The following is a 233,147-nucleotide window of genomic DNA, read 5'->3' as shown; positions in this document are numbered from 1 at the left end:
CTCAACCACCGTGCTCCAACTATGCTTTTCCCTACAGCTACTCCCACTACTGCTGCTCCCACTACTGCTGCTCCAACAACCGCCGCTCCCACTACAGCGGCACCAACTACTGCTGCTCCCACTACTGCTACTCCCACTACTGCTGCTCCAACAACTGCGGCTCCCACTACTGCTACTCCCACTACTGCTGCTCCCACTACTGTGGGACCAACCACCGCTGCTCCCACTACTGTGGCACCAACCACCGCTGCTCCCACTACTGTGGCACCAACCACCGCTGCTCCCACTACTGCTACTCCCAGTACCGCTGCTCCCACTACCGCTGCTCCAACTACTGCTACTCCCACTACTGCTGCTCCAACTACTGTGGCAGCAACCACCGCTGCTCCCACAACCGCGGCTCCAACCACCGCTGCTCCCACAACCGCGGCTCCAACTACCACTGCTCCCACAACCGCGGCTCCAACCACCGCTGCTCCCACAACCGCGGCTCCAACCACTGCTGCTCCCACAACTTAATAAATATTTCTTCTTTAATTGAGACTGTTTTGTGATTTTTTTTCATGTAAGGAAAATAGATATACTCAAATGGGTTTTCTTTTTACAAGATTTTCTGAATGAATAACATATCCATTTTAACTCACAATAAGCAGAGCTATCGGATGCAGGCACACACTCACTTCCTTTTCGGGGTTAACTTGCATTTTACCCATTTGACCCATTACTTTGATTGTCTGCTGTGGAAGAAAATGACAGGCAAGGTATTTTTCCACTCCTCTGACCCCATCTTGCAGTTCGTTTTCACGCCCTATAGCACATGGAGCAATTCCTTTTCCCACCCCTCCAGCAGCTCATCCTACCTTTCCTTTCCCCCTTTGTGTGTGTGTGTGGGGGGGGGGTGCCATGGCAACAGAAAACTAAGTACTGACTCAACAACCTAGCAACAGGAATATATCACACACAGGGCAGTCTTCACAGGGAGACAGGTATGTTCAATGCCCATTTATGCTTTAAAAAATACCAAAATGTAAAAAATATGAGGATCTGAGTAACTAAATAACATTCTGACTTAACAGTGAATATAACAAGAGTTTACTCAATCAGCAATATTGTAAATATAGATCAGTGAGGAGGTCAGATTTAATATCTCTGAATATACTTTGGAGAAAAAATGCCTTGGAAATGTAAATGAGAACTAGTTAGTCATAAATAATCAAGCGTTCAGTCTGTCACTGAAAGTTTGCCTCTTCCATTGTCTTGGCTTTCTGCCTTGATTTATATGGAGTTGTTGCATTAAAGACATTATTATTTCTTTTTAGAGTGAAGTATGGTTAGACAGGTACAGACGTGTGCTCCACATGACTTAATACGCATTTCAATGGCTTAATTTATTTTCTATTTTAATTATTATATTATAGTCACAGAACAGTGTTCAATGCATTTTTATAACAAGATCATACACCAAGTCTAACAGCGAGATTGCACTTTATTATAATCTATAGCACAGCATCATCATAGTAAGTAACACTTAAATGTATCTGGAATTTAATTAATGGTTACAGTAACCTGAAGCCGTACCCAGAACACGTTGGTTGACAAGAAGCAGGGTAAACCTGAAAAGGTTGCCAGACACTTCAAATTATTCAGCCCAATTCACTCTTACCCTCGCATCTACAGGCAAATAAAAGTTGTGAATTTAACTGCATATAAAATAACAAAACGGACAAGAAAAAGAAAACTCAACACAAATGTTATAGCCAACCTTTGGATGACCAAATCAAGTAAGTTTTATTCCTGATATAGAACCATCATTCTAATCTTTCTTACCTTGTAATTGATCAATAACCTGATTATTACCTGTCGTCCTTGAACCCTCCATCCCCCAGGAAGATAAGACACGATGAAGGATTTCTCTCTGTCCCTGCTTAGTCGTGGGTGTGGACGATTAGTCTCATCTAACAGAAACACAGAGAGGCATGATGGTCGGCTGGATGTCTGCTTCACACCACAGGTACACACACACTTGCAAAGGCTCTTATAGTAGCCTTCCAATGTTGGAGGACACATTATTAAAATACACAAGTTCTATAATGGTCAATTAGTTAGTTTTCTGCTGGCATTATGCCTTCTCTCATGGCAACCTTTCAATTAAGCAGACATTCATTAATCAATCAGTCCATCATTCCATGCATCATATATTCGTTATTTTGAATCAATCGACCAACAGGATTACTATATCTGGAAGTCCCGGGACTCTCTTCTGCGACTGTCCAACAAGAGCCCACAGATTTTGAAAGAAGAGTCAGCCCTTCCAAAGACGTACAGCACCCGTAGGGGCCCACTTCTACTGTATTCCCAGGTATTTGTGTGTGCCTAGAAAAGTAACTACAAAGTTTGGCCCTAATGTAACATGGGATATGGGTAATGTAATGGCTGTAGAATAAGGACACCATCAGTGTTGTACCTGTATAAACCTCACTTTCCAGATGCAGTTATCTCTTTCACCAAATCTCTGTAATTAGAATTTATTGAATATTTTGAGGGCGCTTTTTGTTTCCCACAATGCACTGAAATCTATGACCACTGCAAAAATGTAAACTAGCAACCAACACAGTTATCAGCAGCAATGTTGTCATATAAAAATCAACCAAACAAACCTCTTTTACAAATGTGAGTGATTCATTATTTGTCCCTTCTTTTATATATCGGTTTTGACATAAATGTATGTCAACATTATTTATGGATGGTCCACAATTTTCCACATTAACGGCTCAACCGAGTACAGTGTCAAGGTTTATTTGTATTTGCTTTTGAGCAAACCGAATAGTTCATTACACTGAAGTATCAATATACTGAGTGGGGCGATTTTAATGTGTGCGTGTGTAAGCCCAATGGTTCAGTTTTTAGTTTATTTTTGTGCATTTCCCTACTATGGGACAAATAAAGGATTTCTGTTAAAAAAATAAAATAAAAAAACGTTTTTGTTCTTTATGACCAACTTCTGTCTCCAGGACTTGGTTACTTTTGAAACCAGCGCAGAGAGCAGAGATGGAAAGCAGCGGGTTGTGAGTAGATTCACTCAACAAGAAAAAACGCGCTTGAGCACCCTCAAGGAGTTATCCGCAGCCATTTTGAGTTACGGCAACACCCAGGTATGGACAAGTAAAACTCCTCTAGAAATGTGCATCTATCGTATGTATACACTGTACAGTGTGTGTGTGTGTGTGTGTGTGTGTGTGTGTGTGTGTGTGTGTGTGTGTGTGTGTGTGTGTGTGTGTGTGTGTGTGTGTGTGTGTGTGTGTGTGTGTGTGTGTGTGTGTGTGTGTGTGTGTGTAATATCCATGAATGTATGCATGTTGTTTATGCACTGTATGCCTAATGTTCAAGACTTTTGTATTTATAATTCAAGTCTGAATTATCTACAGACAAACGTAATAACCTAATGACATGAATTGTATTTGGCCTAATCAATTCCATTTATTAACAGTAATTTATACTAACATTTATTTGAAGTACTTCAAACTGTAAAGTAAGAAAGTGGTTGGTCCTACACCCTAAGCTATAGCTTTACAGCCTGTTCCAGCTCATTGTTTAATTCATTATTTTGTTTTCCTTAGCGCTCTCATTTACCTTGCTAACAGCAATGGCAGACTGGAATGTTTTTCTTCCCTCTAGTACACCTCCTCCCGACTTGGTCAACTTTTCCTTCCTCCTCTTCATCTCCCTCTTGCTCCAGACCTTTACCATCCCATTCCTCCGCCTCTTTGCACGACACAAGTGCAGCGAAGTCCAGAGTTGCTTGTACAGTTGAACACTGAGTGCCTTCCTTCAGAGGGAATAACTGAAGTTCTGGAGAACCAACCTAAAGGTAAAAGATGGACAGATGGACATATGGACATATAGGGTGATGCAAACTGATATACAGTAGGTGGCTATGTCCAAATTTGAAAAATCAGCTTTATAGCATGTTATGAGCCCTCGGAAACTCAACAAATTCCTCATTAATAAGTGTAAATCAAGAAAGGTTCCCTGGCAGAACATTAAATCATCAAAGGACTATTCAGTGAAGCTCCTGTGTGGTTTCTGTTGCAAGTCTTGCTTTGCTCCTTATTGAAATAAAAACACCAAGTGTACTAATGCAGCAAGGACAACTCGACCAAACAACTGAACAAATTAAACAAGAGAGGACAAGCAAGGTAACAAGAAAATTGTCCAGTTGGACCTTTTCCTCCATCGGGGGGACAAAGATGTTTTTTCTAACCAAAATATTCATTGGCAATGCTTTCAAAGCATAAGCATAATTTAATTTTGGCATATAATAAATTAAGAAATATATTAAAACATTCTCATAGTATAATTTGAATTTCCATATCCCTTAATTGAAATGTCTGTTTCCATTGCATTATAGGTGCTTTCCCTAATTACACTCTTAGATTTGGTTACATTTTTATTGTTTGGTCTGTAAAAATAGCACTAAACTCTACTAAGGTAAATGTGTAAAGGTCTAACGAATGTAAATTAACGTGCGAGATGTCGTCATGTGATCACCGTCCTGTTTAGTGTATACAAAATGTTTATTTCCTGACTGCTCCTTAGTCAGGAAGCATAACAGTCCTTTCCTAATACAACTCCTCTGCAGTCAATGAAGCTCTTTTCTTCTTCCCCCACACAGGACTGCTTCCTCCTCTGAAGGGACCCTGCTTGGAGAACACAGACAGGGTAAGACAGTTCAGAGTCTACAGTTTTATGGCTAAACAATAAACATACTAAACATTTAGCCAAATTATAATATAACAGCAGTAACTCAGTGCTCACACATCCCACTTATAAATATTACAAGGCCTGGCCAAAAAAAAGGTCACACACTCTAATATTCGTTGGGGCATCGTTTCCACAAGCTTCTGCAATGTCCCAACATTTATTTCTGTCTTGCATGAATTTTTCGCCAAGATCTTGTATTGATGACGGTGAGATTCGGACCACTGCGCAAAGTCTTCTCCAGCAGATCCCAAAGATTCTCAATGGGGTTCAGGTCTGGACTCTGTGATGGCCAATCCATGTGTGTAAATTATGTCTCATGCTCCCTGAACCACTCTTTCACAGTTTGAGCCCGATGGATCCTGGCATTGTCACCTTGGAACATGCCCGTGCCATCAGGGAAGAAAAAATCCACTGATGGAATAACCTGGTCATTCAGTATGTTCAGGTAGTCAGCTGACCTCATTCTTTGGGCACATAACGTTGCTGAACCTAGACCAGACCAACTGCAGCAACCCCAGATCATAGCACTGCCCCCCACAGGCTTGTCACCTTTTTTTTGGCCGGGCCGTGTATTTTATTGAGGAACTGAAAGTGCATTGTCTCACAAACTATTTTACTCTAACCCTTTCTTAAACACAGACATATCTATCTTTATAATTGATTAATAAATCCTTAAATTTGCTTTAAAATGTTAATATTTGACAAAGTTGGTTCTCTAACACGACTAAAATATACATGCATTTTCGCACTTTAAAACTCTACATAGGCGTAACGTGAAGAAAACTGCAAATCACATATGTAAAAAAACTTGGATGAAAGACTCAAAAATAGAAATGCATTAATTTTCTGGCAAACTTTAAGGGACTTTGATTGACAGTTAATTTGCCTGATTCTTGAAACATAATTTTTTCGTTTTTTTGGACTTATTTCACTTCATTCACTCTTTATATTTTAATAAAGTAACAGTAATAGGTTTTTTGGGGAAAAAGTATTTTACTATGATATATTCCCTTCTCTGGAAAATCAATATTTGTTATTTTATTTTATTTTTTTATAAATCTTTTTATTAGGTTTTTCGTTCATATACAACAATACTCGACACATACAATGTTTCCAGGTAGACTTGTTAAGAGGTAGCAAGCGGTTTGTCTTACAGTGTATGCTGAAAACAACCACCAATTTAACCTAAGCCAGAACGGCTTCTTTGACTGAACCTTCGTTACCCATTATCCCTTTGCACCCAGCAAATACAAAAAACAACAAAAACAAAAACAAGAAAAAGAAGGGGAGGGGGGGGGGGGGGGGGGTGGAGCATCTAGTCGCTTTCTGGGTGAATAGTAGTTCTATCTAAATATTCAATGAAGGGCTGCCAGGTTTTGTTGAAAACATTACCAGAACCCACAAGTGAGAATCTAACCTTCTCAAGTTTGATATGAGTTAGGACCTCCCTAAGCCAGCTATTGTGTGAAGGGGGGAGAACATGTTTCCACTTAAACAAAACAAGGCGTCTGGCCAATAGGGTTGTAAAGGCCAATACCCGGCGCTTTGTCACAGGGAGAATAGGTGTTGTAAGTTGGGGGGGAACCAAACAGGGCCATGCAAGGCATAAGATCCATCTCAAGCACCATTGCAAGTGTATCAAAAATTTGGCGCCAGAAGCCGGTAAGTTTCGGACAGGACCAAAACATGTGTGTGTGGTTGGCAGGTAATTGTTTACACCTATTACAACTGTCACTGGTGCCTGGGTAAATCTTTCGCCAGCCGAGTGTTTGTGTAGTGCACTCTGAAAAGAACCTTACATTGTAACAAGCTGTGCCTAGCACACATGGAGGACGAGTAAACTAGCTTAAGAATTTGGTCCCACCGGCTGTCTGATATTTGTACTCCTATCTCCTCCTCCCAAATCCGCTTCAGGTGAGTCACCTGGTCAGGTTTAAGGGAATCAATGGAGTTGTAGATTACTGAGATGGAGCATCTTTGGGCAGGGTCGAGGGTGAGCAAGGAGTCAATCAGAGACCCGGGTGGGTGGTTGGGGAAGTGAGGGTAGGTGGTTTGGACAAAGTGCCTGGCTTGAAGAAAACGGAAAAAGTGAGATTGAGGTAATTCGAGCCTGGCTGCAAGCTCTGTAAAATCAGTAAAAATGTTTTTTTTGTAAAGGTCCTTGACATGCAGCAGGCCTTTGTTTCGCCAGATATTAAAAGTAGGGTCTGACAGGGAGGGTAGAAATAGATGGTTTTTAACAATCAGGGCTAAAGTTGAAGGTTCATTCAAGCCATGATGTTTACGGAATTGCAATATTTGTTATTTTAAATACTTACTGCAATCTTTATATGAGAGCACAACATCCAAATGTCAGACGGATCTATGTTTAATGTTTCAGCCAAAATGGGAGGGCCCCAGGACTGATGAACACTACACTGCACACTGTCTTCCTCCCATAGCAGAAAGTCGTACTGTGAAAAAACTCCATCAGCAGCCTCTGTTCCTCATGCTATTTCCTGGAAAGGAGGGTAACAAAAACACACTGAGGAAGGCTACACACATTTTTTTTGAGACCTTTGTACAACCAGCTCTCAGGGTGTGGTATGGGACAGGTCAATATGGAAAATATTTGATATTGTCTGCAAATGTTCTTCCTTTCTTCTTTTACATTGTGGGTTCTGCTTTAAGACCCTCCTCCAGTAGCAGGTAGTGTTGCAGGACGGAAAGGCCCAGGCAAGCAGAGCTCTTTGGCCTTCTTACAGAGCAGATTGCTCGACATCCAGAATCCCTGTACATCGAGGGATGCTAGCAGAGATGTAGTTAGGGGTATTCTGCCTCTAGAACTGAGAGGTATGGAGCGTTTAAAGGGGCCCTATTATTCTTTTGGGGATTTCCCTTTCCTGTAGTGTGTTATATAAGTTTGATGCATGTAAATGGTTAAAGAATGAGTTTCTCTGAAACTTCCTTCCATCGAATTTGGGTGATTTGAGATTACTTTTTGCATCCAATCTTAAATGTGGAAGTTTACCTATGGAGCGATTTGGAAAACAGACATAAGAATGCATTCTGTATTGCATGTAAGGTTTTTTTTACTGAACAGACTAGTTCACCAATGCCTTTTGACATATAAACCAAATATTCCAACTTGCAAAAGAAAAAGTTATGCTTCCATTCATCTGTCAGGAGTATGTATTTTTTCAATCCTCAGAATTGATGTGTATTGTCAGATTTGCAGAATGGCAATTCGGTTGGCAGCCTGATCTTGGGTCCTGATGGGGAGATCATTCAACTCTCACTGTACAATCACAACCATGACCAAGACACTCAGGAGCAAGGTACACTTAGTAAGCCCTCATATTCATATCTAAAATCTGCACACTTCATCTGGAGGAGAGACTCATAGATTGTTACTGTGCTTGAATAACGCGTTATAGCAAAGTGAAGCATTTCCTGCTTGAGAGTTAAAGCAAACTTGAGCTACAGTGATACATAGACACGTCATACAAACAACCACGCACTTTCTCCTGAATCTGGCACTCTATTTAAGTTGCTCGATTTGCCATCTGTCACTTTTCCTCGCTGATGCTGCTGCCCTGCTTCTACAGTGCAGCTGATTTTCTGCCACACCAACACCGCAGCATGCACCTGTGGGCTCTAGGGGCAGTTATTGAATCATCGCTCCACAATGTACTATGTAAAAAAGATGTGCAGGGAAGCCAGCACCTAGACACAACACTCAAAACTACAGTATATGCTGCTGTTAATAAACATTTCCAACAGGAGATGTCTGACTGAAATATCATTCATAATATTTTTTTGTCTCTCAGCTCTCCAAGTTTTATCTGCAGAAGGAGAGAAGTTACCCTGGGTCATTGTGCTGCAGCCTGAAAAGACACATACAGGTGCACACACACACTCACACACACACACACACACACACACACACACACACACACACACACACACACACACACACACACACACACACACACACACACACACACACACACACACACACACACACACACACACACACACACACACACACACACACACACACACACACACACACACACACACACACACACACACACACACACACACACACACACACACACACACACATAAACTGTCATTCTTTAGTTAGAGTTGTAGGTTCGGTAAGCAATGCTCTTTGATGCTCTTAATTGGAATACTTCTTTACGTGTTGGCGGTGTAACAAGCTACATATACTGTATCTCTCTCTCTATCTGTTGGCTTTTATATGAAACAGACTCTGTCCATAGATTACATTTAATTATATTTCATATTAAACTGACACGTTTATCCACAGCAACTCGCATACACTTTAATACCGTAGACATGCCTACAAGAGCAATTTGGGGGTCAGTATCTTGCATAAGGACACAATGAGTTAAACCCCCTGATTTGCATATTAGCGCACTAACCCCTGACCCACAGCCCCCATACCTCTGCAACAGTCTTCATGGTTTGCTGTTGTAAACTTATAATGGTTTATGTCATTATTAAGGTACTGTTAAGATCTGTTTGTTTTTCAGTTTTATTTTGAAATGTATTCCCTCTTTGTGTCTTGTTTAATTTTACGTCCTGTCTTTAGTTTCCCTCCTGTCTGATTCTCTGAGTGGGTTCACCTGTTGCCCCTGTGTTTCACCTTCCCTTCCCAGCTGGTCTTGTCTTGTGATTACCCTTCTCTGTATTTAGTCTTGTCTTCTATGTGTGTTCCTTGTTGTGCTGTTTGTCCCTGTGCTTTGTGGTTCAGCCTGTTTGTTTCCCCATTCCTGTCTCCCAGTCTGGATTCCTCTCGGCTGCCCTCCTGTTTTCCCCGCTTTGTTTTCACTTTGCTACTTTTTCTTTTGTTTCACCAAGCCTGGCCTTGCAGTGTTTTTATTTTTTTGTTGCTACAACTTTTGTTTAATAAAGCTCACTTTTCGTTATAAATACCTCCCCGGTTTTCACTGCTTCTGGGTCCTTACTACCAAACCCTGACAGATACTTGGATTGGCTTCTAGTGTATATCTTAAAATAGATTTGCGATATAGCTTGAGCAAATGCACACGTAGATTCCAACCTTTTTGTTCCAGGTTTTTGTCATGGTCTTGTATGCATTAGTCATACTCAATAATTCCTTATATACCTTGTACCTCTAACTGCAATTTTCTAATTGCCTTCACTTCACAGAGTTCTCACTATATATATAAATGTCTTCTCTCTTAGAGGCAAAAGACGCTTTTATAGTTCCATTTTCGTTGTGGCTACACTCTCAAGAGACCTGTACCCTGTAACTTGTATTTCTTTGTTTTTTTGCTGTCATAATTTCACTAAGTTGGAATCCAACCCTGTCTGAGTTTTTCCCCTTTCCCACCCCTTTGCCTGTTCATAAGTGCAGGTGGAGAGTTAGAGCCAGATGTTCCTGTTGGTGACATTCAGCACCATCAATCCAAACACAAGGTACATTTATTACTACAATGCTAATTAGGGTTTCGCATTGCATGCTCTACTATATGATTCTGATCTTTTTGCTGTAGGTATTATACAAAGACAGATGAACAATGATCTAAGATTTGAATCCAGCATGAACACATTGAGCATCTACATTAAATATATCTCTCTTTTTTTATTATTATCTTCTTCAACCAGCATGCAGAATTTCTCAAATCGACCGACACCAATGCATGCTCACCCAGCAGCCAGAAAGATCCCGGTAAAACTACTGCTTCAGTTTATTATTGTATTTAAATTTGTATTTATCTTTAACCACACTAATTGTTTGCTGTTCCAGAGGCTGTGGCGGAGACAAACACAAAGACTGCAAAGGCAGTGGCAGAAACATGGAAAAAAGTAATTAAAAACAATATTACGATACCTCCACTAAAGGAGCATGTGGGGAGCGAGCCAAGAGGAAGCAACACTGAGGCAAAGGAGGATGAGGAGGAGGAGCAGGGCAGCAACCATGGATCACTTCAGCCAGGGTAAGTGTAAATAACATTCAGATCTCCTCAGTGGCAGATTACAAAAGAGTTAAATATTTGATTTGTGTTCATTTTTATTAATTTTTGAACACAAAGATTTCTAGTATCATTACTAGTTTCAATGGTCGGCAATGAAGATTAGCACTGAGTCTCAGTCTTTCTCCTTTAGCAGTCTTCATTTAAAAATGTTGTGATTCATCATTATGCTTAAAAATATGTGAACGTCTTTGAAATAAAGAGTAATCATATATTAGAGATGATACCTGGACCTCAAAGCTAATAATCAGCTGACACTAGAAAATTGTTCCTAAAATGGAAATGTGAAACATATGACGTTTGCATGGAGAAGCTACGGTTTAAAGATAATGTTTTGTGCAGCAAGCAGAACATCACCGAAAGTAAAGCGACAGAGCACGCCGTGGTCAAATGGAGGAAGAATGCTAAGATTAAGGACGATGAAGAAGCTGCAACAACTACAAGGTGAACTGGGAAAACCCAAAAATTCACCTGATTAAAACAAAGCAGAAACTTACCATTGAGTAACAAGCTGTACAAACTCACACAGACCAATGTCCACCATTTATTCAGGAAAAGGGAGATGAAACCAGTCAAAAGTGCAGCCTCAGATGGACAGAAGACATCGAGGACGGAAGGAAGAGGGCAGAGGCAAAAGATGAAAAGTGATGCTGAATCAATCGGGACGCGGACAGAAGAGGAGAGGACTAACGGAGAAGAAGCAGATACCCGGCACCATTCTGCTCTCCCATCTGTAGTGAGTATTACAGTTATTGACTGATTTAACATATCAATCCAGCAAAGCATGATGGGTTTTTAAGAACATTGTCAAAGTCGTTGAAAGAAAAGACATAACTTAAAAGCATTATACACATATATTATGTTTAAACGTCTAGTGTGTTTGATACACTAAACACCATAAGCAATTCCCAAATTGAGATTACATACTTGTTTTATCTTTAGAGCAAAAGGATGCCACACAAGGAAGGAGTCAGAGGAGAAGAGAAGATGAACAAGGAGACAAAAGAGCTAGGAAAAGTGACAAGACAGAAGGATGAGTCGGCTGCAAGGAGGAAGAGGAGAGGGAGGCTGAAACACAAAGAGCTACTTGGTAAGACACTGCAACCACTCAGGCACGTTAAGGGAGGATATTAGTTTTATAATTGCCACCAACCTGCGATCTGAAATTCCCAGTGCACTTTCAATGTAACACATAGGTTTGAGCTGATGGCATCCCATCATCAAAACACCTGCTACATGTAGTGCAAACATTACAATCTTTTGGAACAGAGAAAAAGGCTAAATATATCCCTGAAATATTTAATTTTTAGATAGTGTTCGAAGAGGGAGACAGAAGGAATGATGATTATGTGAAAAGATGGTCTCTATGAAACATTTGTGCGATGACAGTACTATATTATCTCCGGGAAAAAGATGTAAAGCTGCCAGCTATATTTTCATATGTGGCATGCCATTCCTATCCCACTGTTTTATCCTTTTTCAAAGGAATCCATGAGGAGCCCATGAAGAAAGGGGAGGAGGAAATTAACCAAAACATTGAAGAGTCTTCTCACCTAAAATCCACTGAAAAGCCCTCTGCAACGCAAAGACACAATAACAAAACAAATTCAGAGGAGGACACAGGGCATCTTACCAATAATGTGGACAAAAACAGCCAATCGGAGATCTCCCCCAGGTCTGCTGCATCCCTGTTCAGCCAGAAGAGCCTGAGGAGGTCTGCTGTCTCTTCCTGTGAGGGTGTGGTGCATGCCAGCGCTACAGGTCTCGCTTCATCACGTGGCGGCCTGTCTTCATGTTCAACCATCATGGTAACAGAGGAAAAGTTGACGCTGAACCCTAGAAAGAAAGAGGTTGGTACATTACATTACATTCATAGCTGATGCTTTTATTGAAAGAAACTTACAACAGGTACAATAAACCATAAAGATAAAAACGCAGAACAAGAAACATGCAGATATATTAGTTTTCAAATAACCATAAACCATTGTATTGCTGTTTTGTAGATGCAGAATAAAGAGTGCTGACATGTAACACCAAAGTTCTCATTACTTGTTCAATTACCCTTATTTTACCTATTTTTAAGGCATTATCCCATCATAAAGGTTTGCTAGGCACTTAATAATCACACACAAAAACGATGTGTATGTGTGTGTTGTGTGTGTGTGTGTGTGTGTGTGTGTGTGTGTGTGTGTGTGTGTGTGTGTGTGTGTGTGTGTGTGTGTGTTAGTCCTCCAGGCCTAGACATGGCCAGGAGGAGGAAGAGGTGGTAGCTCTGCGTCTTGCCCAGCGAGCAGAGAGACGGAGGCAGGAGGTGGAGAGGAAAAGGAGGGAGCAGGAGGAAGAGGAGTTGAAACAACAGAAGAGGGAGGAGACCGAGGAGAGGATGAAGAGTGAGCTTGAGAGGGAGAGGAGGAAGAGGGCTGAAGAGCTCAGGTCCTACTTTTTTCTTTAACATTAGTGTCTTCAAACTATATCAAAGTGTCTATATGAATGTGACTGCCACTTCTTTAATGGTCAATGTCCATCTCCAGACTGAGGAAGCTGGCGGAAGAGGAAGATAGGAGGAAGAGCGAGGAAGAGGAGCAGGAGCGAGCGAGACGGGAACAGGCACAACGAGAAAGAGAGAGGAGGAGGCAGGAGGAGAGGAGGAGGCAGATCGAGCGACTCCAGAGGATGAGAGAGGAGGAGGAAGAGAGGACGAAAGGTGAGAGGAGGAGAAAGAGAGATGAGTGAAAACAATTTGAAGGAAGTGAGCAAGAGTTAAGAACAACAATAATCCTCAATATTAAGGAAGAAAATAAATGAAACGAGTGATAATTTAAAGGAATACTGACAAAATATGATGATGAAATTGTGACACAATTCCATTTCTTAAATATTGATCATGCAATTATTCACAAATGTTATTGAAGGTTTCTTTTTATTTATTCAACCAGGTATTTCAAAATCACTCGCATGTCGAAGCGCTTTGTGTGTTATAGTAAGAATTATTCCCTGTAGGCAAAGAGTTAAGAGGGTTTTGTCTTTCCCAATCCATAAAAAATGACAAAGTGTAAATGATGGGAAAAGCTGACTCTTCTGCTCTAATGTAAGCTAGTAATATTAACATGCCTGGCTAATTAATTTATGCTTACAAAGCGTGCCATCCAAGGCCAAGGGGTAAAACTAACATTGGCTCATTACATCATTTGTTGGTTAAATGACCCTTTGCATGGTGCCTACTTTCAAAGAAGACATTTCCACCAGTAAGTTAGCTGCAACTAAAAGTTCAAATGTACCTGCATCAAAAATGGGTGGTTACTTATCTGCTTTTGTATGCTTCTGTCTGAAATGTTACTTACACTCTCAGGTAGAGTTAAGTAAATGGCTAATTGCAACAAAGAAAACGTTAACTCATTTTCTGGAAAATATTTTATCCTCTCTAGCTGATCTTGAGCGTCTGCGCCTTGAAGAGGAGAGGCAACAGCAAGTGGAGAGGAAGAAGCTACAGGACATGGAAGAGAGTGAGAGGATAGAGTACCTCTTTATGAAGGAGGAGAACAGGATATACGAAGAGGAGCAGCGTAAAAGGAGAGAGGAGGAGGTCACTTTACAGGTCGCAGAGAAAGCAAGGCTGCAGGCAGAACAGCTTGCAAGGTACTATAATGATCATAAGTGTCTGTCTCAATAACCTTTAAATTATATTATAAATACATACAGATGTCTGAAACCCATACAACTCTGTATTCTTGCTCATTCTGCCTTCCTGCAGAGAGATGGCGCTTTTGCAGCAGCAGTTGGACGTTAAAAGGTGTCTGTTGTTGGAGGCTGCAGGTCTGGAGAAAACCCAGTGTATCTCCAGACCGTGGATCTACTCTTACTTCACTTTGTTACAGCTACTGGGTGATAATCCAACTACAGCTGAGACCACAACCTCTGGCCTTTAAAAAGAAAAGGGGAAAAAAAGGACCACATTATATAAGTTCAACTTGATATTTAATAGAATTGTAATTTATTAAATGAAGGCCTAACTTTTTAATTCGGGGTAATTGTTGTGGTAGCACTGTTCATGTTTTATTGTTGTATTGCTCTGTGAAGCACCTGGGCTGCATCTTACATGCAAGGTGCTGTATAAATAAAGTGTGTTGTTGTTATTATTATTATTATTATTATTATTATTATTATTATTATTATTATTATTATTACATGATCCGGTACAGTAGGTGGCAGTATGCATCTTCAGTAACGCCAACCCCCCTGACATTAAAACCAAAGTGGAAGATTCACATCCGGAAACACTTGGCCGTTGTTATGGTAAAACAACAGCTGTTCGGAAGTATTTTCACATTTTCGCTGAAAGAAACATTTTTTTTAAATAGTAAAACTGGAGTCAATGCAATTAAAACACAACATTGACCAGTACTTTTGAAATAAATACTGCGAAAAGCTAACGATCTGTTAAAGGCTTTCTTTTTTTGTTTGCCAGTTAGCAATTAGCTAACAGGCTAAATTGTTTATCACCAAAAACAATAAATGGTAAGTCACATGTTCTCCCTTTCATCCTAATGTGGATAAACGCAAGTTGACATAGTCTGACACGTTTCAACTAGAGGATCTAATATGGGAGATTACTCTAAAGGTTACTAATGTATCCAGAGCAACTTCGGAGGTCCAAGATGGTACTGTGTCTTAGTAACGTTGATCTGCAAAGTAACATAAGGTATAATATAAATGTAATTCTAGTAAAAATGACACGATTTACCTCTGAATTGTAGTGGGGTATAAGTACTAAGTAGCATATCATTTAAATAATCACTTAAGTAAAATCTTGATGGACCCCTACTTTAAGTACAGTACTTGAGTAGATGTGCTTAGCTAAAAAGCATGATGCAAAAGCTACACTTCCAATCTCGTTACCAGAAAAGTGCTCATGTGATAGCATTTTTTTATTGCAATTACGTATTTGCTGAGTCAACTCTGACAAAAAGCACCTGCACGGGGCAGTCCTGGTAATTTCATTAAGAATTGTAGTGTTTTGTTGTCTGTCTCACATGGCATAAAAAGGCAGCTTTGTTGTTTGTTTTCCAAGTAAGCTCCGCTCAGCAGGAAGGATCATGCAGCTAAATATATAAATTGCTGTCCCTGAGCTGTCTACTCTATAATGTTACCTAGACTGTTGGATTAAGTGACATTGTCACACTGTAGACAAAAAGTTAAACAATCAAACTGCACCTCTTAATTTTAATGTATTTGTGCATGCAGGTAACATTTTGAAGAACCTTCTCCAGCCAGTCTCTGGTCAGAGGTCTTTTCCAAATGGATGTCAGCATTGCAGTGTCGCTGATTCGAGGTCAGATGGGTGCCGTTGTTGAGCGAGCAGTGAACGGAGCCGTGGAGACGGTGTTGGCTGAGATGCTAAAAGTGGTTGGAGTCAAATTCGAGGAACTGAAAGTCCAAGTGGCCCTGATGCAGAGGGACGTTGCATCATTGCAAAGGGAAAAAGCCCAAAAAGAGAAAGAGAATGACAACATCCGTGCCAAGCTGCGGTATACCGAGCTAAAGCTAAAATACTACAGGCAAGGAGTGGAGGAGGAGCTGCAGCAACGAGTTTCTGCCTCCACTCTGAGCCGCATTCACCCTTCCATTTACCTTCAAGCACAGCGAGGTGGTGCAGGTGTTTCCTCCACTGAGATTTCTCTATCTTGCTCGACCCAGATAAAGAACCCAGAGGGACCACTGACAGCAAGCGATCAAGGTAATGGCCATCGAAATGACCGAATCCTATTTGGCCCCCTCCACTCCAATGAATCTTACTCCTTTCTGTGTTTGCACTCCAAGAATGCAGCTCTTCGCACAGCACGAGCAAGCATGCAATCGGAGTGCGCTGTCATTCAGATGCAGGAGATCTGAGCTCTGACACGTCTGACTTACTGCTGCCAGTCTCACTCTCATTGAACACTCCAACAGAATCTAGTCAGGACAGCAGCACAGGTACAGAGCCAGTGAGTTTGTGTTTGTTTGTGTGTGAGTGTGATACTGCAGCCTTCTTTCCTACATTTTATTGCCTCTATGGAAACATATGAATTATATCTCTTGCTGTAAAAAGTTAGTAATAACCTATATACTTTTATTATGGTATCTTTTAAAACTCAGCTGCATACGCATTGATATTGTTGTTGTTGATGTGTGTCTCTGAACTCATGTCTTTGTTTTTGCAATTATCTGTCCTGCAGAGCGAGATGCAGTTCACATCAAGGATCAGGAGAATGAATGTGAGTGGACAGCCACTCTGCAGCCACACACGGAGGCTGGCGACGCTCTCATGGTTCCTCCTCCTGTCCAGGCTCTAACTCTGGATCCGGGGCAGAAGTCAGCCGATGGCTCACCGTCCCCTCATGTTTCCAACCAGGCCGATAGCTCCACTCTGCTCTCCTCTGCTCCACAGGTGACAACACACTTCAAAACTTCATCCTATTGTCTTTGCATAAGCATTTCTAACATGTAATTTATAAGAAAAGTAGTATAGTATATAGCAAAATAACTAAATCAGTCCAAAGAAAATGGAGGATAGTGATTATGTCATGTCAAGTGTGCCAGAAAAAGTAAACTAGTACTTTGATTTCTCCTCAAGTTCTTAAAGTCCTGGTCCTGTTTTTGTAATGTAGGTGAAGCAGGAGGAGGAGGAACAGGTGATCTGCATAAAGGAGGAGCCAGAGGAGGAGCAGGATGTGATGGCCAACCTTCTGCTGGACTGCCAGCTGCAGCAGGATCATCTTCCAGAGTCAGAGGTGAGGCTAGAGCTGAACTATACAAGGTCAGCACCTGAGCTCTTCCACAATTGTTAAGAAGATCATTTTTTGAATGAACCTGCAAACAGTAGAACACTCAATTCTTAAGTTGTTTTTATGATTGCTCCATCTGATGAAAAAAAAAAGTAATGAATTTATGTGTGTCACTTTCCTCCAGGCTCAAAGGTCACTGATAGAGTGGTCAGGACTTCCAGCAAGTCAGAGGAATAACTCTGGAGCCTACAGCTCAGCAGCACCATGCTCTGGTGAGTAAGTCTGTGTATGTGAGTGTGAGCAGATATCAGGCTTCTGATATTATTCTGCTCGGCTAGTATTGTTAAATATTGACTTCAAAGATGATGCTACCCTATTCATTCCCCCTGGCCAAAAAAGCAGTGTTGATCACAGGTATAAAAACCATTATATAAATCAGCAACATGATATATCGATCTACATCTAATCTAATCTGTATGTTAAAAATCCCAATCACTGCAAACCTCTCTGTGTGTGCTTGCTCTCAGGTCTGATGCCTCAGCCTTTGAGCTCCCTGCAGTCCATGGGTGCTTTACCATCCGGTATCCCACATCGCCAGGCGGTGCGGCAGTGGACTAAGGACCTCAGTCTTTACGAAGAATACAAACTGCGCAGGAATGAGCTCCGCAAGCGAAGCATCAACAGACGCAGAGAGCTGGAGAAGACACTGCCTCAGCCGATGCTTGCAGATCTGGTTAGTCGACCTGACTCTGTCCTTACAGAAACACACACACTGCTGCTGAACAGCGTGATACCTCATGCCTCGATTCTGTACAGTCAGATGTCATCATACCCATCGTCTTTCATGCTTTTCGGTTATAGAAAATCATACTTACTAATAGATGTAAGGGTTTGTTTTGTACATCGTGAACCAAACGCTGTTTAATGGTTCAGCAAGTCCGAGAATTCAATCAGAGTAAAACATTTTTTAGTCATTTGTAAAGAAACTGATGCTTTGAAATGTATGTAGAATTTATATTTATGTATTTATTTGAACAAGGACCATGCATACATTATATTAATCTCAGAAAACAGAATAGATAATGTATGCCAGATTTGAGCTAATAGCTAATTTCCATCTGCAGTCCTTTAATTAAATAGAAGCAGGTTCCTGTTCCAGTGTTAACTGGACAATAATGCTTATTACAAGCTGAGATTAACAGGCAACATCTGTGTGACATCTTTGTGACATATACGCACGTTTGAAGATTGTTGAGTACAATTATTTTTTAATATAAAATATATTTTGTTGTGTTGAAGGTACGAGACCGCCGAGAGAAGACCAGATTGAGAGTGGCCAGATGGAGAGCTAAAAGGAAAATCCAGGCCTGTGTTAACCAGGCTCCGGTCAGTGAAGGAGTACATGATGTAAAACAAAGTCATGGAAGTCTCCTATTTAATTAGTCATTTTCTATAGAAAACGTTTGTCAAACTTGTCTTTCAGTTGGACTTGGTATTCCTTTTTTCAGTTTTTTTATTTTGTCTGATTTTAATGAGGCGATTCTTTTTAGATCATTCTGTGTTACAAATACAAAATGGAAGGTGATACCGTCACTAACACTTGAGCAGCAGATCCTACTTAAGAATTAAAGGTCAATACATTGCTACACGATTTAGTTTTGAATAATTAAGAAGTAAGCTGCTATCTGCATACTAGAGATGCGCGGATAGGCTATTATTTCATCCGCAACCGCATCACAAAACTCATCATCTGTCTGCCACCCACCCGAACCAACGTTTTTTGACCAATTTTCAAAACCGCATCCGCCGGTTGTTTTTAGGTCTATGCATTTATTTTTTGCAAAAAGAAAGAAAGCCTGAATATAATAACAAGTCATTCACATTATAGGCGAATTAACTCTACGCACTAATTAACTGTCAGGTCAGGACGAGCCTGTTCTGAAGACGTTAATTTTGACTGCATGGGAAGAGAGCGCGTCTTTTTTCAGGCAGACTTTTTATACCAGCAGGCCTAACAATCATACAGAAACAAACTATGGAGCCTCGATATTAAAGAAACGCCTAGTGTATTCATTCCGCAATTCGCTTAAAGTCCACCGCACAACAGTGCAACGTGCATGTTCACATTTTGAATTGTCCATAACAACCCCAAACCTTGCCTGCTTGTCTTGCCTGCACTGGTGTCATCCTGATTCACCACTTCATAAAAGTTATTCCAGGCAGCACGTTTCCGACCTTCTTTTTCCTTGGTTTTTAGTTCTCCCTTTTCTGAGTTTGTCATGTACCACCTTCGCCGGCGTTGCCATCTCTGGTAATAAACAAAGCAGCATGCATAGACTAGGCCAAATGACTGCCTGATGAAAATTTGACTATTTCAAAGTGTGTTCGTTTTTTTACGGATGTAGGTAACAATATTTAACAATGTATTTTTTTTTTCATTTGATTGGCTCAACCGCCACCCGCCCGAATTTAAGTAAAATATTATTTTTCTTCACGTCATCCGCCCAATCCGCGGTTTAGCCGCGAAGTCCGCGGCTGTAACTGCCAACCGCGCATCTCTACTGCATACCCCACTACTACACCACCCTCAAGTATCATTTACAAACTTCCTTCCCAATAAGACAGAGCCTGTCTTTGTTCTCTTTCTCATTCTCAGGCTCCTGATGGCGCTGCAGGCCTTTGCCAAACTGGTTTTCCCATCAGCAGCCAGAATCAGCAGCTCAGAGTGACTTGTGGTAGGAGGCACCCTGTGTTAACTTCTGCTTTTGAAACTGTTTTTCTTAGTCGTCATCCCTCAGTAACACAGTTTTGAGTTCCCACTTGTTGTTGACCCTTCTGAACAGGCATGTTTTGCACAGAAGACAAGTTTACATTTTTTAAACTAATAAATTGCCATTTGCTTTTCAGCTGCCACCTCCGGCAGTCATCAGAGACAGATGCTTCAGTCCAACAGCTTGCTCAACAACCTTTCAAGGCTGCAGACGGCCAACAGCATCTCCACCAACCTCCCCTTCACTCCCTCCACCTCTCCACTCCTGAGAGGACCCAACATGGCCCCACATCCGCACACTGTGACATCTTCATCCTCTTCCTTCTCACAGGTCAGCTTATTGCAGCAGAGCATCTCTCTGACGGACACGGATATCTTGCAGTGAGATCAGAGATTTTTCACAAAAGTATTTGTCAAATATTTCATGTTTGGTCTCCAGGAAAGGTCAATTACACACATTTTGAAGTCGAGACAAATCCAAAACAAAAAAGACTGAACATGTTTATCCTTATTTTTTATTATATATACATTTTTAAAGATGGGCACTTTAGCCTAGACACATCACCAGGTGTGTCCTTTAAAACTTGGCAGACTTTGTAGAAGCTGCCCAAGTTTTTCTTTGTCTTTCTTGACGGGAAGAGGGAGTTGCATCATCTAAATGTCATCCATTATTTTAAAATAAATGTTAGCGTGCGTTATCCATTGACTTTCTCATTCTCAGGCTCCTGATGGCGCTGCAGGTCTTTGTCAAACTGGTTTTCCCATCAGCAGCCAGCATCAGCAGCTCAGATTGACTGGTGGTAGGAGGCACCTTGTGTTAACTTCTGCTTTTTAAACCGTTTGTTCTCAACTGTTCAGTCCTGGTCCTCATCCCTCAGTATCACAGTTTTGAGTTCCCACTTGCCCACTCTGAACAGGCATGTTTTGCTCTTGTTAATAAGAACTGATTGCTCTGAGAAGTGAAGGCCAGAAGACACGTTGACCTTTATTAAACTAATAAATTGCCATTTGCTTTTCAGCTGCCACCTCCAGCAGTCAGCAGAGACAGATGCTTCAGTCCAACAGCTTGCTCAACAACATGTCAAGGCTGCAGACGGCAAACAGCATCTCCACCAACCTCCCCTTCACTCCCTCCACCTCTTCCTCCTCCTCTCCACTCCTGAGAGGCCCCAACATGGCCCCACATCCGCACACTGTGACATCTTCATCCTCTTCCTACCCCCAGGTCAGCTTATTGCAGCAGAGCATCTCTCTGACGGACACGGATATTTTGCAGTGAGAAAAGAGATTTTTACGAATGTAGTTTTCAAATATGTCATGTCTGGTGTCCAGGAAAGGTCTATTAGACACTTTTTGGGGTAGCTTTCTTACCTTTTTAGGTGAATTTCTATTTCCAAGACAAAAGTCAGAAGCCTGCACGCTAAAACTTTAATAACTTATTTATTAGACGACGAGGTTTCAGTTGATAGTGTTTTTTCATCACGTCAGACGTACAAATACCTTATCACTACTGCTTAGAGCATGGCTGCCCAAATTGGGGCAGTTTGGCCCGCGACCAATTATATTTGGCCCGTGCCTTCCCGCACTGTCCCACCATAAACGATCGGAAGCTCTCGTTGAAAAGTATTTATTGGCGCACTACCAATATTTGGCTCCAGTCAGCTCCTAGCTATCCGATAACGCCCAAGACCAGTGAGTGAGAGGATACAAGGATGGAGCGTAGTAGGCTGTGGCACACAGACAAACGAAAATTTAAAAAAACTTGGGAACAGGACTATTTTTTTACCGAGGTAGATTCCAATGCAGTGTGTCTGGTATGTAAGCAGAGGGTCGCTGTTTCAAAGGAATACAACATTCGCCGTCACTATCTAACTAAGCATGCGGCTGAGTTCACAAAGTACACTGGAGAACATCGCAAGGTCAAGTTAGCAGACTTGCTAACAAAGCTAACCACCCAGCAGCGAACTCTACTTCAGCCGTCGACTGCACAAGAAAATGCCACTCGGGCTATGTGGATGCAGTCAGTGAGGAGCTTCAAATGGAACTTTTGGAACTTCAGTCTGATTCAGACCTCCATAGCAGGTTCAGAGAGCTTTCCTTACAAGATTTTTACAGGTCTATTCCCGCACACAGATATGGCAAGATCCGCAAACATGCCCAGGTTATGTTATCCCTCTTTGGAAGTACTTATGTCTGTGAGCAGGCTTTCAGCCTTATGAATCTTAACAAGTCCAAACTGAGGAATGCTTTATCTGACTCTCACCTACATGACATTCTCACTTTGTCAGTTAGTCAGCTTGAACCTGATATTGAGAGGCTTTTAAAAACCAAGAACAGGCTTCATGTTTCCCACTGATTGGACTACTACAGGCAGAATATGTAGGCCTGCCCTAGGCCCCCATTGTGTCACCTGGGAGTATGGTAGGCCCAAGGACTGGTAATGTTCCACACCTGTCCACAAATATTTCATAGTGCTTCAGTTATTTTTTTAATTTAAAGAAGCCAGATCGATGTTATGAAATGTTATTGACCTAAATGTGAAGCACAGTAAACAGTGCAATTCATTTTTCAAAATGACTTTGTGATATAGTGTTTATTTTGCACACGTATGCTTAACTTACACACGTAATGTACTGCACTCATATATTTACCGCACACTTAATGTACTGCAAAATTATCATTTTGGCCCTCCGCCCTCCCCTCACGTTAAATTTTGGCCCTCCATCGGGAAGTATTTGGGCACCCCTGGCTTAGAGCATCCATCTTATATGGATCACCTTGTATTTGCCCTAAGATAACAACCAGTCTAGAGTACAAGCTTATCCCTTTTTGATTGTAAAACACATTTAAAACTGTATGTAATAAATATCCGATACACAGGAAAGGTGTATAGATGTAAAAACCTTCAAAGTAAGTTCTTAAGCTCTCCTGTACATGTTAAGTGTTGATTTATTTGAAAATGAAATGTATGGTTATGTTTATTTAAATGCATGTTAGTGTCTTTTTAAAAGTCCAGACTACAAAGGGTTTTTCCAGTGTGTTGGTAATTGTACTTGTTGCAGTTTGTTTTGGAGTTTAAATGCCTTAAACACAAAGAAATTGCCTCAAATAATCTTTATTTTGTAGTTTGGCCAGAAAAAAAATCGACACTACAATACGTTGAAAGAGTCGTATTGAGACTTCAATAAATCTGAATGCTTCACTTTGATATACTGGCAATAATCCATGTTTTTGTGTTACAATTTCCATTTAAAGATATCTAGTTGGTCTCTCAATTCTTCAAAATATCCACATAGCCTTAGCCCAAGGACTAGTTGTTCCTACTGAAGTCAAGACAAATCCAAAACGAAAAAGAGACTGAACATGTTTATCCTTATTTTTATTATATATATATTCTTTGAAGAAGGGCACTTTAGCCTAGACACATCACAAGGTGTGTCCTTTAAAACTTGGCAGACTTTGTAGAAGCTTTTCTTTGGCTTTCATGACAGGAAGGGGGAGTCGCATCATCTAAAAGTCATCCATCCTTTATTCCATTCACTATCCTCTGAGAAATGGCTCCTGGCAGTGTGTAGAACAGCAGGGCGAGGAACAGCACTGTGATGAGCAGCAAAAAGGCGATGATGATGTACTTCTTGTAGCTCCGCCACACCAAGTGGAAGAAACACTTGAAAGGATTGACGAACCACGAGAAGGAAGTGTCTGGACGACTGGGGGACAAAGAGAAGAGGAGTGAGAATTGCACACGCTGCAGAGTACACAGTTTAGTTAAAGTGGATGAGAAGCAGCTTTGTGTACAGGTGGGGACTGCTGATACTGAGTCGACTCAACGAAATCATGAGAAGGGCATACATTCAGATTCAACACCGTTTTAGTGTTAACTCATTGTTTTGAACCTCTAAACACATTTTCTCACAATGTTTTCTCTTAAGCTCCTACCTCGGAAGTTCACACTGTCAAAGCAACAAACACCTTCAGAGAGAGAACACACACACACAAACCAGATTAGATTTTTTTGGAGAGAATACTGCCGGACTCTTACTTTGGTTTTGGAAGAGGCTCCGGCTCCTTGCGTGCTTTGCCAGCTGGATTTTTCTCGGCCTCCTCCCCTGTCACAAGATGGAACTCCACCTCCACTTTTCCCTGATGGATTAAGAGCACATAACTCCATTAATAAAACGTTTTCACAACTGTGAGTCAAAGTTGCAGTCGTACTGTGAGCTTTTTGGGCAGTGTGTACACTTCAAAAGCGTTGTCGCTATAGTACAGTGTTTTTCAAACCAGTATTTTCCATTAAATCTTCCACAAAATATACTATGACATTTGCGTCATATTTTACATACATCAAGGTACCCGTACCTCACATTGGAACTGTATTAAGCACTCGAAACAGCAAAAGTAAGTACAGGATTACACACATCGGGACACAGCTTTGATTTGTGCATTGTGTGTGTGTGTGTGTGTGTACCGTCAGCTCTCCAGCTTTGGTGAAGGGCCACCAGCCTCTCGATCTCTTCTGCTGGAAGATGGAGATTCTATCTGTCCTGTCCGTCAACATGTCCACTTTACACGACTTTGCAGTCTTTGCCCCTCGAGGGAAGCCATGGAGGTCCAACTCCAACGTGCCTAGTCGACCCAGGCAAAACAATTTGTCAAATATACAAATGGAGAAACATGGATGGATTTTGGGATAGTGAGAGAGGAGAAAATAAGTGATAAATGGGTGGAGGGGAATGCTGATGCTGTGTATCTCTGACAGCTCCCCCAAAACCTCCAACCAAAACACAGATACACATTAATACACCGTCACACACACACACCTAGGAAGTCGTCAGAAGACAGCGTCTCGAAGTCCCAAACCTGCAGACTGAGGATGGCAGGAAGCTTCTGCTCTGTTTTGTCCAGAGAGAAAATGTGCTCTTTCTTCCTCACCACTACTATCTGTGAAGAGAGAGTGTGTTAGAAATGTTATATTGCTTTGCAGGTCACACTTATTTCAGCAGGGTTCATGAAATGTGACCCTACATCTGTCAGTCTATTTGCCAGTACCTTCTCAGCAGGCAGGTAGCAGAAGGGAAACACAAAGCGCCAGTTGAAGTTTCCCTCTCCGGTCAGAGAGTTGTAGTGGACGTCCGTCTCCTGCCGGTCGTGCTCTAAACCTTTCAACCAGCTACAGGGAACAAAGACAGCAGCAGTTTACATCAGCAGGAGTAAAAAGCTAATGTTTAGGCAATAAATTAACAACTGTACATCCGGTTCTAGGTAAGCTGAAGGCAACCAATGTTCAGCATGATCACGTTCAGTAGTCTCATCTAGCCATTTGTTAGAATTGGCCCTTTTTATGACACATAGAAGCTTCTGACATTCAACAGTAGAGTATTTACTGACAAAAAAAGCTTGTTAATGCCCCACTCTATACAGAAAAAGATCTGGAGTTACCCCTTGACGTAGATATCACTGGACTGTTGACCAGTAAGGAAGTTGCTATCCTCCAGAATCACATCTTCTGTGTTCCAGATGATGATACGCAGCTCGTACCTGAACACGAACACATTGGTGTTCAACATTAAGTGTTTTACAAATTGGCCTCCAGGTGCTGACAGAGACAGCTCTCACCCTTTTGGTTTTCGCGGTGAAATGTCCACTGAAGGTCCTGGGTGAGGTAAGTCCATGGGAAACATATCTACCCACATCTGGACCTGACCCTACACACACACAGGAGAACATTCAAACACTGTTTATGATGCAGATACATGTAAATGGCATATCAACATCAGTCTCCCTCACTCTATAGCACTCAACCCAAAAGCAGTAGCACTTTAAGTGTAGTTCTGGATTTGGCTGCATCAGATTGTATGGACTAACATTACCAACCTCCAGAATAAAAGCAGAGTATTTTAATCACTTTTCTTCATTTTAGTTTGTTAGTTTATGTCAGGATAAATCCAACATAATTATTGAGAAACTTATTGAGTCCTTTTTATTCTGAAAGTTTGTCTCATGGTACTGAAGGAAAAACGGACTTTTAAAGAATTAATTATTATATTTTTTATATTACATTCAGACACAATTTACATTATTAAATAGCTTCAAAAGAAAAAAAAATACCTGGTCCATGCCGGGCCGAGCCTTGTTGAACAGAGTCCTGGTCTCTATGTGTTCTGGTACCAGCTTGCATCCCACATCTGGGATCTCTGACCAGCGGTGCAGGATCTTTAGAGACAAGTGCTCATAGGACTCCAGCGGCTCGTCTGAGACACATGCACACATTATTAATGTCACACACACACACACACCCTAAATATGTAGTGTGAACAGTCTTTACCTTCAATCATGAAGAGCGTCTTGCCGGCAAAAACTTTGCCTGCCACAGTGATGCGTCCTGGTGCAAATTTAGGTTCCTCCAGACCGTTATCTCTGCAACGCTTAGTCAGCAGCTCTGACGGCTTCAGGCAGTCTCTCCAGGCATTATAACCGTCACTAACAGACAGACAGAGAAAGGCAGAATTGATACCTGTTGTAGTATCATTATCAAGTTGCTTTTAATACAAGTGTCAGCTTAATCAAACTGTAATGTTCACAAACAGCAGGAGCTCCACGAAGACAAAGGCCCAGACTCACAGGCTGTACTCAGTAGGGAGTCCACAGGTGGCTCTGTGTCGGCTGTAGAATCGGTTCTCCAGGTCGATGCGAGTCTCTCCTATCAGGTCATCCCCGCCCACCATGTCATAGTCATAGATCACCACCGACAGCAGAGACTCCTGAGGAAACGACCCGTGCATCTCAAAAGATCTACAAGCAGGAATTGGAGCAGTTATGTTTCAAGTATACAACCAAATATTGCCTAAGTCTAGTTCTACTTTTAAACTAAGGGGGAAAAGCTATCAGTCACACACCTTCCAAACACAGGATTCAGCTGTTTGGGAATGTAGTTGTCTCTGTCTTTGATTTCCTGCTTGCCAAGCCGAAGCACAATGTACGGGTCGGACTTTCCATCCGGATCAGATGGGTGCAGGTTAGACGCCTGGAGAGAGTGGGGAATAAAAATAGCATCTTATCCGTACATATTGGTGACAGAATACATATTGTAAAAGGCATACAAGTAACTTAAAATAACAATAAAATAAACAGTAGGCCTATCCTGTGGGATTAAAATAGTTCAAGTAGCACAAATATAAAATGCTGCATTAAAACTAAAGCTTTACAAACAGCAAACATGACGTAAACACAGAAACATCTGTGATTTGTTATCCTGTGCCATATAAAGTTCACTTGATACGGGCAACAACAGCCTAAGTGATAAATGTATACTATTAGTTTGAATATAAAGAAAACTGGAAGCTCTAACTAAACACAATTCTTTCATAACTATGAGTTTCAGTCATAATGTAAGGCATGAGGAATGCTTTTTTTTTTCTTGCAGGAATTTTAAACATCTTTAATGAAGCGTAGTTACTTTAAACGCAGTATTTTATTTCCAGAACTTTGTAAAGTTATAATGAGATGCTCTCAACAGCTGTGCAGTTTAGTCTAAATGATAAAACTGATCTGTAGAAATGAGGACGTACAGAGACGATGTAAACCCGTATGAGGACTTGGACCTTCCCGTTGTGCGGGATTCCTCTGTTAACTTTGATGGCTCCCATGTCAGCGGAATCTTCCCAATCCTCTTCCTCTTCCTCGGTCATCTTATACAGGCAGAATCGCCCCTGCAGGAAAGATTTTACACAAAGTTTATAAGATCAATATTTGGGATATGTCATTGGTTTCCAAGGAGGACTTTCAATTGTTGTCTCACCTTAAATTTGCCAACAAATCTCTCCTCACTCGCCCCCTCTTCCTCGTTGGCTTTTCCTCTGAACAGCTCGTATGTGCTAACCCAGTCATCAAAAGGTCCAAACTCTGCCTCCAGCTCCTTGTTGTACAGCTGTAGAGAGATGGTCAGCACATTCCATGTAACTATTCTACCTGTATGTATCATTACCAAGATATGTGGTTAGTATTTTTTTACCAGCACATATTCAAAAGTATATATTAGAACAACTTTACAGTGTATCCTTTTTGCACACGGATCAGAGACATCCACTCTTCAAAACAATGACAATGATAACGTAGCATACCTGCTAACAGGTGCAACACAACTTATATGAGGGCAAGGTGGTTGTCAATCAAAACACAGTCGGTATACACTCTAGCGCTCCTTCATTTGGAGCATCTAGTTTGAAATCAGTCAGTGTCTGCTGGGATCCTGATGAAAATGCAGTGTTTGTGCTTTAATTACCTTGAGTGTGGCTAATTTAGTAGACAGGACAAGGTTTGGTTCGAGAGTTCCTTTCTCTTTCTGTTTCTTCTTCTTGTCTCCATCCGAGCTGCTGACTGTTGAAACAAAGGAGACACAAAGCAAAGGGGAATGGATGTGAAGAGTTATCAAAACGAAGTATTTGCATTGTGATGTCAAAGCGGTTAACTCCCAGTTTTCAGAATACACGTCACCGGCACACATAAGCTATTATGCCAAAATAGAAAGAATGTGCTCTCCCTTCAAAATGGTGTAGTATGCAGAATTTTCTCAAGAAATGTTATGGAGTCATGCAAAAATAATCGTCCTCAATCATTACTTGTGGCCCACTAGAACTTTACATTTTTGGGCATAGAGCACCACTCGGATGTATAACCCTGATCCAAAAAGTACTGTAAGGTGTGCAGCACGCTTTAAATCATAGGTTGCTAAATACTGATTTGTCAAGACCATCAGCATCTGAAACATAGGCAAGGTTGCTCCCCTTTTTTCATTCACACTCTAGTTTGCTTGACCGTTGCTGCTCTCTCTTGCTCCATAGCCGAGAACAAAGGGGCCAACTTGAATGCTGCTGACATTTGTACATTATATTCCTTTAATGACAATCTTTATTGTAGTTGCACGTCTTTGTCCTTACCTAAGGAGGCTATTCCAGCGCTGAGCAAGCCCTCCAACGGCAAAGCTGCAATACACAAAAATGTGTTTGTGTGTGTGTGTGTGTGTGTGTGTGTGTGTGTGTGGGGGGGGGGGGTATCAGTTAGCACACAGTATTTCCTTTCAACCAAGTGTTCACAGATACCCCAATGTACCATCAGAGGTGTTCATACCTTTTTCAAAGACCTGAGGGAATGGAGAGCCGTCCTGTTTGGTCTGCAACAAAAATGGGGGGGGGACATGTCCCATTAACTTACCTATATGTTTTGGAACTTTTGCAAAAAATACTTGATTATTAAAGCTACCTGTTTGTCCACAGATGCGAAGTATTTGGACCACCAGTCGATGACACACTCTGCTGATTCGTCAGCGATGGTCCTTTTCTTCCGCTTGGTGGAGCGACCACGAGTGCCCGCTAGTTTGCTGTCCTGGATGTAAAATAGACATGCAAAATAATACTTAAATATACTATATGTTATGCATAACAACCCAATTTATTGTAACCTCATGCACTTTAATACACGTTGCACTTTCTGTTTGGATGCAAACTGCATTTTGTTGTAATCCCATTTTATTGATGTAGTTTTTTAAATATGCGGTCTCTTTCACCCTTTTCTTCCAGGGTCCTTTCTCCAGGGTGGATGGAGGTGGAGGTGGAGGAGGAGGATAAGGAGGAGGAGGTGGTGGTGGAGGTGGGGCTTCCTCCTCCACAGTGATGAGGAAATCTTGACTTGTTAGTACTGCAGTCGAACTGGTCTCTCCAGCAGGCTGAAACAATCCTATTAGACGAGAGACAAAGATAAATATTTTTATGGGTTAAGGTCAACTGAGCCTCCTGGATTAGAGGCTCGATGAGGCTTAGTCGTTTTATATATCATTTCATGATAAAGTCATAATACCAACAGGCACAAGACGTTTTCTGTTATGTCAATTGATGAAGTTAGAGAAAATTGGATATAACTGAACACTTCCAGCAAGTGGACCATGTGATAAAGTATTTCAATAATGAATCTTCAAGTTCAGTATGCAAATTGCTGGTACGATCAGAGTAACTGGCATTTAAGGATTAGAGATATTAAAAAATACTTTAGAAATTGGCTTTCTGGTCGCAAAATCACTCAATGTAACTATAGCATTTTCTCTGCTCTGCAACAATAACAGTAAACAGGCAGCATCCAAAAAATGATGCGGACAAATGTAGTTGTTATTAATACCTATAACAGCAATAATGTGCTTGCACAGCTTTTTTGGTGTCAATAACAGCAGAGCATTGGACACACATTTATCACCTTCATCACGTTCATCACGTGGCTGCTTTGGGGTCACGACCATGGGTGGTTGGTGTGTTACTACAGGAGCAGGCGGGGCTGGGGGTGGAGTGTATTTGAAGGCCTTGAGATTGTTGATGATGTGGCTTCCAACCAATGTGCTGCGACCAAAGGCTCGCCAATCCACAACGGTGATGCTGAGAGGAGGGTGGAGTTGCTCGTTCTCTGGTAACTCCTAAATAGTAGCAAAATGGAGTAGAACTTAATACATAATTCAATACATGTATTAATCCCTGAGCCAGACTCGACACAGAGACACCATTGTACCATGAACCATGTGTGATTGTTGAACATCCAATTACAAATCAGGGGAGTACTTAAGATCACTGTCAGTTTAAGATTAATAAACTCACATTCAGCCTCAAGAGCAATAAGGTCTATCAATGCTGTGTTGGTCTTACCAGCACTATGGCATCAACCAGCGTGGTGAAGTTTGGGTTGGAATTGTACTTCTGAATGACGGAGGAACGCAGTGTTTTACCTGCACACTCTATGAAGACCTGAAGGAAAGACAGTGTTGGTTGTTTAATTTCACATTACGTTTTTTTAATTATTTCCAACATTTTCAGATCCATTATAGTGTGAATTAACTGATCGAGCCAAGAGTAATGTATTGCTCATTTCATACCCAACCTGAAGCACTCTATAGATGAAGCACTATAAACAAATAATAAAAAACAATAAAAGCAAAGCAAGTTCTATCCCTTGGTAACCTTGATTCTTTAAATGCTGGAAGTCTTGTGTGTGATGGAAGCTGTTTTGTTGTGTTTTCAAAACAGAGCAAATAATGTTGTTTGTGTGTTTGTGTGCACCTGTGGACGATCAACAGACAGGAACTGAACCTTCTTCAGCTCCCTCAGACCCCAGAATAACACCTGGTGGACAGAACACACACATAAAGATTTGTTGAGTTAAGGTCTTTGGCTGGATACTGAGTCCATAACAGATCTGCTGGGTTAAAACGTTAAACCACTCTCAGGTTTGACAAAAGGACGAATAGTCATAAAATGTCAGAGGAGCATTTATCATAAATACGTGTTTATGTTTTTCATTGACAATTATTCCAGAAAAAACACATTTAAAAAACAGGGTGTCCGAAAACACACACACCTCCAGCCTGTAGGTGCTGAGAACAGGTCTGATGTTGGCAGGGACGGTGTAGAAGCCGCCTTCTCCTGCCTCCAACGCCGGCAGACTCTGCTCTCCAGACTCTTGGATCTACACATTAAAGTCAATGAGCCTTAATCATCATTAGAGCTTCCTACTATAATCTGCATCCTGCATCCTCGCTATGAGAAAAAGGACTGGTAATCTCTAAAAGTTTTACCATTATTTTCTGTTCATTTGATTCTTTTTTCCTTAGTATATCTGGTTTTTGGATGACATCTTTATTCTTGATGTTTAATATATTATTCTGAGTGACTTTCTTAATTGTTTGGTAATTGTGTCCCGTTACTTTAACAGAACGCTCTTCTGGATTTTACCTGCTGATTAAATTAAATCAAACAATATGTGTGTGTATTATTTTGCGAAACTCAGATAGATACTAGTCCTAGTAGGCCATGACAAACAACTGGATCACATTTCTGCGGTTACAATCAGGATGGAAACTAAACGTTTAATAGACTGGCCTGCAGTAGTTCAAATGCAGCCAGCAGGTCTCCTCCAGGCTGGCAGCCACAGTGCAGCGGGCTGTACTGCAGAGTTGGAGGTGTGTAGGGGTCGGAAGCCAGCCGGACCTCAGGCACCGCCACCGTGGCTCCTAGATACTCTGCCTTACCCTACAGGGAGAGATCAGATAGAGGAGGTCACAAGGTCAATTCAAAATATCTAAAACAGGGATTAAACCAATGCTGGATAGACCATCTGCTACCTTGGAAATAACTAATCCAATGAAACTGCATAAGTCTTTTGGGGTGACTAGACACATTTTTTAGTTTTCTATGTCTCTTATGATTATGAGTGTTCTACAGTATTGCAATTATACATGGTACAGGTGTGTGTCCACTGCTTTAAAGTCAAAAGAGCAAAACCAAATGAAATGTATAGGTCAAGCCTTTGAGAAAATCTATCAGATCAGAAATATGGGTTCTGACGACTTAATAAGGTGAGACTGAAGCACTCTTTTGAACAGAGTCAATCCTTTAATAGTTCTTGTTCATGCAGCTGCTGTAATGCAAGAAAGATTTGATCTGATCATTATTATCTCGTTTTGTATTTTATTGTGTTGTTTCGTATCGTACTTGGTTAATCTGTCAATGGATCTATCAAAGTAGCATTACCAGTGTGTCCTCGTCGTACACCTCGATGAGAATGCGCGGTGGCTCCTCCCGGATGTGCTGCAGATCTCCACTCAGCATTAGACGGCTCATCATCAAACACTGATTCCATGTCGGGCTGAGAGTCTGACTGATCACCTGACAGCAACAAAAAACACACCAAGACCGCACATTGAAAGCAACAGCTCAGGAGACACAATATATATGACAACTTCACAAGATTGAATTGCTTATACAACCTTATATTGATGTTCTTAGAACCAAAACAGACACTTACGTTGGTGGTTTGGCTGTTGGATAGATATGTAACTCGGGCGAAAGGGTCAGACAGGCCGGAGGTGTCTGCAGCTATGAGACCACGGGCTTGATACATGTGGCACCTCATCTCAAATTTATACTGCTCTGGAGACAAAGACACAACATAACATGTAGTTTAGGGTGACTTAAAAGCAGGAAACCCCTATTCTAAAAAAAGATCTTAGTAGATCATGGTATCTACTGCTGTGGAAACTTACTCAAATCTAATGTAACCTGGTAGTCATACTGTACATGTCATGGTTCTTATTGCAATATCCACAGTGAATCCTTTTAATTGCATTTCTTTATCTTCATGTGTATCAAAACGTCTCCTGTCTTTCATTTGTAACGTCAGTTTCTTCTAACTCCCTTCCTCGATAACATTTATACCATGAGAAGATAGAGAAGTGTGCTAGCCTCTAGTGCGTTCTTCCCACGGTAATACTTTGTGATTGTTGTCAGGCTTGATCTCTGTCCTTTTCAGTGGAAAAGTTATTGATTCTGTTCAACTTTCTTTAGACAAAAGATGAAAAAACCATCAAAGAACGCTGTTGTAGCTTTGCTGTTTACTCATGTCTCAATTGGAGATTCACGTTGAATTTCCACGCCAAAGGCAGAAAAAGTAGCTGTCCGGTAAAGTGTATCATCTGATTCTAGGAACAAATGCTCAAGACAATTAATGTTTGGTATCTTAGCCGCAGTATTGAATTATTTAGTCCAAATTGAGCTCCATTATTGTTTTTAATGATCAAAAAGAAGTCAAATTAAATGTGTACTGTCATTTTAAATATGTAAAGATCAAAGATGAAAATAACCAGAGAAATGGAGGGATTGTGAAAATCTGAAAGTCGCTCACCTGTGCAGAGCAGGCGTTTGGGAGGGCAGCTGGCGTCAGCATCCCCTCTGGCCGGGCTGAACCCTGCAGGAAGGTCGTCCAGCATGTGGTTGGAGTCTGAGCAGGTTCCAAACCACAGATACACATCCAGCTTCGCTTGGACTGACAAGCCTGCAACACGCTTCCCTGGAGGCTACACACACACACACACACACACACACACACACACACACACACACACTGATTTATGAAGTCTCTCTGCAAGCATTTCTACATCGAACAAAAAATAGTGTCAAGGCAGTGTGTGTGTGTGTGTGTGTGTGTGTGTGTGTGTGTGTGTGTGTGTGTGTGTGTGTGTGTGTGTGTGTGTGTGTGTGTGTGTGTGTGTGTGTGTGTGTGTGTGCGGGTGTACCTTTAGAAACAGTGTTAGCATCTTGCCACAGTGGATTCCGCGGGCCTCCTGGCTGCTGGAGAAGAGCAGGTCTCTGGCGCGGACCCGAGCGTACGCAACACGCTTGTTGTTACTTAACAACCACACAAACACGTCGGGCACCGTGTGCTGGGGCTGCAGAGAGTGAGGGCGTCCACATGTGTGCAAGGAAAGTTTGTAAGCACAAGTTAAATAAAGTGGTTTCTCTTAACCAACTGTCAGAATGTACATGTAGCACACACACATCCTCACACACACCTCCTCCACAAGGAAGCGTAGTTTCTGTGTGAGTTTTGTTGCTTTCTGCAGCATTTCTTTCACACCACCAGTTTTTCTCTTCCTCTCTCCCAAGGACTGGGCCTCGCCTATCATACTCTCCTGCAAAACACACACACACACACACACTTTATTTTTCTGCAAATGAACTGCTGACATGATAAAAAAACACTGATAGCGGACCAAATCCTAGAAGCTATAAAAGATAATAATAATAATAATAATAATAATAATAATAATAATATATTCATTATAAACAGAAACTGCAGGTAAACAAATGATTAACTATATAATAATAATAGCAATTATTTAGCAATTTATAGCTCCAACACCTTCCCAGCTGGAGGACATAAAAAGTCAACAATAGATGTGCTTTTTAAGTCGGGCAAAAAAAATAAAATCTTAGGTTTCCCCACCAGTTCCTGTTTGCACATGGTGAGGCGTTTCCTGTCCAGCTGTGTCAGGTAGCTGGACTTCATCTCTGCCTTCAACTTGGCCTCTGCCGCTGTGATGAAACCCCTGCAGAAACACAGTTTGAGGGCTTGACTGTGACTTGGGCAAGAGGTACATTTTTAGATACACTTCTAACATTATTTGTATTCTATTAGGTCCCCTTGATATTTTGGTTCTCTGTGAATCCTCCCAATGAAGCTGATCAGCAGCAGGTGGAAGGAGCAGCCCGTATCATGGAGGTAACACCAATCTGTCCACACACTTTCCCTTGTAAGGTTATAGTCGACTTATAGTTGTGTCTCATAGAGCACAACATTAGGCCAGTTGCGATACTTAATCACCTGATAAGGGTTATATGAGCAGACTGCGATCATTTAGCACTCGTAGGGTCTTGTGATACCTTGATAATCCAGCTGCTGTGCACAATACATAAACATTTCAATGTAAGCTAAGACACAGTTATACAATGTCTCACAATGAAGCAATGAGCTTGGTGCCCATAGAAATCTTGTATTTACAAACACCCACCTTTAATCGGTTATACTGCGATAAAAGGATTTTCTTAAAATGAATATTGAGTTCGAGATTGCTCTTGTTTATGTTTTGTGTTCCATGTTTTACATTGTGTAAATACCTGGCGTCCATGCAGAATTCTTTGAGGATGGTTCGGAATAAAAGCTCTGTTCCTGGGTCTGACTTCTTGTGCAGCTCGGCTACACTGGCCAGACCCTCTTCCTAAGAGAGAAACAATCAGTGATTTTTCACTTTAACAACTACCTCAATTCACTCTTATATTATTACATTTCTGAAATCACAATAAAGTGTCAGTTGACGCGTCAGAAAAACAAGTTTCATAATCCTCTTGAACCATTGTAAGGATTTTTCCAATTCCCATAATTTGGCAATAGTAGTATGCATATGTGTGTGTGTGTGTGTGTGTGTGTGTGTGTGTGTGTGTGTGTGTGTGTGTGTGTGTGTGTGTGTGTGTGTGTGTGTGTGTGTGTGTGTGTGTGTGTGTGTGTGTGTGTGTGTGTGTGTGTGTGTGTGTGTATTTACAAACAGAACAGCTATGTTCTCCAGCATGTTAGAGTTGCAGAGACGGTAGGTTCTGTTCTCCCAGTGACTCAGCAAATGAATGCACGGCTTCTGCTGCTCCATGGGAAGATACATGTAGTACCTAAAAAGTGTAACATACATGAGAAAAACAATGAAGGGAAATATTTAGTAAAGTAACAAAATGATCCTCCTAACAGGAATAAAAAAACATTATTAAACCATTAAACATCTAGAAATACTAAACCAAAAGTCAAGAAAGTGCATACACAACTGTTCTGCTGTACATAGCCTGGCTTTAAGGGCAGTTTTGATGTGCACAGTTGCAATACAGCCCACATCATGCACACTGTTTGCACATCTTTCGAGGCTCGTCGTAATGTCAATAATCAAACAACAGAGCGACTCAACTTGTTTCCTTCGACGATGCACGGTTTTTGTGGAGTTGTGGTGGACCTAGAGACCAGGGGGGGTTCCTGATGTTCTACGGCTAGGAGGGGGGTGTAAGGGGAGGAAGGGGGTGTCCTGGTGGGAGGGATGCCCATCGTGTCACTGCTGTCAGTGACTTCCAGCGCCCTCCTCCTCCGACTGACAGAAGGGCTGGGGGCAGGGAGGGGTGGGCCTGAAGGCTCCAGGACATTACCGTAGTTACCTTAGGAGGGGCAAAAGAAAGAGAGGGTTTCTTTAACCTGCAGGGGAGGAATGTTAACCATCACTGTACTTTTACTAATATGATATTGTACTTTTTACTTTACTTTATTTATCTATTTGATGACTTTAGTAACTTTCATCCAGATTCACATTAGGAGTAAAAGACAGCATCCAAAAACCATAGCGAGGTGGTTATATGTAAGGGCAGAACATCATATCAATAGGGGTTCACAAAAGATATCTTGCATGTTTGTGGTGAACACAATAAGGGGTCAATAATCCAATCTATTTATGCTCTTATGTTTAAGTAACATTTGCAATGCTTTTTTACGCAGTGGCATTTCAAACACCTTCAATTTCACTCAAAAACAAAAGGAAAAAATTAAAAAGAACCCAAGAGTTGTATGAGTGATTATATTTGATTACTTTAATGTGTGAATTGTGTCTGTGAAACAATAATGATGGGAAAGGAGTGAGAACGCTGGAATTGGCGACTCACCCAGAGAGAATTCGAAGTTGATGGCCTTGTCTCCGATCCTCCTGTCGATCAAGGTGGCTTCACATAACGCCCCGAACAAAAAAAAGCTCTCGTTGTTGTGATCATCCGCCTGGACACAGAAACATCTCTGTGAAACTCATTATGGTGGGACTACAGGAAAGGAAAAACTTCAAAAAGCACAACAGGGCGTCTTTAAAAACTCTACTCCATAGATCATGTATTTTTTGCCATCTGCCAAATCAATCTCATCAAGGGGATTGTGTACATTATTAAATTGCTATATCACAGTTCAATGCAGAGGAAGATTAAGGGTATTATTTAAAGAAAACATCTGACCATTGGAGGAGCTTCCACAGGCAGCACCTCAGCAGCTGCAGCTTTTCCTTTGTCATCTTCAGCTCCTGCTGCTGCTCCACCAGCTCCTCCTCCTGCAGGAGTCTTACCATCTTTCCCTCCTGCTTTTCCTGTTTTAGCGTCCTTCACCGTCTTGACCATCTTGCTGAGTTTGGACTCTGGGCCTGTCCCTCCTGATAGGATCTCCACTGTGAGCTCCATGTAGACCCGACCCCTGAAAGCAGCAAGAATTGGACAGTTTGGTAAGTTGCTTATGAATCTATCAATTTTCCCCATCATTTGAGTGATTTAAGATTGACCTGAAGGACACGCCCTCTCCGATGCCCTCATTAAGCTCCACTGTGTCATCCCCTATTGAGTAATTCCGGGCAGAGCCGTACAGGTTGATCCAAGCAGGACCAAAAGTTGGTAAAAACCCTGAAAGAAAAGAGAGAATGAAATAAAGAGAGACAAACAAAAGTCACCATGATCCCACCAACAATTCCAACCTTTGGATTACTGCCTTTCCTCACTTCCCTCTTACTAATGTCAACTTCGCCTGAACTTTTTCTCCTTTTCTTCCCATACCTTCATGAATTTAAACCTGCTCCCTTCCTCTCTCCTCACCTCTGTCTCCATCCTGCTCATTAGAGATGCGTCTCAGGTCAAAGTAATGTGTTCCTATCGCCACATCGCTCATGCTCCCCTCATCCCAGACCTGTGAGGAGAAAGAAGTCAGCATCCTGTCACGTCTATACTTGTGAATAATGTAGTTGTACATCTAAATATAAGGGGAAATTGAGGGGAGGTTTGCATAACGTTAGTACTTCCCCCTCCTACAAAGTAAAGCTCACACCTGGATCTTCAGTCTCTGACACAGAGGGGGAAACATCTCTGTGAACACGATCTGCTCGTTCCACACCGGGTCTGCTGTGGACTTCTGAGTGGATGTGCGACCCTGAGAGGCAATGGACAAAGGACATGTATGATCTGTATAATAGCTCTTAACAGGAACTAGTGCTTTTAAAGGGTTAAATGGGTGATGTTCAGTGATAAGGGCTTCCCCAACCCTAAGTGAAGTTAAAATGAAAAGCTTGAAAATGACATTCTCGCCCTAAGAAATTGAACAGCAGTTGAATTCTCTAGGAGTATAAGTGCACTCAAAGCTGATGTGAACTTCAGAACAGCTTTCTGTTTAGTTATTATAAAGTAAAGCATACATTTAAAAGGGATTTTTAAACCCACCACTCGTTTGAAGAAGCTGACCACTACATATGGGTCGATGAGTGCTGTGTTGTCTCCAATGAAGGCCTTGGTGACATTGGCCATGATGCTGGAGTTGTTCCTTGGAAGGCCTTCAGCTCGATACACCTTCACAGAGAACCGAGCCCACGGTCGCTCGGAGGGAAACCCTTCTGGAATCAGCAGGTTCCTGAGGTAAAGAGTTATGATTGCTCAAATGTTTTCTAAAAGATAGAACTGTTTCAACGCTTAAAGAGTGTAAGTGTTGTTGTAGCGGATAATAATTAATATACGAGTGTTATACTTGTCTATCTGCTCCTCAGCATCACTTGCTTTTGGTCCTGGCTGCATGCTGTCTCCCTTCGCTGAGACACTGATGTCACACTTTATGTATCCTTTGACGCCAGTGCTGATGTCAACAGGATTGGTCAGCATTGCCCATTTATTGATGAACTGGTGACCTGAGGGAGCAGAAAAGAGACAGTGGGTTGACCTCTGCGTGGAATAGTGAAAACTAACTTCAATCACACTTCCTCTTCTCTACGCTAAGCTAAACATGTCAGAAATATTTTATCTACCTGGCTGTTTGTACACTGTCCATGCATCCAGTTTAAACGACCCAATGCAGAAACTCCTCAGCATTTTAGAGTGCATCACCTGGAAAGAGTGAGATTCACAGAGAAGAGACAAAGCTTAAGCTTAAAACTGAGAAAAACATAGAATCTCAAACCAAAGAACAAACTAAATATGAGTAGACAAATATTATGATTGATAAAGAACACCTCTAATCTTAAACTTCTCTTTTGAAATGCTAATTTTTCTAACTCACCGTCAGTTTGATGACTTTGTCAAAGAATATGTCTTTGTGGGCAAAGAAGTCAAACACGAAATACTGGTGGAAAGAAGAGAGAGGCAAAATTAGGGTCTCAGGAATTAACGGTCACCAAAACTCACCAGTCTTTCTTTTACCTCATTGTAAAAGGGAGCATTGGTTCCCTCTTTGACTGACGTCTGTTTCTTCTCATCGCCGATCTCGATCACCACACTGGGGTCGATGTTCTCTCCGACCAGCTGCCGGGCCTCTGTGATGTTAATGGCAATCTACGGGCCAGAAAGAACATTACAAAAAATTGCTCAGATGAAAAGAAGTCGGTCAGGACTTATCATAGGCCTACTGTAAAGCCCATTCTTTCTTTGTATTCTTATTGTGATATTATGCACATTTTCCTTCATATATTTAATATTTGTATCATACATGTGCATCATACATGTGTTCTGTTTTCAGTTTTGCATCAAAATTATTTGTGTTGAATTAAATTACCCCTGTTTTCTACAATGCATGGTGAATTAAAGAGGAATACTACTCTCTGTCTGTGTCATCAGAAGCCCCAGTGAACTTGTGGAAATCTATACAAGTTGTAATAATGTTTTGCCTAGAATTTAAATTTTTTTTTTGCTATGATTTTCAATGAATATCCTGAAAGTCACACAGAATTTGTTCACAAAAAGAAACAAATCAGATATTCATTATTATTTATATTATTATTCTTTAATAAGTGGTACTGTTACTACTCCACAATCACCCCAAAAAGGTTCACCTTAAATCTGAATTAAGATAAACGGTGTGTTCTGTTGCTGTTACCTGGAAGCTCTGCGGTTTCCCTTCACTCTTCTGGATGAGCGTTTTCAGTTTGGCCCTGTGGAAGTTTCACTGTACAGGTCAGTTTCTCTCTCAGGTTATTAAAAGAGTTACATTTGAATATATGCCTGTAGAAGTTATTCATAATCAGTAGAGTGTCATTCAGACTGATCAACATTTTTTTTTAAAACGCCACATGCAGGTATGTAAATATTCTGATGTGCAGTCTGAGCATCAAGAGGCAATAAAGCTTAGTGCTTTGGGAGAGATTTCTAATACACCCGTAAACCCCTTCTCCCTCACATTGTATTTAAATGTAATATCATGTAATGTGAATATTAAATACCTTTTATTGTTTGGTATTACTCTGGTTCTGAAGGGAGGACCTTCTGGTTGGTCTTCAGAGTTTTCTCCCTCAAGCAGGGCCGAATCCTCAGAAGGCACCACTGCCTCACTGTCTGCACACACACACACACACACACACACACACACACACACACACACACACACACACACACACACACACACACACACACACACACACACACACACACACACACACACACACACACACACACACACACACACACACACACACACACACACACACACACACCTTTAATTAAATGGCTATTTCATGCTGTAATTCGGAGAAAACATAAACATGCAAGATGGCTGCAAATACAATACTGAGTTGTTTGCGTTCATCTTGCATTTACACAAGGGGAATCTGTGTGCTGAGCGCTAGATCTTAAAGAAAAGCTGTTGGTGCCACTGCTCTTAGGTTGTTAACTGATTAGTGTAAAGGCTTTTTTAATGTAACGCCAGAATCCAATTCCTGTCAAATGTCAAATCACAAATATTTAGTATCATTAAATAATTTCATGGGATGGTTATTAGCACTTTAGTTAAAAAGGTTGAGGCCATCACGAGGTTGAGTTTTGTCCTCGTAAACCAGAATGACCGTTCTCTCTATTTCACCGGTCCTTTACATGTGATTGTTTGACAAGGGTTAGTCTCCCCACAGAGATATGACTATAATTACTCTATTATACACTGCAAAAACAACCAAGACCCAGCGTGAGAGAGAGTGTGTGTTTGTGTGTGTGTGTATGTGTTTGTTTTCCAGGCCTTACCCAAAGCTCCCTCATTTGTCAGGACCAGGTCTGTGTTGTTTTTCTTCTTCTTCTTTTTCCCTTTCATGCCAAAAATCATCTTGGCCTTTCTGCTTGCAAAGAGAGAAGACTTTCAGTCAGTGAAATCTTATTTTCCATCTTCTCGGTTACAAATTATATACACATGAAATGAAATGGAAGAAGGAGGTTACAGTTCAGATTTATATGTAAATGTGTTTCGGAGTTTCACTCGTCAGTATTGGAGTTAATTATGTAGGGATTAATTTTGTCCAAAAATGCTTTAAAAATGATGTGAAAGTAAAAATGCGATGTTAAAAAAATCTCGTCTAAAAAACTGCGTTAACCCTTTCCAGTTCCGTCATTTTTGTGGATTCTGGAAAGGATTTCAATAAAATGTATGTAAGTGCCATTAACCATGATTAGAGAAATTGTGTGTAAGTGGAAACACATTTTGAACAAATGAAATTCCCATCAACTCATTAAAACCTTTTTGCCCTAAAATCCCCCCAAAAATGTATTTGAACAATTGAGATATTTTCTTGTTCTGCATCTCAATGCGAATTTTACTAGTGTCAGAACAAAATAGATTCTTTAAACGACTCACGGCTGCTGCGATGTAGAACTGTCTGGATTATCCATTCAGTCCAGAAAAAGTTTTCTTTGTTCTCCTTTCTTTCTTCTACTAACTTTCACTGCAACATCTCACAACTGGTTGCTTTTCATGCAATCTAAATGCTTAATGATGTCTGAGGATTTGCTTCCTCCTCTTCTATCTCTGCTCAGACATTGTCCTGGATGAGGCTGAATAATACAGCATGTGATCCTGGCTAATTCCCAGCACAGAATTATCCTGTGAGCTCTCTTGTTAACCTACTCTGCTCAGTCTCTACCCCCTTTTCTTCACACGAAAGCCTTTATTATTTTATTTAACCGCACTGCAAATAAAGATGTATGTTACATCCTTCAACTCGTCCTCACGGAAAAGCCTGCTTTCTTTCCACACCTGCTTTCTCATGCCCGATTATTTAACTTGATCCAGTCGGTCTTAAGTATCCCTTAAACCTGAATATCCAGCTCAGCTCTTCCTTACTCCTAAAGAAAATATTCTGTTTCCATCTCAGCCCATGTTTACCTCTCTGTGGTTCCAGCGGGCGATTTTCTTTAAAGTGTTGTGTTTGTTTGTGGTTTTTAGGTTCTTAGAAAGTACCATACACTTCTGTTTACTAATGCTGCCTGCCAGGATGTTCTCATGAAAAGTTTTCCCTTTCCTGTAGTGGGTTTTTGTGCATGTAAATAGTCTGTAAAGAAGTGATAGGCTAAGGACCGGGACATCTCAAAGCATGAGGCAGCCTGAGAATGATAAAGTCCTTGTTGAACATTAAAGCATGGAAACATGTCACCGTAGAGGCACAAAATACAAATATGACCTTGAAGATGAGCATAATAGTGCCCCTTTAACTAAAAGCATGAAGTATTACAGGAAGAATGCAGTTATATGATCTACCTAGGTCCTGTTCATAATATCTTACAACTTTTTTGAAGGAGGTCCGTGAAGCAAAATCTTATCATCCTTTGATGAGTATCAAATTCTAAGGACCTTAAAACCAAAGAGCTTAACAACCATTGCTGTAAATGACCACTGGACTGTGTCCATAATATTTAATGGTGAAGAAATGCCTCCTGTCACAGGACAAGTTAAAAAATACAAAATAAATCTCCAATATTCTGTTTTTGAAGTCACGTTGCAGTCTGGAACAATTCTCATATCCCACTGCAGTAAATACCATGGCAGAACAACAAAAGTTTAAGCATTTTTAAAAGCACATCAGCAGCTATTTTCGTTTTTGTCTAAACATAATGAGTTCAGTTATCTGTCAAACGATCGACTCCTTCAAACTACTTCATGTGTAGGCAATGCTTGACACTGTAGGGGGGTGGGAGGGTTTTGTTGACCCACCCATACAACTGACATTCTTCCTAACAGTCACTTCACTATTTTAGTCTTAACCTTACAACAGCCATTATTCACACAATGACCAGGTGTTGCTCACCAGAAACATGTCAGCACAATTCCTCTTAAAGATCCCCTCCAGATTAAAGACAAATACAAATATCAAAAATGACATCAACTCGCTGTGCCTTGTTTCAAAATCTAATCTATCACTTATGATGAAACATGTATAAGTGTACTCTGTTTTGCCTTTGTGCTGCTTTACATTCATGCTGAATTAATACTAAATGTTTGTTAAATCCCCAAAATGAAAATATATATTTTTCAGCAAATATTTAAGAAATTAAACATTGAATTGAACAAAAAAGGAACCCAAAAGGCCGTCCAATTTTTTACAGACACTCTTTCAACTAACTCAGGTAGCTTTGAGTGCATTGCAATTATCTTTTAAAAAAATGATATGATTGCGTTAATTAGCATATTGGATCACAATTAGCTCCTAATTTAGTTGTGACGTTACAAAATCACGCTGATATGGACTTTCATTAACCCTTATTTAAGGGTAGACATTTTCTTCCTCTAATGAAAACTGTTTCATTAAATTGAGCACATACAGTAAAGACTTGGTCCTATTTGCCAATGCTGTCATTTTAGTGATGGCAGCCTTTAGAATAAAGAAAGGTATAGAACCATTTCAGCTGTTCAGTGATGATGTTACCACTCTGAAAATATACCACAGAGATGATCCTTTGACTCTCAGTCTTAGATGACTGTCAGGTAAACAATTCTACCTGGAATGTGCACTTGCACGTATTTGTTTGTCCAATGTGCGATACCGGATGATGTTGCATTTGGTACCCACAAACCAATTGTTTTGCCAAATAATCCTACGTTTTGCCAGAGCCTCAGCTTGAAATGAATGAGAACACAACCTCAGAGTTCTGTGTGGTGCTGATTATATAAGACAACGTACCTTAACTGCAACAACACCCTATATAAGGATTACAATATTTGTACTTTTTAAGGTCAGTTTTCTTAGTTTTTTTGTGTATTTTAGAAACTAAACACCACAGGCTTTTCAGTTGAAGTTAGCAGGGTATCAGTAAAACACTAAACAACAGTAATGCATCAATCAAAGGGCTAGAGCGGGTCTCGTACCTTAGTCTGGGATCCATTCCTGCACTCAGTGGTCAGCTTCACTCATCAACTGCAGCAGCTGGATATGCTCAACTTCATCCCTTTCAAATATGCTGACTCAGAGTCAGAGTTAGATCGTAAAGTACAGTTGCAGCTCGAAAGTCATTGGTGCTGAGCTGTTTGTTCAGAGTTGTAAAACATGTGGCTGAGGCACGACAAGTGAAGATGAATAAGTAGCTAGATTACCTGCTTCCTAGTAAATTGAAAAAAAAGTCTCCAAATGTATTTCACTTAAACTATTATTGTTATTACTATATGACTATTTTACCATTTGTTTCTAATTACAGTAAAAGCTTAATTTAAAATGTATTATAATCTGTTATTATAATTATTATTATTGTTGTTGTTTATTTTTTTTATGTATTTGTATTATAATAGGATTATTATATTGTTTATATTATTTATGATTATTTAAAAGCTTTTTAATCATACTTTATTTTACTTTTATTAGTTAGAATTTGCCATTTTAGCAGAAATAGTGTAACTGATATTTTATTTTATCATTATGATTATTTGTTGATCATTCTGTTTTGTTGTTTCTGGTTATTTTATAGCCTATTTTATATTATACTATTGATGAAGTAGCAGCAGTAGTATTGCTTGTATTATTATTATTTGACATTTCTTAACATTCAGTGAAATTATCAGTGATTGAGTGACAATGTTCAGATAATATGCTGCTTTATCCTCAGTTTGATATTGAAAATAAAATCTAATTCATCAGTCGTCCTTTGTCTCAGGCACAATTGGAGAAATGTAAAAACAAAAGCAGTATCAGAGTTATTTACCTAATGTGCGTGTGTTCATGGAGACCGGTGATCATGTGACCAGGATGTATGAGAGTTGTACAGTTAACAAATCCGCCTCTGGTAAACAGAGCAGTCACACCTCATCAGGCAGAGAGGATCAGCAGACTACAGCTGCTGTCCGATCACCTGAATGTCTTCTCTAGTAAACCTGGTGATAAGAAATAACATGTCCTGATCAAATTTTGACTCATCCACAATAAAGTCAAAGCAAAAATGAATCTCACCTCACCCAAGATATATTCAAATGGGAAAAGGTGGGTTTTATTTTTGAACGTTGTTTTTCATTTTCTCCCCAAAGACATATTTTTTTGCTCTAAAACCACAATGTGTGTTTCCAGGACATTAGCTGTGGTCTTTGGTGTTCAGTTTAAAGTCTTATTAGGAAAAGATTTAGAGGATATCACTCCATTTAAAGAACAAATACAGCAGTAATATATATGCAATTGGGAGCCTTTTATACATATATTTACCTATGATTTATTTAACTCCTTATAATTACCGATCTCTTTGAGAGTACAGTTCAAACTTACTACCAATATCATTTCACATGCTATCACCATGCATTTGCTCCATAATTACCTTATTAAGCCACAATATTTGTATTAATTATTACCGATATATTACCAGGCTGTTGTATTTGAAAAAAAACTGTGGTATTTCCAGAGTATAAAATTGATATAAAGCCCCCTTTTAACTTGTAAAAATTGAGCTGTAAACCTTGTAGTTATACAATATTGATCCTCAATTACCACTGCGTCATATCAATGTTCTTCATCATGCTAAACCTAAATTACCATGTTGCAAGCAAAGCTATAGTTTCTGCAGCTAAGTAGTTATCAGTGCACTTCAAAGCAAAACATTTATTTATTGGTTCACAGTGACTGGAGCGTAAGTGCATTTATAAAAAGGTGATCACAATTCTAAAATCTAATATAAGAATTTCTAAGTTCAAAAGGTAAACTATAAACCATTAAACATAACTTTAACAACTACATTTGTATACAACCTAACTTGCAAAGTAACTTAAAATGTGATGCGTTAGTCCAGGTCAGTTAGAAAGTCTTTGGATGTACATCTTCAGGTCAACGCAGTTTTCCAGCCACACCTTTAAAATAGTTCACCTCTGGTATCTTCCCAACAAGTGTTCTGTTAGTGTCCACTGAGATGATTTTCCCTTTCTCTTTCCATATACAGTGTGTCTTCTTGACTGGGATTGAAACCAGGGACCTCTCAGCGGTAATCTCCGGCTGACTTTCCCCTTTATAGTCTCTTTCAATCCATCAATGTCCATCTTGTTTTGTTCATTGTTGAAAGTATGATCCTTCACACATATCTGGAAAAGATCAAATGAGAAAGTTAATGAAATTATTCCAAGTTTAACTTCTGGGACTAAAACCTTAACCAATGTTTAGGCAAGTTGGACATTTGGGGTTTTGCCAGCATTTTAACTAAGAAACACACTCCTAAAACATTCACAACAGTAAGTATATGTAACACTACCTACTATCTTTTCAATATGTACATTGTTTGTAGAAGGAAGACAGAAGGCATTCACGCACACAGTCTAATGCTGTACATGTTTCATCAAGGCTGAAACTCAAAGACATGTTCACATCATATCAGAGGATGAGGGGATATTAAGTTGAATCCCATGTTTCCTGAAAAAGGCAGCCCACAAAAAACTAATTTCTAGGTTGCCATATGTGTATCGATTCAGCTCAAAGTGACGCCTTTGAGCAATAGCCTGCAGACAGCTGCATAGACTTAAATGAGACATGCAAACGCTTGAGGTCTAGATGGGTGGTCAGACAGTTATGGTTTGCATCCATTCCAAAATAAAGCACTTGTCATAACAGACAAACCTGTTCAACATATACATTCAACATGGTGACTAAAGAGGACATAAAGGAATCAGATTCCTCTCATGCTCACTACTAAAACACATCTACTTTACCATCACATCACTGATCTGAGTACAGACACATCTGTCCCCAGATGTGAACAGGTTCTTACAGCAGAGATGGGTGGGAATGGTACACCATTGGACTGACAATCACAGCATGTTGACACCTTGATGGTGAATGATTTCACATGTACCAATTCACCCTCATGTGAACCTCTCTACAGAAGAACCACAACAGGCAGCAGCGAGACTTTCTAATTAAGACAATGCAAGCTAAGACAGGCAGCCACCGGCAGCTTAGCTTGGGCTTCATACCTGGGGGTTGTGGGCTAAGAGGAGCTGGTGACATGGTGGTTTCAGAGGAGGAACTGCAGCATGAAGACGCTGGGGATGTTCCCCCCGAACATCCAACTTTGTAGAGCTTAAGGAAACTACTTGGTTGTTGCAGGATTTTGATGGATGCAACTGTTCTGGTTTTGAAGTTGGAATGAAAGATTAAGCGTTTAACAGTTAAAGCAATGTTGATTTTGGATAGGCAGGGGGTTCTGAAGCGTTGTTTTTACTTATTTTCTAGAGGCAAGATGCATCAGGTCAGGATAATTTAGTTTGCTGCTTCAAATTAGATTTAGAGGAAATGTAAAGACTGTTTGTTCCTGTTGAGGTGGTTGGTGTATTTTGAAATAGCAGAAAGAGAGTTGTTAGTTGATCACAGCAGGGTTTAAATACATGTGTCAGATATTGATCGCTCACTAGCACGGGAGTCTTCAGACGAATTCCTAAATCTGGTACTTTGTATAATTAATTGAAGTATTCTTGAAAGGATCAGAGAAGGAGGACCAAGGCAGAGTTGAATCTTTGACGTCAGAACATTTCACAGGAACAGAAGAAAGACACTCATTATCTTCAGGAGGATTTAAAGTTGAAGAAGACAGAGAGTTGTGTTATTGTGAACAAGAGCATTCATGGGAGGAGAAGAACATAGATTGACAGCAGGAAACGTTCAAGGAGTTGAAGGTAGATGGACAGACCGGGGCTTTGAGAGAAAGAGCAAGGGATTGGAGTTGGCGTTAGGAGTACAGCGCATCAATACCTGCAGGAGTGAGAACCAGGGCTTGTAGAAGGTCAGATAGGGAGACAATCCCTCTCACCACATCGTCACTGTCAACCAACACCAAGCGATGCACCTAGAAGAGGGAGGATATGGTCATCATGCTTTGATTGTTGCACTTCTTCTACAGCCAATCAGGTCAGAATGAAACAGCTTGTGCCTCATACTGTCATGTCAAAGAACAATATCAGAAGGAAAATTACGCAGAAAGAGAAGCAAAAACATGAAAGGTAGAAAAATATATTGTTAATACATAAAACAATTTGTGAAGATTATTCATCCTAAATATAATAATGTCATGTCAGTCAGACTTTCATGTGTGAGTTACCTCAGCCTTTGCAATTCGGTCGATGATGGTCTCCAGTGTTTCGTAAGGGTAACACTTAAGCACCCCCTCCATACAGCAAGCTCTGGAGGAAATTGCCTCCTTCATCGTCATATCCAGGTTGTTGTAGTTTTTCTGAGCCGCGAGGTTCTGAACCAAGGAGAATAAACAGAAAACAACTTTATTGGTCCACCAACAGCAGTTTAAGTGGAACATAAAGTGTTGGCAGTAAATATACTTGATTTTAGGCCATATAGTCCTCATTGCATGCATTGAAAGCTAAGCATGCAGCTGCAAAATCTGGACATGGAAAATGGAAAATGGCATACCAAAATATGAATGCAGAAATTGATACATTTTACTGTGTTTTTTGGGCATTAAGCCATATTTGAATGATGTGTAAACCAGACAGAAACAACAATTGGATAGAGCATGACAAGGGATTGAAAGAATCACAATCATTGTATTATGGGATGTGTGAAACTGACTTACAATGACGTCAAACCTGGAGTACAGTGCCACGACTTTACCTACAGAGGAGAGACATCATTACAGACCCTAGATGGTTCATGCAAACAAAACATAGATGTGAACTGAAACTCTCTATTTATTAAACTGTGATTCTAATAAATAAGACCAACAAAATGACCCTTTTTTAACCTCCAAAAGTCAGATGTTATGTTGGCCTACCTTGCTCATTGACTACAGGCAGAGCAGACACTCTTCTCTCCACAAAGATAGTCAGAGCGTCGTAGACTGAGGCCGATTGCTGGACTGTGGCAATCTCTCTGAAGGTACCGATCGCCACCTCATTGATCCGCTTCTGAAGAAACCTGGGCTTAGGAATCATAGATCCCTGGAGAGGGTGGGAAGAAAGAGACAAATACAATTTCTTAATGTCAAAACAAATTGAGAACAATTCAATAGTGGTCAAACAGACCAAGAACGGAACTCCTAACATTTCTCCCTTTTTTTGGCTTTTGTTGTACTGTTGATTTCTGTCAGTAATGCAATCTGTATGTATGTATGAACTTCTCATTCCCCATTTTTATTGATGTACTAATTTGCCCTTTTCTCTCTTCTCTAAATACAAAACACGATTTCCAGTAAATCCCCAAATTAGTATCCTATTTGGATAAATGTATAAAAGCCTTAGGACAACTCCCAGGACTTACAAAGATGTGGAGGAACTTGAGGATGCGTTTGTGAGTCAGGATGTGGAGGACATTTCCCGATGCCGGGTCGATGATCGGCAGCCGGTGTATCTTATTCTTCAACAAGGAATAGATGGCATCAAAAAGACTGAGGAGAAAATAATACTCATGATTAAGTTGAATAACACATGTGGAATCTAATACAGAAAAGCTTCCTGCCTAAGTTAAACATCACAAATCCATTGTCAGTAAAATGAACATAACAGTTCAATCTAAAACTGTGGGGAATAAAGAAAAGCTAAGATATCCCACTTTCAAATACCAGACACGATGTTAGGAACTAAAATCACGACCACTGTAGTATTTTAATTGCCATTTTGCAATTTAAAGTATGAACTGTTGCTATGAACCTGAGTTTAATGAATTATTTGAGAGGGTTTTCACCTGCAGTCAGGAGTGATGCTGATCAGTCTGTTGATGTGGAGCTGTAGGTAGATCTCTGCGGAGATAGAGAGCCACGTTTAATTAACACAAACTACCAAACCCAAATGTAAATAGTAAAAAAAGGGAGAAAGGAATCAACTTCATAAAGATACGGTTGTGTTGTGCAGAACCTCTCCATGTCTCTATCTTGTGCTCTTCAAGCTCATATATCTGAACCTGTAGAAAAAACGAACATCATTAGCACCTCGATGAAAGTATATGCGTTTGACACCACTGTGCAAGGTGCATGGCATTTCAACACGACACCGACCGGCATACAACAAACTCGTGGGCCTCAGGTGTTTATTTGCTACAGATAATCCTAAGGTCACATGGCTCACCAGAGGGGACTTGTAATAGCGATGGAGAATGTTGATGAAGTCAGTGATGGTCAGCATACCTGCACGCAAACACAGGCACAATGGAAACATCAGACATGTATTTTAAGTGGACATTTAAAGCAGCCCTATTGTGCTCATTTCCAGGTTCGAATTTTGTATTTTGTGCAAAAGCTCTTTATTTTACTCATACTGTATGTGCTGCAGCACCTCTTTTCACCCTCTGTCTGAAACCAAAGCCCAGTATGCTCTGATTGGTCGCCTGGCTCTGTTGTGATTGGTTAATCGCTTAGAGATTCCCGCACCTCAGCCTTATCACTTACAATCTGTTGGAGTGCTAGCCAATAGAAGCGCAAGGAGTCGAATGAGGGCGTTTCAGACAGGGGGGAGTGTGTGGGAGAAAATTCTGGGATTATATGCTTTGCAGACAATTTACATGCATAAAAACACGTGTTATTGCTCACCCACAAAACACTTCAGCTTGTTGTCCCACAGTGGAGCGGCCCTCACTCCGTTAGCTACCAGAGCAAAGAAAGCCTTCTTCACCTGACAAAACACACATACGAGTTTTAATAATGCAATCCAAAATAGTCATGCATTTTGTGTATTCATTTTCAAAAAGAGGTCCCATACCTGTAGTGTTGTGTCAAAAATGACCAGTTTGGAGCTGGTAGGGATCGCGTCGTAGCAACAGTGACTCTTCATGAAGTTCATGTAAATGAATGTGTCAGGGTCTGTGGCTGAATGGGGTACAATAGCATGTGTTGCCATTACAAATAAACATCTGCAAACCCTTCATATACACTGGTTCCAAGAGATGTGATTTCAAGTCAAAATATCAACAACACTTTTTACAATAATCCTGATAAACATAGGGCATGGGAATGTGGTTTTCATAATAAAATCATCCAGGTTTGTTTGCACATTGTTAACTGCACACATGCAAACTGTTCTGCAGAATAACTGGAGCACTTGTAGATGTTCTTGCTGCACATTATCATCAATCACTATACACTCAAGTTCCTAAATCTTCCACCCTTACCTCTGCTCCTCACTGGGAGACAATCATCTTCCTCCTCCTCTTCCTGGTCCATCTCAAACAATGGAACCTGGGAAAGGAAGCTTATCATCACTTTTTGTAGTGGCCCAAGATTTACAATTCCAGGACCGAATAAAGCCGTCAGTGACATTTGATGGGCATGGTCTGTAATCTAATCTGTGATGAAAACATCTTGGGAGACGGAGCTGTTCTAGGACTGTCAACATGACGCATTTTATGGCAGCAAACAAGAATGTGTATTTAGGTTTTTGTTCCAACAATCCTGTCATTTAAGGACCATGAAGAATTTGCCTTGGGAAAAAGTCTAATTTGGACCATTGTGGAAAACAGATAGGATATGGAATGTTTGCATCATATCTCCTGGAAAGAGTCCAACTTTCAGCATGCCTGGGTGCCAATAGAGATTCCCAGAAAGAGGAGGTAACAGCAACTCTGTTTCTCTGTTATCACCATGGACTTGAGGAGTGAAGGGGAAAAGGGTCAGAGGAATGGACTAAGTTGGACAGGGAGAGTGCGCAGCGTTCATAGCTTTACCAGAGTTAGTTATGAGCTATAATTCATGTGGGTCCTGGGCAGGAAGAAAATATGTTTGCAGTATTAAGCCACAACTACCACACAATGCTTATTCATTAAATATCAACAGTAACATCATCAGCAACAACAACAACAATGTTAAAGCAGCACACATACTGCAGTACATATGTGTGCTACAGCAGCAGGGCGTACTTTTAATTCTTTTTAAAGACATCTCTTGTGTAGCCTCAATGAAAATATTATAAAGCATATGGAGTTTTCCCACAATATTAAGTATTTATTTTCTGATATTAACATGGTCATTGAAAAGCTATGTGGTTAACATGTCTCTGATGTGTTTAAGTGTAATAAGATGCATTTTTTAAACCTGGTGTTTGGCTTAGGGAAAAAAACATGGTCAGAATAACCATTATAAACCATTTCAGACAAATGGGTGAAAAAGGCAATAAACTTAACAGAAGGACTAAAACAATAATACAATTAATATCAAGGTTTAGGAAACTATTTAGATCTCACAGCTCTACAGCTATAAACATAGAATAGCTGCGTTCACACAAACACTTTGTTTAGGCGCTACACAGAGAAATCCTCTAAATCTGAAATGGAAATGAACAGCTGATACATTTAACCTGCAATATAAAGAAGCCATACTGTTTCTTTCTTTTAGTATCCTCAGCCACAAAGCCATGTTGATCAGCTTTCAGTTACAGATATAACAGACAGCAGAAGTTGGTGGAGTGTGTGAGCAGAGTGTCCTACCTCTGCAAAAGGCTCCATGACTGGGCAAGAGGAGCCTGAAGTCTGCCTCTGTGAAACCAGACCTGCTGGCAAAAGCCTGGACTACAACCCTCGACCCGCTGTCCAACTCTGCTACCATGTCAATATAAAGAAGACCAAGCAAGGAAAGAAGGAGGTATTGGATGTACAAGACAAAGGAAAAAGGAAATCTGCGCTCAACCTGCTGCTACAGCCAGCTGGGAGTGAATGTCTGAGAAAGACTGAGGTCTAAATCTGGAGTGAAGGGTGATAGGCCTGTGGCATTTACAGAGAGAGAGGGGAGGGAGGGGAAGCATGCACAGGGAGAGTTAAGGGGGCTAAACACAGGCACATATGAAAATACTTTATAATGTCTGCCACTTTATTATCCCATGATATCCAATGGTAGGATGTTCAGGTTGCAGCATAATATCGACACGCAATCATGTTATTTCTGGATGATATTATGCTTTTGTGCTAAATAATGTAAAACCATGTGAACGGTTTAAAAATCTGAAATGAAGATACATTTATTGAAGCGGAAGAAGAAGCAAACACAGATACCATTCGGAAGAAGAAGCAAACACAGATACCATACCGATAAATTGCAGGTTCGGCTGCCCCTCAGCTTGTTGTATAACTCCTTATTATGAATGTGATGAGTTTAATTAACCATAACACAAACCCATAGCTCAATTATCAATGGGACAGTGACACCTTTCTAATATACATATTCTGCTGTCGGTTTGCTTTACTTTGAAGGGAGAGTAAACACACATTGTGCAAGAGTACACTTTTGGATCGTTTATATAACATCCTAATAGCTACCGCTGTTACCTCACAGTAGCTCTTGCGTGTTTGCTCATATGGGACTAATTAGCAGTGCGTAATTATGAAGAAGTCTCGCAGGAGGAGTTGTAACAGCTGGTTCTTCGCTTTAAAGCTGCACTGGTTCATTTTTTCATAAACTCATGGGCAGTGCAACAAACTGTAAACCAAGCAGTGACAAATAATCTACCAGAACATTCATCTGGAGTCGTGTTTCGGCACCTAGTTTCCTCCGTGCTGAAAAATGAAGCCAGCACAGAGGAGTTAAAAACTGCAGCGCCATGAATGGCCACTTGAGGCTGGCTCGAAAAGCAAGTTCCTTATAGAGGCTCTTAATAAAATCCTCAGCGTTAGATCAGACACATTTGCAGCCTGGTACAATAAAGGGTTTGGTCTCTATAGTTAACTTCACTGTCCATGACAACTGTACAAGGCAATCACTTTCTATACCCGTTTCATTTACCATTATCCCATTGTGTTGTGGTCTATTGCTGGATCCCTAGAGCTATACGACCTTATCAACAGTGGTTACAATGATCTGAACTTAAAACCCCCTAGAACAAAACAATTGTAAGGTTATAGCATTTAGGGTGTGTATTTCTACATTAGAAAGTTGCTAATTGTAGCTTAAAAGTAGGTAAAAGCTCATTTTAGAGGTAACTTTAGCTAGAGCTACTAGCATACAGTTCATGGTTTGTGTTAAGCTAACGTTAGCACATCGTTTGCTTATCAACATTAATACATGAATAATAAGATAAAGCAAAGAGGTGGCTTTTGATTTTGAACTGAAAACAATGATAAAAGAGCAGGACAGATAACCAAAAAACATTCATCTCAACAATGAGTTTAAAGATGCATAAACGCTCTTCAGAGCTGAATCTTTGTGGGTTTGTCAAAACAAGTGGCAACTTTCACATTACAGTCATTTGATCCGTTGTTAACAAAAGGAGGAAATAATAGACATGTGTAGCTTTAAGGCTTCGCCTGTCCTACTGTGGGAGACGTTCAAATTTCACTGGGCCATTACTTGTCAAACTATTTATAGACATACTGAACGACTGCAGACTATCCCTTACTTTTCATGGAGTTGTGAGATTACTAGCAGCCTTAAAATACTGATCCAACATGTATTCAAAGTTTGAGATCTATACAATACACAATGTTAGAATACATCCTTCCTTAACTACAACAGTACAAATCCTCTGTTAAGTCAAAGTTGTGCAGAAATAACACAATTAACTATGCATATTAATCCAATTCTAGCATAGCACATCCTTGCTGTTCACTGTCGGTGGTGAAACCTGCAAATTTAACTTTAATTCAACATGTTACACTCAATCAATCTTCATTAAATACAATTTAAACCAGCATTAGGAAAGCTGTCTGATTCAGTGTATATGGTACACTTGGGATGTACAGCAATTATCTTTCTAATAATAAATAGCAGTTATCCAAATGAGCCTGTCACTGCCCGTTGGAGCGAGAGGAGCTCGGATATTAATAGTTAACAACTGCTTGAAGAGTCCTGACACACAGTCTGAATCCCCTGTGGTATTCTGGTCGCTGTGTCTTTACTCACAGCGCTGCAAGCAATTCTCTCTATGCATGTCTGTATGTCACTATGAGGTGTGTACGTGTTTGCCGGTGCTCACATTTCAAAATCAGCATTTTTGCAGCAGTAAGCAGGGTCATTGTTGGCCAACTGCTTTGGAAAAGTCAGACATTTCAACATAGTTTAACTTTTTCACTGACTTGTCCTGTTAACGCAGTGTAAACTGACTTTGAATAACCAAAGCACAAATCAACCAATGAAATATATCAGTACTTACTACTAATATTAGTTTTGACACTTTACTTTCAGAGTAGTGTTCATAGATTTAAAATATATAACTTACACATGTTTTTAGCAAATGCAAGGCCCTAATGTCAGTTAAACAGAACCAAAACTCAAGAGTTAAAATGTATTTAAAGCTGATGAAAAGCAAGTTCCTCCAGTCGTGTAACATCTTACAAATGATATTTTTTATGAGGAACACCATGGTAAACAAATCAGAAGAAAAGCATGTTTAAAGATCACCAAGATAAAGACCCAACCATTGGTAACACCAATAACTTTATTTGAATTGTCATTTTGAACAATTGATACAGCCCTTTAACACAGGAATTTTACAATTTTCAAATTAGTAAAAAATATGATGTTTCCCTTATACAATATATGTATTCTCCACTTACCTATAATACTTCTCTTATATGAAAACACTGTTCTAATGCATGGTTATTTAAATGTTCTGTCGACCAGTTCTCCGCATCTTTAATTCTATGGTAACTTCTGACAGCATAAATATGTATGTCATAAATATTGACCACTTGGATGTAAAACAGTCGTAATTACTTTTTGGGAGAATTTCAAATATCCACTTACGTTAAGAGGTCAAAGAGAAGTAAACGTTTTCATGTGACAGCAACAGCTTTAAGATCTTTAACCAGTTCTGACTGGAGAACGCATCTTTTAAGAAATACTCTATATTATTCTCTATACTATCATTTGTGTACACGTTATGTTCACAAAAACCAAAGCCCTTTTTAAAAGTCAAATTAGTACTTATTAGAAGACTTCAATATGACAAAGTTAAAATCACAATTGTTGGATATATTAACTTCTTTTTGGTCTAACAACTCACGTCAGACCAAGTAATCAAAGTATCATCTTCAAGTATCTATAACATCCTGTTAATTAACACCATTAATCAAAATGAAGTTTGGTTAAACACACCAGTAACACCATCAACCAGTGGAAATCAAATCAAGTACCGACAGATAAGATGATTGAAATACGCTGCACAGATCTCAGCACACCATGCAGAGTCTGGTGAGATCAGACTGTATTTATCCAACTCCCATCTCTTCCCTTTATTTGTCCGAGAGCCCTTTTTCTACACCTCTCCATTTCCACACAAACAAGAGAACCCATAAGGCTGGGAATGTGATTCGTGTGCGATCAGATCCTCGAGAGTGCTCTTAACACCAAATCAACAACAGTGTGAGATTCAAGACATTTGAGAGATAACAGTATTGTGCCATAATTACTGTTTCCTGTAAGGTAGAGTCGGTTTTTAAGGTTTAATTTAGCTAAGGAAAGTGCATAAAACCCACAAACCAACCGCCTGTGCTAACTTCGCTTTGTAGTGGAGGTTGTGAGGAAGCCCAGTGTGTCTTATTCACAGTTTAAGCAGGTATTCAGCAAACAATGGCAAAGTGGAGCCAGTGAGAGGATGAAGTACCGTCCAGTTTGAGTAATATATCCATGAGTTATAATACTTATCTTAAGTCCAGCACTGCAGTGGATTCTAATCCCTTAAGATGACTTTGAAAACATTGACGGTCATTTTGGTCAAAACAGAAGAGCATCTACCAGAAGAGCATCGATTGCATTGCCTTGCCAGATGACGCAGCTTTGAGGCAGAGTTGGACTGTGCCAAACTTTTTTTTTGTTTTGTATTTTACAGGTTTCTGTGGAACCTCTGCTGCGTAAATGCACTTTAAAAAAATGCAGTATCAAGTCTCTAACGAGGCCTTAATGAGCGTCTTAGTAACACTGCCGAGATGCAGGTAACACACTGACTAATGTCTGCTTGGAAAATTGACAAATTAGGTGGAAAAAATGTAATTTAAAATGTCAGGCATGGTTCAAGTTTCTGCTGGACAATCTTCATTAACCAAAGAGTCAATGGAAATCACTGTCTGCTAAAAAGCTTACAATACAGTTGAACTTAAGTTGGCATATTACTGATTTGAAGAAAATTGACCTCAACACTGCTATGGTCTTTAAGGGGTTGTATTTTAGCACTGAAATAGCAGACATTCAAAGGGTTCCTCTATTTCAACACTAAATATTAGTTCATACTTACGATAGCAAACCAAAAATCTGTTAAAAAACAAAAGCCACTCCCTTCTACAGTGTTAGGTAAGACTGGACTTCAAGCTTATACGTTTTAAAGTAAACATTTTCATCTTTAGAGCTATTTGATAAAAGATCAATAGAAGCATGTTTGCGGAGAGGTACGGGTTAAGTCCTACACCCTGAGCTTTGGGTCTGTTCTGGGTACTGAGCATGGCGTTGGCAAACCGGGTCTCAGAGCGAAGCAAAGTGCTGGGGCAGCAGGCTGTGGGCGAGGCAGGGCTGAGGGCTAGCGCAGGCACTACTGCTCACACTGGACCCAGGACTGGATGAAACCGGCAGGCTGGAGACTGAAGAAGTCTCCCTGTCTGAACCGTCATCTTCTTCAACGTGCTGGGAGCGGTTCTGATGGGTGACCACCACCCTGGAGGGGAAGACAGAAGAGGGGAGCAGGAAGAAAGTCTAGTTGGTTTAGTGTGTAGTGCGTACATACATTAAAATAACTCTAAAATTGTGTTTCAAGTGAGTGTTAAGTTTGACATATATTATAATTTCATCAGAATGGTCTGTATTCCTCTCCCTGTATCTCTTTAGGATCTATTTAAGGTTGCTGTTGTTGGTTGCACCTTGATCTGGATGGGATGATGAGGTCTTGTTTGCCGGGTTCAAACATCGAGATGTAGCTACTCTTGGACCACTAGGAGAACACAAAGACACAGCCACAGAGACAAATATTTTAAATAAAATCACTGATAATAAATACATATCGCTCTCCTCATTTATTTAGACATGTATTTGATGTTTCAAAGTCCCTCACCATATGAGCAGGGTCATTGGTTCCCAGATGAACTCCTTTCTCGCAGAGAGTTGACAGCAGACCGATACCTGCACAAAAAGAAGGAACAAAGAATGCAAAATATCTGGATTAACTCTCGATAGACCCGTAATCAATAGAAAATGTGTTTGATACTTTTTTTTTCTTCGTTGGAAGAAACCAGAGCAAAGAGTCTAGCTCCGCTTTGAACCAGAGGTTGCAAAGCAAGGTTGGTTGCACGAACAAAGACACTCGTACAGTATCACGTTTGGTTGCGCCATCTCGTTGTCTTGTGTTTGTGTTTCTTGAAAAACAGAACCAGCGTGGTGTGAAAAGTGAAAGAGGAGTGCCGCCAAGGACATGCTTCCACTCAGTACCGTTCGAGAAGCCTGGTTATAAAAATCTCCTTCACGTTCTTCACGAGACAAATGTTAAGTGTTCATTTGTGATTTTAAACTTATGTTAATATTCATTTATTTGAGTGTTTTCCATGGTTGTGTTGACATTTCTTTTCCCTGTCTGCCTTGATAACTGAGGTGATTAAATTAGAGGAAGGTTAAGTTTAAAATAAAAATGTTTAAATTTTGTATATTTTTATCCTGGTCCTTATTTTAAATAGGTCATAAAAATGATCAATAATTATCGACATCGACCGATATCATACAGTTTTCAGCCATATCGCCCAGCCCTAATAGCAGTGTCAGTGTTTTTCTCGGTCCTTTCTGCTTAAAAACACACATGAGACTCGCAGCTCCTGTGTCTCCTCATTAATCTCCCTCTCTGGTCGGATGGTGGGCAGTATTGATGCACTGAATGCGGTGAATTTATCCAACACCCATACCCTTTGTCCTGTTGTTCCAGTACTTCCGCTCCCATTGGTCGAGCAGTACGTTGAGGTATCTGGGACACTCGAAGAAGCGAAGGTAGCGGGACGACGACTGTGATGGGAAGATTCGCTGAAACTGTCCGGCCCGAGACAGCTCGTCTTCACTCTCGGTGAGCATACACACGTCCTCTGGTGTCAAGACATCTAACACTGTAGAGAGGAAGTCCTGACAGAGACACAAGACAGACACAGCTTTAATTCATATTTTTAATGTAACAAAATAACATTCTCTTCCTCCGATTTTCTTCTATTCACTTTCTTGTACCAATTTGAACTGAATCTAAATGTATTACCTGGTCGGCGTAGCGCTGGGTGAGGTAAAAGGCCCGTTTGACTTTCTCATCGGCAGACAGATCAGGTTTGGTCCTTTCTCTGTTTCCTCCACACAGGCTACATACACATTTATGTATTAATACATATACACACACACACACACACACAATCACACACACACAATCACACAATCACACAATCACACACACACACACACACACACACACACACACACACACACACACACACACACACACACACACACACACACACACACACACACACACACACACACACACACACACACACACACACACACACACACACACACACACACACACACACAAAGAGAGGCGTTGATTAAATTCAAGGTCTTTTTATAAGGCTGTTGTTCAAATTGGAGGAAATTATATTGACAACAAGAAGTAACTAGTTTCCTCTCAGTCACAGTGCCTCCTCCCTACCTGGTTGTGGAGCTGGAGGCACTACTGCAGGGGGTGAGCACGTCATCTTTCTGGGGAATACGGAAGCCAGCCAAGTTCAGAAGGTCCCTGATCATCTGACCTTTAACTGCGACATCCAGCGCTGTGTTGGAATGAAGACTGGAGCAGAAACTCGACAGTTACAAGATGTAGTTTGAAAACCGTGTTTTTATAAACCTGTGTTTATGTGTGTGCATATTACCTTGGTGATATGTTGACCTCCAGGATCCAGGGTTTGAGCTTCTCATCGAGCATGATGTCGAAGCCGAAGAGCTCGTGGCAGCTGTAAGGTGTCCGGACGTGCATCTTCAGCAGACTGTTAACGTACGGTTCGGACCTGATAACCAAAACACAGGAGATTATGTCCAAATCATAATCATTTCAAAATTCCAACTTTTAAAGCAGACTTTCCTGCAACTTGTTACATTCTCCTCTACAGCCTGGATTAAACAAAGGTTCCTCTGAGACTGGATTGTGAGAGTAACGTTAAAAAACACACAGACTTACAGAATCCTTTGTTATATCTAAAATATAGTAATCTAAATAAAAAGAGTTCACTGTCACTGCGATAATAACACTGTATGAAATGGCACTGTTTAAAAACTATTTAAATGTAGTATTTCATAAACATTTTTAAATAAAAAAAGGTTGCATTCAAAGTATTGCACATTAGACATTTTTCAGTTTCCTCTTGTGCCTATGCAGTCAAGAATTGGTTTTTACCTGCAGATCTTTTCACTGCTTTAATTCTTGATTGTGTTTGCTCTTTTTAAAGTGATAATGATCAAAATTAATAATATTATTTTTATTCCTAACGCCTGTGCTTTAACCGTTAATAGCCCGAGGCTGGATACTGCGTTAGTATTAGTGCATCAAATAAATTAAATTTGAAATAAATACGTGAAGAACAATTTAAACGGCCCAGCATTGACATTCCGGATTTGGCAAACTTACGCAATGATTGTTTTGATCACTATGTCTTTGATCTTCTCCCAGATCAGAGTAGTGTTGACTCCTTTGGAACCCAGATACTGCCACAAGGCTTTCAACGCCCTGAAAAAAAAAATAGAATATTTATTCATCATAATGTATAGCATATACAGGTGTATAAAATAGTAACCAAGATGTACGCACAAATGCGTTTGATTTTTACAAACCATTTGTGCCCCTGGCAGGCCTTGTCATCGCTGTTGCTCTGGTACTCAGAGTTTTTCTTGTTGACGCTGTAGTTGGTCAGATGCATGAACTTGTTACCCAGAGTCTTCATGGAAGACGAATACCTGAAGAGAAGAAACACACACTTGGATTTAAACATAATACGCCTTCTATCGTCAGCTTTTTTCAAGTCTCCGAGATATTTAAATGTCAAACCAGCCACTTTGATTTGATCATATTTGTCATACTACACATCCTATTACCTTTTCCTGCTTCAATGACAGATTTGCACCTTGAGCATAAATTATTTCCATTTTACATAAACTATCCTACAGTATCTGGCCTTGTTGTCACTGTGATGGATGTGATGAAAACTGACTTGCAGCTGGCGAATCGAACCAGTCCATCAGAGAAAATGTAAACTCTGAGCGGGTCGTAGGATGACACGTAGACGTAGATCCGCAGGTCAAACTTGTTCCCGCTGATGAGGTAGGGCTTGTGAAGGTACCTGCCAAACACAACCAGGAAGAAAACGTTTTATTCTAAAGAATCATTTAGTGTGACGTTCTTGAAAATACTCTCAAGTTTCAAACTATTAGTGGTTTATTCTGGCCTACTTACTTCTGGACCAGCAGTGGTCTCTTGCGGGGCAACTGGCCCCATCTGTGGATGACCTGGATACCGATTCCTCGCGCTGAAGCAGGCTATCAAAGAGGAGAGAAGAAAGACAGAATTTAACAAACAAAAACACACATTTTCTTAAACTTTACAAATGTGTTTCTTAAGCAATAAGATCTGAAAGCCTAACACAGTAAACTAACCAAATGTGTATCTATGTGAAAGCAGAACATACGGGTTTGATGATCCATTTCTGCCGGGAGCCAACGTCCTCCCAGGCCTTGCGTAGCAGCTTGATGTCCTGAGGAAGGACGAAGGTGCGGGGGAAAAAGCTGAACTCTTGTTTGCCGAAGCGAGCCTGCATCTTGGACAGGTTCCTCCACAGCCGGTCCTTTCTGCCGATCTGAAACGTTCCCGGGAAGTGGTTCAACTAGGACAAAGGGAAATAAAATAAACAAATTAATCTTTTTTGGACAGAAGAACTAAAAGCAATTTCATAATTACACTTAAGATAAAAAGCACAGCTGCCCAAAAATCTCTTATACCATGAATAAATCATCGATAATTGACAACTCAAACCTTAACCTCTTGATTATTATATACATTTAATAAATACTGTTTCTCACCTTCTGGTGCTCTGCGAGAGCCTTGAAGCCAGGGGACTTCATGTGGTGTCCCCAGCAGCCCAACCAGTCATGGCTTTCTAATAAACAACAGAGGGACACACATTTGAATTACTCCAATGTTACATGCTTTTAGGAGACAATAAACTAGAAAACATTAGAGTTTTTACGAGAGATAGGAAACCAGGTCCGTTTAAACACATGTGATGACTTACTTTTCGTAGCCTTGAAGTGGGACCTGCCGATGGTGTGTTTGACAATATTTGGAGTGACGTTGCTTATCTTCCATTTTAACAGTCGTCTTTGTTCAGCTGGCAGCAGTTCCACTGAGGATCACACAGCACGACAGTGTACACACTTATAACTTGGTTTTTCTAAATATAAATACACATTGTGCGTACATATGTACATTTAAACACTGAAATGGTTCACAGCACATACGATATGATCGTCGATACTTTGGGATAGGATGTAAACTTTCAGTAACATTTCTTAATAAAACAGCACTCGCATTTGAAGAAAAAGAAGATAATCCCCAACACGTATCATACTTATAGCTACTAAATCAAAACAGACGTGCTGGTCCTCACCTTTCTCATTGGCAGTGCTGAAGTACAGTGTTGGGGGGATTTGAGGGAAAAAACTGGGAACCAATGCTGGCCTCTCCTCTCGTTCATCGTCCGCCTCCAATGACATCTGCTCCTCAACACTGAGAGAAAAAGGGAGGGAGAATGATAAATCATAACATGACTGTTCAAAACTAAACGGAGAAGGTGGCATTGTGATGGTGATCAGAAACGTCTGATAAACCCAAAACAATTTTAAGAAAGCCATCTCGTCTCAAAAGAGGAGCTTCATTTCAACCAATACACCAACAACAGTGACTGAGGAATATGTGTTGTAAAGGGACATCAGTGTCGGTAATGAAGTGTAAACTCAATAAACACATAAATGACTATATCTAGAATGATTGCTTCTGTTTCCTGCTGAAGTCAGCCCAGTTCCTGCTCTTTCAGCACCACAGCTCGTCTTACCTTGTCACATTTTAAACGAGCTAATTGCTCACAACAAAATTAAAAAGTAATGCGGCTTGAGTTACGATCGCTCGCAGAGGTTGGCATCTAGTCACCACTCAAGCAGAGTGTGGAATGGATTGATGACCGTTTGCACTATCCGCTAGTAACATGACGCTTGTGTGAATCTGGTGTAGGAGACTCCACACAGAGTCGAGACATATGAAGAAGGCTTTCTAGAAGGACACTGTTTGATCCAACTTTAAGGATTGGTATTAATAGAGACTAAAACATTTAGCCAGGAGAGCAAATTAAGACAGTTAACCTCCACAAAATAACACCGGAGCAAGATGACAGCCCGTTGTATCAGTGACACGGTATTTTACACAGCTGTTAAGTATTTTTTCTCACACAGAGTTGCAAGTACGCAAAACACTGGCAGATTCCTAACTTCTTTTTTTTTTTTTACATAACACCAATTTTGCATCTGATAAATGCAAAACAATGTGTAAAAAATAAATACACTCACATGACAGTCATATAGGAAGAAAGGAAAGATGGATCAAGAAACGCGATGATGTTTTCCTCTGGGAGATCTTTAAATAAAGTCCTTCTACCATCAATTGGTATACATCTGCATAACAGCTGTACTAGGCCAACTTAACACTATACTAGAGATACAGGTGCTTTAGCTTAGGAAAGGGTGTAGAGTTGATGGGGTGTATGCAAATGAGCACAAACAAAATCAGCTGGTTGGGTGGAAAAAAAGGTGACAATAGTGGTCCCTATCCAGGCTGTTTTCACAGAGAATCAGCTCCGAGTCTTTGGTAGGGAGTTCTATTGTCGAGGCCATCAATGTGGAGAACAAAATGATCCACAACGCTGCAGACCTTTCCACCACGCTCTGCTGCTTTCAGCCTCTTTCAACCATTGCAATGAGAGAGAATGAGAGAGAGAGAGAAAGAGTCCACAGGATCAGATGGATTTAGCTTTATTCCATGTAAGGAGACCAAATAAAATCCGGGTTTGGATGTTGGGAGGTCCAAGGAAGGGCATGGACATTTTGGAGTTGCTTATGCAGGAAAACTCTTCTAAACCTAAATAAATTATCATTGTCTTGACAAAAAATGGTTTAAAAAAGGTACACTACATACTGAGAAACATGGTTGTTATTGATAGATATAATTTTATCTGACCAAAAGTTATTTAAATGACAATAATTAAACCTGATGGAGGCTTGAGAAGCACTGTATGCAAATTCATGCAGAAGGTATACGATTTGAATCATTTGCATGGCTGCCGACAATGATTGCTGCTTCACTTCAGGTACACACTTCAGAACCACAAGAAGGAAGAAAAGGACTAAGCTAAATGAAAGAGCAAGCATGACAAAACTGACCCCCTCAGAGTCAGTTTGGATTCAGACTTTAGAGAAAAAGAGGGCTATTGGCTCCGAGAGAAATGAAAAAAGACGTGTCCGGATACAGTCCAAAAACACATTTTCATTGTGTGATGAGTGAGTGATGAGTGAGTGAGGTTATAGAGTGCATCTTACCCAGAAAGTAGTGCGATGGATGCTTTTGACGAGGTGCAAGCGATGGACGAACAGTCGGAATTATCTGAAGAGAAAGCAAGACAACTAAAATCAGTGGTTTAAAGAAATAAAGCAAACTGTCTGATGACTGACTGCAGCTTAAGAATGAGGAAGTACTCACAGTGTGTAGTCTGTGTGTGTGCGTGTGTGTGTGTGTGTGTGTGTGTGTGTGTGTGTGTGTGTGTGTGTGTGTGTGTGTGTGTGTACATCTCCTGGGCACTTAAAGAGCCAATCATTTTACTTTCTTTTAAGTGTTATTTCTTCTTCATTATGTTCTTTCTTTGTTGTTCCACTCTTCTCCTCATATGGTCCTTTGCTACGAGCTCCTTTCCTCCCAACCTTTCCTTTCGGGATGTCCTCCTTTAACCTCATCTATATCCTCCCCCTTTTTATTTCCCTCCTCTCTCTTCCTTGTTTCTTTTATTGGCGTGTGTGTGTATGTGTATTTAACATCTTACCATCATCACTACAGTCATTTTCCAGCTCGTCATCAACCAGCTCCTCTTCAGCTCCATCCAGCTGCATAACACAATCCTGGCTGGAAACAATTAATATAAGGTGAGCTATAGAGAGTGAAAAAAGCTTATAAAAAACAGCATTTAGTGATTGAGAAGCAGCTATTAGATGCCCACCCAGATGGTTCAGTCTCTCCAACCGGGCCCTCTTCTGTCGGTGAGGGTGAGGAAGGGAGTGGAGATGACGTAGAGACCGGCGGTCCCTGCCTCGTTATGTGGATGGCAGAGATCTGAGATGTCACAGAGCCCACCATGGCTCCTGCGGGACTGGAGGCCACAGCTAAGAGGAAAAGAACATACAACCTTACAGTCATAAAGGGAGGGGAGCCATATAACACACACTGTTCTCTGTTTCGGCTGGAAAAACTATTTAAACATTGAATTTGTTATCAAAATAGTTGCCAATTGTATTGTATTATGCCTATTCATTTCAGCTCAACAGAAGATTCAATAACCAGACAATGTACCATTCTCTAGTATATTTCCCAGTAAAGTAATAATTCTGATTACCTGTGATGGCATTCGGTAGTGTCCTCTGCTCCTCCTGAGCGGCACTGACATTGGCACTGAGCACAGTTGGCATGGGGCTGTTTGGAAAGGGACTGGCTGCTGCAGGGCTGATACTTCTGCATGTGGGCAAGCATCTTCCCTGTGGACATTGACTGCCTGTGGCCTGCTTGTTTCGCTCTACTAATACTACCGTTTTGAGCTTGCAGTTTGTCGTTGCTACCACTATTGCTGGAGGACCACCTATTACCTGCAGCTGATTGTTTAAAGCACTTATTGTGCAACTGTTTTGTGTCGGACTGCATATTTTTGATTTTGCAGATTGGCTCCGTCTTGTAGTTGTTGTTTCTCCTCTGCTTCTTATTTCTACTTTTGTGCCGTTGGTGCTGGAGGCATCATTTCCCAATGCTGCCCCCTGATGTTCACAGAGAGAGAGGCATAGAGGAGGCACTGTTGGTAGGGAGGAACAGTCTGCAGCCTGAGACTAAGAAGACAAAACAAGGAAAGGTCAGATGTGGAGTAGGAGGCAGTATGTGGATGTATATAGATCTTCCCAAATGTAAAGAATTCTGAAAGCTCTTCATGCATTTGATTTGAAAAGCAGTGAAAAAAACTTGTCACAAGTCTGTAATTAAAGTTGTTTCTATACTACAACTCTTGAGAGACGTTACTTCAATACTCACCATCTTCTTGTCAGTTTTCTGCAGAGTGGACTGTCCTTTTATAAACAGGTCTTGATGACAAGCTGAGGAAAGAGGCTCCGAACCTGACAGCCCATCCCCTGTGGCAGTCGTTCTTCTGCTCACTGCTAAACCGTGTGCAGTTTCAGAGGCTTGGAACGACATACATTTCTGCATGTTGCCTGTTGGGTTAACATTTAATCCAAGTTGACAGTCACTCTTGGGGAATGAGGAAGTGGCACTGGTCTCTTTGAGGCTGCTAGCAGATTGCTTCAGTCCTGTTGCCAGTACCTGGTTTGGGTTTTTAATCCCATTAAGTTGTTGCGGCAGGTTATCAGATCCATCTGGCACAGTGGTGAATTGGCTAAGGGTGGTTTCACTCTCATTCCCATTCTCTACTACAGAAACCATAGACGCTGTTGTCCGCCTCAAGGGGGAAGCAGATGAGGCAACATTAGAGGAGAGATGTTTGGCTTGTTCACTTCTCCTGGAGAGCTCTAGGGAAGGCTGATTAAAAGGCACTTTAGTAGCAACACCTGTCTTGGCATTTGTACTGACAGAAGTTGTAGAGGTGGGACTATCGGCATTGGAGGAAGCCCGAAGCCTTGCCCCACCCCAGTGGGATGACTGGTTGGTTGGCATGGCACAATTCGACGAAGATGCAGTTATTTCCAAAGGGCTATATTAATAGAATAACAATCGCAACAATAACAAAGCCTAAGATGAAGGGAGGGTCTCTTCCTGGTTTTCTCTTGGTAACTTCGAGTGGCTCTTCTGTAGGAGTGACTTTGGAGATGTCAGCTCCAGTGGAATGGAGTTGTTAATTTTCTGTAGGTCACCGTAGATTGCCAAAAAGTTCTTGATAAATCCTCACCAACAGTAAACATGCCTGCAGCCACAGATAAAGTGACAGCAGCACAAAACGTGGGCCCAGCACCTGTGGTTCAGATCAGCAGGACAACTCTTCGTAGCGATGCAGGGTTCTAAGCCTTCATGTGAGGAAGACAAGCAGGCACATAAGGCAAAGTGGTTCCAACTCTAATTCAGCAGTCACACTAAGCGTTTGATATACAAAGAGGACAAATCACGGAGTCTTGAGGACATTGCTGATGCAGCCAGAACCAGTTTCAACTCCTTTTCTCAACAACTCTAGTGATGAAACATATGCTTCACGCTGTTTAAGACTGCATACTTGGCATACTCCAACAAGGTGTCAGGTCTCAGAAGAGAGTGGTACCCTCGGAGGTCTCATTTTTTCCTCAGTTGATTCACAGGAGGCAATAAACCACTGGAAGTAAAAACAAAAGGAGCAGTCAGTTTTGTCCTGACATGATGAAAGACCATAATCAGAAGAAATCATGTTAATGTTCACCATTTGTATGGAAAAAAAGTCAATAAAAACATGTTCAGCAAACAAACAACTGTTAAATGTGCTATTCCTTCACCAGCTGTTTAAAACCCTTTTTTTTCAAGAAGTAGACAGGTAGAACAAGGATGTCATCATAGCGCCCAAGTTAAACTTTGAGGAAGAAGATGAGAAGTCCTGCTGTCAATTCGAATGCCCTTATGTGTGAAAACCTAAAAAGTGATTGACTTTTATTGAGTAATATGAAGAAGACGCCGAAACCATTGAAAACACAGCTGTGTGAGCTAGCTATCTGAGTAAGCTAGCCCGTATCACTTAAGCTAGACATTCTACCGACAGTATGATTACGGATGCTACCAGTAGTTTGTCATATATCCTTAATAATGTTTCGTCAGGTCTCTTGACAGCAGGCCCCGTACTGTGGGCTGAAAGCACTGTTGTCATGTCCTGGAAAGCAGAGCAGTCTCACGTGTGTGCATTTCCAGGACACGCCGCTTCATGCTTAGCTGAACATTAGCCAACGGGCAAACAAACTAACTTACAAGTCTGCTAAGATTATATGAAAAAACAATAACGTTAGCAGAGGCAACACTTACTTTAAACACCACGTTTCCATTACAACAGCACACCTTTTATTTCGTTGTTATAGAACGCACATGCCGGCTAATGATGCTAGTTTGTGTCCGTTTCTTAGCTTAGCAACAACGGCCAACACAACAACCAACTGTCATTGGTTGTATGAAAGGAAACCTCTCGACATAGTCAATAAAAACATTAAAACACAGCCTTGCTATCAGTTTATGAATATACATCCGTACCTACTTCGTCCCCTGTAGTGTCCCTAACATGTTTGTTGCGCTGGTCTTTCGGGGAGCCTCCCGTCAGAGGGTCTTACATTGCAGTGGTGAGCTGAAAAGTGCAAGTGGAACATCATGGCCGAAGATCGTCTACTATGAGAAGAGAGCCACTCCTGATTCAGAATCACAGCTCCCTCCACTTGCTGTCTGCACCTGTCCATGTTAATATTTTAGAAGGTCCTTAAACAATAAATGTATTCTTTCTAATAGTTATTGTCTTGAATTGAAATGTCAGGCGGAACCTCTAAAGATGCACATTTCGCTGTCAAGGGGGTAACCTCCAGAGTTGAAAAGTAATTAGCCTACATTTACTCGAGTATTTTTTTAAAAAGTAAGTAATTTATGCTTTAATCCACTTATTCATTAAATACTACTACATTTCAGAGGGAAATATTGTAGTTTTTACTCTAGGCCTATGCATTTAATCAACACGAGAAGTTGCTGGTTACATTTTTCAATACAAAAAACGTATGTTTTTATGATGCAATAGGTTACTGCCAAAGACTTGAAGTGCTTCTTAGACAAATTAAACAATCAAACAATGCTTAGAGATATATTCATTTCTATGTTTTGGTCAGTAAATCTTTGCAAAGCATTTTATTTTTCTTAACTCAAACTGAGAAAATGTGATGTTGGTTGGTTTTCAGCCCCAGGTTTGTCTGTACTCGTGTTCACCACTAGAGGGCTCATTGGAGCGGAGACCTATAAAAACAAACCTCTGTCCTCGCCTCCCTTCTTGCTCCTCTGGATGCCCTGTTTCTCCTCTTTTATTATGTCCCATTTTATATTTGATCAGTTCCATTTTTGCATCCCTCTCTCTATTCCTTTCACATTTTTTCTTAAATGATCTTCCTCTTCTCTTTCCAATCACTATCTCTCTTTTTTCCACCCTTCCCTCTTATTCTCACTTGCTTCTCATTGTCTTTCCTATTTTCACCCATCCCTTTCTTTTCCTCTCCTCCAATCTTTCTTCTTTCATCCCCCTTTTCTATTCTTTTCATTTCCCTAGTGGGTTTCCTCTTCTCTCCTTATGTTCTTACCTTCCTCCATATCCAACCTCCTAACTTTTACTTTCCTCTTCTTCTCCTGTCCGTCCCTTTTCCTACCCTCCCTCTACTGTCTTTTCCCCCCATTTACTTCGTTCCTCTAATCTTTTCAATCCCTCTCACCTTTCATTTCCTCCTCTCTCCCTATATCTTTCACCTCCCTCCTTCATCAACACTTGTTTTTTTTCTTTACTGTTCCTTATACTTTCCCCTCCTCTTCTCATCATTAATTAGTTTACCACCCTCTCTCTTCCTCTACTGATTTGCTCTCAGTGCCCATCCATTCTACCACATCTTTTCCTCTTTCTGGACTCTTCTCTTCATATCTTCCATTCCATGTCAGATCTTGCAGACAGAGGAATAGAGAGAGAGAGAGAGAGAGAGAGAGAGAGAGAGAGAGAGAGTGTGTGTATGTGTGTGTGTGTGTGTGTGTGTGTGTGTGTGTGTGTGTGAGAGAGAGTGAGAAAGAGAGAGAGAGTGTGTGTGTGTGTGTGTGTGTGTGAGAGAGAGAGAGAGAGACACACACACACACACACACACACACACACACACACACACACACACACACACACACACACACACACACACACACACACACACACACACACACACACAGATAAAGAGAGCGAGCAGACTGAAGCTGAGCAGTGTGCGGGTTGAGCAGCAGGATCACTCCTGTCTTTAGAGCTGAGGACGATCCAGTCTCAAGTGTCACTGAGAGGAGCAGAGTCTCTGCAGCTGGTTGACCAAAGAGAAAGAAGATTAAGAAACAGGATCTTTCTCATTCATGAGGACAACATTTTCAGACTTCAGGATGATCTATCACCTTCCAAATCAACACAGAGACTAAAGCTGCTTCACATTGGTTTGATTGATCAACCCCCCGAAAGAGGACTGAAGAAAAAAAGAGGAGGAGGAGGAAAAGTCAGTGTATCAACAAAAGAAAACCAAAAAGGTCTAAATTGACGCCTTTGAGGACTATTGGATATATTGTCCTTCTGAAATCCAGAAGAAAAGAGGAATAAAGAAGAAAAAGGGACAGGAGAAAAAGAGGAAAAGTGGTACCATTGTAAGAACAACCAGAAGTGGATGTTGATGACGGTTGCATCCACACATTTGCAAAGAAAAGAAGAAACTAATACTGAAAGAAAAATATAGACTGAAGAAAACAAGAAAATGTTTTTTTTTTCAAATCCAGAAAAAGAGGAGGAATAAAGTACAAAAGAAGAAGTTTTTCTGTCATCCTTTTAAAGATTTGAGACCTTGTAGACGAGCATTTGTGCGAACTTCTATCTCTGAGGTTCATATAGCAACAGAGGGAAATAAAGAGGAACATCAGCTTGTTAGTGAGTTAAAACATCTTAGTTCTTATTTTGAGATTTTTATAAAATATTTGGAAAGAAAAAGGATGAAAACAACTGAAAGAGTCTTAATTTGCAGTTTGCTGAAGACAGAGAAGATAAAAGGACCAATATCACACGTCTAAGGAAGCTACACAAACACAGGAGTGAAGAGTCAAAAGGGAATAAAAAGGATACAGAGGAATACACGGAAAAAGTCAAGAGGAAAAGAGAAATATCTCAGAAAAAGAAGATTTAAAGCGACTACAGAGAAGAAAAAGGAATAATCAATGCAAAATGATGAAGGAAGAGTAAAGTGACAAATCTATTTATTAGGGAGAACTGAAAAACAGAGGTCCTGAAAAACGACAAAAAAGGTTGAAGAGGAACATTAAGAATAAAGACTGAGAAAGACCCAGGTGTGACGATGAGGCTCCCTGTGCTTCTTGCAGCTTCTCTCTCTGTCCTCATCCTCTACATTGCAGCGGTGGCCCGGGCAGAAAGCCTGGCCCCGGGTCGGCTGGAGCGCTGGGTCCGATCAGGACTCCAGTCGCTGCAGTGGGACCATCTGGAGCGATGCCTCCGCATGTCCTCCCTCCCTGAGGCCGAGTGCAGGCGCATGGCTCACCTCCCAATGTCCTCTGTGGCTGTTTACGTATCGGAGCCTCGCTCTGCTGCAGGTAGGAAGGGCAAAGGTCAAACATCAACTTTTTAAATGTTTCTTAATCCTCAGTGGGTTTAGTAAAAAATGGAGGTACCACACAGTTCATGTTTAAGTGACACAAATGGTCAAGATGTGAAGAAAATCCATAGTATTGGACTGTGTATTAATACATGGATAACAAACGGCAGTCTTCATCAGGTAGTAAAGAGCCCTGAAGACAGGTGTTTGGATATATCAAAAGTTCATGTTAACATTGCCCAATTGGACAGAACACTAACATGACAGTGAATGAGACATCATGTGCAAAAATGTACTGTATTAATAAATGTTATTATTCAAAAATTGATAAATTAACTTAACTGAAAAAACAAATAATACAAGTAAAATAAAAAATGTGCGCTAAAATATACTGTTAACATATATATTGCTCTGTTTTTCTCCATATCATATAACTTTAGAATTACCATAATATGTTTTGTAAGCTATGAAAAAGGCTACAGGTTTTCTTCGAAGATGTAAACCCTCTCTAGTAGGAACCCATGAAGTATCAGACTGAAAATGAGCATAATATATCCTCTTCAATGTTCGAGTATCTCTTTAAAATGCAACATTAGCTTTTTTAGTTCACTGTCCTAGTAAGAGTCTATTTTTCATCAAAACCCAGGTAACTCAGAAAAAGTTCTGGCCATCCTGCCGGACTCCTCAGGTGGCTCGATGAGCTACAAACCACGGGGAGGTTTCAGCGACAGACGCCAGCAATCATTTCCCGGCTCCACGGCCCATGATGCTGTGCTGGTGCTGGATCCAAGTCCGGGGGAGAACTTCGGACACCCAGTAGTCCTCTTCTATGTGGATGTAAATGTGACAAAGAAGAGATGCTCCCACCTGGATGGCATTTACCTGGGTGAGTCTTTTTGTGCATAAAATACAGTGTTATTCTGGTCATCAGTCAGTTGTTAGCAAAAATTGTGGTAACAATACCTAAGGTATAGTTAAAGCAGTGTTGACAATATTAAAAACAAAGATGACATTATTAGTAGCATTTGTCTTTCAATGTAACTTTGTCTTTCAATTTGAACGCATGCACCAAATGTGCATGTATCTCTGAGCGTATTTAGGGTATGGCGTGTAAAGTTCTGCCATTAACTGAAGCAGAAGAGAAAGTTACATTTGGATGTGCATGGTCTAACCCTCTGAAAGCTCCATTTATAGCTCATTGTGTCATGCAGGACACTTTTTTGCACAGAGGGTGACCTAGCTTCAGCTTCAGCACTTTTAACCCACAGCAACACCTCACATCCCACTTCATGCTCTGATTTAGGACTTATACAACATGAAGATATCATGAGGTTTAACATTTGTTAAGATTAAAGGATAATTCCTGTTTAGCTACAAAACGATCAAAACTAAATGGCCGAAAATAATAACCAAATTGTATTAAATGTTCCTATGAAAGCTTCTCCTAACTCCTAATCCGTATTTCATCCCTTTTATATTTTTTGATGTTGTTAAATAAAATCTTTAGTCTGAATACAGCAATGTATTGGGCCAAACAAAGATACTCTGAGTGATGACGTTAAGGTGGAGTTGGGCCATTGTTCCGTGACACTTAAAGTATTTTGGACATATTTCTAAAAGGGTTGATAATCAAACATCAACGTTTTAAAAAAAGCTCCACTCATGGTGGAGGCAAACAACCGCAGTTTACAGGAAGTGTGGAAATCGGGCACAGGGACATGTATTCTGTAATGGTCCTCTCAATTCCTCTGAAAGAAATGTGCTGGAGAGTGCAAGTTGTTGACCTCCCGCTGTGAGAGAGGTTAGGGCCAGATGTTGAGGTAAATTTGGCCTGGTTTTATATGAACACACACCTGTCAATTATTCATACACACACACAGCACTGGGCCCCCTGCTGAGCCCTGTAGTTGGTTTTTGACCAAAGTCTTTTAGAGCAAAACTTAATTTAGACCCCATTTAACCCGGTGGTGACAGTCAGAAAGAGGAAAAAGAGGAAGGGTGAAAAAATAGTTTGGGGAAACACAAAGATGGTGAGAAGAGAAAATTGCAAATATACAAAGGTTCCAATCTTTTACACACTCCTTGTGTTTTTGTTTTATGTACACATTTGGCATGGTCGCAAATTTATGCTTCATCCCACCTGCATGCCGAGGATAAACCTTCTGCAATAACCATAGCCTATGACTAGTATTGGAAAAAAATATTCAAATGCACACGTCAGCACCATAGGAAATTAATAACGACCACTCACACACATTTGAGTGAACATAACGAGTTTAACGATACCATTAAAATGAATAGAAAGTAATAATACTGTTCATACCACTGAAATTGTTTAGCAAGAAGGCTCATGGTTACATCGGCCAGGTGCACAATCTAACACATCTGACACTGCTTTTGAACACCTAAAGAATGCAGCATAATAAGACTATTAAGAAGCCAAACAAGTTATAACAGACTCATCTAATATAGGAACACATGCAAAGAAAGTACACATGCAAATGCAGTTAAACAGAATCAGTGAACCATCAACAAATAGACCCGCTCAGCTTTTGATCTGAATCGTAATGTCTAGTTACAACATCTCACTTTTACAAAAACGATTCAATGTTTTTTGAGTCAAGAACGGGAGGCCAAGCCCACCGTCACAGCCCACTGATCTTATTTCCAAATGCTGGAAAATGTGTTTACTCATCTTGAGTTCTTTCACTCTCTGTGTCTTCAGGTGAGGAGTGTTTGACTCTGGCTTTGAAGGGTCGCTGTCAGAACCAGCTGAAGCGTCGGCAAGCCGGGCCAGAGAGGCTCATGGGTAACGGACATGGTCGGCTGGCAGGTGGTGCACTGCGCGGTAGTACAATTACTAATAGTGGTGGAAGCCTCTGTGAAGTCCACTTCCTTCCACTGGTTATCGGAGTTGGAGACAGCAACCGAACGCAGAGACTCAGATGTGTTGGTAGGTTTTAAACCCCTCCTTTTGTCATGTCTCGGCAGATCTGAAACAAAACCCAGCCAACTCCTGTAAGTGTTAAAGATAGAGGAAGTTATACTTATTTCGTCCGAGAAGTTTCCCTCTGTTCTCCTGTCTCAATGTTGAGCTAGGATAAATACAACCTGGGTCTTTACCCAGATGTGGGACCAATTCATTGTTTGAGCAAGTCACTAGTAGCTTAGTCTTTGCAACTCAAATCCCAGGTCAACTAAGTCACTATCTGAATTGCAGGGGATATTGTGAGACGAGTTAAAGAATACGTTTGTCACCATAAGTTTATTTCGTATCAAATTTTGAGATGTGAATCAAACATACACATATGATGTCAATAGTCTTGGTGAAATTCAGGTTGTCAGACGCCTGATTTTAAATGTTAAGAGGCACGCTTCTACACTTTTCTTGGTAGGAGGTTTCCTGAGTGAAATGCAGAATAATTCTCATATTGTGCCAAGACCACCCACACCTGCCGCCTCTGCCAGAAACCTGGTCCTTGTGAGAAAAAACGCTGGGAAAACGGTATCATACTGTTATGGAAAACAAAGACAATCCTCAGGATAAAACCAAAAATCCACTCAGTAGACTGTGTCAGAAGAAGTGTTTAATGTTTTATCACAGAGGCTCTGCTTTATTTAAAAGTTGTATTTAAGACATGAACCTGTGCGCTTTCTGACATGCTCTTTACTCCATCAGACCAGGCAGAGTTTGCAAGGTGCCCTCAGCCGCTGCCAATGGGCTCTCCCAGTTTACCCGTCTCCAGCTGTGAGCTAAATAAAAACACCAGACGCTGCCACCAGCAGCCATTGGCCACTCACCTCTCCTGCCGACTCTACCAGACCTGTGACCACGCTGTGCTCATCTCAGGTAGGACACTTTGTGTGTAGTTTTTTTAGATTTGCATTTTTCACGCCTAATTTCACCAAACAGATGGACATCATTTAAGGTTTATCAGGAGATGTAACATGTCTCATTGTCTAAAGTCAATGTATCCGTGACTGAAGAGGAATGACTAGCAGTTTGACAGCTTGAGACACCTGAACATCTCAGCAAACATGCCCTCAATCTCCATTGGACTCGCCAAAAAAGCTTGGTTTAAGGCACAAAGGACCATTAAGTAACCAAAACAGAAAGAGGATAGGGATTTTGTTTTCCCAAGTCGCTATTGTGAGCCATCCCCAGGTACCAAACAGTATAATTGTTGTTTGTTTACAGTTACTATTCCCGGTGTTGGAAATGGCGGATAGTGGAACAGCAAAAGTTACTGTGGAATACAATATGGCCTGTCAGTGTTGTTGGTAGCTGCTGGCTTTGTACCGATAAAAATACTACTTGGAAATGGAGGGCTAAATGTCTGTTTCCACTTTAAGGGTGTGTGTCACGCCTTGGTGGACACACGGCCTAATATCTTCCATAATGGAACATGTCATTTCCATGGAGAAAAACTGGTTATTTATGTACCCATGTATGAGTTTAAGGTGCAACAACTATGGTGAGGATGAAACACTTTGATCATAATAGTTGTTGCTAATCAGAATCAACTGTATGTAAACTGGTGTGGTGTGTGCACTGCAGGTGGCTGGCAGCAGCAGATGACGTTCCAGCGTCATGTCCAAAATCTTCAGAGGTTTTACAGAATGCTGCAGAACAATGGCTTCCACAAAGAACACATCAAAACCTTCTTCGCCAGCAGCGGACACTTTCCTGGTGAGACAGTGTTCCTCATAAGCTATCTCGAGACACAATTTGTTCCCATAAACCTAAGTAATAGCCCACTTCTTTTATTACATGGCTCTGGTTAATTATGGCATTTTACGGTCTATTATTTCTTTAAAGCTCACCATTGCTATGGATGCAGTTCTGATCGCCATCACAACAAGTAAACATTTTTTAGAAACAAATACATCATTTTAAAATCCATTATTATTATTATGTGAAATTATTGATTTTGATAGCAGTTAGGAGTTTCATGTTTTAATGACCCTCTCATTCCTTACCTGTTACTTCCACTGAATATATATAAAATATATATATATATTTTTGAAAAACGACGACTGCATTAAACCCCCTTTAAAAAATTAATAAAAAATAATCTAAATGTTCGAGAAAGATGACTTTTAGTTTCCCCTAATTTGTCGTAGGGGAAATGGCTTAAGAAACTCACTTCTCTGTTTGGCTCCAAAACAAAAGCTCCCCAAAAGATTTCAATGTCCAACTGACCATCTCTTAAACATGTCTAACTCTTCTCCCCCATCTCCTCCCCCCACAGAGGACATAGAGGGTGTGTACTCTGCCACGGAGAAAGCAGTGATTCGTAACCACGTGTCGTACATCTGCAGGAAGCAGCACTGCGCTGACACGCTGGTTCTCTACCTGAACTCTCCAACACGCAACGACGGCACCATGCTGCTGTGGGACGCCAACCTCAACGGCATTGTAAGAGAATAGAAAACACTAACTTACTTAAAGCACTGATAATGAAAGTATTCAAGAAAAAAAGAGAACATTTACTGTATGTAATGTCATTATCAAAAATGTAATGTCCAGAAAAATCTGCATATGGACACTCTAGTCAATGCTTGTTTCCATAAACTTCCATTGTGCAACGATTAGGCGTTGGTTAGCAGAGATCCTTTTCCAGATGCGTGCCATAAAACCATTGCAGAAGGAGAGCACACAGAAAGATGATGTAATCAAAGAGCACTATCCAAACAAACAGAAACAGTGAAAGCATTTCTTTTATATTAATTAGAGGAACGTTGTTGAATGATTCCTTACCATTGTCCATAAGCTTTGTTAAAGTCACACAGAAATGATTCTCAAAGTGTATTCCATTGAACTTGTTTCTATTGACACCAACTCTTCCTCCTCAGCGATATTTACACACACAGACTAGAAGAAAGGGCCACCCAGAACGCAGCATTTCTGATGTTGTTTTTCAAAATGAGGATATTTAGTGGAGTTCATCTAGTTGAAGACAGTTATTGCAAAAAAATGTGTAACACAGTCATAATGGATTCACCAAGCAGCGATTATGGCTGTTAATACATGCATGCAAACAGGATTCTCAAGTTTAAAATATATACATATTAAGTGCTGACATAAGATCTTTCCTATTCTTTGGTGTATGTTCCTGATATTTCCCCTGATACATTCCATTTCCCAATGTTGACACAATGATAAAGAATCAGATCTACCTTCCTCGTTTGCTCATCCTTTCGCGTCTTCTCCTCCCTCTCGGTCTCCAGGCTGACCTGAAGGAGCGATACTCCGTCAACGAGCTGCTGGCCGACCTGGCGGGCTGCAGGGCGACTCGTGTTCTGCTGTTTGTGGACCAGAGCTACAGCGGCGTTCTGTCCAAGAGGCTGCGAGGGTCCCAGAAACATCTCAACGTGGTTCTGATCCAGAGCCAGGCAAGGCAGACCCACAGCCACCAGAAGATGAACCCTGGCTGGGAGGACAGCAGCTGGTCCTTCATCAACCCTGCGAGCTGCCTGCTGGACCAACTGGGAAAGGTAATTTACCACATTCAAAGGTTTTCTTTATTCCTGGTCTTTTTTAATCTTCTAATCACTCCATCCATTGTTGGTGTTCTCAGGGCCCTGGGATGTCTCGCCTGTTGGAGCCATGGGCTGGTCTATTAAACGTGACGCTGGCCGGTGCCCCCTGCAATGCCACGCCGCCTCTGACGGATGGCGAAATGCGGCGAGAGTACCAGGGCTGCCAGAACTTACCAACTGCGCTCTGGCACCAGAAACACAGGAGGACCAACTGAGAGAGAGACAGAGAGACACTGAGACTGACTGCGAATGGGGTGATAGAGAGAGAGAAATTATTTTGGACACACACAGAACATATAAAAGTGTACAAACATGCATATTTAACAGTGTGTGTTATCTTAGGACATCAGTTTCAGTGTGCTTGGTGGACACTGGTGTGTATGCGTGGGTGAGTGAGTTTTCTGTCCTAACTCGGAAGCAACCATGGCGATGACAGCCCATCCCAACGGGAGTGTCCTGAACACCATGTGAACAGTGTGTGTATGTGTGTGTGTGTGTGTGTGTGTGTGTGTGTGTGTGTGTGTGTGTGTGTGTGTGTGTGTGTGTGTGTGTGTGTTTGTGAGTTCAGGAAAAGGACAACCACTCTTGCAGACCATTGCTAGCTTAAGCTTGGGTCAGTGTGTGTGTGTGTGTGTGTGTGTGTGTACATCTCCTGGGCACTTAAAGAGCCAATCATTTTTCTTTCTTTTAAGTGTTATTTCTTCTTCCTTATGTTCTTTCTTTGTTGTTCCACTCTTCTCCTCATATGGTCCTTTGCTACGAGCTCCTTTCCTCCCAACCTTTCCTTTCGGGATGTCCTCCTCTAACCTCATCTATATCCTCCCCCTTCTTCATTTCCCTCCTCTCTCCTCCTTGTTTATTTTATTGGCATTCACTTCCTTACTTCATCCATCATCTTCCATCTTTCTTTCTGTCCTTTTCGTTCACCTGTCAGTTTCTTTCCATCTCCATTCAAAGACATTCAAAGACAGACATCCGAGCTGAAAAAACCCTTAAACATAAGTGAGATTTGTGCATTTAGAATCTCTGCACACAAAACGTTTAATAACAACAGCGCAAATCTTTAAAATGTTCTTTAGATTCTTGAATTGATTTGTCCTAACCTGAGGACGAGGCAAAGAGATGGAAGAAACTGGGTGGCAGGGATCATGATTAAGATATGAAGCACTGAGACTGCCCTCACTGCCACACAGACTGGCTTTGGCATTTTATTAAGGGCACAAGTGTGTGTTTGCTCCATCACATACTGTGGACGGGCATCACATGAAACATGCACAATATTGACCCATCCCTACACTAACAATGTACATGTTGTCCTATACCTTCGGTGGTACTTTGTGATATTTGCTGTACGTGTACCTCCTGTCCCGTCTCCATCTGAGTAACCATTCAATATACTGTAAACCACGGCTCAGTGTACATTCCCTCCCTGTTGTGTTGTGTTCTGATGTCTGTCCTGTTGTACTGATCTGTTATACATTAGAGATATGTTTGTTAAAGAGATGAAAGTCGATGTCGAGAACAACTTTCCCATTTCTGAAGGAGATTTTGGGCCAGAATTGTGTCCGTCAAGTTGTCATCTGCATATTCACCGTTTGTCTGATGATCTGTACAGAGTATATCTAGTTGCATGATGCAAAACATGAAATCTAGTCAATAAAGTACATTTAGAACCAGTGAAGTACATTGGATTTATTTATTTGGCTAGTACCAATTACAGGTTTTTGACATTGTTAACTTAAGTCTTGTTTGAAGTGTAAACAACAACGTAACATGGGTACCAATTTAAACCCAAATAAAGGTATTTTCCTAAACTTGGCCAAGTAGTTTCCTGAGAACACAGAAGTTTATCTTGGAATAATATATTGTATGTGTGCAACAAGAGGACTGTACAGACACTTTGAGTTATAACTGTAGTGTCCTTTGTCTGACTTGTTATGATTATACCAATTAAAATTTGATAGCCTTAATCAAAATGAACCAACAGGGTTTGATTTGTATATTTTTCTATGATTTCCTAATCTATAATGACGCTGCATTACATCAGCAATACCAAAAAAACTGGTCAGTAAGGCAAGCGATAAACTGACTTGTGCAAAATTGACGATAAAGGGGTCAGAAAATGTTGTATTTGAAGCATAGGGCCACTGACTAAACTGCCATTTTGACAAGTTGGGGACGAGAACTAGTTGGAATCGCTGTCCCAAATGGCTGTAACAGCCCTTAACCGAGGCAGGTCTATCCGTCTATAGTCAGCTTATTTTGAAATTATTTTAAAGCTAACTTATTATTTTACTTTTGAGTATTTTTACTCTTTTCCCTTGTTATTCCTTTGAAATGTATGAGTGGGCCACTAGATTTCTTTCCTTTGTTACCCTCTTGACACGATGGACAATATTTAACGCCATTAATTCTAGTTGATTTAAGCTACCGTAACCACATACAAACATAATGACGGTAAAATTAACATTAAACCAAAATAAAATGACTTGGTTCATGTCTGAAAGAGGCTTCAAGTAGGTTCTGGTGTAGTGCAGTTTAAAATGAAATATAATTTTACTGAAAACGTTGTGACACAGTTGTTGTTTCAGGAGCTTTCATTGCTAACTAACCGCAGATCTAGCTACAACACATTCTCCATCTGTCTTCCTCTTTCTGACCCTCAGGCTGCTGATATAGATTTACTCTAAACAGTAACCTTTGACTCCACATTTCAGCCCATCCAGGATGTTTTCATCAAAACAATCTCGGTAACATAATCACTTCTGCTTTTAATGGCTCAGCTGGAGTCTTCCCAACCAAGGACACCTGACCGCTGCCGGGTCCTTCTGTTGCAGGGAAGCTTTCAAATGGACTTTTAGTTAAATCTTCTGAATTGCTGTTTGTTAGTTGGCTAACTTTACTGTTTGCTGCAGCTTTAGGTTTAGTTGTTTCTTACATTCATATGCAAGAGTTTTACATCAGCAGTGTATGCTTAATTCAACATTTGAAGTCAGGAGCTTGTTGGGATCTGATGTGTTTAATGTCAGATCTAAATGGTTTGGAAATTTGGGCTTTTATATACCAAATGAGACTTTTAGTGTTAAAACTACTGATTATGTTTGATAAAAGATCCGGGTTCAGCTTAAGTATTTTTGCATTTTTGTTTATGTTACAAATGTAAATTTACTTTTGGTTTCACATGAGAGATACATTTTTTCCTTGAAATGTAATTGGCAATGCGGTTTATTTCTATGGAATTAATGATCAAACATTACATGATCTTACAGTGTCAACTTTTTTATTTTGTGACCAACTAAAGGATTTCTCTTTCTGCATATTTAACAGAAGGTGCAGATACAGAACATCAAATAACAAACATCAGATATGAGAACAATTAATTAAGTGTATAACTATGAGTGTGGAATAAAAAGAGTTCAGCTCATTGAGTCTTGCGTCTGATTCTTCGTCTTTGTTTCTGTTTGCGTGTCGTGAGTTTTCTGCTGTTTCTTCCACATGGCTGCGTACAGACCTCCCTGCATCAGCAGCTCCTCATGTCTGGACACAAGAAGAAAATAGGATGAGACAAGAAAGAAAACATTTCCGGTATCAACATTCTGATCTTTCAAAACACATTTTAAATGTGGATAAAAACACTCAAAAGTCAGAGGAGTAGCTCATGAGGGCTCAGGTCTCAACCCCAACCCAGCTGATAGAGCTACAGCCGCTTTACAGCCGATTTGCTAAGGGGCGGGACATCTCTAAGCAGTTGACCAATCACAACAGAGGTGATAAGGCTCTGTATTTTATACATGACTAAGCATCCCTAATGGTCGACACAAATTAAACAATCATTTATAATACCGGTTAATATTTACTGTTATTGTGAATAACTAAAAAAGGTGAAAAGGGGAGACATTTAGTTTTAACAAAGGAATAGAAATGAAAGGAAATGAAATGAAAAGCAGGCAGAGGATAATATGGGTCACTCATAATGTCTTGTAACATCAGAGCTGCTTTAAAAACAAAGTTGAGCTTTATAAAATTCTCCTAGCCAACTTTACTATGAATTAGTAAAAACCACAAGTGTGTTTCTGTCTGGAATGCCAGATGGAAAGAGAGCGAGAGACAGAGAGAGGGACACAGCGCGGGTCAGAAATAGAGAAGTAGGAACAGGTTTATGTGGAGGAAACTAACAGATAAGAGGTAACGCAGAAAGGTAATTAGGAAAAAGCAAGGGAAATAAAGAGAAACATTGGAAGAAGATGCCAAGAGGTCAGTTTGAGGACAGAAAATGGCTTGTGTGATCGTAAAGGGGCTAAACATATATATTATATCAATGATTGAGGGATTGCTTCCACATAGCTCTCAACTTGGCGGTGGCACAACAATGCCTTGAGTTGTAACACCGCTATCAGCAGTAACTGCCTTACAGCAAAAAAGAAGCTCCATTTACAACACACACAGAGGCAGTGTGACTTCTTTCTTAACATAGCAAATCATTTTTTCGCTGCCATATCAATTATTTGAATGTAACCTTTAGTAGAGTTTTCCAAAAATGTATCATGATAAGATATTGTTAGTGTTGTTGATCTACACAGAAATCACTTAGCTTAACGTTAGTCTGTACACAGGTTCTATTCACAAGTAAACAACATTTTAAGTATTAGCCGTCTTAGCGCAGACGTAGTCCTCGTAAAGAATGTTAAGCACAGGGAAAGCCTGAGGACGGGATGAGGCCTAGTCTCTGTTTCCTGATACTCTCCCACACTTTGTGGCAGAAATTGGTGTATTTTGACACCGGAGGTTCAATGAGCCCATCTTGTGTTTACATCACAATGTCGATCAAAAGATGAATGCTTTTTGGTTGGTGTTCCCCACATATGCCTGCAGGGACTTTGTCCCTGCAGGCATGTGTGTGCAGATGTTTACCATCAACCACAGTGCCATAAGGGACCAACTCCTCTCTCAGGTGAGCTCTCATCAATACCTGAGCGATACTATGGAGAATATATTCATCTGGATGTTCATTTTAAACTCCTCCAGCTTCCCACTGCCTATGTGTGTGTGTGTGTGTGTGTGTGTGTGCGTGCGTGCGTGCGTGTGTGTGTGTACGTGTGCGCGTGTGTGTGTGAGAAAGGAAGTCTTCATTACCAGCTCCTATATCAAAAGACTGTACGCATCAACAGTTAAGTGGCAGTTCCATCATGTGTGTGTGTGTGTTTGTGTGTGTGTGTGTGTGTGTGTGTGTGTGTGTGTGTGTGTGTGTGTGTGTGTGTGTGTGTGTGTGTGTGTGTGTGTGTGTGTGTGTGTGTGTGTGTGTGTGTGTGTGTGTGTGTGTGTGTGTGTGTGTGTGTGTTTGTGATATGGGGTTGTCCATCAGCCTCTGGGGATGAGAAAGACACCAGAAGGGTTTAAGGGTCAGACAAAAACACACTCTTAGGTTTTGATCTACAGATAACGAGTTTGCAAGCACTTAGCAGACACAGAAACGCATCAGTGGCTGTTAAAAATGTCCTGATAACATCCCCAAAAGATAACCTTACCTTCCTCTCTCCGCTATCTGTCCATTGTCAACCACCAGGATCTGGTTTGCGCCTACGATGGTGGACAACCTACACGAAACAAACAGATGAATGCATTCAGTTTACTTTTGATTTAAAACAGAAATTAAATTAAGAGTGAATGTTTTGTTTCAGCTTTCAGCTTTGAAGGACTTAAAAATCTCAAAACTTGAGCTACTGTACCTGGGATAAAAGATTCACAAGTGTCAAAAGTGGATAGGTGGTAGCATATCGAAGATTATTATCTAAGCAGCATCAACAAAGTGCTTGAAAATGGGAAATGGGAAAAGAGCGAGACACCTAATGTGAAAAATCTGTGAAACTGTCTTATAAAAGTAAAATACATGTTAATTCTTTAGTAATCACTTACAGAAACACACTCTGTCATGCACATGCAACAACCAGACACAAACACAAACAGCTGAGTATGTTGCTCATGGGTTGGAGAACTCTGCATGAACTTTTCTGTAAATTATAAAAGTTAATGTTTTTGACCAGTCTCTGATGAAAGTCTGATTGAAGGCACAACAATCAAACTGCAAATCAACTTTATAATGTGACCAAATGGGGAGAAACTCTTCCATGGTGTTGTACGATATCTTTATGTTTGTAACTGTGGCATATTATGTCTTCTTCTTCAACAAATAAAAATGTGAAAGTTAGATGTATGTATCTAAAAATGTTTGGTTTTTGAGGGAGACATGTGGCCCTCATTCCAGGAGGTATTTATACCCACGCACATGACACAAAAAAAGGTTTTGCATCCATAGAGTTCATGCCTCTCCAAACTGCTGAATGTCACTTCAAGCTTCAGCAGATACACCACTCTGATTTAGTGTCACCAAGGCTATCTTTGGACGTCCACCTTCAATATTTGATAGAAAACCTCGGTCAAAGGTAGAAATATCTCTCCCCAGAGACTGAACACGTCATAGCTTTTTCACCCTCTCATTCAGGCTTTAAAGCAAAAAGAAAAATCCCACTGTGTTTACATGCAGGAAGCACTGAGGGTATGTCCTGTTTTTAAGGTCAGGTTCAGAATAAACTTTATGCTGTTCTTGGCTGGGATGCAGTTAACCATATTTCTAGGCAAAACATACATGCATGCTGGCTCATTGGCATACTGACGCCAACCAAGGAAAGGCTGTTATTAGATTACAAGTAGGACTTAAACTTAAAAATATCCACCCATGGTCAATGAGACGGGAGGTAAATGTGCTCTGCTGACCCCCACACATTCAATTAATCCTACTCCTAAATAGCAATGAGACCACCTCTTCGGCTTTTTGAGCTATGCAGAACAGCCCTTTGCATTTTTATTAAATGGAATTTCAGGAGAACATGCAGGAATTAATTCAAGTTAAATCAGTACATAACAAATAATAGATAATAACAAAAGAACATACTTATGTTTTCCCAATTTTTAAGTGTTCAACCAATTCATTGTACATCACTACCACTTAGCTACCTACTGTTATTGACCAGTTGAGGAGTTCATGACTTGGTTGTATCCGAAGATGCTATCATGTTCGAGAGAAGGGAAACGTTCCCTTCCTCCAATAACTGAAGTTGATTAAAGAGAGATATCATCTCAACCTTCAAAGTTAAAATCATGACCTGTCTGTTGTGAGTGCTTGTAGGATCAGGACTGTCTATTGACTTGATCAACTGCGCCTTAGATAAAATTAAAACACACACACACACACACACACACACACACACACACACACACACACACACACACACACACACACACACACACACACACACACACACACACACACACACACACACACACACACACACACACACACACACACACACACACACACTCCATATGTCGTTGCTATTGAAAGATTATTAAGCTTGTGATCAAAGACTGCAGGTCAATGTGAGGTCTGAGGGAGAGACTTGCACAGCAAAACTGGCACTATACAGATAATTAAAAAAGGAAGATAATGAAGAAATGACCTCAGAGCCCAGCTGGCGTGAGTACTAGTCACAGATGAATAGTCCCAGTCAACATCTGTAAACCATGTTGTGTTCCTTGGGTATACATGCATCCACGACATTATAACAACAACACAAGTCTACAGCCAGCTCTGTGAAGCTGTATTTAGACAATGAAAATGATCACATGGCAAAGATCAGCTGTTTTTTTGTGTTACAATGTTCACCAACTCAGTTTAGCAATTATGCTATAATTTGAGGATTAGCACGAAGTACAGCTGAGGTTGATGGGAATGTTAGTTATGTACATATTTGGTCCTGAATCAAAGTATTAGTCAAATTGGAAAAAGAACAAAGATCTATTTCTTGAGCCAGAAGCTTCACCTCATCAAGAAAATGTGTAATTAAAAAAAGAAAATCCTCCACACATGTTGTTTGCTTGGAAACCATGTTCCACAAAGATATACCTTCTGTTTGTATGCAAAAAAATAATATCTTGCGCTTTAAACACTTTAGTTCTTATAGCTTAATATTGTTCTTAGATGACATGAAGATTTCAGAGTCTACAAGGAACTTAATCATGCATTTTTTAACAAAATTGTTAATGTGTTTTAGTTGGGTTGTGATGTAATATACAGATTTTCTGTTGTTTGTTGACTATTTCCAAAAGCCAGCAGGGATCAGTCAAACTAAATGAAGCAACCACATGTTATTGTTGAAGAAGATGGACATTTTTGGTCATTTCGAAAGAGAACCTGGTAATGATCAAATGTGTAAATATGTGAAACTAAACATTGTTTTTCTAGTGACCCATTTGTAGTGGAAATGACCAATTCACTCCTTTAACTTTTCTTCTTCCCTACAATAAAAAACATATTTGGACAAAAAGAAGAAGAACCCATTGTACTTATGATGTAGAAAACAGGAAATGGTTAATACAAAAAGCTGGCAGATTCAGCACCAGAGGCTACTTCACCCCTGATGCGTTTGAATGATGGAAGTGTCATAGCCTTTCAAGTCTTTTTCAATAACACTCAGACAGATGAATAACCAGACATCTGTTTCTTTTACTTTTGTTGACCTGTCATCACTCGTCATTTCATATCCTCCAATCAGCTTTTCATTTAATCTCTCCATCCCTCTCTTTGTGTCTGCATCTAATCCTGTTTCTCTTTCACCACATCTATCACACGTCCTTCTCCTTTCATCTCTTCATCTGACATCCTTTTTTCTGTTCTGTTTGGTCCGGTATTATAACCGCAAATGTAATCACATTGTTAGAGGCCACTGTCGTGTCCTTGGCACAATCTGTGTTTGTGAACTCACGCCACACGTACACGGGTGTGTTTGTAAATGTTTGAGATCACTGAAAACAGAGCTTTTGATAAACTCCAGTCGGGTAAAGACTTTCAGAAAATACATTTTAAGTGTTGATGTGTAGACAAAGAAAACACAACGTTTGGCTTGTGAAGTCAAAGTGTGCATCGTTATACAATATACAAGGTGACAAATAAGGAGTCACCGCATTACTTGGTTATTGCATGAGTTTCTATGATCTTTTATGAAGACATTCATGGTCCTCAGAGGATGTAAACTCTAGACTGATAGTGCAGAAAGAACCTTAAAATGATCAGTGTCAGCCCGTTAGTATGCAAAGCTGTGTCTAGATTTGCTCCTTGTTTGGCTAGAGATTCTTTCAATTTTTGTTTTTGGAAGGTTGATTGACTCTGTATTGTAGTTCAACACTGTACTTCATTATCTCAGTAGCTGTTCTCTATGAAATGACATTAAGTCGAGTCAAATCTAATCTAATATAGCATCCAGTGGCTTTGATTTGCACCAATTTGTGTCATGACACTCAGAATTTGTGGCTGCTAATCAGGTAAAACAATGGAACTTATTAGGGTTTTCCCAGTTATACGACACATAGCTTGGTAGTAATGTCACCTGTGTGCAACCACGACAGTCGTCCTGTTGTTGCAGACCTCGGCCAGTGAGGCCTGGATGTTCCTCTCTGTCTGGGTGTCCAGTGAAGACGTCGCCTGGTGGGGCAAACAACACACAGTTGGTTTGCGTGTACATGTAAGTAAATGTGTAACGTGATTAAATACTACATGTCGAAATGAACACAGCTACAATATCAGTAATAAATGATGATGAATGTGAATTTAATAAGTGTCTTGTGTAATCTACCAAACCTTTAATTACTGGATGACCAGCTCAATCTACAGAGTCACAGCTGCCCCAGTGGAGGAATGATGGATGGCAAGTTTATGAGGATATAAAGTGACATTATATTAAATGTTGCTGTCTTGACTTCCTGGAATGATACTGCTTCGACCTGACCTGTAGAGTAATGCTGCCCGTGTGTGAGCTGCTTGTCTATAGGGAACATTTAGTCAAAAGCAAGTTTTTAAGTGTGGTGATCGCATGGTTCATTGCTGTTGTCCCTGTTTCCTCACCTCGTCCAGCAGAATGATCCGAGGTTCTTTCAGGATGGTTCGAGCGATCGCAACTCTCTGCTTCTCCCCACCGCTAAGCTTCAGACCTCGCTCCCCCACCTCTGTGTCATACCCTGATTGAACACAATGCCATCATCTTCATTATTATCATCATTATCCAACTTCTGCATACAGATAATTACATTTCAAATTGGCAAATGTCGTGTTACAGGTATTCTTCAGCCAACAACAACAGCATTTCACTCAACACACACCCCGGCCTGACCCTGAGGTAGCTCCAGTATCCTGGTGTGTATGTCAGCAGCCATGGCAGCTCGCTCCACCTCCTCGTCGCTCGCTGTGACTCGGCTGTAGCGGATGTTGCTGCGGATGGTGTTGTTGAAGAGAACCGTGTCCTGGGGAACCACGCCGATGTACGACCTCAGAGAAGACTGACGCACCTTGGAAACAGAAAAGAAACTAGCCATTTATTGGAATATATTTCACTCACCTGGATTCTAATTAGAGTCATTTCTTTCATTATGTCTTTATTTTATGTCGGATTTACAACACAACTCGAGTGTTTCCAACATAAGAGAACTTGATCTGTTGGTCATGATACAAACCCGTTATATGTTGTGTAAAACTAGGTCTTTCTGTCCCCCACACACAAATACACAGCATACATCTACATAAATGTTGCATGGCTTAATTCATCCTATACTATATAATGCATGCTGCCCGAGGTCACAGACAGCACATGTCCTGAACCAGTTTCTGTCCCCGTCTCTCCTTCTCTGCAACCAGGATTTGATTTCTGATTTGATGCTCTTTTTGCATCCGTTTCTATGGCACTATCAATGCCTTTACTACTGCTCCAGGAACAGTGCCATCAGTCAGCAGGACAAAAAGCCTTTTAGTTTTCTCAATTCTTTCCCCTGGAATAACCTCCCTATGCACAGTCCATTTCAGCGGAAGCCTTTAAATCCAAAATCAAACCTCATCGTTTTGGCTTAACTTTCAATTAGTTATTTATTTATTCATTTTCCAGCTGGTGGGTCTGTCTCAGTGTATAATAATATAGTATAAAGCCACTGTTTCTCAAAAACAATCTGTCCAGCAGTGCGCTTCTCTCTCTATAAACTCAGGCTGTTGACCATGTCCTGGGACCTTTAACTCTCTACTGGCTCCAGATTCACAAAGTTGGATCTCCAGGAAATTAATCCCCCTCCCTCCTAAGTGTATGTTTGTGTGTGTCTCTCTCTGTATGTTTGTTCCAACTATCTTTGTTTTTAATATCTGCTTTTTGTGTGTTTGTGTAGCTTGTCTTCTTTCCATGTTTCATTTAGAGGTCATGTGAAACATCTTATTTGAAATTGTTATAAAACAAGGAGGAGGAGGACAGGAGAGACTACTAAACAAGACACCTAATACTACAGAGAGAGCTGAGTGGTTAGTAAATCATTAGTAACACACTGAACACTTTGCTTTCCATGAATTTGGCCCATTTAAAATAATTTCCGGTTGTGCATGACTTTCAGTACTTCCTGTGGAAAGCTTTTGTCCACCGCCGCAACGATACAAATTCCATTTCCCGCAACAGTTCGGTTTGGCTGGTTATCAGTCACTTTCCCTGAATTTGGTCTTGCCGCTTCTTTTGGGGGGTATTTGTTTCACTGCAGTCCGACACAGCATCTGTTTCTGATAGAGGCGGGTTGACAGAGCTCTAAAACCAAATGTCAGAACAAGATGAATGGACAGATGGACGAAAAAAAAGGAATGTTTTTATTGTTTTTCATTGAGACATCAACAGCGGAACCAAAGAGGAAATATAAGTGTAAGACAGCTGTCCTCACACAAGACAAAACATCTGTGAGATGATGAGGTATATAAGATCTTTCTTCACCAAACCTCATTTCTATAAAACATGTTTGCATATATTATATGTATTTGCTCATAGAAAGGAGGTTTGTTGGTGGCTTGGGTCCGACCATCTACACTAACTTAAATTGTTCCTTACCTTAACAATGTGCTTGGAGTTTCTTAAACAAACCCTTTAAACGAGAGCTTTCCTGATTGTTTTTAAGATATCTAAGTATGTTCTGATTTAGTGTAGTTTTACAAGTTATATTTTAAAACTTTTGGCCTTTTCTTTCACATTTTCTGAAATGTGAAAGAAACATTGTTTTCCGATGCTGTTAACTTTGAGAGCCGGAGAAGCCATTTGCCCTTGTTTCCATTCGGGGCATGGCTATAAGTTTAGCATCTACTCAAATGTTATATTTGCAATGCAGATTTCTAATTGAGCCTTTAGCAAGAAAGCAAATGCATAAAAAAAACATGGACTTTTCCTTTAATAATTTGACTCTCAGGTAAATCCTTTTTTCTCTAACCCTGCAGTAATTCTGCTTTGAGTTATAGATGAAGGCTACTCTATTTGCTTTGATGAATACTTGCTTTCTGTCTGCTCTTTACTGACAAACAGAAAGGTGTTTCATAGAACAACAAAAACAACTGTGTAGTTATGAGCAGTGATTTCCTTCAGGGTTGAACAGGAAGTAAGCCAAATAGGAGCTGCTGTTTATATCCCCTAAAATAAAATCTCCTGACGGACACCTTAAAATCTCCCACACAGGACTCAGCATCAGCCTGCAGTGTTATGGCAGAGGCGATTCATCAGAGATTCACAACATGTGGCTGCCATATGCAGGCACAAACAGGGTGGCAGAGGACCGATGGTTCTAAAAAAATAAACCCAAACAGGATCATGAGGCTGAGTCGTGTTGCAACCTAAACAACTTGACTCCACTGGCCTTTACAGATTATTACAAGTCCCTCACAAATCACATTTACAGACTGCGCTCACAACTCTTAAAAATGGTTTTGCAGCAATTCAACTATAGTATTAAATATAAGAATTGACTAAGCTAACTCAGACTAGCTGACTGTATTTTGGCACATAAGAAGGAGTGTGTTGTTTGTCCCATTTGTTAGTGATGTATCGGGAAGAGGAAAGATAAATGTGATTTTAATAAAAAACCACCTGAGTAATGTCAAAATCTGAACTCTCCCTTTCAACTGCTGAAGACAAATGATCCTACAATCTGCAAGCAGCTGTGTCCACCAAGCAGAACATCTCTCTATTAAATCCCACATCCAGCTGGAACATGTGGCAACAACAATGATAACAATCATATGTTAAACCAAGCCACATCCCAGAGTGTCCTGTCCTCGCAAAGTATTCAGTAAATAACGTGTCAGTCTGTTCTACATAAAAATGCATCGCGCAATTGGCAGTTATAGAAGCAACACTCTACTTAAGCTTTCAACGACATCTGGAAGGAAAAACACGGTTGAGATGAAGCTGCAGGCAGACAAAAAAAAAAGAAGTCTGTACATTTAATATGAAACACATGCAAGCAAGCAGGTGATCAGCTTAGCTTAGCATAGCAAAAAGGCTGGAAACATGAGTAAATAGCTAGCGTATGGCACCGGTCCCCTGAGTTTAAATGTCCTTTTAAAATGACTTCGACAGTTTGTTATTAAAATTGTCAAACTATTCATATGAAGCATTGCAATGGATTCACCACATCTCACCATGACCACTCTCTTTTACCCGGCTGATAATAAGAGTGTTTTACTGGATAAAACAGGGAAATCACTCCTCTGATAGTGACACATTAAAAAAATATTTAGAGGGCACAACATGAAAAGCAGGGTAGATTTTTATTGAGTGACAAGAGGAAACATGTGAAACAGCTGTTGTGGAAAACCTGCTATGATCAAACATTACATATAACTTCTCCATGTCTTTCTATCTGTAATCAAGGTGATCCAAATTACGAGTTCTCTTGAACTGTAATCAAGCTATTGGAAGAATAACCTCGTTAAAAAGTCACATTCATTACATAAGTTCCTCATTTTCACCTGCATTATGACTAAGAAATAATTTGAAGCTTATGCAGCCATTAAAAGTTATTGCCGGATTCTTTTCAAGGATTTATTTGCGATTAGCACGACAGGGGTTTTACTTGCGCTGAGTCGTTTTTTCCACTTGTCATTAATTGGGCCTGGCTTTATATGACCGCTTCCTGATAACACCCTCATTGCCCCTTTTTTTCCCTAGGAATTTGCCATTTACCAATAACCAGATTAGCTTGTCTGTCACTCTTCACCACTTGTTGAAATGAACATTACACTCTTGCTGATATCATGCCTATAATCGTTGCAATGTTTCCAGTTCTTCCTGGCATATTAAATACAACAATGAGGGACGCAAAATAAAATGGCTGCTGAGCACAACAACAGCATGAATCGTTCAGTGGAGGACGCTGAGGTGTTTTAACACTTCCTGCTCATCCTACTCCTCAGATCTGAATCTGATTAAAGAGACAACCACATGTGTGCATGCATGTCAGTTGATCAAAATGTTCCTCTTGCTGAATAATTACAGGGCGGCAAACTCTCAAGTGCTGTCCGTGAGACTCGTGCAACTGTCGCAACATGTCCAATTTCTCATGCAGAGAATAACAAAAGGATATATTTTAAATGATGCACAACTCCATACAAACATGTTTTCATAAGCTTATGTTCATGTGCAAATGAATGTTTTAAATGATGATGACTTACAAAATACTGGTAATATGAGAGCAGGATAAACAATATGATCAAAAGGATCAGAACCAACGTTTCATTGAAAAACTGTTTGGAAAAGGGCAGGTGATAAAAAAAATACTTGGCAGGTGATTTGATAAACCACCTGTCAATCAAGCGTTTATTGAAGCTAGTCAGCAGAAGAGCCAAAACATCTTTCCATTAAGAAAAGCCTTGTGTGCTTTTCTTGTCTCTTCCTTCAATGGAGAAATATAACTAGTGCTGTTGAATCATACTAACTTTTTAAGGAGCTGCCATTGTTGTTTGGAACAAACGGTTGCCTCTCTGTGTATTCAGAACCCTAAACCATGCTCGCTACTTTATTAAGGTACTCCCCACAGGACACAAATACTGTAGGTTCAGTTACTGGCTGGTGGAAACAATGCTTTACTTGAAGTCCGAGCAGATGGATTTCATTTGATATGTGATATCGCAGTATCCAGCTGCTGTGCAAGGTGTAATACTTTCCCCTTGTCCTCCACATCAATGCACATAGGACCAAATGTTTCTGAACCAGCCTCAATCTAGAGGGCTCTGCCAAGTATGCGAGCCAAATGCGCTTTTAAAAATGGTGTGCCTGTGGTGCACTTGGCCACAGGGGTAGGATCAGAAAGGCCAGAGCAAGAACTTTTAGTAGAGCTGTGTGAACCGCTTTTGATTTGTCTCTACCACAGCTGTTGATGTGAAGAGTTATTAATCATAAGGCATGTTTCATCTGCAGATTTAGGGAGGGACCTGTGGTTATTTTACAACTCTCTGATGCTGGGTGCACATCATCGCACAAGATGCAGTGGGAATGGACACCTGCTGCCTTCAGAGGGTTGGAAAGGCCCTTCAATAGGATTCAGGTTATGAGGGCGAGGAGCGATGACCCTGACCCTTGTGGATAATCATAACATGACCCGACTTCACCAATACCAAATCTCAGCTCGAACTGAATCGAAAAGTCTGCAGCTATGATTAAATTATAAATGAGCGTCCTCATATTCATCCCCAGCCTCAGTCCTCCGAACAAACATGTCCATCGTATAAAACAGGTGTGCATGGATTTGGCTTTTTCCAAGACTTTTGGCAAATCATAAAAAGAGTTATTGCAGCTACAACGGCCACACACACACACACACACACACACACACACACACACACACACACACACACACACACACACACACACACACACACACACACACACACACACACACACACACACACACACACACACACACACACACACACACACACACACACACACACACACACACACACACACACACACACACACACACACACACACACACACATCTGGCGTCTGGACTCTTTGCTGCATTATTCAGGAACCTTTTACTATGATTTATTCACAGTGTGACTGGAGTTCACACACTCAGCCCAGATGTGTGTGTGTGTGTGTATATGTGTGTATGTGTTTGCATAGAGTGAGAGAGAGGGAGAGGGAGAAGGGGAGGGAAAGTGGATGTCAAGGTGCGTGGGGCGAAGGCAAGAAACTGAAATAAAGAGTGAGAGACAGGAAAAAGAGGAATGACAGATTAAACACATTATTCAAAAAGATAGAAAGCTACTCAAAAACCGACCGATGATAAAAAGGGGTGCGACAATGGCTGCTTTTACAAATGATAAAACACAGCCTCTTTCCCACCGGACACTAAACCCTAAACACCCACTAACATCTGGCTTTAGTCTTTAGTGGGGAAGGATACGTTGACTTGTATTTCCGGGACATTCACTCTGCAGTCATCACAGGTGCTTATTTCGGCCTTATGTTTTCCGGCGGGATGTCATGACGCTCGTTGTAGTCAATAAAATCCACAGGGATTTGGACATGTATCATTACTTGTTAACATACAAAAGATACAATTGAAATATTCACCTCAAAGCCACCGGACTGCATTCCGATAAAAGGAATATTACCTCCCAGAAAGGTATAAAAACCCTTAATTTCAACTCAATACAAAGAAAATAAATTCATGAAAAGCATCTTACGTTTTTCTACTGTTTTGTAAATCACCAACTCTCGTTATAAAGGGGAAATATTACTATCTTGAGTACAATTAGACAAGAATATCAATATATTGGGCACTAAATATGACGCTACTGCCAGCAGGTAATTAACTTATTCTATCTTAGTTTGCTAGCTTAGCCCAAAGATAAGACACAAGAGGAAACAGCTAGCCTGGCTCTGCTCCAGAGTTCAAATATCTGCATACAGTCACCTCTGAAGTGCTTATGTGTGTTTACCTTGGAGATGTCCTGCCCGTCAATGCGAATGCTGCCACTCTGAGCGTCATAAAATCTGAACAGCAGACGCAGGATGGAGCTTTTCCCTGATCCAGACGGACCAACCTGCACACACAAATACACACACACATTCTCAGAAGGAATTATACCTGCATTAACATTGGGATTACTGCTCTTACATTCATTAACAGTCTCAATACTATGTCCACGACGCCCAAACATTCCAGACACAGTAAATGAGACGAAATTTGGTTATAGTGAGCAATGAAATTACACTTTATAGACAATAGAATAGCGTCAACTACATACCAGGGCAACTGTCTGTCCCGCCTCCACCGTAAAGGACACATCCCTAAGAATCTCAGTGCTGCACACACAAATAAAAGCAACAGTCAGGATCAAAGAATAACCAGGAATGAACATGAACATCTGGGAAATGAAAGTTACAGAAGATCAATTTATTGAGATTCAATGTAAAACGCAGATGTATATGATTATTCCCATGAGCTTCTATGGGATCTCACATAACGCTGCAAATAGGCTTTAACAAAAATGTCAATGTGCACAGAACGCCAGTAAGACATACATTTAATACAATATAAAACATATAATATTCTTAGAGAGTTGGTCATCCTCCAAAGACCAAGTGATGGTAACCAGCTGTAATACTTCTAAAAACAGATGAAGCTTTTCTTTCAAAATAAAAGCCCCTGAACTTCAATTAAAAAATCTATTTTGACCTCTTCCCTCCAAATGTTTAACTAAGTTACCAATGTTGATGTTTACCTGGTGAGGAGAGTCTCTTATATATATATATATATATATATACACAGTATATATATATATATATATATATACATACATTGATTACAATCAATCAGGGTATAGAAAAGTGGATTTGAATTGTAAACAAGTTGGTTCATGGTTACACACCCAGGTACGTAGCTGAAACAGACTCTGTCAAACTCCACCTGACCTGCTGTGAGCTGCAAGTCCTCAGCATCTTCAGCATCCTGAACCTGTGAGGAGGAGGAGGAGGAGGAGGAGGAGGAGGAGGAGGAGGAGGAGAGACAGGGAAACCAGGGTAAGGATGACAAAGAACACCAATTTGGTTTTTAATTCATTGCCCATTATTTCACTGTATGGAAAAGGATGAGAGAACAATTGAAGAAGAACAAAACGAAGGAAGGAAAGAAAGACAAAGAAAGATGGAAAAAAAGACAAGGATGCAAAGAAGAAATGAGATAAGGACGATGGAAAAAGTGACACTTTTTTTTACACAATAAGGTTACCCCCATAGTTTTTTGTTCTTGTATTTCCCCCATTCTTTCTCACTTGCTTCCTCCTTTCTTAATTCACAACATCCCTCCCTCTTTCATCCTCCAAATTCCTTTAAATCTTCATCCTTTCATATATGCACTAACTGATATGATATCTTTATTATTTCCTTAACAACGTTTGATTGTATTTTGGCAAAATATCCCTATCAGATCTTTGCGACCCCGCTCCTCTTTCTGACCTCCTCCTCCTCCTCCTCCTCCTCCTCCTCCTCCTCCTCCTCCTCCTCCACCATGACTCCTCCATGACTCCCCTCGTCTGCGACTTCCCAAGCCAGAGAAAAGAGCCGCTGTGTTTTTAAGGTGCTCTAATGCTTTTGTCTACATTCATGTGGCTGTTTACCATATCAAGGGCCTGTGAATGTAGGAGCCTTTAGTTAGGCAGCCGGAGGACGCCTTTTCCCACCAAACACACACTCATAAAGCCAGACGTACACACACACACACACAGACACACACACACACACACACACACACACACACACACACACACACACACACACACACACACACACACACACACACACACACACACACACACACACACACACACACACACACACACACACACACACACACACACACACACACACACACACACACACACAGTCAAACACAAACACTTGTTGATCTCCTAATCCGCTGACCTCTGACTGTGTGAGATTTTCCCTCCAAGCAAGACTGAAGCCGAGCCATTAAAAATAAACGCCTAATAATGTTGAATTTTATTCATCTAATTTAGATATTTATACACATCTGTCAACAAAGTTCTTTTTTCAGATTGTTTCGGATAATCTGAAATGATTCCCTATTTGTTGCATTCTGCTAAACATAAAAACCAAAACTGATCTGCAGTATGTATTACTGCGTTTGCAATAGCCGTCCTTTAGTATTCATATCGATTGTAAGAGATAAAACCATTGACACTATATATGCAGTACATTTAAACACCATCAGTGGGGTTTGTCTTAACCGACTTCATTACATATTAATTTTACAAAAAGAACACATTTCAAAAACACGTTTTCCAGACTATACCTCAGCTTTGGGACTCACCTCAATGTGTTCTGTCAGCAGTGCCAGCATGTTCTCCATGTCAACAAATGAACTCTGAATGAGCCTGCAGAGAAACACAACACACAACCAGGGTTACAGATACAGTAAAAGTGGTAGTGACACTCAAAGGAGAAGACGTGGTACTATATTTACTTTGTATACTGCATTGAATAGCAAATATATATAAACTGTATCTGCCATATTGACTACCATGAGTTACAATTGTCACATCAATACGTACGCAAACTATTGCAGCATTTATTTTTACTTTAATAAATGCCTCGCATCATAGATTGAAAAATAAATAAATATGAGGAAGACTTTAGGAATGAGCGGTCTTCTGTACTAAACATTAACCTCACCTGTAGTAGGTACCAAACCAGTTGAGAGGTGTGTACAGCTGGATGATGTAGGTGCCAAACAGAACATAATCTCCAACCTGGTGGGGAGTCGAACATACTGAACATAACTGATGCTGTAATGTTCAAAGGTTTAGACTTTTAGCCAGTTAAAACAACCTTGAACAGGTGCAGCATCAAATACTGTGACTAACACAAGTTTAAGTATTTTAGGAGTACAACTACTTTAAAACACTGAAGACCAAAAGTAACTTATATTTTATTGTCTTTCTAAGCTGATACCTGGAATTGTCCTTCGTAGACGAGGTAGGCACAGAGCAGAGATCCAACGAGCAGTCCTGATCCGATGATGATGTTCTGGGTTTGATTCAGCAGAGCCAGGGAAGCTGAGCTCTTCCACTCACAGCGCTGCACGAACACAACCAGCACACATTTAATTGATAATAGAAAATAAAGGAAAATAACTTAAGACTGGAAGTTTATCTAAATCTTTACCAACTAAAGCTATCCACGTTTATTGGCGCATTGAGTTGTCTATTTTCTTTTAGCTGTTTTTCTTCTAACGGATGATGTTCACTTGACAGCAGCACAAGCTTACCTGATACTTCAGAATGGCTTCTTCAAAGCAGCGCACTTCATAATCCTCAGCGCAGTAATACTTTACCTGTGAAAATAAATCAAATAAAGAGAGAAAAAGACCAGGAATGAACTGATACTCAAATATCCAAGAACAAAACATGTTATTAATCCCTTTAAAATGTTCAAAAAACACAAAGCATTTGGACATACCAGAATAAATATAGAAATTGAACAGGAAGTGTACAGTACCGTCTCAAAGTTGAGCAGGGAGTCCACGGCTCTGGATTTGGAGTTGTTGTCTTGATTGTTCATCTCTCTTCTGTATTTTGTCCTCCACTCAGTGATCAGGATGGTACAGGCTGCAGACGAGAGGAGAGTTAGTCAATTTGGATCAGCATTCGACAGGTTTGAATAAACACACTCATGATGACTCACTGAGGTAGAGCACCATGCAGGTGAAAACGATGAGTCCAAACCAGACACTGAAGTAGGAGGCGAAGTAGATGATGGCGATGATGATGTCACAGATGGTGGGAAGGATACTGAACAGGATGTAGCTAAAGGCACATTGTATTACTCAACAACTATACTGCACATGAGTGTGTTGGGTGATTTTATAGAGTCATACTGTCCCATTGAGTCCAGTCAAAATAGCCTTTCCTATCTGCCAGTCTTACCTCAGCAGGTTGTTGATGGAGGAGGTGCCTCTGTCGACGCTCCTCAGCACGTCTCCGGTGCGTCTCTCCAGGTGCCAGCGCAGAGACAAGCCGTGCAGGTGGGAAAACAAACACACCTGAAGAGCGGATAGAAGGGGCAAAGAGAAGAGTTACATGTCTTCACATCCTGAATGCAACATTTGTGATGGATATTAACTGAGCAGAGGAATGGAAAACAACAGACTTGGAGATAGATCTGATGCCGAACAAACTGAAGGTTTATTTAAGGCTTGATTTAGGAATAACAGACATGTCGGTCACAGTGAAAGGGTCGACTTTGCATCTAGTCTGAAGAACAACCATTCTCCGTCCCTACTTAACCCTAAACGGCACAAGCTATAGCCTTCTTTATCTAAAGATGACTCATCTCGATGGCTCCTCAAATCCCAGTCAAAACAATCTGTATCGTCACTGTCTCTGACTTTGATCTCCTTGACCAGTTAAGGGCAGACAGCTCTGCACGTCTAAGGTATATGAATACATTTTGGAGAGATATGTTTAAAGTTAAATGTTTAAATATATGCATATACTAATAGATAAGAAGATCTGAGGCCACAAATATTACATTTGAAATGTATCAGACATTTGCCAGTGTGAAACAATGACACAAGAAGTCTGAGTGGCACCTGAACGCCTCTGCTGGTAAACTGCTGAACTTTGATCCACATGAACTGACGGAGGTTGCTGATGAAACCAGAGGTGCCTAGAAGAGAACAAGAAAAATTGAAGAGGAAAAAAACCTTACGCTTCTGAAAGACATAAACATATTTCATTTCGTAAACACACACTCATATTTACACACACCTGCCCCTCCTCCCTGTAGGAACTTGAGCAGTGTGTAGATGCAGACGGTGACAATCAGCGAAGTCCAGCCGCCTCCCGCAGAGAGCTCATTCACTGTAAACACACACACACACACACACACACACACACACACACACACACACACACACACACACACACACACACACACACACACACACACACACACACACACACACACACACACACACACACACACACACACACACACACACACACACACACACACACACACACACACACACACACACTTTATTTTCAGCTTGACTTTTCATGAAAGCAATGATAGACTCAGGTACTCAAAATGTAACCAGCATTTTGTAATTTTTAGTGCATATTTATAATTTGCTCGTTAAAGGAACATTTGACTATTGCTATTATTAATTAAAAAATATTAAGCATACAGCTGGATAAATAAGACTTGGATTATCCTGCATTGTTGTGTGTATGTGGAGATGTTTCACTATCATTTGTCTGTTGTTTATCGCTGCTTCAGTACTTTGTTTGGTCCTTTTGATTATTTCTTCACTGTGATTTTTCTACATTAACTCATGTCAAATACATTTCCCACCACTGACACACACACACACAATCATGAACACATTCACACACTCCCCTTTTTGCCCCACAGACACATTCTCATTCATTACCATTTGGTACAAGTGCTGGGAATCAGGATGAAATAGAGAGCACTAAGATGAGGGCAGTAGGAGAAGAAAAGGAAGATCCACACAGAGAGACATGGTGGGTAAAGGGAGCAAATGGGATATAAACAGATGGAGAGAAATGAATAAAGAAATGTGTGGATTCAATATTCTTTTTACTTTTCTAGTGTGTGTTTTCAGTGGGGGGTATTTTCCACTCTTTGGCATCGGGTCCTGGAGTCTGAGGGTGGGAGGCGGGGTCGGACCCGGAGACAAAACGTCCGTTGTACCGGTGAGTTAACTCCGCGAAAAAGGCCGCTAATGCCGGCTAAGCATGACTGGCAGGAGGGGTGACCTCCCAGAAAACCCTCCAGACACACACACACACACACACACACACACACACACACACACACACACACACACACACACACACACACACACACACACACACACACACACACACACACACACACACACACACACACACACACACACACACACACACACACACACACACACACACACAGTGTGTGTGCACTAACAACAACCCTCCCTCTCTGAAACCTCCTCCACGCCTTCCTCATCACACAAAGCAGCGCTCGGCTTCATTCTCTTAGCTCTGGCTTCTACTTTCATGTTGCTCCAAAAGCCAAATGGCCAGTTTTCTAAAGGGTAAAGTAACTAAAGACAAACTGAATGCTGACTTCCTCTGAAGTGGAGACTTCTGGGTCGCTGCCTTGCACTGGATGCAGTCCTGTGTACAAAATAGGGCAAAAGAGACCTTGGCAAATGATGACACCCCCTACAGAAATGAACGTTGCTTTCTCCTTCAAACCCATAAGATCTCCTTTCAGAGCTGCACGTTTTACATCAGATCACAATATCTTTTAGATTATGGTAATGTAGCCTACTGTTCATTACGGCCTTTATTCATTAGAGGTAAGAAGTCAATTATATTTACACTCGTTACAGTGTGCTGTGGGTCTTTTCAGTTGTGCTTTGAATGTTTTATTTGAAGCTATTGAAGCTGCAGTTAGTAACTTTAATTAATAACACAAAGTCATAGTATTTGCTGAAACTGTCACTTATACTTACATTACAGCAGTGCACAATATAGAGACTTTTAGTTTACTTACAAAAGGTTTCCCTATTCTTTTGTAAACCCAAGTTTAAAGTATACTAATGTATTTTAAAAAACTTGGTTCCACAAATGTCTTTATCGTTGTGATTATTGTTTAGTATTGTGCTTTTTTTCAAATGTCATGCTTCTATGACAATTAAATAAATACAACTATTTAAAGACAAACAAATATACAGGGGCAGAGGGGGTGTACAACGACATGGATTCTGTACCACTCTTCAAATAATACTTAATATAAAAAAAGGCTAATACAATTAATTTTTTGATTTAAAAAGTCTTAAAAACCAACTTTAAAAACAATTAAAAAATTAAAGCCCTGTTCCTACTTGAGCTGTAAACAATGTGACAACGAGGAAGTTATAAACAAACTGGGATGGCACTAAATACTCAGAATAAAACGAGGACACAATCAATCAAGGTCACAAGGGAACAAAACACTTCAAAAACTCGATTACACTGCCCTCTACAGTTTACTACATGTTGTAAAGTCCATTACAGAACTAAGAAAGATTTGAATCCACTATTCCTTTATTCTTGCTCATCTGTTTCTAGGTGCTTACCAATGTTCTTGGAGTAAATCGGCACCAGCACATTAACCAGCCGCTCTGCTGCCAGCAGCCCCACACACAGCAGCACGAGTCCCTGTAGCGACTTGGTGCCTTTGGGCCAGACGTACGGCAGCAGCAGTCTCACCTTCCTCCTGAAGCCTTGCCACACAGATAAGGAACAGGGAGATGAGTGATGCATCTGGAGAGAGAAAGAAAGTCAGAAGATGGGTTTTTTAATGTCATCTCACAAACAGGCTATTACTGACGAGGATTATGGGCACATTTTAACATTTTGATTGAGCTGAGTTTATTCTGACTGAACTTTTTTTCTTTCTCACAATTCTGACTTCTCTTAGAATTCTGACTTTTCCTTTTTCTCCCTTTTAGCTCAGAACAGAATTCTGACTTTTTTTCAAGTTTCAGATTATTTTAAGAATTCTGACTTTTTTCCAAAATCTGTCTTTTTTCCAGAATTTTAACTGTTTTTGATTTAGACTTTTTTTTCAGAATTCAGATTTTTTTTTCTGCAATTTTGACTGTTTTTTCGGAATTCAGACTGTTTTTCAAGTTTCACATTATTTTCAGAATTTGGATTTTTTTTCCACAATCTGACTTTTCTCTCAGAATTCTGACCTTTTTAAAAAAAAAATCTGACTCAAAGGTGTTTTAATATGTGGCCCTAATCCTCTTTCATTGGCTAAAGTTTAAAACAAAGTCATTTTATGTATATTTCGTTTTAATGTGTAAGAACACGTAAATCCATTTAACTCACCTCAACGTCTACCACTCCTCTTTTCCCTCCTCTTCCACTCTTCACAGTGCTGTCTGCCATGTCATTCCACTCCAGTTTACTGTGATTTGTTCAGCAGCAGAACAACTACAAGTCACTCACATACACACATTCTTGTTCAAGGATTACCGGCAAACATGTAATTAACTGGAGCTGTTCTTGTGCCTGCTGTGATGATTTTAAAAGCAGCCACACTCAGGGGTACACAAGCATGCACACAGACAGGCGCGCATACACACACACACACACACACACAGACAGGCGCACACACACACACACACACACACAATTGTGTTTTGAGCTTTCAGCTTAAAGTAGCTGTGGTCAGCATTTTGTTTTGAGCTGTGTGTGTGAGAGAGGGGGACAGGGTTTGACGACTATGTGTGTGACAGGGTTATCAAAACAATCACATAAAAGTGCTGGATGATCAGGGAAATGTTTTAAACTATAAGATTGAACAAGTAAGGTAAGGCTAGTAGGTAGAACATATTGACAAACAAGCTTCAATACATTTCATCTATGACTTTTAAAGTCAAACTGGATTTCCACCTTTTTCTGTGTTCACTCATTTTGAAACTAAAGGCCTTATTGCAGCTTAAACATGTTCGGTACATGTTAATGTATGTAGCTTCTCTTTAATGGAGTTAAAATGTACATAGAGATCAACCTCAGCCTCTACACTCCTCTGTGGCACGATTCAGATGGTTAGTTTTGAAGATGTTGAATGAGTAAATCAATTCAGATCATTCACCCAGTGCTCATGAACCCTCTGACATGTATCAAGTGTTATAGCACCACCCAGTGGGGAAACAAAAACCTCACAAACAGAAAGAGACAGTGAGAGGAAATATAAAAACAAGCAGGTTGTTTATTAGTAAAGAAAGAGTAACAAACCAGCAGGTTGAATGGAGTAAGAAGAGGCGGCCTGTACAGGAGTGTGGCGCTGCACACAGCGACATGAAGACATCAGCGTTAATGGTTCTCTGTGGACAAAGCTCAGTATGGACACCATCAGGATACAGAACAGGCTAGCATTCAACAGGTGCAGCCACCACGGTGCTACGCGACTCACCAAGCCAGGACAGATGCATTGTGGGACTAAATCAACCAGGAGAGCCTTAAGTTTAACTCTGTGTAGAAGGAGATCTGCAAGTCTCAACATAAAACTTCTCTGTCTTTTCCATCCATGCATTTGATTGCTTCAGTTTTTTTTGTAGGTTTCACCAAATAAAATCCACAAATCAATCATACGAGTTCATCAATCCACTAAAGATGCTGTCCAGAGTTATGTAACGTTCTGACAATTAGCTTCACTTTTATCAGCTGTAGTATAAAAGTGACATTTAATGCATCAATTATTTTTATCTTACAATATAAATATGCACTATAACCCGTATCAGAATAAAGGACATTCTGCATGAGTACTTTTGCTGTTGTATGTTTTGATGCCGGTACACAGCAGTACTTTTACTTGTAAGCGCTGTGGTCTTTCTTATAGAAACCACTTGATTACATCTATTCATTATAAACCATCTGCTTAAAAACACAGGTGATTCAGGCCTGGATTTTGGGAATGTTCTACCCTTTAGACGTGGGACTCAAGATGTTTAACTTTATCAAGTTTTTTCTAACTTAAATCACAAAATGTGGATAATGGCGTTGTCCTATCTTACTGAAACACGAGTTAAATTAAGCTTGTTGACAGGAGATTTCTTAAATTAAACAACAGATCAGCTTCTTCAGAGAGTTAAACAGAGGTTTACACAGCAGCAATGTCAAACAGTTGTAGACAAAACTTGTGTTTTTCAACCTGTACAATATTACTCATTACACATTTTTCATGTTTCCATTACCAGTTAAACCCAGATGGGCATCCTGGATATTGAACTCCCTCGGATGCGGCAGATGAACAATCATTTTTACAGGAAACGGTTATTATTATTAACAGTTTTAACAAGACAGAAATACAGCCTGAGAAAAGCTTACATATTCCTGTGAGTTGCTGAAATATTATGTGTTTTGAAGGCTTGGTTATACTTTGTACCTCATGATGACCCTGAGTGCTAGGCTGAAATCTTACAATGCAGAGAAAAGATCTGATTTTTCAGTTGAAATATAAATAAATGTGTACTGTAAAAGAAAAACAGCAGGTTTAGAGACATGGAGACATGTTTAGGGACCACAAAGTATAACAGAATTTTGCTTTTAGGCTTCACTATCTGATCTTAATTATTATTTTTCTTTCATAAAATGACAAACATTTGCTTACTTTAGGCATTCTGAATCACCCTACATTTCATGCAACATGTTGATGTTTTTTAAGCATATAGCGAGGCAGTGAGGGAATTTCATTCAAGAGAGACAACTGTATGATTCTCACCTACAGTTGAGGTTTTATATGGAGGCCCAAAGCATTCAATTCTTTAAAAAATAATAAGACATTATAGAATATGTAATGTATGAATAATACAAGATGTATTATAGCCATGACATTGTTGTATAATCCTGATTCTTTGCAAAAAAACGACCCATAATTCAATTTAAATTCAACAGTTTCTTGAACCTTGAATATTTTCCATGCATCTGTTTTTATCTAACAGACATTTCCCCTTTTTTCTCATCTTTATAAGACTGTATAGGTCGACCATGTCAGAGTTTAATGACTAAAAAACTGAATGAACACTTTGAGTCGATGAAATACAACCATTTGCTTTAGCACTAATGTTGTTAACAGCATTTATACATCAGCTAGTTAGTTGATACAGTAAGCCATAACTTTGAAGCACTTCTTCCGTATTTATTTTTAAATAATTGAACACAAAGCTGTTCTGTGTATTACCGTAGTAGGAGTTGTTAAAAATAATGCTCAAAAACATTAGTCCCTGTTGGAAGCTTAAATGTCCAGCTTCACTGATCTAAAATCCCTGCTAAGAAAATGAATCTGAGATAAAACAGCAGCACACTGGTACCTGAATACATCTAGTTACAGCTATTTTGAAAAAACATTCGCAGATTTCCACGGATGTTGATGATCTAGTTTACATTTGCACCATTCTGCATCCCTGGATGAAGTAAATGCTAACTATAGTCGTACACTAAATGCTTGGGAGGGAAAAGAGCGTTGTGAAAGCGTTTGGTGAAAGCAGAAGACAGCACTTGTGATGGAAGAACACATTCTACAATTTCGTTACATTCATCAGTAGAAACAAGACAGTAAATGGACTCTTCTGTCTAAATCCAAGACCCGAATTAGCAGCCACATAAACTATTTAACAAGACAAATTAACAGGACCACTATGGCTGGTTACTCTTCCACAGTGGCTGCTCGACAAATGTACAAACGAAGGTTTCAGGGTTCATTTCCCACCTTAACACCAAATGTCACAGGTTTTTGTTCAATACACACGACAGATTTCTAAACCTGATTTCTAAATCATCCCTGGTGAATTTACATGCAGGTTTTCCCTGATTATTCTACCTTTTTTGTAAACTACATAAGCATTTTCTTGGACAATTGTAAACAGTGATATGAACAAATGATAAGTGTCCTATAGAAAGGGTTTCAGTCTCCATGGTGCCTTCTCTGTGCTCCTGTGAAAGGTCCAGTCGCTCTTTGTATTCAGTTATTTCCCCTTCGATGTACTCATGCCACAACTGCCTATATTAACCCAGTTTTTATAGTCCATAACGGTTCAGTTCAGTATGGATCAGTCAGTGATATGATGTACATCCAGCGGTTCACTATGACACTATTAACAAACTCTGCTGTACAGTCCAGCAGCTGTTCAGTTCAGCTCGATTTCTTCACATTGTGTTAGCTCCACTTAGCAGACCGCACTGCTCCAGGTCACCTCTGCAAATAGGATTTCACTATCAACCTCAGTGCTGAAATAAATAAACAATCAATAAATTAAAGGTATATCATAGCGGGGCTGTTGAATCCTGTCCATGAAGCTATAAGTGTTGGGGGCTTCAATCGCATATTGACGTCATTCAAAAAAATCCACTGTGGTGAAAAAAGTGCACAAACAAGAATGAATAAATCCTGTTGAGTCTAGTTGTTTTTGCTTTCTGCCTTTCAGACTTTTTAGTTGATTGTTTTCTACGTAAACTAAGAATTTCACACGTCATTTGTTACCTTCACCAACATGGAGGTTATTTCATTATTTATTTATAATGACGAGATTGGGCAAGACCTTGGGAGGAGGTTTGCATTCCCCGAACTTATTTGCCTTCCTTTCCTTAACAGATCACTATGCATTCAATGCCACAGTTACCAGAACCAGAACACAGGTACATGCTATTGAGTCAAATGTGTTATATTTTGCTCAAATGTAAGAGTTATTTTGTGATGCAGGCTTCAAGTAATATGCAGACTCAGAATTAATCCAGTTCCAGGACTAAAACAGCAAGTAAACCAACATTAAAACGTTTCCTTTAGACTCTTTCATGAGTGTTTCTCCTTCAAATCAGACTATATGAAAACAAATGCAATCTTTAGCAGGTTTGTCACAGTGCATTACCTCATTGGTCACTGTAAAAACTCACTAAGCCTTATTAATCAGTCATGTGATCTGAGCATGGGTGGAAAATGCTTTGGTGGGTGACCCCTGCCCCAGAGCTCCTGAGCAACAGCACCATCACCTCTCTGCAGATCCAAGTGAGAGAGATACAAGATCAGATTATCTCCTAACATAACTGGCTCCACTTGCCTCCAATATACACTCTCTCCCTGTAAAAATAAATATTACAAATATAAACTAACGTGTTGCCGTAATGCTTGCTCACAGTGTGTTTCTAAATGCTCATTTTCTCAACTTTTAGGTTTTTTCTTTGGGTTTTATGGAATATTCTAGTTTTTGGAACCGGCTTCTTGTGTAATGGTTGATATCAGGTGATCTAGTGTTAGTCAGTAATTAAATATCCTTCAGCCATTTATTTCATCTTCTTATTATAAGTTTGGTCTGACTGGTCCTTGGAAGAGGATTCAATCTCGCACTACATGACAAATCTAGGCACCAGATCCCTTTCCCACGCACACATTAATAAATATAGGATAAACTTAAATGCTTAAAATATATGGTATTGTTATTGTTGTTGTTCTGGTGGTCACAGTGTGTTGCCCATGCTGCTGCTCACCAGCCCTTTGATATTAGTGATGGGCCGGACGTCATGCAGCTGTTTTCTCCTGTCAATAAATGTGGCCAACCGCGTCGTGTCCAGGGGCGTCTTGGAGTACTCTCCACCGTGTGCACCGCCGCGGCCCACCCACGGGTGCTGCAGACAGGAAGTGGCGCTTGGCCTCTTCCTGGGATCCTGCTGCAGCACCGAGGACACAAAGTCCCTCGCCGCCTGGCTCACATCTCGGAAGTATTCATCCGGGAAGCAGAAGTCCAGGCGGCAGATGTTCACGCAGGTTTCCTCGGGGGATTCATCCAGGAACGGGGAAACGCCACTGAGCATCACGTAGGCCAGCACACCCACGCTCCACATGTCGGTGGCCACAGAGACCGGTGTCCCACGGATGAGTTCAGGTGCAGCGAACTCTGGGTTCCCGAGCAACAGGTGGACATACCGGCGGTGAGCTGACAGTTGGACGGCATCACCGAGGTCGATGAGCTTAATGCCCGGAGTGGAAGAGTGGAGATCCACCATGATGTTCTCAGGCTGCAGGAGAGGGAAACAATTGAAAAAAAACTGAAGCAAAGCATCAGAGGAGGGATCCCTCTCCCAGGACGCACAGATGTGTGTTTGGATTAGAACAGATAAAGCATGTTGTCCTCACCTTCAGATCCAGGTGTGCCACTCTGCACGTGTGAAGGTGCTGCAGGGCCTCGAGTGTCTCTCTGATGAAGAACGCCACCTTCTCTTCCATCAGCTCATCACAGGCCACCAGGTAATCGAGCAAACGCCCGTCCTCCAGCCTGAAAGATGCACAGGATATTAAGACAACTGCAGTGTTAAGGGACAGGGGCTTAAGACATTACAGTTAATTTGATCACAATCATGTTTTTAGTTTAATGCTGGAGTTCCTTTAACTCAGTCAGACTTACAGCTCCATGGTCAGCATCAGAGAGGTGGGGGACTCGTATGTGTCCAGCAGCGCCACCAGCTGGTGATGCTGCACATGTTGGAGGACGTCGGCCTCATGAGCCACCTGCTCCTTCTTCTGCATCTTCTTACTCACAAATTTAACCGCAACCTGGACAGAATAAAATTTATATTTTACAACACACTGCAGGACAAGAAAATGAAAATCAATGCAAACTGAAAAATGCAAAACCTTACATCTGCATAAATACATTGAAGAAACTACAACTCAAACTTGGATTACATACGATCTAAAAATCTACTGAAAATGAACACTGATTCATGCAACTGAAAACACAAAAATGGGCAAACTGCCACCGTAAGTTTCATTTATAATAAAAATAAATGTGATTGTAACTAAATACAAGAAATACATTACATTAACCAATCAACAGGCTACCATTGCACTGTCTGGGGTGACTAACCTCTTTCTTTGTAGACTTGTTGAGACATTTTCTCACCACTGAAAATCGTCCCCTGGTAAACCAAACAAGAACAAGAGAGGATTCATTAAAAGGGAACACATGTCACACATCTATCTACACCGGAGGTCAAATTCAAGCTTATATTGTGATGGACATTAATTGAAAGTCAGTGAATTTGTGACACTTTACCTTCCAATCTCACAGATTTCAGAGAAGGTTGTCTCAAAGTTTTCTTTCCACTGGATCCCTGTTCCATCATACCCAGAGTCTGCTCAGAGAGAGAGCAGAAGATTAAAAGGTTAACCGCTTTCTGTTGAAATTTCATGAATAACAAGTGAGTCTTATTTGTCTTGTGCAGTATCATTATATTTAGTATGGATTGGGAGTCAATGGGTCTAAAAGAAATGCAGAATTTGACGTAAAATACAGATTTTTTCAATGTTTTTGTGGGTCCAGTACTCATATCCAAACTCAAACTAACTTCAGGGTGGGCAGTTATGTTAAGAAAGGTAATGGCTATTGTCTATCATTAATTCTCGGAAAGCAGAAAAACATAAATACAATATGTCTGGCTCGCATATTAGGAAACTGAGTGTGTCAGACTTACTGGTGCTGGGTAGTGTGATCATGTTGGAGGGTTCGGATGGCGGGCCGACCCCCCAGCGGTTGGAAGCTCGCACTCTGAACTGATAGTGACCTCCGGGGATCAGAGCGTCGATCTGAAGACACTCCTCTCTGCTGCTGGCCACCTGCTGCCACAGCAACGAGTCTTAACGTGTAGAGAAAAGGCACAAGTTTTATATTTGCATGTTTCAAAAACCAAAAGCCAACCGGCATACACATCCACCGGACACACACCTTCCTGTCTGTACTCCACAGTGTAGCTGCTCACAGCGCAGTGAGCAGAGGAAGCTGGAGGCGGCCAGTGGATCATCACCGCCGTGCTGCTGGCCTCTTGAGCCACCGGCCTCCCAGGGGCTGCTGGGATACCTGCAGGAGAGGAGGAAAAACCATACACACATTCAAAAACCACTTAAGCTGCTAGGCTTAGAAGGAACTGCTGTTTAACATCTTAAGGTTAGAGAAGGTTAAAATATCCTTTGATGAAAAACGTTGGGAAAGCAAAATCTCTCTACCATTACACCTTTAAATTCAATTCAAAGGCTTTGTTGTCATGTGCACTATAGCTACAGCATCACAGCATCCTCCAACAGTCCAATATACTTAAGATAGATGGATAGAATCGGAGGATGAAACCCTCTTTATTAGTCACATACATGCACACAGCAGAGCACACACAGTGAAATTTGTCCTCTGCATTTAACCCATCCTAGCACTAGGAGCAGTGGGCAGCTATTGTAAGCTATCGGTGCCTTGCTCAAGGGCACCACAGCAGGGCCTAGGAGGTGAACTGGGACATCTCCAACTAGCAGTCCACTTTTCACATTTTCAAGTCTGTTCGGGGACTTGAACCGGCGACCCTACGATTCCCAGTCCAAGCCCCTACTGACTGAGCCACTGCTGGACAGATTGTAAGATATACATAGTAAAAGAATACAAATCTATAAAGTAAGTCTAGTTCTTACGGGTTTATTTTTTATTTAAATGTAAATGTAGTTTTTTATCTCGGCACGTTACCTTGCACTTTGATGGAGGCAGAGGACGAGGCAGAGCCGTGGTCGTTAACGGCAACACAGGTGTAGATCCCTGTGTCCTGAGGCATCAGGTTACAGATCTTCAACAGGATGTCGCCTGTGTCCCTGGAGAGAGGAGGCAAAGATTAAGCAGGAGAAGAAAGGTAGGAGTAGTATCAAACACAAATAATTGATGAAACGAGGGGGAGAAGACATAAAATAGGAGGCGGATGTGGAAGAAGATAATTAGAAGAAAGCAGGAAAGGCAAGAAAGTAAAATCAGTCAAAGTTAGAGCACATGTAGTCTGTATAGTACCAAAAAAACTGCACCATATGCACGCATGCAGTAATGGTATACCTGATGTCTATGGTGAAGCGGTTGTTGCTGGTCACTGGATTCTGGTCCGGGCCCTTCAGGGTGACCGAGGGCTTGGGTCGTCCACATACTTTGCAGCAGAGGACCACCGTCTCCCCGAATGCACACACCACGTCTGATAGAGGCACAAGGAACTCTGGAGCCACTGCAATCAGGAAACACAAATACATTTCTAGTTGTAGTTTCGAAGACATTATATATATAGCATAGCTCATTGAATATGCTCTCGTTTGCTATTTAAATGTGAAAATGCCTACTTTTGATAGGAGCAGATACTCTTCATTGAGCCATGTTGCATGTACAGTATAAGTGTGGCAAACATAGCGTAGTCCTCTGGTTTGAGAACATGATTTCATTATACTTTGGTTGCTATGGCTGCTGTATTTGGTTATTTATTAGGGATGTTGACCAGGGCCAAATAGAAGCTCAGCTTAGTGATTCATACAAATGTATAATTAGGCTGATTTTGGTGTCTGTCGATACCAAAAACAGATGATGTTGGAAGTTAAACATCATTGGTGAAGTGTGTGTGCAGGAGTCTCTTTTTGAGACGCTTAATAACCGTTTTCGAGGTGCTTGGCTTTCTTGTAATGTTTATTACAATACCAAAAAACAAAGAAGCTGCATTATCAGAAGCTAAAAAAGGATGAATTACCTTCCTGGATGAAGTTTGGGTTGAGAAGCTGAAAACAGATGAGGACAAATGTAATGTTTATGCAGACAATACATCTAAAAATCTGTCTGCCTTTCACAAAATTTGAAAACAGAATACTTCAGTATCAGCTTTACTTTTTAAGGATGATTATCTGGTTTGGTAACGCCATGCATCTTTACTAAAACATATTGTGTGTGCATACCTCCATGCCGGTTTTGGGGTCAAGGTCATCATCACAGTCAGACTCATCTGAAGTGTGAACGTCCTGGTGAAGAATAAAGGAAGGACAGGAACGTAGAACAGTGGGGAAGAAGAGAGAGTGAGATGTTGGATTGAAAAAAGATGTTAGAGGATTAAGGATGAACAGAAGGTCGTGGAAGTCAGAATTAATTGAAGATGGACAAAGAAATGAAGTGAAATTATTTCCAAGAGAGGGAGGCAGGTGAGGATAAAAGAGCAGGTGATAAAGAGGAAAAATGATAAGAGAAGTGGAAACAGGGATGAAGTGAATATTAGGAGTATGTGTTTATTAATCCGTGTCTACAGAGAATGAATCACTCCTATGCGTGCTGTGGAAGCCTTTAAATATCCTGGATTCCGATTGACTGATTCTCACCTGAGAGCTGAGTTGGTTTGGAATGACAAACCTCAACGTGCAATCAATTAACTGCTAAGTGTTGGAAGTCAACGCAAAATTGCCTTAAACAGCCTTTTTTTTTTCACTTGCAGGATCCATGTTCGCATTTAATTACATCTTATTGTTCATACAAAGAAGAAACCAATATTCAACCCAGAAATGTATTTCTAAGCTTCATGTTAAAAGGATTATTCTGCTGTAAATCTAACCATTCACAATTATCTGAGCTTGTCCCGGTCTTTGACATTCCCAGTTGCAGATACTTCAGTACATGGTAAGATAACACTATTCACAGCCTTCTACACAGAAACCCTTTTCAACCTGGATACTTGAAGAAGGTGAAGTCATTTGACAGGAATCACTTGAAGATTTAAATGAAGATAGGTTTTGGAGTCTGGTTTTTTTTCTCCATAGATGACATTTTAAAATAAAACCTTGAACTGCAAATCATCCACATCTGCAGCAGAGGTTCCTCATGTCAAAATTGCAGACTAGAAACTTAAAGAAGGACTATTTAGCTTCGTTTTCACTTTGAAACAGCAACAATTAACCATGTTAAACATCACATCTACACATCAGACAAGGTTTTGTGAGCTGCATGGTGTTAGTCCACTACAGAAAACACTGGTTAGCACAGCAGAGTAAAAACAAATCCATTCAATAAGTCTACCTCTATCCATGCACCGGGAGGGAGAAATAAATCACAACACAAAACACAAAAATAAATCAGATTTTATTTTCACATCAGTGCATTTGAGGGTTTGGGGTAAAATAAAAATGTGGAATAAAACTTGCAGTGTTCTTCTTTAAGGGTTCTCAGCAATCTTAGATTTAATATGTCATATTTACTTATTAATTTAAGTTTTTTATCCATATTTTAACTTTCTTTTTCACCTCTTACCTTTCCTTCATTGGCATTAATGACGAATGAATGCGAAATGTTTCCCTGGAATTATTTATTTATTGTTTACTTACAGGTAGCTACATTTTGAATGAGCCCACAACTGTTGTGATTTGGCGGGCCAATCACAGTGCTTTTAGCCGTTCAAAATCTATATATACACTGTATATTATAGTGAGTTCAAGTCTAAATGTGTGTCCTCTGCAGGTTGAAAACCACTGTGGAGTGAAATAAAAACACAGCAAGTGCTTTGTAGGTCTGCACACACATGCACGCACACACAGGTTAAGAAAAATAAAAACAAAGTGGGGCAGGTGAGGGGTTTCGGCACATATATATATCATCACCAGCGTGCGCCGTCGGCCTGCTTTACTCACTTTGCCCTTCGCCCTGGTGGCGGGGGAGGCGAGCGTTGGAGGGGGTGTGGTTTCTTTGGGCTTACGGAGGAGGCCGTTCTCCTGACCTCTGACCCCCGCAAAAGCACCATCCTTGGCTTCAGCACGCTTCCTGGCGCGCAGTGTGTTCCACGACAGAGACTTCCTGTACGGTACAGGAACGAGAAACATCAACCAGCCAATCAGAGAGAAGAGGGCTCCATGTGAGTCTGGCTGCAGAGGCAACAGGGCCGTCTCTGAACCCTCTGAGGAGATCAAGGGGCTAAAAATGTAGTTATGTTCTCTTACGCTTTTCATCTTTTGTAATAAGTTACAACTAGGCTTGACAAATCAAAGTGGAAGTGAAAAACTCTTGATTGCAATGTGCTTGGAGGTCAAATTTGGAATATTTAAAGCTTATTTTGGTTGAATAGTAATTTTTATAATAAAAAAAAGGTACAGTGTGTAGGATTTTGTGTCGATTGCTTAATACCCCTCCCTTTTATTCATTCTATGTAATTTGTAGAATAACATTTCTTATAATAGTGAGAGAATTAATGGAAGAGGCAGATATGGGCTTTGATGAAAATTTGAACAGTGAATGATGAATCTTGTTGGGAGTGAAAAAAGATCCAAGCTGAGGTAAAGCAACATTAAGATGCAGAGAACAAGCTTATTATTGTCCATCCTCTATGATGTATTGAATTAAAATATATATATGTATATATTTGTTTGTGTCACTATAGTTCTTTTTACTGCTTGTATTTGTTAGTGTGTGTGTGCAGTCCAAGTGTGTGTCCTGTGTAGTGTTGTTGTAGCAGAGGCTCCTGACGGGGTCGCTGTCACCTAAATCTGCAGCCAGACTCTTCTGGTCCGTTTAGAAACAGGAGAGGAAGGACAGAAGGACCAAGGTCTTTTTTTTTATTGAGAGAGAAATAAAGTTAGACCGGAGGAGAGAGCAGCAGGGAGACGTGAGAGAAAGAGGGCTTCCTTTAACACAGCCAAAAAAACCACTGTGACCTGTTAACATTTTCACAAACCACATCTGCGTTTGTGTCTCCTGTAGTGTTAAGAATACATCAGTTTAGTCTGTGTAAACGTAATGTTCTGCATGACGAAATGTTGATTTATTTCTGATAATGTATTTGAAAAAAGCAGATTCTCAATTGTCTTGTGCAATTAGCCACCTCTTATCCACTTTTGTCTGTATCGTAGATAAACCTGGAAGTGTTTTTTAGTGTCACTCATCAAATATAAGTTCAGGTTATCAAAGTTTAACCCCTCCAAGAACACCACGTCAGCCTCAAGCTTAACAAAACATTATAAATGTTCTTCTATTTTTCAATACTATTATAAAACTTAAAAGCAGCTGGGTATTTCTGTCTATATTTCTTACCATTTTAAAGCCTATAGGTTATATATTTCAACATTGTACCTTGTGTGGAGTGTCAGACCGTCGATGTTAGTAAAAACTAAAACAAAAAAAAGGTTTAAAAAAAAAGGTCACCACAATAAACAACAAATACAAAAAGCTGAAAGCAAACATTAAACAGGGAAAAGGTGCAGACAGTAAGTGTATACCTGATGCTCTAGAGTTACACTTTATGGTCATAAATTGTGAATAAATATAATCCTTTGTTCACCTTCGATCTCATTTTCTGAGGAGGATAAATTTAATTAAAATATAACCTTAACAAGTGTCAAGTCAAAACCTTTTTAACACTCCTAAATCATTTCTCTCAAACTGAGAAAGTGTAATGGTTCACACAGATGCAGGCAGACCGCTCAGTTTATCTTTGACTGTTATGTAGTTTATTTACAAATATTAAAAACTACAATCATCTTCAGCCTAGCGCAGGACAAAACAACTTCACCGTCACGTCGCTTTGCTAACTCATGCTCAAGTCCAAAAGGTTTATTTTACATATTTAAAATACATTTAAAATCATTATTATAGACTACCAACAGTACAATGCTGACCGTTGCCATTAAACGCAACATATTGCACAGCCTGACTTCATTCATATTTTTTCTCATCTTAAATAGTGCAAAAGGGATTTTTCTTTTTTAAACAGGAATGTTCTAGAGCCTCAGTCGAAAAAAATCAAAATCAACTTTGTACAGTGAACTGCCGACATAATAAACAAAATCAACAAGAAGGATGGAACAAAATCCAACTTTGTCCGTAAAATAAAATAATAATTAACAAGGCAGGAAAACAACAACAAGAGGAATAAACACAAAATTGTGTAAAGATTGCCACAGACAACAAAATAAATATTCTCCACTGCGGAGAATAAGGGCTGAGGCCACCTGAATGCCCCAGGTGAGTTTTGATTTTTCCAAAAACAGTAAAAAGAAGAAAAATATACAACAAAAAAAGAATAAACAGGGTGTTAGGAACTGAAATAAGAGTCCGGTTTAGCTCCACATGAATGTTCTCTCTGGTTTCCAGAGTCAGCTACAAGATACAAGATTTGCTATCCAGTCTATTACTGTGGGATAAATCCTCATGGAAAATGATCAGTGTGTGTGTGTGTGTGTGAGTGTTTTAGTTCGGTTGCAAGCCTTAAATCCATTTTCATGTAGTTGCCACAGAGCCGTCAAGTGACAATGGCTCAGAAATAAAACTGTCACTGCAGCAGACGGCCAGTAAGAGAACAGTCGTGTAAGTCAGGAGTTAAAATACAATACAAAAAAAAAAAAGACTCCTGTGAGGTCCAAGAGGGGGAGGAGGAGGATATGAGGGAGGGAGGAGTTAGGAGGCGAGGGAGGAGGCAGTGAGTAGTTAGGACCTGGGGAGGGGAGCTGACTTAAAAAACAAAAATGGGGAGAGAAGAGTTTGTCACATCTATTCTCTCATCCAATCCGAGTGCTTGGTTTGGAGCACAACAGGAAGTGCGTCTGTCTGCAGGTAAAGAAGTGCTGGGAGGGTGGGGGGGGACGGGGACGACGACTTACTTGATGTTGTTGGCATCGGCCACTGATGTCGAAAAGGAGGAAGTAGAAGAAGAGTCTTTTATGGACTTTGTGAGCGGGACCAGGATGCGTCCCGGCACCCAGCCCTCAGCGGCAGGTGATTGGCTATTGGCCGGCCGGTAAACTAGGTACATGTTCTGCTGATTGGTGGCCAGGATCTGGACGGTCTCTCCCTGACTGACACAGATCTCGTTCTCCTTGAGCGCAGAGTAGTCCTGAGAAACCAACATGGTGGAGGAGACGCCGTTACAGCCACCCTCAAGGTCCTGGGGAGGAGAGGAGAGGATGGCAAAGAGAGGAGAAAAAAAAACACAAAGGAGAACAGAGGAAAGAAATGACAGACCAAGAGAGGATGAGGAAAAATTGAGGACAAGGTGAGTCTATGTGGTTTGGATAACAGTCCTGCTGATCCAAACCTGAGCAGGAAAACAGGAGAGTCAGATTCGAGGAGGAGGAGCAGGAGAAAAACATCAGAGCATCAGCTTTCTGTCCAGGCTCTCTTTTACAGACCCTAACCCTCCAATCAGCTGATCACGTTTATGCATCTACCCAGTACAACGGTGAACAAAGGGTTAAAACTTAACTTAAGCTGACACACTTTTTATTTATATTTAAGTGTTTTTTGACATTTTTTGTAGTAGTACTAATAAGTCTAATGTTCATTGTTTCTGGCCAATCATACATCATTATTTTGTACCAGAGACAGAGAAAAGTGGACCCAAAATGCCACAAAGATGGAGAGTGGGGGAATATGACACAGCTATACAGGTTTTTGTAACTTGACAAATAAAAAACAATTCAACTGAAATGGATTCCTTTAGCCAGGGGCCAAAAGTGCAACGTAAACAGGAAACAACTAGCATTAATGCAAATCTTTCAAAGGGAAATACTATTTACACCCTTTCTCAAAACCAGCGTTTTAAGAAAGGAGTTTTTGCAAAGTTAGGAGCCAAAAGGGGTTCCTTAAATAATGTGTTTTTTTTCTATCTTAGGTATGTTTCATTTAAACTCATGATTAGAAAACTCTCAAAGTCTTCTTCTTAGGACAGTTACTCCCTTTAAGAGGGTCAAGGTGCTTCCATGTAGAGCCTGGCATGCAGTACATCACAGAGTGAGCTGAGCTGTCCTGCCTCCTGGTGACAGCATGAGGATTTGTAGTCAAAGTAGGACAGAAAGAGAACAGCTCGGTGTGTATATATAAACTCCCACAGTATGCTGCTATACCTGCAGTACCCAGATTTTAACCTTGGCTTTTAGGGAACAGGAAGCTGAACAGACAGCATGAGGAGGATAAAAGTGTGCTTCATGCTCTAGTTCCCATGGAGTCTGCTGCAGTATAAAGTGTATAGCATCAGGATCCTTTTATTAGTCCAGCAAAAAGCTAACTAAACTAAGAAACCTGAACACATAAGTAGCCAACAAGCGCTCCCATCATGCGTGTCCACGGTGTTTGCAGGAACTCACCCTGGACTCGAAACACGTGGATCCGCCGTTGGAGGTAGACACTTTCATCTGGGCCCTCCCTCTCTCCGTCTCCTTGTCTCCGAGGCCGACTGCTGATGACGGGCGGCTGTGAGACGACGCTGCAGAAGAACGGCTCCCCGAGCTCGAGCGGTTTCTGGTCAGTGAGGCGCTGCAGCCTGCTCCGCCCTTCTCCTTCTGGTACTCAATGGGGGACTGGAGAGCTACGATCACACAGAGGGCGCATCATACCTCACTTTATGATAATGCAATTAAGTGCAATCAGGAAACCTCATCATCCAAAAGTAACTCAATTTCATCATTTTGAACATTAGTAATGATTGGTGGCAGGTCCTTTGCTTCAAAACACACAATGCTTCAGAGAAAAATGTGTGTGTGTGTGTGTGTGTGTTTGTGTGTTTTCTCACCAGACAGGAAGTTGTTCTGAGCATCCAGCACCTCCTGGATGTGTCGGACCCAGATCTGTTTGATGTCGACGTTGGCGGCCTGCAGGGTGCAACGCTCCGACGAGCCGCGGCACGACAAGACGAACTTACAGGGATCATTATCGCTGCTGTCCTCCAGACCCAGGAAGGATATCTGAAGGGGGAAAAAAGACGAAGCATTTAGATTTCTTTGTTTTATGCACATTGCAAATTAAGCTGAGCTACTATCAATTACTCATTACTTCGTTTTTTGGGATTAAGTGGAGACTAAATCTCACCCTTCATGAAGGGAAATACCACTTTAAGAACTCTAAAAAGTGGATTTAATCTTGAGATAGTCTTAGAAATTGCATCCTTAATGTAAACCCCCAGAAACAGCCCCCCATATTGTGCCTACTTTGATGCTCTTCTTGAACTGGTATCCGGGCGTGGATGATCCTTTCCTGAGCAGCTCACTGAAGATGACGATTTGCTCGAAGAGGAAAACTCGTCGTTCTTTGGAGCGCGACAGGACGCCGGCATCCTGCTCTGTCACGAAGAAGGTTTCTTGCTGCAGCAGCTTGCCCTGACAGGTCAGTTTACCCTGCAGAGGAAATGGATTAGTCAACATATTTAATTCATAGCTCACTGGTCCTTGTACAGAGCTGTTATTAAAACGGGGAGTGAACATACCTCGTAACCCTGCAGACGACCCAGATTCATCATGTCATTACACAGTTTAGGGACCTGAGACATGAAATCTACGGCTTTCTGTAAGAACGTCATTTAAATCATTGGTTAGGTTCATTTCAGGTGTTTTTCCTCTTAGGATGGAGAATGAATGGAATGGAGACATAGACTGATATCAATTTAACATCTAAAATGTATGGATTCAGGCAAGGAAGTAAATGCAGGTGCAAATACTGTGATGTGATTGTTTAAACTTTGATATTCAGGCACTTTAAATTAAGTGATTTTACCTTTATTTGTTCGCAGTCAACGCCTGCCTTGGAGCTGTACTTCAGGAAGTCCTGAAGAGAAACATGACCACATCTTTAACACTCTGTACATACAGTTCACTACACAATACATCACTGTACCTTCGATGTCACACGGGCACTTATCTACCTAAAATGAGTTGCCTCTTACAGACTCAAGAAAAATAACTCCTCTTACCTTCAGCAGCAGCTGGTATTTGGTGATTCTCTGGATTGGTTTGATAAGGAAGTCACTGATGGATAACCTGCACTGGATGTCCTGCTGGAGTCCCTGCAAGACAAACAACAACAACCTCAGAAGGCTTCTTGATCCTCTATTTGTCTAAATAGTGTTTCTCTATATTAATGTAGTCTGGAAAATATCAAATACGAAGATAAAATAACGTAAAAAATACTCTTAAACTCATCCATCAATGAAAGACATAATAAGAGAGCAGGTGGAAGTTTCAACGTAGATTTTGGATGCATTTTTTTTTTCTTCTTCTTTTTCAATATGTAAAAATAAACAGAACAAAGCAACTTATAGAAAAACTCCAAAAACATCACTTACTTCGAAAAACGTGTCATATTCTGCCACGATGTACTCTGACTTCGGCTTATTCTGACAGTAAATCACGTACATGTGGAGCCTTCTCTCCTGTAACACACAGACACACAATGTTCTTCAGTCAGCAGATCACACAGGTCAAAACATTTTAATATTATAAAGTCATCATCATCTTCATCATCATCATCACACACGGCTCCACTCACATGTTTGATGAAGAGCTCAGAAAGGAGCTCATGGTCGTCCAGACATTTCTCCACCTCCCCTACGAAAAAGCTGATGGAGACAGAAGAGGACATATTAGCGATCACACAAACAGGACCACAGACCCCGACCTGGGTCCAGTTCCTGCTTTTGAACCCCGGTGCTGAACTTACTCTCTGTGCCAGTCGTAGATCTGGTGGATGTTTCCGAAGACGATTTTGTCTTTTCCTTTCATGTCATCGGGAGTGCCTTTCTCCTCGATCCTCTTCATGAAGCCCTGCAGGGTCACAGGAGGTCAACACGTTCAGGTGAGACGCTTAACTCTCCTCAGTTCGAAAAGACTAACTAACATCTGAACACTTGAGGAATATTTGACACTATCAAAGATTTAAAAATCCTAATCAGAAACAGAATCAGGATTCTTAGCGGGAGCTGAAGACATAAAATGAATTTGCTTTGGTGTATATGGTGCATAGATAAAACACAATAAGATGAATCAAGTTGGAAAGAAAAGGAAACAAATATATTACTAATTTAAAAACTATTATAAAATAACAAATACTAAAAAAGAAATACACATTTACTAAAATTGAAAATAAAAAAGATGACAATTTACTCAAAAAAAGTCGAGTATGTCATTAATTAAATTGGTAGAACTGTGCACAAAATAAATGACCATAAAGAAAGCTACATGAAGGGATACCATTGACTTTACAGGAAGGGTCAGGGTGATAGGGGGCCGCAGGATATTCTGAGCCACAAAAGGTGTGTACGTGCTGTTGTCTCACCTCCACTACGATGCCCAGGTCCTTGACGTAGTCCTTCTCCGTCTGAATCAGCTCGTTCAGGACGAACCTGGTCAGAAAAAAGGCAACGCACTGTAACATCCGCGGAGGAAATGATATCACTGTCAACAAGGACTTCTGGCTCCACTGGTTGTTGTGGGTAAATATGTAGTAGTTCTTGAATTAGAAGCAGTTATGGGGGCAGTAAATATGATATTCTACTGTACTCACATCCGTCCTCTCATAGCTTTGGCTCTCTGCTCCAGCTCAGGGTTTCGCGGCTGCACCGGAGTGGTTTGCTCCGTTGGAGACAGAGAAGAGAAGTCGGGGTACGTTCCTTTATCCAGAGTCTGAAGAGAGGAAGAGGAGATCAGTGGTTAGAGATGAATCCATTTCACTTTTCATAATTATTTGCTACAGATTCAGGAAAGCTTCATTAAGCCTTTTTCATTTAAAGAGACTTGAGGGAAAACTCTAAGTGTGAACCAACTTCAGAACAGTGAGACAGATTCATGGCAGCAGAGGGCAGCAGGAGCTTGGAGTTTCGCAGCTGAGAGCAAACACATGGGGTGTTGTGAAAACTCCAATGTCTGCTTTTCCTAATTACAAACCAAGTGGAAATACACGATCCAAAATCCGCAGCAAATCTCAGCAACGATTTTTGAGGGGAGAGTGATTTCTCTACGGCCTGAAAACACGGCAGCGGATTGCCTTGCATTGCATTATTTCAACCTGTGAAGCAAAGTGTTTCACACAAGAGGATAAGACCGTACTGTATATGTTGGCAAATGAGACGCAACTGCTGCAGCTCTTGCTTGTGGAGGTTGGTTCAATAAGAGGCTGATATTGAATTTCTTATTGAATTAAAATAAACATAATTCAACCCAAGTTCAATGTTGACCTTAACATTACCTGCGCTGGTCAGAAATGTGTTTTGTCAAACAATACAGGTGAGAGTAACATATTCTTCCCACTTCCCCTGTAATCATTCTAAATGTGGTTTTGCATAACTTTTTGATAACAACCGTCATATTTGACTGCGTAAATGCATGAGTATAAACACAGACACGTTCAAGCTTATAACACAAACTACTAAAATGACGAACACCAACTGTATCACAAAAACATAGATACACTAAAATACAACACACAAGTACAGTATGCAGTTCATGCATGATTTTTGTTATTACACAAATTCCGTATTGAATTCATTTGCTGAAAAGAGTACACACAGATCCATACATGATGTGTTCGCTTCATTGAGACAGCAGGTACTTCAGTCCATACGACGGGTCTGCACATGCGATTTTGATTTGTGCCCATTTACAAAGAAAGTCGATGTATTTTTCTGCACATGTGTAGGATCCATACATGCACTTACTCATACACACTCACCATCTTGGTTTTAACCAGTTTTTCTATGGCGCTAACCAGCTCTGCAGCGCTGGGCACATCAGAGGACGACTGAAGAGATGTTAGCAAGGATGAAGACTGAGAGAGGAAGAGGATGATCAAAACCAAGAGCATGTTAGACAGATTGGAAGTAAAGGAGAGAAGGCAGGAAGCGGAAGAAAGGATGTAGAGTTAAAGCAAGAAAAGAAAAGGATGAAATTGAGGCAAAAGACAGAAAAGCTGTTAGTTAGGAAAGGAGAGCAGCAGGTGGAAACAATGCACGGTTTATACAGAGACTGAGAGAAGTCACAAGGTCATGTTTTTGTTGAATCATGGGTAATATAAACCGCTTTGATGAGTTAAAGAGTAAAGGTATGAAAAATAGACCACAAATGTGATATTCTATTATAAAAAATAAAATAAAATAGAAAAAAAACCTGAAAAAGTTTTCATTAAATAAAATAAAAATGAATTAAAAGCTTTAATGGAAATAAAATAACACTAAAGAATAATCTGGGTAACAACGTGTTAATTCAAACATTCTCAGTACAAAGTTTTGACAGATTTTAGAGAAGAAGTTGTTTTTAAATGTTCAGATAAATTGAATAAATTCTTTAAGAAAAGGCATGTGAAACCTGTCCTCTCTCACCTTGTCTTCCTGGTCCTTGATGATCTCCATGCGGGGGGGCAGGTCGGTGTCGTCCTGCTCCTCTTCACCGCCGCTCTGCATCCCAGAGGTCGGCTTAGAGAGGATGTTAGCGTTGTTACCGCGGTATCTCTGAGGGACACAAACACAACCCAGAGTCAGCCAGAGCCTCGTTATCACAAACACACTTTCATGACCACAATTATGTTTCATCAAATATCACTTTATCGTTGTGAGGCTTCGTTAAAAGCATCCAAATATTCAGGATGCATTTTCTTAATGTAAAATGTCAAAGGCTATTGTGTGAAGAAGAGTCATTTCCTGTGACTGTAACTCTCGCGCACACAAAAAACTGCTTTTATAGAAGCTATTGCAAATCAACTCTCCAACGTTACTTGTCCTTTATGCTACTGTTCCTTTTCAGTTACATGTCTTTAATGATGTGAAATGCGTTTACATCATTCTCATGCATCATTCTTGTCTGCCAAAAAGCTTATCGAGAAGAAATGAAAACAGCAACTGTCAGGACCATAGATTGCTAAATTATATAAATAAAGTGGGAGAGCATATACACATTAACATGATTTAATTTGAAGGGGTTTTAATATGACAACATCAAGAGTTGTATGACAAATAATATTCAAAGAAATCAGATCCCTGAGGTTTTATATTGCCAGTAATCAGGGAGTCATTCTGGAGTTTGATCATGAGTCTGTGTGTGGGAGTAGAGTGCCCTCACACACAGAAAGAGGAACAAGGTGGTTTACTGTCTATTACGTAAATGCAGATTATATTAATACATCTCTCCGTGACATTTTCTCTAAGGCCACGAGGAGCAATTTAACTGACCTTTTAACTAAACACCTAATATACTGGAACAGATAGCCAGTCATTAAACAGGGTTTGATAATGCATATCTTTTTCAGTAGATCACAGGCTCAACATGTAGCATATCTAATCAGCATGCTAGGTGTTTTATATGGAATAATGTTTGACCACATGAGCCTTTTTCTGCTGAGTCTGCATAATAAATTCAAGGATCATTTATGGCCTTACAACTGTTCAGAGTGCTCCAAAACAAACAAATAACAACAGGTTATTCATTAAAAGGGGCCCTATTATGCTCTTTGGGGTTTCCCCTTTCTTGTAGTGTGTTATATAGGTGTGTGTGCATGTTAATGGTATGCAAAGGCTAAAATTCCAAAGTTTCTCTCCCACACACTCCCCCCTACCTAAATCACTTCCATCGGACTCTTTGTGTAGATCTGAGACATAGTGACATCATTATGCAACCCCGCTTTTCTATTGGCTAGCGCTCCAACACATTGTACATGATAGGGGTGGGATAAAATAAAGTACTTTTTAACATGTAAGCATGCAAACATGTCACAGTAGTCAACCTGAAGATGAGCATCATAGGGCCCGTTAGTCCAAAGCACTTAAATAAAAAGGTAATAATGAAGATGCATGTGCATGCGCATACAACTGGATGAAATGGACTTGGATTATACAGCAGAAGTTGTGCGAGGGATGTAAAAAAAAAAGGAGGAAGTTTTAATATATTTTTATGGTGTTAATTGCAGGTCCCATTTACTTCCAATTATCAAGAGTTTCCTCTATTATTGAATCCTCCTTTCATACGAAAACATGCAAGAGTTCCAATGTAAAGGCGGTAGGTCATTGGTACACAAGTTCATTTGTGGTTAAAGTATTCCTCTAAGCTCTAAAAATGTCAGCAGGTTTGTGCAACACCACACTTTAAAACCACAGCTGATGAAAGACGCTTTTGTTGGATCTCCCCGCTCACCTCATCGATGATGTCGTCCTGCAGTGAGGGGTCAGGCTGTCCCATGTCGATACTCTTCCTGCTCTCCTCTCTTCCTGGTCCTGTCAATCAAACATTTCCTTACTCAAACACATGCAGTACATTTGTAAACAAAAATGTTTCCTGTTGGTGTGTTTTCCTAAAAGAACTGATGTTGAAAATGCATTTTCAGCCAACAATATCACACTTTTAACATAAATGCAATGCTGTGACACAAATCCAAATACTGAATAACAAAGCAGGAATTCAAAGATGTTAAGGAGGACCTCTACTTGCAACAGTATTAGCAGGCTGGTTGTTACAGTGTGCTAAAATACATTTAAACCAAAAGCTACATGGAGGGCGAAACATCTGAAAGAAGAATTTGTGGTTTGCTTTGAAATGTGGCAGTTTATGGCTGAATTCACTATATTTAGCCTCAGTGAAGATTCATTATTCAGCGCTTGCAAACAACCTTTCTACAGATATATTTACCTTGTCATAAGTAGCGAGAAATATGTTATTATACTCATACATTATGTGGTTTTGTCTTACCAGTCTTCTTCTGTTTGTTGTTGGGCAGTTTCTTGACGGAGCTGCCGTGGCTGAGGCGTCGGACAGGACTGGTGAGCCACTTCCTCAGAGTGTTTCCGGAGCGCTTGGGACCGGGAGAGCTGGAGTGAACCGAGGTGAGCGAGGGCTGCGGCTGGAGGTTCGCCACAGACTCTGTCTTTCCATCAGAGCTGCTAACGGGATAGTTTTCTGAAAGAAATCAAATAAAGTTTTAGATTGAATCAGGCGAAAACATTCCTTACATATTGAATATCATCAATTAAAAACACAACTGATTTGGATTGTTCTCTTCCAACCTCGCTTCCATTACATTTCCCTTGTTCCTTGCATAGTAATAAAATACACAACAGCTCTTCACGCAGCTAAATAAAGAAACTTGAGGACTTTATTTTGTCCTGCTACAGTTATTGCTTTGTTGTCACTCAAACTGAGGTCAGTCTCTGGGTGTTTGGCATTTAGAGTCATGTTAAATCAGCTGACAGGATCATCACGTTCACACAGTCTCAACATTATCGATCATTCATCAAATTACTGAAATCCATCAGATTTCACCCTGTCAGTTACTTCAATAAATCAGAGGTTCTCTATGGTGTGTGTGTGTGTGTGTGTGTGTGTGTGTGTGTGTGTGTGTGTGTGTGTGTGTGTGTGTGTGTGTGTGTGTGTGTTTACAGTGAATGAGCTCTCTGCGGGAGGCGGCTGGACTTCGCTGATTGTCACCGTCTGCATCTACACACTGCTCAAGTTCCTACAGGGAGGAGGGGCAGGTGTGTGTAAATATGAGTGTGTGTTTACGAAATGAAATATGTTTATGTCTTTCAGAAGCGTAAGGTTTTTTTCCTCTTCAATTTTTCTTCTTCTCTTAATACAGACAGACTTCTGCAATAAGTCCCCTGTGTGTGTGTGTGTGTGTGTGTGTGTGTGTGTGTGTGTGTGTGTGTGTGTGTGTGTTAGGGCCATTAATATAAGTTTAGGGACATACATTTAACTGTTTTAACTAAATTGATTTTGCTTAAAGATCAGAAGCAAGCAGGAAATGATTAATATCATGTAGGTGTGACATGTTGATAGTTTCACTGATCGCATATTTAAGATACAATGTAGGGGCATAGTTTGAAGCACCTTAACCAGTTTAGCCAGATGTCATCCTACAGTTTGGAGAAAAATAAACTGCGGTGTGAATCCGCTGCAAAACCTGAGATATCCAAACAGAACTGAGTGTGTGAGAAAGTGTAGTCATGTGTCATCAGTGCGGTGGATCAGCTGCACTCACACACAGCTGGGAGCGAAGTGCTGGCTGCTGTGGTGTGTGGAGTATATCAGTGTGTTATTCAGACAGGAAGTTAAATGTCGAGGGTCATCGGTATCTCCTGAAGTGTTTTACTGTAATATCTATGATTCAGAAGTCTTTTTGTCGACCTTATTTGCTGTCCTATACTTCGTGTCATGTCTTCCCCCTCCCCTGCATATCTGACTGCTTTTAATCTCAAGTTGTTGAGCTGTAAAAGGCTAAAAAACATGTGATACTCTGTCGATTCTGCAACAGTGTTATTCCAGTGGTGATCCTAAAAAAAAAAAATCCAGTGAAATTGAAGGTCCTTGGAATAAAAAAAATGTAATTCACTTTTACTTCCTTGAATTATTGTAAGCAGAGCAGGTCAAATTTCAACAGAGCAACAATTTGCAAAGAGACGTGTGTGTGTGTGTGTGTGTGTGTGTGTGTGTGTGTGTGTGTACGCCTTTGGCTACTTTTTACCAACTGGTTGGTTTCCAAACCACAACTCATTTTAATGATTGCACCTTCACTTTTCTGAACTTCACACAAAAAGTATTTATATTGAAAAGGAAGCTGGAAAATTTCACGTAATACATTAAATTAATTGCCATGTTTAAAATAGACATTTGTCCCACACTTTTGTCGGACAGGGACTTTCTCTAAAGTATGCAGCAGGTTAATGAGTCTGTTTTATCTGCTGTTTAAGCTATTATCTGATGCTTAGCACTGCGGCACAGATAACAATTCTCTGTTCAACACCACAGTCAAGGTCACACAGTGCTACTAAAGGTGGCTCAGTTTCTGTTACACAGACTCGGTAGAACAAACAACACACTACAGGGAGGAGAAATTAAATAAACTGTAGTATTACTGAATACAGTGTGTGCAGTGCTTATATTTTTGATTGACCTAAATCCAGCTTCAATCATGCTCTTGAAGCCAATGTGCAAGAGACCAACTGCACAGTACATCTGGAGACGTTAAAGGCCCTGCACAGTATATAATGATGCATATAACAAAGACACACAAACACACACATTTGTGAGTATTTTCCTTTGTTTGACCAGCATTCATTTTTTGGTGTTTATGTTCACTTGATGCTAACAATTTAGACAAACACAAATTCCCCTTGACTGGTTTTGACAGTCAGTCACATGATCTCCACAGCCTTCTCAAAGAATGCCGGCCGTCCTGATACCATAGAGATGCATGCTGATATTTGAAATGTCCATAAAAGAAACAAACAGCCATTAATAAGCTACCATTCAGATCGGACGTTCAGACAGTCTTCTCTATGAGAGTGACTCAGCATTTGATCATTTACAGTAAACACATAACCTTATCACAGAGCACATTGGTGCATATTTTACTGAGCATACGGCTGAATCATTTCACACCCACATTCCTGTCGTCAGGTCATGTTAGGTCTGCTCTACAGCTGCACACTTAACTATTTTGACAATGGAGACTAATTTCTCCTGCATTACTGGTAGAATATGCTTTATTGAAACTCAAATATGGAGATTTCCTGCTTCTCTTTTTTACGTCATATTAAAAATGAACATTTAAGGGGTTTCAACCGACAAAACAAGACATTTAAATACATCACCAGGATGAACATGTTTCAGTTTGACATTTTGACAAATAACAAATGAATCTATAAAGTTATCTGCAGATAAAGCGATGAAAACAATAGGAAGTTGCAGCCGTAACCTGAATCCAAGGTGTATTACACATTTACTACACTTGGTCTGGATTGAAACATAAAACAGTCTGATTGCATAGACTCTTTTATTGCAATTAGCCACACACCGGGACTTCTCCTTATTATCCCCTTCATTCTCTCTCTCCTTCCCTGTCGTCACTCTGTCCCATTCGTCCCGTTTCACTGGTCCCTCCCTGAAGTGCTTTTGAGCAAACGCAGCCATGTGTTCTTAAGAGAGGGAAGCATGTCATAGGTCACCTGTGTGTGTGTGTGTGTGTGTGTGTGTGTGTGTGTGTGTGTGTGTGTGTGTGTGTGTGTGTGTGTGTGTTTTCAGCTGAACCAATGTCACTCATTGAGGGGCCTTAACAGCTGGCTGACGACAGAAACTCATTACAGACTCCAGTGCACACACACTCTTACACACACACCTGACTGATAAGAAATCACTGCTTGAACTTCTTCAGAGAAAAAGTGACGCAGCAGGACCTCAGTGTGCTGCCGTCAGCTGGTTGTATTCACCACAACAACCGGGATCAGATGTTTAAATGGAAAGCACAATAAAATGAGCTAAAAGCGTGAAAACAACAACTCTTCTCATAAAGTCCACCCGAATTTAAGAGCTTTCACCCCATCTTGCAGCCTTCCTCGGTTCATGGGGAAGCTCAGTTGTCGCTGTGATGATTAATTAGGTGAGACCTCGGTTATGTGAAGTATGTGATATGTCCTTAATGGCCAACAACACACATTCCTTTACATTTCATCATCAGTTGTCATGAAGAAACAACAGTTTCAGCTGATGATTCATCTCCATAAAAGACTTTCCACACACATGATCTCAGGGGAGGACACCAAGAAAGGGAAATATTTTAGCCTGCTGTACTGGGACAACAAAAATCTGACATGACGGCCTTTGTGACAGGAAGTCTCGAGGCGTTGGTTGCCACCTCAATAACTCCAGACAATGTAAGGATCCATCATTGTTGATGTGGACTTCCAGGTTTTCTTTTCATCTTGTATCTGTTCCTGGTACAGCACGCCCACACCAACAAAACCATTTTTCTGACACGGGAAACTTCAAAGCTAGACAAACCCTTTCTACAGCAAGGTTAATTTACAAACCAAAGTGAGGTTTCTATTCAGGAATAAATTACAATTTGTCCTCATTAACTAAGATCCCTAGACAGAGTGACTACAGTGTTCATAGTAAGAACTGCAGTTTTAGTTATACTGAACACTGTGTGCAGAGTACAGCAGTGTCACACTGACGGCCAAAGTCAGGTGAGACCAAACAAGGAGGCTTTTGTTTAGCGGCCGACAGAAAGACAGACTGTCTACTGTTAAAATCCCCATCACTCACTATCTTTAATCTCACACACACACAGACAAACACACACACATCTGACGTCCAGTCTGCAGTCCAAACCAGCAGTCTGAATGCAACAGAACAGAGGTTTTGTCTTGCACGCTCTCTCTCTCTCTCTCTCTCACACACACACACACTCAGTTTCATTCTGTAATTACACACACACATTTTGTCTATGAATGGCTCTATTGACAAGGAAGTATTGAAACTCGACACAAACACACATAGACACTCACACCCACACACAAAAAGCCAGGTAATAACTAAAAATGTCCATGTAGTTACAACAACTTTCCCCATGTGCACCGAATGGCATCTGTGGAATTAACTTAATCTGAAGAATGCACACAACATGAAATGCAAAGAATACTTTAGGTAAAAACAGAGTGTGGAAAGTACAAACACGGTCGTTTTTATTACCGGATCACGCCTGCTCTGCACTCGTCATTCTTTTATGCCAATGTCCGGAAGTGGCAGTAATCTGGGAAGATGACATTCCTCCCATACCTCTCTCTGTTACATCCCCTCCTGTGCCTTGCATATTTGGCACAACACACGCAAACAGATTGACGGATAAGTATTGTCGTATTAATGATAGGATAATATGTTAAGTGCTTATTTACTGCAGCAACGTGTAAAAAAAAGACATGCACACTTCTTCAATTCTCTTCTTCATTTCCTACATTGTTTTAGATGCCGTAATGCGACTTAAAGAAGATGCATAACGATATATCCTCGAAAGAAATGTAATTATATCGTATCTTATGCAAACAGAAATGTTATTAAGACTTCCTGAGACTTTGAAGCAAGAGAGATTTGCGTGCAGTGAGGATACAAACATCTGATTATAGATAACATGTAGAGATGTACGATACCACACCCCAACACACACACACCACAAACACACACACAACCACACAAACACACATATGCTCACTGATCAAAGGAAGCTATTGAGAGAGAGAAAGAAGCTGTATCGAGTCTTCAAGGCAGCAGCATTACGAGACTTTACAATAATAAGAAGAGGTTACAAAAAGGTTTCTCTGCCTGGTATCAAAACACCCACACTGTATTCCGGATGCTTCTCTCACACTGCCTCTATCACATTGAGTTTATGCTACTTTATTTGGCAAGTATTCAACGGTTTAAACAACTGCAGAAGTACAATAAGAAATAGAGGGTCTACCTTTTAACTCAAATGCAAAAAAGCAACAACAGAGACATTGCCATCTCTAATTGCCTATACCTTCGACACTTCGAACATCCATAATCAAACAGGACAATTACTATATGTTCCCCCTCTTATAGGAAACATAATTCTATAATCAGCCTGAAGTTGTGTAGTTCACCTCTTAGTAAATCAATATTTTGTAGATGTAATATCTAAAGGAATATATAGCATGGTTTTGTTAGAAATTGTTGAGCTTTGACTATCTCTATGCAATCACTCAAGTGGTACAGGACATTTGAATATATTCAATATTATCCCAAATTAAAGTTTTACATGCAAGGTGACTCATTCAAAGTCAACCCTGTTCTTCAACGTTACTGTAGAGATCCTTTTCTCTTTGTCGAATTTAACCTGGCTCTCAGCTTGAGGACTGGAGGGAAAGAGATATGTAATCCTTCCCGTAAGAAAAGATACTTTGTGACGATAGGCTGAAAGAAATGCCTCTCTCTGGCAACTTTGAGACATTATGGGAAATACTCGGAAACTGGAAATGTAAGATGTCATCGACAAGCTCACAATTCAACATTCTACAAAACATTTCTGGAGGGAAACGTACTTCCAGATGAATCTCTTTTTGAGGCACAATGATGCTTTTAGGGGTTTTCCCTTTACTGTAGTGCTTTATATACGTCTGAATATGAGCATTATAGGGATCCTTCAAAAACCCAAACAAAAAGCGCATTAACAGGATAATAATAATAATACATTTTATTTGAAGGCACCTTTCTCAGCACTCAAGGACCCCGTACATGATACACACACAAAGACAATAAAAGGAATCAACAATGCAAGTAAAAAATAAAACAATAGATGGTGACAGAGGAATTGATATCAAGTGGAATAAGCAGTTTTGAACAGATGTGTTTTGAGCTGTGTTTTGAAATGGGGGAATGAATCCATGTTTCTGAGTTGGAGTGGTAATGAGTTCCAGAGACGGGGAGCATAGTGGCTGAATGCTCTGCTCCCCATGGTGATGAGACGGGCGGAGGGGACAGACAGGTGTATGGAGGAAGACGATCTGAGGGAGCAGGAGGGAGTGGGAACATGGAGGAGGTCGGACAGATATGGGGGGGCGAGGTTGTGGATGGCTTTGAATGTTAACAGGAGGACTTTGAATTGAATACGGATAGAGTGGATTTGGTGCCGATGAGGAGAACCTAGGTTTTGTTACTGTTTAGCTTAAGGAGGTTTTGAGTGAACCAGGTTTTTATTTCGGAGATGCAATCGGTGAGGGAGGTGGGCGGGAGAGTGGACGAGGGTTTAGTGGTGAGGTAGAGCTGGTGTCATCAGCATAGCAGTGGAATTGAATGTTGAATTTGCGGAGGATATTGCCGAGGGGAAGGAGGTAGATGATGAAGAGGAGGGGCCCCAGGACAGAGCCGTGGGGCACACCTGAAGTGACGGCAGAGGGGATGGATTTAAAGGATATTAGATATAAGACTAAAGTCTAGTTATTGGGAGACACATGTATTCCTCGTAAGTATTCCTCTTACTCTACTGCAGCACTTATTACTGTAATCTCTCACACTGACCAGACTTTCCTATGTAATGGGAAATTTGCAAGTTTTGTTTCTAAAATATAAACTGAGGTGCTGGTCAAAACACAAGTCATGAGTCTGAGCCACAGCTGATGAAGCAGTAAACGTCTCGGTCCATTATCTCCGCTGTGAAACTGTGTGTGTGAGGGTATGTGTGTGCGTCAGAGAGTCAGAGTAGTTTCCTGCCCATCCACAGGATTAATGGGTAATGGATGCGACGTAGGACCACTTTACATCCCAGTTAATCACTCCACCACTGAGTATGTGATAGAGGATTAAGTGCGTCTGTGTGTGTGTGTGTGTGTGTGTGTGTGTGTGTGTGTGTGTGTGTGTGTGTGTGTGTGTGTGTGTCTTCGTGTAAAGAAGGCCATGCAGTATCATCATAAACAACAACAACTTACCATCTCTGAGTCTGAATGCTGCTCAGTGCCTTCAGTACCATGGTGAATTATTGTTGTTACACCTCATATGCATGGTGATGCATTCTGTAATAGACATGTTATAGAAACCAGTAAACCTTGCTGAGCTTCAAGGGATTAATCCTTAATTAATTAAAGAACTGAAAGCAGAAGCTCCTCTCGCCCTGATCCCAAGGGATGAAACTGGTAGCGCTCCCAAACTTTGAGACAGTTACTCATTAGATTTGAGGATATATTAATCACCTTGGACTGATTCTGCAATCATTAAAATAAATGTAACCAGTTCAGCTTCATGCAACTCCGTACAGCATGAAGCTCAGAGGTTCTGGAGACAAAGTCCACCGCCTGTCCACACACAGCGCTGAGTTAACCTTTAGCTAAACAGAGCGGCATGCTAAACTGCACAGACACACACGCCATTCATAGGATCTTAAAAAAGGTACAGTGCATGGATAACCATAGTTCATTAGCATTCATTTCAGCTCAGGGTTAAAACAAAATACCACGTCTTTAGTGCGCTGTGTAAACTTGAGTCATGCCAGAGAGCTGGTCAACACAATAAAAAACACTTCAAAGACTCGGTCGATTTCAGAGCGTTCATTGGTTAAAAGATGCTTACTGTTATTGGGGTTGCCTGACCTTAAAGAGAAGTTTGAATTGAACTGCGTTGACAATGTTCTTACAGCATGAGGTATCTTTTAGAAACGTTTTTGATAAAGGTAATAAAGAGTCCTAGTGTCCCTCCATGATAGAGACAAAGCTGTCTGATGGGGACAAATAATAAAGCTGATCCTGCTCCGGTGTTTAAGTTAGACTCCAGTAACAAATGATCAATTATAAAGCCTATCTCAAGGGGAAGGTCCCTCACCTGCCTCCAGGAGGATGCTCATTAGGTAAGCATAACAATCAAACAACCAAAGCTTTGTTTTTTCTGCAGAGAATAGTCTCCCTGCTGAAAGACTAACACCACACATTACTTATTTGCTATAAACAATCCCTTCGACAAAAAGATACCACTGCCCCAAACTCAAATTAACCTTACAGTCCCAGTTCAGGCATAAAGTTAATCTGAATTACATCATTTGTTTTTTTCATTTCAAGGTTTACTGTTATATATAGCAATAAATGTCATTAATACAGACCCTTGATCTGCAAATATGTCAGGATGGAAAGTCAGGAACTGGTTTGACTCTGGTTTGAATACATGGTGATTCATAATTTTGACATTAGTCATGTAATTCAGTGTCTAAATGAACAGGTTTATCCAGTCATTAATCAGCGGGCAACTGTAAATAAAACACAACAGAAACCACTGTGACTGTTTGAATGGACAGACAGTGATTGGGAAATTCAGTTAATTATACTAAAGCCACTCCAGTGCAAAAAGTGCCAAAATCCCTGTCAAAACCTGCCACACTGCCAAACACATGTGGAAAAACACACAAACACACACGCCCTGTTCAGCAGATGACTGAATATCAGGCAAACCGATTACACAATCCAACATCTGACTCTCTGTATAGACAAAGAGAGAAACTGTCCTCTTCTCTATAATGCCTCTCTCTCTCTCTGTCCCTCTCTTTCTATATCTGTCTGTCTGACACATAACTTCCTGTTTGACAATTCATTTTAATTTCAAATTCGTTTCCAGTAGCGCCATCACAGAAAATAATGACAGGAATTTCTGTGTCTTTCTGTTTATTGGTTTGTCCAAACCTCCATCACTCACACACACACACACACACAAGGTGTGGAGAATGCTGGCAGTCTGAAACCTGTCCTCTGCTTCATTCCTTTACACAGACATACACCCTACAAATGTGTAAAGCATGCAACACACACACACACACACACACACACACACACACACACACACACACACACACACACACACACACACACACACACACACACACACACACACACACACACACACACACACACACACACACACACACACACACACACACACACACACACACACACACACACACACACACACACACACACACACACACACACACACACACACACACACTGTCCCACCTGTGCCATTGTAGCAGCAGTAGCAGCAGCGCGCGAGGATCCATCTACAGCAAGACCGACCTCGCTTCATCCTCCCTCACACATATCCTACACTGACACACCTCTCACTCACTCTCTCACACACATAGAAACTCTCTAGGCGCTGGATCAACCTGTTAACCAGACTGTCTCACTGAGAGTGTAGGAACACCAAGAGCTTGAAGTCCACACTGCTGACATCCACCACAGAGAGGGAGAGAGAGAGTGAGGGAGGAGGAGCCTACAACACACACATATACTTGTCTTTCTTCTTCAGACATAGTTGTTGAGTTTCTCTCCCTCCCTCCCTGTCTCCCTCCCCTACACACTTCACTTCTCCGGAACATAAGTCAGTGTTAATTAGTGTGCATGGCTACTTTCTCAATTGTGGAGAGCAGGTTCCAACAGTGTGTGTGTGTGTGTGTGTGTGTGTGTGTGTGTGTGTGTGTGTGTGTGTGTGTGTGTGTGTGTGTGTGTGTAAGCCCAGATATAAACTATAAAACATTGCCTGCTTCATGTATCTGTGTATCTGATGCTAAATGCTAATTCGCCATAAGTCCATCAAACAGCAGATCTCTGTTGAGTCAACGAGCTGCCTTTGCTCTATGCAAATACGGCGGATATTAATAGAGGTATAATGCACACTAAATATTTGTTGAGCAAGCATTAACACGGTTAGACAGCAGTTTGTTGTTCAATGCATAACTAGATTTTGAACAAAATATTTGTTTTAAAGGCAGCTTTAATCAATATTTTAACATGAATTATTACTTTAAAAAGGGGAAAGTGCTGTGTGCTGTAATAAACTCTATGAAATTAACTGTTTTGGCTGACTCAAAAGCTCAATTTTTGATCTTTACACAAAGCTTTTTTAAGGGGAAAAGATCACATCAAACACCAAACAAGAGTGACAAGTTGGTGAACACAGTGGAGAATCTAGTCGCTAATTATCCAAATATATGTCGCTCAACAGTCGGTAGAGACAGACCTAAAAGTAAATATTGGACATTATCTAAAGCCAGATCCATCCTGCTGACATAGGGATCAAACCAGTGAGCTACTCGTTACAAGCCCCTCTAGCTTCTAAGCTATCTAATAGCTAACCACAGTGAGCGTGACGGACACTCACTTGCTTTTTACTTGTGTAACAAACCCAAAATCCCCATCATCAATCTCAATGTTCTTGAAGAACATCCAATAAGTTGTAAATAACAAGACATTAGATTGTGAATCATTTATTGCCTCCTCACATCATATTATATCCTGTTGGTATGAAATATAACGATGATAACCTGGTGACTGTATTTATCTCCCCTAAGGGTTTTGTTTTTGTTGCTCTTTTTCCCCCCGAGCCTTTTCCCCCTGCGCCATAAGGGGAAGAATCTAAGGTGAACACATATTAGTAAACGTGAGACGAAACCTGTCTACTGGTTCATTAGCAGAAGAGCATGTTGCAGTAATGCTTATAATCGTTTTTGTAATAGAGGTGAACACAATTTACCATCCCTCCCTCTGTATGCATCCTCACACGTCACCCTCACAGCATTACAGTATGCACTGCAGCAGGTAAGATAACACACAGGCACTTAGCCCAGATAAAGTGCTTCCAGCAGCTCTGTTTCCCTGCAGTGTCCCATTTTATACACTTCATCTGATGTCATGCAGCAGGACTTAATAATAAACTACTGCAACACTGACTTCACAATAGTGAGTCAAAAGTGCATCAAGAAGCTCTTTATGACAACTTAAATCTCCTAAAATAAGGGATAAACTACGTGTAGTATTACTCATCGATATTAACTTTTATGAATGAAATGATGAGGGAGTTACAGCTATATATACATATTACTGTGGTTCACTCTGTTAGGGTGATTATAAAACTCCATTGTGAATGATTTTATTTATGTTAAATTAAGAGCTTCACAGTCCTTCAGAGAGGACAAGGAGACCTACTTTACACAGCAGTCACAAGACCCAAAACACCACCCCACCCCCCCACACACGCACAAGCAAGGGCCGACCAGAGGGAAGACGCTAGAGCTCTGAAGAAGTCCAGTAGTTTACATCCCGTCCATTTAATTAGCTTTTTCTCTTCTGGGTTAATTAACAGTTGGACTCGTTCAGTAACAAACAGAGGAGAGTTAATTAAATTTCCAAACAGCCTCCAGACTTTTCCATGTGAAGGAAGCAGATGGAGGCTCTGCCTGATTCTGCAGCACAACAATCAAACAATTATGCGAGGTGATCATACTGGGAGGGGGGAGCATTCACTGTAATACTGCTGACAATAAAGTGGGTCTTTGTGGGGACATACTGTATTTTTCTAAATGTGATCAAGCTCTTGCTACACAACTTGTTTCATTTATGCACATCAAATTATAGTGAAAACTGATAACATTTCCCTAAAATAATATGAAAGCTATTTGAGGAAGCTTGCAGAGCGTGGTGTCACAAATAATGCAAGACACCGAGTCCTGGTCTTTAGTGTTTTCAAGATTGCATTGCTATTAGTTTTTGAAATGACTGGTGCAGCTGCGTCCTGTAAGGATAGAAAAAGTACAGCACAGTGTTTGATATATGTGCAAGGTTTATATCCTCCAGCGTCCCTTGAAAGTTATACTATATTTTTGCAACTGAGGTTTTTGGATTGTCTCTGCTCCTCCATTGACACCCAGATCTCTAACACTCCTGCGAACACTCTGCGCTAAAAGGAAGAAGCACAGTATCTATTTTCGATCTTTTCTCTATTTTTTACAGGATGTGTTGAGATGATCTGTTGTAGTTAAGGTAAAGTTCAAGTTAGTTGTGGTTAAGTTTAAGTTCAAATAAGTTCAAACTGTTTACATTTGATTATAATACATTATACAGCAAGGTCATAGGAACATCTAATATCTAATTGAGGAAAAAGGTCCAGACATCGATCGTCTTTTTTGAGATTATCAAACCAGATGTGAGTCTCTGGGCGACAGCTGTTGATGGCCCAATAAATTAGCTAACTCAATGTGTTGGCCTTCTTAAAAAACTGGCAAACACACACAAGACATTCACCAAGGACACCGCAGTTTGTGTCCAGTGTTTTTTTTTTCTCGCATTACAGTATGCAACCTCAATCTTTTTCCTAAACCTTACCAAGTAGTTTTGCTTGAATTCACGAAATTACTGGACTCTATGAAGCTGAGCGAACCACTATCCAGTGTCTTATAAACTGATAAGGTGTCTTGAATAAGCACTGTACGCATTAGTTTTTTATCTGCAATAAGAACAGCTTTGGAATAGTCACTAAGCAAATTATTAACCACATTTTGTTTTGTTTGAGGGTTAAATTTAGGAGCTTAATTAGCATATCCTTTCAGAACAAAACAATCCTAATGTCCCACTTTTGCCCTTAGACGTGTGTGTCTCCAACATGTGTGTGTGTGTGTGCATTTCCCTGAGTAGCTGATTCAGTAATCTAATTTGCATCTCTTCACAGAAACACAAAACATCAATTTCATGACGAGGACCTAAAGCACAGCGTGGCTGCAGCAGGCAAATCAGCTGATCTCACACTGTTTGGAGATCTTTGTGTGTGTGTGTGTGTGTGTGTGTGTGTGTGTGTGTGTGTGTGTGTGTGTGTGTGTGTGTGTGTGTCTAGGGTGAAGAAGAGGAATCACCCTCACATACAAACTTCCTTCCTCATGGTTATAACACAAAACAAAACTGATAACTGGGTTACAGGAAGGAAAACTCTACCAGGAAAGTGTGTGTGTGTTTGCATGTGTGTGGGTGGGAGGGTTGGTAGGGTTAGTTTGTCAAAAGTTTGGTATTCAGAAAGTCCTGATAAGATGGGAGGAATGGGAGTATCAGTGTGTGCGATTAGCTATCGTTGTTTTTTGTGCTTTCGTCTCCATTGTTATAAACAACATGAGACTGACTCTGCTCAGGAAAACACTGCAGCAGCAGCATCAGTTCCTCCTTATTCATCCTCATGTGATCCCCAGACACCATCAGTACGATCTGCTGTGTAAAGCCTTGATAGGTCTGGGATAGATCAGATGTAAAAAGTAGCTACAGCTCTTTCTGTAGGACAGAATAGGAACAGTGTGTATGTAAAGGCGATAACTGTAGTCCTACAATGAAATGTCTTCCGTCCCTACAAACAACAAAGCCACATTTAGTTTTCCAGTACATTTCTAAAACATCCATCTAAAAATAAAAAGGCAGAATTCCTTAAATGGTGCATGGAGAAATCATCCACATGCTCACACACCTACCATTAAATCCACCTAACGGATGGATTTAGAGATCATCTACTTCTATATCTGTTCCTCAGTAAATACCACTGACATGATGACTATTCAACAACAATTGTTTTAAGGACTTCTTCTTCAAGCCGATCTAATGGGGGACTTGTTAGAGCAAGACAGGTTTCATCAACGGTGTAATGCCCTCATCTCACCAATAGAGGTCGATACAGATCATATTACTTGTGATCTGACAAAAGGAATTCAATGTTTCTCCTTCTGTCTGACTAAAGACAAAAGCATGATGAGTAGTTATCATTTTATGTGAGTGGTTGAATTTCACATTTAGGAGTATCAGCTGAACTCCAGGAAACACAACTCCAGACCAACTACCCTAATTTATAACAATAATCTGTCCAATCTGGTCACTTGTAAATTCATTAATTTAGTTATTTGTGAAATTGTGTTTCAAGAGAGGTAAATAAGTGCGTATTGTCACTTTTTTTTTTTCAAGTCTCGGCTTTAGGAACATGCTCATCCTGAACCAGAATAAAAAGGAGCCAAACTAGACAAGTCTAAGTCCTTCTTCCTTGTATATCATTTCAATATTTTAACTCGAAACTTCCCTCTTTTATGCCATCGTTAGAAAACATTTCACCTCTTACAGCAGAGCAATGAAAGGTTATCGTTGTCACGGCACACCACGTCATAAACTCAGATAACGCAGCAGGTGAGGGTAAAGGTCAGAGTTTTTTTGGACTTCAGGTTTGACCTTCCTACCTTTCCCCGAGCCGAAGAAACAGTCCATCTCCACGCTGGAGCGTGAGTGGGACACACAGAGCGTGGAGCTGGGAACCAGTCCCTCCTGAGGGGGGCTGCGTTCAGTGGTTCTCACCAAACACCAACCGGGCCGCTCACTCGGCCGCTCCAACAGCTCCACCGTCTGGCCTGCAGAGAGAGCAACAGAGAGATGTTTAACGGAGAATCAGAATACTTCAGTCACGGAAACCATAAAAAGAAAATGAATAAAGATATTTATAATAAACACAAAAACTTAAAATAAAAACGTGCATTAAAAACATTAAAAAATATAGGAAGTTAAAACAAAGGTTCAACAAAAATATAAAATTAAATAATAAAACAAATATTGAAATAAGTTTAGTTAAAATGTGCATATTGTAGTGCAGTTTTACAAATGTGCATTATACAATTTATACAGTGGTGTTTAATTATTAATAAAGATTAATGATGTAAATCAAATAATTGCAAGAATGGAGTGATCAACACAAACTGAAACACATAAACCCAAACTAAACCAAATAAACTCCTTTAAATTTCAGCAGGAGTAAATCAACACAATCTTCCTTTCAATAATTGAATGTTAATTACTAAACCAAACAGTGAATGAACAGGCAGATCCAGACTGAAATGTGTGAACAGAAGAGGGAGTTTTCTCTCACCGGTGCTGACAGACATCTCCGTGCTGCATCCTGCTGTGAAGTCCTGAAGGACCACCGTCAGCTCACAGCCTCCAGAGAGCTGCAAACACAGAGGAGACATTAGGGTTAAACAATGCAACTCTTAATACATGAAAAGTGTAACAGTTATTTAAAACGACTGCCTGTGTGCATGTGAGGCCAAATATCAATCTTTTTTAATCCAGCCTTATTTTATATTTTTGAAATCCACCTGATGGTCAACAAACAGAGGCTCAATCCATCAGTGTTTGCACAATTAAAACTGAATATTTCAGACTGAAAAAGCAGATTTTAAATATCTCAGAAGAACCGGATGAACCAGCAACATGTGGACATAAACTGTTTTAACAAAAACTGTGGACAGTGCACACAGGAAGAGCAGAGCATCAGTGAGTTTGGAAACCAGCCATGGATAAAAGATCGGTGTGTTTTTTTTCACACACTGTAATGCCACAAAGTCTTCAGCGTTATGTCAACATCAACTACTATCTGACCTTTAGGACTAAGCTCTAATCTGTGGGATGAGTACTGCTGCTGTTTAGCCCTGGATTACATTTATAAGTATACATATCCACACCAAGTTTCAGATGTGTTGAATGTCAAATATGTTCTCTCCACACAGAGTGGTAAAACTTCATTGGGGGAATGTCTGTGTGAGCAATACTCATAAAATGCACCATCCTTTAAAACCCCTGTACACTTGCCATGTTACTTTTATTTATTATGTGTGAATACAAAAAACAAGCAACCATATTACTACACCCATTCACACTACACAACTCATTCTAGGAGCTGTATGTGGAAGTAGTTTGATCTTTAAATGACGTACAGAACTCATACTCAGAGTCTTGGAGGTTTCAGAGTAATCATCTCAAGCAGCAGTTGCAAATATTATCAGCTGGGAAGTTTCCAGAGTTAATGATCGACAGAAAAAGAAACAAACTGAACAGTTTTACTCATAAAATGTGGACAGGAGTGTCTAAATGGCTTCATGAAAACGTCTACTATAAAGAGTTCATTCGCAGTCATACACACACACATCGTTATACTGTAGGTGACGTCACACTGCTGAGGTGTGTTGCCCTTTATTCCTATTAAATTGAAACCTCATATGAGCCACAACACAATAAAATTAAACAATAAAGCAGCACACAGGGACTCGAGTTAGAAAGTATAACAGATCAAATTCAGCAGAATTCACTGAACTGTCGCAGAGGTAATGTGTGTCTTAAACAAACAGCTCACTGATAAAGCTTCTGGCACCTGTGTACTGTAGACACACCATCAGCTGATGGCTGCAGGGCTGGATGTACCGTACTGTGAAGTGTATTAACCACCACAGCCAGACATAACAGCACACCACCTCAATCTGTCACGTCTTATTTTGGTTGAACTTTACTGACCGCTTGCTCGCCCACAGACAAACTGGAAACACGTGAAACTGAGCTGCTGTTTTGTCTTAAACCACACCTCGCTATCTTCGGACTTATCAGAAAAGCTGCACCTGCACTTCAATCATATCCCGTTCACAGCAGGTGCACTTTAGGACAAAAGTGATGAGTGTTAGCCGATGTTAATATGAAGATGGCGGATGTCTGACATGATCCTATAAAATATATAAATAAAGTCAGTCTTACTAGTTGCTATAGTATAGAAGCTAGTCAATTAGCACTATTGTTAAGGGAACTCTACTTTGTTACTCTTCCTGATGTTTATTCCCCCTTTTCTCCCCTTCTGTGGGAGTATTATCTCCATCTGAGTCTAAAGCAAAGAGGGTGTCATAAGCTGTACCGATTATAAAACCCCTTGAGGCAAATTAGTGATTGATATAAGTCTGTATAAATAAAATTGACCGTCCTGACCATTGAATGTGAAATCCATGTATAATGACAGAAAAGCGGTTTCAGGATGCACATTGTGATCGCATCTTCTCCCCCGTCTGCGCTACTGTAATTGTCTAGGTAAATGTCAGGGGGAGAGTCTTTGCCAAGCTAAATATCTCCTAGCAACAAGGACCCCTGTTTCTATATAAGGTGGAGGTGAGGTTATACCTGACAGATGGCCACACACACACACACACACACACACACACGTCACTTATTCTGCCTGATCAGACCTCCACTCAGGTAGAAGGCAGCGCTATACTGGGTGTCATGACGTCACCAAACTTCATGCACTAATAATAATTGAGTCCGCTCCATTTGGTGGTGTCAGGATGCCACTGGTAGAAACAAGGGTGCGAAAATCTATTTAGGTGGAGTGCAGGTTTCATAGCAGGGAAACAGGTTTGGCATTAATGCTAGCAGTTAATCAAACAACAGCAAGTAGCTGAGACTCCATCGTTATCTTTTCCAAGTGATCAACCAGTTACCGGGTTATTTTGCATGTGAATAAACAGCCTAACTAGACATTTTAATTTGCTAAATCAAGTAAAATAAACTTTGTCTGTAGGATATCTTGACCCTCAGTGATCTCCTTAAACATTTTAACATCCAGATAGACCAATTCATTTATTAACAATGAAGCAAACCAAGCGAAAAAGTGTACAAATTGAAGCCCACAAGGTTTTCAGCCAGCAGTGTGAATAAACCAAATAATAAAACAACCTCTATCCACTGACCGTCATGTGCGTGTTAGTGTGTGTTCTTGGTTGTGTCATAACACCTTATCTGTGCACTGAAAACAAACGTAGTGCATGCAGCAGCTTGTTAGGGTGTTGTGTTAGAGCAGAGGGAGACAAATGCTTCGTCTCTTTCAGCAACAGAACAAACTTGACATCAGAAAAGTGAAGTCATAATCATTATTCAGAGAAAGATAACAAAAAGAATGCTCTCTCTGCGTTTACAGTGATAGAAGGAACAGCGGGGGTGTTGAAAAATGACTCATGGCTTTAATTGGTTGGATTTCGGTCACATTAATTAGAGCAGCGTGACGTCACCGCTCAAGATGTTTTCCAGAAACTCTTGTCTTCATTTCATGGGGTCCTTACTTGATTTATAAGGTGGCACGATCAGATACTTAAAATCAATGAGCAGCCATCTTTTTCTTCTTTTGCAACAGCGTTTTCAAATTAATTCATGCCCCACATTAAAACATTTATGAAATGATAGGAACAGTGGTTAAAGAAAGTGATGGAGTGACATGTTTGATATTAAATAAGACAGTATAATGATAATCTAATACAAGCCTGTGAAGTGGGCTAAGGAGACTACAAGTCTATTGAGAAATCTGCCAATTTTACAGCCATACTGTCTCACGCATACACGCTTCTGTTTGCCAGTGATCGAAAACTGCTGAAGCAAACCAGAGTGAAATTGCATGCTGCTTACATCGAAATATTTTGATAGTAAGGGACCACCAACCCCGTCTACAAGGAATTACCGTAATATGCAATACTTACATTCACTGGCTTTATTATTTTCCAGTGAAAGGCACATGTCCTTATACCACAGCGCCATACTTTAACATTTAAAACTGAGGATCATGTTCTGTCTTAAAGTCAGATTTGACTTGTTTTAAAAAGACCACCAGGACGTTTCCCCTCAACTTAAAGTGTTTTGAATCACCCAAACATGGCCATGAAAACACATGCTTTACTTGTCATAAGCAAATATTAGAAGGATAAGCCATGAAAAAGTAACATATACATTTTGTGAGATAATTAAGAAACATAATCAAGACAGATTTAGCTCAAGCCAGAGTTACACATATACAAAAGCCGGATAAAAATCCATAGAAATGCCTCTGTTCACGATCCTTCCTTATATCAATAACAAATGACAAAACCTTCAGTCTTTAGGCTCATCATACTTTGTTCTGCACAATAAATACCTATATTTTAAGGTCTGTAAACACACTTATCTAATACAAGAGATGCAAAATATAAAAAGGGGTTCCTGTGTTACAGAGGGAATAAAATACAGGTACAAAAACAGTCTGATGGCAGAACTGAACGCAGCATCCTGGAGAGGAACTCATGGAAAACCACCTCCTGTCCCGAGTGTGAACAGTGGGTACTTCTATGTCAGGCAAACTTCTCTCAGTGTGTCTTCATTCATGGGTTAAGAATGGAGTCTCACATACTAGCATAGTTATTTTCTATACAGACACAAGGTTTTGTTGTTCTCATTGTTTGGTGGACAGGGTCTCTTCCTTAGGCCCCTGCAGGTATTCATTTCTACACAAAAATGGCAATTTTTTTCCAGTACTTATTAGCAAATGCTGATGCCTTGTGTTCAAAGCCCCTTGGATGCCTTTCAGTTATAACCACATAAAGTTCGAGTCAATGTGATTCTGCAGAACTGGATGTCCTGCTTAATGTTGTATATAACAACTCTACGAGAACAAACCATCATGGAAGGAAAGCATTCCAAGCGGAGCAAAAGGAGTATTGTTGCATAGATTACAGAAAGCTGCAGTGTTTGTGCACACACACACATGACTGCACACATGAAGATGCTCATTATGTGACAGGGTTGCATTCTGATCATACGTTAGTCTCTGATGCTAAAGTGATGGTTATAATGAGTTTAGAAGAAAGGCTATCACGTTCTGTTTTATGTGAGCGCAACACAGAAACCAGTCCAGCATCTTATTGGTGGAAAATAAAGTGACAACGGTAGAGACGTCTACTCCTGCTCGGCTGAAAATGAAACACTGCACAGTAACCAGCCTGACCAATATGGCTTCCTGTTGCTCTAAAACAGCAGAAATTACGAAACAAAACACAAAGAAAAGCAGCTGCACAGATCATTTAGAAACCACTCAAACCAAACATTTCATTCAGAAACAGAAACCCTGCAGAGAACTCGATCACATGGCTGCTCTGTCGCCACAATGTACACCAGCGGCATCCAAGAGCCAAGGAAAAACATACAGAACACATAAACACACTTTCTAAACAACTTCTCCTGCACAACCATCTTCTTTATGCACAAAAACATACTGTATACATACATGAGATGACAATGAAATGCTAGATGTGTAAATATACAATACAGTATGGGATGGACCTTGCCTTCTGGAGGCCAAACATCTCTATTTTCAAAACAAAAACAGCACTCTACTCTGTCATTGCAAGTATACGATTAGCGTGCATGCAATTAAAGACAAACTCCATTCTCAGCATGCTGTAACAGTCACTCGATTTTGCAAATTTGAGTTACTGTAGAATATCACACTGTTGGAAAAGAGTCCAAACTGCATGTGAAAAGGCTGTTTGATATTGTCAGTGGGCTGTATTATGGATGGGTGCATTGACAGCATTTACACAACAGTGTGTCTGCTCTGTAATATGCATCAAACTGACTTCATCTCAGCCACCTAGATGCTCACATTTTATTTATCCTGTTTCTCTGTGGCAGCTAATGGCCTGTTTCCTGTCTGTCTGTCTGCTTGGCACACACACACCCTGTTTAACCATTAACCCATCCAATTACACACAGCCACAGCCAAAATACTCCCTTCTGCCGTCCAGCTTTTACACTAAGTGAAAGTCAACAGCACGTATGATCTGGATTAGCATATGAACCAGTGGCCAAAACCCCAATGAAGAGCAGGAACAGAACCGCAAGAAAACCTTTCTCTCAAAATTCAAATGAAGAAACTCCTCTATGCAGGAGAGAGATTTTGCTTTTAGAAAAACACCTCATTTCAAGCAGAATTGTAGAATCTATTGGGTCAACATGAAAGGACGTTTAAGAGGAAGATCACACAGAACTCGACTGCACACATGCTGTTTTCCTCAGCAGTTCCATTAATGCAGAAAACCAAGTCCAAACAGAGGATTGTGTGCAGAGTGAATTTAAAAATATGGAGAGTGGCAGGAGTGACGTCTGTCTGAGCGTCTGCCTGTTCTTAAACAAGGTATCTTAACACTTTACAACGGGATTTGTAGATATAATCAATATACAAATGAGGAGTATCGTATCGGTCATTGGTCTTATAGAGAATAAAGGTCAGAATCCTGAAGTAACTGATTTACTATGAGACCAAGACGTTGTTAACACACATAAATAAGATGTTTCTGCCGGCATCTTTTTACAAGATCTAAGGCAAATGTTTGTTGAGATGCATTAAAACATTTTAGGTATTTTACCTGTTAGTTCACTTCCTTCGTACTGCAGCAATTTGATTTCCTGACAGCTTCATTCAGCACAGTAAGTTAAACAGGATCCCTAACATGCTCCTTGCACACACACTGTATTACTAAAGCTTGTCATTAACACACTGCTTAATAAATAGGTATAGTTTGATCTGCCAGGAGATCAGCTAGAGTGTGTTTTGTGTTGTCCAGCTGTTAGTACTCACTCTGCTGCTCTCTTTGAACAGTTTAAAGCTCATCCACTTTGGCATGTCGATCTCTCCTCTTCTGTCGCTCTCTCTGTCTCTGACAACTCCCTCGTTTGTGTCTTAGCCACACACACAAACACGCCCTCACAATGTCTCTCTCTCTCTCTCTCTCTCCCTCTCTGAACAAACAGCCATAGCTTTGTATTAGATGGCAACTGCACTTTTCTTGGTGTGACTGTGTGTGTGTGTGTGTGTGTGTGTGTGCACATTTCTCCCACTCCTTGGAAGCTACTGGGGCACTAAAACACTTTAAACTACCAGCACCACTTTTGTGAGTGTGTTTCTCTCTCTCCCTCTGTCTGTGTGCATGTCTATCTATGTGTGTGTGTGTGTGTGTGTGTGTGTGTGTGTGTGTGTGTGTGTGTGTGTGTGTGTGTGTGTGTGTGTGTGTGTGTGTGTGTGTGTGTGTGTGTGAAAGACACAACAGTCATATGACCAGCAGATGGCTACTGTTCGTCTTCAGTCTGAACCCGACACTGAATGCATTTGATTCATGAGAACATACACGTGTAAACAATTGCTAGCTAGTGTAACAGCAAAGCAGCTGCATGCTGGAACACTAATACAATAAAGACAACAAATTACCCTTTTGTTATGTGAACACATATCCAATATTTATTTGTCTTCCCTGATGGTTGGATTAAATGAAGCTAGGAATGAGTAATTTAAAAAGTTAGAGCCACGTAGAGTTGATTCATCCCGGGAAATAACCAATCAGGAGTTGCCAACTGTGGCTAAAGATACCCATCAGGGGTGATTTCCTGTTCATATGACCTGGATCCGACTACAGAACTACTTTTAGATACTTTCATGTGACAGCAATGCCAACTATGTCACATGTAAAGTATAATGGAAATTAAGTTGGCCACGACGTACACAATGTGATCTTAAGAACATGTGCAACCTGATGGAAATTATTTCCAATGATTCTAAATGGTGGCTGAGTTGGAGTTTTTCCAAAATACAAAGAAAAAAAACATTATGTCATCTTGTTTCTTGCCATGCAAACAGTTTAGTTAGCAGAAGTAGAGATACGCATCTCTTAGATTTGAGCCACACAACACAACGAACATTAACGGCATGTTGTTTGTGGAGTTAAGAATAAGTTTAAATGTACATTTAAATGCGAGTAGAGCTTCTTTGTGAATAGTACTCAGTGACAATGCTAAGATTCTGATGTTTAGCATTTCCACAAAGTCAGAAATATCAGCTAGTTAGAGGAAAGGTCAGAGATCATAAGGATTTAACCGAGGAAACATGAATATATAATGGCCTAAAGGGGCCTAAATGAACAGACTGACCAACGGGCTAACATTTAACAGAGGTATTGGAGAAAACGTCAGTGGACTTTTAGCTTAAAAACAGAAAGAATTCCTCTGGATGACGAAGTCTGACTGACACTTTTCAGGCGTCATGAACCATTTAGTTCATTCAAGCCAGTGGGATAAAAATGGATCCAGAGTCTGTTGAGCTCCTTTCCAACCAGCGATGCATGTCCTATAGGAGAAATGTGCTCGTAGATTTTATTTGTTATGGCTCAAAGAAGAGACACCATTTTTATTCCAAATGAAGGCGGACGCTAAAAACAGTATTTGTTCTCTGACCTACAGGGCTGTGGTGGAGCCATGAGGGCTGCCAAGCTGTCAACCGCTGGAACAATCCTTTAAATAACATGGAAACCATAGACTGTGCCACAGCTGACTCACTGCCCCAAGAAACGTCACAGAAAAGACAAACTCCACTCAACGTCACAGAACTAACGTATAGCACAACACCATGTTACAAAACTGGCCCAATCCCAAACAACACAGAGCTGAAGCACATAATGTATCCTCACATAAAGCTGTCCTTTTGTATTTCAACAGAGGCACAATAAGCATTTTTTTATAGAAATGACCAATAAGGAAGTCAGTGATTTTTACCTGCAATCTTTTTAAGTAAAGTCTAGGAAATGAGCGCCTTTAAAAATAAAACAAAACGTGGATTTCTGGTGGAAAAAAGGGTAAAAAACAATGCTCTCAAAGTCAAACTACGACATTCACTTTGACCTTTTGCTACTTCAACCTTTCCTAATTAGAGAGGGCAGTCATTACTCACACGACCACAAGAGGTCACTTGACAGGAAAATATAAAAACCGGTTGGTTTAACGATTATTGCTCTCCTTTTTCTGTTGTTTTGGCTGCTTGTACATTTGGTTTTATATAAAAAGGTCAGTATTTTGATTCTATAAATCAATGTCAAGTGTGGTTTGCCTCGTGGTCCTCCTACACCGTTTAGAAATAAGAGGACCTATAAAAGTGCTTTGATTTCTACATTTAATGTGAATAATATAAACAGTTAATTCTCCAAATCAATGTCTGAAAATGATGGTCTGTACATGAATTTCTTCGTTTAATTCATGTTTGAATGCGAACGAGTTTCTGAGCAAATCTTTCTCACTGATTGCAACAAGATGCCAGATAAAACAACACAGTCAATACTCAGGAAGGAGCATCAATCTGTCGGAAGCGCTGCTTAATGTCAACCTGCTGCTCAAACGGAAACAGCGGAGGTTTAACGTAACATAAATACTCTTTTCTATATTTGCACCGGTTTATATTAGCATGCTAACAAGGTTTTATTGAGAAGGAAAGAGGAAACAAGCCAAACTCTGCAAAGACGACGAGAGGGGGGGACGGCTCGTCATATAAAACCTCTCCAAAAACAGTAGCTTCCCACCCTGTACACACACACACACACACACACACACACACACACACACACACACACACACACACACACACACACACACACACACACACACACACACACACACACACACACACACACACACACACACACACACACACACACACACACACACACACACACACACACACACACACACACACACACACACACACACACACACACACACACACACACGGTTGTTATTATACTCTATGTGGTAGACAGGGCAAAAGAGAGAGACAGAAAAAGCGAGACAAAAAAAAAAAAGGAAAGTAGAAAATACGGGTTGACTGAGAAATGAGCAACAAATGGTGGGTGTGTTCATTTAGACATTCCAAGGAAAAACGAAGGCGAGAAAAAAGGGCGAGGCAAGACCAAGAGGGCAAGACAGAAAAAGGTACGCCACGGTAGACTACTAAGAATAATGGCTTATGATTATTTTATGGAATTTATATCGCCTTTGTTTATTTATGTTGTCACTTCTGCAGAGCAAGAATGGCTTGTATGAATAAGAGCTGACTTTGATACCCATTGTATTCAAATCATTTGGAAAGTATCTGGGGTTTGGAAAATCACTGCCAAAGCTTTAAAGTGAAAGGCTCCTACAGTATAAAGAGAAATGTAACAAAAGGTGCACCTCAAAGGCGTTAAACAAACAAGCCAGATCCAATAATTGACTGAAAAAAATAGCTTATATTGACTTTTCTTAACACCAGAATACACAAAGACTTAGTATACTTTAAGATAACACATCCCTGGAGAGAGTGCAGAGCCACCGCTGTAAAAAAGGAGCAACACCACCTTTCACATTTAAGAGAAAAAGCACTGCTACGCCTCATTTAACCTCCAGGGAAAAGAGATAGTAATCACTCAAACCAGACATGCCTCCAGTTATCCTTCAAATTTGTACTCAAACAAAGATAAAGTAAACATGGGCCGTAGACAAAGGGCATTAATAGGGAGGATGGCCATTTGTCAAAAGGGGTTATTTTTTGTATTTATTTTCCTTACATTTTACAGAACTTTCCTGAGAAAGAGAAGAGAAAGAGTTTGAAAGATTTGGGGCCTTATTACGCTTTTTCTGGGTTTTCCTTTTCCTGTAGTGTCTTTTATAGGTTTTAATGCAAGTAAATGGTCTGCAAAGGCTACAATCCCTGTGTTCCCATTCCCATATACTCCCCCCTCTCCACCCAGCCTGAAACACCTCCAACTGACTCCTTTGTTTACTTCCATGACATAGCGACATCACTATGTAACACTCGCACTTCTATTTGCTAGCGCTTCATCACATTGTAGTTGATAGGCTAAGGGGCGGGACATCTCTAAGCAGTTGACCAATAACAACAGAGCCAGCCAGCTAACCTATCAGAGCAGACTGGGCTCTGGTTTTAGACGGAGGGTGAAAAGAGGTGCAGCAGCTCAGGCAGTATGAGAAGAATAAAGAGCTTTCTGAACATTAAAGCATGGAGACATGTCACAGTAGAGGCACAAAATACAAATATGAACTTGAAAATTAGCATTATGTAATATGGCCCCTTTAAAAAGAGTAATACATTTAAAAATCCCCGTAAAAAAAAAAAAAATACAGCCAAGTGCAGCTCACAGTGAGAGCCATGCTCCGCTGTGTCAGCGTATAAAATATGAAACTTATCAAAACAAAATGCAGGAACTTATTTTCTCTTTGATTCTTGCAGGAAAACAGAAGAGGAGGTTCCAAAAAAAGCAAGTGAGAGTCTTCTGTAAATCCTAGAAACAATAAACTGGAGCTGAACAACAACACACCCACACTCAAAAAAAGCTGGAAAAATTCATTATAATGTTTTCATTGGACGGGAAGCGGTGGGGAGACCAACATGGACATAAAAAAAAACAACACCACAAAAACATTTAGAGCTACAGTACAGCTCTACTGTATATGTGTGGTATCAAGTGTTCACGTCCATTTATTGTAAACAACGTTTCTTATGTTATAATACTGATAAACAGAGAAAATCGGAGAGAAAAAAGGAAGTAAAATACCAGAATAAAATCAAAAAGCAAGGGGAAACACTACAACACACACAGGAGCCTCACTGTTGACGGCATTCTGATTGGGTGAAGAAGTGTGTGTGTGTGTGTGTGTTGCTGACATTTAGAGGCAGTGTAGTGTGTAGGCGTGGGGTTGCACTGTGAAAAGGCCACACTGTGTAACAGTACAGTGGGAGGCCATGACAGACATCTGTGTGGGTGGATGTGTGTGTAACTGTGTGTAACTGTGTGTCAGTGTGTGTGTGAGTGTGTGTGTGTGTGTGAGAGAGACTGCAAAGCGGTCAAAAGGGAGGTACAGTACTGCAACCAGTGGAAAATGAAAACAACAAATATAATTGTGGAATCCAAAGCACCAAAACAACTACATTAACTGTCTTGTTCCGGGTTTGCATTTGTATTTTAGCTCCATCCAAATACCCGATTCAGGTTTGAACTGTTACTATTGGTTTGCCAATGCAAAAACATGTATCAGAAAGTACTACAGCAGTGGGGAGTACTTTTTTTAAACACAGGAAAGGTGACACAACAGACATAGTTAGGTAAACCGTGCTCCTAAACAACTTCAAAAGAGGCTTTTTATAATTAAACCCAATCATTTATTAAGGGTTGTTTTATGAGAGGACAAGAGATGACAAACCTCAGGGTACCTTCTCACCATTTTCTCTTAAATCTGTAAAAACAAAAGGATTAAAGATGGGCTTACTTGGATGTGAGAGGGTGGTTGGTAGGAGGCATCAGGACACACGCCCGCACACAACCTGAAGAGGTTTTTCATCGCTGACTCTTCCTCTGTTCATATACTGACATTGCTGGATTCCTCTCATTCACACACATCAAATACACACATAATCTTAACCTATAGTGAACTCTCGCAGAGTTAGGATTCTCTTTGGTTTCAGATATCACACATGTGCACAAACACAGTCTGTACACGGTCTTTCTGCCACTGGCACTAACACAGCCCCTGCTTCTTCTCATTGTAGCTGAGTGGGAGACCCTGTAGCGCTGACACAGCTGTGGGTCATCAGCTCCTTAAGGGCCTCAGAGCCAATCAGCTGCCTGTAACCCCTTTGGCATTCGATGAACTGTGAGTGTTTCCTACCTTGTCGCTATCTACAGTGTTCTGGGACGTCCTGGAGGCGATGGAGATGGTATCTGGTTGGCTGCCGTCTCCCTGACTATCTCCATCTTCTCCTCCCTCCCTGAACAGACACAATCAGAACATCTTTGATTAAATCTACGGTCATCTCACACCCTTTCAGTGATAGAATGTGACAACACTCTGGGGATGACAAATGGGACAACACTTTCACGTGTGCTTACACTGTTTTAAATCTTATCACGGTTTAATCGGCTGTGATGACATTTTTTACAATGGTGATAAGCTTTCTGCCCGCAGTGCCAGTGTTTACCAAGATCCTGTGTGTAGTTGTGGCAACAGCAGAAGTTGGAAAAAGTCAAGACCTAAATCCCAGGAAGTTCCAGGAATGAAGCTGCACATTTCACTGAATTTAAAGAGCATTTATTCAGACAGTGAGGGTCAGCTGTGCGTGGGAAATAATTTGCACTTCTATAGGGCAGCCGTGTTTTGACACCGATATTTTGTTAAAGAAATACTATTTTATTATATGACTTACCTTTACCTTACAACCTGTGGAGATGTACTTTCCTATCATGGAGAACACGAGTGAAAATGTTACCTTTTAAGGAATTTCTTCACCATGTTTAGACATTTTCTCACTATTGTACATTTTCCAATACCAGAATTTGACTAAGTGTTTTTGAGCACTTATATCTCAAACGTCAACACACACCCTTCTTTTTCCACAATTACTTTTTCAAACAGGTGAAAATTGTGTGACCCTGTTTACCTCTTAGCGTTATTCCTGGGTTTGGACAGTGCTGGTGTTTTAGGCACATGAAGAGGCTCCTTCAGCGCCCCCTTCAGGTGAGTCATCCTCTCCTGGATCACCTCCCTGATGTTTTTAATCCACTCCTGTTTAGCTTCCATATTGGACGCCTGGTGGAGAAAAAAACCATGATTAACTTAAAAAAAATAGATCTTGATGATAGCAAACCAGTATGTAATCATAGGACTGTACAAATGTGATTTTTTACTTGCCTTTAGCACCGTTTTGTTATCAGAGGAGGGGGTTCTTCCTGCCCAAAGTGCAAATTTACATGGATCTCCTTCAATATGCTCGGTCACCCCCAACTCCGATGTCTGCAGGACAGATATGTAAGTCAGTGACAGCTAACCGCAGAGGTTATTACTGAATGCAAACACACATCCAGTGCTCCACATGTTTAAACCGTGCGTGGAGGCACACACACTCACCAGTAGTTTGGTCTTGTACTGGTACTTGGTTCTACCAGCTGAGTCTTTGATCTCCTTGCTGAAGACCAGGAGAACTCAAACAGGAAGAGGTGTCGGTCCCGCCCCTTTCTGATCAGTGAGCGTGGATCCCAAACCTGGAAACTGTCCTGCAGGATCAACTCGCCCTGCACCTCCAGGTTTTCTTCAAACCCTGAGAACGAGAGGAAAGAGATTTAACATCAACCAAGTTGCGCAAAGTCTATAAAGACACAGTTTATACATTTTAAATAGAACAGATGCAATGTTTACGATTAATCAGTATAGACAGTTTCTTACCCTCCATCATGGCGAGATGCATGGCATCATTAGCTCTCTTCGGGACACCGAGCATCACCTCCAAACCATCTTTTATCTCCCCTTTTCCCTCCTCACAACATGACAGTAACTCCTGGAGAGCGCAGAGAGGATATCAATACAAGGGGATAAAAGAGTAGAAAACCATTAGTAATAAAAAAGCATTTGTGTGGTATCGACTGTGATGCTGTGTCTGTGTACTAACCTTTAGCAGCAGTTGGTACTTGGTGATCCTCTGGACCGGTTTGATGAGGTAGGAGGAGATGGAGTTAGCCAGTCCACGTTTCTGCTGAATTTCCTGTTTATACACAGAAACACAATTACAGCAATTACTAATAGAATACAATATTAGAGCAATTGTCATAACTGTGAAATGTTCAATAGGTGAGAATGTAATCCTTTTCAATGACTAAACAGCACCTCCTGCTGACAGAAGAAGTGAACTACACAATGATCATCATCTCCAGCTGCAGGAGGGAAATTAAAAACCAGCAGCTGCATGCAAACAATTTCCCCTCCAATTCTAAGCAATCTGTGTGACAGAGTACCTAGTGGAGTGCTAAATTAAAATGATAAATTGGAGTCCTGTTTATCTTCATGCTCCACAGTAGGCATCCATCATAAAAACATCCCTGCATACAGCCTTTGTTGGGTTATCCACTGCTTTTTGTACTGAAGCATCACAATGAGCGTGATGTTATACTGCTTCAGGTGTGAGTGTAGGCATCGATTGATCATCTTAAAACTTGTACAGGACATTTATATTTAGAGAAGGATACCAATTATGTATGAACGTTTTTGTGAGGAAGCTCAGATTGGATCAGTTTACTAGGAGGTGGTTAAAAGGGACAACTGTATTAGCTGTTAGATGGATGAGATAATAAGCTGTAAATGGATCTGGGGCGGAATGATGAAGGGATTACTCACGTCGAAGAAGGTGCCGGCGTGTTCCAGTATGAGCTGACTGGAGTCTGGTTTGTTCTTACAGTAATCCACATAAATGTGGAACTTATCAGCCTGGAAAACAGGAGGGGAGGGGAGATAAGGTTTTCACAGGGTCATTTTTGTATGTGTTATGCAAGCTTAAAGCCATATTAGGACTTATAAGAACACATTTGTGGAATGAAGGGCCGTCTCTCACCCAGGTGACGAAGCAGTGACCAACGTCCTCTGGAAGCTGCTCATAGTTCACCAGCTCCTTCAGGAAAATACTGCAAACACATATCACACAGCAACATATCACAATGTGCACATTTGGATCAGCTGCAGAAAAGTGACTGTATGCAACAATCTGCTTTTTCTCTGACAGTAAAACCAAAAGTTCAGACCACTAAGATATTTTTGTTCAAAAGAACCTGCAGGTGAAAAGCTCCTTTAAGATCTAAACGGAGTCAATGAGATAGGAGAAGACGTTTCTCTGAGGAACCGTGGTACCACAAAGGATCAGAAACAAAGAGGTGGCTCAGGGGTAGCTTTGAAGGAAGACCTCAAAGATACTTCTTCAGCTCCCCTTCAAGTAACATATCAGAAGTTACCCTAGTTCTAACACCAAAGTGCATTTGCACTGCTAAGAATCAAAGCATATACAGGAACAGGCCACGGTTGTTGCTATGCTTGTTGCTTCACACAGAAAAGTCTTCAAACGGTGGAAAACATGGACCACGTAAAGCAAAACCTGATTCCCCTGCACACTGGACTCTGTTATATAAACACTCGATGTGTCTCTCACTTGTTGTGGAAGTCGCAGATCGCCTGCATGTTGCCAAAGACGATGTGCTCCTTGTTTGCGATGCCGGGAGGAACCTCCTCCACACCGTTGGTCATCTCCCACAGGTAGTTCTGACAGAGAGACGGGCAGACAGGTGAGGCGGACGGGAAAACATTTGTTGTGTCAAAACTAAATCGGACAAGCAGAACTGTTTTCCATACCTCTAGACACTCTTGGAGGTCTTTGACGTAGGTCTTCTCTGTCTGCAGCAGCTCTGCCATGATGAACCTGAGACAAGGAAAACATTTAGACTACAGAGGGAAACACCACGGAGACGGATCAGCTGGCATGGATTATGTGTATAGATGAGCGTACAGAATTCCTTAAAGACTTTATAAAATGTCAACACAAAACCATTTCAAAGGCTGCAGAGGAGTTAAGTGTACCTTAAACACAATTATGTTTCTTTTATGTCTTTAAATATAGGATTGTGGGACTGATATAGGATGCAGATGTTGACTTTTATCATTTGGCAGTGGGAACTAGGGTAAATAACTGCATCATGTTACATGTGATCATGTGTTTCAGGTTTGGGCCATGATGCATCTGTTGTTATACCATAGCAACACTTTGAAAGTTAAAATAAATAAACCTTTCTTATTCCTTCCATGTGTCAAAGTTTAGATTACAATATTTTAACACGACGCACACTTCCTAACTTTCTTCCTGCACTCACTCTTTCTTCCTGGCTGACTTCCTCTTCTCCTCGTTGACCTCGGGGTTGGGGTCACGCAGTTTGACCTCGGGGTCATCTGTCAGGCTGGCAGGAATAATATCCAGCTCCAAGTCTTTATTGTCCTGCGTAAAGGCACAGAGATGACTTTTCATCAATAATCTGAAACAAAAATGTGGAGGATAAAAGAACCCACAATTACGGTCTGATGTGTGTGTACCTCAGAGCTGACCCCCAGGCTTCTCTCCAGGCTCTCCTGGTATTTCCCCATGCGCAGCGAGAAGTCTCGGTATCTGCGGTCCACCGTGCTGACCCAGCGCTTCAGCTCCGACACGTGGGCGTGGCCTTTCTCCACCAGGTTGTCCGCCAACTGGATCAGCAGCTTCACCTTCTCCTTGGTTTGCTATGGGAAAAAAAACACAATAAACATACTGGAGGAGTGCCAAGTATTACCGACTATAGCCTGTTTTTTAGTGTGATGTCACAAATGTTGCTATTCCTTTATGAGGTGAATTATTGTTGCCTGTTAATTTCAGACATATTCTTAGAATATTGCATCAATTGACTAATGTCACCTGTTTAAAAATCAAAATGTAATTGGTCTCAGAACCGTCACGTCTCATTTAGACTCAATTTTCAAAGTTAATAGGAGTCTTAGGGTGTCAATAATATTGAGTCGTAATATGTCCAAGGAGATACAGTTTAGACTTCTACTGGATTGATGTTTCCAGCGGACCCTTAGGCTCAATAATAAATATCTTTAACACACACACACACACACACACACACGGCGTACCTTGGCATTGAGTCTGAAGTGATGGTAGGCGTTGAGGAGTTGCTGCGTTTCCTCGCTGCAGTCACCAGGTGATGTGTGTGTGGCCAGGTAAACTTCACCTGTCTCTTGGATCCAATCCAACGCCTGCAATCACACACACACACACACACACACACACACACACACACACACACACACACACACACACACACACACACACACACACACACACACACACACACGTGCACACACACATAAATACAGTTAATCTTTCATCTCAGTTTACTCCCTACTTAGCTAACTTCCTGATTAAATAAACCAGATGTCTCTGTAGTGCTGCTGCACATTTCCCCCAAGTCAAAATCCAGCCAGAACTCTTTCATTTTGTTTCTCAGAAGTGCATAAACACACTCATACACTCTCACACACACTGACCTGTTTGGCACTGCGTTCAAACACCAAGTACTGCTGACATTGGTCCAGCCTTCGCTTCTTTAACGTCCAGAAGTGAAGGACTCGGTTCTCCCGCTGCAGCAGCTCATTCAGAATGGCTGCACAACAAAAAAACACACAACCGATAAACACTTCCTCCATAATCCTCAAATATGCTCCCAGATCACTGATTCAAAGCTCAACTGTGTATGTAGGTTAAATAATTAAACAAAATGCATCTTATTAAAGAAAGTCCAGACACAAAAAGTCTATCTGCCAGTGCAAAAATTCAAATAGCAATATTTATTTTCCGATGTATCATCAGCCGAACTGACCTTTGACCTGCTGTTCGGGCCCTCTGGTGTGACCGGAGGCTCCGGGCATGCTCACATTGTTCCTGTGGATGTACTTCAGAAACACCTCCGCGTTCCTCCGAGCCAGAGTGCACGCCTGCAGCACAGAGACGTGGTGTTCATTCCGACAGACTCAAACAATACAAACACACTCTAGACTCCTGATCACTTTAGTAAGTGAACCTACCATTTCACTGCCAAACACAACGGCTTTCACACATGAGCTTTGTAAGCCTGTGTGGTTCTGTTCTATCAGGCAGGTTTAAGATTGTATGATGTATATTGAATCCCATGTTTGTATTTCTTTAGTAGTAGTTTGGTGTATTAGTGTATTCCAACCTTTTCTGTACACTGTATTCTTTACAGATACTTTATAGATATACATCTTTCTACTGTTGATATAAATCTGTTTATGTATATTTAATTACACGTTTATGAAACTGAAGAAACAAATATTTAATCTGATCTAAAAGTGCCAAAAAAATTCAATCAAATATATATTTATCACCAAAGGTCTTTTACAGATTAGTTTGGTATAAAAACCTTGATTACGTTATATATGATATTTAGAAAAGTAATCTACATGTCTAGGTGCCAAATAATCTATTTTATTCGAGTTCATTCTGCTCTGTTGTGTTGTGTTCTGGTTTCTTCTGCTCTTGTCTCTGCTAGTCAGGGTAAAACAATATATTGGGTTGGATATTTCACCTATTTCTCTCTTATTTTGCAGGTGCTTCTGTGTAACAGCACCTCAGCCTGTTTTCTGACGTGTGATAAAGAGAGATGGATCACCTTGAGGAAGGCTTCTTTCTGCTCCAGGTGTTTGCTGATCAGAGGTAGGAGGTGTTCGCAGTCAGCCGACAGCCCCAGTTTATCGTGGCTGCCGCACCAGTCTTCATCCCGACGATACTCCTGCTCCAGACTCTCTAACACACTGCACACCTGCACAGATACACAGAGGTGGTAACACACTCCTGCTCCAAACTCTGAGAGTGTGTGTGAATTGTGTGTTTGATGTGTACCTGTTCAGATGTCTTGTAAAAAGCCACAGAGGCGTTGACCAGCTTCAGCCGGTCCTCCATCTTCAGCATCAGCTGCTGCCAGTGGACGGCCACTTTCTCCGCACAGCCTCTGATGGCCTCCGGATCGTAGTGTCCGGCCTGAAGCATGATCTGCAAGAGGGGAAGAGGAGAGAGTTTTTGAATTGGAGGTCAAGAGTAATTCATGGTCAGGAGGAACAGACAAGTCTCTTGGTAACACAAATGTAGAAATACAATGTGCAGGACAAGACAAGATAAGGAGTAGAGAAAGTCTTACTTTATTCAACAGTTGAACAAACATGAAATTACCTCAGCTTTTTGCTGGACTTGCAAAGCACTCTGATGTGTCTTCTGGAGAGAATTAGCATGAAAGAGAGACTGTAGGAGGAGGAGGAGGAGGATGAGGAGGAGGAGGAGGAGGAGGAGGAGGAGGAGGAGGAGGAGGAGGATGAAAGTGGAGAGAGGAGAGAATTAAAATCTCATTAGTTCAAATAAACTTTAAAAGTTTCTTCTGGAGTTTTGGCAGCTATTTATATGACGGAGCAATGTTTCTGCGTGTGAGTTTCAGCCAATGATATCACATGATTTCACTTTTCTACATATCGCTGTAATAAGGAAACACTTTAATCACAATACACATTCATTATAGGTTTACATATTGCAAAAACACACACACACACACACACACACACACACACACACACACACACACACACACACACACACACACACACACACACACACACACACACACACACACACACACACAGGAGCATAAAGCAGGCCACAACAAGCATATGAGGTCTGCGCCAAAACTGTGTGTGTGTGTGTGTGTGTGTGTGTGTGTGTGTGTGTGTGTGTGTGTGTGTGTGTGTGTGTGTGTGTGTGTGTGTGTGTGTGTGTGTGTGTGTTTGAGAGAGTGTGTGTAGTACAGTGCTGACCAAAGGGCTTTTATCCCTGTGAGTGCTAACACACTTCTGGAGTCAGCTTTTCAAAGCACTGCATGGAGCAACACAAACACACCCACACACGCACACGCACACGCACGCACGCACGCACGCATACACACACACACACACACACACACACACACACACACACACCCACAAATGCGTATATTTGAACATGTGTGTGTTGGCATCTGTTCCTCTTCAAAATCAATGCAGAATCAAATAAGTATTGAGGCAAGCCCTGTGCAGAAACAGATGACAAAGAGCGAGCGAGCGTGTGTGTGTGTGTGCACTCATCTGCTCCCATTCAAACCAACGCATGCTGAAATAATTATTACTAAAGTACAGTAAGCCTGGTTTGAGCAGCAATAATTAGGATGTGTGTGTGAGAGTGTGTGAGTGTGTGTGTGTGTGTGTGTGTGTGTGTACCTCTATAGCCATCTGGAACTGCTCATGTTCCCTCTGCAGCTGCTCAGCCTCAGACAGAGAGCTGGCGTTCACCATGCTGGCGTTCAACATGGACTCACCATTACGAATCCAACCCAACACCTAGAGAGAGACGGAGAGAAAATCAAAGCCATCACCAAAATAAAAGTCTGCAAATCTTAGAATGAGAGGACATTTTAGTCAAGGTATGGTAGAGAAATCTTCCTCATAATGTCTCACATAGTAAACTCTGAAAATAGGTAGGTGGGTAAAAGATAGAAACCACACAGTCTGAAGAAAATAGAGACACAAAGCATAGCATGATATGGATGCAATGCTTACTTGTTTGCTGGATTTAGAAGCAAATTTAATGTGCTATGTTTATTTTTATAGATATTTATATGTAAGCACAATAGAAAAAGCACCATATTTTACTGACTTTATCTTAACTTTCCATCTCCTTAGGTACCATTTTTACAAAAAACGTTTTTTTCTACACATATTTGGGCACTCCAGGACAGATAAATATTTAATGCATACTGAGGTTGTTCAAGTGACGCACAGTAGATGGCAGCATAATCTGCCAGAAATAAAGAAGCCCAAGAAAAAAAGCCTACAAAATCCACTCTGTTTAATACTTAACGACATCATATTCAAAACTGTTTTTTAAATATAAAGAAATAATGTCAAAAATGTCAGTGTTTGGTTGTTGTACCCGCCTAGTTTGATTTGTACCTTCATGCATAAGACACAGAGTATTATTCCAGACTTGATCTACATTGTGCCCATTGTTGCTGCAAGTAGGGGAATTCTATAGGATTGATTGCGTAAGAAAGACTGAGGGTGCAGCAGGAGAGGTGTGCGTGTGTGTGTGTGTGTGTGTGTGTGTGTGTGTGTGTGTGTGTGTGTGTGTGTGTGTGTGTGTGTGTGTGTGTGTGTTATTAGCACATTGCCATATACCTCATACATTATTCAGCTGTTTCCATCTGCAGCTGCAGCGTGCTTCCTGTCTCTACACACATCATGTTAACGTTCATATTAACATCTGCAGGAGCTTCTCCAAAAAACTAAAACTAAATTGTGGGCTTATTGTGGGAAGAGCTGGGTGTTGTTCTTGTCATTTTTCCAAACATGGAGGAGTCATTTCAAAATGAAATTGTTCATCCTGCCACATTAAAGCACCCTATTATTTCAATTTTACAATATTCTATTGTTTTCAGGCTCAGGATCAGAAACTGCAGTTATATTTTGTAGATAAATACGTTTAAACAACACCACTTTTCAAATATCTCTTAAAGAAAGAACATTTTTTTGAGAATTTCTTCATTCGCCTCAGCGCCTGGAGCTAGTGTTTGCGTGTGCATTTACCTGTTTGACCTCGCCCTGTAGGTGGCGCAGCTGCAGGATCTGCTCCAGCCGGGTGTGAGTGTGTTGCGCGTTGAGCTCCACCTCCTGCTGCTTCTCATGCAGGAACTCCAGCAGCTCCTGTACCTGAGAGGCCAAGTCCATGTCCTTCTCCCCCGTCAACTCGATCCCTGACACACACACACACAGCTGTGATTGTCAGATTTTTCCCATATTATTTCCCCCAAAAATGTTGTACACTTTAACTACAGATGAGGAAGTGTTTGGGATGTTCTGGATGATCTATGTGGTATTAACACAATGTCTGTAAATCTGCTCTTTTAAGTCATGGACTCATCCCTCATCAACACATAACCTTCTAAAATTATCTCTTAATCCTAAACTAGGCTGGACATGTCCCAACTCCAGCCATGTACTGGGCATTAAAAGATATATCTCACCTCACTTTGGCAAAGAAAGAAGGTCAACATTTCCCCCCAAAAAACTTAACTATCAAGTACATTCATTTAACTCTTATTCTGAACTAACTTGCATAAACATTTTATCATACAGTAAGCCCTCACTAGCCACTCCTGCCTCTCTTATATTGGTGCAAAACATCCTAAAAAGTTTGGATACTTCTTAGTAAATATTATTTCCCATTGCAACTTTTTTTTGCATCTGATTACATTATTTCAATTATCTTATTTTTAGTTAGAGTTGCAGATGTTTGATACGTTGAAGCAGTGAGTAAAAGAGAAGTGTGTCTGAACTCAGTCTGTAAAACCATTTAACTTTGAATGCCCTACTTCACCAGTGGCTGGTGTTGCTAGGGAAAGAGAGAGAGTGAGGGTGTGTGTGTGTGTGTGTGTGTGTGTGTGTGTGTGTGTGTGTGTGTGTGTGTGTGTGTGTGTGTGTGTGTGTGTGTGTGTGTGTGTGTGTGTGTGTTGGCTGACAGAGATTTAACACTCCAGGGGGCAGTGTGACTGAGGCGGTGACCTCCACACATTCATAAACATCACGCACAGTAAGAGGATTGGACTCTGACGATTTTTTAACCTAATTCTCTCCCTGTTCCGCACAACACGCTTTCCCCTGGGATCACAGTTCATAATGCAGCCAAAGCATCAGGCTCTCCCTCTCCTTCATTATACAGTGTGTAGCTGTAAATCCAGATGTGAGCCTGCTCAGCGGGCAACCAGATCTGAAGCGCAGTATGAATGCAAATGCATCCGTTAAAGCCATAAAAGAACATGACTGCCAGATAGTAGTGTATATTAAGCGCAACAAAATCTCCCAAACACAGTTTAGGGTTTAAAGTAAACAGCAATTAGGTCTGGCTGCATGGCATGAGATCTTCTGTTAAGTAAAAGCCTATATTTGTCACTTGGGAAACACTTAAGATGCATAATGAGGCCATGTGTTAACTCCGAACAAAACACAAGGGAATGATGGGAAATTATCTATTGGAGCTATTTCAAAAGCACACATCAGAGCTGGTTTGCCTTTTCTTTTTGTAATCTTCTGAATCATCTATCTATCACTCTTAATTATCCCAGTTCCCTTCTCTCATGGCATTTACCTGAAGCCTGGACCTCCATGATGTACTGGTGCAGGTCTTGGCCTTGCTGCATCACTTCGTAGGTCATGTTGTTCATGGCTGCCTTCCTCTCCGCATGTCGTTTCAGCCGCTGCTCTGCCAGGCCGATGTCCTCTGTGCTGCCAGAGGAGGCGCCGCCTCCCCCGGTGCTGCTGGCGCTGCTGCCGCCTGAGCGGCTGCCGTCATTCAGCTGTCGAGACAGATCCTCGTTCCAGGCATCCAACTCTGCTGTGACCTGCAGGAGCAGAAGAAGTGTAGACACACGCAGACATAGTTAACAACTCAACAACAGCCAGAAGCCAGTGGGTGCCACTATTGTTGTATGAAGTGTCTATCAATATTGGCTCTAATTAACTCTTATCAGTGGCTGCTGGGCCAATGGGGTATGTTGAATCAGCAGGCAGGCAGTAAGAGAGAAATCAAAGCAAGTAAGTGATTTCACACATTTTCACCTCTTTTTCCATGTGCCAAAACCACCAAAGACTGAACATTAAAGGTGAAGTCAAACGTTACTTTTTAAAAGACCCATTCGGTTTGTGTTCTGAACGTAAACCAAGAACAGTTTCTTAATATGTACTCGTTTTTTTTGCCAGGGCAATTCTTATGCAACGTAAAGATGTAAAGCAATACAAAGTCTGCTTTAGTCAGTGATATTTCTTTGAGGCCAACCAGGTCTGTCAGGGCCCGTAGAAAGAGAAACTCAGGGGACCTAAAGCAGAGTTCTTTTCTGAACATTACTTTAATGTTGAACACACACAAACACACACACACACACACACACACACACACACACACACACACACACACACACACACACACACACACACACACACACACACACACACACACACACACACACACACACACACACACACACACACACACACACACACTTTTACCTCTATAGTATACTGCTCAAATATGCGTAGCTGGAGGAAGATGTCCAGCTTGATTTTGCGTTCGTGGAACAGTTCCTCCATCTGACCCTGAGCCTCGTCCAGCTGCTGCAGCACTCCCTGGATGTGAGCGATGGAGCTGCAGTGAGGCGTCTTATTGGTCGACATGGCTGCGTCTCTGAGGAAAGAAAGGCAGAAGGATACATAATATCATATAGGTCTTAAACAAGTCCTCCCACATTATAGGCAGTGGAGTGTTTGAAACACGATCTACATTTGTTTTCATATTTGATTAAAAAAAGGCCAAATCTATAAAAGTCAAAGATTTTACTTTACATGATTGATATCAAGATTTGTTTAAGATTATGTAGATGAAATATAGACATGACAAACTAGAGGATATTATACTTAATCCTACAGAAGTGGGTGAATCAAATAAATGGTTTAATGACGTTTTAAGTATGACTTGTGTTATTACCTGAGCTGCTGCATTAGTTCCTCTCCCTCTTTAATCACGTTGAGCGTTGCCTCCAGTGTGGCCGTCTGCTGCTGCTGAAACTGCTGGATCAGAGACTGCACCGAATCCACAGAATCACAGCACACCTCATCCAGCAGCTGCTTCTGAAGCTCCTCCATCCACGACCACAGCTGGACACACAGACAGACGGGCAGACAGACGGGCAGACAGACGGGCAGACGGCACGTCAGCATTTAAGCTATAAATCCATTTGCACAGACTTCTGATTACAATGTAGACCCAAGTATACATATGGCACGTAAGACTGAAAATAACTCTAACAACTACATGACAGACTAATTGTAGAAGTGGAAACTGTTTGTCCTATTTGGACTCAAACCTGCAATTACACACTCATCACATATCAGAGTCTCTGTGGTTAATGACGAATCAATAATTCATTTGGGTAGAGCTCTTAGGCCAAAACAGGATGTGGGAGAATCTGTCTCTTTTTTCAGTTTGTGTGTGTTTGTGTGCATGTCTCACCTCCTTGGTGTGGGTGTGGAAGGACACAGACATGTCTAGCAGCAGCTTCCTGTGTTCGACCCGACGGACAAAGTCCTGGATTCGGACTTCCAGGTGCCGGGCGGCCTTGTAGATTTCCTCGGGGTCGCACTCGCCGGTCTGAGCCAGCTGCTCAGCCGCCTCCAGCAACTTGTCCGCATTAGTGTACGTGTTCTGAGAGGGGAGGAGGGACCTTCATCATCATCAGTAGTGCAACACGGCGACTAGTGCGCTACGTCCACTCAGTTTCTGGAAATGTGTAATAATCTTGTTTCAAGTTTTTCCACCTGGTACAGTTGTGTGTGTGTGTGTACAGCCGACAAGAACTCTTGATCCTTGGTTTTCTCCATATATGCTTCAAAACGTGCATCTTATCTGTAAATATTTCTTTCATATCTCTACAAACGTGTCTTTACCTTGCCTCACATATGCAACAACTTTCTCACTGCAGGTGTGAATGCACTGTAACCTCATGCTCTTTATCTACTCTTAGGTTGGATTCAAACTGCATTTCATTGTAGTATGTGCAATGACAATAAAGCTGAATCTAATCTAATCAATATAACGTAAGGACTTTCACATTCCTCATCATCTTCTTTATTACCTCTACAAGTTGAATCATCATCACTGACAATCTTTCTTTCTATCATCATAAAACACTTCTCCAATTTTGGGCTATTTTTGAAGTTTCTCTGCCCTAATTTAATCTTCTACACACCATAGCTGCAGAGAGATTACTCTGCATCAGGAAATCACACAAACTGTCAGATCATGTATAACACAATGTTAATTCCAGTGTCAGTAAATCAACATGGCGAGGTTTCCGGTTTCTACTGTATCTCTATTATCACCAAATATGGATTAAATCCTTTCTGTGTGTTAAAGCTCTTAGCGTTCACCAGGAGGACAAACTGGATTACTTTCAGTCTATTCTGGTAAATATGAGAGATTACCAGTGGAAAATTGAACTTCAGGAAAAATTACATGTGAGATATTTTATTGTGACAGGCGGTTCAGGGGGTGTGGTGCTGGAGTTAGAAATAGATATTGCATTATGAACCCAATTATTCAAGAATATGAGTCTGGGAGGAAAGCTTACAGTCTGGATGGTTCACATTTCAGAGGGATTAAACAGGAGATAAAGATTATAATTTACAAGAGATTATTACTTTTCATGCATGACTGCTGTGGTTTAGGATGAGGATTACAGCAGGGGGGGGGGACTGAAATATCCCTGTCACCTGAATATACCAAAACTGACTTTTTAAGACAGATATAAATGAATAATTTGAAAGGAAAATTAAAAGAAATTAACCGAATGAATTATCGGCTCAATGGTAATGTAAAATATAAATATATTAAATAAAATAATGAATAAATAAATGTAACATTGGGACCTAATGCAATTTAATTAATACCCAGCAAAATAAAAATATATAAATTGTTAGATAAGTCAATAAATATGTATTTTTTGTTTATATTAAACCAATTACTTAACATGCACAGTTCAACATATGACCCTCTATTGTCCCTATCAACCTTTCAATGTTGGTATTCGAAGAGTTAAAGTCTAGTCTAACCTCCCAAGAGAAACTAAGATTTACGGCAGTTAGAAGAAGCTGCAGAATGAAGACTTTAATGAGAGTAAATGAGTTTTGGGTCTTTCTGTTTGATGTTTGGTCTGACCTCATGGTGAAGCATCTAATCTGATGTAGACGAGGAGAGCTAAAAATAAACTAGCGGTAATGAAGGTAAATGGGGATTACATTTTTATAAAAACTCACCATGTTTAATATACACACTATACACACACACTATACACACACACTATACACACACACACACACACACACACACACACACCCCACACACACTCATTAAGTCCTAGCATGTGTTTGTATAAAACACTCATTTTGGGTAAACATGCTTACATATTCATCTTTTGGCATGTATCTTAAAGGCGTTTCATGTATTAATGTTATGTATATTACTAAGTGGAGGGAATTTTACCAGCAAAACACTGCAAAAAAAATGCTAATTGAGGAACGAATAGGGAGAAACTGAGACAGAGCGCCTGACCCTAATAATGCTGATCCAGCATGTTATGAAGGGTAATCCTAATCCAGAATGTAAACATCAGTTTACACGGCTACATACTCTTTATAGGATTCACACTCATTCTTTCATAGGATAATCACTTCGCTGAAACTCCTCTGACTGAAGTAGGGAGTGTTTATCGATAAATGGATTCTGATTGCTGTTATTACATCCGCCAAAAAGGTTATGTTTTTGGTCTGTTTATCAACAGGATTACGAAAGAAATGTAAGTTTGACTTTTATGAAAATCAATGGAAAGTGTAGCATGGGTTAAGGAAGAACCCATTACTTTTTGGAGCAAATCCAAATCTCGCAGAGGAACACAAATTGTTTCTTACTTTTGTAAACATTGCGATGGTAAAAGGGCCTTTGGCCTTGGCGAGGGTCTTCTGAGTGCCCTGCTAGTCTGATTTGAGGATATAATAAACCACATTTAGTTGTTTTCGACGATTAGAAAGCACTCAGGATGGTGCAAATTGTTGAGAAAGCCTCAAGGATGCAACAGATTGATCGGCTGAGGAAAGTGGGGAAAGGTGTTCGGAGGTCAGCGCCATTACGCAAGAAAAAAAAAAGCTCAAAAAGACTAAATAAAAATGACGAGAACAAGATGGGGAAGGAAAAGAGCAGAAGAATATGGCTTGACACCATGGTGATACGCAGTGTGCATGTGTTCAGGCTTATTATAGAGCAGCAGCGAGAGTAAAGATTTGATGATAACAGTCAGTCTCTAAAGAAAGGCTTTGAAATGAACACACACGCACATATGTCTGCAATCTGAGGACTTTAAAACAAATCAAACCAGACAACTGACAACTTCAATAAAGAAGAACATCACGCACCTACAGCAACCAATCCACTTCAAAGCCCCTCAAGGTTTCCATTGTATACGAGCCGATATATAACCCCTCCATGATTCTTTAAGCAGGCTGTACTGACAGTTTTGGTATAAAGTGATGAAGAACAAATTTTGAGGCTCAAAGAAAAAAGGGCTCTGCAATAATCATGTCTATTCAATATTCAACTGAAAAATGTCACTAGTGTTTGTTTTATATTTTATTTGACTATGATTGAATCCTTTTCATACCAGCATTGACTTTGCACACAAGCCACATTCCCTCTGACATTTTATAAAATCTCTGACGTGAGCTCGAACGTGTTTCTTTGTTTTGTTTTCATCCTTATCACCAAAAATCTAGCTCCTGCACTCCAGCGTCTCATACATGATAAACTGTAGTATTAAAATTCAGGAATGGATAACATATTCTGCAGATTAGTCAGGAAAGGCTTGTAACCATAAATGGTTACGTAGAGGCATGTCTTCATGCTTCCTGCTGCCACCAGGCATGGTGTTTTTTTGGAAATTTGGGATTAATCAAGGGAGATTACTAACAGATGTTCGAAAGGCAAGTGAATAAACATTGATGAAAACAAGCTACTACCCTCAAAATGTACATCATAGGAGTAGATGTGTAAAGTTGATACTGTTAATGAGGGTTCACACATGGACTTAAACTGACTCCTGAGCTCAAGAAGGTAAGAAAACCTCCTCAATATTATCATCTTCTTACAGATAAATGTGCTCTTAGAAATTCAACTTCAGTACCGAAAACATGAGCTGCAGAACTGATTTACTGTTCAAGTACAACAGTCAAATGTTGCAGTGTCAACTCATCCCACTGTTCAAAGAAAAACAGCAGAGAAAAGGAAAAACAACGTGGAGTTCAAGCTTTGATCCTTGTGGCTTTTTCCCGTGTGATTCAGTCTTTATCTTTGGAGAAATAATGCTTGGATGGGAGCTAATATAAACAAACAGACTTACCTGAGCTACGTCTTCAAAGTCATCGTGTCTTTTCTGCAGGGCTCGGGCTCTGTGAAGGGATTTCCCAACACCAGTGTGTTTGCTGAGGAAAGCTTCGCCGTGGTTTTCTATCCAGTCCATCACCTGAGAAGAGAGGACACGCAAAGATCACCTTTACATCATCTCCTAACACACACTGAGGATTAAAGGCAACCTGCTGAACCCTCTGCTCCTGACAGTGTACAGTCAGATCAGCAGTACAAAATGGTCTCAGACCTCGTGAATTATGAATAGAGGAGATGAAACCTCCATGATCACCGTGGGAAATTTAGGTCACTGCAGCCGAGAAGGAGAGGATGTTGAAATTCTGTAGCATTAGACTATTGCAGACCTTTATTGATGCGCTTGGCAGACGACTGGCAGGCACCATCCCTTGCTATGATATTAATTAGCTAAAAAGGGGGCTGGGTATTCAGTTTTTCAGTCTGGCATTGAAGCATGTGTTCTGGGCCAAGGAAAAACATATTACATTTTAGAGAACATCAAATCACAAGGCAAAAAAAACACATTTTCTCTTGGACTATTGCGAAATAGAGCATTTGTCCTTGATTTGATTTGATTTTTTAAAGGATTTTTGAGGGTCATTCTTCCAAAAGCCAACATAAAAACAACAATTTCACAGACACAAAACAGGTAAAACACTTGAAATGTACTGCTAAAAAATGCTGAATAAACAACACCTTTAAGGCTTGTTTCCACATGAATACATCTCTACATCAGGTGCTTTTACTCAAGCATGTTATTGTTCAATTCTGATGGACTCATCTAGATTATTTCCTTTGTTTGCTACCTTGACTATCCACACTTAGAGGGAAACTGTATTTCTGACACTACATTTATTTGACAGATATGGTTACCAGGTATTTTTTTAATTAAGATACAACAAACAACAACTATATGATTATCTTAGAGAATAAAATGTGTTAAAGAATAAACCAGTGGCTGTACTTTGTCCTTTTGCTTATGTTATAGAGTTCAAGGTATGAAGATCTGAGCTCTTCTTCCTCTCATCTCAAAGCACTTTTTTGGCTTTTGAGGAACAGAGATTAGGGATGAACGGTGTTGTAATTCATGACATCAGTGTGGTGTAGTCATTGCAGCTGCAGCCACAAAGAGTTCAGAGAAAGGTCAGAGCACATACAAAGTCCTATCCTACCTTCCAACTCTGTTTGAATGCGAGGCTAAATCTGCCAAATCAAACTTTAAATCCTATATGTTCTCTTTCAGCCTCCACTCGTGCATCTCTGCCTCTTCCTCTCTGGGGTCACATATATCCTAGCATTACAACTCTGGTTGGAGAAGCCCTGTTCACGGTGAGTTATAGTCTATTGGTATGAGCTTACTCTCTCACTTGCTCCTTGTCTCACTTCCCACGTATGTCTCTCGCCCTCTGTGTGTGTCTCTTTGTCTCTCTCTGGGGTCTCATAGAAACTGATGCATGACCAGTACAGTTGGCAAAGCTCTTGTTTCAATGAATTTATAACCTACTGATACGATCTCTTCTTCATGCACCAGTTTTTTTTTTCTTCTCTCATTGTCTATTTACCTCTCTGTAACACTTTCTCACAGTCTCTCTTGGGACACATATAAATGTAGCATGGTGCACGTCCATCTATGGATTTAGTAGGGCATCTCACGCCCTAATTCTCTCTTCCTGGACACACTCAAGGGAGTTAGATGGAGATACTGTTAGATCCAGCTCTCCTCCTGGCCACCAGCCTGTAGTTTGGCTCATTTTCCGGTCTAGCTTAGAGCATAGTGGAATTAGCAAACTAGCACTACAGCTAGCTAGTTAGCTACATTGCTGCATGGCAAGTCAGCCACGTTTTATGCTACACTGGTTAGCCTATATAAAATTAACCAAACAAAGTGGTCAAGCATCTGCCAATATCGAGGTGCTTTTTGACACTGTAACAACGAGTCTATGATAACAAAAAAGACAATTATTAATTTAGCCATTGCTCAATGTAGTCATTACTGCAAAACCTCACTTCACTGAGTTTGCAATGTGCTGAGTTTAATAAAGAAGTAAGTTAGGAAACGTTTTCTATTTCTATATTGTTCAAACCTAAGTGGCTGAATCTCTGCAGATGATATTGCCGGGGCTCAGTTTCAGCTGTTCTGCATTAGATACACTCTGTGCCCTTGTTACTGTACTTTATGTTCATCATTTTGGAGGGGAAACACTCTCTAGAGAGAGGCACATGTGGACTCTTAACTGAGATTCCAGAGGTTGCAGTGATGCCAGTGGTATTATTTGGTTGTACCTCATTCCTACTGCATTACTGTCAAACCCACAATAACATTAAAGAACGAAATGTAATAAACAAGACTTCCTCCACCCCCATTAATGGCATCCAGTCTGCTGGTTATAACTGCCCTTCATAAATCATTTTGAGCAAACTATTATCTATAAAATCTACAGGAATCTGGGCTGACACCTTTAAAAAACAAAAACCCGTCTGCTCGTCTGTGAAATATGAGCAGTGGTACCAGTGAAGTATTTTATCTCAGGAATTCTCACATTACACACGGTTAGGCTGGGGCGAGAGGACAGCAGAGATGAATGAACGTGTTGTAGTGTTTCTCATCGGTTCTGCTCCGTATAATTTATCAGAAAGACACAGACGTCTTTTTACTTGATCACATGCTTACAAACAAGATTACGTGCTCTACTCTCAAATTCTCTAACCTCCATGTTTAGGTAATCGCTTTCAAACTCCTTACAGTGAACTGTAAACTTCATATAAAGTTGTAATGTGTGAATAAATATTGTTTCTCGCTGTTCCTATAAAGCTGTCTCTTTGGAGAAACCAACGTTTACATCCAAAACCAACAACATATTCCCTCTTCTCTCCCACTAACACACTCCTCATGTTTTTATTTCTCTTGCTTGCACTGAGTGTGAGTGTTTGTGTGTGTACCTGCTGGACGTCTTGCTGGAAAACACACAGCTGCAGTCTCTGGTGCAGTCGGACCTTTCGATGCTGCCAAATATTCTCGAGACGCCGCTGATGGTGGAGAACCTCGTGAACCACGTCCAGGATGCAGTGAACCTGCAAAATCATACAAATGCAACACAGTAATTCATTTGATGTGTTTTTAAGTTAATTGAAACTACTTAAAGATGTCCCCTCTTTTGTCATTGACTAGCAGAAGAAGCCCCCACACCAACAAAGAAAATGACACTGACCGCTTTGGAGTAATTGGCAGTGGCTGTCAGCGATTCAGAGTTGCCGGGACTCAAAGGTCTCTGGAGGACGTCCAATAAGGCTTTACCATCCTGACTCACCTGCAAACAGACAGGTAGGTCAGAAAGGAGATTAGACAGAGACATAAAGATAGAAGGGGTACAACGTTTTCTTAGTGAAAGCATGTTTTGCATCGTCTCCTTCATATAAATATAAACTTTCTGAATCAGCATTTCTCTTCTTACTGCTAACTGCACATGCAAACCCACAACTGAAACCACTGCGTCCACATAAGCAGTAAGCTCTGTTTCCTTTTCTGCAAGGCATGAGATATTGGTGGTTGCTGTTTATTTTATATCTTGTCTTAATGATTTTATGTCCTATGTAAATCACTTTGGATTGCATTGTTCTTGAAATTGATGTTCAAATAAAGTTTAATAGTTTTTCATCAGAAAAGATCATTAAAAACCAAACAACAGTGTCAAGAGTTGTTGTTGTGTCCTGATTGAAACATCCTTTGGTCCATGTTCATGTGCATTTTAAGACAAATATGTCCTACATTTAAATCATTGTTTAACTGCTTAAATGGAGAAGGAACCTTTTCAGAGATTTTTTGGACTCCTTGGCTGGTAAACATTAAGACATCTTACTGGAAAAAAATATTTACATAAGAAAATGCAGAAGGAAAACAAGCTTTAAAGTATTCTGTACATGATTAGTTGTGAAGATAATTCAAAACCAAGGTCCAATGCATGCTATTGCTTTGATCTGGAGGTAGAACATTTAATACAGGCACTCCTTTTTGTCTTACTTAAAGCAATAGCACAAAGAGCAGCTCCAGCACACACTGCTTTCAAGTATTCAAAGATGCTTGTGTTAACAGTACAGAGAACATGATGTTATAACTTGTTCTACTGATTTACATCAAAACATAGAGGAGCTTCAGCTTATTGCTTTATTTTCTCCAGGTTCAGGTAACTTTGTTTGTACTTGTAGCTGCAGCAAATATAGATGTGGGTTGGGGTGTTAAGTTCCCCTGGATATACAAGGTCCATGTGAATAGGGCTGCGGTTATGTAGTTAGCTGTGCTGCTGGTTTACCTCGGTGTAAGCCTGGGTCACCTGCTCGTACAGACTCTGGTGGCGATGGATGGCGATTTCCAGCTCCTGCATCTCGGACGGTAACCCCCCCTCACTGCACACTTTACACCAGGCATCCACCTCCGACAGGAACTGAGGAAGCGACACAGACAGACAGACAGAAAGTAAGACCTTAAATGTGTGTTTTCATATGGGATTGAATCTAAGAACACATATGAATTAATACTCTCCAATGTTATGTTGACTTTTTTCTACATTTACCGTTGCTAATCTAACTAACAGCTCTGCACATTCCTTATATGCTTGCAGCATTCAACAATCATCTGTCCTGGGACTCATTTTTCTGAGTGTAAGGCCAAAGAATGGTGGCTAGATGCCATGAAATTTAGTATATATTAATCCTAATGCAATGGAGTCTAATTATTCTATGTGTTTTGGCAACTGGGTGTCACAGGGACATGTTGAATGCATGTTAGCCCACTTTTTCATATTAGACCATTTATTATTCTATGATAGCAGGTTAAAGTAGAGACATTGAGAGGTTATGAGTACCTGATAAAACACAAAACGTAAGTTTTAGGTCAAACGATGAAAAAAGGAATCCCATCTTCATATATTTTTGATTTGAATTAAGATGTGATGTTTCCTCTAATGCCACTCTTGGGACATTTGTACATAATGGGTACATATATTTCATGAATGAACACTCTAGAGGATGTTAGTGTTGCTATTCTTGAGGTAATTTAGGGTTAATGTGTTTGCCGATGAAGAGAAGCCTTTACCTCATTAAACCTCTCATTTTCACACTCTAATTTTTATTCTCTCGGCAGACTTGCCAATTTTCTCTCCCTTGTGTTTCCCTTCCCGATCTCTCATCTTCTCATCTTTCATCCTGACACTTTTTTTGTTCCTCTGTTTTTCATTAGTCTATCTCAGCAAATCCCTTCTCTGCCGCCACCACCCTCTCTCTCCCTCTCCCTCTGTCCCTCCCTCTCTCCCTCTTTCATCTCCAGCTCTCTCAGTCGAACACTTGTAGCTGATGTCAAGAGCCCAGTAGGAATCAAACAAGCTTCATCTGTTGCCATGTCAACCTTCCAAGAATCAGCAGTGGAGCAGTTTGATCTATTAAATATAATCAGACGCCTCAAAATGTCCCATTTGCATTTTACATTCTGGATATGCTGCTGCAGAGATTCCTAGATTACATAGTTGCCAAATCAGCAACCGAAGACAAGCAGTGGAGCAGCGTCTCCTCTAATGAGAGAGATGTGAAGGGGAGGTCCTTACAACAGGTTAAGAGGAGGAGTCTGATGTGCCTACAGATTTGTTCTCACTTCTGCCAATTCAGAATTAAAGGCTCTGTTTGATTATTCTTCACATCTTCTCACCTGTTCAGCCTTCTGGTGAAACACAGACGACATGGCGAGGATGGTGGAGCGCTCGTCGAGTGCAGCAGCAAAACTTTTCCAGTCCAGATCCAGCTGAGTGGAGATCTGTTTTATCTGTGTGGAGGCGTAGTGACTGGCCTCTGCCAGGCGGCTCGCCACCGACATGATCCTGTTGATATTTACATAGGCATTCTAGGAAGAAGAAGACACAGACTTGAACACCACAGGCTGAGTGACGTGTTTTTTAAAATATATTCAACAGTAGGCCGACATTTCTAAAGCTATATTTTTGCAGGATATCTCTAACACTCGGACCCGTCTATATTGATTAATATTTCTAAAAGGTACAAGGAGAAAAATGTATTTAGATCTGGGGATTTTGGGAGTGAGCTTTAACAGTTAGATAAACAGGTTCTTGCACAAAGCCTGGATGTTTGTCGATCATGACTGCAACCTCTTATTGAGAACTACAGTCATGTAATGTGAGGGTAACATTTTTGCCGACATTACCATGGAGTTCATAGCAAAGTGGTTGTGCTGAGTCTGCAGCTCCACGGCATGTTGGTATCCCCGTCCGATCTCTGTGTGACTCTGCAGGAACAGCTCCTTGTTGTGGCTGATCCAGTCGAACATCTGCACACACACACACACACACACACACACACACACACACACACACACACACACACACACAACATAATGCAACATTAATAACATTACAAACTATCCTACACATTCATTTATTTTATCCCATTGCAATGACATCGTGCTTACTTGGAAAATCATATCTAATTAATCACATGTGCGTCAAACTCTGATGTTTGACAGTTTAAAAACGTTCTGCGGTTAAATGTCAGTAAGAGGAGCTTTATTTGTAGAACTACCGTCTCCAAGGTCAAGAATGAAGTTTCGCACTGAAATAAAACACTGAGGAATTATCTCGGCATGTTAGGAGGAACGTGTCATTAGCAGACACAAATACCGAGTCCTAAAACTGTATTTCATCCTTTGATATGAGCCTTTGCATGAAGTATTTGTATCAAAGTTCATAACATTATTGTCTAGCGTTTTCAAGCGGCGGCGCTGACTAACCGTGTGTGTCTACAATCAGGTTTGTGAGTAAAACGTTGCCATAACGGAGAGAAACTGCGGCCAAAATAACGTAAACATGAGCGGGTGGGGGGGGGGGGTTAACAAACAGAGGAGTGATGCTTTAAAAACAGGAGCGTCACTTTCAGCTTCCCTCTTCACACGCTGATCAGTGTGCAGCCGAAGAGAACTGCACAACCTTCACGCCTGCTTCTCCATCTCAATCAATCTCTGCAGACAGATGGAGGCCGTGTGGTTACCATGGTTACTACACAGTCATTCCTCCAGCAGTGATTTCACCGCGGACAAACACCTCGTCAGGTCTGACTGTTTCCCTGCGAGCACTGAGTGTTTCCCACGGTGTAAACGGGTCCACACACACACACACCCCCCCCCCCCCCACCCTGCAGCAGACCATCAGCATGACAACACTGAGGCCAAAACTGTTTCATTTTCTCTGTTTGCTTTACAGTAAATATTTACGGCTCCTGCATGCGGATTTCTGTATGGAATACACGTCAAGTCAGCTGACGCCCCTCGGTGTGTGTGTGTGTGTGTGTGTGTGTGTGTGTGTGTGTGTGTGTGTGTGTGTGTGTGTGTGTGTGTGTGTGTGTGTGTGTGTGTGTGTGTGTGTGTGTGTGTGTGCACTACCATCAACAACACTTAAGGTTCCACCAAACACATCTCTGTTGGTAAGAGGCGGGGCTGTGGGTTAACTTGTTTCAGCCATCCTGGATCCATGTCCTCGCTTAAACTCATCTCTAGAGTTCTGTCAGCTGGATAATCTGTATTTGTTTTGTTCAAAATTCAAACAAAGACCCATATTTTACAGCCCACAATTGTGGAACAGCCTCCCGTAAAGACCTGAAGGCTGCTAAGACTCTTTATATTTTAAAGAGCCAACGTAAGACCCACTGAACCCACTTCATTGAATTGTATTTATGCTTGCTTTATTCAATGTTTATTGACTTCTGTTGGAAGTTTGATCCGTTTGCAGAAATTAATTATGTATTTTTAGATGATTTTCAGTGTTTTTGTAGTTTCTCTTTGAGCGATAGAGTGGTGTTTACAGACTAAAAGCACTCCAGATGACCTGAATAACCCTCAATACCAACATCAAATCAGAGAGTGGGATCTTTCTATGTATAGCATCTCTGAAATTGAGATATTTCTGCATGTTTATGATAATGAAAAATGGATTCCAGGCTTTGAGCCAGAACCACAGCTAATCAGTCAGCTGGTTTAGGTGAAGAGAGGACGGCTGATTTTCCGTTGGATTATCTGCTAACTGAGTTCCTATGTCTACATAAACAGGCCAATTCATTCAGTCCACTGAGGAGTTTCCGGAGATATTTAGAGCAATGCAGATGTGGAAAAGACACAACATAAGAACACTGTTTGACACTGAATTAGAGGCAAGAAAATAAACAGATGTGCAGAAAGAAGGTGGAGGTAAGGAGGAAGCTAAAGAGGAAAGACTGGATGATGATGTTGCTAAATGAATCCAACCCCCTCAGCAAAGGTAACGCGAAGAGAAGACACAATTAATCAATTATCATTAACTAAAGTCAAGAGTTTGGCAAATATTATTTTCCTGACCTAACCTATTTTAATTAAGCTACCTCATTACGATGTGTTGACAGAACGGACTGATCTGATATATTACACTTCCACTGCTAGAGATAATTTATGCTCATCGTCATCAGGCTCAGGTGTGACTCACCTTCTCGGCGTCCTGTTCGAACAGACGCAGCTGGAAGCACTGGTCCAGCTTCAGCTTCCTGACGTGCCACATCTGATGGAGATGCTGCCGCATGGAGTGGAGCTTATCCAGCAGACTGGCCACCTGGGAAAAAATCAAGGAATAAGAATTGTAAGATGATGTCTCTTATGATTGCTTAACCATTTAGGGTGTAGGGCAACTGGACTGATTGTTGTCTTTAAAATCATGAGGGAAACACGCCATTTATGTACTGAACTAGAACATCTGTAGTATATATGTTATCCTCCAGTTGTTTGACGGTAATTCTGATTTGTATACTTCATGCCAATTTTAAAGGTATAACACTTAACTTGCAAAGAGGTTACTACTTTATACTTATAATGTTTATTCTTTGTCAATTCCTACAGTGTTGTTGTTTGCATGTCTTTAAAACAATGCATCTTCTCAGTTTCGTACAGTACAGTATGTGCTTTATGTAAACATCCTGTGCAATGAACTCACTGCGTTCTCTGACAACTATTCCTGTGGATTCCTGCGGCTAACAAGCTAGCATGCAGCGACTTCTTCTCATTAGCAATAACGAGAGACTCTAACAAGCTGAGGGCCAGGTGACAAGGTCTATGCACTTATCATGCATTATGATATAGCGGGTTTTTTGTGTGTTCACACGTTTTAATGATGTAACATTCAGAATGTGGGTATGAGTATCAAGATTCATCCTCATAATTGGTTAAAGTGACTCATCTGTGTTATTTATTTGGTTAGCTCAGTTAATATTGTGTTTGGTATTTACTGCCATTCTTCATGTTGACAGAAAATCGTCGTATTTGTTATTTATATTCCCTTAATCCCTACTGTATCATTAATTAAAACAGGATCTTTTAAGAGATGATATACTTGTGGAGACTCATTAACTGTCTATAATCCCAGCTGGAGTGAATGTACCTTGGGCACCAAACTCTGGAAGTCAGCAGAGCCTGAGATGCAGTTCCTCCCTGAAAAGCCATCACTAGATCGGATACACTGCAGCAGCCTCTGGCCTTCCCGGTCTAGCTCCTCCACTGGAGCCTTCAGCACCTACCGGGGAGGGACAAAAGTACTTAAAGTGAATCAATGTTGTATGGAACGAATGAAAATATGATGATACTTATTAAAGAGGTCTGCAGGCTTCGACCCAGCTAATGGCAATGCAACTATTCTATTTAAATGTTTCTACAGTTAGCTCAGTTACCTTCTTCTTCAGCTGTGTGTGCTCATCTATCAACCGACGAGATCCCTCCACATCTGCAGGAAACTCCTTCTTGGACTGAAGCTCCTGCAACACACAGAAAAATGTCCTCATGTAGGCACAAATGGCTTTCAAACCATCCGACTGTTCATCAATCTGACCCTTCATGCATCTGCTCATGTATCGGTCCACCCCCCCACCTGCAGGTCTTCCAGTCGGGACAGCAGGTGAGCAGCGTTGGAGATGAACTCCTCCAGAGAGACTCTGAGCTCCATCCACTCGTCATGGTTGTAGTCCAGAGAGCCTTCAAAGTCGTCCGTCAGCTGGGAGGGGTCCACCAGCTTAGACAGACCTTCGACTGACACCATGCTGGTCTGATACACACGTACAAATATCGAAGAGAAACATCAAAATGCATGTCTGTTTTTAAGCCGTGACAGATCATCCAGGTTGTGTCATAAAACCAGTGGCCCCATGAAGATCTGATACACATAGTAAGAAATAATGATGCAGAAAATGCCATGTTTCTGCAACTATAGTAAAATCAAGACAATAGAAGGGCTTTGGATTCTTAAACATTTTGATAAACCAGGATACGTTATTCTATTGAGCATTCATCTTTTGTTTTCTGAGAATAGTTTACATGTGACTTTCTGCTTATTCATTTATATAGTATGAATATAATGCAGGGTGTTTATGGTTTGAATAGATGTTACTTTGTTGTACTTTAAAAACAACTTTCCAAATTGTTATATCGACTAAACTAATCTGCTTAAATGAGGGGAACCATTTGCATTATCCGAGGTAGCCCGGACATATCTACTTGCTTATTTTTCTACACATCCAGACAATGTAAACACACAAATTTGTATAAAACCAGACAATCTTAGGAGATTTTTTGGACGACTAACGGGGATTTGCCTTTAAAAAAAGTGCTACATTAAAATGAGACAATATCGTTTGAGAAGCCAGAAGCAAACGGGAATTTATGATGCCTTCCTAGATTTATTTTATCTTAACCTACTGCTTTAGCACTCAATCCTTTCACAGTTAGGACAATATAGGATAAACATTAGTTTTGTCTAAAAACATGTAATCTGAAAAGAGACTGGATGAAAGAAAACACCCTCTGACCTCAAAGGAGAACTTCGCACTGCCAAAATTGGTCTTCTGTTTCTGCCAGAAGTTGTCCGGCTTGATGATCAGCGCCACACAGATCTCAGCGGGGAAAAACTCCTGCAGCGTCTTCAGCAGAGGCTTGATCAGCTCCCACTTAGAACCACGCATGTCGATGATGACGGTGAAACCACGTTTACACACATCCTCACTGAGCAGAGAGACAGGATGTGCAGAAAGAGAGGGAGGAAAAGTTAAGACAACATTTTAGATTAGCTTTAAAATCCTTAACAGAGAAATGAGTTAAATGAAAGCTTGCTTAATCCTTGTCTGTTTCATCAGACTAATTATAAAAAGAAAGCAGTCGAGGCAGAAGTCTGTACTGATCCTTAATGACGCGGTATTTAAAAATATATATATATGCCTTTTGAGGAGAATTATGAATTTTTCCCAACCCGATTAACTGATTCCCTTAGGTCTCACTTTTTTTCCATTTCTGTGCTAAACTAAGCTAACCATACACTTCCAGCAGCCTCATATCTAAAAGACAGACATAAGAGCCATCCCAATAAGCATGTTTCCATAAATGGTACACTATCTCTTTAACTCTTACATCACCTCATCAAATTAATTCAGTTTTAATTGTGGCTACATGTGATTCAGATCAGATTAGTATCCTGAAAGCAAAAAACACAAACACTGAAATACATATTTTCAGATCTGTTTGGGGTCCCATTCACATATGTAAATAAATGTTATTTTGGAGACACCAGAATGACTTCCAGATGGTGATTTAGTGGGGCATGTTAAGTGATGTGTACATGTGGGCTGTGCAGTGAATGCAACACATAACATAGGCTATAATTGTCTGTCCATTTGGACACAAAAACATTTAAATACTACACTAGAATTTCAATTTGAATAAGTCAAAATATTGTTTAAAAGGACATGTGATTAGACACGTTTCATGGTCACTGGTGACCAGTAGCCGCTGTGAAACCAGTGCAGAGAGCCAGCTGTGTAAACTGGAGTCTAATGACCTTAAATTCAGCTGCTGACTGATTGGAGGGTAAAAATATACTGAAATAACCTCACCTTCACACACACTTACACCCAACCTCTATTATTATAAATTCAACAAAAGCACATCCATTATAGTTCGGCCCTCAGGGAAGCACAAACTCCTCACATCACCATGGAAACAGCAGCTCGATTAGCAGGAGGAATCAGAGCGCGGCTGATTGGGATCAGATGATAATACTGATTTTGGGTTCGCCCAGTTTTAAACACACTGAGCTTTAGGCGGCCAGGTAGATGTGGTTACATGCAACCAACTGAATGAGGTTTCAGGAACAGAGTAGGGACGGGCCTAGGTCCTTCTTATGTTGATAACGTGCATTGATACATAACATACACAATGTGCAGCCGTGGAAAAAACCACTTCAGCATTATCATTTTCTCTTGTTTCATTATTTATAGGTCTATATGTCTTTGAGTTAAATTATTATTATTATTATTTGTATTGTGTTCTATAAACATATGACATACATGTAGAGATAAAGATTTAAGAAAACTGTGGAGTGGTCTCTTAATCTTTTCCGGAGCTGTAGCATGTGTTATGGTAATTCATTAGATAAAAAGACTATATGAAATAACCATATTGTAGTTGTTTTAGTAGATTTAGTATCAAGTAGATTAAGAAAATCTTCTACTCAGTATTTGCTCATTTTAAAAACTTTAGTGCAAAATGACAATACCTTTTTATGTGAAGTTATAGAGAAATTAATATAAGCCTAGTCTAGTCGTGATAGACGCGATTTAGAAAACCATATCCCGTATATAACAGACACTTTTTACGATGATATACAGCCGCCGAAAAAATGAAGAGACCAATTCAGCATTATAATTTCCCCTTATTTTAATATTTATAGATATGTCTTTGAGTATATATTTTTTCTCTGTTGGAATTCAACAGACCCTGGAATGGCTGACATACATGTAGAGATAAAGATTTAAGAAAACTGTTAAACTGTTAATCTTTTCCAGAGTTGTATATTGTACTATTGTCAGGCCCTAGATCAAAAAGACCAGATTAAAAACTCTGTTGTTGAATTCAGGGACACTGTCAATGTGTTCCTTTAGTCAGTTTGCCGTCCAAAGATTATATATTTTTACTTTTCTGTTTATATTCCGAAAGCCAAAGTGCATGGACTGAGTGATATTCAAACAGTTTTCTGTAGAGCAGCTCCTTCATTGCAACATCCTCACACTGTGAAGAGGAGCGGCAGGAATAAATGGACTTGAAGTGAAGTGTGTGCGCCGCTGTCTGCTGCAAACACTGCAGCTTTCATGCTGATGCAAATCAAATGCTGCTCTCGGTCTGCTGCTGTGATGAAGAAGAAAGGAGCGCTTGTTTTTTAGCGTGGACACCACTGAGCCACTCCACATGCACCCCCCCCCCCCCTGCCCCTCTGCCTACTAACAAGTCTAGTTACTAAATGGTGTTGTCATAAATAACAGGATTGATAACAAGGGGAAAGATGGAACCTGTGTACATGGTGATATGGAGAATCTATGGTACATGTAGCAGTGAGTGTGTGTGTGTGTGTGTGTGTGTGTGTGTGTGTGTGTGTGTGTGTGTGTGTGTGTGTGTGTGTGTGTGTGTGTGTGTGTGTGTGTGTGTGTGTGTGTGTGTGTGTGTGTGTGTGTGTGTGTACCTGGGAACAGTAGACAGGTAGGTCACCAGCCTCCTCAGGTCTTCCTGTTTTATTCGGTCGTGGTTACTTCTTGCAGGAAACGTCAGGATTGGTCCTCCTCTTTTATCGCGCCCACCTGTCGAAAAAATGATAAGCTTGATTATTAACGTCGCCACATTTGCATTGTGTCAAAACTGCAGTCCTATCTTTACCAATACATTCTATATAAAGACCAAAAGGGAATTTATCCTGACAATAAAGTATTGGTAGCCAAAGCATAATATAGCTTATCCTTCACCATGAAACTTAATTGGCATGACAAAACAGTGACATATTTACTCAAAACAATAATACTGTAGTTGCAGAAGTACCAGTTGTTGATGCAGGAAAAAAACTAGCAGTATTTGTAACAGTGCTGGTAGCAGTACGTGTGGACCTTGTAGTTCAGGCTTGAGTTCAGATGAGGATACTATGATGAAGCATGCTCAGGCCTTTGGTTTATCCCTCATATATCCTGCCATTCACTCCTCTCACACATGCCAACTCATAATTTCCTCAGCTGTATTGTCTGGCGCTGTCAATCAGCGGGTCCCATCCATCCAGCAGCAAAACAACACACCTTCATTGTGAGCCTATCATCTGCTGCTGTGTCTCTTTAACTGTGGTTCTCTCCCTGCCTTTAGTGGTGATGTGACGAGAGCCCCCTCCACCTCCCAATCAGACACAGATTCATCAGCTTTATCATTTTAATCAGCCTCATCAGCCTTTCAGTCTCAGCAGGATCATCAGCCACCTCCACCACCGCTGTCTGCACTGATTGGGGAATTATTCTTCTGCTGGGCACACCCACTTCAATTTTACTTTATAATGCAGAAACTAACTTTATTTTTTTAGACCATTCCTGTAACTTTTCATCTTGCAATGTCCTTTTTTTCCGGATGTGTCCATTACAAGCAGTGCTCTGTTTCTTTCAATGCGAAAGAGAGAAATACAATATTTTGTCATTTATATAGAATAATTGTGTACATTTTTTGGCTTTTGTTAAGCAAGATTTCACTAAAATTGGATATCAAAATGGCTCTTTTAAAAGGTGACGGATTACTGTTACAACTGGTCTCACAGTTGTAGATAAGAAACACTTTTTTATGTTCAAGTTACAATTCAAGCATCAGCCTGAACAAAAATACATGTAATTTCTTTCCCATGCACTACACGATAAGTCCATTAAAATAAGAAATGACACACATACTGGAAAATCAATGGAGTGACCATTAAAGAACTAAAATTACAGAGCAGACATTACTCCATGAAACCATTGTCACTGCATTATCAGCAAGCGGACCGTAGCAGTGTTAATCTGCACATTACTTCACACTAATAGCTTTAGTATCTCTGTATCTGTAACATAACTCCCACCCCGGCTACATTCAGCCAGTAAACACTCTCCAAACTCTCCGAAAGGGATCCGAAATGCAAACTCCCGCCCTCCCTCTCTCTGATAAATGGTGTGTGTAGATGTTTTGGTTAGATTAATGTAAGAAACAGAGACCACACTGTTTATGAAACAGCTACTCAGTCGTGGAAAATCGGTCTCTATGTGTTTGTGTGTATTTAAGTGTGTTTAAGTGTGTGTTTTGGGAGGGAGAACGCTGCTGTAATCTAAGGAGGAATCTTGATGACAGATTGTTGTTGGCCTTCTCCATACATCACTGTCTCACTTTCTTTCTCTTTGTCTCTCCCTTTAAACAAATTACAGGGGAACTTTTTCACTGGTGTTCATTACTAAAATATGGAAGTCCAAAACCAGGCCAACACATTTTAAAAACAGCACTTAAATCTTGTACCAATGCAAGCAATTAGTAAAGGAAAATATCCCGTTCCAATACTATATGCATGCAGTAAAGTATTCCAAGGTATTTATAATTGCCAACATTTTTAAAACCTTCTTGCTGTACTATTACCTAATATCCCCACAGCATGAATACATTATTCAGATTTTGATTTAGGTTTTTGCATTATAACATAACATTTTACCAGGGATAGTGTTTATTTTTATGATTTTAAGAAGTAATTTATAAATATTTTGGTCGACAAAATATCTCATAAAACAAACAAATATTATTAAAAACTGTAACTAGGGAATGTTTGCTGTTAAAATAAAATATGGAGCGTTTTACATCGCCTTGCGTGTAATATATCACAAAATGCTGATTTAAAAAAGGGCCCTATTATCGGTTTTGGGGTTTTTACATAATGACATCACTATGTAACACTCGCGTTTCTATTGACTAGTGCTCCATTACATTGGCTAAATGGCAGGACATCTCTAACAGAGCCGGCCAGCTAACCAATCAGAGCAGACTGGGTTCTGGTTTCAGACAGAGGGTGAAAAGAGGAGCTGCAGCTCAGGCAGTATGAGAAAAATAAAGAGCTTTTTGAACATTAAAGCATGGAGACATGTCACAAAAACGATAGAGAAAGGATAGTGGGGACCAAAAACAGGTTCTTTGTCGTCCTTTTTTGTTTCAAATTGCAATATTCATCGTAGAAATCCAAGTACATGGCATGGCTGAGTGTTTGTGAACACTCAGCCATGCCATGTGGAGTGAAACAGTTCATGAATCTGCTCTCGCTGCTTGTTTTGGCACACAGAGAGCTGCTGCAGCGCCGGAGGGGAAGTTCACACGAGTCATTTTCAAGGTGAGAAGAGCCTGTGATGATTTTCCCTGCTTCACTTCCTGTCTCAGGATGTGTGCAGGTCCGGGTCCACACCAGTGATCTCTTCTGCAGTCCTGAAGGTTGAAAGGCTGACAGCGCTGTGAAGTGTGATGACTCACTGAGGGTGGCTCCTCCTAAAGATAACTTTCATTGCCCCTAGTTTTGCAGACTTGTTACTGTCAGGGATGAAGGAGTGGACCTTGAGGAGTTGGACAGAGGAGGTCCCAGACCAGCTAGAGATCTGGGTTGAATTTAATAAACATCCAAAGGCTAAAAGTTGCTGCTTCTGTCGCCGGCTGAGTTAAGACTCCTGAAGGTGCTGGACGTGTCAGACCTTATTTTATTTTATGACTCCCAAGTTTTGGGTTTTAAAAAGTAATTCACAAGGCACTTTACTGTCGCTCTAAGGTCTTCAGTCAGAGACAGTCCAGAGCAATGCCAAGTCACTGAGACCTGCTAACAGTTTCCCAGCTGCTGAAGGTAATGTGCTGTATAAGAGAAAGTTAGCGTTGGACCATTTTAAGAACATTTTATGATGAATGAAGGTCAAAGAGGTACAATCGGCTCATTCACAGGTGAGAAGAAGTACAAGAATTTTGGGGATGCACCAATATGACTCAGGAAAATGTCAGAGATGACCCCTGTAGGAATTATGAATCAACCTTAAATGTTATGTAATGTGACACAGTGATACAAAATAATAATCTTAAATCTGGTTTTATGGTCATCGTTGGAATTCCTGGTAAAATTGGTGAAATGTAGATCCAGACTGTTGACAAGAAGGTGTGTTTAAAATGTTTGTTTTGTTCGAATGCTGATATAATGATTAACAAGCTATCTATCTTTCTATCTGAAACTATTTGTTTATTTCTTGTTGATTTTCAACAGGAGACTCTCTAGGTTGACACCTTTTGGTACGATGAAACCCAAACTAGAGTTTTAGACCAACTGTAAGATATTTTGTGAACAAGTTATGACCTCAGAGACCTGGATGTGTCTCACACACCTGTAGCATACAGTATACAGTATGATGTGATGAATGTGATTTTACTATAGCAGTGAACTCACCTGACACGAAGGCAACTTTCTCCTTCAACACAGGAAGAACGTCTGACGCCTTGATGCCCTCGGTCCTCGGTGACCCTGGAAAGACACGGAGGAAGAAAACAGTCAGTCGGAGGAGCTTTTAGTATTAATCCCATTATCAGATCAACATTCCTGTGAGAAAGAACACACCCACACACTGAGAGATCTGGCTTTTACAGTGTGTGTGTGTGTGTGTGTGTGTGTGTGTGTGTGTGTGTGTGTGTGTGTGTGTGTGTGTGTGTGTGTGTGTGTGTGTGTGTGTGTGTGTGTGTGTGTGTGCGAGAGAACTTTTGTTCTTTTTGTATTCAACCCATTGTCACATTGACATTAGAACATGTTTATTATGAGCAAATTTAGTTCATCTTCTTTCCTCCATCCCTTGTAATCTTTTAATTTCTGTATGACTTCATTCCCTTAGTCATGTCCCTGTTCTTGTTTGCTTTCTTTCCCTCTCAGTTCATCTGGTCATCCGTCTGTCATGTTATAAAATCTCTCTCTGTCATTCTTATTTAGTCTCTTCTTCCCGCCTCGCCTCTCTCTCTATCTCTGAGTAGAAAATGAGGCCAAATGTCGTTGCCCAGCTGTGTGTGTGTGTTTGTGCATATGATACACTGTCCTGGATGCAACACACACACACACACACACACATGCTCAGTCGGCAAAATCTCGGACACAGAAAGGGAGAGAAAAGTCAATTCCATGTTCAAAAGTGCTGACATCAAAACAAATCTACTATATATTCATGAAATGTAAAGAAAAACATCTACAACAAGAGAAGCCCAAGGGGTGAACTTGGTATTAAAATCCCCCATTTTTACCTTGGTAAAGTTTGGAAACCGGTCAGAGAAGTTAGTAATATCTTATTTACTTCTTCTCTGTAATTGTTTAGACAAATCTTAAATGCAACCGAGGTGATTTGATGTGTGACCATGTTTTAATTACTGTATTAGTGATGCACTCTGATTAAAATCACTCTAGAGGTCATTGTGACACATGTCCTCTGTTTAGCAACTTAGCCATGATCATGAATGTCTTTCAAGGTTAATGATCTCATTGATCAGTGCCATGTTGGCTCATGTCCCAGTGTTTCAGTGGTTTTTAGAAATAGCATTGATAACACCTGATGCTGCCGTTCAACCCACACAGCACAGAAGGACTGTGTTGAGCAGCAGGTGGATCCAATGTGGAGTATAAACGGATATCCGAATGTAGTTGCTAAATTAAGCTCCTTAAGCACAAATTATATACATTTATGGTGTCAACTTATTTCAAGGGAGACACATGATGCTAATTTTTAGGTTAACCTTTGTATTTTGGTCTTCTACAAGTAAAGTTTTAGATGCTTTAATGCTTTAACTTTTTCTCTTGCGGTCTAAATATGATAATGTTTTAGAGCCTTTTTGAACCAGAAAAGGCCTGTCTGCTCTGATTGGCGTGGACATTTTTTTGCAATGGTAGCTTTTGAGTTGTTGGTGGAGATACTTAGAGGACATTTAATCTAATAAACCTGAGTTAGCTGGGAGAGCGAAATCTGAATGGTTTGTTTAATCCTATTTTGTCCGATTAAGCAACCCACTGAAAACTGACTGCACTGTCTTTCCATACAGTCTTGGTGTTAGTAGACTTCCAGATGCTAATATGTACTGTAAGTGCACACGTAACGGAAATTGAGTTTAACATTGCATTTCCTCTTTAAAGTCCAACTGAAATCCCACTTACTAATCCCTTCTTGTAGTTGTAAATAATACACACGGTTTTTTAAATGCACATTGACAGCAGCTGGCGGTAGACCCTAGTGTCATCTGCAAGTATGTTTACATGCTGTTTAATGTTCTGCAGCTAATGAGCTATCTAGACTGCAAAATGGTGCCAAGTGTGAACTGGACATTGAACTGGAATGCACCCAACTGGTCCCACACACATGAACACATTAGATAATACACTAGATAACCTGCAGTTGGAGAGGTAAGAGGTTCTCTGGAGTGAATCCACATCAGGCAAGTCTTTATTCATGTCTCTTTATATTAACGTGCAACTAATTTGCATAAGAAAATAGTTAGTGTTCTAGGATATAAAGCAAAGAAAAGAGAGTCTGCTGCCAACATCAGCAGCTTCCTCTGCAACAGCGTTATACAGTACATGCAGCGTAGGAAGTGAGTGTGTGTGGTGGGTGAGACTCATGTGTCCATTACTGTCGAGAGGAAACAGCTTTTGTCGTTTCAGCTCATACAGGAAGCAGTCAGTCTAGTACACACACACACCCTTTCAGATTTTCTTGGAGCAGTGATTTTCATCTTGAGTTTTTCAGGAAGGTGATGGTGAGTCAGAGATGGGCTCTGCTCTGGTTCTGCAGTATTCTCCGCTCAAGGTAAATTGTACAGTAGATGCTTTTTACCACAATTAAGTATATTTTTAACTATTGTTTATACTGTTTTTGTAATCTTTATTTAAGAATAAGAATAAAGGACTGTGTTTGTTTGATTGTTCAATTAGGTAAATGGTACACTTGCCTACTTTATAACCTAAATGAAGACTTACTGTCAAAATAATCGTGTATTTATTAGGAAAAAAATATGTTGAGGTATTGATACCAGGGATGAACATGCTACAAAGTGTGTGTGTGTGTGTGTGTGTGTGTGTGTGTGTGTGTGTGTGTGTGTGTGTGTGTGTGTGTGTTTTATTGTAACAGCTGTTGCTCACCAGAATTTAAACAAGAGAGCAATAGAGAAGGATTATGCAAAACATTTCAACCGTCTTTCTTTTGCAGCACAACGCACACACACACACACACTTGTTTGTTTGTTTGTTTTTCCTACGCAATGTTTCACCATGTCCCTAACCATAACCACTTTAGCACCGACTTTACTAACCCTAACCAAAACCCTAGACCCGCCCCTAATATTTCATGTTTTATATTGTCACATAACCATATTTCCGATGTGCCAACAACACACACACTTTTGCCTTTTTAGTTGCCTTTAGACACATAAAATGATAATCAATCAGCCTCGGGAAGAAAGGGAAGTGCAGAGAGAAAGACAATCAATGAGCATCCAAAACCTTTTAATTACAATAACCAGAAAGTATTAACAGTAACACACATTTCATTGAATTAAAATCACAGCTGGCCTTTTGTCATCCAGCACCGCCTTCAGAAAACATGTCTGAAAGCATCCCGATGGCTCAGACAGCTCTAATGCCAGGAGGTGAAAGATTTAAGCCCTCAAATCCTGCAAAGTAAAAGCTTATGTCTGCTGACTCAGACCTCTACTGTTAGCAGTGCTGACTCGACACAATGTGAAAATGCAGTTGTCATGGTCAAATTGTGCTTATGATTGGCTTTTGTACTATAGTAGTGTTTTCCCTTCTTCAAGACAACTCTCACTGTCTGTAAAGCCATTTTAATTGTCAGTGTCTTGTGCATTTGCAATGTTCTCTTTACAAGCATTCAGTCAGAACTTCCACTGCCAGCTGTGCAAAATAATGTGTTACTTAGCCACGCTGTTACTCATGCAGCACTGTACCAGCAGGAGCTCTACGATGTTTGGCTCGGTTCATTAGGAGCTATACATAATGTTTATGCATACAGCTGCTGTTCATATTAACTTATCACTTCCAAAACACATATATGTTTTATCATGTATATGTTTTAGTGTGAAGGCTTTAGTTGTAAACAAACGAAAACACAGTGTGTGCATCAAAACAGAACATGTTGATTAACTTGTGTAATATATGCTTGCTAATATATTTAGCACTACAAAAGCATGACAAATGAGAGGGAATACACATATACAACATTACATATGATTAAAAACAATGAACTTTAAACACAAGGAGTAAACATAACCACCTCACAGGAGGTTTGTAGTTTAGTGGATAAAATGAATGAATGAATCAAAGTTTATTATATAGCCACACATCACACATGTGTCACATCGGACGAGGAAAAATGTCCAAAGAAACTTCCATTAAAAAAAAGTGTTCTTGGGGAGTGCTACAGAGGAAGGATCCTTTTACCAGGACAGACAGACATGCAATCCAGTTTGGTTTTTGTGGTAAAAGAAAGTTGGGTAGGAACCGTGTCAGGGGGTTTACAGGTGGCTCTAATGTAATCAGAAGTTCCTTATAGAGAGGACGCCAACATCTTCTCCCAGAAGGATACAGAGAAGTCTCCCAAAAGTATTGTTTTTTGTATCTCTGCCCTTTTTTTTCATTGCTCTCTCTCTCCCTCTCACACACCTTTGATCCAGCATGTGTTTTGTCCATCAGAGATGTTCACCATATATACACATATTCAGGATACATTTGTACAGTAGCAACACAGCAGTGATCACATCAGCATATGTCTGTTAAACACACACAACTGAATAGACTTGACACACACGTATAGAGCAGAAAGAATGATCTTATATTAAAAAAGTAATATCCTCAGACAGAGGAAAAGCTGAATAGTTTGACAGTCTTCACACTGCCCTGCATAAAGCCAGTGCTGTGTGTGTGTGTGTGTGTGTGTGTGTGTGTGTGTGTGTGTGTGTGTGTGTGTGTGTGTGTGTGTGTGTGTGTGTGTGTGTGTGTGTGTGTGTGTGTGTGTGTGTGTGTGTGTGTGTGTGTGTGTGTGTGTGTGTGTGTGTGTATTCAGTGAACTCTCCATCATCCATACGAGTGAGATTTAATTCCACCAGTGGCAGGAGTGTGGTTGTTCCAGTCGTGACATTAAAGCGAGCAGTACCAGTGGCACCAGTTTCATCAGGAGCAGCAGTAATGAAATCAATAGAGGTTGCTGCTAGCAACAGCATGTTCTAATGAAAATGCAATAGCCGCCGTCAGTAAAGAAGTAAACGGTTGAAGACTGCTAATCAGAATAAACTAGAATGTTGTTTTAAAGGGGCTCAATTATTCTCTTTTCAGGTTCATATTTGTATTCTGTTCCTCTCCTGTGACATGTCTCCATGCTTTAATGTTCAAAAAGCTCTTTACTTTTCTCATACTGCAGCACTTCTTTTCACCCTCTGTCTGAAACCACAGCCCAGTCTGCTTTGATTGCTTAGCTGGCTGGCTATGTCGTGCTTAGAGATGTCCTGCTCCTAAGCCTATCACCTACAATGAAGTGCTAGCCACTATAAGCAGGAGTGTGATGTCACTATTTAAAGAGACAACAACATCAGTTCACTGTTGGAAAGGGCTGTCTGACGGCAAGGTTAAGCGGTTAAATGATTCGCTCTACATTGTACATTTATATTGGTATTGATTTTTGAGGATGGCCTTTTGCTTATATATGTTTTACAATTGTTAAGTACCTTACACAACCCCACTTCAGGGGATCCAAACTACCTCTTTAACTCGAATATGTTCTTTTTTAACAACTCATGTCGATTCCAAAAACCATTAAGTGAGAAAATGCACTTTATCTACATGAGAATAGCACCTGCGTAACAACAGCTAACTATCTAGCTCCTATCAGCTAACCCGCTTGCAACCAAGTGAAATAATTGTTAAGGATTTGGCCTGTTTTCTTATAATGTGTTTATGCTGCACTACTTCTAAATGCTCTTAATGTCTTTCATTTTTGTAAAGCACTTTGAAAAGCCTTGTGTTGAAAGGTGCTATATAAATAAACTTGCCTTGCCTTCAAGAAGAGAATATAAGATTGAAAAAACAAAATGTAAACGTAAGGTCTGAATTTCCATCAGAGAGAAATCAAACCGAGCTCTTCTTCAGTCCTCAGGCTCAGCGAGTGTTACTAGGCAACCAGCGGAAACAGGCAGCTCTGCAGTCATTGTGCAGCGGCAGCTTGTTAGCATAAAAACACTCGTCATTCATGGTTATTAGAAGTTTATTCACTGACTTTGTCTCCTGCCTCATTTACATGCTAGCACGGATTGAAAGCAATGAATTCAAATTAAGCTCACTTCAGTCAACACACACACACACACACACACACACACACTCTCAGGGACGTCAGAGCGGGGGGGCAGGGGGGCATGTCAGAATCTGCAAACTCTTCTAAAGAGCGAGCATCACATGAAAATTAACATCTGTGTTCACATGGAGCCTTTTAATTCATAGAAAATCACAATTACAACCAATCAGAATAAAGTATGGCATCAAACGCCACAATATGTAACTAGTTCGGCATCTATAAATGAAGTCATTGTCAAAACAATTCAGCAATGTCAAACCTAGCAAAAATAGTCTGTCGTCGGCTCTTGCTAAATAGAATCCATACGACTCACTTTGCTTTATGTTTTTATTAAACAAGGACCTTGCATAAAATACAGCACATTCATCTCAAAAAGAAAACAGATGACAGGCCAGATTTGATCTCATACATTTTAATCTGCATGATGATTGTATTTTGGAAATACAGTCTAAATATTATATTCTATACATGTTTAAAACATCATAGAAGAAAGACAAAGCTTTAACTACAAAGCATTTACTCTCCGGTGTAAGGTCAACACATTCAAAGCTTTCCATCAGCCCTGTTTTCAAAGTGATTATAGATTGGACTAAATCCTCTTTGATGATTAAAGCCTTGCCCTGTTTGTTGAACTGCTGACAAAATGTGGTTTTCTGTAATTGATTCCTCGTGGAGATCAATACAATTCATGTCTACTGTCTGATTACTGACTGTTGATCATGTCAGCAGCCAGATAAGCTGAACGGCTAATCAGCTCTTTCTTTTTTCCAACACAGGCTGGTTAGGCTGGACATTTTAACAGTGACTGTACCACAGAATCATGTTTATAGAACATGATTAAATGCTTGAATTTGTGAAATCAATATACCTGTATTCCCCATTTGTCTATAAGGCTTCTTTTTAGTACTGGTCTCTTTAAAGGGGCCCTATAAGGCTCATTTTCAGCTTCAAGTTTGTAATTTGTGCCTTTTCTGTGACATGTCTCCATGATTTAATGTTCAAAAAGCTCTTTATTTTCTCATTCTGCCTGTGCTGCAGCACCTCTTTTCACCCTCCGTCTGAAACCACAGCCCAGTCTGCTCTGATTGGTTAGCTGGCTGGCTCTGTTGTGATTGGTCAACACTCATGAGAACCTATGTGAAAAATTGCGTCCACTCTAAGTTTAGTTTTGAACACTTATTCTAATATATCTACTCCTTATGTTCCTTTCATGTCTGCTCTTCATTTTCCGTATACATATTTCTGGCTTAAGATATAATATTGCAAAAACATTTTCATACAAAGATATGAGCTCATAAAACTGAACATCAGAAAGTGTTCTGTAAAGAGGAGTACTGAAGCGTTTTCTACAAATGATCACTCCAACACACACACACACACACACACACACACACACACACACACACATGCACACAAAGTGTCTCTGTGATCCCTGATTTATTGCATTACTGTATTTCAAAGAAGTAAAACTACGTAAAAACCACTGTGACCAATCCAACCGCAAACACACACACACACACACACACACACACACACACACACACACACACACACACACACACACACACACACACACACACACACACACACACACACACACACACACACACACACACACACACACACACACACACACACACACACACACACACACACACACACACACACACACACACACACACACACACAGAAGTCCTCAGAAGTCCTAGGAAGTCTTTCAGAGAACATTGATGTTTTTTTCATTTGGTAGCAGGAAAATATTGCTCTAATGTTTAGTCCTGTGAGTTTTTTGGTGTGTGTGTGTGTCTTCCATTAACAGTGTGTGTTTACTATGGTTACCCCTGAACGCCATGACAACCTTGTGATTAACAGTGCCCATGCAAGTAACCAGGACGATGTAGGATTTGAAAATACTACTTTGATGTGACACGCACACGCACACGCACACGCACACGCACATGCACACACACACACTGCTGGCCGTTGATCTCTCTGGTCAATTGTAATTTAATTAACCAATTTATGCTGAATCACTTATTTCCAAGGACACATCTATGGTAAAAACAAAATATTCAGTGCCTTTGCACGTAACTCAGTTTTACAGTTTTAAAATGGTATGAGTGTTAGTCGAAACAGAATGTCTTCACTCAAGGACAGCTGTTTTTTTCACAGATATTAGAGAAACATTTATTCCCACAGTACCACAGGAAAAAAAAAACATAAGCATTCAGCCATGAATGTATTCTGGTGTGTACAAAGTGCTCCTTTTGTCATAGCAAGGTCACAGTCAGGAAGTGATGTAGTTGCTTGCAGTGTGTGTGCATGTGTGTGTGATCCATTTTATCTATGTCTATTCTTATGACAAACTACAGGAGTAAGGTCACGATATGCTCAGCTGCGCACACACACACACACACACACACACACACACACACACACACACACACACACACACACACACACACACACGCAGAGAGACATAGCTGGTGCTCAACGTTTCCAGACGTGTAGATGTTAAAGGTCAACATGTTCTCCTGCTGGAACCATTAACACAGCTAGAATCAGCACACAGGAACCAGATGATAACCCAACCCTTACAGGAAGGACTGCTACCATCATTGAACTGCACCCACAATGCAGTGGGGGTGAGATAAGCAGTCACAGGCTTCCAGTTTGCCACTTTTAAGTTCTGTTCACGTCAGCCAGCGAGAGAAAGCTTCTCCCCCGACAGTGAAGGTGACACTGAGGATACTCAGACAGCCAGCAGACGTCGTTTAGTTATTAAAAGCTGTATAAATCACCATGAATATGACGTGCACGTATCTAAAGAGAGAGGCTCATTTCACAGATTGGCACAACTGTAGCCAAAATTAAAAAAGGTCAAAGGAGACTAATGTATCTAGGAATGAGCCAGGCCAGTGTGTGTGTGTGTGTGTGTGTGTGTGTATGTGTGTGTGTGACCTACCTAACTGTAGCTCAAAATTCTTCATCAACATGTTATTTTAAACACACTTTTACATATTGAGCCTTAAACAAATATGTATTTATTTATATTAATTTTATTTTTATTTATATTTTCTATCAATTACTTCTGAATAACCAAAACCAAATCAAAATGCTGTGAGTTTGAGAGGCTATAGCATGCATCACATTCTCTCACATGCACACACACACACATACACTCACACAGGTCATGTGTGTGCCTAAATGTCTTTAGAAGGCAACAGGTGAGGCCGTCTGCACCCTAGCAACAGCTGCCCAGACAACCGGCTGCCAGACCTCATGTGTTACCAGGGAGACCCGGGCTGAGGTCCATCATATCTAATGTTGCTTAGCTTAAAGGGATGGAGGGATTCATCAGTGACACGGTGCAGTATCCTTGGATTAATGTCTGTGGAATCTTAAATCCACAGGGCTTCAGTTGAGCAGGTTTTATCCATTTACACCAATTAATGGCGTTGCCAGGAGTTACAGCAGTCTGATGAAAGCGACATTCAGTCAGCATGTGTTATCTGTTGTTAGGGCTTGGGTTGCATCAGCTGTTTTACTGTATCTATTACTGCATTTGTGTTTGAGTCCTTATTAAAGGAAGACAGCGTGTCATGTGTGAAGTGGTGACCATGACACATCTGTAGAGAGATCAGAAAGCAACCAGTCATGTGAGCACGGAGGTCACTGCAACTAAACTGCCATAAACTAGAAGGGCAGTTACAGAGCGCAGTCTGCCAAGGCTAAATGTCTTATCTCTCAATGTTAACAAGCATGAAAAATCATCTGTGTATCAGCCCAGTGAATCAGAACCGCTCCGAGATAAAACGGTTTCTTCCTCGGCCCATGCCACGCCCTTCCAACAAGTTCCAAACAATCAAACGTCTTTCTATTCCCCACAGTTCCTGTTGTTTTACAGACAGACAGTAGTAAAGTGTTTAGAGTCATTGTAGGATTTCTGTCACTGGAAATGAGATGAATAAAGAGTGTTTTTTTTGCCTTTGGAAGTGATGACAGTGTGGGACACGGTGCAAAAACGAACACAACATCTCCAACTTGACCAAAGTCCAACAGTTTCTCGGGGCTTTTAAGCTGGAAAGAGACAAGCAGACTTCCCAAACAAACTGACCTTCACCTTCATACAGCTATGTCTCAGTCTTTCAGACGGAGAGAAGAGCAGGTAAGGGAACTCAGTAACAGTGAGGTGAACTTTAGCTAAGCTGTGGCTCTAGACTCAAGATGTACCCTGCAGAGTTTTCCTGTTAACAATTATGTTTTAGCGTCAGTATTCCTCACTGAAATGCTTGTTTCATGAGGCCCAACAAACATGTTGAACACATTGTAGGTCAGATGATTTGAATATTTTGAATTTGCTAGGTTACATCTCTGTTAACAAGCCCGTAGTTTTGTCTTCCAAAACTTTTGCAGGATGACAATGATTTAGTAACACCCATTTTTTTTGGTACCTGGTATTAATCAATGACACTGTCTCGGTGTGTGACTTCCTGCCAGCACGTTAATCAGAATGTCAGAACATCTCTCTCTCTCTCTGTCTCTCTGTCTCTCTGTCTCTCTGTCTCTCTCTCTCTAATTAATCAGCCCTAGGACGCTCAATTAATCACACATTCTTAATGGATCTTTTTTGTAAAGTTCTCCACCACTATGTTAATGTGCATCCCATGCCTTACACCTTTTTTTTACACATGTATGGCATTTAATTAGTCTCAAAACCCCTGCACATAAAAACATGGCACGTGCAAATCGCTTAAGTTTGCACAGAATTTTATCCAAGAGCAGAAAAACAACAGGTTGTGTGACCATTAGAAATCCCTATACCAGTGCAACAGCATAACACTTGCATGCTCGTCACTGTTTTCCATTTTACAATTTATTTAGGATAGGAAGCAAGCAGTCATCTAACAACACCTGTCTAACATCAGTATAAAAGAAAGATAAGAAAAGCCAAAACACAGTATGCAAATCATGTGTTTCATCCCAACAAGCGCTTTCAACAGTTGTAACGGCATCATGCAAAGCAGTGTCACACAGCTGTACGAGAAACACACGCTGATGAGAAATATACCAGATCAACAAATTGTCAATAGTTTCTTACGATTCTGTCTGAACAGCAACAAAACTAATCTAATATTGAAAGAAATTCAGGAATGTATTGTGCCGGATGGCCAATTACTTTGTGGGTTGGGAAACGAGCGATATTAAATCACTTCTTGCTGTCAAAGTGACATTTAATTTCCCACTGGTTCACACAGCTTCCAATTTACATATAAAGAGTCAGTACTTACTGTGTTCAAATTACATTTCCCCATGAAGACTTGCTAATAATATCTCCTGCTACCTTCATGGCAGAAGTATACAATTGCTAAACTGTGATAATGTTCATGGAGAGACAACCCAAGTGTCTCATTATTTTTAATTGACCCCGTCTTACCGTCTCTTGACTCATTTTGCTTCAGGTCTGAGGCTAGAATGCTGTTACATCTAACAAGAAGTATATGATAAAATGTGTATATGTGAAAATAACTAGCATCAACATTAGAGCATCACACAGTTATACTTATCATTTGATACCCTGAGATTTAACAGAAACTAGAACACACTCATTGCAGCTTGTAGCAGCAGTCAGTAGTTATATAAGGTCGAGTATCATACTGAATATGAATAATTCATCTCTGTCTCATTATTTTCACATATCACCTGCATATATTCTTTAATGCTGTAGGGTGAATACAATTCCTATCTGAATGCTATCACCCACACACACACACACGCACACACACACACACACACACACTTTAATGGCCTCAGCCGGCTCCAGTTTCCCCTGCAGAGGAAAACCACATCCATCATCTTCCAACGCAAACCACACACTGCTCCCTCACTCTGTCTCTCAAAACCACGCTTCCAAAATTGCCCTCACACTCTCTCACACACACACACACACACACACACACACACACACACACACACACACACACACACACACACACACACACACACACACACACACACACACACACACACACACACACACACACACACACACACACACACACACACACACACACACACACACACACACACACACACACAAAGAGAGAGAGCGAGAAAGGGGAAGCTTGTAATAGTTAAGTGCTTGCCAGGCATCACACTCACGCAGACACAGCAGATGATGTATTCTCCATAGGGAAGCTTATCCTCATAAAGGGACAGTTGCTGGGAAAAATACATACATTGCAACTGCCTGTCTATGTCTATGTCTCTCTCCCTCTCTCCCTCCCTTGGACACGGTCAGTTTAACTACTTACTCCTCATTTCTGGATAATTGACTGACTCTCTGAGACTCTCCCTGCTGTTTCCAGTGATAACAATGAGCTTTTCCTCCTATTAAAGGCTCAAGGCTGCTACACACACACACACACACACATTTGAACACACAAAGACACACACAGCAGGCTGAAGGCCGTAAAATCTGAAATATTTCCTCCAACTGAGGAACTAAATAACTGAGGAAGACGTTGCATTGTATGTACAGTTTGTCTATTTCTTGTCAATCGCGACCATCTGACTCATTAAACAGGAACCAATCAAATCAAAGCTTCTGTTTAAAGGTGATGACATCATTCACACTGCGCTCCAACCACACAGAGAGACGCCATCTGGAGGGTGCTGACTCAGCACAACATCGATTCACACAAGAACAAGCAGAATCCTTTAGTGTTGTAGCTTCAGATCAAACGCTGCCTCAGCAGACCAGAGGGGGGAGAACGTTGAATGGACAGTTCACAAAAAAAAAACTGATTTTATTTGCTTACAACTTTCTGGTATGATGCGTTAACCTACACTAACCCATATCCACAATAGATGTGTACATTCATTTTAAAAGAACATTTTTTCACAGGCAGTTTCAATTCAAACTCCTCACGGTAAGTATTATCCACACAAATAACAATGACCTTGTATCCGGAAACGCTTAACAATAACACAACTATCACAAAACCTCAGTAAATAGAGACAAAATGATCTGCCTATTTACAAGGGACAATTAGAGAGTAAATGTGTTTTTTTATTTACTAGCTTGTGTATAAGTTTAAAGATCAGGTGGTAAACCGTTGGACCTCAAAATAAAGAAGAATCTCATTGTGCAAAGTTACCTCACATCAACAAAGCAGTCTAAAAGGAAAGTCCTATTTAGTAGAAGCTAGCAGGCTAATGCTAGTGAAGCTAACAGTGATGTTTATGTTAACTGACGTCTTGAGTAGAGAAGACATATTTTCTATGTTGCAAATACTCTCTACATGTTTTAGACTATCCACAGTGTTCTTGCGCAATATCATCTCTGCCATAAGTACTTCAATACAGGCAACAAATCAGGAAATCTGTCACAATCACTTAGCATGACATCCCACTTTTTTAGAGAAGGCATGGTCCCCCTGAGATTATCCTGGCATGCCCTCTCTGCTGGATTTCTAAAAGACATTTGCCAAGAAAAGTATTAGTTAAATACTAACAGGTGATCAGGTTTTACAGGCAGGCCGTCAGCGTATAGGCCATAGACTGTACACAATATCATGATTTAGCTAGCTTCATTATGAAACACAAGCTAACTTTTAATAGCAAATAAGGGTCTATTAGCCAGACAGGTGACCATCAGTGAGTACCTTGAGTTTTTCTTAGCGCCAAGATGCATCTGCTAAGGAATGCATTTAGCTAAGGCAATACAAACATAACTTCCCATCGAAAGTGGAACGACAGATATTCTCACCATATGTCTCACTGTCTCTCAAGACAGACCAAAACATGTAGGTTTCTTGCTTTACTTTTACTATAGAAAATAACCTGTGTGGCCTTTTAGCTGCAACCAGAAACGACCCATTTATTGCATACTATCCTGAAATATCCATCCCACACGCATACACACACACTTGTTGTATACTACCAAGACACTTCCACACACATGAACATAGTTAACCATTGGGGTCAGAGGTGAAGAGGAAGCCAGAGGTCCTTCCTGAAGGAAAGACTGAGCTAAACAGAGAAGAAGCAAATGTTAAAACATGGAACACGTGTTCGAGCTATCAGATGAAACTCTCGCTCCCTCTCTGTGGATCAGCTTTCAGTCTCCAGACAGCAGCTGTCTGTGGAGAGGAAAAACTTAGACCCAGTGGTCAGACATGGAATGTGTGTGTGTGTGTGTGTGTGTGTGTGTGTGTGTGTGTGTGTGTGTGTGAGTGTGTGTGTGAAGAGCCTGGTGACAGTTAGGTACTTAGAGGCGCCACGCTCACTGTAACAACAAATAAAATTTCAATCTGAGACCTATTTCGTAGACAGTGTGAGATTAGATATTAGCAGGGATGGAAAAAAAACTAAATACTTTCGTGAAGAACTGTACTTAAGTACAATTATAAGATATTTTATTTCAGTATCTCCATTTTAAGCTACTGATATTTCCAGGAAATATTGTGCTTTTTATTCCTTTTGACAGGTATATTTACAAATTACATTTTAGATTCAAAAATATCTTTGGTTTGTGACCACATAGAAAAATAGCTGAATCTTTTTAAGGCTTTCGCCATTATTCATCTATGATTGGAAAAAAGGCCCAAAAGACTTTAAAAATCTATTAAAAAAAAGGGTGTCATCTGATAACGTCTCAGTTTCATCTTCTGTACAATAGTAAGTGAGTGTCTGGCATTTCCAACACCTTGCAGTATAGGGACATGAAACTCTTCTGGTTGACTCATCAGTGGAACAATAGGATCATTTTATGGAAAGAATCTGCCATATTAGAAAAAAATACAATATTATGTAGACTTTAGAATCGAGGTCAGCTTCTTGTCCCAGAGAGGATCGTGGTGATAAACTGCCATGCACAACGAGCTTTAAACTCTCTGTCAATGCTACTAATCCTGGGTTCATGTCGTATTGGCGTCGCCGTAATTACCTATCTCAACCTGTAAATCCATGCTGAGTCTTACTTCAGCCGGAGTCGGTGGTTCAAGGTAATTAAAGCGAAATTTAACAGACATAGTGTTATGTTGTCAATGAACAGTATTTTTAACCCTCACATGACCGACTCTGCAATTATACCACAGTTTACAACTTACAATCTCATGACGTGGACACAGCACAGCAGGCTGAAGTTAGAGGTTAAGCTTAGGGATATATTCTGCAACTTATTTTACATTTTGGATCAAAATGTTTAACTACAGTGCCCTTTTCTCCCCATTATATACAAACTATGATTGTGCCTTAGGGTTGTGTCTTCTTCTACACTTAGGCTCAAGACACATTCAAAACTACTACAAATTCACAGTCCTTGTGGGTATTTTTAACAATATTATTTTTGCCTTAGTGCATTCCAGTCCACTTACACTTAGTTCCTAAACCTGGTAATCAGTGTGGGCTATATTGTGTTTGAAAAAGTAATGTTGTCAGCCAAAATATCAATTTTTTATCCAAAGTAACCTCTTGCAAGCTTAGTATCTGTAGAGACGTAGGGCAGCAGCAGTCGGTAATAAAATGGACGATCCCAAAGCTTTCAGTGCAGTGATATACACTACCCTACACAATCCCAGTGCGTCAGCATTATCCAGTTAAAGAGATGACGTGGCTTTCTTTGGCATCCAAACACTACCTGCCAGCATGCAGGATGAACACAAGCTGCCCTTTTCTGTCCACATCTTGTCCCAGCAATAGACTGTTTTTATTCTTTAATGAATTATGTATGAGCATCACAGAAAGAGGAGAGATTGAGACTAGGTTCTCAGATTGTGGATGTAAAGCCCAAAAGATCCGAAGGTAATTGCACCCTGAACTGAGGAATCTTAATGTTTAATGTTCCCACTCTTATTCTCTCTGTTCTATTAATACTCTTCAGAAAGCCAGGTTCTGTTCGCTCGATTACAGCCTGACACAGATGGTCCTGTGTGTGTTTCTGTGCAGCCTCCTTTAAGGATAAATTAACTTTAATTAGTGAGAGCTTCAAAGAAATAAAAGGTGCCAAGAGAAGGCAGAAACAACATCAAAAAGTGGATCAAATATATGAATTCATCAAATAAATAATTACACAAACAAACAAAACACAAAGAGAGAAAGAAAACATGTAAACGTGTTGTATAAATCCAGCTGTCTGACTGGAAACTATGAACAGAACTTTAAAAATCAATGACCTTCAGGATCTACATTCACACAAACAAAACAGCAGTCTCCTGAAAAGAGCTACTTGTGGTTGCAATGGAGTGTTTTCCAACCGTCTATGAAACACACACATACACACACACACACACACACACACACGTTCACACACATTCACACACACTCACTCACTTTGGCCAAACCACAGCATGCTAAATCTCCATCATATGCCTGAGAGGTTTGAAGTTTTTAGGCTGAAGTTACTCCGAGTACGAGCAGTCAGTAAAAACAGCCAGTAAATCAGCCTCACAGAAAAACAGGCCTCAAATAAAATAGTCAGCCAACAAGCTGGTAAACCTGTCCATCGGTCAAATCATCATCAGTCAGTCCGTCGCTCAATAAGAGCTCAACTTCTCTTGAAAAGTGCAGTAAAAATGTTCTGGAAGAAGGCAAATCAATTACCAATATTTCGTCAATGCATGCGTAGGGCTGGGCAATATGGAGATATATTTTACCACATACCTTGATATCGATACAGCAACAATATTAAAATGGTTGATAGTTGGGGATTTTTCCATACCAATTCAATAAAAAATGATCAGTTGTGTCGCTATAGTGACTAAGTGGGTAAAGGCAAATTGAAAAACGTCTCATAAGTTCAGAAAATGACTTTATTTTAGTGCAGTCCATAAAAAAATGAAAATAATCACTGCCATGTAATGGTATCAAATATCTAATACAATGTCTAGCATCATATCACAATACATACAGGAGATTATACTGGACTGGTAAATTGCTTAGCCCTACAGTATGTGTGTGTGTGTGTGTGTGGTAGGTCTTTTGCTATGAGCCAAATACTGGTCAGAACCAAATGAGACCCGAGACACCGACATAACAAAAACAATTAAAGACAAAAGCTTAGAACAACCCTCAACAACACGGTGAAACAAATGAAATAACCTTTGGCTGTGTCTAATTGTTTCTGCTGCCTTTTCATCTCGGCAGATCAAGAACCGTTATCTGAAGCTGTCAGTTCTGTTGTTGAGTTTTAATAAAACCAGCATTACTGATGACCGCGAAACAGACATACCAGGCTGCTCGCCCAAATCCCCCGGATTTGTTAGACACGCAAGTGGAAATTTCACTGCAAATAAGAAACGTGGTGCTGTGACATTTAGGGGAAAGCTGCTGTTAAACGAGCGTTAGGCGAGGAAATCATGACCAATTAAACATCTGAGTGTTCTTAAACATCACCTATTTGTGTAATGTCCATAATTGTGTTCAAATCACCAATGAAGTATAATGTGGAGTGTGTGAGGGGGCCTTAAATAGAGCTAAACTCCATCTGCCCCACACATGGATGTAGTAAAGTTTCAACTACCTTGAAAATGAATACAACACTAAACCATTACAGTACAAATGACTGTTATTTAACACTTTTTCACAAAACATTTCCCATAAAAAAGCTATTTATTACCAGTATTTACCACCTTCAGTCTGTACGTCCAGTGTTATCGATCCAGTTTATGATCCATTGGTGTTATTGTGTTATTCAAAAACTAGTCTGCAAAGAAAAATCTTTATACTTGAGTCACATTTGACCAACAACACATGTTTTCCTTGACCTCATTTGCTCTCTCCCACTCACACACACATGTGAACACACAGAAGTTTCCCTGCAGCCAATAAAGTGTTTTACTGCCGTGTAGTACAGAATTGCATGCTAATTACTGAGTGCAGTAAACTAATGAACAGCGCTCAAGTTGAGGACATGGAGAGAGTAGTAAATCAGACTAAGCAACAGTAAAATTACAAATAATCACAAGTTGGATGTATAAAATATACCACTTGAGACCACGCAATGCAATAAGTGTTGTACCAGGAGTTGTTGTTGACCGGGACGATGTTTTCATGCAAACTGGAGATAAATATCGTAATTATTTACATAATTTTCCAGCAAAGACACAATTTTAATGCTCATAACCCTTTCTGATGAATGCCTATGCACATTTTTCCCAGTTTCCAAGTTCGGCATGGTCAAATATTTTCGTTTTATAGCAAATTTGTTGTAGAATTAAGTTAACAAATGTTTGATAAAAACATGAAAATGGAGGCAGACAGTTTAGGGCTTAAAATACCCTGGTCGTTTGTAATGTTGTGTTGCAAACAGGAAGCCGGTGTTTCAGATTTAGCTGGTTAATGATGAATGTTTCGGTTGTTTTCGAATCAAGTTTAGAAGGAAAGCTGCTTGGATTCACCTGAAAAGACTACTTATCAGCTCTTATTGACTTAGCATTCCTCTTAGGTTGTAATCACATTGTGAATGAGCCTTTTTTTAGTGTCCTTTAAGTGCCGTGATTTTGTTATAATAGCAAAACAGAAGTGAGCTCATCTCTTCTTGTTTTTTAACAGACACTCGTTCACAAAGATCACATGGTGTGTCTATTTCATACATCTGGATATCTAACTGTGTTTATGTAATGTTCTCTGATCAAGATGGTATCATGTTTCACTCAAGAAAGGAACCTTTTTGTCACTTTAAGTAACAAAGTGTTTTTCATCCTTTTAAATTGATTGTAAAGGAGCATGAAATCCTTGAGATGCATACAATGACAAGACAACATCAAATTCAACTCCACATAATGGCCAGAAGCAGAGAAACGAAGCAGGTTAATGATGGTAAAAAAAATGATAATTTGTCATTTTCTTTCCATCAACCGGTCGATTGCCTTAAAATTGCCTCAGTAGTAAAACATAGAGAACATAAAATCAGTCAATGTGATATTGTTCTGCTTTAAAGAGAGCGAGACAAAGGGATCAATAACAGGGAGGTCTGACTGAGTCTCTGTCAGGATGCTGATCTGCTCTCTGACAGCTCACACACACACACACACACACTCACACACACACACTCACACACACAGGGGGTGGTGAGTAATTACTCAGGGTCAAGCATGGTGGTGATCTCCAAGGAGACCCTATTAAGAGTGAGTGTGTGTGTGTGTGTGTGTGTGTGTGTGTGTGTGTGTGTGTGTGTGTGTGTGTGTGTGTGTGTGTGTGTGTGTGTGTGTGTGTGTGTGTGTGTGTGTGTGTGTGTGTGTGTGTGTGTGTGTGTGTGTCTACTCAGGCTGTGACTGAAATCTTTTCTGATAGGACCATTGGAAGGACTCTCTCATGGGACTAGAAGGTAAATCATTATCTAGTTGCATCTTCTGTGAAGCTAATTTAATATAAAACACTGGAATTATACGGAGCCAATCACAGAGGCCATCAATTACATCAATTTATAAAAGGTGAAATCTCACAGACAAAACCGTAAGGAATGTTAAAGAGGCACTACTTTAAATATGAACCAGAAATTCAGATTCATATTTGTATTTAGTGCCTCTACTGTGACATGTCTCTATGCTTTAATGTTCAAAAAGCTCTTTATTTTTCTCATACTGCCTGTGCTGCAGCACCTCTTTTAGCCCTCTGTCTGGAACCAGAGCCTAGTCGGCACTGATTGGTTAGCTGGCCGGCTCTGTTGTAATTGGACAACCGCTTAGAGATGAAAGAAATTATGAACCCAACCCCATAACTTCTTTCGGTGCTAGCAGTGTGGTTCATAGGATTGTTATTGTCGAGGTTCATTAACTAAATATTATCTTTAAAGACGATTTATGTTTTTTTTTTCTCTGAATTTAGGTTATTTCACGGATTGAAAAGACAAGTGTGTGATTTAGGGGTCATAAATATAAACAAGACATGGCAATAAAATGTAGTTTGGAGTTGAAAGTATTCCGACACACAATTGAATTACATTCCTTATTTCCATATTCTGTGGCTTTTAACATTCAGTCTGTCAATCAGGCTAAAAGCTTCCCGTCTCACACACACACAAACACACACAACGGAAAAACACCTGCCCACAGCAGTTAATAACATCAAGGCCTATTAGCTAGCACCACTAATCAGTCAGTAACACACACACTCACATACATGTCTGTAAAATGTCTTTGTGATCGATTATAGTCAAAACGGATGCTCATTACACTAAAACACACACACACACACACACACACACACACACACACACACACACACACACACACACACACACACACACACACACACACACACACACACACACACACACACACACACACACACACACACACACACACACACACACACACACACACACACACACACACACACACACACACACACCATATGGCTGCAGCTGTCCAAGAACAAGAAAGCTTTTAAGGAGGGAGGAGACAAAGGAAGGGGGAGGAGAGGAAACCCTCTGTATTTATCTATTTAACACTGTTTTTCTCTTTCTCCCTGCAGCTCTCTCCTGTGTCCCCTGGTGGGTAATAAGGACTAATCCACTTAAGCAGACTCCCTCTCCCTCTCTCTGTTCTTGTCTGTCACCTCAACATCTCACATACACACACACATTTACACAAATATTCATTCTTCACACCCATCTGCCACTGTTCTTGACAGTGGGTGTGTGAGTGGGGGACAAAGAGGGGAAGATGGAGGGAGGGAATCCCTGCCTCTCTCTCCTCAGCTGCACCAGCATCTTATTGTTCCTTATGACAGCAATGGGGCGAGAGATATACACAACACACACACACTCTTCAATAATAGATGCATAGCTCCTCCTTCCAAGTTTCCTCACCATGACTCAGGACTGAGGCCTCATTTAAAGGAACAGGGATGCCATATTGTTTCGCCATAATGCTTTCTGTAAATGGCAAGTGATTGAAACTGTTGGCAAACAGGGTTGGGCAAATATGAAGAAAAAAAACCGATATTGCAACGATTGTGTAAGTTAAGAGAATATTGGTGCTTCAACAACATATTTAGAGGTTGATTACAAATTGCTTTAAGTAGTGTGTATATAAAATTGTCGGTAAAGGCAAATGATTGAACTGCAGAAGCATTGTCAGTTCATAAAATGACATTACTTAAAACAGGGGAATTAACACTCATGCGATCTTACTGTAACCCAAATCAAATACAATATCTAGCCTCATATCACAATATATTGCCAAGCCCTATGACATACTGTACAACCAAAGAGAAAATGTATTCAGTAAGGCTTCATTGTAGTTGCAAAAGACTCCAACCTGCAACCTGAAAAAGGGCCCATTAAGACAAGTGCAGCATTTATCCCACTGTGACTAAAGAGGCTGTCCACTTGAGCTGCCTCTCTAACACAGCATACAGCAGTCCCTCGCTTTTATAAGGACCTTATTTAGTCTTATTTAAAGAACAAAAGTGTATGTGTGTAACCTGTTCTGATCTTCAGTAGAAAAATGTAGGCTTGGACCGAGTGCCACAGACCTTGCTTTTTTCTCAGATTTGTTGAATAAAAGCTGTAAACCATATCCTGTAAGTATCTCTGTAAGGGCTTTATAGGTTCATGCATTGGGAATGACTGACAAAATAGGGTATCAAGTGAAATTAAAAAGGTATTAAGCTAAATTGACAGTAAGCATTTCATCCATGGGGCGTACCAAACTAAAAAGGGGTGACCAGAATCCACATTTCATTTTTTTAGCTGAAGCTTTTATCCGAAATGAGATGGATTAAGTTTGTCAAACGTGTGGTTAAAGCTCTAAAAAAAAAAAAGCAATAATCATGCAAGCAAATCATTCTGTACCAGACAGCTGAGGACAAATTCACCCACCAACCAAACAAAATGAAACAAGAGCGACTAACTTCTCCAACCCAAAGAACTGAGTGTGTTACACCATGAAGTGAAAAATGAAATGGTTATTGGCTGATATGTATTCAACTAAAAATATAAATTAACACTCTAGTCGGCAATCCTTGATTAAGCCACAATGTCAACAACAAATCTGTGTTGAAATCAGCAGCAGGATAGCTCTGTTAGCTGGAGCTGCCGGCTAACAGAGCTAAGCACAGCACCAGTTACTGATAAACAGAAAAAACCCAATTTGCAAAAGGGCCAGTAAATATTGAATGTATGCAAGTAGAATTTTAAAAAACATGAACCCTGAATCTCTGTGTGTATGTGTGTGTAGTATTTATCATGTCTACACGTCTACAAACCAGCATGCAGCCAGTTAGCCACCGCCTTACTTGAAGTGAGTCGAACTCCCCTGCTGTGCATTTACACTCACAGCGAGCGGATGACGTCCAGTGACTGTGACCAAGTCTGCCCGTTAAATGTATTCATAGCAGCACATGACCAGAGGTACCAGTGTAAGTGCTGCTGGTAATACTAGAGGATTAACATTAGTCCTGTTACTGACAGTGTGATCTTATTATTTAAACAACAGCCTTTATCATTAGCACTGCATACACTCGCATTTTAATGACACCTCTGACACACAGCTTGGTGAGATTAGCAATATTAAACCCTACTAAACAGAAACACACATTGATAATTACAATTCATCCAAACTCCCTCTCCCTCTCTGAGATTCAGTGCTTATTTTGCAGGTTAATCTGGCTCTAATTCTGGAGGAAACAGTGTATGTGTGTGTGTGTGTGGGGGGGGGGGTGTGTGTGTATATTAATGGATTACCTTTCATTCCTCTATGTAAGGTCAAAGCACTTAAACACACATACTTATCCATCTCCATCTGCATGCCAATGAAATCATACTTAGATGTGCGCACACATAAAACATCTGTGACGGCAACTGTAAGTATTAATTCATTTAAGTCCTCCCTACAGGAGTGGAGGAAACCTGTGGTGAGAAGAGGTCTGTTTTTCAAGTTTCTTCTCAGGGTGAAGTGAGGTTTCGGCTCACAGCTTTGCCCCCGACATCAATCCTGTTCTCAGGGTGAAATGAGGTCTTGTCAGAGGGAAATAAGAGCACTTTCTTAAGTGAAATGAGGTCTTACTGTAAGGTTCAATATGCTTCAAAAGAAACCGGTGTAAGTGGAGATGCACCAATCTGACTCAGCAGAGCGGCTTCAACACTGACCTCATTTGTCAGATCAGGGATCGACCAGAGATCCACATTAAATACAGTTTTGTCATCATTGTTATTATGGGACTCTTTGTTTCCTGTATCAGTTACATTCAGTCAGTCACAGAGAGCTGCTGACTAGTTGTTTTTGTACCCAAGCAATCCCTTGCATCATTTTGGTGTGTATTGAAATCATTCCTATAGATTATAGAGCAGATTTGGGGAAATGGGAGTATTGGATCATCACTCAGAGAGCAGTAATATAGTTTTTGGCAAGGCTTCAGATACTTACTAGGTACATGGAGAAGGGAAATAGTCTGAAACGGTTGAATTTGTGCTCAAATTGTCACATATATCCTCAGTTAAGGTATTGGAAATGGCATGGGGAAAGATAAAAGCTGGACTGTTGATCAGTATATCTTAAAGCAGGGAAAAGGAGGTTTATATGCAGTCAAATTATCCTCCAGAATATTTTCAAAGGCTTTGAAGTCTTTATGCGATGAATTATGAGGATGAATGCACTTTGATAGTCTCTCTTCAAGGTGATTCAAAGTGCTCAATGTAGCTGTACTAAGGAAAAGTGACCGAAATTGTTGGAAGGAATGATTAAAAAACTCTGCCTTCACATTTGCACGCCTTGCCAAGAGGGCATGGTTGTAGTGTTCCGTACTGAAATTGCCAAAAGTGCGTTCTTCACTTCGAAATGCCGCTGAGGCCGCCATCTTTTGTCTGTGCTCATGAGTCATAACTTATGGCTCTCAGCAGATTAGATGCGAACATTAAGTCTCATCACAGCGAGTGTTTGATTCCCTCCTCACAGCTGGAGAACGAAGAGGACACACTGAGATTCAATTTCAATACGCAGCTATAGATGCCAAACAATAACAGCGTGATGGCAGGCAATATTCTATGGAGAAGATTTATCACAGATGTATAAGAAGCAGCATGTAGAAAGGAATCCGCTGCTTGGACAAGATATGTGACGATTTGTAAGATATTGTTCAAAATATGTCACTTAAACTAACCGGAATCACTCAGCATCTCGATAAGAAACAAATATCTGTCAAAACACACATTTGTATTTCATAAATCATCATTTAAAGTGAAAAACAACGAACCATAAATGAGTTCATCATAAATCATGTCAATGTCCCCATGATTAAATCAATACTATAGTCTTTAATGATCATCTGTGAGTTTATCTTCCACTTCTCTGCGGTGATACTGAGCTGGACCCCTTTTTTAAGATATAGAGTATGATATTCCAGATAATAAAACCACAATCCACAGATTTTGAGTGGTTTTTAATCACGATCTATGCCAAAATCCCATCTCATCCCTAACTTGGATAACCAGTCACAATGCCAGTCGTTGTAAAGGTCTTTAACACACAGCATGCTTCACATCACCTGTTCATAACCCAACAGAGACATTAATGGCATCGCTGACTCCTGCTGCTTCTGACTGTTATTCTGATCAAAAGAGGAAATAGTGATTTAGCGGTGTTGCGTGGCAACAGCAGCAGCTATTGACAGACAGCTGGCGTCAGTTGTCTGAAAAACACACACACACTGCTCTCTGATTGCGTGTGTGTCGGAATGAATGTGTGTGTGTGTGTGTGTGTGTAACTTCCTGTTTCCGTCTGATAAATTAGGATCCTATTTACAAACCGCTGATTAGCATAACATGTAACAGCCATGCCGCCTGCACTTTCCTGTGTGTGTGTGTGTGTGTGTGTGTGTGTGTGTGTGTGTGTGTGTGTGTGTGTGTGTGTGTGTGTGTGTGTGTGTGTGTGTGTGTGTGTGTGTGTGTATTTTGTGTGTGAGAAACTCTTTTTATCCACTTCTTATAAATTACCAGCTGTTGCTTTCTAAAAAAACCTAAGCTTTCAGAGTGTCTAATTCTCATTTCTTGTTTTTATCTTCTCTCAGATCAACCACCATTTCCTATACATACTAAATAAGATAAGCACATAAAAATAACTTTCAAAACAAATTCACTTAAAATCAACACAAACTTCAAACCGCTTTGAACATTAAAACACATGAACACTTCACAGCAGAAGCACAAAATACACAGAGGATGGTCAACACTGGCTGTTTTTGTTAGATTTAGGATGTTTCATCTTTTCAAACTGGAAATGGCTCCACAAATATAGCTCGCGTGAGCTCAAGGACTAATAATAAAAGATGGCGAATGGCATCTCGTGAGCGAGAACAGTGATTTAATAATCCAGTCGATCAGGTTTCAGTGCAGCTCAGCTGACATGACCTCACTCTCGTGAAGTTTTCCTCCAGCCCTCTCACTCCTGTGTTACTGTCTCTCTGTTTCACCCAAATCTACTTTTACACACTCGCCATAAACTATCAAGGTTTAGTGTTTTTGAAGGATGCTTGTTTTTCAAAACTAACATCCTCTAATACTAACTTCATCACATACCAGATTCCTTTCCATTGCTCAGTTCTCTGTTAAAATGTATGCAATGTGTGCCCTCCCCCTCTGTCTGAAACCAGAGCCCAGTCTGCTCTGATTGGTTGGATGGCTGGCGATGTCCCGACCCTTAGCCTATCGCGTACAATATGTTGGAGTGTGTTACATAGTGATGTCATTATGTTCCGGAAGTAAACAAAGGAGTCCAAAGGAAGCATTTCAGGCAGGGGGGTGTGGAGTGTGTGGGAGAGAAACTCTCTCTGGAGGTAACACAGGAATTTTAGCCTTTGCAGACCATTTACATGCACAAAAGGAAATCATCAGACTACAGGAAATAATTATGCATTAGTTATCTTATGTCACATTATCATCATTATCTGACATTGCATCACAATAAAAGTAAACAGCAAAGCAGCAGAATACAAAGTGTCAAGCGTCATGTATACGACAGTGTTGTACAATACAAGCAGGAAGCACGCGGAAGACAGCACAAGGCTCACGTGTGTCCAATGTCATTACCAAGTCTGACAGCAGACTGAATTCAGCTCTGCAAGAAGCAGCGCTCCACACGGAGGAATCCATTACGGCAGCTAGTGATGTCAAACGATCAGCAAATCACAAAAAAAGAGAAAGATAAGGTGGGTTTATTTTATGAGACAATGTCCGGATCATTCAGACTACTGATTAACAGCGGGGTATAGCACAGATTGATATCAGTATTGGCAGATACTCAATAATGTGGAATTAGTTTCAGGGATGAAGAAGTGGTCCGGAGCATCTCTAATTTCCTCTGAGTCGTTTCGGCTGATGGAGACAGATCCCTCTCTGCTCCCCTCTCATACACCCTGCTGCATTTTAATGTGTGCAGGTAGCTTTGTGGATTTTAAATTTCAGACTGAATCCTTTCTTCATACCTCGAGGAAGACTCCACAGCACAGACACCGATTAAAGCCAGGGTGTGTCTCCCCTGCTGAAAATGTAATGATTTTAAACATGAAGGAGGGGGGGGGGGGCATGCGTTTAGAGACATGAGTTTTTATGACTTGTGTGGTGACATTTTATGGAGCCTCTTCCCAGCACTGCGGTAAACGGACATTATGAAAAAGACAATGTAATTATGATGGCTGCCTGTATTAAAGTTATACTTACTCTCTTTTTTCTCAGCCTTTAGGAATATGTTAGATCATGTAACTTAACATTTCATCAACGCACTTAGAAAGAAAGTTGGAGAGCTTTTCTGAACACAAAATGAGAAGGTTAACTTAACAATAAACGATTGCCAAAACAATAGATTGAGAAAAAGATCAATAGAAAACAGGAAAATTCCAAATAGGCAGGTTTTTTTTTAAGATTTGGATAGACTAACATTTTTATACAAGTGTTGATGAAATGTAAATAAGTGACGATTAAGAAAAGAGTGTAGTTGAAGCCTTGCAATTCATCCATACTGAAATGTTTCTATGACTTGTATCTACCTTAATTTGAAAGGCAGTTTGGTATAAATACTATAGAACCTGATAGGATGAACATGACAGGATTTAGCTTTAAGCAACTGTCTACCATATCTTTGCATCGATGCATTCAAAGACACATCTTTTTTAGCTCACCATCAGCAGCAGTACAACAGCAGCGTTCAACATGAATTACTGGTTGTTTCTTCATCAATGCTCTCTGGGACTCACACTTGACTTCCCTCCTACAGATATTATACCCTTAACCACATTTCAATGAATCTGGCTATTTCCAGCACAGCGTTTCATTGTCTGTAACGATGAGTCAACATGTCTATCCGCTGGAAACTCCAATCCAACTGACGGTCGCTGAATATTATAGAAAACAGAGAGGAGGAGATACTGTGTGTGTGTGTGTGTGTGTGTGTGTGTGTGTGTGTGTGTGTGTGTGTGTGTGTGTGTGTGTGTGTGTGTGTGTGTGTGTGTGTGTGTGTGTGTAGATGTGTTTGTTTTATTTAATAAAGTACCTTGGCAGAGCTGTTCATGATAAAGTTATTGAACCTAATTACACTGACAGATAGAGAGTCAGGGTGTGTCCCCCTCCAGCACCTCTGCTGTGTGTGTGTGTGTGTGTGTGTGTGTGTGTGTGTGTGTGTGTGTGTCAAACACGATGCTAATGCGTCACTAGTCTCCTTAACTGATTACACTTATCTTATTGCTTTTCAATGTTTATTTCACGCAATTCCAGTACCTTTTTCCCCCTACTTTAATTGTAATCTGTAAAATATTAGTCTCAGTTTTTTAGTTTCAAAATGAATTTGGCAAAAAAGGGCATAAACACAAAAATAAAACCCCCATCCCCATCTTCCCTCTTAAACCCACCCCTACAACCTCCAGCCTGTCAGTCTGTCACCAGGGCAAAATGTGACACTCCCACTGTGTCTCAGAGGAAGCACATGTGAGACGTGTTGCCCTGCCCTGCTTTGCATGTGAGAAATATTGCAGTGAAGGATGTGCTGAATGGTAAATCGGATTTTCAGCGTCACCATGATATCACCATTCGGGATAAACATGCATGTATAATTAGGAAATGTAATCACATAAACAATGCTTTCACACTCTGCATGCACACCATTGGACTCATCAGAGGAAGCCCCACCTAGCTGTCTTCTACCCTCAGATTAGGATGACTTCTGCTAGCATAATGATAAAGGAAAACGTGGATGCGAAAGACTTCATGTGTAGTATTATTAATGATATCTTTTGGATTCAGGGAGACAAACAAAGGTACTGTGTGAGACATGCTGAACAGTTGTTGCGGCAACCTCCAAAGTAACCCCAAAACAAGCATCCATTACCACCTGCAATCCAACCACAAGGAACTACACATACTAGCAAAACCAATAGACGTCCAGTAGGAGCAGATCTAAACCCATGCCATCATTGCAACTTCAGGTCAAATCCTTTGGTCTTCAAAATGGCAAACTGTTGGAACATGCTTAGTTCCCAGAATGCAATGTGACACGTGTTGTACGACCAATACCTCGAAGATATCAAATTCATAATATTATATTACAAAGAAAAGCAGATTTAACCGGCTCGAACAAGAGATTATTGGGTTGTTCCGGTTGATAAATTACAAAAAAGATTGAATCACTTATCAGAAAATCTGCTGAGGGTTTTGTTTTTGTTACTAATTGGTTAATCGGGTAATCGTTGCAGCAGTTGTAAAACAAACAAACAGAAACATTGTCAGTTTCTGCAGATAGAGGGTCTTATCTGTGTTTCATATCTCTGCAGAAGACAGATTTTGGATTGCTGCTGAGACAGAATAAGCAGATTGAAGGCACGATTGACCAGAAGATTAATCAATGATGCCAGCTGCAGCTGTGTGTTAGCCATAAAGCTCTAGTAGAAGTGTCACACACACACACACACACACACACACACACACACACACACACACACACACACACACACACACACACACACACACACACACACACACACACACACACACACACACACACACACACACACACACACACACAATATCCTGCTTACCACCATATCAACACTTTCTCTCACCTTCTGACCATTTTAGAATGAACAATCGGCTGCTGCTTTTAATCTAAATGCATCAGTGTAAGACACACACACACACACACACACACACACACACACACACACACACACACACACACACACACACACACACACACACACACACACACACACACACACACACACACACACACACACACACACACAGTCTGCTCTACATAAACCGTCCTTCAGTCTCATATCGAACAGATTTCCAGGAGCTGATCTGATGTCATTCCTGCATGATTCCCCTTTCTTTTGTAGAGACCATCCTCAGCATCAGACACATGAGCTCACAGCAGTGCATATAAACACACACACACACACACACACACACACACACACACACACACACACACACACACACACACACACACACACACACACACACACACACACACACACACACACACACACACAGAGAGAGAGTGAATGCATGTAAAACATTAATAAGAGGCATGCAGAGCAGCTTTTATCCTGATTTAAATCTATATTCCATGTTTGATACCCATTCAGACTAGCACTGCCTGACAGCACACAGCAGCTTCTCAATGGTTTTCTGCAGATGTCTGCTGTTTGGGTTCTTGTGTTTCTCCAGACGTCTCCCGGTGACATTCACACACACTCATGGGGCTTTTGTGGCACGTTTTGTGTTGTTTTGCAGCCGCTTGTTCCCCCTACCTGTTTTGTAGAAGGCATCAGTGTCGGGGTCGCTGGGCGCCTCCTCGGCCGCTTCTGCAGGGTTCATATCGGAATCCGGTTCAATACAATCCGACAAAGAAAGACAGAAATCAAGCCTCCGGAAAATCCTCGCGTGTTTATTCCTCGCATGTTCCTCTCAGTTTCTCTGTGTCTCCCTCCATCCCCCCTCCTCGCTGGGTTTCTTTCTTTCTGTCGCCCTCTCGGTTTGTTTGGTGTTTCAGGGCTGGCTTCGTTCCTCTCTATTGTTCCCGGTCCAAGCTCCCTCTCTCTGCTGTCCGCCAGGGTCTCTCTCCCTCCCTCCTTCTTCCCCGTACCTCCCCTCCCTCTCTGCCTCTCTCTCTCTGCCTCCCTCTCAATTCAATCCATTGCTGTTTATTAGCAAGACAGAATGTGTTTTTCCATGCAGTCTATGGTTTGTTTTTTCTAAAGCATTTATGTACTTATTCCAAGCACAAACCACCGTTTATTATTTCAGTATTATAAGTATTTATTTATTTTAATTAAAGAATTATTATTTAATTAAAATAAATCAATTCCTATTATTATTTTCATAGGCTATTTTATTTATTAATATTGTTTTATTGTTAATATTATTTTTAATTAAAACGTGTCATGATGCTGGAGTTATAAAATGAAGCATGGGGCAATAAGCGACACATGGATGACATATTGTTAAAGCACTTTGAGCTGCATCCTGTGTATGAAAAGTGCTATACAAATAAAGCTTTGTTATTATTGTTATATTATTATTTATATTTATAATTATTATGATGATGATTATTATTCGTTTTTATATTTATTTGTATTATTATTCAAATGTATCATGATGGGTTAGGGTTAGGGCAAGAAAGGGGGAACCAATGTAACTGTGGAGTTACAAAAATTAAGCATTGAACTTCATTAAAGTTCATGAACAACTATTGTGTGATTCACAATATTATCCCAATGAATGACACTAAAATCAGTTATTTGACATATTTTAGGTAAAACAACAAAAGCATTAAGGACGGTGCTGATATGCAGCAGATTTTAAACTGATCCATCCATTCACGTTACCAAAGTGAAAAGAAATACTGAGTTTTCATTCAAACTTTTATTAAACCAAAAGCTTCAATAAACAAACGTTATGCTACCGGCCAAAAACCAAAACAGCAAATAGGCAAAGGAATTGGTACAACAATGACTTTAGCTATAAGAAGAACGTCATATTTGCTGCATCTTTGGTGTTCCATAAAGGTTGGGTATGTTGTGTGCATTAAACACAAATAGCCTAAAAGCATATTTTTTAAATGATCAATTCAGTTCATTAAGTCTTGTTCACTTCATCACTGATGAATACAATCTTTTATTCAAGCTGTGTTTCATTCCAGGTGAGTTATTGCAGGGGATAAGGCCCTTCTTTCAGATAAAGCCCATCATGTTTCCTCTTCCAGCTCCCCTCTCCAGCAGCTGTCTGCATGTTGGCCTCTGTCCAGTGATAACCATGTCCAACAAGGTCCTCTCACTCCCTTTGGCCTCTCCTCTGCTCTACCTGCCCTCCTCTCCTCCTCCCCCTGAACACATCACCTATCAGCCTGTCGACCTCCTGCAAGCTTCTGCTGTCTGTCCTCTGTGTGCTGCTGACACCTAGTGGACAACAGTGCACATGACAGCTGAGTTGTTGTGTAATGTTTTTGTCATCATTTATTTGATACACTTGACAGCTCCAGAGGGCCCTATTAATCTCTTAATGCCAGGCCCGAGTCACTTTGAATAGAGGGTGTGGGGCTTTTCAAAATAAAAGACAACCTAGATGGTTTCTGGCTTGTTCAATGACATTGAGGACAGACAATCTTGAAGTCCCAATCATTTCCCCTCCTATACGATCCTATTATTATTATTATTATTATTATTTTTATTATTATATATTCGGCAATGGAATATTCATACATTTTATTTTATTTTTTGTGTTTTATTGGGCAAATGTTTTGTCACAACTATCCTGTGATTCACCATATTATCCTGATGATCATTAAAATACGCTCCCTTTCTGTTTAGCCCTAAATCTAAAATAATGTATATAATTTAACAATGCTTTTTAATCCTTCCTTTTCCTATAATTGATCTTAAATGTCAGAATTCGTTTCCCCTTGACTTTTAAATGTGTTTTACAGATCTGAATCCAGAGTAAGGATCGAAGATGTTCAGCAGAATGTGAAAAGGAAGTCAAATAATAGGGGAAAAGATTATCCCTCACTCTGCAGAGCACACTCGAGGAGGTCATGAACCTTAAAGGGGAATTTTAATCCCACTAACTTCACTCTCTTTTATTGCCGCTGCCCTCTGGCCCACCTTGTCCCCAGTCCTTTGTTCAAGCTCAATGAAAGCCAAAAGAAAACACAAGGCTCTGAAACATTCACAGAATTGGTGCTACTATACAAGAGTGCTTTATCACCACAAGCAGCTGTACTTTATTAAGGCATCCTCACAATGTGTTACCCTGTCAGTGGAATCATTCACCACATTCAGATTAAGGAGGAAATAATACAAACTGCCTGTGTGAGCTCTTTGCCCCTTAACAAAAACAAACGTGAGCCCTGTATTACAGGACATGCTGGATAATAATATCTCCTCTTTACTTCAAGCACTCTGTATTCAGGGGTCTTCACATTGAGATATACCCCAAAGAGCTTGATTTTCTCCTGAGGGCATGAATGATGACACCGAGCAGTCATTCAGAATATTTTATTATCTGTCTTTTGTTCAACACATGGCTGTTCAGCTGATCCTGCAGACAGTTACTTCCAGAATTACGCAAAACAAATGGAAAACCAGTGTAATACCCAAAGTGAACAACTGGGGGAGACTTAGACCACTTCAATGAATTTTAATGTACTTTCTGTTGGAGCTACATTTTGATTTATACTATAGAAAACATTTATTTGTTTGTAGTTTCCAGGCTTTTATTTTGAAGGCACGTTTTGGGCACTGGGTGATTAGGGCACCTGGTGTAATTGTATTTATTGGAGACAGGTGGTGGTGGGAATAGGGCACCAGTAGGCACATGGTTTTTTATCAGGGTTATTCGGGGAAGAAAGGAGAACGGGAATCAATAGGAAAGTGTGTTCATTCATAAATGGACTAAATGGAGATTCTTGTCTTGACTTGCATCCTTCCTCTGCGTACAATTCGCTAAGTGGTGCCTCAGTGGCCGTTTTACTTTAAGTTCATTATCTGTTTATTTTTATATGATTTTGGCCGCTACACTTCGCATTCAACTATATTTCCAGAACAATAATTAAACAGCCGTATTTAAACAAAGGAATTATAATTCATTTTTGCATCAAACAAATAAGATATATTCGGAGGGTGGGGTTAGCAATAATAAGCTATAGCTATAATAAAGATTGGTTTTATTATTCCAACACGTGATGTGCTGCATCAATGGAAATGTAATAAGAGTTTTTTCAATGTGCAGAGCATTAAGCAAATAATGAAAATACAATTTAAAAAACACACATAAACCAGGGTTACTCATGGTAGCTATGTGAAAAAGGGTGTGTTAATATGAGGGGCCCCTAGGGACATTATTCAGAAATACCGTTCACACACACATGTGAAACACTCTCACACACACAACTGAAACCAAAAGCTCTCATAAACACATGTGAAAATCTCTCACACACACATATGAAATGGTCTCACACACACATGTGAAACACTCTCACACACACAACTGAAACCAAAAGCTCTCACACACACATGTGAAACACTCTCACACACACATATGAAACACTCTCACACACACAACTGAAACCAAAAGCTCTCATAAACACATGTGAAAATCTCTCACACACACATATGAAACGCTCTCACACACACATGTGAAACGCTCTCACACACACATATGAAACGCTCTCACACACACATGTGAAACGCTCTCACACACACATGTGAAACGCTCTCACACACACATATGAAACGCTCTCACACACACATGTGAAACGCTCTCACACACACATATGAAATGCTCTCACACTCACATGTGAAACGCTCTCACACACACATATGAAACGCTCTCACACACACATATGAAACGCTCTCACACACACATGTGAAACACTCTCACACTCACATATGAAATGCTCTCACACACACATATGAAACGCTCTCACACTCACATGTGAAACACTCTCACACACACATATGAAACGCTCTCACACACACATATGAAACGCTCTCACACTCACATGTGAAACGCTCTCACACACACATATGAAACGCTCTCACACTCACATGTGAAACGCTCTCACATACACATATGAAACGCTCTCACACACACATATGAAACGCTCTCACACACACAAATAAACGCTCTCACACACACATATGAAACGCTCTCACACTCACATGTGAAACGCTCTCACATACACATATGAAATGTTGAGTTCAGTAGGGAATTAGGAGTGCATTACAGTTAAAAAGGAAGGCCTTCCTGTCACATGAAGGAAGCAGGATGTTAAATTTCAAGGAAGTCAACTTCAACCACAATGAATGTTCATCTGATCCTCATTATTTTCCAAGTCCAAACTTTATTTTTTGCAGTGAGAGGTAATGAAGAGGATGTTTTAAGTTTTTTCAGTAGTGCTTTGCAATGCATTGAGTCACTGCAAAGTGAAGAATCCAACAATTTGGATCAGGAGAGGCTTTTTCGAGTGCTCGATGACCACACACGAACTATATCTGCATTTCTTGCTGTGTTAAGGTATGGTCATGATAATAGGGATGTCAGTGAGCTACTAGGATCATTATATAGATGCTTTCGCAACTTGCTGCATGAACATGAGGCCAGACGGAGATCCACTGATGTGACAAACAATCTAATACCCCCAACAACCTTGACTGGCCATCCAGGTCGACCCCAATACAGCATAACCGCTGAACAGATTTCTCATTGTGTGTCCATTGGTATGACATGGCAGGGAATTGCATCATGCTTTGGAATCAGTCGAAGAACCCTATACAGACACAGGCAAACTCTGGAAGTTGAGCCATTAAGATATGCAGTATTGTCAAACCAAGATCTGGACAGCATTGTGACAAATATACTGCAGAACACTCCAAATGCAGGTGAAGCATATGTAATTGGAAGCCTGCGATCACGTGGCCTAAGAGTTCAGCGTTGGCGGGTCAGACAGAGCCTGCATCAAGTTGATCCCATTGGGCGGTCATTTAGACGTCGTCATGCTATACGACGAAGGGTCTACAGTGTTCAGGTCCCCAACCAATTATGGTAAGTTGACTTGTAAAACTGTTCAGATGTGCACATTTTAAGTACATACTTTCTTTAATGTAGTGTATATCTCCCAACAGGCATTTTGACGGCAACCACAAGCTGGTTAGGTGGCGGATGGTCTTTCATGGCTGTGTCGATGGCTTTAGCCGGACTATTATATACTTACGGTGCTTATCTAACAACAGAGCTTCAAGTGTCTTGTCATTATTTATAGAAGCAGTAGAAAACTTTGGTTTGCCTTTAAGGGTCAGATGTGATCACGGTATGGAAAATATACATGTTGCCCGTTTTATGTTGGAAAGAAGGGGGTTGAACAGTCGTAGCGTTATTACAGGTGTTTCAGTACACAACCAAAGGATTGAGAGACTATGGGCAGAACTCAATAGAGTTGTATCAAGACACTTTGCAAATATTTTTAACTTTATGGAGGAACAGGGTATACTGGATTCATTGAATGAACTTCATGTTTTTTGTCTGCATTATGTCTATTTACCAAGAATTGAAAGGGCAGTAACAGAATTCATCAACCAGTGGAACAACCATGGCCTCTCCACACAAGGGGGGCAGACACCACTACAGCTGTGGCATACAGGTGTCATAAACAGCGTAGGAATCCATCCGGTTATAAATGACATTATTGATGTTGACACCCATTATGGTATTGATGAAGAAGGACCATTACCTGAACTTCAAACCAATAATAATGTTATTATTCCAGACATTGATCTTGCCATTAATGAGACCACAATGAACAATATTCAACAAGTGAATCCACTTGAAAATGATGGAAACCATGGAATACATTTATTTTTGTCACTCTTGCAGTATATTCAGTCCACATAGGAGTTACTTTGTAAATAAGCTGTTTCCCAACACTAAATGAACCTAATAAACATTTTTTCAAAACTATAAGAAGCATTTGTTCAAAGTGTTTTTTTCAAAAAGACATACTGCGAGACAAGCAGAGACTGAGACTTTAAAGATTGCAAACTTTATTGCAACAGCAATATTATGAACTAAATATGAAATGAAATAAATGAAATGAAATAAATGTGAAATAAATATGAACCAGATATTGGTATTACTTAATAAAACTACACAGGTAAAGGAAACGTAACATTCCATTCCATAAAAAGTGTTTAACAAAGTGAAATAACACAGGAAAAAGTATTAAACATGTAAATGTCTTTACCTGTGTAGCTTTACTTATTGACTTTTATTGAGTCAATTCCAATATGTGGTATAAATCTCAAACGAATAGCTGCATCAGAAAAATATCAAAATATTTAACGAAAGAAATGTTGACACGTTGAAAACTTATTTCCACCACTGTATATTCATGACCTGCCAAACCCATGAGTGTTCCCTAAAGCAAAGTCAAACTTGTCTTTAAAGAGTTCATACGACACATGTAGCGGCAACCTGATGCAGTTGACACATGTGTTGGCCATAGGGAACAATGGTGTCGAGGCATAGTCGTCCTCTCCCTTGTGAATGAACTCCACAGAAGGTGTTGGGGAAAAGCCGATGGGTGGCACCACAGAGGCTCCTGTTGCAAAGGCCAATATTTTTTGTAGTTTGGATGGCCCTTCTTCTTCTATACAAAAAAACCGAAAAACAATTTAAGTGGTAGTTGGTCTAATTAACATGTTTATTGAACATCTCTTGAGTTATTATCATTAGCTGATGATGGCATGTATTTGTTGTAGGAAAAACTATTTTTAAAGTAAAAATATAAATAGATGCATCATTTTATGAGTAGTATAAACTATCAATTACCTTCTGCATCCTGGAGATAGTCTCTCCAGAAGATTACAACCATTTCTTCTGCAGTTCTCTTGTTGCTCCCTTCTGGAGAGAGTGGAATGCTGAAGAGATTGTCCATCTGGTCAGCAGTGAGAAGACTTGCCTCATAGCAAAACAGGGGCTTAAAGCTGTCAGGATGTCTCCTGATTTTTTCAAGAACCCCAAGAGTCTTCAGACCTTCACAGAATCTGTAAAAAGTACATGGAAACATTTTACTAATTTTGCATAATTTAAATAGGGTTCCTAATACACTTATGAATTGTCAATTTGTGACTTACTTGTATATACAAATAATAGTTTTTAGTTTTAGTGAAGTTAATCCTACAACATGTTGGTCAATAATTCAAATTCTGATTCCTATTCTGATTAACCTGACGAAATAACCAACACTGAATACCTTTGAAATGGACCTTGGACCCTGTGGACAACCTGAAACATCACTATGTCCTGTACCAGCAGCTCCCTGTCCCTGATTGACTGCACAGGCCTTAGACATCCTGCATTAGCCAGGTACTCAAGTAGAGGTGCCTTTGACTCCTCAAGCTCCTCAACCGTGGTACTTTCAGATACCTAGCATCACAAGGAGCAGCAGGTTGGCTTGTTATGGGGGCTACTTGTTATGCTTATAACTTATTAGTTAAAAAAACAGACACTAGAGGACTGCATAATTACATGATAACAAAAGGTCCCTTAACAGTTGATTGAGGTTCAGGTTTTTTTTCCCACATAGCTACAATGTCACAGAAAACATAGAAATTATAATTGGCTTGTCTGTTGGATTGTGGTGGAATTCAAATTACAACACATGGAAAGTGGGCATTCAGCAATGGACTGGGCAGGACCGATACTGCCTCTCAAAATGTAAAACAGCAAGAGAACATTGTAATATTACCTAATTCTAATGGAATATAACATGTAAAACTACCAACTGACCTTTTTGACTTTCTCAAGGAGTTCTGGGTCAGCTATGTCTTCTACAGCTGGATTTGCTGAACCATCAACAAGAAGCGAAAACACTGTTGGTGACAGGAAGTTTGGTGGTGGACCACCATGCACCAAACTCACTGCAATGGCTCTGCCAGCGTTGTAGTACCGGTCCTCTCTTAGAGCTGCAAAACAATCACATAAAAGGAAATGTAATATTGAAAAATGAGTAAAGACTCATTGCTACATATTATCATGGATTTTATGTGTTATTAAATACATTGTAGATCAGTTTGCATGTAAAAATCACCATACACTAAAATAGCTCCCATTATTAATAAAAAAACAACAAGACATTACCAGTACTGTCAAGAGCAAAGTTCTTGCTGTTTTCTTTTCCCTCAAACATGGCGGATCTGGCAATGGTCTCCATCAGCAGCCTCAAGAATTCCCTCCTTGGCCCTCCTAAATCAATCCCTTCCTCATTTCTCCCCATGTCATCTGAGAACTTCACAGAAATCATCAAGTTTGGGTCGTAGGATACCCTTTGGAAACCCCGCATGGCTCCTTCCCAGACAGCAGAGCGATTTATATTGAACCTGCACTGTCGTTTTGTAATAATTTTGCTTGACAGTTCCAGCAGTATCTCCTGACTCGGGACCTTTTCTGCACTATAAAGACAAAAATTATCAAAAACACAGTAAAGTTACACATTTTAGAATAACCCTTTTTTCGTCATTGCAAGCATCCAAATAATCCTCAATGTGTACGTCACAATAATTTGAAGGTCAATTATCAGATGACATCCTTATTAGTTATCCTGATCTGTCACGCTCGCAGTCTGTGTGAGCTACTCACATTGGACACTCCATACTGGCAATAATGGCCTTGTTTAATTCCTCGTCATCTGAGGAGTCGTCAGGAAGAGTTGACACAAGTGCTAAATATGATGAGTAGTCATCATGGCCGCTAGTCCCATGGTTGCCATCACTCCTTGGAAGCCAGCCTCCATCTTGACTGCTTGTGCCAGGGCCGCCATCCACTCCTTCCACTACTAATCTACTCCTTTTAACAGCACTGGTAGCTGGGTGGTTGGTGGCATCATCATTATAATCATCGTCAATACCAGTGCCAGTGCCAGGATTGCGTTCACCATCAATATTGCCAGTACAGGGATCATTATTTCTCATTGCTCTTGAGGCTGCCCTGGTGGTGACACAGCTGCTCATGCCTGCAGGGATTTGCAGGATTTCACAACAATCCTCATCACTGTCCTTAGCAGTTGATCTGTCAGTGGCAGAAAGTTCACTTTCCTCCTCTGAGTCAGTCTTTGAAACAGAAAGAAAGAAAACCCAAAATGATATATCAAAAGCAAAAAAAGCAAGACTTTGAAATTAAATAACCTTAAATAAAAAACAAGTTATTACATAACTGATTAAAATAGGGAGCCTTTGTTCACACTCTTCTCAATTTAAATTGCTCTATTTGAATTTAATATAAACTTTAAATTGCTATAAGCAGGTAACAGTTAACATTTTCTTTTCAAAAGGTAATTATACTGAATTTAATTAAGTGGTAAAACAAACAAAAAAGCAAACTTACTAAAAGGGTCCTTGATGGTCTTACATACAGGGCTTTGGTTTTAAAAATCTTGTGGATTAGCATCCCATTCAGCTCCTGACCCTCCTGGATCTTAGGGGACACCAACTTATTGCCACAAGACATTACAAGCCGGAGGCTACAAAGAAGATGTAGGATATTACAACAACAAGAAATACTTTACGGCTAAGGGCTTAACAATATGATGTAACAGTATGCTTGTGTTAGTGTGTGTCTGTCTGTCTGTCAGGTTCTTGCTCCTATAAGGTGTGTGACTGAATCCTGTTCATTTTGAGCCAAATTCAACTTTTATGTGTTTTTATAAATGATGATTGCAATTTGAAACTACGTTTTAAAAGTGCTCTTTAAATAAAGATTATTGTATTATTAACAACGCAAGAAGGAAAAAAAAAAAAAGGTTTACCTGACGTCCTCCGGAATATGCTCACCAAAGCCTTGTCTGATACGATCAATAACAGTCCGGTGGTCCCAGGCCTTCTGGAACTCAAAGGCACTGAGGATATGTCCATGTTTGTGTAACCGTACTTTTGGACGTTGTTTGCACACTACATCCAAAGATGGATTGGGGAGTAGTATCACATCCTTATTGAAATGGCCATGCTGCTGTGCCCTAGCTCTGAAATAAGAATGTATTATGCATTATAAGTCTACTATTCGACTACATGAAGGCAGACAGTTAAGTCATACTGCTATAATAAAACAATAATGAGAAAACAGTAAGTCAGGGTACTAAAGTATAATCAGTTTTCCCCTTAATTAAAAACGATAAAACGAGCAAATGTTTTTTTCCCCGTTTTAAACCAAAAATTAAGTGCATCTGGGTCACCAGCACAGGTCTCCTACTGTGAAGGTTATAACCATTTTAATGTTATTATTATTATTGTTATTAATAATAATGATAAAACCAACAATGCTCTTCATTTGGGAAGGAAATAACAGTTTCCACATTATTAATTAATGCCACTGAACTAAAATAATATAACTTTATTTAGCACTCTAGCTAGCTAACTTCCGCTGACTCTGGAGCTAATAGCCTGGTTCTCCTGGCAGTAAAGTTATCTCACATATCATTTTTATTAACTTCAGTCAAGTTTTGTCTCCAATACGCAAGCAAAAGTTGAAAAATTAAAATGACATCAAACCAAAACACTCAAAATGTTGTTTTTTTCGTTTTTGAAGTGAAAACGGATTGACAGTCTGTTAGCAGTGGAAACGATGTTCATGCTAGGCCTATATATAAAGATAATTTCAAACTCCGGATATATATAATTACCTTGTTTTCCTCGTGCCAGATGTCCATGTGCCAAAGCAATGTTGTGCTTGATTACGTGGTGCACAATCTTTCCTAAGAGGAGCTGTAGCTGGCCGCTGGCCGCTGCGGGATGGGAAGAGCGATGCTAGGTGACCGTCCACCGTGTCCTCACCTCGAGTTGGAACGGTCGGTTGCTGCACCATTGTGGTTGCACTTGACAGCGTTCTAATGGTCTCCGCTGAGGCCAATATATTGAGCAACGCTGCTGCCTCAGTTAGGCTACATGCGGGCTGTTGAGAAGACATCGGTGTAGCGAACCAACAAACAATAGTGTTTCGCCTGTATTTTGCAATGCGCTGTTTGTTCTCAACCGTTTCCTGTTTAATTGGAACGCCTTCCGTTTCAAGTGAAACGCCTTCCGTTTCAAGTGAAACGCCTTCCGTTTCAAGTGAAATGCCTTCCGTTTCAAGTGAAATGCCTTCTGTTTCAAGTGAAATGCCTCTCACACAACATACTGAAATTCCTCTCACACAACATACTGAAATTCCTCTCACACAACATACTGAAATTCCTCTCACACAACATACTGAAATTAATATATACATTTAAAAAAATATTTTCACGGGTGTGTGAGAGCGTTTCATATGTGTGTGTGAGAGCGTTTCATATGTGTGTGTGAGAGCGTTTCATATGTGCGTGTGAGAGCGTTTCATATGTGTGTGTGAGAGCGTTTCATATGTGTGTGTGAGAGCGTTTCATATGTGTGTGTGAGAGTGTTTCACATGTGTGTGTGAACGGTATTTCTGAATAATGTCCCTAGGGGCGCCTCATATGTTAATGGGGTTACAGAAACAATCTTAAGTCTAGCTGTGAGTTCATGACGTAGAAATATTCCTGTAAAAAATATTTCAACAGTTACATGCTTAAACCCCTCACATTGTGTGTGTGTGTGTGTGTGTGTGTGTGTGTGTGTGTGTGTGTGTGTGTGTGTGTGTGTGTGTGTGTGTGTGTGTGTGTGTGTGTGTGTGTGCGTGCGTGCGCGTGTGCAGCACCTGTTTCATGAGCTCAGTGATTCCCAGCAAAGCTCCGCCCCTTCTAATCAGCAGACTAAGTGGAAACACCGGTGAGGGTCTGCTGGCTTCACAATGCACTCACACTGCACCAGGAAAATATCACACACATCTATTCGAATGCACTAAAATCACCAATCACCAGTCCTGCATTTAACATCCTACTTGTGTAGAAGTATAGAAGTGTTAGCAACAACTTAACTTTAAGTAGAAGTGTTCCTTTTTCTGAAGGAATGGCCCATGTGAGGGGATACTCATACATTATAATTAAATATAATATGCATGAGTAGCATTTATGTGACTGTTAAGCTGCTTGATGGGGAGCTCATCTTTACCAATAGATAAATCTGGTAAGTTGATATTAAATAATGGGACAGAACTGAAGAAAAAACACATATATATATTTGATATTTTCAAATCGATTGCCTTTTTTCGGGGAAATATCTTAGTGCTTTTTATACAATAGCTTAATTCACAAAAAGAAAGTATCTGAAACTTCTAGATGGTAAACTACACTGAAAACACTGAAATGTTGACCTTTATTAAATGTATCTTGTCAACAAATTTCCCTTAACTGTATTAGATTAGTTGAGAGCGATAATATTAAGTTTAAATAAAAACTATTAGGTTCAACTTAATATTATTGCTTTCAACAAACCTAATATAGTTCAGTGAAATCTGTCAACATAATACATTTAATTAAAGTCAACATTTCAGCTTTTTCAGTGGACACGCATCTGCAACTATTTTGGGGTGGGGGTAACATGTAGAAAATCACTGAATTAATATTATTCCCATGTAAGATTTTAAGCTGAAATATACAAAGTAACTAAACGATGGTCAACTAAATGTAGTGCAGTAAAAAGTGCTCTATATCGGCCTCTCAAATTGTATAGTTTAAAGTAGTGTGCAATGGAGATCAAGTACTTCTAAGTTGAGTACAATTATTAAGTTGCTTTGCGCCACTATAAACACATGTGATTTTCCTTTAATGAGTAATCCAAATGTCAGCTGTGGAAAAAGCCAAGTTCATCTCCACACACTCACTGCAGTTAATGAAGACAAACTGTGGAGGCCAGAGTGTTTCTGCATGCTGTTTGGCGGCTCTTTTTATCCGTCTCTGACATCCATGAAAAGCACAGTGTGATCATGGCAGGCGGAGAGGGGAGAAGCAGATGTACTGTGGAGATGATTCACTCGTCCACGTCTCTTCTCACTTCAGAGAGACGCTAATTGGCCGGGTGTCATCTAAATATGTCTGCAGTCTGCTGACTCAGCCTGACACAGCTCACATCTTAAACAATATCCCTGGGGCACAGTTAGTCCCATTGTTCTTTCTTTTTTCCTTCTTGGACTAAAATAAGGCAAGATGTCTTTGCATAAACAAGCAGAGCTCGCTTCCCCCCCTCCAACCACCACCATCCAGCCTCACCCTGGAAATATGATGCTACGCCCTCAGGACAACTGGAGTGACGTTTCCGCTGCCTCCATCTGACGTTCATTTCAAAATCTCCTTATTCATTTACACTATGCCTGGATTTGTCTTGAAAAATAATGATGCAAGATCAACTTTACCATGGCTGTATGTCAGATCTGAATCTAGGGTAGCTAATAATGGGATTGTATTTCTGCCCCACAGCTCGCTGCCCTCTCCTCCTGCAGGTTACGATAATGGATGTTTCATTGTGATGTCAGTGAGCCTCAGGCTGATCTGCACGTTATTTCCACCGATGTTTCTGAGGATTTAAATAAGGCTGCATTTGAGGAAAACTAAGTATCACTTTTTTTTAGCATCTCTGGTTTGATGTTTTATTCTAGGTGTGGAGTTTTCACAAAGTTTTCCAAATATGGGCAGATGTAGACCGGATGTGGTCCCATCTGCGCATGCGTTAATTTGCCGGTTGGTAGGATCAGTTTTTTGACTGGTGGAGCTGAGCTGTTGTTTACCTAGCATGTGTAATGTATGTTCGAGTGCTTGGTGAAATAAAACGTGTAAAAGACAGATCGGATTCCCGTGCTTGAGTAGGACACTGTTTCACCAGTAGAAAACCCCCTTTTGCGGTGGGAAGTATTAGATTAAAGTAGTTAATTTAATAAAACCGTACACTAGGACAGATGACCAGTGTATGATCACTTTGAGAATTTCTCTAATATACAGGTTAACTTAACTGTACACGACCTGACACATGATTTTTCAAATGATCTATAACTACATGTATTTTGGTGCTGATCTGGTAGGCTACTAGACTTAAAATCCAGAATATCGACATCAAAATGTTTGTGATTAGGCTATTGGAACAGCACATGCGGTGTCAGTGGAGGTATGTTATCTGAATGTGGTTTACTTTATTTTTTAAATAACAGAAATCCTCTCATCCCTATTTACATCATCGTACACACTATCTGTCTACTGTAGCCTACTGTAGAGAAAGAATACATAGGTGGATAAAAGTGCCAAAATGTGTCATTTAAATCTATGAGTCATGGGTGTGTTTTTTAAATCTTTTGAACAATCTCACAATACAATTGAAAACATAACTTAAAACCATATTTTCCCCCTCACTGGATGTAATACTGTGAGGTTCCCGACTAACAGTATGATTAATGTACCACCAGCCTGACTCCATCAGCAACAGCTCCAAGGATTCAAGACTCTCTGTTAGTCTGAGTAAGTAAGAGGAGGACAAATGCCAATACCCACAAAAGACTGGCATGACAATATCTTACATTTTGCAGGATAATAGTTTACTGATTTGCGGGCTGTAAACATTGTTCTGTTCAACTTGATATTGTACTGCATGGACTTGAAGGTCTGATGCCATCAGGAAGGAAAATATATTCATATCCTTTACTTGAGTAAAAGTAAAACACAACACAGTAATAATACTCCATGGGAAGCACAATTCAGTCTTTAAGCACATTTTCCTGATGTAATAGTGCTTCTAAAAGTACTTATTTCATTAAAAGGTATTACTGGTGTTAATTTGACCCCATCTAATGATCACTTTCCATTTATAAATTAATTGGTCACATACTGAGAGATGTCATCACCCGAAGTGACACCTTTGTCATCCAGACTTCAAAA

The 233,147-nt window shown here is 40.4% G+C and overlaps 10 protein-coding genes and 1 long non-coding RNA gene across 14 annotated transcripts; 4 read left to right on the top strand and 7 right to left on the bottom strand.

Annotated features, from left to right (window-relative positions):
- Positions 1 to 1,708: 1,708 nt before the first annotated feature.
- Positions 1,709 to 3,084, top strand: LOC134867651 (uncharacterized). Its single transcript, XR_010166162.1, has 4 exons — positions 1,709 to 1,781; positions 1,887 to 2,011; positions 2,228 to 2,359; positions 3,012 to 3,084. It is a non-coding gene; the product is annotated as an uncharacterized LOC134867651 (long non-coding RNA).
- A 4,404-nt stretch (positions 3,085 to 7,488) lies between these two features.
- On the top strand, positions 7,489 to 14,885 carry LOC134867650 (trichohyalin). Its single transcript, XM_063888373.1, has 14 exons — positions 7,489 to 7,593; positions 7,971 to 8,078; positions 8,571 to 8,645; positions 10,151 to 10,212; positions 10,402 to 10,465; positions 10,544 to 10,733; positions 11,112 to 11,213; positions 11,322 to 11,505; positions 11,712 to 11,859; positions 12,255 to 12,619; positions 12,997 to 13,202; positions 13,301 to 13,473; positions 14,195 to 14,405; positions 14,521 to 14,885. Exons 8-14 carry the CDS (start codon positions 11,332 to 11,334, stop codon positions 14,693 to 14,695), a joined length of 1,452 nt encoding a protein of 483 aa, XP_063744443.1. The 5' UTR covers positions 7,489 to 7,593; positions 7,971 to 8,078; positions 8,571 to 8,645; positions 10,151 to 10,212; positions 10,402 to 10,465; positions 10,544 to 10,733; positions 11,112 to 11,213; positions 11,322 to 11,331; the 3' UTR covers positions 14,696 to 14,885.
- Positions 14,886 to 15,050: 165 nt separating this feature from the next.
- Positions 15,051 to 23,508, top strand: si:ch211-67e16.4 (uncharacterized). Its single transcript, XM_063887831.1, has 12 exons — positions 15,051 to 15,284; positions 16,011 to 16,503; positions 16,587 to 16,739; positions 16,982 to 17,193; positions 17,414 to 17,536; positions 17,715 to 17,802; positions 18,058 to 18,263; positions 18,830 to 18,916; positions 20,187 to 20,265; positions 20,438 to 20,631; positions 21,022 to 21,100; positions 21,320 to 23,508. Exons 2-12 carry the CDS (start codon positions 16,065 to 16,067, stop codon positions 21,577 to 21,579), a joined length of 1,920 nt encoding a protein of 639 aa, XP_063743901.1. The 5' UTR covers positions 15,051 to 15,284; positions 16,011 to 16,064; the 3' UTR covers positions 21,580 to 23,508.
- Positions 23,509 to 23,662: 154 nt separating this feature from the next.
- On the bottom strand, positions 23,663 to 42,559 carry fer1l6 (fer-1 like family member 6). Its single transcript, XM_063887830.1, has 46 exons — positions 42,309 to 42,559; positions 41,705 to 41,793; positions 40,915 to 41,026; positions 40,572 to 40,626; positions 39,899 to 40,030; positions 39,759 to 39,821; positions 39,508 to 39,586; positions 39,234 to 39,390; positions 38,933 to 39,119; positions 38,544 to 38,645; positions 38,315 to 38,405; positions 38,008 to 38,125; positions 37,691 to 37,922; positions 37,355 to 37,463; positions 36,616 to 36,856; positions 36,208 to 36,328; positions 35,786 to 35,886; positions 35,115 to 35,217; positions 34,681 to 34,800; positions 34,405 to 34,557; positions 34,014 to 34,185; positions 33,138 to 33,262; positions 32,864 to 32,998; positions 32,213 to 32,362; positions 31,692 to 31,799; positions 31,394 to 31,456; positions 30,983 to 31,081; positions 30,543 to 30,756; positions 29,863 to 30,032; positions 29,559 to 29,681; positions 29,427 to 29,469; positions 29,237 to 29,281; positions 28,582 to 28,676; positions 28,099 to 28,227; positions 27,869 to 28,009; positions 27,197 to 27,324; positions 26,922 to 27,092; positions 26,626 to 26,780; positions 26,409 to 26,551; positions 25,917 to 26,005; positions 25,740 to 25,838; positions 25,350 to 25,470; positions 25,121 to 25,241; positions 24,769 to 24,926; positions 24,343 to 24,443; positions 23,663 to 24,010 (listed from the first exon to the last, which is right to left on the bottom strand). The coding sequence occupies exons 1-46, from the start codon at positions 42,341 to 42,343 to the stop codon at positions 23,818 to 23,820; spliced, it is 5,691 nt and encodes a 1,896-aa protein (XP_063743900.1). The 5' UTR covers positions 42,344 to 42,559; the 3' UTR covers positions 23,663 to 23,817.
- A 3,947-nt stretch (positions 42,560 to 46,506) lies between these two features.
- prkag3b (protein kinase, AMP-activated, gamma 3b non-catalytic subunit) lies at positions 46,507 to 53,563 on the bottom strand. 2 transcript variants are annotated; one of them, XR_010166195.1, is made up of 14 exons: positions 53,326 to 53,563; positions 52,015 to 52,081; positions 51,606 to 51,712; positions 51,437 to 51,518; positions 50,976 to 51,034; positions 50,766 to 50,811; positions 50,596 to 50,650; positions 50,173 to 50,299; positions 49,688 to 49,853; positions 49,490 to 49,527; positions 49,001 to 49,147; positions 48,655 to 48,748; positions 47,880 to 48,465; positions 46,507 to 46,994 (listed from the first exon to the last, which is right to left on the bottom strand). XR_010166195.1 is itself a non-coding variant. In XM_063888757.1 (13 exons), exons 1-13 carry the CDS (start codon positions 53,341 to 53,343, stop codon positions 46,963 to 46,965), a joined length of 1,038 nt encoding a protein of 345 aa, XP_063744827.1. In that variant the 5' UTR covers positions 53,344 to 53,563; the 3' UTR covers positions 46,507 to 46,962. The 2 variants fall into 2 exon arrangements, 1 of the variants encoding a protein (XP_063744827.1); XM_063888757.1 differs by lacking the exon at positions 47,880 to 48,465.
- A 2,700-nt stretch (positions 53,564 to 56,263) lies between these two features.
- ttll4 (tubulin tyrosine ligase-like family, member 4) lies at positions 56,264 to 69,517 on the bottom strand. Of its 3 annotated transcripts, none has more exons than XM_063888191.1 (21): positions 69,393 to 69,517; positions 67,212 to 68,496; positions 66,532 to 67,012; positions 66,139 to 66,301; positions 65,965 to 66,044; positions 65,468 to 65,531; positions 63,490 to 63,608; positions 63,115 to 63,225; positions 62,903 to 62,979; positions 62,512 to 62,706; positions 62,280 to 62,362; positions 62,038 to 62,166; positions 61,661 to 61,783; positions 61,458 to 61,556; positions 60,706 to 60,840; positions 60,486 to 60,623; positions 60,042 to 60,138; positions 59,704 to 59,914; positions 58,866 to 58,933; positions 58,675 to 58,745; positions 56,264 to 58,472 (listed from the first exon to the last, which is right to left on the bottom strand). In XM_063888191.1, exons 2-21 carry the CDS (start codon positions 67,848 to 67,850, stop codon positions 58,283 to 58,285), a joined length of 3,273 nt encoding a protein of 1,090 aa, XP_063744261.1. In that variant the 5' UTR covers positions 67,851 to 68,496; positions 69,393 to 69,517; the 3' UTR covers positions 56,264 to 58,282. The 3 variants fall into 3 exon arrangements, with proteins under 3 accessions (XP_063744261.1, XP_063744259.1, XP_063744262.1); XM_063888189.1 differs by having other exon boundaries at positions 69,397 to 69,509; XM_063888192.1 differs by lacking the exons at positions 65,468 to 65,531; positions 65,965 to 66,044; positions 66,139 to 66,301; ... (1 more) ...; positions 67,212 to 68,496; positions 69,393 to 69,517 and adding an exon at positions 64,442 to 64,600 and having other exon boundaries at positions 56,265 to 58,472.
- Positions 69,518 to 71,145: 1,628 nt separating this feature from the next.
- On the top strand, positions 71,146 to 80,856 carry si:ch211-67e16.11 (uncharacterized). Its single transcript, XM_063888659.1, has 8 exons — positions 71,146 to 72,497; positions 73,146 to 73,385; positions 75,225 to 75,452; positions 76,179 to 76,349; positions 77,058 to 77,189; positions 77,752 to 77,918; positions 78,731 to 78,997; positions 79,081 to 80,856. Exons 1-8 carry the CDS (start codon positions 72,245 to 72,247, stop codon positions 79,255 to 79,257), a joined length of 1,635 nt encoding a protein of 544 aa, XP_063744729.1. The 5' UTR covers positions 71,146 to 72,244; the 3' UTR covers positions 79,258 to 80,856.
- A 1,412-nt stretch (positions 80,857 to 82,268) lies between these two features.
- Positions 82,269 to 104,103, bottom strand: abcb6b (ATP binding cassette subfamily B member 6 (LAN blood group) b). Its single transcript, XM_063888658.1, has 19 exons — positions 103,860 to 104,103; positions 103,100 to 103,286; positions 100,734 to 100,826; positions 100,556 to 100,632; positions 99,891 to 100,006; positions 99,649 to 99,770; positions 99,463 to 99,572; positions 99,233 to 99,298; positions 98,917 to 99,042; positions 98,638 to 98,714; positions 98,276 to 98,339; positions 96,816 to 96,901; positions 96,192 to 96,249; positions 95,883 to 95,987; positions 89,263 to 89,437; positions 88,998 to 89,110; positions 88,483 to 88,577; positions 84,568 to 84,636; positions 82,269 to 82,579 (listed from the first exon to the last, which is right to left on the bottom strand). Exons 1-19 carry the CDS (start codon positions 103,917 to 103,919, stop codon positions 82,459 to 82,461), a joined length of 1,920 nt encoding a protein of 639 aa, XP_063744728.1. The 5' UTR covers positions 103,920 to 104,103; the 3' UTR covers positions 82,269 to 82,458.
- A 615-nt stretch (positions 104,104 to 104,718) lies between these two features.
- LOC134866834 (kalirin-like) lies at positions 104,719 to 116,530 on the bottom strand. Its single transcript, XM_063886999.1, has 12 exons — positions 114,973 to 116,530; positions 113,260 to 113,322; positions 113,058 to 113,085; positions 112,385 to 112,547; positions 112,031 to 112,152; positions 111,251 to 111,382; positions 111,000 to 111,161; positions 110,582 to 110,660; positions 110,393 to 110,444; positions 109,931 to 110,079; positions 109,663 to 109,801; positions 104,719 to 109,544 (listed from the first exon to the last, which is right to left on the bottom strand). The coding sequence occupies exons 1-12, from the start codon at positions 115,285 to 115,287 to the stop codon at positions 108,987 to 108,989; spliced, it is 1,962 nt and encodes a 653-aa protein (XP_063743069.1). The 5' UTR covers positions 115,288 to 116,530; the 3' UTR covers positions 104,719 to 108,986.
- A 228-nt stretch (positions 116,531 to 116,758) lies between these two features.
- LOC134866835 (kalirin-like) lies at positions 116,759 to 218,318 on the bottom strand. The gene is given in 56 exon segments (XM_063887000.1): positions 116,759 to 118,214; positions 119,413 to 119,633; positions 119,838 to 120,009; positions 120,253 to 120,438; positions 120,528 to 120,605; positions 120,815 to 120,865; positions 121,011 to 121,103; positions 121,383 to 121,469; positions 121,586 to 121,655; positions 121,757 to 121,860; positions 122,372 to 122,438; positions 122,600 to 122,718; positions 124,410 to 124,538; positions 126,214 to 126,293; positions 126,766 to 126,972; positions 141,380 to 141,547; positions 142,060 to 142,138; positions 154,290 to 154,389; positions 155,059 to 155,207; positions 155,310 to 155,411; positions 155,526 to 155,596; positions 155,599 to 155,715; positions 155,841 to 155,952; positions 156,064 to 156,156; positions 156,786 to 156,875; positions 157,000 to 157,069; positions 157,588 to 157,697; positions 157,788 to 157,854; positions 158,303 to 158,424; positions 158,520 to 158,702; positions 159,096 to 159,218; positions 159,510 to 159,625; positions 159,842 to 159,956; positions 160,652 to 160,801; positions 160,882 to 161,031; positions 161,209 to 161,277; positions 162,279 to 162,398; positions 163,644 to 163,810; positions 165,202 to 165,454; positions 166,119 to 166,293; positions 166,594 to 166,763; positions 167,119 to 167,310; positions 171,053 to 171,175; positions 174,016 to 174,147; positions 174,285 to 174,383; positions 175,383 to 175,514; positions 176,771 to 176,962; positions 177,281 to 177,403; positions 179,583 to 179,705; positions 180,528 to 180,659; positions 180,814 to 180,897; positions 181,011 to 181,184; positions 181,945 to 182,137; positions 184,644 to 184,758; positions 188,409 to 188,483; positions 218,095 to 218,318. Coding segments are annotated over 56 exon segments (7,149 nt in total). The 5' UTR covers positions 218,162 to 218,318; the 3' UTR covers positions 116,759 to 117,926.
- A 5,892-nt stretch (positions 218,319 to 224,210) lies between these two features.
- LOC134866889 (uncharacterized) lies at positions 224,211 to 229,318 on the bottom strand. The gene is made up of 9 exons (XM_063887084.1): positions 229,014 to 229,318; positions 228,144 to 228,356; positions 227,723 to 227,858; positions 226,979 to 227,448; positions 226,481 to 226,791; positions 226,130 to 226,305; positions 225,594 to 225,766; positions 225,170 to 225,384; positions 224,211 to 224,987 (listed from the first exon to the last, which is right to left on the bottom strand). The coding sequence occupies exons 1-9, from the start codon at positions 229,295 to 229,297 to the stop codon at positions 224,728 to 224,730; spliced, it is 2,238 nt and encodes a 745-aa protein (XP_063743154.1). The 5' UTR covers positions 229,298 to 229,318; the 3' UTR covers positions 224,211 to 224,727.
- Between the last annotated feature and the right edge of the window lie 3,829 nt (positions 229,319 to 233,147).

Source organism: Eleginops maclovinus, chromosome 7 (assembly GCF_036324505.1).
Source record: "Eleginops maclovinus isolate JMC-PN-2008 ecotype Puerto Natales chromosome 7, JC_Emac_rtc_rv5, whole genome shotgun sequence".
In the NCBI taxonomy this organism is placed as follows: domain Eukaryota; kingdom Metazoa; phylum Chordata; class Actinopteri; order Perciformes; family Eleginopidae; genus Eleginops; species Eleginops maclovinus.
The sequence above is the reverse complement of the archived record's forward strand: the minus strand, read 5'-3'. Positions and strand labels throughout refer to the sequence as shown.

What these genes read in the sequence shown, in the direction of transcription:
- LOC134867650 (XM_063888373.1), top strand. Translation starts at nt 11,332, where the DNA reads ATGAAACCAGTCAAAAGTGCAGCCTCAGATGGACAGAAGACATCGAGG. An exon ending in AAGAGGGCTGAAGAGCTCAG is followed by an intron (nt 13,203 to 13,300) that starts GTCCTACTTTTT and finishes GTCCATCTCCAG; the next exon opens with ACTGAGGAAGCTGGCGGAAG. An exon ending in GGAGGAAGAGAGGACGAAAG is followed by an intron (nt 13,474 to 14,194) that starts GTGAGAGGAGGA and finishes TATCCTCTCTAG; the next exon opens with CTGATCTTGAGCGTCTGCGC.
- si:ch211-67e16.4 (XM_063887831.1), top strand. Translation starts at nt 16,065, where the DNA reads ATGGATGTCAGCATTGCAGTGTCGCTGATTCGAGGTCAGATGGGTGCC. An exon ending in TGCTCTCCTCTGCTCCACAG is followed by an intron (nt 17,194 to 17,413) that starts GTGACAACACAC and finishes TTTGTAATGTAG; the next exon opens with GTGAAGCAGGAGGAGGAGGA. An exon ending in ATCATCTTCCAGAGTCAGAG is followed by an intron (nt 17,537 to 17,714) that starts GTGAGGCTAGAG and finishes ACTTTCCTCCAG; the next exon opens with GCTCAAAGGTCACTGATAGA.
- fer1l6 (XM_063887830.1), bottom strand. Translation starts at nt 42,343, where the DNA reads ATGGATAATCCAGACAGTTCTACATCGCAGCAGCC. An exon ending in TGCATCGTCGAAGGAAACAA is followed by an intron (nt 36,329 to 36,615) that starts GTTGAGTCGCTC and finishes TACACTTTTTAG; the next exon opens with GTACTACATGTATCTTCCCA. An exon ending in GATTTGTTGGCAAATTTAAG is followed by an intron (nt 28,010 to 28,098) that starts GTGAGACAACAA and finishes TCTTTCCTGCAG; the next exon opens with GGGCGATTCTGCCTGTATAA.
- prkag3b (XM_063888757.1), bottom strand. An exon ending in AGCATCACTCCTGACTGCAG is followed by an intron (nt 50,300 to 50,595) that starts GTGAAAACCCTC and finishes TTTTCTCCTCAG; the next exon opens with TCTTTTTGATGCCATCTATT. An exon ending in ACTCCAGGTTTGACGTCATT is followed by an intron (nt 49,148 to 49,489) that starts GTAAGTCAGTTT and finishes TCCTTGGTTCAG; the next exon opens with AACCTCGCGGCTCAGAAAAA.
- ttll4 (XM_063888191.1), bottom strand. Translation starts at nt 67,850, where the DNA reads ATGCCAACCAACCAGTCATCCCACTGGGGTGGGGCAAGGCTTCGGGCT. An exon ending in CTCTCGCAGAGCACCAGAAG is followed by an intron (nt 62,707 to 62,902) that starts GTGAGAAACAGT and finishes CCTTTGTCCTAG; the next exon opens with TTGAACCACTTCCCGGGAAC. An exon ending in CCCAGCGCTACGCCGACCAG is followed by an intron (nt 59,915 to 60,041) that starts GTAATACATTTA and finishes TGTCTCTGTCAG; the next exon opens with GACTTCCTCTCTACAGTGTT.
- si:ch211-67e16.11 (XM_063888659.1), top strand. Translation starts at nt 72,245, where the DNA reads ATGAGGCTCCCTGTGCTTCTTGCAGCTTCTCTCTCTGTCCTCATCCTC. An exon ending in GGAGCCTCGCTCTGCTGCAG is followed by an intron (nt 72,498 to 73,145) that starts GTAGGAAGGGCA and finishes ATCAAAACCCAG; the next exon opens with GTAACTCAGAAAAAGTTCTG. An exon ending in ACGCCAACCTCAACGGCATT is followed by an intron (nt 77,919 to 78,730) that starts GTAAGAGAATAG and finishes CTCGGTCTCCAG; the next exon opens with GCTGACCTGAAGGAGCGATA.
- abcb6b (XM_063888658.1), bottom strand. Translation starts at nt 103,919, where the DNA reads ATGGCAGACAGCACTGTGAAGAGTGGAAGAGGAGGGAAAAGAGGAGTG. An exon ending in GATACTGGAGCTACCTCAGG is followed by an intron (nt 89,111 to 89,262) that starts GTCAGGCCGGGG and finishes GTGTTCAATCAG; the next exon opens with GGTATGACACAGAGGTGGGG. An exon ending in CAGATAGCGGAGAGAGGAAG is followed by an intron (nt 82,580 to 84,567) that starts GTAAGGTTATCT and finishes TCTTGTGTCCAG; the next exon opens with ACATGAGGAGCTGCTGATGC.
- LOC134866834 (XM_063886999.1), bottom strand. Translation starts at nt 115,287, where the DNA reads ATGAAAAGCGTAAGAGAACATAACTACATTTTTAGCCCCTTGATCTCC. An exon ending in ACCCCAAAACCGGCATGGAG is followed by an intron (nt 113,086 to 113,259) that starts GTATGCACACAC and finishes ATCTGTTTTCAG; the next exon opens with CTTCTCAACCCAAACTTCAT. An exon ending in GATCACACTACCCAGCACCA is followed by an intron (nt 110,661 to 110,999) that starts GTAAGTCTGACA and finishes CTCTCTGAGCAG; the next exon opens with ACTCTGGGTATGATGGAACA.
- LOC134866889 (XM_063887084.1), bottom strand. Translation starts at nt 229,297, where the DNA reads ATGTCTTCTCAACAGCCCGCATGTAGCCTAACTGAGGCAGCAGCGTTG. An exon ending in CATATTCCGGAGGACGTCAG is followed by an intron (nt 227,859 to 228,143) that starts GTAAACCTTTTT and finishes TCTTCTTTGTAG; the next exon opens with CCTCCGGCTTGTAATGTCTT. An exon ending in GCCAGTATGGAGTGTCCAAT is followed by an intron (nt 226,792 to 226,978) that starts GTGAGTAGCTCA and finishes TTGTCTTTATAG; the next exon opens with TGCAGAAAAGGTCCCGAGTC.